The sequence below is a fragment of the Pseudorasbora parva genome, chromosome 15, assembly GCF_024679245.1.
Source record: "Pseudorasbora parva isolate DD20220531a chromosome 15, ASM2467924v1, whole genome shotgun sequence".
NCBI lineage: Eukaryota > Metazoa > Chordata > Actinopteri > Cypriniformes > Gobionidae > Pseudorasbora > Pseudorasbora parva.
In genome coordinates this window covers 20212154-20479237 of record NC_090186.1, presented here as the reverse complement: position 1 = coordinate 20479237, position 267084 = coordinate 20212154, and the positions used below count along the sequence as shown (strand labels likewise).

The window sequence follows — 267084 nt, the reverse complement described above, 5'->3', positions numbered from 1 at the left end:
CTTCTTTTTTTTTTACTTGACCCGCCTGATCGGTGGATATAAGCGCGGACTACACACACACACACACACACACACACACACACACACACACACACACACACACACACACACACACACACACACACACACACACACACACACACATACACACACAGTTGTGTTTTTATGAATCGTGGGGACTTTCCACAGGCATAATGGATTTTACACTGTACAAACTGTACATTCTGTCTCCCTACACTGCCTCTGCCCCTAAACCTACCCATCACATGAAACATTCTGCATTTTTACATTTTCAAAAAAAAAAAAATAATTTAGTATATTTATCACTTACAAATTGTAAATTGTGGGCTGGTCCCCACAATGGTGATCTCAGGTTTATACATTGTGGGGACATTTGGTCCCCACAATGTAATATAAACAAGTACGCCTTCAAATATAGAGTCAAGAGATTGAACAACGTAGATCAAGAAATTAATGTTGTTTCACTATTTAAGATTCACCGGCCTTCCGACAGGTTAACGTTTTGGTTGCCCGTCTGGAAAACACATAGCCCCAGGACATTTACATATTTTAGATTCATTGAAATATTTCAGGTCTTTTATTGTTTTAATACTAATGATTTTGGCATGAAAACCCAAAATTCCTATCTCAAAAAATTTGCATTTCATGAAAAGGTTCTCTAAACGAGCTATTAACCTAATCATCTGAATCAACTAATTAAATCTAAACACCTGCAAAAGATTCCTGAAGCTTTTAAAACACAGCCTGGTGAGACTGCCGACCCGACCCGACCCTGTCCAGAAGGCCACCATTGACACCCTTAAACGAGAGGGAAGAAGAAAGAAGGGCTGATTGTCTCCATACCACGCTGCATTGGTCCGATTCCTGACCATGTATTGAGTGCATAACTGAACATAATTATTTGAAGGTTGACTTTCTTTATTGGTCAGATGAAATATGCTTTTTTTTTTTTTAGATGGGAATTTTGGGTTTTCATGAGGTGTATGCCAAAATCATCAGTATTAAAACAATAAAAGACCTGAAATATTTCAGTTGGTGTGCAATGAATCTAAAATATATGAAAGTTTAATTTTTATCATTACATTATGGAAAATAATGAACTTTTATCACATATGCTAATTTTTTGAGAAGGACCTGTATAGACATACTCACATTAGTGTGTTGCACCATTCAACTAGCCAATGGTGCAACACACTTATATGAATTTAAATTTTTTGAGAAGGACCTGTATATAGAAGGCACAGCATTGTGTTTTAATCTCAATATTGCTCATGGAAGAGATTAGTTTTTACCTGTCTTTTGAATGAAGCAAATAATTCTGTTGTGTGAATGGAGGATGGAAGATTGTTCCACCAATTAGGAACATTGAATGAACAAGTTCTGAAGAGGGATTTTATGCCTCTCTGTGATGGTACCACAAGACTTCGCTCGTTAGCTGAGCAAAGGCTTCTGGTGGGGGTGTTCAGTCTCAGTCAGACATGATATTAAGGATACAACCATGCTGAGATCGATCTTTTAAAAATTCCTCAGTCCATGAAATCGTCCAGCTTCTAACACCTTTCATAAAGGTGCTTTAAAAGTAGATGAGGTTGGACAATATTAAAAGCAGACGATGAATCCATGAATAGAATTCTAACATAAGTACTTGATTAATCTAGATGAAGTTGAACTGTATTCAGAAGAGTGAGAGCAGCATCCACAGTGCTCCGATTAACCCGGCACAGGGTATCTTGGGTACAGGGATGATGAAAATTTGAAACAGCCTTGTACACACAAGATTCCTGTCCCTCAGTTTATGGCAAGCCATGTAGCTGCATGCCTGCCTTACATCCATAAGTCTCTGTAATTCCCTGGGCTTCTGCCGTGGATACAGTTCCTTCTGAATTGCAAGCAACTTGAGATGAAAATATGAGCCTGATACAAAAGTTATAAAGCTTCTGCAGGAAAGCAAAAATATTTACTGCCCCAGGTACTGATTTTACAGCACCGCCAAGAACAAAATGTAAACAATTTATGTGTATTACAGTGCACATAATATCAATGCTCAAAGAGGGTCAGTACCTGCACTTCTATTTTTTAAAGTCCTTATGAAATTAAAATTAATAATAATAATAATAATAATAATAATAGATTTTATTTATAATGCACTTTTCATTCCGAAGAATCTCAAAGTGCAACAAGGGGGGGGGGGGGGGGGGATAACAAAAAAAATGAATAACAAGTAAAAATATAGAATACTACAAACAATCAACCAACACAGAAAACAGAACAGAAACAGAGCTGATGGTGAACAGAAAACAGCTGATGGTGGAAGTCTCTGTTAGCTCCGCAGCACACTGTGGTCCACTCCATGTTTCAGATTTCTCCCAGCGGCAGTGTCCCGACGACATCGCCGAGGCACGACAGCCGAAGACCAGACGATGGGTCCTCTTCATGATGATTCAAACGATGGGGATCGCTGCAGCACCATGCAGGAGGCAGAACATTCCTCCCGGCACTTCTGTGGACACACCGGGGCCGGCGCAGATGTCGCTCCACGGTCGCAATGCAGGACGGAACAGCGGCGCAGTCGAGAAGCAGAACATCCCAACATCATGCCGGACGCCGACGACGAGAGCCCGGATGACGCTAGCCCGGTGCAAACTTCAGCCACCATGCAGTTTAAGCCCAAGGGAGACCACCACCAGTGAGCACCCGCGGCGAGAAACATCAAATGTCCTCCAAACCAGAAACCAACCGCAGCAATTCAAACGTAAACATTAGAGAAGGCGGTTGAAAACGGCGAAACGACGAACAACGACCTCTCAGTGGCTGCCGCCTGCCAGCAATCAGCAACAGTCCCAATTGTAGCTCTGACTGTTAGACTAGTCACAAACATAAGGAAATAAAATAAAATGTAAATCTAATAGTACATTAACATGATTTGTTGTGGGTGGAGAAGCGGCGAACAGACAACGCCAGCGTCCTCTCCCCCACGTGTGTAAAATTGACCCTATTTACTTTGTTAGCACATATTACAGGTCTTAGGTGAACAATTAATCCATGCAAGTTAATACACAGAAAAAAAAAATGTTTGTCACAGTAATTTTTAATCAAAATCTGAAAAGTTACTTCTGGTCTGGAAACGGTGTTCCTTCTCAGATTATGTTAATTTGATGGCTTAGGTTTGAAAATGCTTAAACATTCCCTTCCAACCATTAGTCTTCTATGAGCGATTGATGGAGAGGAGGAGCCCTGAAGTAAAACCCTGCCCTCTATTCAGTATTCCATTTCACTTGTAAATACAGCACTGAAAAAAAACTCATTGGGACTTTAAGCTGTAGCATACCCTCACTTTATCTTGAGTACAGGAACTTCTCACAAGATGCCGGTACCAGGGGCATCACTATAGGCCCTTTTTCTACTCAGCCCTGGCAGGCTACAGGCTACAGCAGGCTACAGCTCCTCCCTGTCTTTTGGTCAGTGTTTCAGCGTGTTCCTCATTCCATGGCAGTTCTTAAAAAGAACACACATGAACCAACTTGTTAAAGGTCCATGTAACCCTATATGACTGACTTTCTCCTGCAGAATACGAAATATATTTTAAAGAATGTTGGTAACCAAACAGTTCCCATCAGTTTCCGTAGTTTGAAAATAGTCGGTGTTACTGACATGCTTCAAAATACTTTCTTTTATCTTCTGCAGAAGAAGGTCATACAGGTTTGGAATGATATGAGGGCAAGTAAATAATGACTGATTTTCATTTTTTATTTACACAATCTCTTTAATCTGACAATCATCTCAACTTAAATTCTTGAACTTAGCGTTTGACTGCCAAGCAAGTTATTTTGTGTTTAAAAGACATCTAATAACTGTCCAAACACCACCCTGATGTCTAGGCTACAGCAAGGCAACATTTGGGCAGTCAGTGAAAATGTAATAGACAGAGACTGCCCCTGTGTCCCAATTCGCATACTTTCTATACTAAATAGTACTCAAAAATAGAATTATTATGTCCCAAAAATCGTAGTATGTTGAAGAGTATTCCAAATATACCCGGATGGTTTAATATTTCCGGTCAGAATTTGAAGTGCGGATCGATGCACACTCTTAATGGCTGATATTGCTCACGACCCATTGCGATTTGGACGAGGATTCGATACAAACACAGATCCTTTTTTTTTTTTTAAACTACATACATGATGGATGTGCGAGTACGACAGATAAGTAGAGAGGTTTAGATAAAGGGGTTTGAGTGACCAACTATCAGTATTTAACCTGACAAAAATATATTTATTCAGTGTTGTCCACATTATATTTGACCTGCAGCAACATTGTGAACTTTTGTAATGACACGTTTGGCCATTAACTTTTAAATGCAGTGTTATATTTAAACTGCAAACATGAGGAGAGTCTCTAAAGACCCACAAATGGCAGATCAACGTGCGGCTATATTTCTCTCCGATATGGTATGGAGCTAGAAATATGACTAAATGATCTGAATTTGAATTGTATAAATCTGAATTACTGACAAGTGTAATCTAACAAAACTGAATATTATGTTGCATTTTACATAGTTCTGAATTTGAATTTTTTAAAATGTTGAATATAGAACCTTTGAAATTAAACACATCTGAAATGTTTTTATGTCGAAATTGTTTAGACATGTATTTTCAAACAGCAGATATTTTGTTCTGAATTAATCGACTGGAAATATTCAGTTTTTGAAAATACAGATTCAAGATTTCAGATGAAGAAGAAATTCAGATCATCAAATTCAATATTCTAAAATACAGATCATCAAATTCAATATTCTAAAATTCAGATCATCAAATTCAATATTCTAAAATTCAGATCATCAAATTCAATATTCTAAAATTCAGATCATCAAATTCAATGTTCTAAAATTCAGATCATCATATTCAATGTTCTAAAATTCAGATCGCAGAAATTCAGATCTTACAGAAAGTAGGCCAGAGGTCATCAGGGAAGAGTAAAGGATGTCAGAAAAATCCAACGGAGCACCATATCTGATCATTTCATTTACTATTTGTAATGGAATAAAGAGAAAAGATCAAACAACCCCTTTATACTTTTTTGTTTATTTTAGATTAATGCACAGAAAAAGAGATTTCGGCTAGATTTCTCATTTTTCGTGCGTGATTTACAAATCGCTGATTAGTGAAGAAAATCTAAGCGTTTGACGTCATCTGTCGTTCTCCAGGGTTGAATCCAAAATCGCCCCCATAAACCCTCACTATTCCCTACTTTAGTCCACTAATACAGTTAACTCGAACAAGTGAATGAATGTAGATGAATGAGTTTTCTTTTGGGGGTGGGGGGTGAAGTTGTTAACAATAATAATGGGAAATGCTCTAATGATGCGTGACCTATTTTTTAACAGTCTATGGCGTGACAGTCACAGATCACTGTAGCCCTCGGTTCAAACAAACGGCAGCGCTCATGACATGAACCAATCACCTCCGCTTTACAGCACGAGAGAAATCATGAATGAACACACAGGGCTGACTGTAAGGGCTCCACATTATCTTTGTCTGGGACAAATCAAAGAGGGTTTTACTTTCCCGACAGGACAAATAAAACATTAAAATAACCAGATAATTTATTTATTATTATATTCAATGTAAACAGCGACTGATAATGGAGTGTATCTCTGGTAACAAAGTCGCGTTGAGGCTGGCGCTGCCTATCTCTTTGTGAGACATTCGTGGAGAAATCAAAACAAGTGAGCAAACGATTTCAAATAGCTACATTGCAATCGTGAATTGTGTAGCATAATTCACTATTAGGTACTTACATTTTAGACTCAAAAACCTTTTTTTTTCTATTTCAACGAATATAGTTCCAAAGGAACAACACTCAGCGCGGTGTTTTGAACTGAATGAATCAGCGTTTTGAACGAATCATTTGAATGAACGACTCAATGACTCACTCATTAAGACGATCACTTGCTGCCACCTATTGGCGGTTTAGTTTCATGTTTAAAAGTATCATTGCATTTTTTTATTTGTATATTCAAACATTTAGAACATCAATCTCATAACATTATTCATTGCTGTTTTATTTTTGCAGTTTAAATTAATTAATTTGATTGGTAAAAGCCCTAGTGTCTTACTAATATAACTGCATTTATTAATCAAATGTAAGAATTGAACATGAAATGCATACATTTAATAAGATTTAAAAAATGGCCTTTATAAAATGACATAACGCCCTGGGGTAAATATCACAAATATGCAGATTTAATTAGGCCTATGTAAAAGCTGATAGAACACTGATGAGAATATTACTACAAAATCAATATATTTATACCACCAAAAATCCCCCCCAATACACTGTACAGTACATACAATTGACTCTGTACTCTACCTGATAGGCAGGATTTTGAAACTTGTTTGCAGGTATTGAGGGTATAGGAGGCGATTTCAGATTCAGCCCAGGTCTGTTCAACAAAATAGTAGTCTTATAGCAGTAGAAGATACCGCTTCTTAAACTGTACTGGGCAGGTCCTAGATCAAGCAACTTTTCTGTGCAACTTAACCTGTTTCACAGAAAAAAATGTTTATCTGATATATAAAATATTAATCAGTACCCAACCTTATTTAATTGTGCGGTAAACCACACGAAAAATGAGAAATCTAGCCGAAATCTCTTTTTCTGTGCATTAATCTAAAATAAACAAAAAAGTATAAAGGGGTTGTTTGATCTTTTCTCTTTATTTCATTACAAATAGTAAATGAAATGATCAGATATGGTGCTCCGTTGGATTTTTCTGACATCCTTTACTCTTCCCTGATGACCTCTGGCCTACTTTCTGTAAGATCTGAATTTCTGCGATCTGAATTTTAGAACATTGAATATGATGATCTGAATTTTAGAACATTGAATTTGATGATCTGAATTTTAGAATATTGAATTTGATGATCTGAATTTTAGAATATTGAATATGATGATCTGAATTTCTTCTTCATCTGAAATCTTGAATCTGTATTTTCAAAAACTGAATATTTCCAGTCGATTAATTCAGAACAAAATATCTGCTGTTTGAAAATACATGTCTAAACAATTTCGACACAAAAACATTTCAGATGTGTTTAATTTCAAAGGTTCTATATTCAACATTTTAAAAAATTCAAATTCAGAACTATGTAAAATGCAACATAATATTCAGTTTTGTTAGATTACACTTGTCAATAATTCAGATTTATACAATTCAAATTCAGATCATTTAGTCATATTTCTAGCTCCATAATGGTAGGAAATTAAACTGTATGTGGAGGATTTGAACTGTGACGAATCTGATGATGATTGACAGGGCAGATTTAAACGGTGACAGGATACGCGTAACTAAGCGAGAGAGTCCGTTAAAGATGACGAAGTAGTATGTCCCAAAGCATGCATACTTTTCTGCTACACACTCAAAAGTATGTACTTTTTCTTCACAAAAAGATTACATACTTTTAGGACGTAGTATAAGTAGGCAAACTTACTGGGACGCAGCAGCAAGACCTGAAGTGGGCGTGTCTGATAAGGGAGACATAGGACAGTGTTGAGAACCCCTGATCTAAAACATGAACATGTCAAAAAAATGAAACCACACAACTTGTAATCCCTGTTGACTTCGCTTACATTATGAAATATCATACATCTCACAGATTATTTTGGCAAAAACGATAACCAAATTCAACGTATATTGGCTAGAAGTGGGTTAAAGATAGACAGACTATATCGGGTTGAGATGGTGAAATTATGGCTATTGCTTGCTGCCTGGTAGATGTTATGACCAGTTGGTGGTCCTGAAGTCTGACCACACTGACTCTGCCTAGCCTCAGGTAAGGAGTTGTGCTGGGGTCCAGTGGTTGCACCTGATCTGACTGTTTATGCTTCTTTAAAAAGAAGTCTGATATTTCTCAATTTCTTTTCCTTTTTATTTGATCTTGTGCAAAAAAAATATGACAGCCTATGGTTACATCTAAACATCCAATCACCAACATTATTATATTAATTACATATCCTCATTATCATAACGGTACAGTAAACTCAACTAGAAAATGTGAAAATGTGAGTGGTGCTTGCAGTGGCAAAACTCAGCACTGGGCAAATGCTACTGTGATACATATGACTGCAATGGAGCCAACCACCATGTCTGTACAATGTTGTGGAGCATAAATATGACCACCATATTTATTCCACCATTGTAAATCAATGAGATTTTTTGGCCCTCTTGTGTCCACTGTGCGAATATCATTGGTCTGAAAGCTTATAAAAGATATATAGCACACCTCTCCTTTATAATCTGATTGATTTGACACCTCATTCATGGGTCTATGACAAATGGTGGGAGAGGAGTAGCACACCTTTTGTGTGGAAGAATAATAATAAGTATGCAAGAGAACAATTATAGTGACGATGCTTTGCCTATGGCAAGCACCACTCACTACCAGTTGAATGCTGCATTCCAGGCAGGTCTTTGAGCCTGTAAGTTACGACTTCAAACCACAACTCACAACTTTGTAGCGTTCCAGGCAAAGTCAAGCGAAACTGCCTAAGATCAAAGAATTGTGGTAGCTAGATTAAACAAAGCTTGGCGGACTGTACAAGGCTTATGTTCATTTACAATCATTTATATCACTAGAGGTGCTGCTTACTCCTTGCTTATTTGCAGTGGCGCCACCAGGGGGTGGCCAGGGGTGGCCACGGCCACCCCTAGCCAACCCCTGGCCACCCCACTGGCCACCCCGCTGGCCATGGCGTAGGTTTGGGGGTGACGCTAGGTACTAGTCCCAATCAATATTTAGAATAAGCAAAATGACGCGTCCCGTATCAAACCAATACGGACGCGATGCACAAGATTGCGTTTTAGCGGCGCTTTGCTGCCATAGCGACGGAGTCTCGAGAACATGCGCTTGCGCGTTTTTTTAAAAACATGTCGAGCTCGCGTCCACAGTTTGAACGCAAGAGGATTTCCAGATATAGGGCTGAATAGAAAAAAAAAGGTATCATGAGTGGGTCTGTCCAGTAACTTAAGATGAACCTAAGACAACCTGCACCCTTTGCAGAGAAGCATTTCAGTGTCTCAGACTGTCTGACTGAAAGCATGCGATGACAGACATTCGTGAACTAAAGGTAAAGGTAGGCCTATTGTTTTTTTAATGGATAATATAATATTTCATACATTATCAGAGCTTGGCAGACTTATTTTTCTAGATATTAGAACTGTTAAATAATAGATTATAGCATATTATTGTTATCAATTTATCATTTAGCAGTTTGATATTTAAAAAATATTTAGATTAAAATGGGACAAATAATTACATAATAATATAGTCATAATAGTAAATTAATAAAGAGGATTAAACATTTTTGAATTTCAGAATTGTCAGTTAAGTGGTTACTGGTTCAGAATGACTGCTTAAAGAGACAGTGCACCCAAAAATGAAAAATCTGTCATAATTTCCTCACCCTCAAGTTGTTCCAAACCTGTATGCATTTCTTTATGTAGAAGACACATTCCTACCATGGAAGTCAATGTTGCCCCCAAAGCAAACATTTGGTTACAAACGTTCTTCAAAATATATTCTTTTATGTTCAACAAATACGGAAACTCATACAGGTTTGGAACATCATGAGGGAGAGTAAATGATGACAGAAATTTCATTTTTGGGTGAACTATCCCTTTAAAGTACACCAATACAGGCTACTAAAGAGATCTTTAGAAATAAATAAAATAATCAAAAGTAAAATACTTTAAAATGTGTTCTGTTGCAAGTTTACATACTTGATTCCAGGTTTATTGTTGAGCTGCTGTCATTGTTTCATTGTCACTCTTATCACTCTTTAACTCTTTAATTGCTAAGTTCATAAATTATTTTCAAAAACGGATTCAAAACTGATTTGGAAAAAAAAAACATACGCACAAAATAACTTATTTTCAATATAAAAAGTGATTGTGGACTGGATGTCTTTTGACCTTTTATCACAGTCTTGGACATGTCAAAGATTAGTACCAACACTGGCTCTGATGCATTGTTAGTTTGTGTGCAGCATCAGATTTACATTTTTTTAATCCCTCATTTATATGCAGTTATTATACTCTATACAAATGCCAGAAACTAAGCTTCTTCTTTTTTTCTTCAGCACAGGCCTATCTAAAGGGTTAATGGTGCCACATGGTTATCAACTGTAAAAATTACACATTTTACCTCTTCCCAACTGGGAAAACCACCAACAATCAAGAATGCATGATTATATGGTGTCATGGCTTTCCAATAATTTTTTTTGGGCTATAATGGAAGTCAATGGGGCAAAAACAGCCATGAACAGTAAATGAGGGAGACAAAAATCTGATGCTGCACAAAAACTAACAATGCATCAAAGCTAAAGTTGTTACAAATCTTTGACATGCCCAAGACTTTTATATATGTATTTTATATTTAAAATAAGTCATTTTGTGTGTGTTTTTTTTTTCAAATCCGTTTTGAAAATCATTTAGGAACTTGGAAAATAAAGAGTATTATTATTTTGGTACTGGATAATTTGAACTGAAGAGCCTCATAAATTAATAGACTTATTAATAAACTTTGCGCGCTCAGACAGCAACAGGTCAGCTCATGCCCGTCAGTCAACAATTTCAAAAGAAGTTAACGTTAGAAGACGAAGACTATGGTAAGTAAATAAGTAAAAAAATATTTTTTAGTAAAAGACGACGCGGAATTATGTGTCGTGACGTGCTACAGGACGGTTTACTACACCAGTAGAATACAATTCTGAAATTATGGTTTCTAGTTTTGGTGTGCCACCCCAAGATTTTAAGTGGCCCCATCTGGCCACCCCTATGAAAAATTTCTGGAGGCGCCACTGCTTATTTGAGGGAAACTAAGGAGGAAAAAAATGGCGCATAAGGCAAGGGAAGCTGTACCTTTTATTTTACGTTATTTGTAAAATACCATGTACGACTTTCATAAACACTGAATCTGTAGGGGCTGCCATTTGTTTCGTGGGCTATGTGATGTCAGAGCTCATAACTGGGAGTACATCGATCTAGTATGAGTTCACGGATGTGAAGTCACAGGTTTGACTGGCATTCCAGTGCACTTTGACGGGTAGAACATTGGAAAAACAAGTGTTACGGGTTGCCTGGAATGTAGCATAAGTTACCAGTTTGATCATTGCTAGCCCTACTCTGAACTTAACAGTAGTCTGGCCACTCTCCATTGAAAAATGTTAACTTCCTTGAAGGCGGGTACTCTGTTAAAGTTTAAAACTATTGGATCTGCCCAGAGCCTCTCTGTATCTGCCATAACCAATCACTTTAAGTTTGGTCGTGACTATGCATGTGCCGATATCAATTTTTCATGTTGCGATTAATTGCTGACGTTTTATCACGATATACGATATTATCACGATATTGAAATAAGTTGGGGAAAAAAGTGTTGCCATAACATAACAGCTTTAAGAACTATTTTAGTATAACTGAATGTTTAAATACAATAATGCACCAAAAATATATACAGCTCTGGAAAAAAAATTAAGAGAAATCAATGTTAAGTGGTCTCTTGATTTTTTTCAGAGCTGTAAAAGTACAATTTTCAAACAGATTAAAGTGCAAAAGAATTAGGCTATAAAGAACAACAGGTAACAAATTACAATAAGGTCTCATTATTTAATGCATTAACTAAGACTGAGTGATAGCTACATTTATTACAGAAAGTATAATGTTTTTGGTCATGTTAGTTGAGAAATACTGATCATTGTTAGTTTTATCTTAGGTCCATTAAAAATGTTATTTTGATTTTGATTTTAATGTTATTAAACAGTAACTAAGAAATTAACATTACTTAGAATTAATAATGTCTCAAAGTTTTACTGAACAATAACAAATAATTAGAACAGTTCTAATCATTAGGGCATGTTGTAGTCCAGATTAAAACATAAAAATGTTTAAGCTTGAAAATAAATAGGCTATTAAGTCTTTAAGTATTAAGTATTTGGTGCTGTGATGAACAACATTGAGATTACAAAAAACGAATGGCTGTTTAAAAACTACACACAGTTTTTTCATAGACAGTAAAAGAAATGGACTGAGCTATCCCATTGACGTCAACGGCGGAATGTGATGTCAGTATAGGAGCACTCACTTCCTGATGGCTGAGCGAACTGCGCAGGCTCAGACTGAGCTTGACGACGTAGATGTGACGTGAGCTTCCTGTCTGACAGCTGTAGGTCTTCTAGTAGTTGTGGAAAGTGAAAGCTGAATCACGTTGTTTAAATATTTTCTCCCGTTGCTTTTGGCTCACTATGGGCTTCTCCCCATTCTTCCCCCTTGACTTTATCAGACTTTATGTCTCCACGTCCCCCCGACTGTCTCATAGACAGTAAAAGATTGCTTCTGAGCGTCTCCTCAGGTCTATACGGTAATTTCTCAACTGTGCGACAGAGTCGCGTTGGTTATGACGCAATCGTTAGCCTATTTTTACAAAAACAGCTTCTGCGGGGCGATAGTGTAAGATACATGATAAGATAATGGAGCCTTTTATGCATTGTCGTGTTTCTTTAGAAATAAACAATGGACAAATGGAGTCTTTAAACGTCTCAGATGTAAAGTTATTCACTGTCAAAGTGACTCAAAAATGAATGGGAGTCAATGGGATGCTAACAGCAGGTTATGGCTTGGTTAGCAATGGCAGCCCCTAGGGGTGGAACCAAGCGGCAACCTCCCGCGATCTCTCTTGAAGCCAATACGGAAGTAATGTAAACTGCAATTCCTCAACAGGCTCCAGTAGGGAGCAGAATTTCATTGAGCCCCATGTTGAAATTCTCAACTTTAAAGCAGAAAAAAACATGTTTACAGCCTGGTACAAATTGTGGTTTTGGCTTATAAGGCTAATTTTGATCTTCATGACGACTGTGAGGGGGGTGAATTTTTTTATAACTCATTCGTTTACGTTATATAAAGCCTTAAAGTTCTGCATAATTAAGGGCGTGGTTACAAGTGGATAGCCATTTATGCTACGCGCACATCTTCTGTTTTGCCCATTTTGCCCATTTTCTGTTATCTGGGAGTGAACCGCGATGACTCGCTCACAAGATGGCAACGCTCAGCTCGCCCATACTTTAAGCTTCAGAACGGCTTATCAGAATCCTATGGGTGACGTCACGGACACTACGTCCATATTTTTTTACAGTCTATGGGTGGAACGCTTTCCGAGCGCTAGATTACCCCCTTGAGTTTTTGTTTGTTTGCTGGTTTCCGGGGGAACTACTGCATTCTGCATTTTATCAGCGCCCTCTGCTGTCACTGAGCGGCACTTCATCAGCGCGTCTCCTTCACCGGTTCAGTCATGTGCTGGGCTTGTTTACATCTGAGCGAGTCCATTTGACGCAGAACAGCGGTGTTGAGCATTTATACGGTTGATGGGCAAAGTATTCTTGAGTGCATTATAAAAAAAAAATAATTGTTAATAAATTATTATTTACGATATTTTAAAGTGCCCACGATAATGCATAATCATTATCGTGATAAATCGCATTATCGAATCAAATTATCGACATCAACGTCATCGTTCTCAGCGACTCCCTCTGTTCGCTGATTGGACTGGTTAAAATTTGATCAGAAAAAAAACAGAGAATATACCGTAATCCCAGAATACTGAAGGAAAATGAGAATTGAGAGGAAGTACTTAGGAGAGTGGAACACTAATGAATACATTGAACACTGATGGATGTATCCTACTTCCTATACTTCTTCCGCCGATTTAATTTCGTCCTGCAACTCAGTCTGGAAACCTGTACATTAATTTCTACTACTTCTGTTACATTTTTGCGGGAACCAATAGCAGACTGGCTTATCCACCTGGCGCGCTATTGGCGGGTTTAAAGAACAACCCCGGTAAAAAATTAACCTAGGGGTAATTAACACATTGTTACCGAGGTGATCATTCTCTGGGATGAGTGTTTATGAAAATCGAATGTAAAGAGTTGTATGTCTAAAAACAGATTAGCTTTTAATGCTTGTCTATGGGGCACAGAGTAAGTCAAATTAATTTGCTAGTAAATACCACTAATAAAGCCTTAAAATAGCCTCAAACGAACACGGTAGCATAATGAGGGTCCCTACATGCAATACGCATATACAAACAGGAGCCATCTTGGGAAAAAAAAATGTTTCGCTGAGACGCTGTGCTAAGTGATGAACTGTGACTTGGAATCTCTTATGGTCCGTTGTTTCCGGAAGAAAGCACTGAACGCAACAGAGAAAATAAATAAATAAAAGAAAAATTTCCATGTAATTAGTTCCCTTTCGGGGAACTCGAGCTGCGTCGAATCGCTGTGAGAACGCCTCTGCGTTAATGCGTCGTGAAGCGGGTGTAGAACCATTCCATCGGAAGATTGATCGATCGTCGGCGTGATGACGTCATCGACCGGAAGCTATAAAGCGTCCGTGAAAACAAACAGGAACTAGCTTCTGTGCCTTCAGTAAGCGATCTGTGTGAACCTGTCTGTCTATTTGGTGTTTTTGTCTGTCAGTAGATAGAATTTTCCACCCTTTGTTAAATATTTATCATATATTTACAAAAAAGAGAAAAAATATAGATCGAAATGGTGAGTGACAAGCAGTTCAAGAGGTGTGTTCATCCCTGCCCACGCTACATCACGGGTGGGGATACACACGCTCTATGTGTTGCCTGCTTGGGAGCGCAGCATGCCCAGGCAGCCCTCGAGGGGGCTGCTTGCGAGCATTGTGAACAGCTTCCTCTGAGAACGCTGCGCTCCCGCGGGGCACTCTTCGAGGAGGGTGCCTCGGCTCGTGTTCCCCGCGGCTCAGGTCCCGCTGCTGCCGAGGCAGAGCGGAGGCTTCAGTCATGGGGTTCACAATTGGACCTTGCAGAGGGGTTTGAGACGGGTGCTGCCTTATCTCTGCCCTCACCTGCACCGTCCAGCGGCTCTTCTCGGGGCTTGGAAGCACGCGCTGCAGTTTCTTCCCCCCTGAGAGAGACGCCGGTGCTCCAACTCCAGCTCTGAGGAGGTGGACGTTGAGAGCATCGTGACTGAAGATTCGCCACTTCAGTCCCCTGCTAGCGAGGAGTTAGTTGAGGTTCTCACGAGAGCGGTGGCCAGGTTAAATATCGACTGGCCCACCGAAAGAGCTGAGGCAGGAAGAAAGAAAACTAGCAAGCTAAATGAAAGATTCCTGCCATCTCGTGCATCAGAACCTCAACGTCGGGGCCTGCCGTTCTTCCACGATCTGCACACCGAGGTGGCTAGATCGTGGAAGAGACCGGCTTCATATCGAGTCTTCAGCCCTCAGACATCTGTCTATAGTAACATCGTAGGGCTGAAGCAGTACGGTTATGGGGCGATGCCAAAGGTTGAAGAGACGCTCGCGAGCCATCTCTCGCCTTCCTCGGCATTGTCCCTGAAGGCCCCGACTTTTCCCACCAAACCTCTAAAAACAACGTCGGCATTGGTGGGCAAAGCGTACTCGGTAGCAGGTCAGGCTGCTGCATGCCTGCATACTATGGCTATAATGCAGGCATATCAAGCCGACCTGCTCAGGGACCTGGACGGTCGAGATGAAGTGGGGTGTGAAATTATTAATGAATTGAGGCAGTCAGCCGATCTCGCTCTTCGGGCCACTAAGGAGACGGCCAGATGTGTTGGCCGCTCTATGGCAGCCTTGGTGGCCACAGAGAGGCATTTATGGTTAAACCCCACTGAGATCAAGGAGAGGGAGAAGAGCTTCCTGCTCGATGCGCCGCTGGCCTCTTCGGTGACGCAGTCCATACTGTCACCGAGAGGTTCCAGGAGTCCAAGAAACAGGCAGCGGCGCTAAAACAGTTTCAGAGAAGCAGCAGCCCAAGCCGAGTACGAGCTCCTCGCACAGGGCGCAACAGAAGCAGAGCGTCCCTATCCGAACTCCCCCTCAGCGCGGGGATGAGGGGCGGCGCTCTCAGGCGAGGTCTTCGAGGGGCAGGGCTGATCTGAGGACAGTCCTGATCGCCAAGAAGGCCTCGTCAAAGCGTTCCCGATGCCAGAAGCGTCAGGACGCTGAGGGTGGTTCCCCCCGCAGGAAAACGGTGTTTACCCCTGCCTACGGTACCCGTTTTCCTGCTGCGCCCTCTGGGGGCCGCGCTGCTAACCCCGCCGCAATGCCAGGCGCAGTCAGTCTCCGCGGGCCACCCAAGGGTGGTCCGCTCCCCCCTCGGGGGGCTCCCGAGCAGTCAAGTCAGTTGTTCCCTGCCGGTTCGCCGCTTCAGGGCGCTGTGCTTGCTGTTCGAAATACACCAGAGGCCAGCCTCGAGAGACCAGCCTTAGTAGATTTTCTAGACGAGTGGAAACGTCTGTCGAATATATCTCATTGGGTCCTGCAGATAATCGAAAGGGGGTACGCCATTCAATTCAAGAGGCGGCCACCTCCTTTCAGCGGTGTCCTACCCACAGAGGTGGGCCCGGAGCAGGCTCTGGTAATGGCACAGGAAGTAGAGACACTCCTGTGAAAGGGGGCTATAGAGAGGGTTCCTCCTCCCGGCAGGGAGTCTGGGTTTTACAGCCGTTACTTCATCGTGCCGAAGAAGGATGGGGGGGTTGCGCCCGATATTAGATCTGCGCCTATTAAATCGCTCAGTGGCCAAGCTCAAGTTCAAGATGCTCACACTCAGACAGATTGTATCGCAGATCAAATCGGAGGATTGGTTTTTCACCATAGACCTCAAAGATGCATACTTCCATGTCTCCATCCTCCACATCACAGGAAGTTTCTGAGGTTTGCCTTCGGGGGAGAGGCATACCAATATCGAGTACTTCCCTTCGGTCTAGCACTATCACCCCGCACATTCACCAAGTGTGTGGATGCAGCTCTGGCGCCGTTGCGTCTGCAGGGCATCCGCATAATGAATTATATCGACGATTGGTTGATCCTAGCTCATACCGAACAGATGGCGGTTCAGCATCGAGATGCTGTTCTCGCGCACATGTCGAAATTGGCGTTGAGGCTGAACGCCAAGAAGAGTGTGCTTTCTCCGGCTCAGAGAACCACTTTTTTAGGCGTGAACTGGGATTCGGTAATTATGCGGGTGCAATTATCGCCAACACGCATAGCATCGATCCTGGCAGCAGTCAAAGAACCGAAGCTAGACCGTGCCGTCACTGTGAAACAGTTCCAGAAACTGTTAGGTCTCATCGCAGCAGCGTTCAACGTGATACCTTTTGGCCTGCTGAACATGAGGCCGCTACAGTGGTGGCTCAGAACAAAAGGGTTCTCCCCAAGGGGAAACCCGCTCCGCACGATCAAAGTCACGCGGCGATGCCTTCGTGCTCTGGTCATGTGGAAAAACCCTGGGTTTCTGTCCCAGGGTCCCGTGTTGGGGGCTCATGTTCATCGTGTAACGCTAACGACAGATGCAGATAATTCTCACTGTCTTCAGTGGTTCTCTCTGTCACATCCGCTGGGGCTGGATGTCATGGTACAGGAGTGGCCGAGGCTGCCCCTGTACGCATTTCTTTTCTGTCTTTTTTGTTTTTTCATGTAAGTGGAGTGGAACTCTGTATAAACCCAATTGGGCTTCGTTTCACCCCTTGTACTGTGTATCCATGTGATATCCGTGCATAAATAAATAAATAAATAAATAAATAAATAAATAAATAAATAAATAAATAAATAAATAAATAAAATAAATTTCCCTAGATTGTCTTGCTTCCAAGAGTTCTGGAGAGGGTACGCCGGGACGGGGCCCAGGTACTTCTAGTGGCTCCGTACTGGAAGACCAGGTTATGGTTTTCGGACCTAATATCTCTCCTGGAAGGCTCTCCGATGGAGATTCCGACCAGGAGGGATTTCCTCTCTCAGGCGGGCGGGAGATTCCTGCATCCGCGCCCAGAGTTGTGGAAACTATGGGCCTGGCCTCTGAGGGGGCCAGACTCATAAGCTAGGAACACACCAAGCCGACGCCGATCAACTAGTGGCGACGAAAGCAAACTGCTGAGTCGGCTCACGTTGCCTCACGTCGGCAGCGTCTTGGGTCCAAAGCGGTCCAAAGTTGCCCTGACACACCAAGCCGACGCTCGACATCAGACGGCCAATAGCGCGTCCGTTCTGCGCCTGCGTTAGAGGAAATACCTTTCCGTTCCAGCTGGTGGCAGTAGTCTGTTTTCGTTATTCAAAGTGGGAAACCGGAAGAGCTATAAATATATCAGCTGTCGTTTTCGTTTCCCCACACAGACGGATTCGTGCATTTCAGAACGTTGCAATTGGCATTGCCGTTGTCAGCCCTTGGTCTTTTACTTGTGGAAGAGGAAAGGTAGAAGCGGACGCGAAAAATACGAGGAACGCTCACTAAATGGGTGAAACCATACCCGAAGTCAAAATGTGAAACCATAGATTATTACACTTGTTCACCTATCAATGAACCATAACAATAACAGGGCATAGCTCAAACAATACCCTGCAAATTGGCTCATTCAGATTCATTGTGGAAGTTAATGTGACACAATCTGAACAATGGCCACTTATAAGGATTGTTAAAATAAATATATGTGTATGACGCATTCTGATTTACAGTAAATTATGTTTGTGACAATGCTTGGTGCTAGTTCAATGAATTATGACAGAATTTGTATATATTTTTTTCATTGGAAACATGCCTATGGTGACATTTCTTCAAAATGATATCATGCTGCTTCTTGCACATCACATAACAGCAGTTTGGAAATGAAATCTCCAGTGGCACAGAAATGTTAATGAAAATAATGTAACACTAAACCATACACTGAACTTAACTGACAGTAACCATGCTAACTATTAATTTACAGATATTGCACTTTGATAACATTGTATTGTGGAAGTAACACATTATGAAAATATGTCTCTATTAATTGAAAATCTATTTATTCTTAAATTAAAACATCAATACAGATGTGTTTATTTACCATGCTAGTTAGATGTCAAATAGCAAAATAAGGGTTAGAATTCTGTATCATCTTGTGTTTTGTGATCCTTTTTTACATAAAGAACTGTGAATGCAAGTACCCAAAGTCAAAGTTATTTATTTTCCAATGTTCAGTACAATGGGCACAAATAGCTATATAGAGAATAGCTATAAAAGTAGCTATATGTGTAGATTCAGCCAAGGGTGTACTGGGCCGTAGCTCAGCCGTAATGAAGCTGGGCTCCTCATGGGTGCCAATCCAGGTGTCACTGTTGGTGCCATCTGAGGGTAAACAGGATTCACTTTCAGACAAAGGTTCCTTAAAGAAACAATCAAAATGTGAACAATGTGATACAATAGATTCTTACACTTGTTCACCAATAACCCATAACAATAACAGGGCATAGCTAAAACAATACCCTGCAAATTGGCTAAATGGATCTATTCAGATGCACATTGTGGAAGTTGATTTGTTGAATTACTTGTAAATAGACCCATCTGAACATTCATTGGCCACCTTACCAAAAGCAAAATGTTCATTTGTTCAAATGGAAAGAAAAAATAAATAAAATAAATTATACACACACACACACACACACACACACACACACACACATATATATATATATATATATATATATATATATATATATATATATATGTGTGTGTGTGTGTGTGTGTGTGTGTGTGTGTGTGTGTGTGTGTGTGTGTGTGTGTGTGTGTGTGTGTGTGTGTGTGTGTGTACCCTGATAGTTAGATTTGAGGTGCACTCCTTCCTTTTTGTGTGAGGTTCTAGAAACTGCAGGTGGGTCTTCTGAGCTCCAGAACTTCCTGAGGGTCCATGTTTCTTGTAACACATGTACTGGGTTCACAATGAATCCCACCGCTTCTTGAGCTCTTTCTCTGAGGGACAATAAAAAAAACAAAAAAACATTACGCTGAGTTATGTCAATTTCATGGCTATTGTAATCTTCATTTTTGTTCTACTATTAACTGGATGTATTCTGGATGACAGCATTTTTTTTTACAGTCGCTAGAACACATTTCTCAATACATTTAGGTCACTTTTGCAAAACTCTCCACACAGTTAGCACAACCGAAATATATGAGGGCTAAACTGTGGATTTATCATTGCTTTTGGACATAAAGACATGCATTAAGTGTTTTGATATCTTTAGTGCATTTTGAATGTGAAATTAACTGCTGTGCAAAGATGAAAGTTGCACACAACAATCTAACATGCAGTTTTTAAAAAAAAATATGGACTACTGAAGAAGAAAAAACTATTGCAAAAAAGGAAATCTTACCTGACATGACAACTTTATTTGCGATCTCACGCCACAGTTCTGCTTTCGCCACACAGTTGACATAACGTTAACATTTTCCCGTAGTGTGATACTAAGCTGGCCTTTGCTGGATCATGCTGATCAGTTTGTCTTCACTTGCCTCGGTCTACACAGCCATATATATTAACATGTGTTAACATGTATCGGAATGAGGAATATAATCAAATGAGACGACACCTTTCTTTTACTGTCTATGGAGGAGACAGGCGTTCTGTGTTCCCTCTTGACTCTGTCGTTTACTTGCTTCGTCACTTCCGTTTTATTTTCTCGTGCACTGGTTCGCTAGCTGAACAGCAAATCAGAACGATCATATGTCCCGACTGACCGACATGCGGCGACGCCGATTTAACATGTCGAATCGGCTGAAAAACAGCCGACGAGGACCAACGCCAGCCGACGGCGTGGAACTGTGTGGAACACACCGAGGAAACTTAGTTGGCCGACGCACAAAAACTGCCCGACGGCCGACCGTCGGCTTGGTGTGTTCCGGCCTATAGAGGAGGGTCTCTCGGCCGAGGTCGTAGAGACCATTCTTCACTCCAGAGCTCCGTCCACGAGGAAGCTGTACGCTTTGAAATGGAAACTTTTCTCAGCATGGTGCAGAGAACGCCAGTGGGACCCAGTTAACTGCCCGGTTGGTACAGTGCTGGAGTTCCTGCAGGCAAGGTTCTCGGCAGGGTTGACCCCCTCCACAATAAAGGTGTACGTGGCGGCCTTAGCTGCCTTCCACGTCCCTTTGGGTGGAGTGTCTTTGGGAAGACACCCTCTAATTACACGTTTCCTACGTGGTACTTTAAGGTTGAGGCCGGCTGTGCACTCGAGGGTCCCGACCTGGGACTTGGCCATTGTTTTACGGGGCTTATCTGAGCCTCCGTTCGAACCCTTAGAGGAAGTCTCAATGAAGTTCCTCATGTTAAAGACTATCTTTCTTTTGGCCATTTCTTCTCTTAAATAAATAAGAGACATTCAGTCCTTGTCGGTAGGGACCTCATGTTTAGAGTTTGCGCCTGGTATGGTAAAGGCTTTCCTGCATCCCAGACCAGGTTACATCCCCAAGGTTCCTACGAGCCCACGGGGTCCCATTACTCTACAAGCCTTCTGTCCTCCTCCATTCATGACGTCAGACTAGGAAAGATTAAATCTGCTGTGCCCGGTTAGGGTGTTAGACGCATACATCCACAGAGCTGCCCTGTGGAGAAAGACTGATCAACTTTTTGTCTGTTTCGGAGCCCCGAAAAAGAAGGCTCCAGTGTCTAAGCAGAGAATGAGCAAGTGGGTGGTCGAGGCCATCTCACTTGCTTATGAGGCGGCCGGGCAGCCATCTCCACTGGGTGTCCGGGCGCACTCTACCAGGGGTATGGCTGCTTCTAAAGCACTTTTGTCGGGGGCTTCCCTCCAAGATATTTGTAATGCGGCAGGCTGGTCTTCGCCGCTGACCTTCGTCAGATTCTACGAGTTAGATTTAGAACTAGCAGAAGCTAGTTCCTGTTTGTTTTCACGGACGCTTTATAGCTTCCGGTCGATGACGTCATCACGCTGACGATCGATCGATCTTCCGATGGAATGGTTCTACACGCGCTTCACGACGCATTAACGCAGAGGCGTTCTCACAGCGTTTTGACGCAGCGTCTCGTTCCCTAAGGGAACTAGGGTTACATACGTAACCGAGACGATTTCACAAACTCGACTAGATCACTTAACACAGCGTTCGTCGTTCGACTCATCGAGACTGTTTTCCAAGATGGCTCCTGTCTGTATAGGCGTAATGGACTGTCTTTATAAAGTGTCTTCTATTAAACAGTTTATAGACTTACAAAGTTCTCAATGCTTCAGTTTGCATGTAGGGACCCTCATTATGCTACCGTGTTAGTGTGAGGCTATTTTGAGCCTTGTTAGTGGTATTAACTAGCGATTTAATTGTGCCCCATAGACAAGCATTAGGTTCATTTTCACCGGAGTTGTCCTTTAACACAATGACAGATTGAGAAACGATGGGTCGTTGCCTGTTGATCACGCCTTTTGTGTTCTGATTGGTTGAATGATTATCCAATTGCATACAGAGTCATTCAAATAATGCTAGTTGATCACGCCTCTTGTGCAGTAAAAAATACATAGCAGAATCCCCAGACCAATGTTCAATTTTAAATTGAGCTTGATCTGGTGAAAGCCAGAAAACTACTTCCCCACACTAGCTAAACATTTGTATTCTGTAACTTACACAATGTGTGTATTACTAGCACATATGTAAATGTAATGATTGTTGTGCTAAATTGCGAACAATCTCTTTAATCTGATTAACTGGTATTGGAACTTTCACAGCATCTCATTAAAAAAGTTCAGCAAATAAACCTGATGCAAAACCTTTAAATGTATATGATGTGTATATGATGTTTTCTTATCCTTCTGTGTCTTGCAACCATAATCCTTGGTTAGTCCTTGATTTGAAAACTCGAGACAAGAGATGAAATGAGATGTCAATCAGCATCAGCAACTCCCAGTAGCGAATACAATTTTGGGGTGGCAAATGGCTCCATACTGTGACATTCTATTCTGAGCTGTGAATTATGTGTTTCTATGGCAACACTATCAACGCCTTAATGAATCTGTAGCGGTCATGTGGTTCTTCTGTCACGTGGTACAAGAAGGAGCTCTCAGAATCTTACAAGCTGTAATTATGCGCTTTACGTGTAATTGGATGTGAATGCTTTTTACAAGTTGAAATATCGTAATCAAGGTAATTACAACATGAGTGAAGGCGCCTTTCAACCTTAATTAAACACACCTGGTCCAGCTAATCAACTTTTCAGGCTTATTTGAAAACTATACAGGTATGTGTGTTGGAGTAGGGTTGAAACTAAACTCTGTAGGACTGTGGCCCTTCAGGAACTGAGTTTGACACCCCTTTTCTAACCTGTATGCATGGGTGCAGAAAACAATGCTTGTGATTTAAAACAGGCCTAAAATATGCGGGATTACATTTTTCTTTTTACAATTCATGTAGGTCCACAAAAGAACACAAATTAGAGAATTTTAACAATTTTATTATAATCAGAATCAATCAATTCGGTTTTATGTCCAATTCATAGACACACCACACTCAATTAGCAAATTAACTCTTTCCCCGCCAAACACAGAATTTTCCGTTATTTGTGAGAAAACGCTTCCAGGCAAAAACCAGAATTTTCCTGGTCTCCGTGTTTTCACTGTTGGACGCTAGGGGGCCGCTATTGCTCATCTCCTGAATGAGTACTGAATCTCCTGATCAAAAAACATGCCAGTAAGACTCAGTAAAACAAGCGATCGCATGTAATCATATGTAAAATAATGTGATTATCATTAAACAGCATATAAAACAAAACTATCAAATGTGGACCCAGGACGAGCAACAGGACTGTGAAGCATTAGGATGTTGATGGACACAGTCTGTGTTTGATCATCGCTCTGAATCTGAACTGGAAACAGTATTTTACAAAAATCTTATTTTCTTAGCTTTTTGTTCTAAATGTTACTTTTTTATGAAACTTGATAAAATAAAAAAAAAGGAATGCATGAAGCTAGAATAAAACTTTTTTTTTTTTTTTTTTTTTTTAAAGAAGAGGGTCAGCTCGTTATTTTAAAATATTGCATGCTCAGATATTCATTAAACAAAATATTCTATGGGCTATTACATTTTTGTAAAAATTGTCAAAAACCCTGGTGGTGGCTGGCAACTTTTTTTAAAAACCCAGGCAGTGAAAGAGTTAAAGTCAAAGTGAACCAGAAGTAGCAAGTGAGTTTCCTTCAGTGCTGTGACATTTCTTGCACAGGTAAATGTTTCACCCTAAGACCTGTAATATGTGCTAACAAAGTAAATAGGGTCCATTTTGATTTCATTAGGACTTTAAAAAATATAGTTACTACAAATAAATTACATAAATATTTAGTAAAACATTAAACATAAGTTATCAATCAAAAGTATATCCCTCACATCATACAAGACAAAAACATTACACCAAGCCATATATTAAAACACTCTAGATTTACATATTAGTAAGGGTCTAAACATTTCATCACTTGTTATTAGGAAGCAATATACTGTCTGATCATTTCTGTATTTTCTTTGATATATCAATCTCTCCAGCCATTGAAGCTAGATCTGTCTCTGTCAAAAAGAGATACTTAAATGAGAACACTAATGTGCTGTTTATGAAGGCTATATCTTTAACGCCACGTATATCTGCAGACTCTTTTGATTTCCTCCTTGACTATTTTAACTCAAAAGTTAAGAGTGTAATTGATGATATTGCTCCTCTGAAAATCAGGAAAAAGAGTGGCAAACAAGAAGCACCTTGTAGAAACTCGACAGCAATTAATGAAAAGACAATGCAGGATATCTTAACGCATATGGCGGAAGACAAAACAACTGGATGTGCCAAAACTGTCTTCAGTTAAACAAAGACAAAACTAAACTCACAAAATTTGGAAACAAAGATGAAATTAACAAAAGATAACAAAATAACTCTTATCTTTTTGTTAGATAACAAAAAATCAAGTCAGGAATCTTGGAGTGATTTTGGAGTCTGGCCTTCTCACCGGCCTTCCCAAAAAAACTATACGTTCATACAGAATGCTGTTGCCAGGATTCTGAGAAGAACCAGAAGATATGACCATATCTCACCAGTCCTCAGGTCTTTACTGGCTTTCAGTTACATTTAGGATCGATCTTAATAGTACTATTACTTTTTTATAAATCTCTCAATGAGCTAGGACCTCAATACATTGCAGATATGCTTTTAAATACAAACCCAACAGATCACTTAGATAAGCAGGACCAATTCAGTTAGAAATACCAAGAGTTCACTCAAAACAAGGAGAGTCTGCTTTTAGCTGTTATGCCAGCCGTAGTGGGAACCAGCTTCCTGATCAGATGTGAAAAAATCTGATTCAAATCCAGACTCAAAACACATCTGTTTAGCTGTGTGCATTTACTGAATGAGCTCTGATCCACTGTATGTCCGACAGATTATATCTTGTTTTAGTTTACCTTTATTCGTATCTTTGGTTCCCTTTCGGGGAACTCGAGCTGCGTCGAAACGCTCTGAGAACGCCTCTGCGTTAATGCGTCGTGAAGCGCCTGTAGAACCATTCCATCGGAAAAAAGATCGATCGTCGGCGTGATGACGTCATCGACCGGAAGCTATAAAGCGTCCGTGAAAACAAACAGGAACTAGCTTCTGAGCCTTCAGCAAGCGATCTGTGTGAACCTGTCTGTCTATTTGGTGTTTTTGTCTGTCTATATCCAGAGATTTTCCACCCTTTTTGTTAAATATCAGTAGTTTAACAGAAATAAAGAGAAAATAAAATAGATAGAGATGGCGAGTGAGAGCTGCAATTTCAGAAAGTGTGTTCCTCCCTGCCCACGCTACATCACGGGCGGGGACACACACCTTCTCTGTGTTGCATGCTTGGGAGCGCAGCATGCCCAGGCAGCCCTCGAGGGGGCTGCTTGCGAGCATTGTGAGCGATTACCACTAAGAACGCTGTGCTCCCGCCGGGCACTCTTCGAGGAGGGTGCCTCGGCTCGTGTTCCCCGCGGCTCTGGTCCCGCTTCCGCCGAGGCGGAGCGAAGGCTGCAGTCGTGGGGATCACAATTGGATGTTGCAGAGGGGTTAGAGACGGGCGCTGCCTTATCTCTGCCCTCACCTGCTCCATCCAGCGGCTCTTCTCGGGGCATGGAAGCACGCATGGCGGTTTCTTCCCCCCCGAGAGAGTCGCCGATGCTTCATCTGTCCAGCTCTGAGGAGGTGGACGTTGAAAGCATCGAGACTGAAGACTCGCCACTTCAGTCCCCTGCTAGTGAGGAGCTAGTTGAGGTTCTGACGCGAGCAGTGGCCAGATTAAACATCGACTGGCCCACTGAAAGAACAGAGGCAGGAAGAAAGCGTCACAGTAAATTAGACGAACGATTCCTGCCGTCTCGCGCTTCAGAGCCTCAGCGGCGGGGCCTGCCGTTCTTCCATGACTTGCACACCGAGGTGGCAAGATCATGGAGGAGACCGGCATCATATAGAGTGTTCAGCCCGCAGACCTCGGTCTACAGCAACATCGCCGGGCTGAAACAATATGGTTATGGGGCGATGCCAAAGGTTGAAGAGACGCTTGCGAGCCATCTCTCGCCTTCCTCGCCATCGTCCCTTAAGGCCCCGACTTTACCCACCAGACCTCTTAAGACAACGTCGGCGCTGGTGGGTAAAGCGTACTCGGCAGCGGGTCAGGCGGCTGCATGCCTGCACACGATGGCTATCGTGCAGGCATATCAGGCTGACCTGCTGAGGGATCTGGACGGTAGTGATGTCGTGGGGGGAGATATTGTAGCTGAATTAAGATCATCAGCTGATTTAGCTCTCCGGGCCACCAAGGAGACGGCCAGATGTGTTGGCCGCTCCATGGCAGCATTGGTGGCCACGGAGAGGCATCTATGGTTGAACCCCACAGACATCAAGGAGAGGGAGAAAGCTTTCCTGCTTGATGCGCCGCTTTCTCCTGGAGGCCTCTTCGGTGACGCAGTTCACACTGTCACCGAGAGGTTCCAGGAGTCGAAAAAGCAAGCTGCGGCGCTCAAGCAGTTCCTCCCTCTCCGGGTCCAGGTCCCTGGGGCTGCTGCTGATACCATCAAGCAGCCCAAACCGAGTACGAGCTCCTCACACAGGGCTCAACAAAAACAGAGCGTCGCTGCCCGAGCTCCCCCTCAGCGCGGGGACGAGGGGCGGCGCTCTCAGACGAGGCCTTCGAGGGGCAGGGCTGATCTGCGGACAGTCCTGATCGCCAAGAAGGCCTCGTCAAAGCGTTCCTGACGCCAGAAGCGTCAGGACGCTGAGGGTGGTTCCCCCCGTAGGGAAACGGTGTTTACCCCTGCCAACGGTACCCGTTTCCCTGCGGCACCCTCGGGGGGCCGCGCTGCCAACCCCGCCGCAATGCCGGGGCGCAGTCGGTCTCTGCGGGCCACCCGAGGGTGGTCCGCACCCCCTTCGGGGGGCCCCCGAGCAGTCAAGTCAGTCGTTCCCTGCCGGTCCGCCGCTTCAGGGCACTGTGCTTGTTGTTCAAAATACACCAGAGGCCAGCCTCGAGAGGCTGGTTCCCTTAGTAGATTTTCTAGACGAGTGGAAACGTCTATCAAATATATCTCATTGGGTCCTGCAAATAATAGAAAAGGGGTACGCCATTCAATTCAGAAGTCGGCCACCTCCTTTCAGCGGTGTCCTACCTACAGAGGTGGGCCCGGAGCAGGCTCTGGTAATGGCACAGGAAGTAGAGACACTCCTGCAAAAAGGGGCTATAGAGAGGGTTCCCCCTCCCAGCAGGGAGTCTGGCTTTTACAGCCGTTACTTCATCGTGCCGAAGCGATATTAGATCTGCGACTATTAAATCGCTCGGTGGCCAAGCTCAAATTCAAGATGCTTACACTCAGACAGATTGTAGCGCAGATCAAGTCGGAGGATTGGTTTGTCACCATAGACCTCAAAGATGCGTATTTTCATGTCTCCATCCTTCCACATCACAGGAAGTTTCTGAGGTTTGCCTTCGGGGGAGAGGCATACCAATATCGAGTACTTCCCTTCGGTCTAGCACTGTCACCCCGCACGTTCACCAACGTGTGGATGCAGCTCTGGCGCCGTTGCGTCTGCAGGGCATCCGCATACTGAACTATATCGACGACTGGCTGATTCTAGCGAATACAGAGCAGATGGCGGTTCAGCATCGAGATGCTGTTCTCGCCCATATGTCGAAGCTGGGGTTGAGGCTGAACGCCAAGAAGAGTGTGCTTTCTCCGGCTCAGAGAACCACTTTTCTAGGTGTGAACTGGGATTCGGTAATTATGCGGGCGCGATTATCGCCAACACGCATAGCATCGATCCTGGCAGCAGTCAAAGAACAGAAGCTAGGCCGTGCCGTCACTGTGAAACAGTTCCAGAAACTGTTAGGTCTCATGGCAGCAGCGTCCAACGTGATACCTTTTGGCCTACTGTACATGAGGCCACTGCAGTGGTGGCTCAAAACAAAAGGGTTCTCCCCGAGGGGAAATCCGCTCCGCACGATCAAAGTCACGCGGCGATGCCTACGTGCTCTGGTCATGTGGAAAAACCCGGGGTTTTTATCTCAGGGTCCCGTGTTGGGGGCTCATGTTCGTCGCGTAACGCTAACGACAGACGCCTCTCTCACGGGCTGGGGGGCGACCATGAGTGGTCGCTCGTCCCAGGGTCTATGGCAGGAACATCAGCGGCACTGGTACATAAATCGGCTAGAGATGCTCGCAGTGTTTCTTGCATTGAAACAGTTCCTGCCCGACCTCAGGGGCCACCATGTGTTAGTCAGGTCAGACAACACATCGGTGGTCGCCTACATAAATCACCAGGGGGGTCTGAGGTCCCGTCCGTTGGACAAATTGGCACATTGGATCCTCCTGTGGGCCCAGGGGAAATTGCTGTCAATCAGGGCAGTATATATCCCCGGGGTCCTGAATCAGGAAGCAGACAGCCTGTCGAGGCAGGGGCCGAGGCCCGGGGAATGGAGACTCCACCCAGAGGTGGTGGAGCTCCTAGGGAAGGTTTATGGGAAAGCGGAAATAGACCTATTTGCTTCGGCGGAGAATTCCCACTGCCCGCAGTGGTTTTCTCTGACCCATCCAGCCCCGCTGGGGTTGGATGCCATGGTACAGGAGTGGCCGAGGCTACCCCTGTACGCCTTCCCCCAGATTGTCCTGCTTCCAGGAGTTCTGGAGAGGGTACGCCGGGACGGGGCCCAGGTACTTCTAGTGGCTCCGTACTGGCCGACCCGAGTATGGTTTTCGGACCTGATATCTCTCCTGGAAGGCTCTCCGATGGAGATTCCGACCAGGAGGGATCTACTCTCTCAGGCGGGCGGGAGATTCCTGCACCCACGCCCGGAGATGTGGAAACTGTGGGCCTGGCCTCTGAGGGGGCTAGGCTCATAGAGGAAGGTCTCTCGGCCGAGGTCGTAGAGACCATCCTTCACTCCAGAGCTCCGTCCACGAGGAAACTGTACGCTCTGAAATGGAAACTTTTCTCAGCATGGTGCAGAGAACGCCAGTGGGACCCAGTTAACTGCCCGGTTGGTACTGTGCTGGAGTTTCTGCAGGCAAGGTTCTCGGCAGGGTTGACCCCCTCCACAATAAAGGTGTACGTGGCGGCCTTGGGTGCCTTCCACGTCCCTTTGGGTGGAGTGTCTTTGGGAAGACACCCTCTGATTACACGTTTCCTCCGTGGCACTTTAAGGTTGAGGCCTGTTATGCACTCGAGGGTCCCAGCATGGGACTTAGCCATTGTTTTACGGGGCTTGTCCGAGCCTCCATTCGAACCCTTGGAGGAGGTTTCGGATAAGTTCCTTACCCTCAAGACGGTATTCCTTTTGGCTATTTCATCTCTCAAAAGAATAGGAGATATTCAGTCCCTGTCTGTAGGGCCCTCATGTTTAGAGTTTGCGCCTGGGATGGTGAAAGCATTTCTGCATCCCAGGCCGGGTTATGTCCCCAAGGTTCCTACGAGCCCACGGGGCCCCATCACTCTTCAGGCGTTCTGTCCTCCTCCTTTCACGATGTCAGACTAGTAAAGATTGAATCTGCTGTGCCCTGTTAGGGCGCTAGATACTTATGTCCACAGAGCTGCCCTGTGGAGGAAAACTGATCAGCTGTTTGTCTGTTTCGGGCCCCCTAAGAAAGGGGCCCCAGTATCTAAGCAGAGAATGAGCAAGTGGGTGGTCGAGGCCATCTCACTTGCTTATGAGGCGGCCGGGCAGCCGTCTCCTCTGGCTGTCCGGGCGCATTCTACCAGGGGTATGGCTGCTTCTAAAGCACTGTTGTCAGGGCTTCCCTCCATGACATCTGTAACGCGGCCGGTTGGTCGTCTCCATTAACTTTCGTCAGGTTCTACGAGCTAGACCTGGCATCTACTGTTGGGGCACAGGTACTCTCGTAACCGTGTGCGCTTCGGCTTCACACATACGAGACACTTGGTCCTATGGCGATGTGGGTATAAGCGTTCTCACAGCGTTTCGACGCAGCTCGAGTTCTCCAAAAGGGAACGTCTCAGGTTACATATGTAACCCTAGTTCCCTGAGGGAATGAGACGCTGCGTCGCTTTGCCATACTCCCGGCGTGTCCGTGATCACTTACTTCAGGCTTTATCAGAAGTTAGTTCCTGTTTGTTTTCACGGACGCTTTATAGCTTCTGGTCGATGACGTCATCACGCCGACGATCGATCTTTTTTCCGATGGAATGGTTCTACAGGCGCTTCACGACGCATTAACGCAGAGGCGTTCTCACAGCGTTTCGACGCAGCGTTAATTTTAGTTAAATATGATGAGTGAAAACTGGGTTAGATGGAAATAGCAAGTTTGACAAAAGTTTTAAGCATGTGTAAAATGTGTAAAATGGGTTTAACAAGAAGGTTCTTGAGTAAAAATCAGGGGAAAGTGATTGAAAGGGATGTTGTGAACGTGTATGAGAAAGAAATGAATGCGAGCTGATCTAATTAAGATGGTACATGAAGGATGTTTTATTTAGAGACTAAATGTAATTGGATGTATCACTATTTATTTTGTTGTTGTTTATATTTATTTCAGACCACTATTGTGTATTTGACCTTTTTTTGTCTTTACAGCTGTTTTAATTATCCTTATTTAATAATCATATTTCTCATGCATATGTTATCACTATTTTAATTAATTTCTACGTAAAGCACTTTGAATTTAGCCTGCTTTGAATTGCCATTGGGTATGACGTGCTATACAAATAAACTTGCCTTGCCTTGCCTTGATTGTGGAGTATGTGCAGGTGGAGAGAAAGGAGGATTCGGGGAGTTCAGGCCACAACTGAGATACAAATATTATACAAATATTAGAGATTTTACTACTGTAATGTGTCATATTGGCTATTGCTCTTCTACTTAAAATGCATGCAACAAAACCCCAATGTACAGCATGCCTGCTCTCAAAGCTGTCAGCAGAGGGCAGTGCTGTTTAACAGTTTGCATTGTGCCTCTGAGCATAAACTACTGACTGATCTTCACCGTCACATCTCTGATCATTTGTTTAGATCAGCAAAGGAACAAATAGTTTAATATGAATGCCATGATGCACACCTCCAAGATGTTGAGAATATTGTACTACCAAATATTTTATCAAGAAAACTATTCTTATTCTCTACAATTTCCTAATGCCTTGGTTTGACTATTAGGCAGAAAACATGAAGTAATTTATCATTTAATCTAATAAATCTGACTTTATGTCTTCTGTGGAACGCAAAATATCTTGAATAACTGATATGGATAAAGTAACTATTATGGACTTTCTATGGATTTTCATTATAAATAAATAAAATACTAAAGACATTTTTCCAAATAATTTCTTTTGTGCTCCACAGAAGAAAGAAAGTATCAACACAAAGTTAGCCTTTCCAGATCAATTAGGTTTGGTTACCTTATTCACAGTGAGTTAGTAATGGCATTGGGGATATTAGATGAGATTCGTCTGCTATGAGGTAAAAAAATAAAATAATAATAACATAAATACTGTTGGGTTTCTCGACAACAATGTATCGTCACAAGCCGCAGGGTTTAATATAGATTTGTTTTTTGTTTTTTTAATCTCTTAGTGACTCTCATAGAAGAACGCCCAATTGACATGCATTATAAGATCAACAGTTGGAGTTTAAAATCTTAATTTGTGTTCTACTGAAGAAACAAACACACCTACATCTTGGATGCCCTGTGGGTAAGCAGATAAACACCAAATTTAATTTTGGGGGTGAATTATCTCTTTAACTAAGTACCATGTAACATGTTAACATATTTTGCTGAGACCAGAAGATCATATCTGATTATTGAAATGGCACATCCAACAATATTTTACATGTGATTGTGTTGCTGCTCAGAAAATGCTACATTTAAATACAGCATGTAATTAATATAAAGGCAGTTTACTTTTTCTTTTTGTGTTGATGCACAGTCAAACCAAAACTTAATCAGAGACCATATATGGGTGCAGGACACTATAGTTCCTTTAAGTAAGGATAGCAACATAAAGTAAACTGTGACATATTATACCCCAAAAAATCTTCATACAGTGGACTACAAAAAATTTGGGACCAAAATTATTCAGACATTTTGAACTGACCATGTTTTGCTTAAGTGTTTTTCTTTAAATGGTTATTGTGACCTTTTACACCACAGATTGGACAAAATTAAGCATTGCTTGGTAATTGGTTGGCATATGTATTATCTAATTACTTAAATTTAACAGCTGACAGATTGCAATCTATTACATACCTTTCTATCAAAGTTATCTGACATTATCAAGATTAATTTGTTCTCACACAGTTTAACTCCTAGTTCTTGTCATATTTTATTACCATTTTCTATACTATAGCGAATAGTGATAATGTGAGAAAATATTGAAGGTATAAGGCCATAGTAGAGTGGTGGGTGATAGAGAGAGTGGCAGCCTATTGTCTGCCAATTCTGGGATAATGCATAAAAATGCTGAATGGAAACTTAATGAAATGTAAAAAACATGTAAATGATTATGCATACATATGGACAAATTTGTATTCACTAATAAACCACACATAATCTTAGGGTGTATCTCAATCTGCTCTAGTTCAGTAGGGCACTGATCAGGGAGTTGGCCATTTAAGGACTGTCTCAATTGCAAAATCCTTCCAGTGCACTGAAATGTTCACTCCCTTAAAAGGTACACAATGCATTGTGAAAACCAGCATCGATGCTCCCTTAACTAAAGCGCAAAAAAAAAAACATGAATCACACGAGCCAACTTGACACATAATGACACATGAATCGCTAGATGTTTTTCTTTTCTTTTTTAAAATATGCTTACAAAACATTATTTTATTTCAGCATAAACATACATTGCTAGAAATTTAATGAACATAATCTATCTAAAATGTATCTATGGCTGAATTGTCGCATGTACATTTTACAAGCAATTATAAAAATGATCTTTAAATAATGATGCCAGAAAGATATCAGTTATGTTGTTCATAAATACCAGTAGTGCTGTTGTACAATGAGGACATGGTCATGTCGCCAGAAAGTGTCCAAGTGTCCCAATGTGTAGAGAGCCAGGGTCTTTACTGTCCAAGTGCCCAAAGTCATGAACACGATATACTGATTCACAAACTAGGAAGCTGGGGAGTTGATTGAGATGCACACATTTGCTGCGTCCAAAATTGCATACTCCACAACTAAAAAAGTATGTTCTAGTGTGAATGTCCGTCTGTAATCTGGATCACTAATTTTTCTGATCTACATGCATCAATTGCGTCCCTTCACTGTCATTCACAAATCCTCTCCTGTGGCCTCATGGGATAGCAAAGTGTCCATCTTATGCACAGAATCTCCGCGGAAGTAGTAGGTCACCTGGCTGTGAATTCGAACATACATCTTTTGTCCCATAAGGTGTCTCAATCAGCTCCCTAGTTTAGTGAACACGACATGTGCTTCTCATTTCTTATTTGTGCATCCTCATTTCCTTTCCTCACGTATCAGCTCCAACCCCCGTAGGATGCGCTTCCTGGCTGCAAGGAAATCAAATAAGGATGGAAGAGCGAGGAAACAAAGCATCAATTTGAGTATTGAGACGCACCCAATGATTCACAAGCTTGGGAGCTATAGGGAGCTGACTCAGGCTGCGTCCCAAAACCTAGGCAGCTGACTAGTTGCCTCGCTCCCTTATGAGACAATGGCTTGTAAGGCAGCGTTTTGTAAATGAAGGCACCTCACGAAATGATTTCGGACAGACTTCTAAGGCAGTGTAACAGTTTACCTACAGCAAAATAGAGAAAGCTTTGGTGAGAACTAAACACATAATTACTACATTAGTCATTTCCCGCTAGAAATGACATCAGAAGTGACAAATATTGGTAAGAAATATACATTTACACATAAAACCGACTAGCAAACGCTACTTTCGGACGCCATCGGACGCCCAGTTCAACTGTCACAGAATGGAAAGCACAGAATTGTGGGATATCAAAGGCAGTGAAGGATACATGTTTGCTGCCTTCAAAAATCGATCAGATGAAGGTATCTCAGGAGACAGGAAATGAAGCAAACATTAGATTCGGACGTTGCTTGATGCCTTCCTGCCTTCAAATACCGCACTTTTCATTCTGAAGAATCTCAAAGTACTACACAGGAAAATGACTAAAAACAAGTAAGCTAGAATGCAGCCATTGTTTCACAGGTTTGCCTTTGTGTTTTTTTTCTTTCTTTTTTTTCTAGACTTTTATTATGTATGGTTCATGTTTCTAGTTTGCTGTTTAGTCAGTTTGTAGCTTTTCTAGGCTGAATCCGAAATCGTCCCCTATAACCTTAAATAGGACACTTTTTGAGGGGACAGCCATTTGTAGTGGTGTCCGAAACCAAGATTCAGCCCTAGTCTCTGTCGTTAGCCCTCATGTCTCTCATCTGTGCCTGATTACCTTGTTTTTGTTCCCTAGGGCAATGGTTCTCAAAACTGTCGTGGAGTAGACCAGCCCTGGACATATGTCTCCCTCATCTAACACTCCTGATTCAACTCATGAGCTCATTAGTAGAGATTTTTCTCATGAAGTATGGAATGTACTGGCCGGAACAAACTTTCTTCTTCCCACCTCAAGAAAATGAACAAATTTCTTATGTATGTCTTTACATAGTTTTAACCTTCTGTGTTTCGTGTGTATCGTCATCAGTTCTGCTCCATGCCTGTATTTTCTCTGTTTTTGCCTATGCTTGAAAGTGTTTGAATTTACTTTTGTTATTAATTGTTTTATGTTTGATTCTACTCTCACTCTTCCAGTCAGCATTACAGAATGATGGAAGCATATTTACCAAATACATTCCTAGATAAAGTCATGTAACTAAATAATATTATTATATATCCAGCAGCCATATCACCCTGTCCAGCAGCCATATCACCCTGTAGCCCAAGACTGGTTTCCCACTGAGCCTGGCCAGTACCTGGATGGGAGACCAACTGGGAAAACCAGGTAGCTGCTGGTAGAGGTGTTAGTGAGGCCAGCAGGGGGTGCTCACCCTGGGGTCTGTGTGGGTCCTAACACCCCAGTATAGTGATGGGGGCACTATACTGACAAAGAGCACCGTCTTTCGGATGAGACGTTAAACCGAGGTCCTGACTCTCTGTGGTCATTAAAAATCCCAGGATGTCTTTCGGAAAAAGAGTAGGGGTGTAACCCCGGCATCCTGGTCAAATTTGCCCATTGGCACCTGTCCATGGCCTCCTAATAATCCCCATATCCTGATTGGCTTCATCACTCGGTCTCCTCTCCACCAATCAGCTGGTGTGTGGTGAGCGTTCTAGCGCAATATGGCTGCCGTCGCATCATCCAGGTGGGTGCTGCACATTGGTGGTGGTTGAGGAGATTCCCCCCTTCTATGTAAAGCGCTTTGAGTGCCTAGAAAAGCGCTATATAAATCGAACGCATCATTATTATTAACATAATTTGATGGCTTGCAAACAACAAGTTCATCAGCCCTCTAAACCTCAATTAAAGTAATTTATTATATTTTATTATATTTAATAAAAAATAGTCCCAATGGCTTCCTCTGTAATTAATTCCGAGTTTTTGCCTGTAAGTTACGACTTCAAACCACGACTCACGACTTTGTAGCATTTCAGGCAGTCATGCAAAACTGCCTGAGCGCAAGGAATTGTGGTAGCTAGATATAAGCTGTTATACCTTTTATTTTATGTTATTTGTATATTTGGAAATGTATTTGGTATTCATTTATTCTTGCACTCAAACCCCATAGGGGCTGGCATTGTTGTTTTGCGGGCTTTGTGACATCAAAGCATCTAAGATCACAGGGGGAAGGTCATGGGTTTGAATGCCGTTCCAGGGCCCTTTCACAGGTAGAAGGTTGAAAAACATCGGTTACGGGTTGTCTGGAACACAGCATAACTTCTATTACTATTACTATTTTGCGACAATTTCCTTGGAAGTAACTATTTTGGGTTTATTTTTTTGTTATTTATTATTTTTAACAGTCAAAAAAATCTATTTTAGTGCCACAACAATCTCTTCAGTTTTTCTGTTCATACTTGCAAAAGGGAAAAACGCTTATCTTTGTATGAATTTCCACACAGTCAGACAGATTCCAGTTTTGCATTTCAATTAAGATTAAAATAGACCTTGAATAGTGACTTGAATGTGTAAGATTGGCTGCTAGGCAACCATTCATGAGCACAACCAAAGCAAGTTTTTACTTAAGTAATTAATAATGATCAGGTAATTTAGTGATTATGTTATCATTATGCGCTGCCCTCTGAAGCAACCGAACAAAAACAGCCAAAATATACCTCTGTAATGTTGGTTAAAATGGGTGCTTACATCAAACACTTATGAAAACATAAGTAGCTTTTACACATTTCTGTTCTTCAAACATACACTGTGGGCCTAAATTAGAGAGTCATTTATGTCATCATATCCGCCAACACAATTACTTACGCTCGCTATAAAGTTGGGTCCTCTTGTAAACAAGAAAATTAAGAAGAGCTTAAAGACTGCTCCAGTGCCGTCAGAGACCCAGTGGAATATAACCGCTGCGGTGTGATTATTAAAATGAGAATCTAATGATTTGCCTCTGCCAAGGTCAGGCGAGGCTTAATTAGGAAAAATGCAATCAGCGACACCGTGCCTTGTTCTAAATGCAGTTTGGGCATGTGCCAGCTTCAGCTCAAGAAGACACGTTTAGTAATAAAGGACGCTTGCCATCTTGTGCTGCTGGTCGAAACGAAGCCACATCTCAAAACATTACAGTAAATACATCAACTTCTCAAATTACTAAATACCAAAAAAAATTATATTCCAAACCTGTATGGCTTTCTTATATGGTCATACACAATAGTATAGGCTACTAGATTTAGAGTTAACAAAACCAAATAAATCCATCCCAGATTAGAACAGGTTTCACAATGCTTGATATGCTATATACATATATATATATATATATATATATATATATATATATATATATATATATATATATATATATATATATACAGTCTTGTTCAAAATAATAGCAGTACACTGTGACTAATCAGAATAATCAAGGTTTTAGTATATTTTTTATTGCTACGTGGCAAACAAGTTACCAGTAGGTTCAGTAGATTCTCAGAAAACAAACAAGACCCAGCATTCATCATATGCACGCTCTTAAGGCTGTGCAATTGGGCAATTAGTTGAAAGGGGTGTGTTCAAAAAAATAGCAGTGTCTACCTTTGACTGTACAAACTCAAAACTATTTTGTACAAACATTTTTTTTTCTGGGATTTAGCAATCCTGTGAATCACTAAACTAATATTTAGTTGTATGACCACAGTTTTTTAAAACTGCTTGACATCTGTGTGGCATGGAGTCAACCAACTTGTGGCACCTCTCAGCTGTTATTCCACTCCATGATTCTTTAACAACATTCCACAATTCATTCACATTTCTTGGTTTTGCTTCAGAAACAGCATTTTTGATATCACCCCACAAGTTCTCAATTGGATTAAGGTCTGGAGATTGGGCTGGCCACTCCATAACATTAATTTTGTTGGTTTGGAACCAAGACTTTGCCCGTTTACTAGTGTGTTTTGGGTCATTGTCTTGTTGAAACAACCATTTCAAGGGCATGTCCTCTTCAGCATAGGGCAACATGACCTCTTCAAGTATTTTAACATATGCAAACTGATCCATAATCCCTGGTATGCGATAAATAGGCCCAACACCATAGTAGGAGAAACATGCCCATATCATGATGCTTGCACCTCCATGCTTCACTGTCTTCACTGTGTACTGTGGCTTGAATTCAGAGTTTGGGGGTAGTCTCACAAACTGCCTGTGGCCCTTGGACCCAAAAAGAACAATTTTACTCTCATCAGTCCACAAAATGTTCCTCCATTTCTCTTTAGGCCAGTTGATGTGTTCTTTGGCAAATTGTAACCTCTTCTGCACATGCCTTTTTTTTAACAGAGGGACTTTGCGGGGGATTCTTGAAAATAGATTAGCTTCACACAGACGTCTTCTAACTGTCACAGTACTTACAGGTAACTCCAGACTGTCTTTGATCATCCTGGAGGTGATCGTTGGCTGAGCCTTTGCCATTCTGGTTATTCTTCTATCCATTTTGATGGTTGTCTTCCGTTTTCTTCCACGTCTCTCTGGTTTTGCTCTCCATTATAAGGCATTGGAGATCATTTTAGCTGAGCAGCCTATCATTTTTTGCACCTCTTTATAGGTTTTTCCCCTCTCTAATCAACTTTTTAATCAAAGTACGCTGTTCTTCTGAACAATGTCTTGAACGACCCATTTTCCTCAGCTTTCAAATGCATGTTCAACAAGTGTTGGCTTCATCCTTAAATAGGGGCCACCTGATTCACACCTGTTTCTTCACAAAATTGATGACCTCAGTGATTGAATGCCACACTGCTATTTTTTTGAACACACCCCTTTCAACTAATTCAACTAATTGCCCTATTGCACAGCCTTAAGAGCGTGCATATCATGAATGCTGGGTCTCATTTGTTTTCTGAGAATCTACTGAACCTACTGGTAACTTGTTTGCCACGTAGCAATAAAAAAATATACGAAAAACCTTGATTATTCTGGTTAGTCACATTGTACTGCTATTGTTTTGAACAAGACTGTATATATATATATATATATATATATATATATATATATATATATATATATATATATATATATATATATATATATACAGCAGTGAGGAAAATAAGTATTTGAACACTCTGCTATTTTGCAAGTTCTGCCACTTAGAAATAGGAGAAGGGTCTGAAATTGTCATTGAAGGTGCATGTCCACGGTGAGAGACATAATTTAACACAAAAAATTAAATCCAGAAATCACAATGTATGATTTTCTTACTATTTAAATGTATGATACAGCTGCAAATAAATATTTTACCAGGTTTGCACACACTGCAGGAGGGATTTTTGCCCACTCTTCCACACAGATCTTCAAGGTTTAGTCAGGTTTCTGGCCTGTCGCTGAGAAACATGGAGTTTGAGCTCCCTCCAAAGATTCTCTATTGGGTTTAGGTCTGGAGACTGGCTAGGCCACAGCAGAACCTTGATATGGTTCTTACAGAGCCACTCCTTGGTTTCCTGGCTGTGTGCTTCGGGTCATTGTCATGTTGGAAGCCCCAGTCTCGACTCATCTTCAATGCTCTTACTGTGGGAAGGAGGTTGTTCCCCAAAATCTTGCAATACACGGCCCTGGTCATGCTCTCTTAATACAGCGCAGTCACCCTGTCCCATGTGCAGAAAAACAGCCCCAAAGCCTGATGCTACCACCCCCATGCTTCACAGTAGGGATGGTATTCTTGGGATGGTACACATCCTTCTTCTTCCTCCAAACACGTTTAGTGGAATTATGGCCCAAAAGTTCTATTTTGGTCTCATCTGGCCACATGACTTTCTCCCATGCCTCCTCTGGATCATCCAAATGGTTATTGGCAAACTTAAGACGGGCCTGGACATGTGCTGGTTTAAGCAGGGGAACCTTCTGTGCCATGCATTAAATCAAACCATGACGTCTTAGTGTATTACCAACGGTAACCTTGGAAACGGTGGTCCCAGCTCTTTTCAGGTCATTGACCAGCTCCTCATGTGTAGTTCTTGGATTATTTCTCACCTTTTTTAGGATCATTGAGACCCCACGAGGTGAGATCTTGCATGGAGCCCTAGTCCGAGAGAGATTGACAGTAATGTTTAGCTTCTTCCATTTTCTAATGATTGGTCAACAGTGGACCTTTGTTCACCAAGCTGCTTGGTAATTTCCCCGTAGCCCTTTTCAGCCTGTGGAGGTGTACAATTTTGTCTCTAGTGTCTTTGGACAGCTCTTCGGTCTTGGCCATGTTAGTGGTTGGATTCTTACTGATTGTATGGGGTGGACAGGTGTCTTTATGCAGCTAACGACCTCAAATAGGTGCATCTAATTTAGGATAATAAATGGAGTGGAGGTGGACCCTTTAAAGGCAGACTAACAGGTCTTTGAGGGTCAGAATTCTAGCTTATAGACAGGTGTTCAAATACTTATTTGCAGCTATATCATACAGTGTGTGTGAAAAAAAAGATGGCACTAAGGAGCCTAAAGTATGCCAAGAAAACATCCCCCACATCATTACACCACCACCAGCAGCCTGCACAGTGGTAACATGGCAAAATGGATCCATGTTATAATTCTGTTAATGCCAAAAAGAAAATGCCAAATAGAAAATGCCAAATTCTGACTCTACCATCTGAATGTCTCAACAGAAATCGAGACTCATCAGACCAGGCAACATTTTTCCAGTCTTCAACTGTCCAATTTTGGTGAGCTCATGCAAATTGTAGCCTCTTTTTCCTATTTGTAGTGGAGATGAGTGGTACCCGGTGGGGTCCTCTGCTGTTGTAGCCCATCCGCCTCAAGGTTGTGCGTGTTGTGGTTTCACAAATGCTTTGCTGCATACCTCGGTTGTAACAAGTGGTTATTTCAGTCAAAGTTGCTCTTCTATCAGCTTGAATCAGTTGGTCCATTCTCCTCAGACCTCTAGCATCAGCAAGGCATTTTCTCCCACAGGATTGCCGCAAACTGGATGTTTTTCCCTTTTCACACCATTCTTTGTAAAACCTAGAAATGGTTGTGCATGAAAATCCCAGTAACTGAGCAGATATGCCCATATGGCACTAACATGCCACGCTTAAAATTGCTTAAATCACCTTTCCTTCCCATTCTGACATTCAGTTTGGAGTCCAGGAGATTGTCTTGACCAGGACCACACCCTTAAATGCATTGAAGCAACTGCCATGTAATTGGTTGATTAGATAAATACATTAATGAGAAATTGAACAGGTGTTCCTAATAATCCTTTAGGTGAGTATATATATATATATATATATATATATATATATATATATATATATATATATATATATATATATATATATATATATAATTATTATTTTTCAATAACTGATATAGGCTAATAACCTAATGTAAATATACAAAACTAAAGTACTAAAAATCTTTTTTGTACCTAATACACAACGGGTGGTAAAAAGAAATACACAGAAACAAAGTTCATCACACATAGCTTTTACAAACGCTGAGGTAAATACTACTAGAAAAAGAACACAGTCATACATTTACACTAATATAAGACACACAAGGATTCTTAGTAGGACTAGTTGTTAAAGATCCCTAACTTTCAGCACAACAATTGAATGGGGATGTCAACTTGTATGGGGTGAAATTTGGCACAGATCTTGTGTTCCCACCCGTGCGACACATCTTCAGTTGTGTGCCCGACCTCATTGGGTGTTTCGGCCACTTATCACAAGACACCCTCTGCCGGGGTTGGCCCACCACGGGTTGATCAGACCCGGGTGTGTGTCGCACGGTGGTGGCACCACGCGATCATTTGGCAGCCCATGTTGCGTCCATACGTTTCAGCCATATCCAGTGACTGCTCCGTTCCGCTGCAGTGGCTAGTTCTTTGATTGCCTTCCGTTGGGACTGCCCTCTGATCCCTACTTCCTTCAAGAGCCTTGTGGTAGAGCTGGCTACAAAACCTCTGCATCCCACCTCCACTGGCCACACCTTCACGTTCCAGCCCCGCCCCTCTGCTTCAGCTGCTAAGTTGGCATATCGCAACCTCTTCCGCTCAAATGCCTCGTCGATGGCGTCCTCCCATGGGACAGTCATTTCAACGATGAAGACACGCCGGTAGGACTTGGACCAAAGGACAAGGTCTGGGCGCAGGTTTGTTGCTGCAATTTCGGGTGGGAAGGTGAGCCTCTGGTACAGGTCTACCCGCATTTCCCAATCCCGGGCTGCGTTCAGTGGGCCAGACTCTGGGAGTGATGGCTTAGTCCACTGTTTCTCCCCTTCCCGCATAAAGGTTGTTCTCCGCGGGATGGTAGTTTGGGCATTTAGCGGCGTTGCGTTCGTGCTTACTCTCTTGTTCTCAAGTTCGGCAGCCAAACACCTCAGCACTTGGTTGTGGCGCCAGGTGTACCTTCCTTGAGTTAGGCTTGTTTTACAACCCACTAGGATGTGTTTGAGGGTTGCTGGGGATGCACCTGCACACAGGGGACAGGCTGGGTCCTCTCCATACCAGAGATGTAGATTGGTTGGGGAGGGCAGGACGTCGTATGTGGCCCTGATGATGAACCTTAACCTATTAGCCTCCATACCCCACATCTCATTCCATGTGATTTTCCTCCTCTCCACGCCATCCCACTTCATCCAGCGGCCTTGCTGGGCTTGGGAGACAGCCTTGGCACATCTGGCTGCCTCCTCCTGGTGGCGCACCTCCTCCACCACCATTTGCCGCCGTTCGGTTGGAGTAGCCTTTTGCCATGTTGGTGTTGCTGCTTCCAATCCAAGGCCCCCTCTGCCATGTTGGACCTGCCCCACTATATCCCGGTGTTTGAGGGCAGCCTTTGCCGCCGCAACCGCTGCCGATGGCTTCCATTTCCTCCCTGTAGCTAGGGTAGGAGCAGCACCTCTGACGACTGGATCCCGGGATTCTGTGAGAGTCATTTCCAGCCTTGATTTGGCACATTTGTACTCCTCCACCAGGCTTGAGATTGGCAGGGAGAGGGCTCCATTGCCATACAGGCCAATGCTGGTAAGGCATCTCGGCAGCCCCAGCCACTTCCTCACTTGTGCATTCACTAGTCTCTCCAGTCGAAAGGCATGAGATAGCGTGACCTCATAGATAGAAATTGGCCACATGAGCCGGGGCAGAAGCCCAAACTGAAAGCACCACAGCTTCAGCTTCCCTGGGAGAGCAGTGCTGTTGATCTTCTTGAGGCCGCTGATTGTATCCTGCCTGAGTTGCTCCACCTGCTTCGAGTCTTTGAGTTCTGCACTATACCAGCGACCAAGACTTTTGATAGGCTTCTCCAGAACAGTTGGTATTGGCTCGTTGTTGACCTGGAACCTCTCATTGGTAAGCTGGCCCTTGACAATGGAGATACTGCGGGATTTGCTGGGTTTAATCTCCATTCTTGCCCATTTGATGTTTCCTTGAAGTTTATCCAACAGGCGTTTGGTGCATGCATTTGTTGTTGTTATTGTTGTCATGTCGTCCATGTACGCCCTGATTGGAGGAAGACGCAGCCCGCTCTTCAACCGCTCCCCTCCTACCACCCATCGGGATGCTCGAATAATGAGCTCCATCGCCATTGTAAACGCGAGTGGAGATATCGTGCAGCCCGCCATTATGCCTATCTCGAGGTGCTGCCAGGCAGTTGTAATGGCCTGTACTGTCACACAGAATTGAAGATCCTGGAAATAGGCTTTGACCAGCCTTGTGATACCCTCTGGGACTTGAAAGAACTTGAACGCAGTCCACAGAATTTCATGTGGCACTGACCCAAAGGCATTGGCGAGATCCAAGAAAACTACATGCAGGTCTTTCTTCTCCTTCTTAGCTGTCTGGATCTGGTGCCAGATGACATTTGTGTGCTCCAGACATCCTGAGAATCCACTTATTCCTGCCTTCTGCACTGAGGTGTCGACAAAGTTATTCTTCTGCAAGAACACAGAGATCCTCTGCGCCACAACACTGAAAAATATCTTTCCTTCCACGTTCAGGAGGCTGATCTGGCGGAACTGATCGATGGTTGAGGAGTTATTTTCTTTGGGAATCAGAATTCCTCCTGCCCGTCGCCATAGCTTTGGTATAATTCCCTTTTCCCATGCTACTTTCATGAGCTTCCAGAGGTACTTCAAGACGCCTGGTGCATTCTTATAGAGCCTATATGGAACACCATTGGGCCCAGGGGCTGAGGCTGTTCTTGCCCGTTTTACTGTGCTTTTCACTTCGCTCCAAGTTGGAGGTCTTGCTTCCAACTGGTGTTTGGGTGGTTGAATTGGCGGCATATCATCCGGGATGCTGGCTGGCACAAACCTCTGATTGTCAGAGTAAGTCTTCCTCAGGTGCTTCTCTAGTTCTCTTAAAGGTACTTTGAGGGTCCCAGTTTTCTCCTTGACAAAGAGGTCTTTGACAAACTTATAGGGATCTCTGTAGAAGGCAGTCCTCGTTCGTTCCTTCTTCTTATGTTGCTTTCTAAGGCATTCTGCTCTTCGCAGTGTTGCAATACGCTGCTTGATGTCTCCCTGTAGTGCCTCAAGTCCTTTCCTTTCCACTTCTGTGGCCTTCCTCCATTGTTTTCTCAGATTCCTTCTTTCTTTCACCAATCGCTCAATCTCTTGTTGTCTCCTAGACTTGAGATTGACCGATGGGTTCTTCTGCTTCCCAAGGTTTGGGGTTGTACTTTTCACCCCAAATCTCACTGCTCCATAGCTGTAAATGATCTCTCCGATCTTGTCCAGCTTTCTTTCCACGCCCCCTTTCAGACCTTCTAGAAGATGGACGAGGTCTGTGTCTGTGGTTTCCCACTCCTTTTTCTGGCAGGATTTAGGCCACAAAATTTGAGGCTTCCGTTCATTCATCTTCCTCTCTACTGCTATCTGTGGCTGGATGGGCTCTGGTCTCATGTCAGTTGGTGGCTCTGTGCTTGGTTGAGCTTCGTCTGGGGTTCTGATACCCTGTGGACTGTGGTGAATATCCTGCCACTGGGCTTCACTCGACTGATTTGCCCTACCTCTAAGGAAGTAGTGGTCAATGCGAGGCCCCTCGCTAGGCTCTCTCAGGCACTTTTTCCTGCCCTGGTGGATTTTGAGACCCTTCTCTGATGTTATCTTTTTCCAGCCACAGGTGCAGCTTTGAAGCTTGTGTCCTGCCAGTACTGTTACCCCATCAACTCTCGAGCTAAACATTTGATTCATAGTCGTTTCCATTCCAGGGTTTGTTACCGTGTGATCCACCGACGAGTCATCTTCCGCCCCCGCTCTCGCAGACTCAAGGGGTATTTTTCCTTTTGAACTTTTCGTAGCCATAGTTGGTTGGATCCAAGTCACTATGTAGTGCAAGGATCCTGCTAACATGGGTAGCTACCCCATGCCAGCCCCGTTGGGGTCTGTTCCCTCCTGCCAGCAGTCTCTTCAGGTCGTCACCAGGTCTTTCCCGGGTTGTCAGCTGCCCTTTCACAGCAGTCACTGGTTTTGACACCAGATATCAGGATTCTTAGTAGGACTAGTTGTTAAAGATCCCTAACTTTCAGCACAACAATTGAATGGGGATGTAAACTTGTATGGGGGGAAATTTGGCACAGATCTTGTGTTCCCACCCAAAAAAAACAATGAAACACAAAACTAGCACATGTGACATCTGCAGCGAACAAAGGCATGAAAAAACACTGCGGCTGCCACAAAAGTTTGAGAAGGCAGCTGAAAACAAGAAATGTGATTACATTGATGAAGAGAATTAACAGTATTTATTTAATTTATTATGTTTAAAATGTATATTAAATGCTTATGTATTTATATTAATTTAAATGAAAGGTTAATTGTCAAAGTACACTATTCTTCATGCTCCCTCCCAAACATTCTTTCACTTGAGCCTGATGAATCTTGACATATAGGAATCTTATAAGGTTGTATAAGAAATGAAAAGCTACACACATCATCAACCAAGGTTACAAGAACTGTTGCCAAATATATGCTAGAAACATAATAATCACTGCAATAATGATCCAGACTGACTCTTAAGCATTTGCCTATTTAAATCCAAATACTGCCTGGGCATAATTGCTTATTAAGGATGTAATATAATAATATGAAATAATATAATAAATGATTAGCAAGAAAAAGCAATACTGTCCCTAAAATACTTTTTCAGTGAAGTGCTTTAATTTGGAGCATGAAATACAGCTATGATGCATACTTTGTTAACAGTTGATTGGTCCAATTTTACATCTCTCACCCAGGTTAAAACAACTCCGGAGCAGGTTAGCCATGTAACTTACATCACTATGGAAAGTAACAACTAAATAATATTCCATGTTCTTAAAACCGAAAAAAGAAAGTTAGCTCAAACTAATTCACACCAAGGACAATAACTACAATTATAAAGATAAAGATACAGTTCTATAAATAATTCTAATTATAAAAAAAACACTACTATAATGATAACATCACAGAGACATGGTATTGTTGGAATCCCTTTCAGAGTGATTTTGACAGCCAATTAAAATCCATTCTGCTTTAAAGAGCCTGAACATTTAAAGCAGCCGATGATAAAACTGTAGCGCGTGCTTAGAAGAATAATGGTATCATGCGCTGATATGGACGCTATAGTTATCGTTCTCTGTGTGAACAGCTTTCTGAAGACTTGAATTTGGCATATTTGAAAACAAAACTCACTCATCAGTTCATTACGCGGCAACTTTTTTAACTTTATGTGAGAAACAGACCCACATTTCACAGAATTATTTGAGATGTAGTCACTTCAAGATTAAAGTATACCTTTATTAGCATCAAACACTATTGGTTTTTGCTTTTCCCAAATATTATTATCACCCCTGCCATGATTTATTTGGGAAAGAGGGCAAGACTTCGGAAGAATTTAGATAGTTCCATACACAAAGCTATATCATGGCTTCAAAAGACTTTTTGTTGGACTTTAAGGTACTTTTGTAGTGGGTTTTTTTTTGCCATTTTGAGCTTGAAAGCCCCAAATTCACTTTTGTTATGAAAAAATAACAAAAACAGATGGTATAATCAAACATATATTGTGGAGCGCACTCAAAGTATGCATTTATTTGTCAATTTAACTGTGGAAAATAGAGAGCAAAAGTGAATTTCTTATCCAGTGGTGCCCTCTGTAGGCCATGAACAGTGACTAGTCGATGTCAAGCTTAAAGCGTCATGTCAGGGGATTAGGCCCTGTCTCAAATGGCACACTTCATGTGCACTTTTGGTCTCATGGACTTACAATGGCCGCTGTGTGCTCGTGTGCGAGGCCGTAGGATGTCCCATTCGTCATTTAAGCTTAAGGAAGGGTACTCGTGAGCACCCCCTTTGCGGCTGCTATGCGCCCTCGATGCACACTTCAGCTGGGCCCGCAATTTTACGAACTACGCAGAGGACTTCTACCCGGCACTCAAAGTGGCAAAGTCGTGAAAGTAAATGGCACACTTCGGCTGAATCCCAAATGCCAAACTTCTATGCACTTTCGGTCTTGTGGACTTACCATGTCTGCTACGTACACGTCCTTTAAGTCCACATAGGGTGTCATCTATTCATCATTTTAGAAGGTGCTCTCGAGCACCCCTTTGCGCCCTCGATGAGCACTTTAGCTGAACCCACAAGTTTGCGAGCTATGCAGAGGACTTTACCTGGCATTTAAAGCAGTGTTGCTTCACAAAAGTGCGGATTCAGGAATACCGTGAGGGTCTAAGGTGCCTGTGGCGGGGGGTGGGGGGTGGAGGGGGTTGCGAGGTCTGCAGTGGGAGAGAAGAGGCGGAGCCAAACAGTGAGTAAGTAGGTCAAGTGCAGATTACTAACACCTGTTGTCTGTTTGCAGTAATTGGCGTGGAGAGACAGCATTTAAGCCACAGCAGAGGGAGAGACACGGACTGGGACTGCTGTTGCTGCACTACACTGATGAGCCAGAGACTGAGTTTGATACAGAAAGTGAAGAGTAAGAAGATCGCCGCCGCCATGCAGACCCCGCCGAATACGCCGCTTGCGGACATCATCCAATCGCTCGCCAGTCTTCACCAGGAGCAACATCAAAACCTGCTGGCCGTGAGGGAGGAGCAAGAGAAACAATTTGAAGTCCTCCTTCGGGCCCAGCATGAAGACCGGGAGCTGTTTCAGAGCTGGATCGAATGGGAGCTTCGGGCCATCCCCCCTGCTACATCTGACTCGGCATCCCTGTTCCAGAGGTCCGCCGAGTCCAGGGGATGGCCCCGCTTGGACTGGCCAATGCGGCTCCTGCCATTGCTGTCCGGGGAGGCGCAGGTGGCTGCCCACCAACGGCCAGTCCAGAATCTCCTGGTCTATGAAGACCTGAAGTGCGCCATCTTAAAGCGGGTCGGCCGGAGTCCGGAACAACATTGGCAGCGGTTCTGGACCCTGACCCTCGAAGACTCATAGATCATAGATCGAGTGGTACTGGAACAGTACGTCGCTGAACCGACGTCGCTGAACCAGGCTATCCAATTGAAGGAGGATCAGCTGGTGGCGTGCCTCGGGGTCGGCGAAAATGTACCATCTGCTTCTCTCTCTCTCTCTCTCCCTGAACCCCCCTCCCTCTTGCCCTATCACCTTTCCAAGGACATGCGGGGGAGTGCCGCCCAAACCAGGCCCGAGATGGAGGACGGGCGGGTCCGGGGAGCCTCTGTCACCTCCCTGTCCGGCGCCGAGGAGAGGGGCGACAGCGCCGGACACATTCTCCGCTCCCTCTACCCCCACCCTCTCTCCTTGCCAAACTGCCAACCTACTTCCAGCTACTAAAACGGCAGTGAGGCCTGGGCAAGCTTGTTGGCGCTGCATGGATCCGGGCCATTTCATTGACCGTTGTCCGGTCATGGAGGTGGGCACACTGGTCAAGCTGCCCTTGATCAAGCTGGACTGTACCTAATACCTATGAGTATCAAGGGGGGTACTTATCAGGCCTTGGGGGATTCAAGTTGTAACCAGACCTCCATCCACCAAAGCCTGATGCAGTCTAAGGCATTGGGTAACAGCTGCATGGTTACAGTGAGGTACGTACACGGGGAAGTGGTGAAGTATCCTTAAGTGCCTGTTGTTATTCAATTTCGGGGACAAAAGCATAGTGTGGAGGTTGCAGTTAACCCGCACCTCTGGCATCCGTTGATTCTGGGAACCAGTTGGCCAGTATTCAACAAATTGTTAAGGCATTTATGTGCGGATGCCTCTTGGGGAAACGTATGCAGCGGAAGGAGGCGGTTGCTCAGTTGGGAGAGGTGGATTCGTGACCTTTGGAAGCTGTTTTAGGGGGACCAAGCGGTCTGGAGATGGCAGCTCTCACAGATCGCGATTACTTTCCCCTGGAACAGTCCCAGGATGAGTCGCTTAAACATGCGTTTGAGCAGGTCCGTTCCATCGACGGCCACCTCCTCCAACCGGGCCAACCGCTCACCTATCCGTATTTTGCAGTTTTAAATGATAGGTTGTATCGGGTGACCCAAGATACCCAGACAAAAATGGATACAACCCAGTTGTTAGTACCTAAAAGTACTCCGTACCTGCCGGGAAATGCTAATCCAATGGCAGGCTCATTCTAATCCAATGCCAGGACAACAAGCGACACTTAACCGTCTCATGGCCCGCTTCTTTTGGCTGGGCATTTACGAGAATGTGCGCAGGTGATGCGCGTCTTGTCGTGAATTTCAGTTGGTCAATCCACCGGCCACCCCAAAAGCACCATTGTGCCCGCTTCCTCTAGGCAAGACAAGGCAAGTTTATTTGTATAGCACATTTCATACCCAATGGCAATTCAAAGTGCTTTACATAGAAATTAATTAAAATAGTGGTAACATATGCATGAGAAAAAAGAATACCATGTGGACCAATGAAAAATTAAAAACAAGCATAATTAAAATAGTTGTAAAGATAATAATCATAAATAATAATAATAATAAAATAAAATAAAATAAAATGGTCAGATCCATAATAATAGTCTCATATAAAAATAAAACATTCCTCAATATAGTGCAGGTCCCCTTCGAAAGAATTGGTATGGACCTCATAGGGCCATTAGAACGGTCTGCACGTGGGCATCGCTTTGCATTGGTCCTGGTGGACTATGCAATGCGATACCCGGAAGCTGTGCCACTCCGCACTATTTCGGCGAAAAGTGTGGCGAGCGCACTGTTTTCTTTAATCTCCCGGGTGGGAATCCCGAAAGAGATTCTCATTGACCAAGGCAATGTGCATGTCACAGACGGTCCACGAACTATACAAATTGTTGGGCATTAAATCGATTCGCACCAGCGTCTATCACCCACAAACAGATGGTCTGGTGGAACATTTTAATCGTACTTTGAAGACCATGATTCATAAGTTTGTTCAGGAGGACGCAATAAATTGGGATAAGTGGCTAGAACCTCTGTTGTTTGCTGTACGCGAGGTCCCACAAGCCTCCACAGGGTTTTCCCCCTTCGAGCTTCTTTATGGGCGCCAGCCTCGGGGGGTGCTGGATGTCCTTAGGGAGGCTTGGGAGGACGGACCTTCCGTGGTGCAAAATGAAATTCAGTATGTCCTGGACCTAAGAACAAAACTCCACACTTTGGGGCGGCTATCAATGGAGAATTTGTTAGAGGCCCAGGACAAACAAAGACAGCTTTACAACAGGGGAGCTAGACTTCGTCAATTTACACCGGGAGATAAAGTGTTGGTATTACTCCCCACTTTCAAAATTACTCGCAAAGTGTCAAGGGCCTTTTGAGGTTACACGGCGAGTGGGAGACCTCAACTATGAGGTTGTACGATCAGATAGGGACGGGGCACGTCAAATTTACCACCTCAACTTACTAAAAAAATGGTCAGAGGCGGAGTCGGTGATGCTAGCGACAGTGGTGAGCGAAGAGGAGGATCTCGGGCCAGAAGCGGTTCAAAAACCTCAATCTCTCGCTCTAGCCCCAGGGGGGGATCACCTCTCACCCTCGCAGCTCACCGACATAAGCTCGTTACAGGCAGATTTTGCGGACGTGTTCTCGCCCCTACCGAGTCGCACCGACCTCATTCAGCACCATGTTGAGACGGAGCCGGGCGTGGTTGTTAGCAGCTGGCCGTATCGTTTGCCAGAACACAAAAAAAAGTAGTTCAGGCAGAATTAGAGGCTATGTTGGATATGGGCGTAATAGAAGAGTCTAGCAGTGATTGGGCGAGCCCTGATAGTTTTGGTTCCAAAGCCCTTCCAGCGTCTGATGGACAGAATTCAACGGCCGCATGCTGCATATGCCGCTGCGTACATGGATGATATCATCATCTTCAGTACGGACTGGCAGCGGCAGCACTTGCGGGCTGTCCTGAAGTCGCTGAGGAGGGCGGGGCTCATGGCAAACCCTAAGAAGTATGTGATTGGGCGGGTGGAAGTAAGATATCTGGGCTCCCACTTGGGTCATGGACAGGTGCATCCCCAAATTGACAAGACGGCAGCTATTGCGACCTGTCCAAGGCCTAAGACGAAAAAGGAGGTTAGACAGTTCCTGGGGCTAACGGGATATTACAGAAGGTTTTTGCCTAATTATTTGGACCTCGCTAGCCCGCTGACTGATCTAACTAAAAAGGAAGTACCAGATACGGTTCAGTGGACGGAGCGGTGCCAGCAGGCTTTTACCCAGATAAAGGCTGCTCTGTGTGGTGGGCCGCTCTTACAAGCTTCTAACTTTTCTCTCCCTTTTTCCTTACAAATTGATGCCTCGGACAGGGGCATGGGTGCAGTCCAGGGGCATGGGTGCAAGCTCTCTAAGAGAGAGACGATGTACAGCACCATAGAGACCGAGTGTTTGGCCATCAGATGGGCCATCCTCACCCTTTGCTATTACCTCCTGGGACGGGAGTTCCCCCTCTGTTCGGACCACGCCCCCTTGCAGTGGCTCCACCGCATTAAAGATACCAACGCGCGGATCATCTGTTGGTATCTAGCTTTACAGCCGTTTAAATTCAAGGTGGTCCACAGGCCGGGTGGCTTCGAGGGTTAAGGGTGCCGTTTGGGACAGGGCCAAAGTTAACTAAAATGCTATATTATTAATGCCAGGCCAGAAGATGGCGATGTCACTTTCACTCTTAAAAATAAAGGTTCTTAAATGGTTCTTTGGCAGGGTGTATTTAAATGGTTCTTTAAAGAACCTTTCACAACCTATCACTGTGAAACCCCATTTTTGGTTCTTCCTGACACCTTTTTTTTAAGGGTGTTGTTAAGAAACACTATGTGCCTATAGACTGAACACATAATGGTCATGTGCATGATGTCATATATATATATCATGGCCTAAGAATTGTTGTAGCGTAGCTGTTTCCAGTCCATTCAGAATGATTGAATCCAACATTTGCTTGACCTTGAAAGCATAAGACTTTACGTTGTTTACTACTTTATATTAGAATGTGTTGCATTTCTATTGTGGAGAAAACGCTTGCAGTGTCACAGCATCACTCTGGAGCAAAGCCTGACTGCTGGAGTGTTTTTTTTTTTTTTTGTCTGACCCAGTTTCTGTGCTTGAGCTGCTGCCACTGCTGCTGGGGGAGGTCTTTTCACATCCTGCTCATGCTGAACAGGCAGAGCCATCCCCAGAGTAGGCCTACCTCTCCACCATACACATATCACCCAATTAAGAGGTGTCATTTTAGAGATATAGCAGTTTAAGCAATATTTCAACAATTTGTTGCTTGAGAGAGAAGCCTCAAGTATGTATTGTTGATGGAGAGACACAAATATGCAAGTAACAAAAACAAGCCACTGCTGTCGTAAATAAATCACACACACACACACACACACACACAAAAAATGTCATTAACAACCGTATATAATAGGGATAGCACAATCTTTTTTCTTCTTCGGTGCACGAAATGCTATATCCTGTGGTTCGGTCCATATCTGTGTGATGTGTTGGGCTGCAGAGAAATGGATCGAGACCAATTCCACTGTGCTTCACAAAATCTGGGATGGAATTGCTGCTATCTGTAGGGTGATTGCTGATTTAATGAAAAATACTACCTTTTCAGTATGTAGAAGAGCAGCAATGAATGTCCTAATCCAATGTCTGTGTCAAATATTTCAGCTATGTGAATGTTACCATGTAACCCTATAATATCCTTCAGCTTTGAGCATATGGATCAATGGTTGGTAGAAAAAAAATATAATAAAGCATTATAAATCTTGTATAGGGGCCATTTATATCACAACTTTTTCAACTAAAAATTTTAGTTTAGACAATTTTGTGTTTTGCTTATTTGCACAACAATAGTGTTTTGGGGGCCTTTTGAAATTATTATATATATATTTTTTAAAGTGCAAGTTCCTGAAAATTATACCCTTAACGTCTCTCATGTTACCTACAAAAACACGATTTTGTGACATTAAATGGTGATGTCATGCGCATATGTAATACATGTTCACTCAGTCTATGTAGTGTTTCTTTACATTGTGACAACTACTGCCCTGAAATGAATAATACAACATTTTAAATAGTGTTTGTGGATCTCTGTGAACAGGTATTGTTTTGACAACATTGTTATCTATACGTGAAACTTTTCAAAAAAAGCTAATTGGCAATATTGTTATTATGTTAATGTACCACTAGATCAGGGATGGGCATAGTAATCCAGAAGAAACTCAGCACAGGTGACGTCACTTTGTAGGCATCCCACTGGTTACCTCGACAAAAACCGAGTAATTTTTTTTATATTTGGATTATCACAAAAAAAACAAGCTTTGTGATCAACAACATTTGCTTGTTATGATACTTACAGGTTTTGTCCATCAGGGTAATTTACACAGATTAACTTTTATGAATTCTGAAGCCTAAGATGCAGTCGCCAGAAGTAAAAAGCTGAAGGTAGGCTATAAATCGACTACACCAATAAAGGTCCTGCGACTTCAACGTCATCACTACAGCTAAGCTTCCGATAACTACATTTTCCCAGAAAGTTTGAGTTAGAATAGTTCATAAGAGAACAAAATAAGCATAACGAGGCTGTAAAAGCAGACTGAGTTGAGTTTACCCGTTTGGCGTGATGACCGACAGGCTCTGTAATCCTATTTAGCGACTTGTTAGCAATCACCTGTTCCAAGACATTATACAGCTTCAAAAAAATCACAACGGGGTGCTTGTGATTGGTTTAGTTTATGTCGTAGAATAAAACATGAAAGTGTCTTGAGCTTGTGTTCACCACATACCTTATTTCAGCCATTTAACCAAAATCCCATTAAAACCTACTGACTTTGGCCGATGGAATCGGAAGTGCTAAAATGCTAACTTGTTTCCATGTTTTGGCCAAAAAATGTACATCAATACGGCGCCATTGAATTGATTAGCTGGTGTTTGGTCAGGGTTGGAGCAAACGCTGCAGGGCCCGTGGCCCTCAAGGAAAGTGTTTGCCCATTGCTGCAAGAATGATGTTCCTATATGCCCAGCAGGATTTGCAACCCCAAAACAATGAGTTTAATTTCTTATAGGGAATGCATGACAAAATGTATATCCTGAAAATACTGTAAGTCTCTTTGGAACAATCTGTGCAGCGTTAAATGTATTTTTCATTAACAATTTCAGCGTTCCACCCATAGGGACGGCCATTGCTAACCAAGCCATCACCTGCTGTTAGCATCCCATTGACTCCCATTCATTTTTGAGTCACTTTGACAGTGAATAACTTTACATCTGAGGCATTTAAAGACTCAATCTGTCCATTGTTTATTTATAAAGAAACATGGCAATGCATAAAGGCTCCATTACCTTGTATCTTACACTATCGCAGAAGCTGTTTTTGTAAAAATAGGCTAACGATTGCGTCATAACCCACGCGACTCTGTCACACAGTTGAGAAATTACCGTATAGACAGGAGGAGACGCTCAGAAACAATCTTTTACTGTCTATGAGGCAGTCGGGGGGACGTGGATACATAAAGTCCGATAAAGTCAAAGCGGAAGAATGGGGAGAAGCCGATAGTGAGCCAAAAGCAACGGGAGAAAATATTTAAACAACGTGATTCAGATTTCACTTTCCACAACTAGAAGACCTACAACTGTCAGACAGGTTGCTTACGTCACATCTACGTCGTCATGCTCAGTCAGGAAGAGAGTGCCTCTGATTGGCCTCATTTTCCGCCGTTGACGTCTATGGGATCGCTCTGTCCATTTCTTTTACTGTCTATGGGGCCAAATGCCCCAGGCATATCTGAGGTCAATTGAGCTAAAAAAATATATTTGTAGGCTATATACAGTAAAGTATGATGAATGTTATTATTCTATAAACTAAAATATAGAGTAAAATGTAGTTTTTATGCAGCAAAAAGTAACTGTCTACGTATGTGGACGTCATGCGACAGTGGAGTCAGATTGCATAAAGTTGGATTTCTGTAACCTGTAGGCTATTCGTTCTATTTTTACAAAGATGTTATGATTTCTCTTATATTGTAATAAAACAGACATTAAACAAATATATCGACATAAATAACCATTAAAAATGGCATATTACGGTATTAAATTGCAACCTTACACATACATACCGAGACAAATTTGCATTTTGCACAGGTACAGGGACAGCACAGGTCAAGCACTCAGTCCAGAATAATCAAGGGGGTAATCTAGCGCTCGGAAAGCGTTCCACCCCTAGGGGCTGCCATTGCTAACCAAGCCATCACCTGCTGTTAGCATCCCATTGACTCCCATTCATTTTTGAGTCACTTTGACAGTGAATAACTTTACATCTGAGGCGTTTAAAGACTCCATTTGTCCATTGTTTATTTCTAAAGAAACACGACAATGTATAAAAGGCTCCATTACCTTGTATCTTACACTATCGCCCCGCAGAAGCTGTTTTTGTAAAAATAGGCTAACGATTGCGTCATAACCAACGCGACCCTGTCGCACAGTTGAGAAATTACCGTATAGACCTGAGGAGACGCTCGCAGGCAATCTTTTACTGTCTATGAGACAGTCGGGGGGACGTGGAGACATGTGCTGGAGACTAGTCTGATAAAGTCAAGGGGGAAGAATGGGGAGAAGCCCATAGTGAGCCAAAAGCAACGTGAGAAAATATTTAAACAACGTGATTCAGATTTCGCTTTCCACATCTACTAGAAGACTCACAGCTGTCAGACAGGAGGCTCACGTCACATCTACGTCGTCAAGCTCAGTCTGAGCCTGCGCAGTTCGCTCAGCCATCAGGAAGTGAGTGCTCCTAGGTTGACTTCATTCTTTCGCCGTTGACGTCAATGGGAACGCTCCGTCCATTTCTTTTACTGTCTATGAGAATAATAGAGAATATTCCAGAGGACAGTGGAAGTGACAGCAGTGATGAGGAGTAGGCTATGGGCTAGCAAAGCCCAGCTCTAGGCTTTCGCATATATGTAACTATTATAATTCCTAAAATATGTGTTTTATTGTTATTATATATATTATTGTTTTTAATAACTGGGCTGATATGAGCATAACATAATAAAAAACACAATGTTCCATATTGTCATCTGTGGCTTTATGTCCCATTTTATTCCTTAGTTGCATGGTTTCCACGTACATGGACAGTTGAATAACTTTTAAATAAAGTTACATTTTGTAAAAATGAAAATGGATTTCAATTTTAGCATCATATTAATGTAATAAAAATAATCTTTAAAAAAATCTAGATAATGTTTTTCATAATTCATGCATGAAAGGGTTAAAAAGAAGGCTGGATTGAAAGTGGGATTGTAAAAATCCCAAATTTCTGAATAATCCAGTTCGTGTTTTCCAGCAGACTCGGCGCAGAGCAGTGGAGAGCTGGAGACGCTTGATAATGCCATGCTGGAGTAAAGGGGCTCCGGTAGGGGTCTTATGCACATTTGTGCACGTTCACATTAGCCTCTGTGGGAATTGGAACTTTGGCAGGCTATTAGCCTACAAATCAACTTTTAAATAAGTTAAAGTACATGAATGTCTCTGGTCTCCAAACATCACCAGTTAAAGACGAGTTATCGTCATTTTCCCCTCTTTTAATGCCCCAGTAATCGTTTGCACAGCTCGTGCCCACTGGCCAGCACACTGACTTCCACTGACATGACATGACAGGGCGGCGGTGGCAAGCGCAAGGGCTCCATCCACGAATCGCAAACCCAAACCTAACGGTGTGAAATGAGGAGGAATCGTTGTGATGTGGGGCAGTCGATGGGAACAGCGCTACCTCAATGAATAATGTAGATGGGCATCAGCATGCGTCTCTAGTCTCTGCGAAAACACGTACGCTGGAACTCAACCTACAACCCTTTCTGCTCATTTAACCGCGACTCCGAGCATGGAAACGGGTCTGCTCGCGAATCATCAAGTGAAAAATGTTGGAAGCGGAGATCCCCCTCCTTCGCCTCATCATCGCACACCTCCACAGCAACAGTCGCAAGCATTCCATCAGCAGCAGCCACAGCACCAGCAGCGAGCCGTCCACAACAACAACAACAGCATCAAACCGACACCCGTGCGCGGAGATCTGGGAAATCGACAGGATGGAGGGAAAGAAAACGCTCTGGAGACGCAGGTCGATCGCCATCCGCGTTTGCTGAATACAAGTGACGAGGAGGATCGCTCGTCCAAAACCGGGGGGGATCGGATGGGCAGCAGGTACGAGCACTCCAACTTTGGACCAACGAGCAACAATAACAACAACAACAACAACAGCGGCGGCGGCGGCGGCAACGCGTCCCAAAGCGGGACCAGCTCAGTTTCTGAGTTTAATCATTATTACGGGAATGGAAGAGGAGGGCCTTGCTTTGATCAACATGGCGGACAACAAAGCCCTAGGACGGCTTTAATGCATCAGGCACAGAGCAACATGGATCAAGTGCAAAACTCACACGAAGGGTACCATAGTAACCCATACAACCACTACCCCAACTACCGGCCGGGGTACGGTGGCGCTGGATACGGTATGATGAGCCCGTCGCGGCAAGGGAACATGATGGGCCCAGGTACCAATTCGCCCACTGCTGCTGCTGCTAGTCATGGCAAGGCTGCTATGGCCTCTACTACCCCAGCTCCCGGTGCCAATGTTGGGGGCTTTCAGAGGTTTCCCGGACAAAACCAACAGCACCCTTCTGGAGCTACACCCACTCTAAACCAGCTTCTGACATCTCCGAGTCCGATGATGCGGGGATATGGCAGCGGTTATCAAGATTACAGTAACTCGCCGCCGCAGCAGCAACAGTCCGGTATGGGTCTGGGCAAAGACATGAGCTCACCGTACAACCCCGCTGCCAGCCACAGCTGGGGAGCACAACAAAGAAACCACCCGGCCATGAGCCCTGGGAATAATGGGAACAGCAGAGCTCAGGTGAATGTTTTACCGTGCGTATGTATGAGTGTCAAGTTTTGCATCAGGTCTAGCTGTGGCCCGATGCTACCCATAATATTAGCTTACAGTGTCTTGCTTTTAGATGTATTTAATGCACTTGATCTATATGCATATTGAAATAGAGTGCTGGGATTGGGGTCTCCTGTTGTAGTTAAGATTATTCCGGGGTTTGGGCTTGTATGTGGACTGACATGTCAAGTTCTGTCCAAGGTGACTGTGCTAACGTAGTTAGCATGAGTTAGCCTGCGCTGAGAATTCATTTCTGCTACAAGAGCTTCCCGATACAGCGATCACATATGCTATGCTGCTTCCTGCTTGTATTCTTACTCGCAGTATAATATTACAGATGCATTACCGATAAATGAATGTCATGTTATTGAATAAATTATCTGCCGTGGTTTCGATAAAGAGCTCGTTCGGTGCCATTCAAATGACGGAACGTTCTAGCATTGCGCTGTTGCTAAATAAAAAATCGCTGCTGGCGCGTTTTCTTCCCGAGATCAAGAGAAAAAAGAGATTGTGTGATTTAATTGTAATTTAATGTCATTTTCGTTATAACGTATGGTTAACAGTAAGCACTGTCTGTTTGAAACGAAGGGCTAGACGGTGTTTTCTGTGCAGAGCTCTGCTGATTAGCATTGTTAGCTGGTGTTAGCGCCATTGCGCCCTTCTGTCTTCACTTCATTATGCAGGAATTAATTAATGCTTTTAAATTCACCTCACATTCACTAGCTATATATATATATTTTTTTATTTTTTATTTTTTTTATTTATTTTTTATTATGTAGTTTGTCCTAATCACAAACCATTGAAATGTATATTATACTGTGGTATAGTGACTAACGCTGTATCTCAAAACCTAGGTAACTCCTTAAGGTTTTGTGACTATAATGTCTAAGTATTTGTCTAGGTAGACTGTGGTTCACAAGGTTTTTGCATTATGATACTCAAAATGCTCTCTATCTAGGCTGCTTAGGTTTTGAGACTTTAATACCCAAAGTTGTTTTCTAAGTAGGAAGCTCACTACGTTTTGAGAATATGTAAGGCTGGAAAATCCTGTTTTGGTTGGCAGCCTACTAAGTAGGTCTAGGTAGGCAACAAACTTGGTTTTGAAATACAACCTTTGATTTCACAGTCCAGCTGGCCAATTTTAGTGATAAATTGACATTGCTGCTTAATATTTTTTTATGCAGGTCTAGAGGGAAAGCTTATTAATCTATAGGGAATAGTTTAGCATAAATTAATATTCATCCTACTAAATGCTGTAGGTTTTGTCTTTGTATGATGTGTATTGTCTATTTTGAGTTATTCCTGAGTTCTAAATCTTTATTTGCTAAGAATTTGTAGAGAGTTTATAGATTATCATAAGCCAAAGCGTAAGCAAAAACTGCCTGCATTTGGTTATCCAGTTCTGCATCTTGTGCGATCAGATGCTTTTTGGCTGCGGGCCCTTCTCTTTATGGATGAACAGTCCTGACCTTCACACATGCAGATTAGCCATGCTTTCATAGTGGCACATGAAGTACATTTGTGCTGGATTGCTCAGGGTAATCCCAAGGCCTGCCTAGGCAACATAACTGGAAGAGATGCCAACATTGCCAATGCACCTGATAGCCCTCACGCCTTCCATTCATTCTTGACCAATTTTGTACAACACCCTGAGAGCATTTTGGATCTACCCTGGCAAATGATACAGTTTTGAATAAAGGTAATGAAGTCTGTTAATAACCATTGTTGGGGAGTAGCTAACTACAAGTATTGACACTACTAACTTGACTACATTTTTCAATAGCTTGACAGAAGCTCAGTTGCTCTTAAAACCAAGTTGAGCTTTTCCAGCAGCAGCGTAGCACCACCAAAAGCCACATTATGTTTTGGCTTGGCTTTAAATGTGTGTGGTGTTTTAGGCTACTGTATGTTCTTGAAAAATGAGACGGTATTGATCATTTGTTGCTCCTGAACACTAAAATAACATAGAGAAAGATTATGAATTAGATGTGTTTTGGGTTGTCTGACTGAGCTTAAAGGGATAGTTAACCCCAAAATTAAAATTTTATGTCGATCTGCTTACCCCCAGGGCATCCAAGATGTGTGTTTGTTTCTTCAGTAGAACACAAATGAAGATTTTTAACTCTAACCGTTAATCGTATAATTCAAATCAATGGGGTGTATTTTTATGAGAGCCACTACGAGAGTAAAAAACACATAGACATTTGAATCCATATTAAACACAGTGGCTCATGACGATACATTGATGTCTTAAGACATGAAACGACCGGTTTGTGTGAGAAACCGAATGGTATTTATATAATTTTTTTACCTCAAATACAACAGTATACATCAGCCATCCCTGCACCATAACTGCCAGTGAGGTCAAATTACATGACATGGCATAGAGATATGCACAAGAGATCACTTCTGCTGCTTGTATCCCATTGAGATATGCCCTATATTGTACATTTGACCTTACTTCCCTTTAAGGCCTGTACACACCGGGACGATTATCGCACGCTTATCGCATGCTTTTTTCAAGACATTTTTCGATGCGTCAATTGAACGTGCAAATTCAGTAGATGGCGCTCTCGGCACACAAGGTGGTGCTGCATCACTTTATGCTTCTTACCAAGGGGCTAATCTATAGTAACCGGAATGCCTTCCATAGAGGAAGCCATTGTTAACCAAGCCATGTCCTGCTGTTAGCCCCTCAGGCTATATCCTCTCTGTATCCTATTTTAAAGAAACAGATTCTATGCAGCCATGTTTGTTTGTAAATCGTGATACTTCCAATAAAAAAAAAAATCTCCTGCTGTTAGCATCTCAATGACTCCCATTCATTTTTGCGTCACTTTGACAGCTAATAACTTTACATATGAGGCGTTTAAAGACTCTATTTGTCCATTGTTTATTTCTAAGGAAACACGACAATGTATAAAGGCTCCATTACCTTGTATCTTACAGTATCGCCCCGTAGAAGTTGTTTTTGTAAAAATAGGCTAACGATTGCGTCATAACCAACGCGACTCTGTCGCACAGTAGAGAAATTACCGTATAGACAGGAAGAGAAGCTCGCAGGCACGTACTGGCATTAAAGTTAAAAATAAATAAATACTAGGCAAAATGACAAAATAATTATTCAGAATACTTAACCAAACGTTGATCCTGCTCACGCTCTCCGTCTCTGCAAGATTCTGTGATTCAGATTTGACTTTGCACAACTACTAGAAGACTTACAACTGTCAGAAAGGTTGCTCGCGTCACATCTACGTCGTCAAGCTCAGTCTGAGGCTGCGCAGTACGCTCAGTTATCAAGTAAGTGAGTCCTTCTAATTGACTTCACTTTTCCCTGTTGAGGTCTATGGGGTCGCTATGTCCATTTCTTTTACTGTCTATGCTTCTGACACTCGCTTGTCACACAGAAGAAGAAGAGAGACAGTATTTACGTGCTTGCCAAAACCATTCACACAATTTTTGCTAACTGGCAGGCAGCATTAGCAGCTCATCTTCTTTGTCTGTTTACTGCCTATCGGTGTGGAGACTCACGGCTGTTTCACACCGCAAGCGTGAACAGCGCGTATTTTTTCCCGCCGCCCATGTTAATCAATGAGTGCATTCACAGCGAGAGCAGCAGCAGCGCGTGAGTGTCAATAAAATAATGTGAATAATTTATAATAATATGCTATTAATAATTAATAATTAATTAACATTATGATAATAATATTAAATGTTGTACCACAATTTAAAAAATACGCATATAATCACAAACAGTATTTACAGAAGCCTTGATCAGGAATATCGGTTGGAATAAAATGGCAGACTGGTTGAATTAAATCAATGAGTTATTGTTCTTTGTGACAGATTTCAATTCTTTAGACATACAAGGATGATGTTGACATTTATACTCATTTGCATTTTCAGAGAAAGGGCATTATGAAAATAACTTGAGTTGTTAATGGCGTATTTTCAGCATGAAGCCCATTTAAGTGGTGCACTTTCTCCAGGCCTCCAAGTGTGCGTTTCTCTGCCACTGGCTCTATGCAAAATGTAATTAGTGACAGAAATCACCAATCCAATGAATGTTGATTGTACAAGAGGTTTTACAAGCCCCTGTGTCAGTTTTTTTTTAAATATTCGCTTAAAAATGTGTGTGTTTATGGTTTCAACAATATATATATATATATCATCAGTATTTTTGCTATTTACTGCCACTGATTCATTTCATTTTTTTTCCTGTGTAGTGTCACATGGTCCTTCAGAACTAATTCTTATATGCTGTTTTTGATACATATCACAATACTGAACTCACAATAAATACAATATTATTACAATACTTCAAAATATATGGTAAAAGGTTAACAAAAAATGTTCTGTTGATTAAAATCCTAAATTTGGTATTACATTGGGGGAGGAAATGGCTTGGACTGGTAACCCAATGAACAGGATAATGGTAACACCAAAAATATTCATGATTCTGAAGCTGAAAATACAGAATAAATTTAGACAAATATGTTTCACCTCTATTACCGACTAGATACATTAATAATGTAGGCCACTTTTTACTGGTAACATAAGACATTTGGCATTATCAGGAGGACCCAGAGATATTCCCCCATTGCATTATTATACATTATTTATACTACACAATACAGATTTTTGTATTGCATTTTGTAGTGCAAGCAAATGTTTAGAATTTTGACAAAATACTGAATGTTTATTATGTTAGCAGTTAGTTTTCAACTAGGATTTCTGTGTTGAGAATAAATAGTTCAGCCAATGTTTTGAATTAGTTTCAAACTATGTAGTATTTATGAAGTCCTTATGTTCCAATTAATGTTTGGCTTTATGGAGAGTGCAACCCTGCCATGCTCGCCTACCTATGTAATATCAGCCACTAGTCTTAAATCTATTGGACTTATGAATTTTTAATTGTATTATGTATTTTATATTTCATAAAGCAAAGGCTGTTTTGTTTTGTGCACATGCCAACAATGTCATTTATCTGTGACTTTTTAAAATTATTTTATTTTATTTTACAGTGTAGTATGACCTATGCACTAATTACGGATTTAAGGATGGACTTAATTGTAGTGCATCAATGAAGTGTGTTAGGAATAAATGAGAGAAGGAAGTGGCTTATGGAAATAGTAGACTTCTGATGGCTTAAACAGCGTATTGAGTAAGAATGACCTGGAAAGATACTTCCAACTATGTTCCACTAATGGTGCACAAACTCCTTTTGCTCTAAACTTGAGCAACTCTAATTTGACAATTTAGTTGTCTAGTCAGAGAAAATGTGTGTGTGTGACAGCAAAGCACTCTGGCATGAATGCTGACGCTCAAAATGTTCATTTATAGTGGCCTCCCAGGCTTTCTCAAATTGGTCACATTTTCTGTAAGTGCTGCTTCAATTGGCCTGAATTTGGCAGTGACATGAGAAGATTAGCTTGGATGGCTCTCAGTCTTTCTGGCAAAGATGAGACACTTGAGAGAAAACCTGACCCCCCCCCCCCCCCCCCCATATTAGTCGATGGCACGTTGCCCTGAATCTCTCCATTTACTGAACTGCTCAACCTTATGATTGCTATTTTGTATTCCAGTCTGCTCAGGCATAATAGTCATATTTTATGTGACGGGGTTTTCTTCATGCTAAAGTGTTGATACCCTTCTCAACAGGTGGCACCAATGGACCCTATGGCCATGAAGCGTTCACAGATGTACGGGATGGGCAACAGTCCCTATTCTCAGCCAGGTGGAACTTATCCAGGACAGCCATATGGATCACCTACTCCTCATCGATACCCAATGGGAATGCAGGGGCGTGGTCAAGTCGGCATGGGAGGGATGCAGTACCCCCAGCAACAGGTAGAAATAATGATTTTCAATGTTGCAGGAAAAATGATAAAGGGATGGTTCACCCAAAAATGTAATTCTGTCATCATTTAGTCAAGTTGTTCCAAACCTGTATACATTTGTTTTGCTGAACACAAAGGAAGATATTGGGAAGAAAGTTTGTAACCAAGCAGATCTCTGCAGCTCTTGACTATCATAGTGAGGAAAAAATACTATGGTAGTCAATGGCTGCCGAGATGTTCAGCAGAAGAAGGCAATTCATACAGGGTTGGAACAACTTGAGGGTGAGCAAATGATGACAGAATTAAAATTTTTGGGTGAACTATGCCTTTAAAGTGTTATTTCACCCAAAAATGAAATTGATGTCTAATGACTCGGTCTAATGTCTTTCCACACCCGTAAGACCTCCGTTCATCTTCGGAACACAGTTTAAAATATTTTTTATTTAGTCCGAGAGCGTATCTTAAGTGTAGGCACACTTTACTGTCCATGTCCAGGAAGGTAATAAAAACATCATTAAAGTAGTCCATATGTGACATCTGTTAGTTAATTAGAATCTCTTGAAGCATCGAAAATACATTTTGGTCCAAAAATAACAAAAACTCTGACTTTATTCAGCATTGTCTTCTTTTCCGTGTTTGTTTTCAAACCTTAAATAAAGATTCGAATGGTCATGAATCAGTGTATTGATTCATGATTCGGGTCGCCAATGATTTCAGCAGTTCGGCAATTTGACAAGCGATCCAAATCATGAATCAATCCGCTGATTCATGACCGTTTGAATCTTTATTTGAGGTTTGAAAACAAAATAGTGTGTCTACACTTAGATACGCTGTCAGACTAAATATAAAATATCTTAAACTGTGTTCCGAAGATGAACGGAGGTCTTACAGGTGTGGAACGACATTAGGGTGAGTCATTAATGACATAAATTTCATTTTTGGGTGAACTAACCCCTTAAGTCCCTTTCAAATGCAACTGTCACATGCAGCTTTGACTTCCACTTGAAAAGCTTTGGAAGATACTATCATGGAAAAGCTATTTTACATGGTTGATAGTTAGCTGGAAAGCACAAATTTAGGTTTTTGAGCAAGAACCACCCTCGTAATGTCATGTGCTCTGTGCTTCAGTCTGTAGAGCTCAGTGCATTGGGAAATGTTGACATGAATTATGTGAAAAGGGCCTTTGTTATTATTTTTAAATGCACAATAAATCATTTATAACCAGGCCTGTGCAGTTGCACAGAATGTCTTACCGATTTAACAATTTAAAGACTTCTACACTTGTAATGTGCCCCTTGAATGTTTGTTTATTAAAGACTCCATGAAATGGCTTGACAGGCACAGTCTTCTTTTGAAAGATTTTCAATGGTAACAGGAAGTTGTGGGATGACATTTTAAAGGGCCTTGACTAGAGATGCACCGGTCGGCCGGTCATTGATCGGAACCGGCTGGTTTTGCTCCAAACACACGATCGCCTGTCTTTTTTAAGTCAAAAACAACTGCTCGTGCTCCATGTGTAGCATCTTTGTTTGGATTGTGATTAAAATGCAGTGGTTGTCTCTTTCAAATGGCTACAGATAATAATGAAAAATAATGGGTTGCATTTACAGTTAGGGAAACTTTTAGTTAACTTATTCAGTACACTTAAATTTCAGCTATATTACTGATCTGCCTGCATTGACACGATATGACAATTGAAATTAGCTGGATGACATCCCCATTTTCTCTAGAGCGGCTGTACAGCAAAATCAAATTCTGCTGCACTACTTTTCTGTTACACTGTGAAGCCGCTTTGAAGCAAACAGCATTGTAAAAAGCGCTATATAAATAATGATGACTTGACTCTTCACAAAATGGAAGTACAAAATGTGGATTTAATTCGTAAAAGCTAAATGGTTGAAAAAAGTCATGTTTGTGTTTTTCATGGTCAAAAATGACCACCTTTGGAAATATGGCTGTGACTATTGGCATCAAGACCTGCAGTGTAAATGTGGCCTTAGAAACATGAATTTACTTTATAATTTCTTTATGTATTGCTTTATTATTTTTATATGTTCAGAGTTCTTTTTAAAGGTGCACTATGCAACTTTCCGTCCACTAGAGGTTGCCTATTCAAAACAAAGGAGTAGTTTGATGACACCAAGTTTGAGTGCAGTATCTTGGGACATGTGGTCTTCACCTCACAGCCGGTGGAAAATAGGACTCGGGCAGAAATCACGTTTATGCATGCGGTTATTAACGTTATTGTAGTATGAAGCAGAGCAGGACTGAGTTTTGCAGAGCTGAGCACGGCCGCTGGAGCGATTGTTACACAAATACCCGCCTCGCAAGCACCGGGACTTTTGTTATGACGGGACGGGACACAGTCGCCGGGTGCCCGCACTTCCGTGTTTCCGGTCATGATTATAAGGTAAAGCAGCTCTGTTTATCATGTTAGACACATTTAAGAGTGTTTAAAATGATGTTATGACGTTACTCTGTGCGTTCGCTCGGTGCTGCTGTGACATGTTCACACTGCTAAGAGTAAAGCGTTTCTGTGAAATAAAACCGAGGGTAATGCAGATGACGCAATTGACAGGCGACTTCCTCAAACGCCTGACACGTCCCGGGTCCTTGGTTAAAGGTCCCGTTCTTCGCGATTCCATCTTTCAAACTTTAGTTAGTGTGAAATGTTGCTGTTAGAGCACAAATAATACCTGTAAAATTATAAAGCTCAAAGTTCAATGCCAAGCGAGATCTTTTATTTAATAGAAGTTCCCTTTCAAAGCCTACAGCGAACGGCCGGTTTGGACTACAGCCCTGCACTTCCTGGCAGGAATGACGTCACTATAACCGTTTGTTGACTAACCCTCCGCCCACAAGAACATGCAAAATAGGGGACGTGGTCTTGTTGCTCTCCCACATGGAGAAGAGCGCCCATTCAGCGCTTGCATCTCCCCGTTATGGTAAGAGGCGAGACCTTTCCGGGCAAAGTGCGCTAAGCTGCTGTCCAATCACAACACAGGAAGCGCTGGCCCAATCAGAACTCGTTATGTGTTTCTGAAGGAGGGACTTCATAGAACAAGGAAATCATCAGACCGTTTTTAGGACAGAGAAAACAGCGCTGTACAGATAAGTAAATTGTGTGAAAAATGCTGTGTTTTTTTAAACGCGAAACATGAACTCATGTTATATTGCACACTGTAAACATAATCAAAGCTTCGAAAACACGCGAAGAACGGGACCTTTAAAATAGCAATTTTAGTTGGAAACATTTGGGATATTGTAAGTATTCAACTGAACAAAATATATAACAATGGCCTAATGGTTTTTGGATATTTTACTGCAAAAATACTACATAGTGCACCTTTAATATAAGAAAAAAGGTTATTTAACCTGTTATAGTTTAACTTTTTTTTGCAACTTAATATTGTGACAATACAGGGAATAAAAGCTTTAGCATTTTTTGCAACATAAAGCAATTATCACAATCGACACAAAATATGTAAAACATAAATAGAATAATTGTGCTTGGGCCTTATTTTTTTTTTACCAAACCAGAATGTTTTTATCCACCCCAGCTGGTTGCCACATGGAGGACCATTCTTCTACAATATCTACTTTCTATTTTACCTTTAGCTACCAGAATTAGCAACACTGACTCATAGCTCTCAAACAGAGATAGCAACGGTGCTCTTCATGCTGTTGAGTCCACAGGAAACTGAAATGTCCCACAGGCCGGCGGTCTGAATAGTGACAGCCCGAGGGGAAACACAGAGTGTGGTGCAGAAGGAACAACTCTGTTGTGCCTGTCAGCGTGGAGCGACAGTACTCCCAGTGTACCAGAGATGTTGACAGAGTAATGCGCCGCGTGTCTGTCAGAAGAGCTTGGCAGGCAGTCTGGTTGGGCTGGGCCGTCCTATTCTGGGTACAGACTGCCCTACTAAATTTAGCTTGGAAAGCTGGACTGTGTTAAGTTCAGCACCATTGCTTTTGAAATGACTGAAATTGAACCAGTAGTATTGTAACCAAACATGTTTCACTTTCGACCACATTACTGTGAATTCTGTTTCATGTTGTCTTCACTCTAACCTAATCGTAGCTTTCGATTAACAGCAAAATGTGAAGGCTTAAGCCAGAAACTTACTTTACTTGAAAGCAGATGCGAATGCTTGGCCAGCTGCTGAATCATGGCAAAAGTATTTATTGTTAAAGGTGTGGGATTGCAATCTGAATCTAATTTAATGAGACAAAAGGACTGAGAACCTTGAAGTAGACAACACATCTTTTGTTGCCTTGTCTACAATGACTGCGCTCATGAACCGAAACATTCACTACTAGTGTAGGCCGCTTCGTAAAAAAATGACTCTTTAGATTCTTTAAACAATTTAGACAGAATTACTTGCAAACTTATCCATTTTAATAATTCTAAAGGTGTATAACTACTGTTTTTTTTTCACAGGCAAAATGCAGTTTTTTTTTTTAAATGTAGATCCCATGAAATCTGGATTTTTTTTCTGAGGGTAAAATATTTCCCCACAGGTTCAATTGGTCACATGGATTTGAGTGCGTGTTTAAACGTTACTTCTGTATGATGTGTGCTTCATACATTTCTACGTTACCAGTAGTATTGTCATCTCAGTAGACAATACCTGCAAAGTTTTGCTAATGTGACCACACCTTAACAAATCATTCTAGAATGGTTAGAAAATAACAGAAAGGACCATGGTTAGAATGGTGAGTGAATTAACATCCAACTCATTTTTAGCCGAGTTCATACTGCCCGATTTTAGCCCGCCGGCAGGTTTTGCGAACTCGCCAACAAATGCCTGAGATCATAGTCAAATCGGTGCTCATGCACACGAGTGACAATCACGCAGTGTGAAGTATCAAAGACGCAATCAGAGAGAATCGCCGACGAGTCGCCGACGCCCGCGAGATATTTGGCATGCTAAATATCTGGACCTGTCGGCGATTCAAACTCCTGTGGTGTGAAATGAGTTCTGACTGAAAACTACATCAGCGATGACCGACAGCCAATGAGAGAGTGAGATACCAAACAGATATCAAACAAAAACAAAGCACAAACAGTTGCCCTCTGTCTCTCCAACAAGTTCCTCCTCTTTTTTCTAAAAAAAAATAATCTTTTTTTCTTTTTCTCCACAAATCAGCGCACAGACAACTGTGTAGTTTCCACTGTGTAGATTACCTAGTAGTACCTGGTCCTTTTTTGAAGTATCATTAAGGTTCCAAGCAAACCGTACCGATACTAAAATGTGACGTGTAAACACTGCAGATCACTGATTGGTCAAAGAGAAACGTCACTACCAGTGTCACTGGATTTTCGACACGAGACTAGACGCCAAAGTAAAGCGATCTGTTTAAATTTAAGTTCAGTATTAGTTATATGAATACTTATTATTCAGGTAGCTAGTTATTAGCATTATTAGATTAGCAGATTAGCTACTGCTCTAGCTAAGCAACTGCCATAGAGACGAGGTGATGCTAACAGACTTCTCCAGGTATTGTATACCTCCTTGTTTTGGCACAATTTGGGAAAACAGTGATGCGTGAACTCAAGTGTTTGGGTTTCACATACTTGAGTGTCTTTTGGACCTTAGAAACACAAACTGCTATTTCAGCTCTCGGCCACTTTCTTTTCATTACCTCCAGATCCATTATACTGATCTTTGGTCAGCTATACTGACACGAGATCAGCAGGACAGCAGTCGTGTGCAGTTTCCTCCTGTGATTGCCCCTGGGTACGGACGTGACCTTTTTAGAACGAAAGATCAGAATCAGCAATCTCCTCCTGGCACGGTGGAATGTAGGAGAGGCACTAATCAAGAAAGACATCACCGAATGTGGCCAGCACATAATGAGATCATTACAGGAGAGAGTTTTGGGGTAATCTCTAACCTGAGGGGTGTGCCATGCATTTGTGCAGCTGTTAGTTGTCGGCATTCTCGACAGAGAGGGATCCTGTAATGACTTTTATCTACCAGGAGACCCTAGATGACCAGAGGATGCTTTTTTTTTAACAACCCTACCTGAAATTGGATGCTCATCTGGTCTGATACCAGGGGAATCCTGCTGTGTTATTTATATTGATCTTCTGTTAAAAAATAGAAGAGACAAAGCTTAAAACCCAGAGGAAGGCACCATTTTAAGGCAGAGGAAAACAGAGACATAATGTCAAATATACTTATAAAGAATTGTGTATCATACTCACAAACTCATCACCTTTCAGGTAATTTCATTGTTGATTTTTGTATTTTCATTTGAAAATAAAAAAAACATTCATTAGGCTGAAATGTGACACTTATGATTTTATAAATATTGGATTATTTGAAATATGAAGTTGTTTAAATCGTGTTTCCATAGACATTGGCCCTCATTTATCAAAAGTGCATACACCAAATTTCCAGCATTCACCTAAAACCAACCACGTGACTTTGACATTGATCAATATGGACGTTGGTGTACAGCCCGCTCAAATCCTACGCCAGCTCAGGAGGTGGTGTATGCATGTTTTGAGTTAGTGCGAAAATGCGCAGAAAAACAATTCCTAACAAAACGCACTGACAAAGATATGCTATATTATGACCCACTGTAAAAAACAACAACAACATAGTAATTATAAACTTCAGTGTTTATTTTTGTGCAACATGGACTTCAATGTTTAATTTGTGTGACTATAGGCTACCAAAGCATTTGATTTGTTGGCATGTATTCCTCCAGTTGCGAGCATGTGCGCTTTACCTGACGTTTCAGGGTTAGGCCCTTTTTTTAAATCAATTTATCAAGGGTAAGTATTGCATACACCTGGATTGCAGAGGTGCTCACAGCTTCATAAATCAGGTGGTGAGAGGAGTGTAAGCATAATCTTACGCCAACATATACGCCCGTTTCTACGCAAGATTGATAAATGAGGGCCACTGTGTGGTTTCAAAAGAAGTTTGTTACCTAATCAACATGCTGTTCTAGTCAGACATTTCTGAATTCCAAGACATCTCGAGTGATTTAAAAAAAAAAAAATATATATATATATATATATATAAAACATTTTTAAATTTAAATAAAATTTTGTCTGCTTGTTTGCATGCATGGCGTCTTTTCTAGCTAAAACGCAAAGTCCATTTAAAGGAGTAGTTCACTTCAGAATTCAAATTTCCTGATCATTAACTCACTCCCACGTCATCCAAGATGTTTATGTCTTTCCTTTTTCAGTTGACAAGAAATGAAGGATTTTGAGTAAAACATTCCAGGATGTAGTGGACTTCTATGGGGGACAATTTGTTGAAGGTCCAAATTCCAGTTTCAATGCAGCTTCAAATGGCTCTACACGATCCCAGCCGAGGAATAAAGGTCTTATCTAGCGAAACGATCTGTAATTTTCTAAAAATTATAAAAAAAAATATACTTTTTAACCACAAATGTTTGTCTTGCACTGCGCCACATATTACCTGATCTTGTCGGAAAGGTCATGCCTGATGGAAATACAGAGAAATCGGTATTAATCATGTAGGCAGAAATACTGTGGTTGGCTGAAAAACTCTCATTTGCTCCTCTTGAAAATCATTCAACATCATTGTTTAATTTTTTTTTGTGATGGGCGTTTCATTTAGTCTTTGGCATTTGCATTTACATTTAGCATATGTCACGTGTGACCTTTTCAACATGATTATGTAATATGAGGCACAGCACAAGACAAACATTTGTGGTAAAAAAGTAAATATTTAAAAAAAATAAAAAGACAGATTGTTTCACTAGATAAAACCCTTATTCCGATCGTGTTGAGCCCTTTGAAGCTTCATTGAAACTGCAATTTGGACCTTCAGCCCGTTGAAGTCCTAACGTACCTAATTGAAGTCCACTTTATGGAAAAAATCCTGGATTAAATACTTAATTTCTTTTTGACTGAAGAAAGATAGACATGAACATCTTGGATGATGTGGGGTAGAGTAAAATATAAGAGCATTTTAATTCTGAAGTGAACTACTTAAGAGGCAAGGTATTTCACTCGGCGGCCATCTTTGAAACAATTCTCAAGTTGAGCTTCTGTCTCTTTGAATGGCCAAACATCAAATTCTCCAAAGCTGTTCACCAAGCTGACAATCACATTTCATATTTGAAATCACCAGTGAAATTAAATCTGATAACAACTATATCGTACATTTTGTTTTGTAAATGTAAAATTTCTATGGCAACTGGAGCTTATAATGGCAGCTGCAGTGACACAATGAATTTACCCAATGGCAATTGTCTCTTATTTAGAAGATGGGACTTATTCTGCCATAATGCGCATTGCATTTTCTCCCAATTATAGTAATCCGAGTTCACTGTTTATCTAAAGTCTTTGCTTAAAAGTGCATTTATCGTTAGCTAGCCTTAACATCGCTGCTCTTTGTGTACTTCAAATACGGAAACCACATTGGTGTTAGACACTAAAATGCCAGCTCTGATTTTCATGTAAAATATACTGATAATAGTGATTTTTAAAGAGCAGTCTACTCAATAATTAATTCTGTTAACTATCCAACAGAAAAGAAGCTTTGGGCTTCATTACTCTGTATTTTTTCTGTCATCGTTTTCTACCGTGCATATTTTTGTCTTTCTGCCTCCAGACCTTTTATTCTACTTCAGCCCTACAGTTGTTTCTTTTGGTAAAGAACACATTTTCGCTCCTTTGCATCACCAATTGACGGCAGCCAATGAGTATTAAGATTGTCTCTGATGTTTAATGACACACCACAAGTCATATCACCCCCCCCCCCCCATTTGAACTCTGTTTGCTTTTTTGTCACATTGCAGAGTGTGATGAGGGTGTAAGGTGTGTTTAATGAGCGTGTTTGAGCTCAGGTGGATGAGGTGCAGGTGCGTGGCAGGGGGCTACAGGTCCTGACAGCCGTTTTGAAGGTTCTGTAGGAGGACAGGTCCTATCACAACACAATCAGCAGAAGCCATCTTCCCCCACGAGGCACTGCCTCTGACCATCTGACCGCTACTCACCTGCCCTGCTGTCCACGTTTTTGACAAGCACAGTACATGTCCAGAGAAGGGGATTAAATGTGCTGTTTGTGATTAGACACAATCTCTTTGTGGGATTTTGGAGCAATTCCGCTCTGTCCGGTTAAATCCTGTGATTTCAGTGATGGAAAGACTGGAAATGCACGGCAGTTATCCTTTGACATTTCCCTCATATGACACAGATGGTTACAAATCCTAAAGAAAGGTGTCTAAATATTTATGTGCAGTGATTACAATGCACAAAAAAAATAATAATTACTTTATTCAACAATTTCTTTCTAGCCTGTGTCAGTCTTCTATGCAGTTTACATTGTAAATACTGTGCATCTCTGAAGAACTCGAAAGCCCTGCACTGTTTAGAATGAAAACTGTGTAGGAGACTGACACAGGCTAGAACGAAATTGTTGAATAAAATTATTTTTTTGTTTTTGCGCACAAAAACTTTTCTCGTCACTTCATAAAATTAAGGTGAACCACTGGAGTCACATGAACTATTTTAACAATGTCTTTACTCTTTACGAACTTTCTGGGCCTTGAAAGTGTTATTAAATAGCTGTCTATGGAGGGGTCAGAGAGATCGGATTTCCGTAAAATACCTTAATTGTGTTCTGAAGATGAACAAAGGTCTGAGGGTGAGTAATTAATGACAGAATTTAAATTTTTGGGTGAATGATCTCTTCAGTTACTAGGGATGGGACAGTATAAAAATTTCAAATCACAATTATAGTGACCAAAATTATCTCCATTATCTTTTGTTCAAATGAGATTAAAGTGTTCAAAAAGAACTGATGAAGTTTTATATTTTGAAAATCAACAAACAACAAATAAAACAAGCAACTCTATGCACATTCTATTCAAGATTCAAGATTCTATTGTGGCACTTCCTTCCTTTTAAGGACCATTGTCAATAGCAAGGAATTGTAAAGGGGGTCGCACACCGGACGCGGAGCTCGGCGGCGCTCGGCGACGCGCCACGTCTTTAAAATTCAAACACATTGTTTTCAATGAGTGTACGCACACCGGTGGCGGCATTCGGCGCCTGTCCGCGGCGACTCAGGAAGTTGAATCCTGCCGCGCCACAGAGCGCCATTTCAAGGCTTTATATTAAAAGTATATTATCGTTAAGGTATACTGATTTCAACCTTTGCTACAAGACACATTTGTTTTACATTCTGAGTTCAACAGCTTGAATAAAGTCTAAACATATTTTGGGGAAATGTATAATAAACGTAGCCTTTTAAAATGTGCGTGTCCGGTGTGCGATACCTGAGACGCTGCGTGGCGCGCCGCCGAGATCCGCGTCCGGTGTGCGACCCCCTTAACACTCAGCGTACTTCCTTGCATCACAACGGACACGCTCTCCCGTTTCATTCAAATGCATCTTGCCATCTTGTGTCTCCGTTTTACTTTACTATTAATACTACTATAATGTTGTGATCATCTGGTCTGGATGATTATGTACGCTGTACAATTTATGAACAGGTCAGATGTAAAACATTATTCTCAATTCAATATGTCCCTGTAATTATTTATGTGTAAAAAATAAAAATCTGTGTAATAAGTGGACGATGATTATACGCTATTATCCCTTAAATGTCACCCTTAATAGTCTTGTCTGAACTTGTTTGTTCATCTTTGCCTCAAAGACGCTTGCTGCAAGCTTTTCTCTGCGGAAGCTTCATGTTAATTTCGTGTGAGTGAGATAAAATATTTCAACTAAAAAAAAAACATTTTGTGTCCAATTATTTCCTAGACGTAGTTTTGGTATTGAGGTCAAAGTTATCATGCCTTGCATTTGCTATACTACAATGGGTAATGATGGTCATGAAGACAACGCGGCAGATTTGAAATGTTTCCCCTTATTGCAGCGACTGTCGTTTTGCATGTTCTGCAGACAGGGTAAGCATCCTCGATTAAGTTTCTCTCAGGAATTTAGTAAAAAACAAAATATGACCACAACTCACTGCAGAGTCAAATGACATTCAACTCCTCCTCTCTGGAGCTCTAGTGGGGAGAAGCTACATGTAAGCTCCACCCATTTGCTCTGGATTGAGCAGCCTCTCACAATTTTCACCTCTTCTTCCACGTATAACTTGTCTGGCTATCACCAGACTATGCTCAATTTAAAATTAAACATTAGTTTGGGGAGTCTGCTCTGTATTTTCTACAGCACAAGAGGTTGAGGTGTCAGGTGATTGAGGAGCATAATTCAAATTACTCTGTATGCAATTGGATAGTCCTTCAACCAGTCAGACCACAAGAGGCGAGATCAACAGGCAACAACCCATCGCTTCTCTATCCGTCACTGTGTTAAACCCACCAATAGCGTGCCAGGTGGAAAAGCCAGTCTGTGATTGGTTGCTGCAAAATTGTAACAGAAGCAGTAGAAATTAATGTACAGGTTTCCAGACTGAGTTGCAGGACGAAATCAAATCACCTTCAGATCAGGCTGAGTTTACCCAGTCTAACGTATAACATCATTTAAAGGTGCCCTAGAATGAGTTGAAACAATATGTTAAATTATTCTCTAATATATATATATATAGAGGGTATGTGGCTTAATTAAAGGTGGGGTAAGTGCTTTCTGGTAACCGTTGTTGATATTTCAACTGAATCAGAATCTGTGTAACTAATCCAGGTCGAATATTCAATGAAAAAGTCACCCCTTCCATCACAAAAACACAAACCGTTCTCATGAACAACTCGATAGTACATGAGCAAGACAGTCCAACTAACGAACATATTACAATTATGACAAGATTAGAGTTATAGCGATCACAAAACACAAACCGTTCTCATGAACAACTCTATAGAACACAAGCACGACAGTCCAGCTTACGACATATTACAATTATGACAAGATTAGAGTTATAGCGATCACAAAACACAAACAGTTCTCATGAACAACTCTATAGAACACAAGCACGACAGTCCAGCTAACGACATATTACAATTATGACCGAATAAGGGTTATATAGATCATGAAAAGAGGAAACAAACACATATATTAGTATCTTACTTGTCAGACACATTTTGTGAGCTGATGCTTGAAGCACACAGTGAGGAGATTTAGATGCCCCATGCGGTGTGGAAATGAACGGGTCTTTATCATCGCTGAAGTGAGCAACAATACGATCGCAAATGGACAAACAAGCGAACATGACACATGAGCATAGTGAAGCAAAAGCCAGAATATATTAGGCTAGTTGTCGGCTAATGTCCGTCATGTGTGACTCGTGTGTTTTGAATAATGACGTGCACAGAGCGAGAGCGAGCGCTCTTCTCACCATCATTAGTAGACACGCCCCTTATCTGCTGATTGGCTACAAGTTTGTTATTCCACTCGGCCCGAGTCCTTTTTCTAAAACGGTTTTGAAATAACACTTACCCAACCTTTAAGGGCAAAAATTGTCCAGATACAATTTTACAGGTCCATTTACAACCAAAATATTGTGCTATAAATTGTCCCTAGGATGTAATGCTCCGTTTTTGCCCTGTTTGGAAGGGTCATGAATATTAATGTTAAGCTCTGCTCTGATTTGCTTATTTCAGCAGCTCACAGCTCACATCAGTTGAGTTGTTCAGCGAAGCAGCTCGTGAGTCCTTATAGAACACAGACTGACTGAATGAAACTTTAAGCAGAACATCTCAAATGGAGATTGCTGAAATACAGCCTACTTGTTTATTGGTTTATTGGTTTATTTTCAGATCATCTGCGCAAGAGAGCGTTCGTGCTTGCGGTTTGTGCTTGCGGTTGCCAGATTTCAGTCATTTAAATCCCCCAAACAGAGCTTTTCTGTGAAAAGAACACGTATACTATCTGGTGTTTTACCTAAACATGTCCAATCTGGCAACCATATGCATGCGAGCTCTCTCTCGCGTGCAGATGATCTGAAAACACCAATAAACAAGTAAGCTGCATTTCAGCAATCTCCATTTGAGATGTTCTGCTTAGTCTCATTCAGTTTAAATTTTAGACTTGTCTTTTTTCGTCAATGATATTGCATGTTTATATAACATTAGTCACAATGTAGGCTATGCAGTGACTGGGAAGTACTCTGAAATACAAGCATGCAAAAAACATAGACCTACTTCAGTTCTCAAAAATATAAATATATAACTTATATTTTTACAAAATGAATAGCCTTGTCAAATTACTGTCGTTTTAACTTAAATGGGTGAAAAGGTGACGTTTGCTAGAAGGATCGAGTGAACGATCTGTAAGCAACGTATCTACGGTTTTATTTTGTAATACAAAATAATATTAACCTTTGTCATTAGACACACTATTTAGTTTGGTATGGTACTTGGAGTTTCCTGTTGTTACTGTACTACCATCTTGCGTTATCTAGACAATACGGTCTCTCTAAGAAACTTTCAATTTAATCAGAAATTGTTTAAACAGCTAGTCAATAAGTGGATAAATCACTACTTACTGCTTGCGGGAATAATGTTTCCCCTTTCTTCAGTTTAAGACGCTGAGCGAAGCTTGCTTGAAATGGGCCGAACAAACGAACGATTTTGAATGAAATTGTTGTGGTATCTGATTATAATAAACCGCAACCATTACTGTTGACATTTGAAAAGTCCTCACGTCCCCTGCACAGCCTGGAACATGATCATTTGTGTCCATTAGAGCTGCCGTTTTAGCTATCTTTGAGTGTCTGGTTTCTCTTCAGTTCCGATGATTTGTCTCCGTCAGTTCCGCCTGACAATGCACATGTTTGGACAGATGCAAATGTTGGGGCGTGCATATAAATGATCCCCAACGCTTGCATCACGGTTGGCCTTATGTTGAGAATCACATATTTTTTGGTGGTGTTTTTCATGCACGAGATTTACATAAGAAGTAGGAGGCAATGATGTTTGAGACTCACAGTAGGTGATGTCCATGTACTGAACTCTTATTATTTCACTATGGCAAGGTTAATTAAATTTTTCATTCTAGGGCACCTTTAAGTGTGTAAATTGGCAAGACAAAACCCAAATGATAAACTTTCACTCTATGATGGTTAAACTCAGCAGTTAATCCACAAATCACATGCGTGCCGGACAGCGTGGCCTGGTCCGTACGGATCAACTCTGATCCTTTTGCACTCCTAATAATGAACACACTTATCATCATGATTGCTATCTTACCAGAGATGGAGAAAAATCCTACTCCAGTAAGTAAACATGTCCCTTCGCCCAAAAATGTTGGTACTAAAAAGCCCTCCATGTTTCCCTCCATGTTTTCTGCCGCATGTTGTTTATTTTCACCACACATGCACCCGTGTGTGTGTGTGTGTTTGTGTGTGTATATATATATATATATATATATATATATATATATATATATATATATATATATATATATATATATATATATATATATCTATATATATATATATCACCCGAGGCATTGCTGTCCACATTGCTATGGCTTCGTCTTACTTTCTAATGGAAATCGAGACCAAAAAAAAAAAGATTGAGAAAATTATTTTTGCAGTGTAGATTAGGGTTTGTCCTTGCTTGACTTACGTTTCCTCATTAAAGAAGCTCAGAGAACATAGCTCTCAACTCAATTCCCATCCGAGCCTCGTGAGTGTATGGGCACGTACCGTCGCTGACATACTTCTGCATGTATTAGAGAGATGAGCAGGAAAAACACATCATCATGGTTTGTGGATTTGTTTTCTGTTTGGTATGAATGACAAATGAGAATTACAGCGGATGAAGGGAGCGGGTAACGGGGGGCTCAGATGGGAGGACAGTGTGCCAATAGCAGCTGTTGCCTTGAAAAGCTCTTACATAAGAGCGTCACAATAACAGCTTGTCGTGAATCAAAGGAGGGGGAACAGTTGTGGATTACTAAAGCACTAACACACCCACGGGGACCCTCTGTGTTCAGATGTCTCCCATCATCCCTCACTGGCTACGTTCACACAGCGGCAGAATACGGTTGTCCATCCTGTTTGGGGTGCTTTAATATGATTGGTGTTCATCCACGCTTGATTTTAAAAGAGTCTGACCGTATTTTATAACCTAAGTGACTCAAATGATTATTTTGATAATTGATTATTCTGTTGATTATTTCTTTGATCAGTCGATTAATCACGAGTAAATCCAAAAATTGGGAATAATCTTTTTCCTTTTAATGAATTTTAATCCATCATGCACAGTGTGCATTAAACAATCAAATATACATTTTGTTTATTATTGATTATTATTTATTTTATCGTCTAGTTGTTGTGGCCCTACTCTCAACCAGGTCTCAAAACTGAATTTTAAAATCATCTTTGGTTTATATGGGCTGTATCACAACAAGCTGTCTGTTAGTGCACTTAGTGGGATATTATTTGCTGTCAGTCACTAATGCTATATCTGTCAACCTTTCTCAGGCTGAACAATTTCAGAAAATGGCAGTATAGTGTCGTCAGAGAGCAAAACAAAATACCTGTTAAGTGTTTTGCTGAAAAAATGGCAACTGTTGGATCCAGAGAGTGTTTGGCCAAATCTCTGGCAGCAGGACTTGCCAGAATGTTTAAAAAAATAAATAATAATAATAATAAAAAAATACAATACTTAGACAGTTCAGTAAAATTTTGAAATATATAATTATATAATAATATAATTGATTGTATTAAACATAAGAAATATTTGCCTGATTAATTTAAATGCTCTCCTTCCATGAATTTTGCATCTAAAAGGGAAACTCCTATGCATATGTAATAAGGTCAGCTGTAAAAATAACTGTGCCCATGCCTTTTCAGTCGCAATTATTTTTGTTTATTGAAATGAAATTACTTTTAATAAAAAAAAGAACACATTTCATCAGAATTATTGCACTTTCACCCATAAGCACGATCGAACACAATTTATTTTTATCATTTAGTTTCCTGAATTATTATAGGCTATGTATCTCTACACTATGAACTGGTAAAACAAGAAACTTCTCTCTAAAATTCCACCAGTGAAATTACGAATAGTATCCAAAAGCAAAAAAGGCTTTCAATTGCCACACAGAGGTTGTGTAAGTGCGGTTATTCCACAACCATAGTCACAAAAAAGACAGTCGAGATCCATATTTGGATTTAGTACAGTTCATCACTAAAAAGATTTGATCGCAGATTTAGCGCAATCGGCTATTAAAAAAATAGAGATCAATAAACTCCATCTCCACATGTTTGTCTGTGTTTTCAGATTATTTGCACTTGCTTTGCAGTGTGGAGAAAGTGTGAGAGTTGCCAGATTGCAAAGATCAAGTAAAGCACCAGGAAGAAAATGTTTGGTTCCATAATTGTTGGTTTCTTTGGGGGTAAAAAAACACCAATTTAGACATTGAACGATATTCAGTATCACCAAAAAGCACAAAATTCAAAAGCCCTACTGTTCATACAGGTTTAATGCAATCCAATCCTGTCCTGTATGTAGTATAGGGCAATTTGAGAGTCACACCTGTTAGTAAATATTGCTGTCAATCCAAAACACCACCTGTTCTAACACTGTGAGAATATTTTACTCTTTAAAAATGAGACGTCACGCCCAGATGCAGAAATTTCAGATTGGATTAGCATTGTCAACTAGTCAGTTAATGTTCCGGGGTGGATCACCATTTAAAATGCTTCAAAGATTAATAATAATCGTCCTTCCTGTCGTGACATGCCTTGTGAAGCATTTGAGAAGGTTTTAAAATGGTTTGTCTGTAAATGAGTGCTGACTCTCATGTTTTTGTCCTCATCTCGCTCAGCAGATGCCTGCTCAGTACGGGCCACAGGGAATGGGCGGCTACTGTCAGCAGGGGCAGCCCCCGTATTTCAGTCCCCCTCAGCAGCAATCTGCGGCCCCCTCTCAACCCCCCTACATGCAGCAGCGCCCTCCAACACAACAGGTAAGCATTTAGACTTCTAAGTGGCTACTAAAGGGTCCTTGTTCTCTCCGAAGACACTCAAAAGTTGTATTTTGGATTTATGAAATTAAGTTCACATAGGGTATCAAAAGTACTGATACTTCTGAAATAAGTCAGTACTGAAATGTTAAAGGGGGGGTGAAACACTGAGTTGCAGTCAATCTCATGCCAATCTTGAGTACCTATAGAGTAGTATTGCATCCTTCATATCTCTGAAAAGTCTTTAGTTTTATTATATTTATAAAAGAAAGATAGGCTGTACAGAGTCTTTCCGGAAAAAAACGAGTGGATGGAGGCGTATCGTGTGAGCGGAGCTAAAGTATCACGAGTGCGCCCAGCTATTGCATGAGAGCGTCTAAAAGCTGCGACATCCTCAAGTGTGGAAAAGAAAACGTTACCCTAAATAAACCATGGCTATCAATCAGATTCAACTAATACATATATGATCCAGAATCAGATCCGGAGGCTGAAATAAATTGAACAGGAGAAGCAGCAACAGCAGGACGTCCGTCTCTGTGGAATGTACTGTAGTGGCCTGTCAACATTTGTGTGTGTTTACTCGTGGTTTATGACGCCATGATTTGGTTTATGGACTATTGTATGTGACTAAACCTTAGCAGTAGCAAGCAAAACGGTTTTGCACGTCAGACTTGTGTAACGTTATACATAGAACAACAATGGAGTAGCGCATTTGAATGAAGAAGCATGCTTTGTAAGAACGTCCCCTAGGTTTATGTTTGGGGTGGTTTTGCTATAAACAAACTGACACCTAAACAAATGTATTTAAACACGCACCATAGATCGCATGCTCCATTGATAAATTAGTAATGTACATGATCGTGTTGTTTACTGATGTTTACTTACGTGACAATAGCCAACAACATAGGCATTTGAAGCAGTTTTACTCACCTCCTGCTTCCAAAGCAGGACCGTGAACCTTTATTGTTGGGACCGCTCCGCCAAAAACACTTCTTTGGTAACATTGTGGTTTCGTTAAGTCCTGTGACAGCAGTGACCGTGGAGATCCACTTTTGCGACACGACTGAAGCGTGATGTTGTGACACTTCCCGTCATTTCTGCATTCAATGCGGGCGTGTTAAAGTCGCTTGACGTCACCCACAGGAATAAAGTGGAGCGCGGCGCGACAGAACTGTGGATCAGCACCTTGATAGCAGCGTTTATGGGCGTGCATTTCCTCTCTCGCTCTAGTCATGCCTGCGCGCACCCTACCGGGAGAAGAGCCCATATGGCCCATACAAGGACATTCCGACCAGTCAAGCCGACCCATACTCGAAAAAAAACTCTCCGAAACTTGTGAGAAACCGGAAGGAGTATTTTTGACACAGAAATACTCCATCAAACGTCCAACATTAGTTTTTGAAACTTTGTCCATGTTTAGGATGGGAATCCAAGTCTTTAACAGTGTAAAAAGCTCAGTATGCATGAAACAGCATTTCACCCCCCCCTTTAACGATGTGACTATGCCAGCCTTTCAGTAGTACCGAGTACAGGTACCTGCTGATCGACGGCTTCTTTTAAAATGTTACGTGTGTATCTGTGTAAGCGCACTGGGAAGTGCCTCAAAAGGTTTCTATTTACAACATGTTTTTGAAGCGTTGATCATTGTAGTCAATCACAGATACAGGTCCTTCTTAAAAAAATTAGCATATGTGATAAAAGTTCATTATTTTCCATAATGTAATGATAAAAATTAAACTTTCATATATTTTAGATTCATTGCACACTAACGGTAATATTCAGGTCTTTTATTGTTTTAATACTGATGATTTGGCATACAGCTCATGAAAACCCAAAATTCCTATCTCAAAAAATTAGCATATCATGAAAAGGTTCTCTAAGCGAGCTATTAACCTAATCATCTGAATCAACTAATTAACTCTAAACACCTGCAAAATATTCCTGAGGCTTTTAAAAACTCCTAGCCTGGTTCATTACTCAAAACTGCAATCATGGATAAGACTACCGACCTGACCGCTGTCCAGAAGGCCATCATTGACACCCTCAAGCGAGAGGGTAAGACACAGAAAATTTTTTCTGAACGAATAGGCTGTTCCCAGAGTGCTGTATCAAGGCACCTCAGTGGGAAGTCTGTGGGAAGGAAAAAGTGTGGCAAAAAATGCTGCACAACGAGAAGACCAGACCCTGAGGAAGATTGTGGAGAAGGACCGATTCCAGACCTTGGGGGAACTGCGGAAGCAGTGGACTGAGTCTGGAGTAGAAACATCCAGAGCCACCGTGCACAGGTGTGTGCAGGAAATGGGCTACAGGTGCCGCATTCCCCAGGTCAAGCCACTTTTGGGCTACAGAGAAGCAACACTGGACTGTTGCTCAGTGGTCCAAAGTACTTTTTTCGGATGAAAGCAAATCAAGGTGCCAGAGTCTGGAGGAAGACTGGGGAAGGAAATGCCAAAATGCCTGAAGTCCAGTGTCAAGTACCCACAGTCAGTGATGATCTGGGGTGCCATGTCAGCTGCTGGTGTTGGTCCACTGTGTTTTATCAAGGGCAGGGTCAATGCAGCTAGCTATCAGGAGATTTTGGAGCACTTCATGCTTCCATCTGCTGAAAAGCTTTATGGAGATGAAGATTTCGTTTTTCAGCACGACCTGGCACCTGCTCACAGTGCGAAAGCCACTGGTAAATGGTTTACGGACCATGGTATTACTGTGCTCAATTGGCCTGCCAACTCTCCTGACCTGAACCCCATAGAGAATCTGGGATATTGTGAAGAGAAAGTTGAGAGACGCAAGACCCAACACTCTGAATGAGCTTAAGGCCGCTATCGAAGCATCCTGGGCCTCCATAACACCTCAGCACTGCCACAGGCTGATTGCCTCCATGCCACGCCGCATTGAAGCAGTCATTTCATACTCAAGTATTGAGTGCATAACTGACCATAATTATTTGAAGGTTGACTTTTTTTGTATTAAAAAACACTTTTCTTTTATTGGTCGGATGAAATATGCTAATTTTTTGAGATGGGAATTTTGGGTTTTCATGAGCTGTATGCCAAAATCATCAGTATTAAAACAATAAAAGACCTGAAATATTTCAGTTGGTGTGCAATGAATCTAAAATATATGAAAGTTTAATTTTTATCATTCATGTAATGTAATGACCCTCACTTATGTGAAAAATAGTGAACTATACTTTGGCCTTAAGTTAGTCTGAATCCACTCAACACTGCTCAAAACAGTTTTCCCATTAGAGTTTTGCACACTTGAATCCTGTGAATCCTACAATCCTTTCATTATTACCAACAAAGTGTAAATACAATTCATTCGGCATTCATTGTGCATTTAGACAGCTTTTTGATTATAGCAAGAAGGAACCTTCTATAAACAATGTATACTTATAAACATTAAAGGCTACATGCTGTTTAAAGTGGGGGTATTACACACAGTTATTACGTTGAGAGCGTAACAGCTGTGACATCCTTAGAAAACATGAACAAAAACATCTTAAATAAACAATGGCTATCAGTCAGATTCAGCCATTCATATATGATCCAGAATCAGATCTAGAAGCTGAAATATAAGCAGAGCAGCAGCAACGATGACTACAGAAGGACATTTGGTGTGTACTGTAACTGTATATATTTGCTTAGCGGCTTGTGAAAAATAACCAATTTCTTCTTTCATTATGTCGTCGTAATTTTTTTTATTTGCCTGTTATAAAAGGTGTATATGTGGGAAGTGCACATCGCATGCTCCAGTGATAAATTAACTATACGTGATCACATTGTTTATTTGATGTGCAGTTACGCAGCGATAGCCAACAACACACAGACAGACATTTGAAGCAGTTTTACTCACCGTCTGCAGTTACAATGCATGACTGTGAACCTGTATTGTTGAGACAGAATACCCTGTCAAACACCCAACTTAATTTTTGAAACTTTGTCTGTTTAGTATGGGAATCCAAGTCTTTGTAAAAGGCTCAGTATGCATGGAATAGCATTATACCCTCCGCTTTAAATGTATTATTTACTTACAATTATTGTTATAACAATAATAAACTCATTTCATTTAATTGATAATAAATATTAATAAATAAAATAAAATAAAGTAGTTCTAGCAGTTTTTGCTATTGTACAAAAATTGGTTCCTAGAACCATACAAAAATAGGTATTGGTACAGACTACTGGGAGTTTTGTTACCGTGACAACCCTACATTGTGGCGAGCATAAGTAATGTTTTTGTTGATGTTGTTGCAAAACACCTGCAAAAAAAAAACTCTGCAACCAATACGATATTAGTTTTTGTCGTATGCCTAACCGATTTTCCTTATTTTAGTTTATTCCTAAAGGCCCATTCACACCAAGGACGATAACTATAAAGATAATGATAAAGATAAGGTTGTAAAAAAAATTCTCAGTATTATTAAATAGCAGAGTTCTCACCACAGCTGTAACGATAACGGTGAAGAGAAACGATATTGTTGGAATCACCTTTAGAATAATTTTTTTTTCAGGTGATGACTGATAAAAACATTGACAGCCAATCAGAATCCATCCTGTTGTAACAAACCTGAGCATTTAAAGCGGCAGACAAGCACATGCTCAGAATGAACAGAACGATATCCACTGGTGTGGATGCTAATATAATTAGTTATCTGTGGACGATCATATAATTACCGTAGTTATCTTTATAGTTACATTTAAAGTTATTGCTCTTGGTGTGAACAGGCCTTAAAGGTAGGGTAGGTAAGAATTGGTTAAAAAACTTTTTTTTTTCATCCAAATTGGTTTAAACTTTCTTTATATATCAATACATAATTAGAATGTAAGTACTCTAAAAAAGAAAGTATAACATTTGAGTGTCTGTAAAGCTCTCACGACTGTTTTAAAGACAGCTCATTATTTCCATTCACTCAACCTTCTCCTTTCTGGGCTCTTTCCAAAGCCACGCCTCCAAAATCCGTGAATGCGACTCACCAACCGCTCAGCTGGAAGACACATTATTTACCTGAGAGGAGCGGTAGTGACATGTCAGAATCACATGTAATAAAACATCTAAATTTATCAGTATGAATATAAACAAATAAGATGTCTTTTAGTACTCACTATCAAGCTATCAAACTTTACCAACAGATATTGGTAAAGTTTAAAATATATTTTTGTGTAATTCGGTAATGAGCTAGTTATATTTATAAGGCAAAGCTAAAAACGGATAGCATTGATAATTTTTTTTCCAATAACATCAGTTATACCGTGATGAAGATGAATTTCGTGTAATATTCATAACATATGCTGTGTTTTGTATGTAAGAGTTTCCATGATGAAAGCATTGTTGATTAGTAGTAGCTAAAGCTAACTTAGTTCTAAAGAAAAGTTCCTGGATGCGATGTACTAGCTTTTACACATGCATTTTGTTATATTTTGCGAAATTCAACACGAAAGCGATCAACTTGAGCTAAACATATTGAGTATTTATCATCTCTACTAATGGCTAAGTGTGTAATATTGTAACTTTATGCTAAGTAATGTTATGTAATGTTATGCTATATTAGGCAGCTAAATGTGCTAGTGATACATGCTTCATGAAAACATAAACTGAAAAAATGTATAATAAAAATGAAAGATTACCTGTCCAGCAGAAATGCAGCAGGTAGTGAGTCGTTTTTCAGCCTCTTGAGTTCCCTCAGTTCTCGACATCGTTGGAAAACCACGCCCATATTTACTTGCGTTTGATTTCTTTGTTTATCCAAAGACTTTTTGTGCATTGCCTTTACATGTCGGCCTACTGTCTTCCTTTTTTTTGCTTTGTTTGCCTTCGCTGACTGCAAAACCCGGCACCGTGCATTTTGAATGCTTTTGCTCTTCCTAGGGGTGCTCGCATGTGTGGGCAGAATCTTTGGCGAAAGCAGTGGTTGCCATGGTAGCGAGAGATAGGGACAGTCGCCCAAGCCAATCATTTGTTTCGTCCCGAACGAAAATAATGAGCGGTGTTTATTGCAGATTAAAAAGTCTAGAGTCACTTGATTTTTATACTCTCTTTTTCAGAGTACTTCCATTTTAATTATGTATTGCCATATAAAGAAAGTTTAAACAAATTTGGAGGAAAGTGGTTAGATCATTCCTCTAGAATCTAAAGCCCGCCCCTACACTGCTGAAGCTGTGGCTGAAATCGGTCAGTTGTTAACACATTTACTAATTTCTACATGGTGAAAGGCACATAGAACACTATATATGAGATAGGAAACGCTTCAGTGTACATATGCTTTCATTTGAGGCGAATAAAGTCTGTTTTCACTTTAGTTTCACGCACCGCAGCAGCGCACACACACCAACGGCTCTGGTCTAAATTTAGACTACAGACACGAGAGCGCAGCGCGGATCATATGCGCGAGTCCGCGCTGACAACAAACATATCGACTAATTTTAATTCTGTACAGAATGCTGCATTTCAAAGCGATATGGAGGAGATTATGATGGTAAACGGTAAGAGGAAACTGGCTTTACCAAACAGAAAGGTCCGCTCTAGTCTAACTGTATATTAACGAAACACTATTGGCTGTTTCAAAAAAGGGGAGGAGCTGCTAACAGCTGGAGCCGTTTCAGGGGAAATGAAGTCAACACATTGAATAATGCTCCGCGTTCCAAAGCACTTCAGTGGGCCTTTAAGGGAACATTTCAATAAATATTTATATTTTATTTAATTTCAGCTTAATTTCAATTAGCAGAAATGTTTTAGTTTTAGTTTACGATAAGAATCCTTAATAAGAGTAATAATAAGCATAATACGATTATTATTATTTTAACATTTTGAGAATGAGATTTTTCTGCATTATAGTAATGAAATTTTTTCAATGCAGTTTATATTTTCCCCAAGTCTGCACAATATAACAATTAACTCCACCCCCTTTACTCTCTCTCTTTCACACAATTGAGTCTCTAGAGAAACACTCTTGTCTTTTTTTTCTTTTATACACAGCTTATTCTTAACAGGCTGCAACACACACACACACACACACACACACACACACACACACACACACACACACACACACACACACACACACACACACTCAAATAGTTTGGAGAAAGCGGTAATAAGAAACTGGCCTTGAGTGGATGTCTCATGGGTGTGTGTGTAATATCAGTGAGGACAGCATTGCTGTGCGCCTCATATTGCTATCACACTCTCTGTTTATTCCCTGGACCTTAAAGGCATTATTTTCATTTTCTCTTATATGACACTGAGGCTGATTGAGAAAAACGGTTTCATTTTCTTCCTCTGTGCCATTGCTTCGAGTTGTCTCTGACAGGAGAGATTGTGGGGAGGAGAAACACTGCAGCAAGTGGGAGATACAGTGGCCTCTTAAGTGTCTGAGAGCACATTGAGGAAGTTTTAGAACTTCACTTTAAACAAAGAAAAGATATAAATAATAAAAAGTATACTATTCTGCGTTTATCAAATAAGACAATTTGTGACACTGATCATGTGAACTCCATGTTCATGCAGCTCGAGTGCTGCTGTTATTGAAGCAAAAAGGGGACAACTATTCACTTTTTCATGCTGAAAAAAATTATTTGTAATGGATTTGTTTTAGTTTTTTAGGTGAAAATAATGGAAGACAGAAGCATTTTCACTTGTGGTCTCAGATATTTTGAGCCGCTGTATTTTCAGGTCTTTTTCTTCAGGCAGAACTTTGAACTTCAAAATGAAAATAATGTAACTGTCCCAATTTGCATACTAATATTACGCACTAAAGCTGTTATTCACTGATGATGGAAAAGTACATTCTTTTAAAGCTATGGTCACATTTACTGTTGCTTATCGAAATTTCACAGGTGAAAGAAAGCGGAACTGGGCTTGACGAAATTCAATGAATGAAATACGGGAGTAGTGACGATTTAATGAATAACAAACATCCCAAGCTATTCTGCTAGCAAACAAACAAACACTACTGCCTTACTTGCTATTGGTGGGTACTGTACTTGAAACAAAATTTGCATAGGAAAGCTCATTTGCCCCTGGAAGTGCGTCAGGCAAATGTTTACATTGCACTGATTTCCATTGATGTGATTTTCATCTGCAAAATTTTCCTCAATTGGTGCTAAATGTGATCACACATTTAGAGTATTTGGATGTAATGCAGTGAAATAATGCAATCATTTTGTTGAAATTAAGTACTTGACTTTTTTACTTGACTTTTATAGGTTTATACATTTAAAAACAGTGGGATCACAATAGAATTGTTACAATCTCTTTCAGTATTGGGGGACAACAGTATTAGGTTGCTTCCATCCTGGACCTTATGCCAAAGGGGAGGGGGGGGGGGGTGTGTTTCAAGGACGTAGAGGAAGAAAATGCAACTTTGCTGCTGCGCACCCATAGGTGTTTGGAGCCAGTCGTACCAGTTGTGTGTAGTTAGAACTTAGTTTAGTTTTGATGTGAAGGAGCACTAAGTTAACTTAAACACTAAACACATAAACACGTCTCAAACAGCCTGCAAGTACCAAATTGACTTAAACTTGCTCAAATACATACAAAATGATGACATATTCTTCTTGCAGAATATTCTGTTAAACGCAGTCAGTTTTGGAATGTAAATAGTTTAGAGAGATATGTGTTATGTAATAGTATATTGGATCTGTGCATTAGCTCTTAAAGTGACAGTAGCCTAATAGACTTGCTGCTGTCTGTCATGCTAATCAAAGAACAAAAGACAAAAAGAAAATCATTTGCTCCTCTTGACTGGATAACTTTTGTAACTAATTGTAAGTATTAATCTGTATAAAAACATTTTTTACAATGAAAACTATCCAGTGCTATTTAGCATTTTAATTCGTTTAATTTCTCTAATATTTCTTACCTATATATTTCTGTTAGACCCACCTGAAAAACTTAAAGCCGTGTGCATTTAAGTTGTCTCTTTGTTCTAATTTATTTATTTGTACTATTGTTTATGGACTGTTTACTTGCTTTTTTTTGGTAGTTTTTAATTTTATTTTTATGAATCTAGATCAATGATTCAAATAAAGCCTTCCTGTTCTATATGTAAGCTATTACAACAAAATGACACAAATTATCAAAGAAATATGAGATAAATTATCTGAATGGCGCTGTATTTCCCCGTGGTATTGAATATTTGTTAGTATCGTGACTCTTATGATGCTGTACGTGAATTAGGACATAGTGTTATATTCTGCATTGATAGTTCATCGCTGAAGCGCCTGACGACTGTTTAATGTTAGCTTGTGAACAAGCTTTCCTCATCATCCCCGGAGTCCCCGTACTTGGTCTGGTTAAAATCAACCACTAAATCAAAGCACTGGCTTTAATTAGAACTTCACAGAGTGGTCTCTTTATGAACCCTAGCCTGACGTTCTCCTCTGTTTGGCTTATATCATCAATTAGCACCGTTTGCTGGCCAAGAAAGGTACGTCTAGCTGACTCTAAGAGCATCTGTTGACCATACCCTTTCTTAAAAGTCCAGTTGGTTTAAGGACAAATGTGTGTGTGTATGTGTGTGTGTGTGTGTTAAAGACAACATAAAACAGCATTCACAACTACTGGTAGACCAATATGGGATTTGATTGCATCATTATTGGCTGACTGATATTATGGGTTAATTTTATTGTTCCCTGCCCACATGGACTTGGTGACAATGTCAGCAGAAAAAGTAATTTCTGTGAAAGAGAAAGCCATTACGTTTTAATGAAAGATTATAAAAATGTACTTTTTTTCCTTTACAGTAACATGCACTGATGAATCAGGTACGATAAGACAAGGGACATTTATTAAGGAAGTAAATCCTGTCAATTTAGGTTTATAGCTTCTTTTAAAGAGACATTATGTCCCTCACGCGCTGACTAAACATCAAAACTGTGCAGGGATGATGCAATTTCAGACAAGCCATTACAATAGGGCATTAATCACTCTGAAGGGATGTTTTTCGTTTTATCTGTAGCTCAAAGAACGGTCCGTTAATCATTGTGCTGAAACCGTAGACCCACAAGGGACTCAAAAAAACATAAAGAGATGGATTTGATGTTTCCGTAGACATGTCGAGTTTTACGAGCCTCAGATGCGTTTGTCTTCTTACAGCGATGTTTTCATCTAGACACACCCTGTGTAAACACGTCTCGTTCAGCATGGCCCTTTAGTGTAGAGAAAACAGGAATTATGTGAAGAAATGAAGCAGAAAGCTCTGACTCAAATCAGAACATATTGACCTCAAAACTCTTTCCTGGGGCAATTGGAGCTACTCCATTGATGTCTTTTTTTAAGCCCATCAAACAGCCATATAAAGCAACAGGGGGTAGTTGGAAAAAATCATCCATTAGCTACAAAAACTACATAGAAAACACTAATAAACAGTATTGTTTACTTATTACTACACTGTAAAAAAAATATTTCAAAAATAAGTTACCTTGTTGTCTTAAAATTTTGAGTTCATTTACATTTAAAATTTGAGTTTATACAATGAACATTTTTGAGAATCAACAAACGTTATTCAAATATTATTAAAAGATTGGGTTATTTTGTATGTTTTATTTGTGGAGACACAGTGAAACATGCCAAATTGTGCTATTTTTTTCATGATTTATCACATTTTGTATGTGGTTCAGATACAATAATATTTTGAGTTTCTATTTATTAAACCAATTTACTTCATTGTATCATTTTTTTTTTAATTTCAATAAACACAAAATTTTAAATCAGCCAGGTTATTTAATTTAAGTTAAACAAACATTTTTTTTTACAGTCTATTATTATTAGTTAAATGTGAATATTGTCTCAAATGAAAGGGTGTTGTTAGGATAAGTACATATAACAGAGTGATTATTTTCACACTATAGCACAACTTTGAGTTAAAATGGTATTTTATTAATCAAATTTTATTAATCCTATTATAAGGGTAAATCAATTTTTACCTTGTCTAGGTGAAATTTTGTAAACAAATGGTATAAAATGGATCTTACTGTGGACAATTTATTCATGCATTTTTTTAATATATATATATATATATATATATATATATATATATATATATATATATATATATATATATATATATATATATATATATATATATATATATATATATATATATTAAATATACATTGTGATGTTTAATCAAAATTCCACAGCTCGTTTCCAGTGAAAACAGCAGATCGCCAATCCAGTTAAACCCCTAAAATTGACTGAAAGCTCAAAATCAAATCAGATGAATAGAGTGAAATTCCTACCCTACATTTTTATTTTATTTTATTTGTCATAATCAGTTTCACTAGAATGTACGTCACAATACTAAAGAAAATATCTGTTGCTACTTCCATTTCTTCAGGTGTGTTTAATTGCCATATTTTTGTAGTGGTAGTGAAATCTTATATTGTGTAGTAAAATTTCCCAGTATCGACAACCCTACACAGCATAGTGAAAGTGAATTTTGAGTATTTCAGTGGGATACCGGGACAACTCGGGAGGTATCACATTTTTTTCCTTTGACGCTGTGAATATTGGAGGTCTCGCTGTCCGTTATCGCAGTGGAGCAGCTGTTACGGTTCTGAATCAGCACATGCCTGAGCGGTGATGTAATGGCCCAACTGTAAACAGCCGTCTGTGTGTGTGGCCTGGCCATGACCCAGAGTCAATACACACACACACACACACACAAACACACATACACATTCAGCTCCGTCTGGCTCGGGAATGCCCCCCTTCTATTTTTTTTTTTTTTTTTTTTGCACAGTGTTTTTTTTCCCACTGTTGAATGAAGTGAGCGGGAGGGAGTTCTGGGCGATGTTTGTATACATGAGTGAATTGCAGGCAGGGCGACCTTAGTTGCCACTCTTTCAGCTTTCTTTCCACTTTAGTTTTTTGAACTGTATTTGCTGAGGGAAGTCAAGTATCCACTTTTACAGAAACATGCTGTAATTAATTTCTTTCTGGCTTGAAACCTACAGTGTTATTTTTTTATGTTGCTGTAAAAAAGTGATGGTTCAGATCTGTTTGATTTTTTTTTGTGACATTTAGTTGTGATATTTATAATAGAATGATTTGAGAGAGCTTTGAGAACTCACTCTGAACACACTCTTATTCTGACTTCCTAAAACACCTCTTATTAGGGCCTGAGCACCGATGGTGTGAGGACCCTATTGTACTTGCTCGGCCTATCATTCTTCTTCTCCAAAATGAATCGCATTTTTGAGGGCCTAAAATACTCCAAAACTCATAAAACTTTGCACACGTGTTAGAAGTGGTGAAAATGTACATCTGATATAGGTTTAAGAATTAGATGTGGCAACATGGCTTAATAGCGCCACCTACAACATTTCAATTAAGTGTCGCTCGTGCTACCTAATGTCCCTGGGAACAAATTCTGAAAACCCAACAGGAAGTGAGATATTTTGAATATTGAATATTGCACTTGCGGGCAACAGGAAATTACATGTTTTACGCTGTGATTAACTCCTCATAGAGATTTAACCAGAACAACATCATATTTGGTCAGTCTAATCGTAAGGCCTTGGTGATGTTAAATTGTGAAGATCTTGAGTTTTCGCTGAAGGGTAACTAACTAATGATAGGTGTGATTAATCGTGATTAATTAAAGAAAAGTGTGCGATTTAATTTGTAAAACATTTTAAGCGATTACAAATATGAGTGTATATGTATGTGTAAATAATATACACTACCAATTTTGTTTGAATACAATTAATACATTTATTCAGCAAGTATGCATTAAATTGATCAAAAGTGATACATTTACATGCACATTTTTATTGGAAAATTCATATTAAAACAATTATGATCTTTTAAACATCCTATTTATCTTAGAATCCTGAAAAAAAATATATTTAGCAGCACATTGCTTACAACTTTGATAATGATTCTTGAGCACCAAATCAGCATTTAGAATGATTTTTAATGGATCATGTGACACTGAAGACTGTAGTAATGGCTACTACTTTATAGACAGTTAAAACAGTTATTTAAATTTTTTTAAAGTTATTTTGTTACCGTATAACTGTTTTTACTGTATTTTTGTTTTAATAAATACAGCCTTGGTAAGCATAAGGGGCTTCATTCAAAAACATAAAAAAGTAACAATCTTAAAGCTACACTGTGTGATATTTTCCCCCATCTAGCTGTGAAAAAGTATATGACCATCCAGTTTCTGTTCTTCTCAATTCCAATTTCCCCTGCGTCTCAATCAGCTCCCTAGTTCACTAGTCAGGGAACTGATTAGGACATAAGTCATTGCCCTGACTACTGAATTAGGGAGCTGATTGAGACGCACCCTTCGTTTTAACTCATACGGTGGCCGATTTAGTCCAAGATTAACATGGCAATCCCCTTCTTCACATTCGACACGGTGCCATTGAGTGTTAAAACGCGAAAGGCGAAGCTTGAATTTACGGGTTTGTCCCTCTTTGGCTAATGTACTTTCAAGATGGAGGAGCATCATGGCGAGCAGCATTCGAACCCCTCACCCGTATGTATTTTCAATGGCATATTATAATCTTACGAGAATACTTTATTACTTGAAATAAGTAAATATACCTTAATGAGCACATATATTTTTGAAAGAACTAAGTGTTTTTAGCTAAGAATAAATTAAAAAAGTTACACAGTGTAGCTTTAAATATTATAATTATTATTCAATAATCTGAAAAATGAAGTGAGGATTTTGATATATTTCTTGCAGTTCGGTAGAATTACGTCTCACAGGACTATTATACAGTTCTTTTCTTTGGACATTCAGCCAAACATAAAATAGGCCAATAAATAGTTTTTGGGTGAACTATTCCTTTAATGCTTTTTCTTGATCCCATTATGCAGATTGCATAATGTTATGGTTGATATCATTGCACAGTCTGCGTTTCCGTTGTCAGACATGCCTCAGCATTTCTGCATGAGCAGCCATTCTGCTCGTGTGAATCTGTGGATGAAGCTCAATTATGAGATGGCGTCGTCATCACGCTGTCTACAACTGTCTAATTACCTTGTTCTGTGTGAATAAAGGCCTGCTAATGTATAGTTTCTTCTTTATTTTTCCCGTTAGTCTTTCTCAGTTTCTGTGGTTTGCTTCGTAGGACACTCTGCAGGAGGGATATGGCAGCAGAGTCCAGTCTGGGAAACCAAACCACGATGACATGGGCCTTACTCAGCAGGACCGCCCGTCCAGCCTGCCGGTGAGACATTACAGTCCAAAATTAGTCTTGAGATTTTGTAGACCGTCGGGCCTAGGTGTTGGTTAATGCCTTACTTTTGGCCAGGAAGATCTTGTAAAAGAGATTCTTAAGCTCAATGTGCTTATTTCCTTGGTAAAATAAAGGTTATAATAATAATAACTTAAAAAATGCTTTTGTGAGTTCCCTATAGATTATGCTCAAGTGCATAGTAGTTAATATTTTGGTTGTAAGAGCTGTTATTTGCCTTCTCAAAGCTCTGTTTTTTCCAGTGCTCTGGTTGTTTATCGGAATTTGAACCACTTTTCCAGAACCCGCTCTCTGTTTCACCCAAATTGTCTGCAAATGGTCTTGGCCAAAAATGGGTTGCAGGTCTGACTCTTGGAAAAACCATGTTAAATCCAAGTGAATAAATAAAAAAAATTATTTTCATTATCATAGTTTAAAAGGGAGAAGAGCATGCTTTCCATACATTTTGTTGTTGACAGCAAAGGGTATCTCCAACTAAACTTCTACAGTGGATTATAAATAGGCAATACCAGATAATTATTAAATTACGTTTTTTTGTGTTGGTCACATTTTAATAATTGTTCTTTAGATCCATAAGATGAATATTTGACTTTATTTTGTTGCACCTTTTTATCCTCAAAAAGAAAGTTATCTATTCACTATTTCATTCCAAACCTGAATTATTATTATATTTAAAAAAACATGAAAAGGGATCTTAAGCAGAATGTTTGCGTTGCTTTTTTAAATCAAATCAAATCAGATCACATTTGTTAATAGCTTCACAGTGTTAAAGTGTTTTTTGTTATAACACTTAGTACTTTTTGTTTTTTGTTTTTTAAATACTGTATTTTTCTTATATTTGACCTTTATTCCACACCATTGTCTCCACTGTCCTTTGAACGGTTCGTTTGCTTCCTGCTTCTATGAAGACCATCCCTCTGAAAAACACAATGGTTTTAGATTGGTTAGATGGCCAAATGTAGTTTCATGTATTTTTATTGGCTGAAGTGCCGAGCACAGGCTGCTGGAAATGCCACGCCTCTTACCATTACAGGTAGAAGTCACATCTGTGGTGACTAGCAAGGGTTTATGATGTCACCAACCCAGGAGGAAGCTCGCTGTAGTCCAAACCGGACATTTTTGTCGGCAATAAACTGCCATAACTTTAAAAGACAATATCTCCATTTGCAATGAACTTTCAGCGATGTAACTTTTGCAGATACTATTTATGCTCAAGCAGCAACATTAAACACTAACTAAAGTTAAAAAAGTAAAATCGCATGCAACCACCCTTTAACAGGAAGATAATGCAACTGAAGTCTTTTCTAGGGATGTAACAATATTTAAACTGAACCAAAAACCACTATACATTACCGCAGTACTCTCATTGTGCATCGTTTTTTCCACGAGGGAGTTCACTGCACTTATTTCTAGTTAGACCATAAAAAAAAAAAAAAATGCAACACTTCTCATGGACATCCAGTGGAATTCAACCAATCAGATGACTACTTCAGAACTCCTAAAGTGTTTCAAGATAAGTGTGCCATGTGCATCAGACGTTCAGCCAACAGTCTGAGGCTGAGACTAGTTTGTTTATACCATCTGAATACTCAATATTGATCAGGTGAATACACAGTATATTAAACAGGTAGGTTAATCGCCATTCTAAACTAATGCACTTCGACACTGTAACACGTAAACACATTTAGACAGTAGCATGCACATCAAGTGCAGATCGTAGACACATGGAAAGATTCAGGAGCAGTTATCTTTTTTTATGCCATCTAGATGCTCAGTATTGATCGGCTGATGGCATGTTTTACACAGTTTATTGAACGGGTTTGTTAATCGCCCCTCTAAACTAATGCGTTGATTACATGCACACACATACACCACAAGCCCCGTAGCACGTTCTTTTTGTCTTTTGAATCTCGTGTTATTTAGCATTGCTGGTGCCATGCCATGAATCCTGCCCCCACAGCAAACAGAACTGAACTGTGGCATTGGTATATCGTTACACCCCTAGTCTTTTCCATAGAATTTACTGGACAATGGCTGTCAAGTTATACAATCAAACCAACAACTCCTCATAAAATACTACAACTGTCAATTCCACATATTTAGAATGCTGCAATGTGATTAGGTTACAAAATACATGGGAACCAGTGGAATTATATGGAGCAGGCCAAGTAGGAACCATTTGCATTTTTGTTCCATGGAAGAATTAAGTCATATGGGTTTGGACTCTTTGGAGTAACATGAGGGACATTGAGGGTCACAATTCATCTGGGTAAACTATTCCTTAAAGAGTGATATTGTCCTTCCCTCAGTAATCCGTGAAGATATTCTCAAGGCTCTAATGATTTATGAGGAATTTCAAATTGCGAAAGGAATTCCAGTTACCATCCATTTCCATCCATTTTTCATCCAGCCCTGCTGCCCTCATAAAAAGCTCTTAGTGTTTCTAGTGAACGGAGAGTCAGAAGACGCTGCATGGGTATTTAAACGAGTGGAGCGGCAGTCTCTGGTGCTGTCATGATAGGTTTCCCGCAGGGGTTTGATGACTGAGGTAATGTTGTTTAAAAGCCCCAGGCGGCTGCTGGTTTCATGCCGGCAGACCTATTTTTAGATGTGTCTGACACAATGGCCCACTGAACTCCCAGCCAAGGACAAAGAGAATAACAGCACAATGAATGGCCAGTCTGCACTGTGTGTGTGTGTGTTTGGATAATTATCTCAGAGTGTCTCTCACACTGTAAAGTTCTACACCAGATCAATGCAAGAAAAGTACAGAGGAACACAGATGTTAATGTAGCCTGAACTACACAGAAATATCTCAGAAAACATGGGTTGAAAATTAGATCCCAAGACCTTCACAACATCAATGATCCTCTTAAGTCCTCTTCTGCTTTAACAATGGTGCGAATTTGGACTGGATTTTACTTTGGTTAAAGGGGTGATGAATTGAGAAATCAACTTTCCCTTGAGCTTTTGATATATAAAAGGTCATGGTAATATAACAATATCCTGTAAGTTTCAGAGCCGAAAACTTCCTTGTTAGTCAAAGAAAAGTTTTTTTCTGGGACACCAGCCCCAGAAAACAATTGTGTGCTTCATCCTTGCGTCACAGAGCGGAGAAACACCGCCTCTACAGAATAATGAGCTTGTCTAATTCAGTAGCCCCGCCCACCGACTCATGGAGCTTTTCGGATCGATAGCCGGTAGCAATACACATGCCAAGAAGATATTGTGGAAGAACCAGTCGCTCCATAAGCTTCCTTCGGATCTTAATATTAGGAATGTGTGATACTTAATTTATTTTTAAATTAATAAATGAATCCCCACCAATCCTCATGTGAACTGAACTGACAGGGGAGCTGAAGCTCATTAAAGTAAGTGTAAGATTGTGGCCAAAACTGGTACTGCAATCACGATCTCCTCTCCCACTCCCCCTGACTCGAGGTTGCCAGATAGGCTGCAGGATCCAGCGGAACGTTTGTAGCTGCAGCTGTGGTAACTAGAGGAGAACTGGCAACCTGGATGCTGAAACACTATGGACTTCTTGATTGGTAGATAGGCGGAGGGCGGAGCTTCAGGCCAAAACACAACATGTCAACATCAACATCAGTTGAGGGCTGCAACAACAACCTTTAAATGACAATATCCTGAATACTGTTGTAAGGGATATAAGTATTTGAAATTAACATGATTTCTCAATGTCTAGTGACATATCAGAGCCATTTTAGGATCAATTGAAATACATTTCTTACATACAGTTCCTTTAAATGTGCAAATCTTATCCAATCCTAGCTGTGGGCTTTTACTTCTGAGTCTCCAGTGCGGCCCATCAAAACCAGTGTAGAAAATAGCTTATTACTTATTGGTTATGATGTTTTTTAATGTAAAAACCACACGAACATCCTTAGTTAAAAAAGAAAAGAAAAAAAAAAGTCAGTTCAGTTTAACAATGGTAGACAGTAAATACTAAACTCAACATATTGACTAACAGCTAATAAATAGGAACTGACATTTCACAGAATTGTTCCTACGATGAAATTTATCAGGATTAACGTGACAACTATCAGAAAAATGTGTCCGTTCATGAATGAGGAACGTTTTGGAGCTCCATATATCAAACACTGGAAGAAATTTGCCCTTTGGTCTTCTCCACCTGGTTGTGCACCTAATCGCGGAATCCCCATGAAATCTGACGTGATTTTTAAACACATTTTGCTCATTGTCTTTTTATTTATGAAAGCATAATGTAATCCACCTTGCTGGCATCAAAACGGTGCAAGCTTTGCACAGCGTTAATCCGCTGTCATGCTTCCTGACTGCAGAAAGTCCTTGAAAATTATTTGTGCAACATTTTTTAAGTAAGGAATGATGGTGTAAGCTGACGTGGCCTTGGAGACCTGGAGCTCCTGACATCTCATACCAAGTACCCTTTGAAATGCGAAACAGCCTTGAAAATGTGTGTGCTACATCCAGAACTCTAAAACCACCTCACATGTCATTGTACTGTGTAGTTTGTGCAGAATGTATCTCAAAGATCCTATAAAATCCAAGAGCATGATTGTGAGTTTGATATTGCTTTTACACCAGCAGTAAATAGCAGAAAGATAAAACTAAGTAGCATACACTTTAGGTGTTTTGTTCCTGATTAAATCATTGTTTTTGAATGAATTGGCTGACTAATTAATTCAGTGACTCATTCAATCACTTTTAGTCTTAAATCTGTGTATTTGAACAAACTAGTTGAGTGAATGATTCAGTTGACTCACTGTGGCGTGGTGAACGAGCAAGAGACACGGGGACGTGATAGCGAAAGACAGGTCTCGAGAACTCTCATGAGGGAGCTTGGAGGCATTTAAGGACGAGCGACACCAGTCAAGGACGAGAGAGGAACAGGCCTGGACTTTACGTTGAGTTTTGTTATGTGTGTGCGGGCAGTCGTTCGTGAGGGGCTGCCCGTGGTTTACTTCCGCTTTGTTTATTTATTTAATTAAAGTTGTTGAACGTTCGCCAGTTCCCGGCTCCTTCCTTCCCATCTAAGAGTCTTTATTACACTCACTTTAGTAACACTGTTGACTGCACTAATCACTAACCCACAGGTTGTCAGACTGTCTAGAAATGTACAAAACACAGACAAGTGGAGTGATACAAACAAGGAAAAGTCTGTTGTTAGAGATGCACCGATTGCAATTTTCTTGGCCGATTCCGATTTTTTTGTTAGTGAGATCGGCCGATACCGATTTTCTTTCTTAGAACTTATTGACAGCTTGAGCTGCGTTTCCACCACAGGAACTTTACCCAGGAACCAGGAACTTTGGGTGGTACTCTGTGTGTTTTGACCGCAGGAACCAGGGTCTAAATGAAGTTCCGGGTAAATATTTCCCCCTCCAAACGGCCCTGCTCGCGAGGTAGTACTTTTTCAAAGTTCAGGAACTTTCGAGGGCGGGACTTGGGTGCTGAACATGCTAATTGGTTTAGTTTTTCATTTCAACCGGCATTTTTAAAAGTCTTTTGCGAGGTTCGTTCTGCGTTCAGTAAATATCAGTCTTGCTCTCTGTCTGATCCGCGTTCGTCTCAGCCATCTCACGTTCAATGTCCGTAATAGCTGATAATAATATACATTGTCATTTTAAATCTAGCTTTACAATCTTTCTGAATATGCTGCTGAATCTGCATATTAGTGCTCTTTTCTGTCGTTGTTAATTTTCTCTTTAGTAAACCTATACATAACCAGCAAAAGCAGCACAGCTTGAATCTCTTCCATACTTGTTATTCATTTTTTTACAGTCTATTTTTCACCATGTAAACGACCTGACCAATTACTTTTAAGTGTGCGTCCTTACATGATGTGACGGCGCACGCCGCACTCATGTTGACGAGATAGGAAAGTTCATCAATGTCCATCACTGACTTGCAGGAGCCGTCGCGCGCAGTCCTACATCACCGGACTAATTTGCCTAATCTTCACGGAACTTCAGATCGCGGTGGAAACGCGTACAGTCTGGGGGGATAAAAGTTCCTGTAAAAAAAGTTCCTGGTACAAATTGTTCCGTGTAATTTTGGTGGAAACAGGGCTATATACAAATAAAAATCCACTTTTTCTTCCATCAAGCAAAATTTTATTTGTATTATAAAATAAATTAGTAAACATTACAATAGGATCTTCTCTCACTTAAACAACTCTCAAAAAATACAAGTTGCTTTATGAACCAAAACATTATACATGGATATTTTTTCTATTTTTTACTTGTCTTACAAAAGTCAAAATATTCCTATGAATGAATAAAACTGAAATGTACAATACTCCTCCAAATAATAGTTCAGTAACTGGGTAATAAATGTTGCCAGCTAGGGATGTCATGGTACCAAAATTCCAATAGTCAATACTAATACCATAACATTTTTGGTACTCTGTACCAATTTCAGTGCCACAGCTAAATGTTTTTTAATATATTTTTTATTTAACCGTTTATAAAAATGTATTACGTTTATTATTTATGATGATAATCATTGAGGTAATACATAATCATGAAGTGACAGTTTATGCGTTCAGCAGGTCATCCAGCGCCATGAATTCCATAATTTTCTTTGCAAATGCATTTATGCGTTGGTCTTTTCGCTGCTTATACCAAGGAAAGATGGGAGAGGCTGCTGACCTGTGGCTGGCTCTGAGCTCTGGCTAGCTTTAGCAGTTTTACCTTTACTAACTTACCTTCTTAAAAATGGGCATGTTCCATGAGGCGATGGAGTTAAGTGTCTAATTAGGTTTGTAGGTTTTTTAAGTTTCACAAATGGCATAATTAGTGTCTTCTTCTTCTGTGCCGTCAACGTCGCAGCCGCGCTCGCGCTCACAGCCGCATGTAGGGATCGGCTCAAAATCAGCGACACGTGTGACTAATTGTTATCAGGGCCGATTATGCAGAAAAACGCCCAATTCCGATCCCTGGTCGATCAATCGATGCATCTCTAGTTGTAATCAATCAGCAGTCTTGGAACACCTGCTGACCAATCGAAGTCAAGGAACAGAACTTATCATCTGCGAGTGCAAATCCTCCAAATGCAACAATTGACTTCCTTTGTCTCTCTGTCTGAATGTGTTTGTCCTTCTCCAGGTTAAATGCCCTTCACTCTATCTCTCTCTGAGAGTTTTATGAAGGCTCTGCTCGAGACCCTGGTGGATTTGTTGATTTGTATGGCAATATAGACCCCTGCTGATGAGCTGACCTTGTTTGGGTGCTTCTATGCTGGTAGAGGCTCTTGATGGTTCGACCTTTCAGATGTGTCTGTGAGCTGCCATTTTTCTTCTCTGTGGGGTTTAGTGTCTGGCTTTCTGGTAACTTCTCTCTTTGTCTTTTTCACTCTTTCAGTGTCTTTATAAGTTTACTTCGCATTCTGTGCTGTCAAATTGATTAGCCATTCCTGATATTCTGTCTGATAATGGATTCTTCTCAAGGAGGTTGAGATATTTCATTCATACATTGAAATCATTGCACAATTTTCTACTTACGGAGAGTGTATTGGATTGTGTGTGTGTGAGAGAGAGGGAGAGAGAGAATGTCAAATGAGTTTAATTAGAGAACAATGGTTTTTAATCATTGTCACAATTTCTCATTTTGTCTCGTATTCCTTGCTGTGCAATCAGTCTGATTTTCATTTGTCTTACCTTGTACAAACTGAGGTAGCTTATTGGTCTGTTTGTACACTGTTTTGCACACTTAAAAATTTGAGTTGATACAATGAAGGAAATTGGTTTAATAAATTGAAACTCAAAATATTACTGTATTTGAACCACATAAAAAAATTTGATAAATCATGAAAATAGCACAATTTGGCTGCGTCATCACAAATAAAACACACACAATTACAAAAAATTATAATTGTGTTACCACTCAAATGTAGATGTAATATATTTACAAATGTAAGCCCATCTAATGCGGAATGCACGCTTCATACTGTTGTCCTGGCTCTAACCTCAGGTGTTTTAGCCAGTTTACTTTTTGCAAACCTTGTGAGCTCGCAAACCCAAACGCTGTGACCTAGCTGTGACTTAATAAACCAATAAAAAACAAATGTTTTTATTGGTTTATTAAGTACAAACAGGCCAGTTATGAAAAATTGAGTGTGGGGGATTTGTTCACTTCACACAAAAAGATTTTGGAATGAGATGGCTAACTGTAGTAGCGTTTAGTCCACTGTCTATAATAGCCTAATTTAGAGATCACTTTTTTTTTTTTTACTGACAACCAACAACTTTGGTCGGTTAACGTTGATACGGTCAACCATCGGTCAAGCGGTCATCGGTTAACATCCTTAATATATACTAAATGTTACTAAATGATACTAAATGTTCACTGAAACTAAATAAGTCAAAATAAGATCCATTCTAAACAGTACATTAAATAACTTTATATGTGAATACTTTTGATCCTAGCTATTCTTTATTCTTTGTGAATACTAGTAAAATAATCTGATTATTGCTTTGTCTTTAGTTTGAAGGAAATACTGATATAAACCCTGTGTCCATTGACTTTTGAATGGATGACATTGGCCATCTATACACAACTCTTTCTGTTTGTATGATGAAGTGTGTTAGCCACCAAGATGTGTCTATGAGAGAAGGATTACCTGTAAGAGCTCATCACAGCTGGCTTATCTTTCGTGTTGGAGAGAGAGGCAGGTTATAAGAACAACCTCAGTGCTGTTTATCTGTGTATCAAAGCTTCTGTCACCTGCAGTTTGCTCAATGCTCACCTCTGTGAAGGGTAAAACGTTGTTTCTTTGGCAGCCCTTGTGTTGCTGTAATCGTAAATGGCTTTGTCTAAGCAGCGGAGCTGCGTACACACTCACACGCATTTTATTCATGTCTCCCCCTGTGTCATCTTTCTGAACAAATATTGCTTTGGTGTTCTGCTTTATTTTTTAAACCTCTTTTACGTGCCTTGGGTATTATGGGCTGGCGGGAATCTCTGTACAGTTTATCCTTTTTTACCTGACGATTTCAAAGTCTCTCTGCTTGCGTTCAGATCTTCAATGCATTGCAGTTGGGGAAAACATTAAGAGGTGAAGTGCGTATGAGCGAGAGCGAGATTGATGGCCTGCGTTTCTCTCGTGGTGGGTTTTGCGCGCTCTGCCTCGAGCCGTGGGCTTTTTCATCATCTTCCATTAAAGAGAATTTGAAATGCGCTTCCTGGCCTCTATTTATTTAATCAAGCACTTCCTTTAAAAGACGAATCAAATAAACATGTGCTGGACCTTGCAGATGTAATTAGACCCCTTTTGGTCTTTCTTAGTCAATTCTTCCTTCTGTTTGCCTTTTTCTGTTGAAGGAAGGATGATAAATACTCTTCTCTAGCTTGTAGAATCATGGATTCAGAGGTTTATTCCTCTGTGTACCATGACAGTGAAGGTCACTGAGGACTTGGACTTTTGAATTGAATTCAACTTCAACTCAATTGTAACTCAATTCAACTTGAATTCAATTGTAAGTCTATGAGATGGTTATTTACCTAGATGAAGTGACCAGGTGCATTACTTAAGTTGACCTAGATTTTTATTTAGTTTTTTTATATTTTATTTTTATTTGTACTGATACTTAGGGATGGGTAGAAGACTTTTTTTTTTTTTTGCTTTTGATTATGCAATAATGCACACTTGGTCTGTTGGCCTATAACTCATGGGCATCAGGAAGCCTTTGTCTATGGGTGTAGGGGTATTGGAATCTCTTTTGAATGCACACTTGCTTTTCACTTTCACCTTCAAATTTGCAAACACAAGTACTGTGTACAAGTAGTGTGTATAGGGAGCAATGGCACGTACTGCACGTTTTACAAGATGAGACTTTTGTCAATGACGCTCAGAATCTGTTGCGCATGGTAGCAAAGTTCATAGATATGGGAAGAAGGAGGCGGGAAACGGTAAAAGTTAACAAACTTTAATCAATAAATAAGCACAAAATGTAAGTAGCCCTCATGGATGGCTGCCACTCACACACATCATAAAACGTAAATAAAACACAACATAAAATCCAGGCCTGGTCCTCTCTCGTCCTTTACTGTTGTCGCTCCTCTTTTTATGCTCCCGTCACTCCACCGTCATCAAATCACTCAACAGCTTGCATCGCTATATATATATATATATCTTCGCGAGCTGAATATCGTGTATCGTATCGTGAGATAAGTATTGCTACAGCCCTACTCCTGCTGCACTGTGCTGTGACTCTGCAGCTCATGCTGTATGGAGCATAGAAGATGCTTTCAGTTTATAATTGTAGTGTCCTGTTGTCCAAATGAACTCAGTGGTTTTTATTTCTATAAAAAAATCAACAATTTTAGTATTATAATAGCCTTATTTCTAGAAAAAAATAAATAGGGAGAGCAGGGGGAAAGAGAAAATACTTTTCATAGATAATAAAAGGTAATTTAGTGGGGAAAACATGGATATTGTTTGAAATTGTTAACAATATTTTGTAAACTGTAGTAAATCTAGTAAAACTACTAAGCAGCTTTTCCACCCTCAGGCCACTTCTCTCAGATATGGTTTCATGTTCCATTGTGGGGCTGATAACGAAGTTGCCTTAGTAACGCAGGGGTTTAGCGATTATATGAGATGTAATAGCGACTGCATTATGGTATCGTTATGATCAGATAAAAAATAAAAATAAATTGTATTATTTATTTGTGTTAGTCGCTCGATTAGTCAGCTACAGAGAAACTGGTAAAAAAAGCAATAGACAAGTAACCAATACTGAGTGGCGACGTCACTACATGCATTCTACCTGCACGGTCCGGCACAGTTAGCTAACCGTTCTGAGAATTCCAGGCTTAGAACGGTTTGTAATCGTGCTGTACGAGGCTCAAGTGGAAACAATACTGGAACCATTCCTTACTGTTCTTAGAACCATTCAGCCACGACGGTGGAAAAGCAGCTCTAGTTCGGTCTTTTCACACTCTGGTAGCAGCAGGAAACGCCTCTTGGAGTCATTTCACCATGGGTAACATTAACCATTGGGACCTGTAGCAAATACATATGCTTCCTCTGTGGTAGTCAGATTTAATTCAAAATCTTAGCCTTCCTCATATCACAAGGAACAGTGGGTGGGAATTTTAATGGTTGTGTTTCTTTTTGTTGTGGATTCAGTTGTTCAGCTGATGGTTTTTATCCCGTTGCCTTGCTGTTGTACCACATGAAGAAAACGTTCCACTACCAGCCTTACTGCCGTAAATACCCAGGATTGTAAGAAATACTAAGATACTTGTTGGTGTCATTTTCCTCACAGCATTCCTAAAAGGTTTGAGGGCTTCCTATTTATTTAAAACTATAAAATATAGCTATATTCTTAAGGAATGGATCAAGTGGAGGGTTTGCATAGTAAACTCACCTGGTGCTCCTTATTGTCCTTTTTAGTCATGGTACTAACATCCGTGATCCGTCTTGGGTGATCCAATCACTTAATTGGCGTGCAGTTGTTGAAAATCAGTCAACACCTCGGAGCGTCTGTCAACAAATCAAAATCACAGATTCTACTTAAGTCCCAGAAAGCAAAACATTCCAGGATGATATAATACGGAAAGATCTGATTCAAGGATTCCATTGATCTTTTCTCCCCATTCCTTTCAATATGAGCAGAGCAAACGGAAACAACAGCACTGTGTGTGTTCTCATCAGTCTTTTTCTTTACTGACCACTTCTGTGTCCTGAGCTTTTTTGAGGCCAGAGATATACCTCTTTGAATTGCGCAGTCTAGCCAGCTAATGTTTATATGAGTGTCGGAGTGAAGAATTTGAAGCAGTTAATGAGAAAAAGCTGGGAAGACAGATGAGAGCTCAGCATGGTTTTCAGAAGCTGAATATTCAGAACCATAAATAAGAGGAAGGCAGAGCACGACTGAATCTGGGTTGGAGGAAAAAAAAGGAAAGGTTTGTTCTAAAACCTAATGAACTGCCTTCTATGGCAGCATCCGAATTAAAATGTAGCCTCATAAGTGCCCATTTCGATGTGCTCTACATAGACAGCAACTTGTATTATATACAAATTATGGTTCACACATGAAAGGTACAGGACTCAGCTGATTTCACTAGCTGAGAAAACCATGAAGTTGGTTTTGCTGGACTGGAGACTATTTTTATTGAGAACAATTTCATATATATAGTGTGTTAAAAGCATTACAAATATTTATAATAAACCTTATCCCTCTTGCTTCGTCTGTCATCTTTAATAGATTTGTTTTCACTGAGTTTGACGCAGTGCATTGTTTGATTGCCTTCTCCACAAAAGATACGTGCCGTCTTTCAATTTGTCCAAAAGAAGGTATCTACTTTTTGGAACAGCCTTTGTATTGGGGGCATGACTGATGCCTTAAAATTCTGCCTACGTAGACAACTCACAAGGTTTCGGGGATTCACAAAGGCTTTTGCTGTATCACTTTGGTGCTTCACTGATCTCTGCTTGGTTTGATCATTTCCACATCTAAAGAGCAGCTCTCTTTCTATCCTCTCTTGCTTTACCCGCTCTCATTTTAGTCCTGCTGTCTACCCTTCATTCGTTTTTGCCTGTCCTCTTGTCACAGACTGGCTGGAAGGGGAGGTTTGTGTCTTTCCCGCAATAACACAGCTGCAGTGAGACAGACACGGCCGACTCACTCTCACCGCCGTTCTGCAGCACTCTAATTTACTGAGAGCTTGAAAGAATCGTTGTTTATCCCCAAGCCCTGCAGGCTGATCTGTATCCTGTCAATGCAGCCCTCTCCCCCACCATTCCGACGTTCCTCTCCTTCACTTCATTCTGTCGTCCCGTGCTTCTTTGATTCCACTCCCTCTCTCCGTGCTCCACAACTTGTTCTCCATAATTAGAACGAGCACGTAGGGGATGGAAAATGAGGGAGGGGAGAGAGGCGCCAGGGCCGTGCTGATGAGGCAGATGAGAGAGCCATCTGATTGGCTGAGCCGTTGGCAGGGGACGCAAGGGGGATGGGAATCTGCACCGCGATTGGCTGAAGTTGCTCTTCGGGGAGGAAGTAAAGCATAGATTGAGGCCTAACTCGGCTGTGTGTGTGCGTCTCGCACTCGTTTTCTCTCTGAAGCCTCTACAGGGATCCAGGCTGCTCTCATCAACAGCTCATCAAATCAAGCACAGCCTTGCCGTTGTCTACTGTGTCTCACTCGCTCTGCAGACGCATACATTAGTCACTGCTTGCATGAGAGATGAAAGACGAAGCCCTTTTATGTTTTGTCGAAATCTTTTATCTGTCCTTTTATTCTCCTTCGTTAGAGATGTGCAAAACGACTTAGTTTTTAAAATCAACTAGTCAGTGCATTGTTTAGTCGACCCATTCATCCTAAATAATTCTCCCTCCGTGTTAAGTCTGGTTTCAACCCCAGTCGTCCACTTTTATTCCGAGGGATATTTACATAAGTCATGCTTTGCGTTCTAGCTATGTGGTGCACAATGAAGTGAAATGATGTGGAAGCTGGACTATTTTTTACTTTTAACTAAAAAAAACATGAGATGTAATTGCTGAATATTAAAGTATTTAACTGCAGCGGCCACGCCCTACTGCCTAAACATTCGAAAATGTTAAATATATGCAAGACAAAACTAGTCAACCTCACTAATCAATTATTAGTTGACCCATCCCTACTTTCCACATAAATGACGAGCTTTCCCATTACAGCTTGTCAATAAGGAAAGATAATCTGAAAGCTGTTTCGTGCCTTCAGGCACTCTCATTGCCCATATTAACAATGCTAATTGGTTCAGTGGATCCAATTCTTTTTTAATTTGAGTTTGAAACAGTCTTGTTTTGTTAATTGATGATAAGGGAATTGTGGTCCGCTGTAGATGGATGACTCTCTGTCAGAGAACACCACTGAAGCTAAAATGCCGATGGAAACATGCTCCAGCTGTGACCTTCTTCAGACTGTCTGGGGAGATATAAAAACCAACAGGCAATCGTTCCTTGTACGGTTGTTTGAACCCCAAACCCTAGTCACTTTCTCAAGCCAAGACCTTGACAAGGAAGTCGTTCAGCCAGCGGAGACGTTGGAGCTTTGTCTTGCTGTAGCATTACTCTGCGGACCTCTTGACTTTTGACAGGAAATGAAAGATTAATGTCTGCTTTTAACAAAGATCGGATTTGAGGGCCACAGAGGGAAAGCTCTTGAATGTTAGTGTGCACACAGAAGCCCCCTTTCGTTGTAGTATTGAGTCTCAGAGCAGCCGAGCTGGAGTGCGCCATGCAGTTGAGGTGAAGTGTGCTCGCCTCCTTCATCTCTGTATTCTTTCATCCGTTTATTTCTGTGTTGCTTTGGGGCAGAATAAAATGTAGCCTCTCAGGAATATGCATGTGCTTCAGATGACTATGATACAGTACTATCGCTAAAATTCACAGAGGCCAAAATTGGTTTGAGTTGGTCCCCTCTCCCCTGAGTCCGATGAGTAGGGTATATTACAGAGCAGTGGTTCCCAAACCTGTTCCTGAAGCGCCCCCAACAGTGCACATTTTGTATGCCTTCCTTAATCAAACACTCCTTATTCAGGTCATCAGCCTGTTAGTAGACTCCAAGACCTGAAATGAATGTGTCAGAGAAAGGAGACACTGAAAATGTTCATTGTTGGATTGAGAGACCTCTCATCACAGGGCCTGGATGCAACCAAGTATAAAGTAAAACCATTTAAAACATGTCCGATTTTATTTATTACATTATGACTAAACTCACCATGTGATAAGTGTCAAATTATCTGATGTTTTAAGATATTTTTAAGTTGACCGTGACACAGTCATAAGGGTCTTCACTGGCAACATATATATTGTACCTATAGATTGTTGTTTGTGAATGTGACTTAAATTTGACAGACAAACATTTTTTTTTCCAAATATTTATTATATTTAAAGAAACTGCCTTGCTGTTTAAAAAAAAGATTATGTTAGACTATATACAAAAAAGAAACATCATCATTGAGCCACTTACGACAGGTAAACGCATAAAAACCTCTAGTGTGAAAAAATGTGCAGTTGTGCACAACAACAACAAAAATTCTGTTTACAAAAATGTATCCCCTCAGTGATAAAAGTTAACGTGCATTTAATACATTTTCTTTGGAAATCTGTGTAATCTGCTGTAACTGATATTTTTATCTACAATTAAGCAAGAAATGAAAACTTCTCAAAATTTGCGGAAGTCAGTGTGATGTAATTTACACCATCAGCACAGTCTGCTGAGCCATTTACACCATTCACTTCTAGCCCGCTTTTGTGTCCATGCATGTGCAAATGATGTGAGCGCTCAAAAACAAAGGTCCACTGTCGTCGTCATCCTTCCATACTCATGATCTATTCAGATCAATGGGGTACAACGGGGCTAAAAAATAAATAGATACATTTGCTTTTTACTACTCCTTAGTGTATGATTGTAATGTTGTATATGTATTGAACATTTATGGATCAACAGTTTATTTGTGTAAAAATGAGGTGTATGAGGTGGTGAAGGGGGGCGTTTGCCCCACAAATGGGGTAAAAGGCTTACCAGCATGAGACAAAATTCACCCAGTATTGATAGAAATACTAAATAAATATTGTTTTTAATAATGTCAATGGTAATACTTCAAACTTACGTTCAAAACAATCCCTTTGTCAAAGTATGTACTATTTTCACCTAAAGGATTATTAGGAACACCTGTTCAATTTCCCATTAACGCAATTATCTAATCAACCAATCACATGGCAGGGTGATTTAAGCAATTTTAAGCGTGGCTTGGTTGTTGGTGCCAGACGGGCCGGTCTGAGTATTTCACAATCTGCTCAGTTACTGGGATTTTCACGCACAACCATTTCTAGGGTTTAAAAAAAATGGTGTGAAAAGGGAAAAACAAAATGCCTTGTTGATGCTAGGGGTCAAAGGAGAATGGACCGACTGATTCAAGCTGATAGAAGAGTAACTTTGCCTGAAATAACCACTCATTACAACGTTATACTCGTTACAACACGCACAACCTTGAGGCGGATGGGCTACAACAGGAGAAGACCCCAGCGAGTACCACTCAGTTCCACTACAAATAGGAAAAAGAGGCTACAATTTGCATGAGCTCACCAAAATTGGACAGTTGAAGACTGGAAAAATGTTGCCTGGTCTGATGAGTCTCGGTTTCTGTTGAGACATTCAGATGGTAGAGTCAGAATTTGGCGTAAACAGAATGAGAACATGGATCCATCATGCCTTGTTACCACTGTGCAGGCTGGTGGTGTAGTGGTGTGGGGGATGTTTTCTTGGCAAACTTTTGGCCTCTTAGTGTCAATTGGGCATCGTTTAAATGCCACACCCTATCTGAGCATTGTTTCTGACCATGTCTGTCCCTTTATGACCACCATGTACCCATCTTCTGATGGCTACTTCCAGCAGGATAATGCACCATGTCACAAAGCTCAAATAATTTCAAAATGGTTTCTTGAACATGACAATGAGTTCACTGTACTAAAATGGCCCCCACAGTCACCGTATCGCAACCCAATAGAGCATCTTTGGGATGGGGTGTAACGGAAGCTTCATTCCCTGGATGTGCATCCCACAAATCTCCATCAACTGCAAGATGCTATCCTATTAATATGGGCCAACAACTCTAAACAATGCTTTCACCACCTTGTTGAATCAATGCCACATAGAATTAAGGCAGTTCTGAAGGCGAAAGGGGGTCAAAGACAGTATTAGTATGGCGTTCCTTATAATCCTTTAGATGAGTGTATATGTGAATGTAAAAATATATTTTTAAAGGGTTCTTATGATGGGATTTCTTGCTTTCCTTTCTCTTTAGTGTTATGTAGCTGTTTGTGCATATATAAGATCTGCAGAGTTACAAAGCTCAAAGTCTCAAACCCAAAGAGATATTCTTTGTAAAACTTTCTTTGTACACACACATAAATCTACGTCAGTATTTGAGGGCAGAGTTTCAATAAACATTGCCCAAATGTATACGCAAATAAAGAAGGCGTAACTTTTATTCTCGCTGTAGTTTTTTTGCTGCCGGCTCCACCATGTTGTGGATACGCTGTTTTTTTTCGTTGTGAAAGAGGACACAATTAGAAAACAGTGGTTAAGCTTTATTTACAACACTGTTATTTACAACACATTTACAACACTTTTTTTTTTTTTAGAAAGTACAGATTCTAAAAGCATTGAAGGGATCCTATAATTATTTCATATGTTTATAGTAGCAACAATAAATTTTACTTTAGTATATGTGATTAATATCATATTTTTTTTAAGGTGGACACCGAACTTAATATATGATATTTACCATCTGAATCTAACTATGGCATGAAAAGTCATAAAAGTTAATATTATCAATATTAAATAAAATTAGTTCAGAATCAACTGTGCCACTGCCCACAATCACATCAAGGATCAACCAAATTTCCACGTGCATCTTGAAAAGTGCATGTTTTAGAAAGTGCTGTAGCAAGTTTTTTCAAGTCAAGTTTATTCATATAGCGCTTTTACAATGACGATTGTTTCAAAGCAGCTTCACACTGTTAAACAGGACAATATTGCAACAAAATTTGTATAGTCGCTCTGGAGAAAACGGTGATGTTATCAGCTCATTTTAATTTATCATATAACAACAATGTGGGCAGATCAGTGATATAATTGATTAGTTAAGCAGATCAGTGATACAGTACCGTATATTTAAAATGTTTGGCATGCACAAGAAATTACACAGAAAAACACAGAAAATTAGTATAAAGTAAAAAGTATACCCTGGCTTTGAGAGCTCTCAAAATCTAGAATATGGTTATATGTATCCGAGGCAAAACATATTTTGAAGACAGATGGGGCTTCCACCTTTTGATTTAGGTGAAAAATGGAACATGTGCACCCCCGGATGTAGTTCATCAGCAGTGTCTCCCTCACTAGACTCACGGCAAACAGCAGACAACACCTACAGCTGGCATTATGTGAGGCATTTCCAACAGAGGGGGGAGGAGAAGGGGGGGGGGGGATTGTTCAGAGTTTTTTAAAATCTAATATAAATCAAATAAATAAACTACATTCTGAACTCAGTAGACACCTTGTACAGTTGCTAATAGCCCTTACACACATACCGTTTTTACTGGTAAATTACTGGTTAACTGGTTTTTACTGGTAAATTAATAATAAAAAACAAAACCAGTAAATCAGTACTGTTAATTGGCAATTTTCCAGTATGAGAAGTGGTAACATTAACAGTGCATTACATTTATGAGAATATATATATATATATATATATATATATATATATATATATATATATATATATATATATATATATATATATATATATACATATATATATATATATATATATATATATATATATATATATATATATATATATATATATATATATATATATATATATATATATGTATGACCTAGTGTTATTTTTGTTAAAAAAAAACTACGATGATACATTTTCGTTGCCATCCTTGCCAAAAACGAGACAACACTGACATCATTACTGGACTCAATATTGCAAATATAATATAAACAATTATAAGACTGAATGTAGTTTAAATAAAAACTTTATCGTAATCTATATTTTCAACAACAACAGCAAAAAGAGCAGAACAAATAGCATAGACTGTTTATCAATACATGCTTTCATGCTTGGGGTTGTCAGATGTCAAGAGATGTTTAAATCCCCCAGTTTATATTTTTTTCTGTGTGATTTTTATTAGAGAATCTATGATTTATGATTTGCGTAACCTGGTAAACATACACACACGCTTCTCCCTACACTGCAAAAAAGTGCCAATGATCCGATAACAGACAAACAGGTAAGCTGGAGTTTAGCAATCTCCGCTGAGAAATTCTCCACAGATGATGTTTAATTCAGCCAGTCTGTGTTCTTCCACATGGCCGCTTGTGCTGTTTGCTAAATCTGTGATCAAACCTTCTCAGTAATGAACTGTAAGAAATCCAAACATATTGATCTCGACTGGGGTCCGAACAACATTAAACCCACTGAAAATAGTCTCGCCGACCTTGTGCTATTAGTCGAGCCAACGTCGTCATGTCCAGCCCCGCAAAAAAATACAATTGCAATTCCATTTTGCGCCACTAGTGGAACATAAATAAAATTGAAACGATGCCTTCCTATGGAGCTCCTCACATTGGGTACTGAAAGTGTGCTGAAAGCCCATTTCCTTTACCACAGAGCTCAGTTATACAAGTTTAAACCCTGCATGTGAGTGGAGCTCTCAGACGTTCTGGATGAGAAATGATGGCAGGGACGACTTTGACAGGCCACCTGCTGAGCGAGTCTGATCCGCCATAGACGTCTCCTATCACTGCTGTCAACTGAAGCATTGACATCAGCCACAACAGAAAGCCACTGTCACACTTCAGTGTTTAATGGGCTGTGAATGGGATCTGCACACAGTGACGTGATGGTAGCAATTTTACATGCTCTATCAGACAGCTCTTTGATGCCACCACTGACAAGATGAGATATGATGAGGTGACGGGAGATCTGACATCCTCTCTCTCACACACGTCTGTCAGTTTGGTTCCTCGTACAGACTCCGAGAGCATTTCTCATTATCACGCAGCGCGGATAAAGTAATCTTTTGTTGTCCGTCCTTTTTTGTTGTTCCGTTTTATCTGTGTGTCTTAAAAGGGAGGCTGCTTCATTTATTTCTCCTTCTAAACACACACACACACACAGAGGCACACACTTTTGCTGTAATGATCCGACTGTCTCTGTGTCTCTGCTTTCCTATGGGTGTCCTTCACATTGTGTCAAAAGAGAGGTCTCAATAGTCGACTAATTGACTAGTTGTCCATTAAGCGACCTGATAGTGAGCTTGACAATTTTTTTCCTTAAATATTTTTTTAGTTTTGATGTAGTAAGCAATGATGCTTTAATGAGCGTGCCGCCGGCGTGCTGTGCTTTAGATGTAGGACAGTTTGCACGGTTAAACCCTCTTGGGAAAATTTGCATCTTTAAATTGCAAAGCCCTTTTCAAGCATTTAGATATTTCTGGCCATTGCATCCTTTCTTTTGTTGTTTCTTTAGCGCCCCACCACGAGTGTTGCATTTTTAAGATGTCATTAAGTAAAAAGTGGTTATTAGTGCTGTCAATCAATTAAAAAAATAAATAACCAATTGATCCCACTTTTCTATGTAATTAAACATGATTAACTGCACCTAACATTAAAGCTTTTAATATAATTTTATGTTGTAATATTTTCACATTTAATCTCCAAAAAAATGTTGAAACAACAGTATATTTTTGTATTTAATGGCATCTTTTTTCTAAGCACTGTGAATGACAGCCAGTATCACTGATCCCAATACTGATATGGATCTCTCTCTCCAATTTAGCCATTAATTATAGCCATTCAACATTACAGTATAATTGAAAGCTATCGAGTTTAACATTTAATAGGCTTATAAATATAACAACATTTAATTTAAGTGAACTTAAATCAATCTTCACATAAACCCATTATAATAAATGTCACATTTAGTTGTGCCTTTAATATATCAAGGTTCAACAGTAAGGTTTTTTTTCCCAGGCGGAACAGTTTTACCTACTCTGCTAAAATTCACATTTTTTTTTTTTTGTTTTCATTGTTTTTTTAACCATGTAATAACCTTGCAAACAGTGCTTTAGGATTTTACGTCTAACAGCTAACAGGTAGGAGGAACTCAAATCAAACACTTTACTGCATGAATTATAAATTAAATATAGATTAATCCTTATTAAAGCTTGTTATTTAGTTCAAGGGATAAGGGATTTTCTCTAATGCTATTTCATGCATTCTGACTTATTTACACTCTTAAAAAGTTGGACATAAGAAGTATTTCTGTAGTTAAAAAAATATATTTTTGAGTTTGGCCCTGCATGACTTCATAATGTGCAGAATTGCTTTTATGGGCACTTCTCCCGGATGAGCATGTGTACACATCTACCAGAGCGAGAGCAAGATCACGTCCGTCAACAAGCTTTGATCGGGTTACAGAAGCCGATCGACAGTGCTGTCATTTTGTTTTTAGACCAAAAAATCAATGGCACTAAAGAAATGTGTTTTACTTGTTTATCTTGTTTATCAGCTTAAATTAACCAAATAACCCAGGAATAATGTGATTCTGTGTGTGTGTGTGTGTGTGTGTGTGTGTGTGTGTGTGTGTGTGTGTGTGTGTGTGTGTGTGTGTGTGTGTGTGTGTGTGTGTGTGTGTGTGTGTGTGTGTGCGAGCCTGTTTATGTGGTTTATGAGGACACAAATTTGTATAACTACATGGGTATTACACTATAAATGTGGTTTATGAGGGCATTTCAAATGTCCTCATATTTCAAATAGCTTTAAAAACATACTAAATTATGTTTTTTTGAGAAAGTAAAAATGCAGAATGTTTTCCAGGATGATGGGTAGGTTTAGGGGCAGGGGCAGTGTAGGGGATAGAAAATACGGTTTGTACGGTATAAAAACCATTACGCCCATGGAGAATCCCTGTAAACCACATAGACCAATGTGTGTGTGTCTGTGTTTGTGTGTGTGTGTGTGTGCACGCTCATGTCTTTAGTTCCACCATTGCACACCCTGCACAAGCTCCGGTTAGTGTATCTGTCTTTTATAAAACTAAAGACTTTTCAGAGATATGAAGAATGCAATGCTACACTATAGGTACTCAAGATTAACATGAGATTAGCAGAAACTGTTATGAACCCTTTAACTCTTTTCTCCTTTTTCCAGCGTTTTGTAAAAAAAGTTGCCAGCCACCGCAAGGGTTTTTGACCATTTTCAACAAATTTGAATAGCCCATGGAATATTTTGTTTTATAAGCATGCAATATATCAAAAGAAAGAGCAGAAAAAACTTTTATTCTATCTTTTTGGTTTCCTTTTTTATCAACACTTGAATATGGGTAAATTTCATAAAAAAACATTTTGAACAAAAAGCTGAGAAAATCACGTTTTTGTGAAAGTGTATCCATATCAGATTCAAAGCGATGATCAAACACAGATGGAGTCCATCAACACCCCTAATGCTTACACAGCCATGTAGCTCGTCCTGGGTCCACATTTCATTCACTAACATTAGGCAGTTTTGATTCATATGCTGTTTAATGATGATGATCACGTAAGTTTTTTAATATGTATATGATTACATTCAATCGCTTGTTTTACTCCGTCTTACTCAGGAGATTCAGTACTCATTCAGAAGATGCTTAATAGTGCCCCCCTAGCGTCTAACAGTGAAAACACGGAAACCTGGAAAGTTCTGTTTTTGGCTTGGATTCTTTTCCTCATAAATAACAGAAAATTCCGTTTGTTTGTTTTTTTCGCGGGGAAAGAGTTAATGACAGACAGCAGCAGGTTTATTAGGCTGCTGTCACTTTAAGACCTGCCGCAAGTGACTCGGGTCTGACACACATCCTATTTTCTCACAACTATTTGTGTTCATTTAAATCATTTTTTATCTAATTTAAGATTGCTTAAATGGATACTTGACAACTGGAATTTTGTCATCATTTATTGTGTGTTCAAGCATGAAAGAGAACAAAATGCGGCGCTGCCGTGCTGTCTGAAGCAGCGTTCTGTGCATGCGTCTCGGGTGTTTGTTCACAGAGAGCTGCTTCACAGACATCATGCCAGTATAGATGTGTAATTTTTGGCATTTTTTTCCCTTTTTGAATGGTTTAATAGCACTACAATGATCATGTATTATAGCGCAGCCAAAGAATGATAGAATAAAACAGATGTTAAATAGTTTTAACGTGTTAAACTGAAACATTTATTGCGTGCCTTAATGTGTTACTTTTGACAAACAACAGTAGTTATACTTTTATTTTATTTATTTTTATAAAGATCATTGCATTCTCTTTCAAATGTTTTTTAAATGCAGCAACTTGTCTTATGTAAGCGCCTACTAAGAAATGTGTAGAATCTGGTCAGGTGATCTCAGAACCAGCCTAATTATTCATGGTTTCTTTAAGACAATAAGGCAGTTGCTCTATTTCTTTGTTGCATTGCACATCCCAATTAAGTTAGAAAGTAGATCTGGTCCAGAATGTAAATGGAGTCATGCAGTGTTCAGCCAGTGCCTTTGTAATGGTGTCATTAAACATGTCAAATATTTGATTATACGGCAATGATTTGTTTAAATAGGGTTTTTAAAGTAAACAGCGCATGAAGCTCAACAGTGACCACACTCTTGGTTCGTTCTGGAAGTGTTTTTTTCTCATTCATTTTCTCAATAATGATTTCAAAACAATGAATAAAGACCAAACCAACCAGCTCCAACATTAATTACATTACAAAATTTCATTGGAAATAAAGAAAGACAGAACACACAAAGGAATTATGTACTTACTGTATGAGGGAAGGAATGAGCTACTTTGAGTATAAAGAATGACTTTCAATATCCACCCTTTTTTATGCTCTTTCATTCCGGTCAAAATCGTATCTTCGATCTTCTGATACTTTATATCTATGACTACAGACAATAAATGTTCCATTACTTGAGTCTCAAAGGTGAAGTATAAAGAAAAAAAAGGGCCGCTTTACAATTTTCTTTGTTCTATTTTAAGCTATAGGTATTGGCTGAAAACTGGTAATGCACACTATTTCCAGGGCTGATTTAAAATCCTACAAATAACTTTTTTGTAGCTATGTAATTTTGACCATTCATCTTTTCTAACTGAAGTACATGATTGAAGCTATAGATCACAAACAATCTCATTCTTTGCAATTTTTTGTTAGCTTACATTTTGCAAGTTGATTTTTCAGTGTACATCTTAGCGTATTTCTAGCCAGTTAGTGATTAGTACTAGCGTAGCCTAATCCCTAAGTAAAGTGTAATTATATACGTTTTTAGAAAACTTTTCCTGACACCATGATTCCTATTTACATGGTAAAAGTTCTCTAATTGGTGGATCTGATCCACTTGTTGGTAGTTTACCAGGAATTCTGCAAAACACACACACACAAAAAAACACAGCTTTTACAGTTTGTGGTGCAGATTTTGTGGAGGGTTTTCTTGTAAAAGAAAGACAAAAAAAGATTAAATAGATACATGTATTGTGGTTTCCACAGAAATCTTAAGCATCACAACTGTTTTTAACATTGATAATAATAAGAAATGTTTCTTTTACACAAAATCAGCATATTAGAATGATTTGAAGAATGACACAAGTCTTAAAATAGAAGTTAAATTAAACAGAGACTCATTCTATTTGCATTCATAGTGTTGCAAGTCACATTTAATCTTCAATTAAAATATGATCAATTAAATATTCATATGCCGGTATATAAATCTTAGAATAACTTTACCTTTCCTCTTTTACTGGGATTCTGCTTTGTCTGTCATCAGTTATAAATCCACATTGTTCTTAAAGGGGCCATCTTCACCCACCTTTTTATCAAATAGTTCTTCTACCCCAAACTTTTGAATGGTAGTGTATCAACACTTAATCTCAGAGCTCATGGTAGGTCTATCTTGAAAGGTTTAAACTTTATCACTAAAAATCAATTTCACTATGGTGATTTAGAATGACCTTTTTATTTCCTGAATCCTGCTGTTTTGCTCTGTTGGTGTGATCACACCCACTGTGGTTAAAGTCTTTGCCATTCACACAAAGGCATAGCACCACTTTGTTGTTCTTTTTTTCCCAAGCACTGTAGAGTAACTACAGACTTCTTCTACCAGCTCACTCGGTTTTGTGAAATATAGTAGACCTTTTTATATCAGAAGTATAGAGCCTATCTGTGTCACAGTGATTTTTAGTATGACGACTTATTATTGTTGCTGCTCCTGTCAGAAAGATACATATATTTTCCTCCATCTCCCTTGCGGTTGCTTAATCCACCTCCACTCCCGGATCCAGCACGCTCTCTGTGTCTGGGGAACGCTCTCGTCAAACCCAATATGTCAGCCTCTTTTCAGAATGTCAGGCATCACAACAGGGGAAGAGAATTCCTCCGTCAGCGCATTATGTGTGTGTGTATCTGTGTGTGTGTACTCGTATTGCCTTACGGCCCCACTCCCTCACTGATGTGCGACTATCTATTGTCTCTTCTTATGACTGGCTGGAGCACAAAGCCCTGAAGTGCTCCAGCATTTTTTGGATTTCCTCTTCTGTGGTTTCAATAGCATGAAGACAAACATCACGGTTGATTTCTGTGCCACTTTTTTTTGTAACAAAGGAAATAAAAGCTCTTGTTTAATTGAGCCTACTATGCACTGCTTAAAAGATATTACTAACCAATCGTACTTCAGCATCCGTTAAGGCCCCAATATACTCACGGCGAAGATCTTTTTCTTCTTTGCTTTGGGCTTTGAAATGCCTGAGAAGCGTATACTGTTAGCGAACATCCTGAAGCCGCCCCCATTGCTGAGAGTGACGGTTAGATGCATGTAAATATTTGCTGCACACTTTTGTTTCAATAAAATAAACACACAACTAAAATGACAGCGATGAGGAAACAATAAAGCAAGCATCTGATCATAGTGATGTGGATATATTTGCATCAGCTCTGCAATTCGGCACTCCAGTATTCGGTTCACGTTTATTTATATAGCACTTTATATAATAGTTTCGCAGTTTTGAACTCCTGGAACAAACGCAAAAATAAATGTAGGTTTGGCCTGATTTTTTTCCTAAATGCAGTCATACCAGTTCGTTCTTTGATTTGACTTAAAGGATCCAGTGCATGATGTTATAGTCCACCATATTGTTTGACAAACATTTACTTATATCTAGGTCAGTCTATAGGCCTATGTGTTTTGATAGTTTAAATAGAAATTCAGGTATTATCCTAATATTGTTACAAATAAATAATATAATACATATAATATAATAATACATATTAAAACCCAATTAAAATCTGCTTCAACAAAGCCTATATATCTAGGTTTTGAATTCTGAGCTGTTTTAAAGAGACTAGGCTTCAGATGGGCACGCCTGGCTCCCCAATTATCCTCTCATAATTCCTCCATGTTTTAATTGGGTCGTATGGGGGCTGTCATGTGAAATGATGAAGGATGAGCATTGGGTGGGCTGCATTACTCAGTTTCACCAATCAGAAGAGCGAGAGAGAGATGCTGTATTCAATGTTTTTTTCTCTCTCTCTCTCTGTCTTTTCTCCTCTGCTGAGATTTGGAGTGTGAGAGATGGAAAGAGAGGAACTTTGAATGGCCAATGAGCCTGAATAATTGCGTTCATCAATTAAAGAAGCCAGAGACTTAACGAATATAACTAATTATGGACATAAATCAAGCAAGCTCCAGCCTTGACTAATTTGTACAAGGTTGAAGTGGTTTGACTTATACCACCAGGAGTTTTGCAAGAAAAGCTTGCTGTCATGTCTACAACAGAAGCTATCTATGCTACAATTTAAAATAGTTCTCCTCAAATTGTTGTCATCATTCACTCCACTTTCCAAACCCAAATGACTGACTTGCTTCTGTTGAGCAAAGACAAATTTTAAAGAATGTTCATGCAGCTTATTTTCATGCAAATTAAAAGTAATGTTGACCAGCTCCAAAAATAACAAAGCACCATAGAATAAAAGTGGTCCTTATGGCTTTTGTGTTAAGGCCTCAGTATACTTCAAGCTAAATCAAAGAATGAACTGATGTGACGTCATTTCAAACAAAACAAGGCTAAAACAAACTTCATTTTGGAGTTTGTTTTGGGAGTTCGAAACAGCTTGCCAAAGCTAAGTTTCCGGAAAAAACGTTTGCTACAGCTGGTAAACACCTGTACTACCATTGGTCCATGCCGATTACGTAATGGGTATGTGTGTGCGGAGGTTACGCCTTCATTCACCAAGAAATCTTTTCCAGTTCTTTTCTCCTGTTCAGACCATAGATATCCATAATAAAGGCTTAGATGTCTCGTGCGCGCTGTTGGCCAATGGAGGTCGCCGTTCCGCAACTGGCGGCCATCTTGTCACAGGCAGTTCGCTCACTCGTAACAGTGTGTTTAAATGGTGCATGTACTTTTAAATAACCATAACTTGCTCAATTTTCAACGGATTTTCAAACTGTTTCGTTTGTTATAAATGTCAGAGATGTAGTTATGACACTACATGCTTATGAATAATTATAACCATGTACTTCAATATGAAAGTAACATTGAACAGAACAGATAGGTGCAATGAATATACATACACACAAGGTATTTATGTTAAATCAATATATAGGCTACTTAAACTGTGTACCGAATGGTAACATGAGAAATTCTATATATTTATACACATATACAGCTCTGAATTTTTTTTTCCAGAGCCAGCTATAGCTTATATATATATATATAGAGAGAGAGAGAGAGAGAGAGAGAGAGAGAGAGAGAGAGAGAGAGAGAGAGAGAGAGAGAGAGAGAGAGAGAGAGAGAGAGAGAGAGAGAGAGAGAGAGAGAGAGAGAGAGAGAGAGAGAGAGAGAGAGAGAGAGAGAGAGAGAGAGAGAGAGCTATAGCTGGCTCTGAAAAAAAAAAAAAAAAATATATATATATATATATATATATATATATATATATATATATATACATACGCTTTTATAATAAGAATATCACTTTTATAATAAAATAATTTGTATTTTTTTTTTTTTTATTAAACAAAAAAAAAAGTTTATTTTAACTAGACAAAAGATTGGTTGTCATAAAATCGTTATTGGTGTCAATAAAACCTATATAATTGAACAGCTCGATTGTGGTCTCAGCCTTGATAACGTGCATGTAAGTTGTAGCCGTGATACACAAGCTGCACGATTAAGTCGTTTATGGAAACGAAAAGCTGCAATTTCAATGTGTTAAAGCATCCAGATGTGTAGCCATGTTAATAACGTTTGTAAGAAACCAAACCATTTGTAAATCCGTCAAGATTTTAGCGAGATAAGAGTATTTATGTTCGTACAGATCACTCACCTTACATCAGGTTCCACAGAGCCCGACAGAAAGCTTGCCTGTGACAAGATGGCCGCCGGTGATGCCGATGGTGACTCCGCCGTAAGACATCTAGTCCTTATTATGGATATCTATGGTTCAGACCGTCAAGAAAGCTTTATAGTAGAAAATGAAATTGTAATTCTGATTAAATGAGACGCTGACACCTTTTTATGTTTAATACGGTAAAGCTGCTTGATTTAAAGCATTGTGCTGTATAAAGTGTTATATAAATAAACGTGACGTGACTTTACTGTCACGGTGAGTGACAGTAGTGCAGAGCTAGGGCAAACATCATTGCTATGATCAGATATTTTTCTAATGCTTTCTTAAAAAAATGATTGCTGATTTCTCAATTTTGTTGTGTTTATTTAGTTTTTGAGAGGAAAGCACGCAGCACATATTTACATATTCATCTAACCATCGCTCGTAGCAGTGTGGGTAGAGTTGGATGTTCGCCACCAATATTTCGCTGCTCATGTACTTTCAGACTTTGTTTTTACCCCTAAGTGAAGAACAAAAAAGAAATTTGCTGTGAGTATATTGTGGCCTTTAGACTTCAAGTTTTATGAAGCAATTTGTTTTTTTGTTTTTTGTGGAAAAATGGTGAGTTAAAGTAATTTCCTAAAAACCTTTCTTTTTTCGAATCTCTTCTCCAAATACTTACTACCAATACTTTTACTTCTTTACTTATCTCTTTTTTTCAAATATGGCACATCAAAATGTGTCACACCAGGTTTTACTTCAATATTATCTGTGTCTTTTGCAGTGGCTTGAAACCAATCACAACATGTCATATATAGGATAATAAATAATAATAATTCAGGAGCAGGAGCAGGTGACTAAGAAAATATAGTTCATAAGTATTATGAACTAGTTAAGATCTGTGTTTTGGTCCTTTTTGGAGCTTAACAGGCCTTGGTCACTATTATACAGTTGGAATAGAGTAGTGTAAAAATCTTTTGGATGGTCAGGGGGTGTAAATGATAACAGAGCTTACATTTTTGGTGGATGAGCTATCCCTTTAAAACTGGAGTTACGTAGCAAACTGAGATTAAAGATGTTGGTTCCATAGCGTGAATTTTTTACAAATTGTGACTACTTGTGGCCATCCCACTTCGAGTCATCTGGAAAAAGAATCTATGATAACACTAACAAGCTGTCTAGCATATCTGGAAAAGCTGAGACTTTCCAGTGGAGAAAGTTACCGCTGGAAGTAGTTGACCCACAGTTTTCATGATACTCCGTCATCGAGGCTGATATGTGGTATTGCATAAAGCTGAGCATATGTTCCTCTTCATCCGCAACTAGGTCATCACCACTAAGCCTGCAACGTGACATCACAATCATTCATTGAACTCCATGAGCTGCACTGCTTGAGCTGGAACCTCTGGCTCATTTGTAGTGGAATTTAAGGCCTCGTTGGAAAGTTTTGTTCCATAGTCTTTCAGCACCACTGGGCCTGTTGTGCTACACAGCAAAGGAAATAAGTTTTATTTTCCCCATATTTGGCATAGTGCTTATTAATAAAAAAAAAATGGTGGTACTTCTGATGCTGTGCATTACAGTATCATGGTTGCATTTGAGACCTGTGGAGAATAACAATGAGTGATCATTGAGATTCAACAACTAGCAGCTCTTCAGGAGCTTGTAAAACAACCACTCTACCAAAGTTCCTTTGCTGCAATCCAGGCCAGGAGTTATCACCTCAGCGATTGGAAACAAATATCAGTTGCACGGTTGATTCCGGTTATTTGCAGCCATGAATTCAGAGCCCATTGTCATGACTGTTGTATTGGCTGCATTGAAGATCACCTGTGGGGTAAAGAACTTAGAATGTATGCCCCCTAAAGTGACGGAACTTTTGAAATGGCGACTGCACAACAACAAACAGCTGTACGGGTCCGGTCGTGGACAACGGAAATAGAGGAGCGGCTGGTTGATATGTAGCCATAACACTATTGCCATAATAATGTCTCTTCATATAACTTCTATAGCAAGTTGTTGCGACACACTATCCATTTTGTTTACATCCGCTTTCCCGTTAGATTACCTGAAGTGCTAAATCTGGCATGATAATCTTAAGAATATATTGTAGCGTGTGATGTGCCATGGTTTCTAAATCTTGTAGTGTTTGCAGGTTTGAGACTTGAAAGAAGAAAATCTGAGATGAAAATGATGTGCGTGATGCAACCAGATTTCACAATCGGTTAAGATTTAAAAACTCCTGTAGTCTGAGCCTGGCTTTAGTGGAGTATTTACAGGGTGTAGTTGGGCACAGGTTGTAATTTTGGCAATTTACACTTAACATTAGTGCAATATGTTTAGACTGACTGGCAGTTTTTTGGGGGAGTCCCTAAAGGTTTGCTGCTTCAGAACTGCTGTCATTTTATCCATTAATTTGCTAAATTCCAAAATTCAGACATGTCATCAAGTCCATTAGCCATTAGTGTTTTATGGGTAATACATCCTTATTGGAGTCTTTTGGAGTCTTCATAAATGTGAAAATGGAAAATATTAATGTTTAACTCTCCCTTCTTCTGTTTGTGTACTTCAGGATCTATCTGGCTCTATAGATGACCTTCCCACTGGAACAGAGGCGGGTCTCAGTTCGGCCGTCAGCGCTTCAGGTTCCACCAGTAGCCAGGGTGAGCAGAGTAACCCTGCTCAGTCACCTTTCTCGCCCCATGCCTCGCCCAGAGTCCCCAGCATGCGCAGCGGGCCTTCGCCCTCGCCAGTTGGATCACCAGTGGGTTCCAGCCAATCACGATCTGGGCCCATATCACCTGCCAGTGGGCCAGGTAAAAGATTCTGTGTGAGATATAATTTTTTGATTTGTTTTTTCATAAATATTTTAGGGAGATATGATCTGCTGTACCATTCAACAACCATTTAATCAATTAATCGTTACTGTTAATATCACAAAAAACTCAACATAGGATCAAATTGATTAATCATCAACCAGTAAGCTTAATCAATAAATAATTTAATTGGTTTAAGCTTATTGATTGATGATTAATGCTAATGCATTTCAGTAGAAATGTTATTTGGTTTATTCCCTAATTGGGAGAAGTGGAATCTTTTTATAGGTATGAATTAATTTAAATCGTCTTAACACTTTGACACACATGATCACACCAGTGTGATTAGAATGTTTAGCGAGTCGTGATCAACTGCTAAATTCAAATGTAAATTTGTTTTTGGACTGGTGCAAGTGTTGAAGTGACTCCCCCCACCCCCCAATCATACATCACAACTATTATGTGTTTTCAACCACAATGGGCCCTATTTTAACAATCTAAGCGTACATGGCTGCAGGTGCATTTAGGGTGTGTCTGAATCCACTTTTGCTTGTTTAACGATAGTTTAATATTCAAAAGGGGTGTACCTAGTCTCTTAATGAATCATGGGTGTGTTTTGACCGTAATTTTGCAATAAACCAATCATAGTCTCATCTCCCATTCTCTTTAAAAGCCAGCTTCGCTTGCATCATGGTGGATTCACTATTTACATGCCAGAATTTGCGAGCAGAAAGACTGAACACTTCTCCAGAGAGGCGACCTTTTATTTTTTTAATATTTAAAAATGTTTGCGTGCTGCTTCACACCCATGTGTGTTTAACAAGTACATTACTAACTTGCCCTTTAACTAACACAAAACTTTTTTTAAAACACAAAGTTTTTAGACCTGTTTTTGTTGGTCAATGGCACTGGCGATTAGCCTGACAAGCCAGACCCACATCAAGATGTTTGGTCTGGAAACTCACCATTGACAGGGCTTAATCCGAGGGGCGGGATAAACGGTTGTCTTTCAAACTCCCTCTGCACGCGATAGGATCGCGCTACAACCAACCAGAGCAACGAAGGTGAAACAGAGCTTGTTGAAAGATTAAACATTCGCCGTATCCGGTCGGCAAAACTCCGAACACATCTGAACTTTTTATGAATGACTTCAGTGCCGTTCTTTGTTCTTTTCTCAGACAAAAGCTTTACTCCAAGTCTTCCAGAGTCGTGGTCAAAGCTGATTCGAAAGACCGCTGTTCGCCAGTTTCTGTGTTTCCTAGAAGCACGCAAACGCAACTCGGCCGTCGTCATTATGGCCCCGCCCGCCAACTCTATACATGATGTGATTGGCCCGGCAAGAGTTTAGCGTTTACAGCTCAGATGGGTATTGAGAGTTGCTAGACGACACTCGCGGGCAGATTAAATTTGCTGCCGCTAGGGTGCGTCTAGATTTCTAGGCTAACTGGCGATTTTAGTTGCCTCAAAATAGCAACGCACCAACAATGCGCATGAACACACCTCGTTTTCAGACCAGCATGCCCATGGGTGAACAGATGGGCTTAAGTGCATTTGCTATTTAAACAGAGGGGCGCTGGATATGAAAATAACTGCGTCGGGCTGAAACTAGCAAAACACACTTTGTTAGGTGTATAATAGAGCCTATAATGTTTATTTTGGCACCCATCGTGCATCAGAGATCAAGAACCATAATCATTATAAAGTTTTTTAAACAACAAAACACATTCCCTTTCACAGATTCTACAACGGAATGCCAGATATATCATTTATATAGTTTACAAGTTTGTAAATTAAATGAGCGATGCATCAGTCATACAGCAATATTGTGGCTGCCCTGTCACATGCAGTGAAGCATGGACACATTGCCATGACAGTAATAAGGTGAAATGTTCTAAAATAATGGTCACCTTAAACTCACTGGGAGTCCAACTAGAACATTGTAATCTTTCTTGTGTTAGGGTTAAAATAATTTGGCTGACTAGATATAAATAATTTGAGATTATTTATTTTATAAACATTATCCCCCGGTTTCACCGACAAGGCTCAAGTCCAGACCCAGACTAAAATGCATGTTTGAGCTGTTTTAACTGAAAGAAACTTGCACTGATAATAACTTAAAATACGTCACTGCTATTGTTTTGTCTTAAGATGCACATCAGTAATGTTTTTTTAAGGCATGTTTATAAAAGTAACTTAAATGCCTTAATTGAACTAATACTTCATAAATCGAAATAAAGTATTTATATTTTATTTATATGTTTTGGTTTGCTGACATTGCTTTGGTTAAGTCTGCTGAAAATTAGCTGCTTTAAAATTCTCTCTCATATATTCACAGATTCTTGAATATTCTGTTGTGGATATTTTGCGAAAAAAAAAGGTTATTGTTATGCTAACTTTGACAATCCCATTAGCTCCCTGCTTCTCGTTTAATTCCTACCAATGTGGAGCAGTGTTTGAGCTCCAGTCAGCAGTGGGTCAACGGCAGGATTCAAGCTGACTTTAAAACAAGTCGCTCCATCATTAAAATAGTTTTGAAAGTCTGTTAGCAGTTTGGAGTCACTTTGACACAATTACTGTCCTGCTGTGTGCTGCATTGTTAGCCAGGCTTCTTTGATAGCTGGGCAGCAGAGGGCTTTGTGCAGCTGAAACTGCTGTTTTTCCTTACCGTTCTGAATGTCACTAACAAGGTCCACAGGAGACCGTTTACCCTGCTGCACACAAAACTGCCTCGACTCTACTGGGAACACTGTTGGCCATTAACCGCATACAGGGCTGGCCCTGACATGTGATCTGTGTGCCATTACTGGAGAATGAATATCTCTGCTTTTACAAACATACACGTTCTGTACATACAGGAACACAAATTTGCTCCTAAGAGAGAAACAATGAGCCTTAAACAACTCCCATGGGATGTGTGGTTAGATAGTCTGCCCTCAAGGCTAATTTGTCTGATATTTATTGTGAAAAGTAGCTCTTTTATGAGACCACTTACTGTGTTTGCGGTTTTGTGCATGTGCACTGCAAAGTATCTGTCTGGCTTTCCAGTAAAATATATAAATCTCCTGTAAACAAGATAAAGATGTTAAGAGTCTTTTGTAGAGAATATATCATGAGTCATTATGTATGCCAGACAAATAATTGGCAATGTCACTTTGTAAAGAAAGACTACGCGCCTGGCCTGCACATAGTATGCATTCAAACGTGTATGCTTGTCTTAACATGTAATACACATGTGCATGCCGTGACCCTTTTCACGGATGCACGTTTTTGAAGTTTACACAGAGATAACGGTATCATTTTCAAGAACTTGAACTTTGAAACCTATTTCAATGTTTGTGTTCTCAGGCCACCAAAACGCTGTTGTCATGTAAATGAATAGCCAAAACGCATCAAAGGTTTTCTATTGTAAACAGCCCCTAAATTAATAACTAATGATTTTTAAAAATGGAAATGAATCAATCCTGAACTTACTTAAACTGGACAATGACTTTCTTCGTGAGCTGCTGTACAGCCAAACACATGGTTGCATTCATTTCCTATCATCACTGTAAAGCTGCTTTGAAACTATTTGTATTGTAAAAAGCGCTATATAAATAAAGGTGACTTGAATTGCAGTAAAAGACTGTGGGTTTACGCACACATGTAAAAAAAATTCCCCACACACAGGTACACAGATGGCCCCTCAGACCCCAGGGAATGTTCCAGACGTGGGTTCCCATTCTTCTCACAGTCAGTCGCCCATGTCTCAGGAGAGAGGTGAGTTGATTTCCCACAGTAACATTACAGCTCAAACTGCCTCTATTTACAGCTATCAATAAAAAAAGAGCTATCAGAGGGCTGGTGCTTTGATTTAGAGCTCAAGTAAGTCATTTTGTTTGGAGCTATAAGCAAAAACTATAAATGTAATTTCATTTATTTCATCTATGCAAGTGAAATCACAATCACAATTAGTTTACTTACACCAGAAGGACAATATGAAATCTAAGTTGAACTTATTTAATGTCCCAGTCTTATTGTGCACCATTTAACAGTCCACCTTGTTCTAAAGAAAATCCTTATAAACTTGTGATAGCAAATAAAGATTTTGACCTTCAGTCTCTATGTCCGGGTCAAATGAGTTGGTGCTGGCAGTGTATCAGGAGGGCAGTAGTCCTCCTCAATCCACTGCAAACATCCAGGTCTGCTTTCAGTCTTAAGCCCTATTCAGATGGGATTCTTTTTACAACTGAAGATGGAGTAATGTAATTTTAACACAGGACATTCGCACGGGATAAGAAATCTCAGTAAAACTAGCAGAAGTGGGAGGGGTAATTTGATTTATGCACCGCCGTCTCCTCCCTGTCCCCGTGTGCGTATTAAGTTGCTTCCTGATATCACGTGCGCAAAGACATATAATCTATATATAGCCTATATATAACAGTTAGGTCCGGTCAAACAAAGTCTGATTGTATTCCAATGGTTATAGGCATTTATCTAAAGCTAAAAGAAGTTCCATGCCTCTGACAAGTGCTTTCAACTTGTTTTTATCTAAAGGGTAAGCAGTAAACACAGTTTGGCACAGATTTGTCCCACTGCCCAAATAAGCGCCTCCATACTCTGAAAAACAGCAGAAAACTACTTTTAAACACAAAAGGATGAAATACATACATATTACATATACAGCAGGCATGTTTACATTGGATTATTAATATTATTAATAAATATTAATTCCAGACATTTTTCCAGAACATAAAAAGCGCCATCATTTTTACTGATATTGTCCGTAATGATTACTGAGATGGCACATTCGGACGAGACTAAAATCACTGAGCAGCTCTGCTAATAATTACTGCACCCAGCTCCGTGTTTAACTAATCCTGTCCGAATAGGGCTTTATATAGAATGACCAACATTTTTACTTGTTCGTTTTGCTGTTTCACTTAGAAATATGTCAAATTACAGAAATAAAATGGATTGCATATAATAGGTTGTGTTAATAAAATTAAAGGTCCCGCTCTTCGTGTGTTTTCGAAGCCTTGATTATGTTTACAGTGTGCAATATAACATGAGTTCATGTTTCGCGTGTAAAAAAACACAGCATTTTTCACATAATTTACTTATCTGTACAGCACTGTTTCCTCTGTCCTAAAAACGGCCTGATGATTTCCTTGTTCTATGAAGTCCCTCCTTCAGAAAACGTAACAAGTTTTGATTGGGCCAGCGCTTCCTGTGTTGTGATTGGACAGCAGCTTAGCGCACTTTGCCCGGAAAGGTCCCGCCTCTTACCATAGCGGGGAGATGCAAGCGCTGAATGCGCGTTCTTCTCCACGTGAGAGAGCAACAAGACCACGCCCCCTATTTTGAGTGTACATGTGGGCGGAGGGTTAGTCAACAAACGGTTCTAGTGACGTCAGTCCTGAAGGAAGAGCAGGGGTGTAGTCCAAACCGGCCATTCGCTGTAGGCTTTGAAAGGGAACTTCTGTTAAATAAAATATCTCGCTTGGCATTGAACTTTGAGCTTTATAATTTTACAGGTATTATTTATGCTCTAACAGCAACATTTCACACTAACTAAAGATGGAATCGCGAAGAACGGGACCTTTAAATATTGGCTGACTTTTAATGATTAGACATTTAAGACAATTAAAAACCCCAGAACGAAAATAAATAAATAAATAAATAATAATAAAAACTGAAATCTTAATACAGGTTATTGTCAACTAAAAATTGCAAGACAGTCACACGAATAAAAAAATATATGTATTAAATAATCAGTAAATGACAATTATTTTGGATAATTATTTAATTGATGGATAATATTTGTTTTAGTTAACCAGCTATTGAGTTAACCACACAAGTATACAAATAATAAATTCATTCACATCAGAAAGCTCTGTACTGGTGAGACAGTTCAAAGTGGCATTTCAAACATTGATTATTAATATCGTCTAATGTTTCTGGAAATGTGTCGTATGCTGTATGTTTGAGAACAGGTGATTCATACTGAAAAATGTATATACTTATAACACTGAATAAAACTATACACTTTGTAAAGTAGTTCAATTAATGTTAACACTAATCCTTACACCATTTACACAAAACTCTTTTTTTTATTGTTTGAGTAATCTCTCCCGTCTGTTTTACTTTTTAGGATTTGCACCTAACATGCAGCGCAATGCACCTGGTCTCCAGTTTGGAGGCCAGCAGCCTGGACCTTCTATGTCCCCACACTCCTGTCCCACTGGCCCTATGCACCATAATGTGAGCTCTTATCAGCAGGGCCCCTCGTATGGGCCCCAGAGTAGCCAGTATGGCCCTTCAGGTAACACACTCACATCCACAGCTCTTCTGCTTGCAAACAGTTTAACATTTGAATTGTAACTGTAAGCTTATTGCAATAGTTTTAGGCAAGGTAAATATAAGAAACTCTTTTTGTATTCCACGGAAGAAAGCAAGAAGTCTGGGTTTGGAAGGACATGAAAGTGAGTAAATGACAGAATTTAAAGTTTTTGGTGAACTAATACTTATAGTGTCTGTTGTTGTTTCAGCCGTGTACATCTGTGAAAGAGACACCATTAACTGGGCTCAGCAGTAATTCATCATGAATGTTATGGCGTGCAGATGTAATAAATGAATAGCTGCTAAGCATGCCTTTATAATGTCATGGCCTCCACTCTGCCTGATTGATAGTCCCTGTTGTCCTGTACTCTCATTCAAATGAATGACAGCCGGCTCAAGACAACAGGGGTGCAACGTGCTGCCGCTGTTGCAGGCCTGACACTGACTGAGCTATAGTGGCAGTCGACCGCAGAATTGTTTACACAGATTGATAGGATCCATGAAAAGATGCCTCAGTCAATCCATAGTTTGGAAGAACATAAAATTTAGCATTTTGTTGTTTCCCGAAGTCTACTTATAAGACAAACATTAATAATTTAGGTTTTGGACCATTTTCCACTCTCTTACTCTTATTTCATACATCTTGTTTTACATTGATTCATTTTGGCACCCATATTAACAGGCAGCAGGACTTGCACTGCGTTTATCAGTTGCGTGGTGCTGCTTAATCCCTATGGGTCTGCACAGTTTTGGGGCCCTTCAGAAGTTTTGACATGCTTGTGCTTTTTTGAGTTGCTTATAAATATTCTAATGGCAAAAGTGTCATTACACTGTATTCAGCACAAACTAGGCCACCATAATATGTGAGCAAAATGTAAGTACATGCTTGTATTTTTGAGAGAATAAAGTTTGTGTGGTTTTTGAAAAAACAAAAAATGTAAGACAATGAAATAAGGCCAACAAATACAATAAATATATCTCCACAAGACTTTTGACTAATAGGTGTTGTTGCCCAGAGGTTTTGCTTCAAATTGATGTGAGAATCATTGTGCCTAGTCATTCACATAAAACAATATATTGATTTAAATTTTGTAAGACACTTTTACTTGTACTCTTGCATGGATCGCCTCAGTATTTGACTTTTTAAACGATTGGGCGTGGCCGCATTAGTGGATAATGAGACCCTTGTGAACATCTGATATATCTCAATTTTCAAACATATTACATAAACAGAATATTTGCTTTAGATTAGATTTTCATTATTTTAAACCTGATATTTCAACGTTTCTTTAAACATGTATCATGTTTGTGTGACAAGTATTCACTAAGTTGCAGTTAATTTTCTGAAGAGTATCAGATTGGACTTCATTGTGAGAGAGGGTGCAGACACACATCATATTTTTTTTCTTTATTTTGCAAGAAGCACAACATTTTGTTTTTATTTTGAGTGTACACAAATAAAATATAAACTTAACAGATTATAATGATGTATAACACTTGCTTGAATGACCAAAAGTATTTTGAGTCTTTTGCACTGATAAAAAATAAAATAATACTTTGCCGACTTCAGAGAGTCAACAGAAGTACTGCGTATGTAGAGTTTTGTTGCTTGTCCTATTTTTGCTGCACTTTACAACCTGAACTCAGTCAAATTTGATGAAAATGCCCAGGGGCATGCTGGCTTAGTGGATAGTGCTTTGGCTTCATAGCAAGAAGGTCCTCGTTTTGAGTTTTGGCTGTTCCTTTATGTGTGGAACACAATCCAAAGACAAGGTATATGAGATGTATTCTAAGTCTGACCGTAGCTATGAAATCATGTGTGTTAGCTCTGTGATTGACTGGCCATCCATCTAGGTTTGACTCCAGACTCCAGCATCCCCTCAAACCCAACTGGACAAGCAGTTTAGAAAATGGATGGTTAGATACAAGCGGTCCCTTATATAAATTATTTTTCAGTACTGAAAATAGTTTTAAGTATGTACCTTTAAGACTTCTATATGTAAATGACCTTTATGATTGGCTACCTGTTTTCACATATGAAAATGACTAATCTAAGTCACACTTACATTCATCAGGGACACCCATTTTGCTGAATAAGGGTTGAAGTGTAAAGACAAAGTCTCACTAGCCACTCCAAAACTACTAGATATTGAGCAGGTTATTCTCACCTGCCGACTGTATTTGATGAAACCTCGCCCTCTTCTGTTGGAGCCTTGGAGGTCTGTCATACACAGTGGAAATGGCAGAAGGAATGGCAGAAGGATGACAGCCTTTGAGTTTTCTCTCCAAATTTTAAGTGAACAACTGCTTGTTATTTGTTGACGGTTTGTTGACAACAGTTTTTCTCTGAGACTCGAGCAGGACAACAGATTGTTGTTTCTTCAGAGGCTCATTGGTCACTGCCATGGCCAAATGATCGCCCCACCGACTAAACGATCATTTCGACCGAAACAGAAGTTGATTTCTAGTCAGTAAGGCCATTAACTCTGCAGGGAGTTGAGTCACTACGGCTGTTAAGGCTCCCCTGCTGAGAGCCGATTCTCCATCATCTATGTAAATGAGGATTATGATTGAAAATCTGCTGAAAAATCAGCTGGTGTAAACATTGACGGTCATACAGTGCATTCAGAAAGTTTTCAGACCCCTTTATTTTTATCATAACATTCTGCACTCAATAAAACCATAATGACAAGGCAAAAAAAATGTTTTGGTGATAACTTTGAAAATGTATTACAAAGGCATACAGATCATGAAAACCAAAAAATCTCAAAAAATTAGCATATCATGAAAAGGTTCTCTAAACGAGCTATTTCTCTAATAATCTGAATCAACTAATTAACTCTAAACACCTGCAAAAGATTCCTGAGGCTTTTAAAAACTCCCAGCCTGGTTCATTACTCAAAACCGCAATCATGAGTAAGACTGCCGACCTGACTGCTGTCCAGAAGGCCATCATTGACACCCTCAAGCGAGAGGGTGAGACACAGAAATACATTTCTGAATGAATAGGCTGTTCCCAGACTGCTGTATCAAGCCACCTCAGTGGGAAGGAAAAAGTGTGGCAAAAAACGCTGCTTAACGAGAAGAGGTGACCGGACCCTGAGGAAGATTGTGGAGAAGGATTCCAGACCTTGGGGGACCTGCGGAAGCAGTGGACTGAGTCTGGAGTAGAAACATCCAGAGCCACCGTGCACAGGCGTGTGCAGGAAATGGGCTACAGGTGCCACATTCCCCAGGTCAAGCCACTTTTGGGCTACAGAGAAGCAGCACGACTGTTGCTCAGTGGTCCAAAGTACTTTTTTTGGATGAAAGCAAATTTTGCATGTCATTCGGAAATCAAGGTGCCAGAGTCTGGAGGAAGACTGGGGAGAAGGAAATGCCAAAATGCCTGAAGTCCAGTGTCAAGTACCCACAGTCAGTGATGGTCTGGGTTGGTCCACTGTGTTTTATCAAGGGCAGGGTCAATGCAGTTAGCTATCAGGAGATTTTGGAGCACTTCATGCTTCCATCTGCTGAAAAACTTTATGGAGATGAAGATTTCGTTTTTCAGCACGACCTGACACCTGCTCACAGTGCCAAAACCACTGATAAATGGTTTACTGACCATGGTATTACTGTGCTCAATTGGCCTGCCAACTCTCCTGACCTGAACCCCATAGAGAATCTGTGGGATACTGTGAAGAGAAAGCTGAGAGACGCAAGACCCAACACTCTGGATGAGCTTAAGGCCGCTATCGAAGCATCCTGGGCCTCCATAACACCTCAGCAGTGCCACAGGCTGATCGCCTCCATGCCACGCCGCATTGAAGCAGTCATTTCTGCAAAAGGATTCCCGACCAAGTATTGAGTGCATAACTGAACATAATTATTTGAAGGTTGACTTTTTTTGTATTAAAAACACTTTTCTTTTATTGGTCGGATGAAATATGCAATTTTTTTGAGATTTTCATGAGCTGTATGCCAAAAAAAACAGTATTAAAACAATAAAAGACCAGAAATATTTCAGTTGGTGTGCTATGAATCTAAAATATATGAAAGTTTAATTTTTATCATTACATTATGGAAAATAATGAACTTTATCACAATTTGCTAATTTTTTGAGAAGGACCTGTATATATCTCATGCTTGTTTGACAAGTATTCACTAAATTACAGTTCATTTTCTGAAGAGTATGAGATTGGAATTCATTGACGGAGAGGCTGCAGATCGCACATATTTGTTTTCTTTGTTTTTCATTGTGAGTGTATCAGAGGTGGACAGTAACTAAGTACATTTACTTGTACTGTACTTAAGTACACTTTTTGCGTATCTGTACATTACTTGAGTATTATTTTTTCTGGAAACTTATGACTTTTACTCCTCTAAATTTGAAAGACAAATATCATACTTTTTATTCCAGTACATTTCTATCTAGGTCAAAAGTCGTTTCTGTAGCAGCTCTGAAAGTCGGTGGATGATTTTTTTCCTTCTTTAAAAAGGTTTTTTGTTGTTGTTGTTGCAGACAGTCTATCAGGAATCGCTCTTATAGGGTCATATACATTTTCCTAACTTTTTTTGAACACTGATTAGTTCATAGCAAAATGAAAGAAGAGGGTTCCTCGGCACAGTGTGTGCACCCATAGCTATACTTTGAAAGTATGTTTCAGTAAAAAAAAATCACGATTAGTTTAGTTGCCATATACTTGATGCATGTCTTATAAAATATTACAAATATAAACGTCTGGGAGAAAGAGAAGAGTAAAGTTGGGAGAATATCAGATGTGTATCAGTGTATTGTATCTGTGCATTCGGTCTTAAAGTGACAGCAGCTTTATAAAAAGCTTTGTAACTTTTATACAAGTATTTAAATGAGTTTAAGTTAGTCGTATGCTAGTATGTGAGATGGAGCATCACTGACTGGCTTAAACTATGATGGCATAATGTGCATTTATACAACAATAATAAAATAATGCATTGGCATAAAAATGGAATTTTACTTTTGATACTAAGTACTTTTGAAAACAAATACTTCTGTACTTTTACTTAAGTAAAAATCTGTTTTTACAACTTTCACTTGTAACGGAGTGATATTTGACTAGTAGTACTTTTACTTTTACTCAAGTAATAGAGTTGTGTACTTTGTCCACCTCTGGAGTGTACACATAAACATGGTTTGATATGAATACTTATCAGTGTGATATTCCATATTTGGCTTTTTGTGTACAATTAGCACAAACCTAGTTTTGCTTTGTCATTTATGGGGTACGGATTTACATTAAAAGCATTTTAGCATAAGGCTGCGCTTATGAATTTAAGCTGTATTTGATCTGTAGAGTTTGAAACGAGCAAGGAAAATCCCTCTTTCTATTATATATTCCCTTTAAAGAGTGAATTGTCTGTGACTTGAAGCTTGGTTGTTGATGTGAATTGAGTTGAAGGCAGGGAAAGTGGGAAGCCTTTGAGTCCTGTTGTGTCAGAACAAGCTTTGGCATTTTGTGTAGCTGAATTACTGAAACATGGGGGTCGTTGAAACAAGGTGAGATATACATCTTTTTAGCTCACAGTAGGCATCAAATTGTTTCCATGTCCCAAACTCTCTGTGATCTACGCATCGCTCACAGCACTGTCAGAAGGGCATCCGCCTGTACTCTTCACATTTATGGCACCTTTCCCTCTTTTTCACCTGAGGGAATGTTGGGATTAACAGGGCTGGAGGACAGTCACCACAGAGTGTCTGACAGCAGTACGGCATTTCTGTGTAATTGGCATTGCTCCAGGTCCACGTCTACATCCTTGTAGGCTGGAGTGTCCGTCCTCCCCACCGTGAAGGAGCTTGTTAAGGGTCTCAATTCAGTGTAACTACAGAACAGGGGCAAAAAGCCAGCATTCCCCTTCCTTTCCTCTCAACCTGCTCCATGTGATTTTGGAATACATTTTTAGTTCTCTTTTTTTACACTGGGAAAGTGGAAAACATGCCAAGGCTTTTTGATTTCCACAGGGAACTCTTGAAACCTGAATGAGCCAGAGATCTCAACGTTTCGACAGCTTGAGGAGTGGAAATCCCAGTTCTAATTGTGACTGAAACGCTGCTTGGCAAGCTCCTCCTGCCAAGCAGTGATCTGGGCACGATTAAATTTATGCCCATTATGCGCATCAGCATATTAGACGGAACTCCACGTGGTGAACATGATGTCTCATCCCCTGAGAAACTTGACGAGAGAAACTTGGCGTCCAGTGGGTGTCAAGCTGAATGTCCTCAGAATGTTGATCTTGAAACATGTCATGAGGAGACATACTTCATTAACAACGGCCTCTCTGATGGCTTGCTGGGGCTTTGGTCCCACACAAGTTTTGAAGAATGTCAATTTGGCTGAAATGTGTTCAGCCCTCACTGCCTTCCAATACTCTCCCACAAAGATCTGATAATTTGACTGCCTGAGTAGAAAGAGAGAAAGAAAAAATGATGTCTGCAGAATTTATACTTCAAAGAGAAGAGATCAAAATGGACCCACAAAATCTGTTATTTACAGATCTTTGTCATTTCAAACCTGTGTAATTCAGTGAAAATCCATTGCATTGTGAATCATTTTAACATTTAATGAAGCTCCCACGACTGTAAGCAAAAAACTACATAGGGCTCTCTTAAGTGTTCCAATTAGATTTGGTGAAAAGAAACCAAATATTTAAGTAATTTTGATGTTAAAATTGTGGCTTTCACTTTTGTTCCCATATTGGCATACAGTGCATCAAAGAAAAAGAAAAAAAATCCAATAGAATATAGCCATTCATTAGGGATCCAAACTCGAAAATTAAACAAGTCTTGTTTATCGATAAAAACAAGATCGATAAACAACATTACTGAAGTACACTGTGAATATTGTTCACAGTATTCACAAATGTAACTGTAAATTCAGGACAACAATAGCACTCAGTTTAGAGTGTTTGGATATTTTATGATATTTTTTTTGCATTTAAAAAACACCTAGAGGACGCGAATATGGAATGTTATCAACAGAGTGCAGGGCTCTTGAGATCTGTTTTGTTAACTCTTAAAATGGTAATGCATTGCATTTTTTTTTTGATAATGTTTCCTGAGGTGTACCTATAATGGTATTAGGACTTTCACATAAAAAACTGTCTGTTTTATCTGTAGGTAACTACCCACGGCCTGCTAACTATGGCGGAGCACCAGGTGCCAACTACAGTGGCCCCGGCCCAGGCATGGGCAACAGTCTTGGCATGAATGCCAGCAGTCCAATGCATGGGCAGGGTCCCGGGCAACCCTGTGGCTCTATGACCACGGCTCGAGGACCAGGGCATGCAGCCGGTGGCCGGCCTTACACAGCAGGCTCCAGCAGTGTGGCTCCAACCTCTCCCAACATGCCTCAGTCTGCTGGCCCAGGGATGGGTCCACCTCCTCCCAACGTCAGCCGCAAACCCCATGAGAGTAGCCCTGCATCTGCCCAGCAGAACCCACTCCCCTCAGGCCAGGCCAGGTAATTCAGAGCCTTTATTCATTTTAAGTGCCTTTCTGCTTAACTTGAACAATATGTTTTGGTGATGTTTCATCTAGATTGCATCAATATGTATAGTTCACCAAAAAATGAAAACCGTCATTTTTTATTTATTAACCCTCATTTTGTCCCAAACCTGTATTGCGTACTAATTCAGAAGTGTAACACAAAATAAGATATTTTTTAACAATGTTGGTAGCCAAGCAGGTTTGGTTAATATTGACTTCCATTGCATGTACAAAAATAATTTAAAAAAAAAGATTCCTCATACAGATTTTATTTTTATTTATATTTATCCTTTTAAGTTCTCAAAATAATTTAAAACCTAAAGATGAAAATATGAATTCCAGTTAGGGAAATTTGGCATGAGAAAACACTCGTCTCCTTTTAAAGGCACACCAAGTGATTTTTTTACACCTTAATATTTTGGACATATAAAATTTTAATGATTTGTAGTGGCCCAATTAGATTCTTAAAGAGATAGTTCACCTTAAAATTAAAAATCTGTCATCCTTTACTCACTCTTAAGTTGTTTCAAACCTGTATGAATTTTTTTCTTCAGCTGAACACAAGGGAAGATAGTTTGAAGAATGTCAGTAACCAAACAGTTAACTGGAGCCATTGACTTCCATAGTATTTTTTTTTTCCTACTATGGAAGTCAGTGGCTCCAGTTAACTATTTGGTTACTGACACTCTTCAAAATATCTTCCCTTGTGTTCAGCTGAAGAAAAAAATTAATACAGGTTTGAAACAACTTGAGGGTGAGTAAAGGATGACAGAATTTTAATTTTAAAGTGAACTATCCCTTTAAAGCCAATAACAATTTCTTGTAGATTAATACCGATTCTGTTTATTTAAGCATTTGGCAGGAGCTCTGTCATAACCACTCAATTATTTAATTTATAATATCATTGCCCACCTATTCATTGGATGTTGGTAATATTGATTTCTTCTTATTTGTTTTCCTGGTAATTGCTATCCCTCAATGGTTGGCCTTTACTGGACAGTCAATGCAAACATTATGTCAACAAATAGTGCTAAGGGCAGCATTTGGGACAGGACTAATGTTATTATTCAGTGTACCTTTGAGTTGTCATTTGCTTTGAAAGTGAACAGGCACCAAGGAGACTTAAATGCTCTTCCCCCTGCTTCAGGCCTCCCTTTGGCAGGTCCTCTGTATACCCCGGCCTGTCTGGGCCTGGGGGGCGGCCAGCTTCCTTCCCTATCCCTCACCCCCATCACCCTCACTACAGTTCTGGGCAAGGCCAGGGGCAGCCTCACACTGAGCTGTATGGGTAGGTTTAAGATTGGACCCCTAGCTGGATGGCTTTACTCTGCTTGAGTCTGCTCGCATCCGCTAAAAACAACACAAGCCAAGCGCTATGCATTAGCTTTTACTTTCTTCTCCACCATGGCTATGTTTTATTCTGAGCATTTAAGAAGACTAATCATATAGCTTTTACAAAGGCAGGAGAAGCATCCTCTGGAGAAAACAGCAAAATGTTCTGTAGATTGGAGAACTGAAGCAGCAGCTTGTGTAGCTCAGAGATAAAGTGGAGTGGAAGAAAACCGTTTAAAGGAATAGTTCACCCAAAAATAAAATATTATTCTTTATGTGCTCATACTTAAGTGAAGAATGTTAACGCAGCTCTTTTCTATTAAAACAACATCTGTTCACATTCGGGATTTAAATTTCGACACACAGACAAACAACACCGCATCGTCACAGGTTTTTTGTATCTGCCAAAATGCTATTGGTTCTTACATGTTGAGAACTGGAAATTTGATTAGAGAGCTGTAGCAGATGGGAATATTTTCAGTGAATAATGACTTATATTTTAGTCTGTTCCTCACATGAAGTTATTGCTTTGACAAAACTTGAAATATTCTGAAGAAGAGCTGTGCAAAGATTCTTCTACTTGAAATGATATGGTTGCAATTTATTAAATGGTTGCAGTTTATTATAGTAATTATACAAAGAATACTGAGTAATATTAATTAGCTACATGAACGTATTATATAAATAGTTTTGGGTTAGGGTTAGTTGCTTGTAATTATGCTGTTATTAGTACATGTAAGAAGTGTAACATGGACAGTATCAAATAAAATGTTGCCAATTCTACATGAAAAATGATAACAGTAAATGAGTTTGAAGCTACATGGATTCATTTGTGGGTGTACTTGTACTTGCAGGATATAGTCAACAAGGGTTTGTTTCTGTTCTGATAAAAATTATTTAATTATTTAAATTTATGTGTATAATTTTAATTTCTTTTTTGTGTATAACTGCTCAGTTTTTTTATTAAATCATATATAAATACATATTATACAAATACTACAACTTTTTCAAATTAATATGTAGTTTTTACTAGTAGGGCTGCATGATTTTGTCAAAAACATATTGCAATTATTTCTACAAATATTGCAAGTGCTGACATAAAAATGTATCTTTTCATTTCTGCTTTTAAAGGCTAAAGGAGCAAAGGCATATTGCAACAGCCGCTCCAATGTTCAACATGTTGTGCAAATACTACAAACTATAGCAATACTTTTTGTCTTCAAACTAAGTATGTTTTGCCCACTTATTTTCTGTCTCTGGATTTAAAAGTGGACATGGATCGTATTTTATTTAGACCGAAATGACCCAAGTGTATAAACATTGTATCTTGGCCCCCACGTGCACGGTGTCACAGCCTTTTTAAATAATCGCATAAGGCCATATTATTCTTATTAATAATTGGGCAGCTCTAGTGCAGTTTCTAGTTAGAGTAATGGTGTGATTGGCAGAACTGTTGGTTGTTTTGGTAGCAGCAGTTTACGACTTTGACAGATGGATTGGGGAGTGTGGACTTGAAGCATAATATGGACTACAAACAACACAGGAATCACTTCCTTTTCCTTTGTGCATTAATCGTGAATGTCTTAACCCTCTCTACTGTCTCTGCATATGTGTTGCTTGCCAGCTATAAGAAGTAAAAAAAAAAAAAAAAAAAAGAAGCAAAAATTTATACTAACAACTTGCCATTAAACTCTTCTCATCTTAAACAGGATCTTAAGTTTGTGTTCTATTGTCCATAGGCCAAGCGGGTATCAGGCTGGGTCTCACATGCTTGGAATGGCTTCTGGAGGCCCCTACAGCCACCCACCGAGCAACAATTCAGCCAGGATGGCCCCTCAAGGACCCTCATACAACACAATGCTCACAGGTAAGCATGAGAGTTTTCACTGATATCTCAGCAAGTTTAATGTAAGACATATTCTGAATGTTTTAATGCATGAAAACTTGTTACCAATGCATGATAACTCAAATGAAAATGAATAACCAGCAGGCAAATATAGCAGACGATTAGGCTTTATTAATCAAGGATAATAATACGATCGTGTAGCCCTATCTGTAATTTTAATGTTTTTGAAAGAAGTCTTATGCTTACCAAGGCTGCATTTAAATAATCAAAAAATAGAATAATAACAGTAATATTGTGATATATTTTAATATATTTTATTATGTAATTTATTCCTGTGATGGCAAAGCTGAATTTTCCGCATCATTACTTCAGTCTTTAGTGTCACATGATTCTTCAGAAATCATTCTAATATGCTGATTTGATGCTAAAAAACATTTTTATTTTAATCATCAATGTTCAAAACTTTTGTGCTGCTTCATATTTTCATGGAAATAATGATGTATGTTCTTAGGATACTTTGATAGATAGACAGTTTAAAAGAACAACATTTATTTGAAGTAGAATGTTTTTGTAACATTATAACTATCTTTACTTCAATTTAACGCAGCTTTGGCGAATACAATTAAATTTCTCAAAAAAAAAAAAAAAAAAAACCTTTTTATCTTACTGGGATCTTGCTGACCCCAAAATGTTGAATAGTAGTGTATATTGAGAATATACAGTAAATCTGGAGTTTAATACAATATTTTGCTTTTAGTAAAGATATTTATTGATTACGGGAATTTCTATTGCACCAATTAAAGACCTGCTGTTACATTCTAGATAATTTGTTTGGAGGGTGTTGATCAGATGCTGTGTAGATCTCTGGATGGTGCAGTCTAAGTGTCTGTATTTCCTGTAGGGCCCATGACAGCCTCAGGGGACACCATGATGCCCACCGATCCCAAACAGAGAGCTGAACAAAAGGAGGAGGGCAGTACACCCAACACAGATCCCCCTAAGCCAAAGGTATGAAGAGATCTTTCTCTCTCTGACTCATTACGCATGTCTGGATTCTCACAGATAACTCTAAATCCCTGAAAATGGTAACATTACTCTAAAACTTTCTGTGTTGCAGTCTATACACAGCCTCTGACTTTTTCTTCAACCATAACTTTGTTAGACCAGTGCATTGTTCTGACCTAACAAGTAATAAAAGTCTTATAGCCCAATCCACATTGAAATGTCATTGGTCCGATCTCCTGCTTCACATTCTTGTATCTAAATATCTTAAAAATCCTCTGATTGGTTGTGAATGTGTTGCATTGTGAAGTATTTTAACTTTCATTGTTGGCAGACAAATTACTTGCTGCTGGAATCTTGCGTTGTACTTGGGACTCGGTGTAAGAGTGAAAATTAAACACTTCAATTAAGGAATGTGATAATTTGTTATAATACCCATTACCAAATCCACCAAATCTAGATCACCAATTTCGCTTCCAGCATGGATATATCGATGGAGCACTGGTGAAAAATAAAACTTTGACACAATATTGCCGTTTGCACTAGAGCAATGAAATATAATCAGATTTTGACCAAATAGCAGACTTTTTTTCCAAATAATTTGTGAAGAATTGCTATCAAATTGTTGTTAGATCAAATATTTACACCCTACTGCTGATAACTTTTCTAGTTTTGTTATTTATATTCTCTAAACTGAGTACTGAAAGTATGTTGTTCTTGAATAGTGTTCCATTTCAATGTGTTATTCAATAACCCAAGGAATATAATTCTCTCATGTGTCCTAATGAGAGCACATCTAAGCTCTGGAAGACCTTGCTTCAAATTTTTCTTCTGTGTAACTTGTTCTTTCTCAGTCATTGCTCTTACTTTCATCAGAACTTCATTCTGTCATTAACTTCAGCTTTCGTTTGATTGGGCTGCGATATGGCGCACTAGCAGAGCCTTCTCTCTGAATTCATCTTTCCGTTTTCGCTTATGTGTCATTTTTTGTTTTTTGTTTCATTTGTAATTTGATGTGATGTTTTGTTTTGTCCCCTAACTGGAAGTAGTTCTGTCACTGTAAATAATTCTCAAAATAATTCCCCGTTTTCTTTGTAGTTCACGATAATCTCTACATTTTTCACCTCATGGCATCATTCGGCAGCAGAGCACGGCTGTTTAATTTAATGTTGAAAACATCACAACAAACAGAAGTGCCTTCAAAAGTTGACCTTTATGTCCTGTCCAGCTGGCTGCAATACAAGCTTTGTGTTGCTCTCCCTATTTCTGTTGACTTTCTTGTGTGTGTGTGTGTGTGTGTACTCCTGTAACAAGTATAACAAGTCTTGACAAATTACACTGAGCTACTTGAAAGGTATGAGTTGAGCTTTCTTTAGCACAGCTCAGAGTGGTGCCACCTTCAGCCATAATGAGCGAGAGTACAAAAAGAGTGTGACAGAAAAAGATTTGAAGTGTTATACACTAAGTTTTCCAGTCTTTAGCCATTGCAGGAGAATTCTTTTCGACCTAGTGTGGATCAAGCTATCCTATGCCAGTACTTATGTTAATTTTGTTAACGAAAACTGACAACCTTCTCATGGCTAGGATGAGACGATAACGAACACCAAAGTCATTAAATGATAACTGTGACTATATCAACATGCAATATCGTTCACGAAAAAAGACCAGACTAAAAATTAATAATTAAAAAAGAAAAAAACTCTGTCACGAGTCACAACGAGCCACTCTTGCTGTTTACTGCAACTACATATGTGATCTAACCTTCTTAGCGAAGAACTGTAATAAATCCAAACATGAATCTCGACTATATTGTTTGTGGTTGCTAAATATTCTGTTGTTTTATTAGGAAAAAACATAATTTATATGATGTATAGCCTACAATAAATCAGGAAAATAGATGGGGTAAAATAACCCTGCATATAAATTTACATTCTCTTGATTTGTGCTGATATTCGGTAATGCGATATATTACGATAATTAATATGCACAATATTGTTATCGTGGGTAAATATAAATGTATTAACAATTCATTTTTTTAAATAATATTTTTAATCTTTGCTTATCAACTGTATAAAAAGCTCAACACCGCTGTATTGTGCGTCAAAGGGGCATGTGCTCAGATGTAAACAAGCTCAACTTGCATGCGAAGCACATGGCTGAACGAGTGAAGGAGACGCGCTGAATGAATTGCACGGTCACTCTCTGACAGCAGAGGCTGCTGATGGAACTGCAGAATTGCAGCGGTTATCCAATGAGGAGGAAAAAAGATTTTGAGCTGAAAAAATTGGCTCCGCACTGACCGCTTCAACATGCAATTAACTAAGGGCTGCAGTAAAATATCCTCACCAAGTACAGTTTTCAGAACAACTGACTCTGTGACCTGTTCAGGCCGACACAATTTTTTGGACTCAAAATTCAGTCAGATTTTCGCATTTGATTTGTCTGTTCAGAAAAATCTCTGACACCCACTTGAAAAGAAAGACATTTGAACAGTATTTACATGTTTTCAAATAGCCTTTCAGAGTTTTATACTCGCTATGGTGTTTTTCAAACAGCACTAAATACAGGAGTACAGAGGCGAGAGCCGGTTCTGTATTCTTCCTCGGCTTAGGAAAATAGTCTGTTCAAGAGCTCCACCAAGTCATAGTCATTTGTAAAAGCAGGGGCTCCTGGTGTGTGGCAAAAAGCATAAATCTTATTGTTTGGCCTTTTTTTTTTTTCACAGTTTGACGGAAAAGAGATTAGAACACCTCTCCATAAAACTGTTAATTCTAAACAGACACATGAAGAAATTCAAAGTTAAATGTTTATTCACCCAAAAGTAGGTGGGGAAAATTTACTGTTTTTACAACGGAGTCATTGAATCATTTTTCGGTCAACCAATCTGTTAAAAAACACTGAATCAAGGATAGATGAAACACTATTATTGTCTGTTGCTTAGAGATTGTGTGTAAAATCCAAGTTACTCTGTATTAACATCTTAGTTATTAGAACCCTATATATATAGTAGTTAGAACCCTATATATATATATATATATATATATATATATATATATATATATATATAAAAAAGCAGTATCCTACTCGAAATCATGCTCTTGGCTGTGATTACCTACCGTTTCCCTTTTGCTTGTGTGATCTGTACATTTCCTGCAAGTTCCCTGCAAATCTTTATTCATTTTATTTGTTTATATAACTTCTTCAAAGTCAGTTTGCAATGTCATGAAGCTGATTCAAATTACTTAGTAAAAACAAGGGCCAGTTCTGGGAGAATTGCGCATCATTTCGGTGGACATGGAGTAAAGGTGATTTGAAAGCTGTCTCGCCATTAAATGTGTGTGTGGGTTTCTCTGTTCCCTATGTGTTCTCCATCACAGGACAACTATGGTTCTCAGTGTGTGTCCCAGCCTCCCACCCCTTCCCCTCTGTCCCCCAGCCCAGCTAGTCTGTCCTCTTATCAGGGGGATGACAGCGATAGCATTAGCAGCCCTGCCTGGCCAAAGAACCCCAGCAGCCCTGTAAGTGCCTCATGCACTTTTACTATCTTCTCTTTATTTTCCTGCTTCTCTTTCTTCTTCTGTGGTTATGTCTCCTGTTTGATGGTGTGAGCTGTTTTGACCGCAGATTTGATGTAATTAGACTTTCTCATTATGACACTCTGTCTACCACAAGTAACGCTACCACAAGACTGTTATACTTTCCCCAATTTCTTTTCAGCTATATCCAGTGTTGCGGAAGCTATTTTAAAACTGTCACTTGCTATAGTTACAAGCTGCTCATAATAAGAATTTTAACCACAGTCAACTAGAGTTAGCTACACTATAAGCTTCTGCATTGAAACTACATACATGGTGTTATAGTATTATGATTTTAAATGTATACGATGATATAATTCATACTTTAAAAATAAGCCACAAAAAACATCAGAAGTTGGTTCAAGAAAAAAAAACTGATTCACTACAGCAAATCAGACTTTGCAGTAATGCTACATATGAGGGTACGGACAGTTTATTACATCTTGGTTTAATTATTAAATTACTCTCAGCTATAAAGGCGAGTGCTCAATACCATTAAAACATAACAAATTTTAACATAAAAGTTGTGAGAAAGTAGCTTTTTTCTGAGAACAACAGCTCTACAGAAATGTCAGTAATTAGTTATTTCCCAACACTGGTCATAATAAATAAATAATAATTACTTGTGATATAGTGCCAAAGTGTTTAACTTTAAATGATTCAAACTCAATTTGTTTTGCGTTTGACAGCGCACACTGCTAAAAGAACATATCCTTATTGAAACGCATTCAAGAACGGGGATTGGGGGAGATTTCACAGCTAACTGGTACATGGTAAATCAGCTTTTCACAAAGGTTGTAATGAGAAAGTCAGTCATTATTGGTTTTGTGTGGTGCTATGCCCCTTCTCATGATTTGTGGCATTTTTTGACAATGTGGCCATGTTATCAACTTCCTTTGAAGGTTGAAGCAGCACATGAAGTCATGACGCGTCACATGAAAGAGACTCTTGCTTTATTAAAGGGATAGTTCATCCATAAATGAAATTCTGTTGCTCAGTTAAAAATCAATTACTCACCCTCATGTCATCCAATTAATTAGCCTTCCGTATATCCATCTTAAAAAAATAACAGAAGATATTTTTAATTCAAACATGAGAGGTTTTTATACCGCCTTTGAAAGTCCATTCCGCCAAAACTTTGATGTGTCAAACAATCATGTCTTCTGAAGAGACATGGTTGTTTTATGAGTATATGATTTCATTTAGGCTTTTATTCACATAGGAACATTGAACAGCGCACATACATAGAGCACATCATACATGGTAAAACAACGTTTGTACGCGAGTGAACCTATAAATGAGGGTGAGTAAATGACAGAATTTAAGGGCTCACATGGTTCTTGCAAAAACTCCCGCAGACTACGCTGCACTATGATATCTCGTTTACATTGTGTAACGCTTTGTTGTTTATTATCAAAACTTGGTGAGCGCTGAACAGAAACTCAGTTTTTAGATGTATTGAGTACAATTTGACTAAAACATTTCTGACTGGCTATTGCGTTTATGAGCTCAACAGACATTCCTATGATAGGCTTAAATGCTCAACTCTGCAAAAACACATTGCAAATGGAAACTTTTGACTCCTTAGACCACAAACACAGATACATATCACCGTTTGAAAGCCGAAAGTCGGTACTTGGTAGCCTACACAGAAAGACAGGTATCATAATAATGTAATGTAAATTTTGACAGTTGCATCTCCCTGCAACAGAGTGAATGAACAAAAACGAATCTATTAATAATTATTTCTTTGACTCACTTAAGACTGTTGCCACCTACTGGCAGTGTTTCAGTCTCTCACACACACACACACACACACACACACACACACACACACACACACACACACACACACACACACACACACGTTTGTTTTTGTGATCATATCCTGTCATTATACACATTTGTGTCCGTATATGTCACAAAAACAAGTGCACACGTACACACACACACATTAGAAAAAGAGAGAGAGAGGAAGCATCATTTAAATTTTCTAACATTTCATGTATTATTATTTTTTAATTTAAAACACTAATCTTATAACATTATTCATGCAACTGTAATTCAAGTATAAATGCATCTAAATCATTATAGTAATAATATAGTAATTTTGTCAGTAATGCACGGAATTGATTTTGCTCATTTATTAATTCCAACATAATGCCAACAGAGGACATATGTTGGCATGTGTAAGTAAGTAAGATGTTCTACACTATGTAACTAACTGCATTTTTAATGTAATTTTCATAGTTATTATAGGAGACCTGAGCACCTGCCCTCCATAATATTTGTGCACGGCCCTGGCCACGCATCAATACTCACACCTGTCAGAAATGGTTTCAGTGCATCACAATCTGCAAATGAACTTTACTTGCATGAGACCGTTAGAATGGGACATTTTGAGCCTTGTGGATAACATTTACTCTTAGGACAAAGAATGATGGGCTTCGCAGTGTGCGTGCTGGGTGTGTCGGTGGCGATATATCTCACTCTCTTCTGTATCCATCTACCCTAGAAGCACAACGCGGGGAACATGACGAATGAGAAGATAACACGATTGTACGACATGGGCTGTGAGCCTGAGAGGAGGGCATGGGTGGATCGCTACATCGCCTTCATGGAGGAGAGGGGCACACCTGTCCCTAACCTGCCTTCGGTGGGCAAGAAGCCTCTGGATCTGTGCCGCCTCTACCTCTGCGTTCGAGAAATCGGAGGCTTGGCTATGGTGAGTAAAGTCTGTTGCTGCAGTTCTTTAAGGTTCTGTTAGAGTGCTGCCGTGTGTTCGTGCTGGGGATTTAAAGGAGCAGAGCTGTGAAATGCATGTTAAATAACGACGAAAGCTCTCATATCCGTCCTCATATCTGCCTCAACCATCAATCACAGACATCAAAGAAACAGAGGGGGGAATTCGCTAAGAATACATTGCACCTGCTGATGGTGTTGTTTATTTGCACAAGCTCTCTGCATTGATTTTTTGCACCTAGGATCCCGCACAAGGTTCATGGAAGACAGTATTCCAGAAAAGAAAAAGAAAAAATTGGTCCGGCTACAATGACTGCTGCTCTAGACCATTACAAAATACATAAACATTCTTTTATATCAGGGGTCTTCAATCTTTTTCAGGCCACAATGGAGGATAGAGAGGACACATTTTTATCAAACTTAGTGTCACATTTTAAGCCTGGCCTATGAGTCCTTGTTTTATGTTACATGTTTTTACTATAGTAATAACTGTAAATTATACGTAATTACAAGCAAACTTTAAACCTGATAAGTACAATATTACTCAGTATTGATACTCAGTAATTACTAACAAGGACGCATTAAAATAAAGCATAACTACATATTACCATAAATACATTATTGATGCACACTGAATATTTACTATATTGGCTTATTTTAAATATTTAATTGTGCAAGCTCATTTCCATTTAGGTGATTTTTGCTGTTATCGAATAATATTTACACACTAATATTTTAATAACACTTGTACAACACATGTCATCAAATGTTATTTGTAAAAATCTTATATATGAATCTACATTTTGTAACAGTTTTTGTTAACATTAGTTTAATGTATTAGCTAACATGAAATAAAACAATATATTATCATGTAGAGGCGGGCCGTGCATTTCCCACCTAGGCCTTCAGTGGTATCCTACCTGAATTAATCCACCTCTTAATAAAATCATCATGACGCCAAGGTTATAGAAACCAGCAATATTATATACAGAAATGCAGTATAACAGGGCTTTGTGTCTCTTATGAAGCAAGAATGAATTCCATTTTTAAAGCAGGAAACGCAATTAACACAATTCAACAATTCTCCTTTCACTGCAGCCATATCATATCTAACAGTAGCACCGATCCACTCCGGGTTTTCCGTGCATTTTTGTTGTAGGTTAACTTTTGAGTTCTCCGACCACGGAAACCCCGGCAATGACGTTTTTTTGTGGGATTTGAAATGAAGGGATTTTTTTTTTTATTCTACAGGAAAGAAAACTCAACAGCATAAATGGTTCTTGAAAAACCTTATCAACTGTTTTGAACAAAAAAAAAAGTATGACAAATTTATTTCAGGTGAGGTTCAAAGTGCAAATACAAAGTGTTTTTCATTAAAAATGAATTAAACCCACAGAACTCGTGATTTTACAGTATGAAAATGTTGAAAATAATATAATAAGAATGAAAATAAAAATAATCAAAAAATATTCTATCATAAATTTACAAGAAAAAAAAATCAATCATATTCACATCATGGAAAAAACAGGGGCCAGATTATCCAGGGTAGACTAGGCTATAAAATGTTTTAAATAAAATGCATTATAGCCTACTCACTAAAATCCGCTATTGATTATTTGTACACAAAACATCATCATGTCATACATTACAGTCAGCTTTTAGCCAGGACAGATCAAACAGTGTTCCATCACGTGACCGTGCGTTAAGCTGGAGAAGGCTGTACGTGGGAATTTTGAAAATGGCTTTGTAAGTATGTCTGCGACTAAATTAATTTCTCTATCAGTCATTGTGGTTTGAGAAAAAAAATGCTATTAAATCTGCAGATGTTGAATCTTGTGTGGTTTGCTAGAATATTCTGACTAGTTATAGTATGGTCTGACCATCCAATTAAAGGATGTGAAAATGCTGTCGTTATTGTACGCCTGCTAGATGGCCCAGGTGTCGCCAAATGTCATTGGCTGTTTAAATCTGATCTGATTGGTTAAAAAGCACAGTTTCATTGCCATACATTTTAAGCTAGAGGCGCCCACAATATTGATTCTGAAGGCCTCAGGGCAGATTTGATGCCCTGGCAACACATGATGCCTGAAATATGATTGGATAAAAGCTCTAATATAAACAAACACTACTGGAAGCAGCGCAACCAAGAGAAAAGATATGAAATTAAGAACATATTGGGAATAATTTAACACGCATTCATGGAAAAATTATTTTTTAATTTAAATCAGTGATTCTGATAATGATTAGGCCAGCAGAGAAGGCCTTGCTGGCCCTGATGGCCCGCCACTGTTAGCATGTATTAATCTTTTTACATTTTCATTGTTTATTTATGCATGTTCACAATGCATTAATTAATCTAACCAGATTTAACTTTTGATTGATGAAAAGAAGTATAGAATGCTAAAATTAGCATTAACAAAAAAATAAATGAATGCTGCTGAAGTATTCACAAACTAAATGCAGGTTGTGTTAAAGCTGCAGTCCGTAACTTTTTGCACTCTAGTGGTTAATAAACAGAACTGCATGCATCTTGCGGAAGAACATTGCAGCCGGAGCTACTTCTCTCTGTTTATGTCTATGGCAGATCACTCAGGGACTGTGCTCCTCCGCAGCGGTACCTACCAGTCTGGCTTGAAATAGTCCCAATATAAATACTTATTATAAATGCACCATAATGATTCAGGGTAAGACAAAAACACGGTTTGGAAAATGGATTCATGTAACTTTGTAACTAATGAAGTCGTATTATTAGTGCTACCATTTTTCACGTTGGTGGAGGGGGGAACAAACGCTTTCAGATGACCTCATGTCTCAAGGTACATTACAATAATAATGAACGTAAACAACTTATTTATGGCTATTGTTAGAAATGGTTATTGTTAAGTTCACAGCATGTCGAAATTACTGCAATTATGATAATCACACTTGTAAAAAGCATTCACGTCCGTGTAGAATGTTTAATTACAAATTGTAAAATCTGACAAAGAGCTCTAACTTGTACCACCTGACCACCAATGCAATGACTGGGCAAACATCCTGGGTCCTTAAACATCACAGAATATGTATTAATATTAAGACCACTTTAGTTTGGGATTAAAGCAATTTTCATTAATTTACACATGTAGTTATATACTTATACATTTTAATTGCACTATTTATTATTTCATTTTAATTTAGTGGGGGCAGTGAAACATTTAGCTAAACTTTAGCTTATCTAGCTTTATCTTTAAGGTTCCCAAATCCATTTTTTAACAAAAAGTAAGTTTCAAAGTGATCAAATAATAACTGGAAGACCCCCTGCAGTATTGCCACAGACCCCCTGTTAAAGACCCCTGCTTTAAATAAAGCTTTTGTTTACCAGCTTTCTGTGGGCGGTAATAGCGCATTGCTAATTATTTCTGGCTAACAGCGATGATGTTTGTGAATCCTGCGCATTCCATAATGAGCCTCATTTAAATAAGAAAGAGTTATGTGTATCAAAAAAGAACTACAATGAACTGATTGTTAGATGCATATAGCACCTGGATAAGTTAGCAGTGGGTGGCATGCGAATCAGTCACAGGGTTAGATGGCGGAACCACTTAGTGAATTGATTGTTTCTTGAATGGCTTTGATTGAAAATCTCTCCTCGAACAGGTAAATAAGAACAAGAAATGGAGAGAGCTGTCCACCCACCTGAATGTGGGAACATCCAGCAGCTCTGCCAGTTCCCTCAAGAAGCAGTACATCCAATACCTGTTTGCCTATGAGTGCAAGATGGAACGTGGAGAGGAACCGCCACCTGATGCGTTTACAATGGGAGATGGCAAGAAGCAACCACAGCAGGCCAAGATCCAGCCCCCCTCTCCTGGTGAAGAACTTTACAATATTACTATGGGGAGAACAAACTGTTAGACTTTAGACACAAGGCTTATATCCCTATTAAATCACTAGGATTCATGTTTTTTATACTATACCATTTATTCAGATTTAACCCTTTATTTCACCTTTTTTGTAGTTGTTAGATGATTTGATTAGGAACTCATTTAGTAGTGTTTGGATAAGAAAAGTAAAAAGAAAGTGGCATGTGAAGGCCAAGTAAGGTAACCCATACTTGGAAATTGTCCTCTGCATTTAAGCCATCCAAGTTACAGCACAGATAATATTAAGAGCATTGAGTAGTGAACACACACACATACTAGAAAACCGTGGAGACACACACACACACACACACACACACACACACACACACGTTGGTCTATGTGGTTTACAGGGATTCTCCATGGGCGTAATGGTTTTTATACCGTACAAACCGTATTTTCTATCCCCTACACTGCCCCTGCCTCTAAACCTACCCATCATCCTGGAAAACATTCTGCATTTTAACATTCTCAAAAAAACATCATTTAGTATGTTTTTAAAGCTGTTTGAAATATGAGGACATTTGAAATGCCCTCATAAACCACATTTATAGTGTAATACCCATGTAGTTATACAAATTTGTGTCCTCATAAACCACATAAACAGGCTCACACACACACACACACACACACACACACACACACACACACACACACACACACACACACACACACACACACATACACACACACACACATCGAGAGCAGTGCCACCCAGGGAGTGTTTGGGGGTTAGGTGCCTTGCTCAAGAGCACCTCTGTCGGTATTGAGAATTGAGCCGCAACCTTCGGGTTACCACCAGTCTGAGTCTCTAAGCATTAGGCCACAACTGCCTGAAATTGCGCATTTTTGACAAACTTTAAACATGATAACTCAAATGGTGTAGTTGTTAAAGCTACACTGTGTAACTTTTTTAGTTTATTCTTAGCGAAAAACACTTAGTTCTTTCAAAAATATATGTGCTCATTAATGTATATTTACTTCTTTCAAGTAATAAAGTATTCTCGTAAGTTTATAATATGCCATTGAAAATACATACGGGTGAGGGGTTCGAATGCCGGTCGCCATGTGTCCCCTCCATCTTGAAAATACATTAGCCAAAGAGGGACAAACCCATAAATTCAAGCTTCGCCTTTCGCGTTTTAGCACTCAATGGCACCGTGTCGAATGTGAAGAGGGGGATTGCCATGTTAATCTTGGACTAAATTGGCCACCGTAGGAGTTAAAACGAAATCACAATTGAGAGGAACAGAAACTATTATTCAGTGGATTGTCATATACCTTTTCACCACTAGATGGGGGAAAATATCACACAGTGTAGCTTTAAGAATTGTTCAATAGGCCTTAGTCAGATTAGGTCAGATCAAATGAACACAGATGAAAACAAGGCTGTGAGGGATACTTACACTCTTTACAATGGCACACAATGTATAAAGGTCAGAGATAATGTAATCTTCACTCAACAACTAGAGTTTTTCTCTATTAAAAGTTTCTTCATGTATTTCTCTCATTTTAATTCCTGTGAAAAATTAAATATGAACTACACTACACTGACTAAGCGCTATTACTATTGTGTTAAAAAAAAGATTCCCATAGAAATTGACAGACCTCTATATCTAGAGATCAGCTCCCCTGAACATGTTAGAGAATTTAAAAAAGTTTTCCAAGGAGAAATTAATCAATCTCAAATTACTAAAATGCCATGGACATTTCTGTAGTGAAAATGCGTTTATGTTCAGCTCTAAAATTGCCAAAGTGCCATGCAAAAAGTAAAACTACCTGCTTGCAATCCATGGTGATGTTACATTTGTGAACAAGGATTTTATTTTAGTCATTTCTTTATAGTCAGACTGGTTAAAACCCCTTATCAACCGACTCTAAACTTGAAGGAAAATTCACTGGTTAAAAAACAACCCAAACCATCCTAGCATCCATGTGACCAAGTTTGCATGAAATGTTTTTTCAGATTTTTTCCCCCTCAATTATTTGACTGTAATAGTGATGCTATTGGAGTACAATATAATCATCATGACATTCTTAGATTTATCTGCATCACTTGCATGTCACTGGTCTGTCTGCCTTATAATGAATTCAGAGTGGCTCTAGACAGAGCTATAAATATCTGACAGATGATTTGAGTCAAACTGAGACGGACAGGGGGAAGGGGTGAGAAAGAGAGCTGCCAAGCTGCTGGCTTAAGGATTCCCGTCCACCCTCTTCCTGAGGCTAATGACTGATGATGTCACAGGAAAAGAGAGAGAGAGAGAGAGAGAGAGAGAGAGAGAGAGAGAGAGAGAGAGAGAGAGAGAGAGAGAGAGAGCTGTCAAACAGCAGGGGAGGGATTCCCTCCAAGAAGATTAATGGGGGAGGAGTGTGGGATAAAAACAAAAGTGACCTCAGCCTGACCCCTCGCTCAATGCAGACCAGTGAGCCAGCACTTTTTTTCTCTCCATCCCTCTCCCTCTCTCTCCCCCGCCCTTTCCGACTCTCGGAATATGCGTAAGGTCATTGGCGGTCACACAGACTGGAAGTGTTACAACATAGCACCATGTATTGTTTACTTTCAGTGCTGAAAGATGATTTTGTGGCTGGCAGCAGATCAAGGACATGCAAAGCAGACACTCTTTCATTCCCTCGTTCTTTCATTCTACCCCAATTCTTTTTGTTCCCTGCTTTGAAATCTTTTGAAGTACCTTTTACTGCTCTGAGCTGCGGATGAAAATGCAAATTGGTTTTATTACTTTGCATCAACTGAGCCGTAGAAATTTCAGACGTTATTAGGATGGTGTCCTTTTATGCCATTGCATTTCTATGGAAATTAATAACTAGTGTATTCAAATGTTATTGGATTATGGAAATGCAGTCTGGGGATTGTAAGATTTGGGTTTCTTTCCCTGGAGCTTGGAAGAACTGATTAGGACATTGTCATTTGCTTGTAGATTTATAAAATACCATTTAAGCACAATCAGAATATAGTCATAATAATAATTTAAAAAAGCATTTTAAAATATTACACAAGCTGTTTTATATATTTTAATGAGGCTTTCACATTATTTAAATTTTTGGTAATATGCAGTTCTTTGTTTCACAGTGGTGGGAATCAATTTTGATTTAGGGAATCACTATGCTGTTATGAAAACCATTTTCAGTGCATCTCCATTTATCATTCTATAAATTAAAAAAAAAAAATCACATTGCAAAACTGCATCTTTTCAAAATTGCTTGAGAGCATCCAAATGGGTGTATTTTTTTTCCAGGCCTTACTTTTCACTCCCTATAAAATGGAAGTGATCAATAAAGAGGGCCCTCATTTGTGCATACAATAATCCTTTTATATAATATACCCCCATTCTACTCAATTCAACAGCAAACTCGGGCTCTCTTCAAGGGCCGCAGACTCCTCAATCTACAGGCAGCAGCACAATGACAGAGATGCCAGGGGACCTAAAGCCACCAACACCAGCTACCACACCCCATGGACAAGTGACCCCACAACCAACTGCCAGGTGGGCTCAATTGCTGTACTATATTGTAGTGTCTGTTACTTAAGTGTGTGCATGTATTGATTTGCCATCCTTGTTTTACCCCAGAAACAGTGGTGTTAGCGTGCAAGATCCGTTCTCTGAAGGCAGTGACCCAGCCTTCCAAAAGCGAGGCCCCATGCATGGAAGCGGCAGTGGAGATGCCACCGCTAGAATGCAGTTTGACACCAGTAAGGATCCCTATGGCGCTCCTAGGAAAGGTGTGTTGTTACATATTATGTTGTTGTAATTACTGCGTATGGGGCTGGTTTCACATTTCTTCAGTCTGCTCACTGCTGCCTCCCTGTGCTCCATTTATTAGAGCTGCATATTCATTATTTTCTTAAACACTGCTGCCATCTAGTGTCTGCAGGTTAAAGCCAGCATGAAATTGAAATCTCTCATGTTGCTTAAATTGTTGTGAATTCATCAATGCACTTTATTTTGGGAAAATCATTTTTACCACCATTATCTTTATTTAAAATGTTTCAGAAATGTGCTAATTTTAAACAACTTGCTCCACATCCCAGTCACAATTTTGATTTGCATCAGGTATGGGCTTGAATAAATGTGGCATGATTCCTAGGAATTAGGATTATTGCCTCCATAATCTTATTTTCCATTTGGCAAGTTTGATTCATTCTTTGATTGTTATTTTAGTCTCGGTTTATATTTTTCTCCAGTAATATTACATTGTATACTTTGCTCCTGTAATATACTAATATTTTTATAACATACTGGTTAGTTTTGGAGGCATGAACATTTAGTTTTAGTGCTGTTGTTTTTTTCTCTTATGTTGGATATTATTTTTATTCCAGTTTAAAGATAAAGTTGGTAGCAATAACACTGCAATCGACTGCAAACTCTGATCCGGGTCTGGCTCCATTCTAGTATGGAACACCCACTTATCACAATTTATACAATTTACAAAATATACAAAAATTAAATAAAGTTTTGCCCTATACATTTCTTTCTCTTTGAATATTATGTTTTATAGAATATTCTTTGGGCTTCGGACACAACAAAAAATCTGCCTTCCTGCGCTTTTACATTACCTGGATTTTCACTAAGTGTCTCCATCGTTTCTATCTCTCTCTCATGCTGGCATTTCTGTCAGTCTTGTTGCTCGATAGAGATGAAGACCTTTTGACTCACGAGTCACGTTTCTGACATGGAAAGCTGATGCTCACTGTCTCTGTTCATATTTCGGCATTCAAATTCAGTGAGGTTTTTTTTCCACTGCAACTTTTTTGTGCATTATCTCATTTTATTACGTCATCGCAGAAAAAGATGTAATGGGTAACTCATCACAGAACATGCAGGTAAAAAGGCACACAATTTCTTAAACATACGATATAAAGGTAAATGCTCAGCAAAAGTATACCTCGCAAATTTCGCCGTTTGGTGCCAAACTAATAATAACAATGACATGTGAATGCCAAGTATGGTAATCCATACTCTGATTTTGTCCAGGCCATTTAACCCATCCAAGTTAGTTTGCACCAGTGGGCAGCAATTCACTGCAGCGCCCAGGGGTTCACTGTGGGTTAGGTCCTCTTACTCAAGTCACCTCAGTCGCTTTCTGCTGGTATTGAGAATAAAACCGGCAACCTTCGGGTTACCGTCTGACTCTCCACCCATTACTGCCCCCACTGTGAATTTAAAACAGGATGTAAATTCTTTTTTATGTTGTCTTCAGTCTCAAATATTCATTATTTTATCTAAAAGTGTTCATTTCTTTTCAGGTGGCTCTGAGTCCTTCATGCCAGGGCAGATGCCAGGCAGTGGAATGCAGGATATGTATCCACGTGGACCGCCCTCAGGGATGGGAATGGGTCCACGACCCCAGTACTCCTACAATCCTGGTTTTGAGAGGAGGTAAGCCGGAACACAGTAGTGTCAGTTCTCATTAACTCAAAAATCAAAAGCAGTATGTCAGCTTTATTTAATGTTTATTTTCACAGGCCCGAACATGTCATGGGACCAGAGGGGGGAATTGCCCCCCCTGGAAACCAGAACAACATGGTGCCTTCCAACAGTGATCCCAGCATGTTTTCAGGCAATAGATATGCCTCTCATCAGAGGTAAGAAGTGGCCAGGGTTGACTAGTGTGAATGACTAGTTGACTAGTGGTTGACTATATGAATGCATATGGTGTATAGAGCCGTAGTATATTATTTTATGTTTTACTGTAGACATGGACATGATGGCTATGGGCAGCAGTATCCTCACAGCATGCCATATGGTGCACATGGGATGTACCCCCAACAGCAGGTCAGTCAGCGCATGTGATCAAAATGTATCCCTCTTTTTTTACTGACTTAGCGAGTGGGTGATATTTCATTTCATTGTGGTAAGTGTTTGTGATATGATATTAATTCTATATTTTGAACTTTAGACACTTTGTTTATTGTCTGTTGCAGGGTTATAAACGGCCTGGGGAAGGGATGTATGGCCCTCCACCTAAGCGTCATGAGAGTGAAGCCTATGGTATGCAGTACGGTGGCCAGCAGCCTGACATGTATAGCCAATATGGTTACCCAGAACGTAGACCCATGCAAAGCCCATTCCCTTATCCATATGGACGTGATCGTATGCAGCCAGGTGGGCAGGGACCTCCTCAGCATAGCATGATGAGTGGTGGACCACCCCCATCGTCCAACTCCAGCGGTGGGCATCAGGGGAACATGTGGCACACCAGACACGACATGAGCTACCCTTACCCTGGCCGGCAAGGTCATGGGGCCCCCTATCCCTCCATGAACCGTGGAGACGATCCAGACGTTAGGGCTAGTCAGGACAGTCAGTGGCCTGGTCAGCGTCAATCCCCATACCCACCACACTCTTCATCCTCTTCCAGCTCAATGACCCCCATGGCTAGCCGGCAACCATCTTCTTCCTACCAATCTCCTCCAGCAATGTCAAACCATATCTCTCGAGTCCCAAGCCCAGCACCATTCCCTCGATCTGTGGGTGGCTCTATGTCACCCAATAAGGCTCATATGATAGCCTCTATGAAGCAGATGCAAAAGCCAGTTGGCCCAGGGTCCATGCCAAGCTCTCAAAGTGGTGGTCTTCCTGGACAAGGCTTCCAAGCAATCCATCGGGAGGTCAGTTACCCACTGGACTCTGTGGAGGCTACACAACCCCAGCTAAAACCCCGCCGAAGGTTGACATCCAAAGACATTGGTACGACGCTCTTTTCCAGTAATAAAATATGTTTAAATTGGACTGGTTATGACAAGGTTCTTGGTAAAAATGCTTGTTAATCTTGTAGGCACACCAGAGGCTTGGCGTGTGATGATGTCCCTGAAGTCTGGGTTGCTTGCTGAGAGCACATGGGCCCTAGATACTATAAACATCTTGCTCTATGATGACAATACTGTGTCTTCCTTTGGCCTCTCTCAGGTAAGTATGCACCAGACACTGTTGGGTTGTAAGGCTTGAGTTAGAAAAAAAGGTTAAAATGAATTTATTGCAGAAGTCTTGTATCAATTTTTGCAATTTTGTGGTTTATATTTAAAGGACAACTCCGGTGAAAAATGAACCTAGGGTAATTAACAGATGGTTACCGAGTAGATCGTTCTCTGGGATATGTTTTCATGAAAATCGAATGTAAAGAGTTTTATCTCTAAAAACAGTTTAGCTTATAACACTTGTCACAAAGTAAGTCAAATGAAATCGCTAGTTAACACCACTAAGAAGGTTCAAAATAGCCTCACATTAACACGGTAGCATAACGAGGGTCCCTATATGCAAACCAAAGCATTGATAACTTTGTGAATGTACTAACAGTTTAATAAGAAGATACTTTATAAACACAGTGCATTATGCGCATACGGACAGCAGCCATCTTGGAAAAGAGTCTTGACCTGTCGAACCATGAACGCTGTGCTAAGTGATAAACTGTGACTTGGAATCTCATATGGTCCATTGTTTCCGGAAGAAAGCTCTGAACACAGCAGAGAAAATAAATAAATAAAAATGTTCACGTAATGTGTAGATTCACAAACTTAATTCCTATCGACCAGCTTCTTTAGTACAGCATTCTTGGCTCGACTCGTTGAGACTTTTTTTTTCAAAAATTACCCCTAGGTTCATTTTTCACCAGAGTTGTCCTTTAAAAGCAGTTTATATTCTATATATTGTATAAAAATGCAATATATTTTTTGTCTTTTGCTTTTCTAGTTGCCTGGCTTCTTGGAGCTCATTGTTGAATATTTCAGAAGGTGCTTAATAGAAATCTTTGGGATCCTTGAGGAATATGAAGTTGGAACAGAGGGTCAGAAAACTCTCCTTGGTTCATGTTCAGAACCGACTGAAAAAGAGCAACCTTCCAATCAAGACTTAAAAATTCAATCCCTTACAGAACAGGTGGAGAAACAATTAGATGTGGAGCCTGAGAAACCTCAGCCCAGCAGCTCCACAGCACTCAATATAGAGAAAAGGGAAGAGTTGGTAGAGGGCAAGGCAGATGAAGAAGAGAAGAACATTGGTACAGAACCGTATCCTCCAGTGGAGCCCAAACCCAAGCAAGCCAGTAAGTATGACAAGCTCCCAGTCAAAGTTGAGGAGAGAGAGGCTGAGGCTGATTCTGTGGAGGATCGATCAGAGCTGCTAGGCCTGGCTGGAGAGTTCACCAGTGGTCTGCTACATTGGAAGGCAGGCGGAGGAGACTCAACTGCCCACATCCAGACCCATTTAGAGAGTCATGGGGAAGAGGAGGAACAGAAGCCCTTAGAGAATCAGGAAGGTGTGCAGGCACTTGGAAAAGAAGCGGTTGAAGAGGAGCCCAGGAGGAAAGAGGAGCTGAAAAGAGAACTTCCAGAACCTTCAGAGGAAAACTTGACAGCCACTGTAGATGACATGCTAAGTTCTCGTCCAGGGCCGCTATCTGAAGGTGAAACTCAGACATTCCTCTTCCGGAACAGAGAAAACCACAGCAGCATTACTTTGCTGGAAGATGAGCCCCGTTGCTGGGATGAAGCACCTCTTTCAGTAGCCGAGGGCTGGCAAGATGAGTTGGCCAAACGCTGCATCTGTGTGTCCAATATCATCCGTGGACTCTCTTTTGTCCCAGGCAATGACAGCGAAATGGCTCGGCACCCAGGTTTAGTGCTTATTCTTGGAAAACTTGTGCTTTTGCACCATGAGCACCCTAAAAGAAAAAGAATGCCGCCTACCTACCAGAGAGAGGAAGAGCGAGGTCTGGCTTGCAGCAAAGACGAATGGTGGTGGGACTGCCTTGGTGCCTTGCGTGAGAACACCTTGGTCACCCTTGCCAACATTTCAGGACAGCTAGACCTGTCTATTTATCCAGAAAGTATCTGCCTTCCGATTCTGGATGGGCTGCTCCACTGGATAGTGTGCCCTTCAGCAGAGGCCCAGGACCCCTTTTGCACGGCAAATGGCTTCTCCTCGCTTACACCGCAGAGGCTGGTGCTGGAGTGTCTGTGCAAACTGAGCATCCAAGACTCTAATGTTGACCTCCTGCTGGCCACACCTCCTTTTAGCAGACAGGAGCGCCTCTTCGCCACGTTAGTGCGGCACGTTGGCGAACGAAAGAGTCAGGTGTGCCGCGAGATGGCCGTAGCTGTCCTCTCCAATCTTGCACAGGGTGACCCGACAGCTGCCCGAGCCGTTGCCCTGCAGAAAGGCAGTGTGGGAGCCTTGATAAGCTTCCTAGAAGACAGTGTTGCCATGGCACAGTATCAGCAGAGCCCTCACAGTCTCTTGCACATGGCACACCCCACCCATCCCGAGCCGCCCAGCATCAACATGATGTGCCGGGCTGCCAAAGCCCTGCTGGCCATGGCCCAAGTGGAGGAGAACAGGCCCGAGTTTGTGCTGTACGAGAGCAGGCTTCTTGATATCTCGCTGTCCTCCGTGCTGAACTCTGGTGTGGCGGCCATCCTGTGTGAGGTACTGTTCAAGCTTGGCCGCTCGTGACACGCACAAAGGAGCGGGAGCCTAGAGTGCCATCATGGGAACGAGCGGCTGAGCTGAGCCACAGAGATCACACAGAACTCTTGGTGTTATATTTTTATTTAAGGAAAAGAACACAAACAAAAAAATGTTTTTACATACAAATGAATATATAGAGAATATATATAGCTCCTCTGCCCCATTTCCCAGTTTTCATTTTGGATTTTTAAATGATTTTAATACAGATATTTAATACTTGGTCTTTTTGTTTTTTCCTATTCTTTTTTATTTGTTTTGTTTCGTTTCATCTGTGCATTTTCTTTCATTTGTTTTAACCAAAGTTGGCATCTGATACCATTAGTTTTTAGAGTATTTTGCTCTCAGAATATTTTTAATTGTTTTGATGCAGTGTTTTGTTTGTTTTCTTGTGGGACTTTGTTTATTCGGGGAATGCAGATTTATTTAAAATTGTGAGACATGTTGTAGATAGAACTTCTCTTGCAAAGTGTTGCGATAAAAGAAAAAGAAAAACAACAAAAAAACACTGATTTTAAGACATACATGTATACAGCTCTGAAAAAAGCATTGTGCAATAGATTTAGCTGGCTCAGAGGGGAGATGATGAAATGTGAATGACCACAGGCAATGTTCTGATCTGACCACCAGTGTTGCACTGTTTCACCACACCAGTATCTGAGGGTCAAGCGAGTGTTGGTTCTAAACTGACTTGCTTCCATATTAGTGCAGCCGCAGAGGGTCCTCTCTCTGACGGCAAACTCAAAGTGCTTCGGTTACCCCTCTTCTCTATACTATATCCACGGGTCAATTTGTATATAGGAACTGTACATTAAATGGGCCCCTTTTCACATTTTTGTTTCCAAGAGATGTGGTATTATACAAAGTGAGTAGTTAATTCTACATACTATTGACATTTTGCAAATTAATATTAAGTCATTGTTTTCAGGTGAGGATAGTCTTCAAACATGTAAGGGGGCCGTTCACACAGGGTGAGTTCTTGCATTTGAGCTGCGCTATATTTTTTAATTGTTGGTCATATGAGCACATGCCAAACATATTTGGTCGTTGTGCTGCACCTTGCTGTTTTTGGTGTCTTTAAAGCCCAGCGTCAATTTGAAAATGGCTAGTATTTTGAAGCACTGCACAACAGATCAATGTAGGTTTTACAACAATGGACCGGCCAGATGATTTTGAGTGCTGAAAAAGCATCTCCAGTTGATTAAAGCATGTGCATTAGCAATTGTTTATGGGATTTAATGCGCTTGTAAATGCACCCGTTCAGTACGGTTGTGCTCCACTGTTTTTATGCAGGAATGTATTCTGTGTGAACGCCCCCAAAGACTTTCCTGTATGTCCTATAATGAAGTTCTGTGTGAGAAGAGATAGCAATGGCGCCCTCTAATGGCCTTAGATTTTGGAAATTACAGGCTAACTGAAAGACGTCTGATGGCATAAATGTAATTCAATGTGAAAGTTACCCCAAAATGACTTAACGATTTTAACAAAAAATATGTACAACTCTTTATGTAAGCTCTTTTTGCTCCATATGATTTGATGACCATTGTTTATTCAGTATAAAGTCTTTATACATGTTCCACATGTTAAAAGTAAATGTACATGAAATTTGGTCGAGCACTGTGAACGTTGTTCTTCAGTGTTGTTTTTATTTTATTTTTGACACTGTGCCCAAAAAATCTGCCTAAGCACGTACATCATCAATATTTAGAAATCAAAAAAACTATACACAGGCAGTTAAGGTCGATGGGTACATTTTTGGCTGGTCTACCAAGTGCTCTATGCTGTCTGGATCCATCACGTCCACAGTTTAACCAGAACTGTGCCCTAAATGTGCAGGGTAAAAAAACAAAAAGGACAGACACTCTTACATTGGTGTACTCTAAGGAAGGGCTGTTCTGTATATTTTCTTTAGTCGCTGCAGGGCACATGTTTTTGTCCTTTGTCTCTCTTTTCTAGGAAACTTCTTTTCAGGATTGAAAACATCTTTCAACGACTATTAAGAGATGCTTTTATTAGACCTTGCAATCACATGTCGCCAATTTAACACAATAGCTGCTTTAGTTTGATACGTTTAATGTATAAACGCTTCCAGCCAAAGGGCAGTAATGTTATTTGCAAGAACCACACAATTGTTCCAAAAGTATGGTTACCAAAAAAAAAAAAGACAAGGTCACTGTTTTTAGCAAATAATTGACCTGGCAGGTATGAACTAAATAACATAATTAAGATAATGCATATTGTACAAATATAATACTGCCAAATCTCTTGGCTCAGATCTTGTAAAATCCAGTGTGGAACAAAAAGTCAAGGCAAACACAACTACGCCGAGTCCTTGGGGCCTTCAGAGAGGCGTTCTCCAGTGCTGTAATTTAATCCAGTTGCTGGCTCAAAAATGGCTGATTGATCTGGCCTGTTGCCTCACACTTGACCAGGACTGATCATCTGATAAATATTATTTTCCAGTCAGTTAAGGCTGTGTGTTCTTGATAGTACATTGCAATTACTGCTCATTTTGAATTGAAGATGGAATTCCAGTCAAATGGAGCAGAATTCTCTTGAGTCTCCTCATTTTTGGGGATGGCGGGGAAAATGGATTGCATTTTCTGGCGAAAATCTTTCAGCTGCAATAGAGAAATTGTATATATCAAACAGAGATTGCAGATCATAGTGGGAAATAGATGAAAATGGGCACAATGCTTTCAGCAGGTACGTACACTGTGGACACCCAGGGCCTTCCAAATGGTGAGGCTGAGGAGGCCAACTCCACACCAGGCGTAAAGTGAACCCCATCCCAACGCCCGCAGCGCTAATGACGCACCGCTCTCTGGCACCACAGCAGTTCCTACTACACCCTGAGCACATCGAGAGAAAGAGAGGGACATTTACTGCAGATATCTTGTCGCATTGTACTAAAAACCTTGTTGCGTCTGCATTAGGGCTGCACAGTTGCTCAAAATATCGCGAATGTACATATCCCAATAGCTTTCTGATAACTGATTTTAATACTCCAAAAGAGTACAAAGTCCCAAGTTTTAGGTTGATGCAAAGAATAGACTGGACACATGACTGTTACATACTAATGCAATAAGAGAAGTACTCCCGTATAAAAAAAACACCTCTCTGTGGTCCCGAATTCAGTTTTCTACCGTAGCTTATATGGCTAAATGCATACAAATTATGTTAAAATGCTTGTCTTGGTTAGTATTCACATAAACACAGTAAACGTGCAGATCTTAAAGGGACAGAAGCTTAATAAACCCATTGATAAGTATACAGAGATGCCATATTCTACTGCATTATGTATCCACCATCTTACAACGGTCAGTGTGTTGTCGCTCACAATAATTAATGACTCCACAACATTCTGGTTGTGAAGCCGCGAAAATTTAAATTCCCGAAAAAATGGCCTCCTCTTTCACAGGTGAGAATGTGCTGGTCTGTTTTTACTATGGACATTTTAATGTAACTTTTATTATTGTAACTTTTTAATATCATGTTAGCTTATATTCATCTTGTTGTATTGTGCTAGTTTAGCAAAATACTCAGCTAAAATCTATTTCATATGTAGATATGCATAAATGTGTCTAATTATGGTTTCAGATGCTCAGTCAACTTGCTCTTAACTTGACCGTTCCTATATTGCAGATGGCTTGAGTATAGCGGCCCATAGAAACACCCGTTAATGAGGCATCTATGTGTCTACATCTATGAATAAACCTGCTTAATGTTAATCGAACAGCAAAACACAAAGAGAAAATCACTCTCTCTCTTGTCTGAATAACTTGTAGCTTTAATAAGCACTAGTATATATTTACTGTATACAGTGAATATTAAGCAGTGTTTTATTTTTACACGTTTATTCAAAAACTTTTGTTATAGAAATCTAATTTAGGCCTAGCCAAAACAATAACCTCCCTGATTTACACAGATGTTCAAATGACACGTTTTATGTAATGCAACAGTAAAACACTGCTATTCACTTTTCAGAAGTTGTAGGATGCTTTCTTCTCACCAAGTATATATCATTTTCAGTTTTTAAATGTATTATTTAAATATAATTTTAATTTATTTTCCACACCTTTAAAGTATTATCGTTTTGCATATCGAATTTAACAAGTTATTGCATATATTTTTCTTCAATATCGTGCAGCCCTTGTATGCTTACACATCTTATAAAAGCAACACCTACCACAAGTGAAACCGTTCACAACCCATTTTTCTCCTGAGACATTATGAATGAAAAAGGAAAAAGCGCCTTGATTTTATCTATCAGGCATTATGGAAATGAAGCATTAATTGATTCTAAACAACATCCGGAAGTCATTTCAGAGGAAGAACAAGCTGCCATGCTATTTTTCGCTTCCATTTTATCAAACAAAATGGAGAGCTGTTTCAGAGAGTGTAAGTTGTTATATTTTGACAAAATATTAAAAATACTTTTTAAACATGCATTCATGAGATTGTACATAAGGATCATATTTTAAGAAATAAGGTTACATTTTATATCGTGTTGACTTTAACAACTAACTCTTTTGTGTACCGAAGTCTCAGATGCAGTCACCGCTAATAACATTAACTACTTTAATGTAATTTAGTCTTTTACTGCTCTACATATTAGATTAGCTGTTATTGGAGCTTAGCATGTTGCAGCTATCGAGGAACGTGCTTTACAGCTGAGAACATGCACTTGAATATTTTAGTTTTTAAAAATAAAAATGTAATGCAAGTCCTTATAGCTATTTTACAATTATTTTGAATTGCATTAAATTTTGGGACATCCACACAATTCTAATCTTTTTGACTCTATACACCACCACAATGGATTTGAAATTAAACAAACAAGATGTGCTTGGAGGTGTATGTAAGATTGTGGCCAAAACTGGTACTGCATTCACTATCCCCTCTCCCACTCCCCCTGACTCGAGGTTGCCATGGGCTGCAGGATCCAGCACGAACGTTTGTAGCTGCCTCTGTGGTAACTAGAGGAGAACTGGCAACCCGGATGCCGAAACACTACTGACTTCGTGATTGGTAGATGGGTGGAGGGCGGAGCTTCAGGCCAGAACACAACATGTCAACATCAGTTGAGGGCTGCAACAACAACTTTTAAATTACAATATCCTGGCCAGACTACTGTTGTCAGTGATTTAAGTATACAGTGATATAAGTATACATGTTAATTTAATTTCAAATACACTATCAGTATTTGAAATGAACATGATTTCTTAATGTCTAGTGACATATTTAGGGCCATTTTGTGATTAATTTAAATACAGTTCTTACATACAGCTCCTTTAACTGCAGACTTTTAGCTTTAATTTAAGGGTATTGACATCCATATCAGGTGAACGGTGTAGGAATTACAGCAGTTTGTATACGTGCCTACCACTTTTTAAGGGACCAAAAGTAATGGGACAATAGTCTGCTCAGCTGTTCCTTGCCCAGGTATGTGTTATTCCCTCATCCCATTTACAAGGAGCAGATAAAAGATTTATAGTTCATTTCAAGTGTACTATTTGCATCTGGAAACTGATGCTGTCAACTCTCCATTTGAGATCCAAAGAGCTGTCACTATCAGTGAAGTAAGCCATCATTAGGCTGAAAAAACAAACCCATCAGAGAGATAACAAAAACTTTAGGTGTGGCCAAATCAACAGTTTGGAACATCCTTAACAAGAAAGAACGCACCGGTGAGCTCAGCAACACCAAAAGACCTGGAAGACCATGGAAAGCACCTGTGGTGAGTGACCGAAGAATTCTTTCCCTGGTGAAGAAACACTCCCCAAGAACACTCCCCAGGAGGTAGGTGTATGTGTGTCAAAGTCAACAATCAAGGGAAGACTTCACCAGAGTGAAAACACAGGGTTCACCACAAGATCAAAACCATTGGTGAGAGCCAGATTAGAGTTTGCCAAACAACATCTAAAAAAAGCCTTCACAGTTATAGACCGTTATTATACATCCTATAGACCAATGAGACCAAGATCAACTTGTACCAGAGTGATGGGAAGAGAAGAGAATGGAGAAGGAAAGGAACTGCTCATGATCCAAAAGCATACCACCTCCTCAGTAAAGCATGGTAGTGGTAGTGTCATGGCGTGGGCATTTATAGCTGCCCAAAAGCAGCAGGATGAATTCTAAAGTGTTTTGGGCAATACTATCTGCTCTTATTCAGCCAAATGCTTCAGAACTGGACGGCGCTTCACAGTGCAGATGGACTCGAAGCATAATGCTAAAACAACCAAAGAGTTCTTTAAGGGAAAGAAGTGGAATGTTATGCAATGGCCAATTCAATCCCCTGACCTGATTAAGCATGCATTTCACTTGCTGAAGACAAGACTGAAGGCAAAATGCCCCAAGAACAAGGAGGAACTGAAGACAGTTGCAGTAGAGGCCTGGCAGAGCATCACCAGGGATAAAACCCAGTGTCTGGTGATGTCTATGCATTCCAGACTTCAGGCTGTAATTGATTGAAAAGGATTTGCCCGCGGGCCACGAGTTTGAGACCCATGATATACACCTAGGATGACTTGAGGGTGCATAAATCATGAGGCAATTTTCATTTTGGGGTGAACTATCCCTTTAAAAATTAGTTCTTGCTGATTAATTATTTATATGTATCTGTCTGAGTAAACAGAAAATGTTTGATGTATTCTACAAAGTACTGACAACATTTCTTCCTAATTTAAAATAAAAAAAATACTGTCATTTAAAGCTTGTCATTTAAACAAAAACAAAAAAATACTTGTCATTTAAAATGACAACAGTTGAAATTAAAAGTTCAGACATCGAATAATGCAAAGAAATCTAATTTGTACCAATCACTTGACTAGATCTGTCAAATATAAATACATATAAATAATAAATCTTTAGAGAAACTGCTAACTTTGCAGTGGTCTCTTAATTTTTCCCAGCGATAACTTTGGGGAAAGTTAAGCGATAACTAAATGGGGAATTTTTCACCCATTATATTGTCTGCCTGGTAAAAACTGTCAGTCTATTTAAAAAAAAGTTAAGTAATAACACTTTTATCCTTAACAATTTGCATATTTTAAATGCATTATTTTTAGACCAAAATGTATTTTTCGATGCTTCAAGAGATTCTAATTAACCAACTGATGTCACATATGGACTACTGTGATGATATTTGTATTACCTTTCTGGACATGGACAGTATAGTGTGCATACACTTGGATATGCTCTCGGACTAAATATAAAATATCTTAAACTGTGCTCTGAAGATGAACAGAGGTCTTACGGGTGTGGAACGACATTAGGGTGAGTCATTAATAACACAAATTTCATTTTTCGGTAAACTAACCCTTTATGATTTCATCCAAGTTCACAGAACAAATGTGTTGACACTGCCCTGGAACCAGAGCTGTATAGCAGGATATAACAGATCCAGTGATTTGTCATTAACAAAACCAGGCAAGACATATGATTTGTCTCGTCACTGACGTTAAATTGGATTTAGCCACTTAAAAAAGCATTTTTGGTTAGACACGTGTTCACTGATGTGGGATAACGGCCTAAAAATAGGACTGCAAAAAGCAGACAAAAAAAGAGTCTGTTCATTTCTGGATGTGTTCAAAACAAGTCATAAAACTGAATCGATGTCAGCATTTACGCAATGTCTAATTCTGTTAAGTTAACCAATGTGAGCTTGGCATGCTCTGCTGATTAGAGGAATAACCAGAGCAGAAAACAGCTTTCAAAGAACAACAACGGTTTCACTGGAAACAGAGGAGCACTATCAAAATATCAGAGGGTCAAATTTTCTAAATATATATCAGGCCTATGAATATAACACAATACACAATGGGACTCAAGAATCTGACAAAAATTTCTATTGTGATTATTTTGACCCATTCTGTGAATTTAAAAAAAAAAAAAGTTATTTAAAAAAAGATATCAATATTTTCATTTGAATTGATATGATAAACACCTTGAACTAAATTCTCAGTTTTCTTTGCATTCACATTGTATTTGCACTTTAAAGGTGGGGTAAGTGCTATCTGGTAACCATTGTTGATATTTCAAATCACCAAAACAAACATGCCCCTACCCCCAAAAGGGTCTCGCCCCTATTTTGATAGCGCCGCCCCACACATACGGAACCCAGAGGCATCAACGGCTATGACAGAATCTCTGTGTAATCCAGGTCGAATATTCAATGAAAAAGTCATCCCTTCTATCACAAAAACACAAACCGTTCTCATGAACAACTCGATAGTACACGAGCAAGACAGTCCAACTAACAAACATATTACAATTATGACAAGATTAGAGTTATAGCGATCAAAAAACACACACAAACCGTTCTCATGAACAACTCGATAGTACACAAGCACACAGTCCAGCTAACGACATATTACAATTATGACAAGATTAGAGTCATAGCAATTACAAAATCACAAACTCACGTTGTCACAATCTCATAATCTCACAATCTCATGAACAACTCTATAGCACGAGCAAACATATATTAGGAGTATAGTATCTTACTTGTCGGAGACATTGTGTGAGCGAATGCTTGAAGCACATAGTGAGGAGATTTAGATGCTCCATGCGGTGTGGAAATGAACGGGTCTTTATCATCGCTGAAGTGAGCCACAATACGATCGCAAATGGACTAACAAGTGAACATGACTCACGAGCATAGTCAAGCAGCATATATTAGGCTAGTTGTCGGCTAATGTCCGTCATGTGTGACTCGTGTGTTTTGAATAATGACGTGCACAGAGCGAGAGCGAGCGCTCTTCTCACCATCAATATTAGACACGCCCCTTACCTGCTGATTGGCTACAAGTTTGTTATTCCACTCGGCCCGAGTCCTTTTTCTAAAACGGTTTTGAAATAACACTTACCCCACCTTTAATGTGAATTGTTGGTCCACTTATTGAGACAGGCTCAATATTTTTGTAACGCTGTCAAGTTTAATATTACTGTTGATAGAAATGATCATTTATATATATAAAATTATTATCATTTCTATATATTTTTTTTATTATTATGATAGGATCACTTTAATTTTTTTAACACTGTCAGGTTTATTATTGTTGATAGTAATAATATTTTTTTTTTATTAATACGTCACTTTTCATTTAGTTTTTTGTAACAGTGTCAAATAGAATATTGCAGTTGATAATGATACTAATAAATAAATAAAATATTTTATTCCACTTAAAGGTCCAATGAAAACAAAATGTAAGTTTTTTAGCTTTTAGTATGACTGTGTTAGCTTTAAAGTTATGAATAAGCTGGTATGTTCCAAAACTATGACAAAATTTGCATTTAGGAGATAAGAACATTCCAAATTTACAGTCTCCCATTTCCGTTAAAACGAATCTCAGATTTTGGTGACATCACCGCAGATTTCCCCTTCTCGTCAAATGTTCTGTCCAATCAAAATTCTCTCTAGAATCTAAAGCCCGCCCCCTACACTGCTGAAGCTGTGGCTGAAATCGGTCAGTTGTTAACACACATTTACTAATTTCTACATGGTGAAAGGCACATAGCACACTATATATGAGATAGGAAACGATTCAGTGTAAATATGCTTTCATTTGAGGCGAATAAAGTCTGTTTTCACTTTAGTTTCACGCACCGCCTCAGCGCACACACACCAACGGCTCTGGTCTAAATTTAGACTACAGACACGAGAGCGCAGCGCGGATCATATATGCGCGAGTCCGCGCTGACAACAAACATATCGACCCATTTGAATTCTGCACAGAATGCTGCATTTCAAAGCGATATGGAGGAGATTATGATGGTAAACAGTGTTAGAGGAAACTGGCTTTACCAAACAGAAAGGTCCGCTCTAGTCTAACTGTATATTAACGAAACACTATTGGCTGTTTCAAAAAAGGGGAGGAGCTGCGAACAGCTGGTGCCGTTTCAGGGGAAATGAAGTCAACACATTGAATAATGCGGCGCGTTTGAAGGCACTTCAGTGGACCTTTAAAGAGCATATTGCAGGTTAAATTTTTTTTGAGATAAACATATAACCTTGTATGAAAATGCCATATGAAAAGGTAATGCAGGATTTAAAATGTTTTTAAAAGACATAAGAGCACAAATTTAGCAGATAAAGTGGCCGTTTCGTTGGCTGTTTGTAAAACCGCAGTTTTTTTCAACATCGCGTCATATTACGTCACGAGAGGGAGTCGTCTGCCAAGCTCTGCATTGGCTCAGTGCAGAATAGGTTGGTATTCTGTAGTAATCAGTGTATTTTCGGTAGTTTTTCTATTTAAATTTATCATTGTCATGGAAAATGATAGTGTCCAGCCTGTCAGGACATTGAGTCCACAGGTTTCCTAAAAAAAAAAGTTAGAAAAGCTGCATTGTGGCGTTTTGTGCAGGTGAAGAGACAGTACTTCACTTCTGCATCTGCTTTGACACACGCGGTGGTGTGTGTGTGTGTGTTCACTTTACACCGCGGATTATCAGCGATATGATGAAGTTTAACATTGCAATACTCATGTAGTTAAAGCCGGATAATATAAATGATTAAATATTCACACGCAATGCTTCTTGGCTATTGTTTTTACATTAATCAATTTCAACATTGATTAATACAAAGTATGTAGGCTACATAAACACACATGCATAGTCTCACACTTTTAAAAAAAAGTCAGGAATTATGTGCTGATAATGTAGATTTTATTCAAGCGTATATACATCGTTCACTCAAATACATACTCAAAACGTCATACATCCCCACACTATCGACGGTGAATCGGCACAAAATAAACCCATAACACAGAATGAGTGAATAAAGGATCACAATAACACGTTATACTGTCTGTGGCTCGGCCGCGGCGGAGTGTGACGGCCGGTAGGGATGGGCGTATCGATATAAAGTATCGATATATCGATACTGGTGTGAGTATCGAAAGTATCGATACTCAAATAAAAATATCGATACTAAGGTGTTTTTTTTTTACCAGTAATTTTGCTTATTTAAAAAGATTATTTAAATGCATACAATACAAATTAACTATGTTAATTGTGTAGTATAGGACCATTTTCCTGCTCATCTGAACCATGATCTGAATGCATGCAAACGCTACAAGGCAGAACCAATCGATCACAGAGAGACCGTTCGTTCACTGATGACAATATTCAAACAGAACTGCGTTTCCCAAAACTATCATAAGAAACCATAGATGCTTTTAACACACAGCCCAGTATAATGCTCATCAAAAGACAGAAAAACATAATAGTTTGAGTTATTTCACAATAAACAAATAGAAATTTTAGCCTACATAGTGCAATCACACTCTTTAAATGTAATGTTAAAAGTTGAAATTGATCATGTTCTATGCTGTAACTAATGCTAATATAAATCACTTTCAGAATAAAAAGGTTGCATTTTATGGTTGCAATGTTCAGTCACTGGCAGTCCCTTGTGAAACTGAACCATGTTTTTTTAGTAGTTCAAATAGGCTAGTATTTGTAAATTTCCATGGTTAATTTCACTACTACTAAACATTTTATCCATGTGTTAAAAAATTAGGATCTAATAAGTTGCAATTAAGACATATTGAATGTTAAAATACCTTTCAAATATGTTAAGTGGGTATTTTTACTCTTAGTCATTTAAATAATTTAATATATTTAATAATTTAAAAAAATAAGTTTAAAAGTATCGTATTGGTATCGATATCGGTGATACTGGCCTTAAAAGTATCGGAATCGTATCGAAAACAAAATAAGTGGTATCGCCCATCCCTAACGGCCGGTCGCGGATCCGTCAGACGATCAGCTCAGAGAAACCGCGTGAACTGAGCACTGTAACTGAGGCGATGCGGGCGATCACACACACACACACACACACACACACGAGCGTTCGCGTTAAACAGAGACTGGAGACTCAAACCAGAGACTCAATGTTGCTGCTAGCTTTAGATAGAAAACATTACTTGTGTGCAAATGATTTGTTGAAAAGCATAGAACAGCAGCCTTTTCAACAGAAACAACCAGAGAGGGAGTGAGGGCGCACGTGCGTATGTATGTTTGTGTGTCATGGTGTGTGTGTGTGTGTGTGTGTGTGTGTGTGTGTGTGTGTGTGTAAAAAGGCACTGTAATGGTTTCAGCAACTGAGCTATAGCATAATAATACTCATAGATCTAAGTTAGCCTGTGACATTGTGCATGATTTGGCAATAGGGGACAGCCATGCTGTTGAAAATCAAGCCGACTCCCGATTTTTTTTATTTTGTATGTTTAAAAAATATCGTGAGAGAGGGATGTGCTAGAAACGTGCTCGGCTCGTCCTGTTTTTCCTCACATGCTGCGAGCCACGACCATACGAGCATCCACAATGTCCACGCGAGGGAAAAACATCTGCGAGCTCATATGTCAGCAAAAACAGCACCGCAACGTTACGCCGCGCGCCCGGCTTTACATCTAATGTGGACGGCGAGTGTGACTTATTATTAGTTTCTGTTATTGGTATCAATACTCCTAGATGACCAATAGCAGCTTTGCGATTGCCTGATAGATGATAATTATCCTGAAAGTATTGTAATCTGAGCACAGTGTTAGCTTATATGTTATGAGCCAACTCTCTCACCTGGTCTGTTTTCCACTGTTTCTCCTCACACAACAACTCAAATCCTCTCCTCTGATCGTTGTTCTGTCTAATCCTGGCCTGCCCCTTATTGTGTGTCATAATTGCATGGCTGTGGTCTGCCATATGAGTATTAATAAACATTTATAATTTCCTCAGCGTCCGAACTGCCATTGCGATCCATTGTTTTCCTATGGTTGAAAATCACTGCACTCCCTCTCGTTATGTCACTTCCGTTTTGCGCATTTTTAGATGCGGAAGTAAAATTTTCTCACAAAAACGACTCGTATTTACAAGTATATTTTAAAGAAATTCTAGGTCCTACATTATTTTTCTATACACTGACTCACTGGAGTCTCTAACCTGCAATATGCTCTTTAAGTATGACAGAGGGAAAAATACAAATAAATATGATTGTATAATAATAATAATAATAATAATAATACATTATTATTACTATTTTATCAGCAGCAATAATATTCGACTTGACAAGGTTCCATTTTTTTATGAAAAGTAACATTTACATTTTTTTGTTACATTGTCAAGTTAAATATTATTGCTGCTGACAATATAGTAGTGATAATAATAAAAATAATATTATTTTTTATGACAGGGTCAATTTTCATTTAGACATTGTTTGGAACATGGTTGAGTTCAATATTATAGTTGTTGTTAATAATGATAATAATAATAATAATAATGTACACTTTTTTAACACGGTTGAATTAAATTATTGCTGATAATAATAATAAAACCGTGATAATTAAATGATGAAAAGAAATATACACTTAATTATAACAGGCTCGTTTTTTTTTAATTTACACTCTTTTTGGAACACTGTTGAGTCAAACATTACTGTACAATAATATTCAGATGTTATTGTATGACAGAAAAACGTATTATATACATAAAAATATATTTTTCCACTTTCATAAGGCATTCTGGTGGAAAACTGAAGGAAGTTCTCCAGCTCCTACTGTGTAATGCAAAAACTTACCTTATTGAACCATTCTGGACTCTTTTTCTTAGCCATGGCAAGGGTGGAGCCGAAGCCTGCGATCATGCCCACTGTGCCTACAGTAGCCAGGAAAGCACCCCCTGAATACCAGAGACAGACGCAACACACTGAGATTAATATATGTACATGCTTCCGACAATGTGAGAATAATATAATAAGCCATTGGATTTAAAATAGAAGGGATCATGATGTAATACAGTGTTTAATAAAATACTTTAAGGCATCACTAACTAACAGACACTGCAGCAAAATTTGGGTTTGTTGGCAGGGAGTGTGAACTAAGAGTGACAGTACATTAATTTCTTACAGACAACATAACAAATGCATAGCGCATAACTGCTTCCAGAGAGAAACTGATTTTTTACTGATAGCGTACTGTATAAAGAGTTTTGAAGTTAAACGATTGTATATGCTTCTGATGTATTATTCATTTTAAGAAAACCATATTTAATTGCTAAATAATAAACTACATACAACCATAATACTGACGAGAGATACACAAAGAATGCTGCAAAAGAGCGACGGATGCCCAATCCCATGAAGCTTTGAGAATGACATAATCCATTGGTGTCCCCCTACACTGTCAAACTGCTTATTTGTAAATATCTGAAGATTTTGCAATAAACCTATTTTTAAACTCATAATAACCCTCATGAAAAGTTTTTAAAATACCTATGGAGAAAATGAACGAGGAAAAAACTGGGTGTTCAATGTATTTAGTAATAATAATAATAATAATAATAATAATAATAACATAGTCAAAACTTAACTGAACTTTTTTTTTTTGAGCAAAAAGTGAAGGTGAAGAAAAGTGAAGAAAAGTGAAGTGTGGGGGGAAAGCTGAAATTAAATTTATTAAAATATTATAATTAGTGCTGGACAATCAATAATCGTGATTAATCACACCCAAAAATAAACGTTTGTGTTTCCATAATATGTGTGTGTGTAGTGTAGGCTACTGTGTGTATATGTATATATAAATACGCACACATGCATGTATATAATGTACATTATATATATATATATATATATATATATATATATATATATATATATATATATATATATATAGCATGTATATAATGTACATTCTATATATATATATATATATATATATATATATATATATATATATATATATATATATATAATCATAAATCTATATACATGCAAATATTTCTTAAATATACATGCATATGTGAAACAGATGGTCCTAAGTTCCATGACCCGGTTGAATGAAGTGTTGACTCGGGAATCGCTCGGACCGATTCAGTTCGATTCGTGAACGAACCGTGTTAGAACCAGAACGTTAGTGGCTCGTTAACCAGTTCACTGAAAAGATTCGACTCAAAGAAAGATTTGTTCACGAAACGTACATCACTAACGTTACATGGGGATCAAAATTGCAAGAAATGTAGAATGTAGCGAATACCATACAGTCGTAATGCATCATAAAATAATAAATATTTATATATAAGTTCCTGATTTAACATTATGTGACTAATCAGACTAAGACCAGTTAACCATTTTGTTGCTTCATGAGTGATGTCAACGTAAAATTAATAAAGTTTGAGCCTGTTCATAACAATGACAGCGTATGCTATCAAAATACATCTAACCTTTAATTAAGTGTGATTTGTCGTCTTCGACAGTGTCATTGACTGTCCCACTCGCGCTCGCCTGCTCCACTGACATCTTGAACGGGTCCGACTTACACACAAGTCCGGTGGAAACACGTGAGGCGGAACCTTTCATATTACACTAACGTTAAATAGTGGATTTGATTTACAGCATTTTATTGGACAAAAATGTAATTATATTATATCCCGACGTTTAACGTGTGTATATAATTGAGGCAAGAATAAAATCCATGTTAATGGCAGAGTGACAATAATGCTGCAGAAGTTTATGAGTGATTAGCTTTTGTGTGCTGATGTAAATGCAGTTTTGTATATATTGTGTTTTTTTCCTATTATAATACAAACCTCTTAAAAAATAATGCAAAAGCGTAATGTTATGGAATTAGATATGTGTAAATGAGAGGAGGACTGAGATTCTGACGATCAATTCGGCTGTGTTTAGAAACTGAGCGAGCTGCCTACCTAGACAGCATATGGATGAGCTGGTCTTGTTCAAAAAAAAAAAAAAAAAAAAATTATATATATATATATATATATATATATATATATATATATATATATATATATATATATATATATATATATATATATATATTTTTTGATACTACAAGCTGAATTAAGCTGAATTTGGAACCTGTATGGAAAAAAAAAAGAAAAGGGGAAAAAAATAACGGGGGGGGGGGGGGGGGGGAAGAAAAGAAAAGCTGATGGTGTAGTTGGAAATTCTGACATTCTCAAAAATATCTGTATAGATTGCTAACTGGATTTTAAGAAAATGCTGCTTAGATCACGAGGTTTTGAGACATACCCCCAAATACTGTAGGCTGCTCACTTTGTTCTGAGCGCACCCCAAATATGCTGCCTACATAGACAGCTCATTATGATTTGAGTCGACGCCGCTGTTTATAGGGTCATCGTGTGCCGTGAGCTCATGCAGTTCACGCGGTGATCTACTCCATCCACATCCTTCTTCTGCCTCTCTCTTTCTCTCCTTCATCGTTGTCTAGATGATTAAACGCCCACCTCTGTTCGTTTGCTGTTTGTAATGTCCTACGTGCCGCGTCAGAACTAGAATTTTAGATTGCGATCATGCAATAAAGACCCTTTCGCGAACGGGATTACGAGGACATCGGAAGGACATATTTAACGTTATATCCCAAATCTTCTGCGTGGATTTAGCGCTTCTGAACCGCATCAAAGGAGTTACAATCTTTGAGACGTGAACAGACAACGCTACATTTCTGGGCATGATGTCCACATGCCTCTGTGTCCTGGAGCGCATCCTGTTGTGTTGAGGATAGACATCTGCAATGAAGGAGTTATCCAAACAAACATGTAAACCAACCACTCGGATCTTATTTCATGCCCGTTGTTTCGGACGTAAATATTAGCATTAATATAATGGAAGTAAATCATTGATTTCAAAAAACATGGAGCTGAGAAAATGGTTTCTTGTTTACAGTCCTACGCTTTTTGACTGGGTTGTGTAGGCTAATGCTTTCTCTATCAGATCTGAGATGTTTCTTGAAGACCCAGCTGTCTCGTTGGTTCCTTGAGGACATTTGAAGTACTGATATTTCCAGTGTTGCTTTAAAGTTTTGTTTTATAGCTGGTGGGTAAATGACAGGCAACATGCATCTTGGGGTAGAGGAACCCATCCGGGAGTGCCAATACAATCAGATCTGTACACACAACTCCTCACCCATGGACACCCCTCACACCAAAAAGAGGAAGATCAAAAGGAAATGGCAGCTTTTCCCTGGCCGAAACAAGTTTTACTGCAATGGGCGGATCATGATGGCCAAACAGACTGGGGTCTTCTACCTTACCATGGTTCTCATTTTGGTGACAAGTGGCCTCTTCTTTGCCTTTGAGTAAGTACCGTACTTTGACCCTCTGGAAACCTTATCTTCTCTTTACCCCAGACACTACCAAAATGTTTGTAGGCCACATACTCTTAAAATAAAAGTATTTGGTATCTATAATTCCATAAGAAATCTTAAACTTTCAGGGAACTTTTCCAACATAAAATGAATTTTGGGAATCACAAAATGGTTCTTTAATGGCCCTTTTGGAATTTTTATTTTTTCATTAATTTCTCAGCCTCATGTTTTTCCAAACCTGTAAGACTTTCGTTCATTTTTGGAACACAAATGAAGATCTTTTTGATGAAATCTAAAATATTTCTGTCCCTTTGTTGACAGTCACATCTACCACTTTGATGCTTTAAAAAGTTGAGCGATCATAAAGCTAATGAATCAAGTGGTTTAGTCCAAATTGTCAGATTTGATTGCTTAATATGATTAACTTTTTTATTCACATTTAAACATCGATAAGTGAACATAAACTGAAGCTCAACCAAACCTGCGTAGCACACAAGAATGAACCTCATTGGTTCTTTTGGAAGCTCAAACGTGCTGCGTTAACACGTGAGCATGAACCTCATTGGTTCTTGAGAAAGCTCAAACATGCAGTGTAACTCAAGATTGAACCCCATCGGTTCTTGAGGAAGCTTAAACATGCGGCGTAACACAAGAATGAACCAACATTGGTTCTCGTCAAGTGAACATGCTTGATCTTCCGTTTACCACAACTGATTAGTACTGATGAATGTTTACGTATGAATAAATGCTTAAATTCACTTTGTTCATCATGTATTATAAAGTCTTGTGGGTTTGAAATGGCATGAGAGTGAGTAATTGACACTATTAACATTTTTGGCTGAGCTATCCCTTTAAGCAACCTTTTTGGAATCTTTATTTTTAAGAGAGTGATGAATGTTATAGTATTCTTTGAAGGACCTCTGTGCATTCAGTACCAAACGATACAGTACTGTTTTGTACTTGAGTATGATGGGAATGTACTGTTGATTTAAGTCCATAAATAGGTTGTGCTTTCAAAATGTGAAGACTTCAGTCCCACAATCATTGAAGTACTTGAGTTGGCCTATAGGACCATCCTGTTGTGTTATTCTCCATTGCTCTTGATGAAGAGTTGCAGAGTTCTGGGCTTAAGTTATACCTGGCCTTTAAGCTGAATTGTATGTAGTTTTTGATCCTGAACGGCAGTACTACTCAAGCTAGACTCACTGACACTGAAGGACATTTACAAGTGATAAATATGGTGTAATAGAATTACTTCACTCCACGTAACCTCCAACACACTGCAGGCTGTAAGGAACTCCTTGTGTGAAGTTTAACCAACCTTGAGTCAAAACTATTGACGTATGACATTTGGATTCCTGACATTTCCAAAGATCTTTCGACAAGAGCCTTATCCTCTAGTCTTTTGAGAAGTTTGCAGATAAAACCTGTTATCAGTTGGTACAAAAATGCAGTGCTCCGCATACTTGAAACATGTTTGCCTGGAACACATTGACGGTTGTTAAAGACCCTCTCAGTGTGATCCTGAGACGGCTGCTGTGGATAAAGGATGTGTGGTGGAACAGATATTTTCCAGTGTCCCATCCCCCATCACTCCAAGCCCCATACATTCCATACCACAACTTCCAAAACATAGACGTGGTGCGGTCCTGTTTCCATGGCAACGGTTTGCCTTTCCCGATCTTCGTGTGCTTTTGGAACAGCCTGTGTCTCCTAGGAAACAACAGGACGGCCCAGCCCACAGTTGTATTTTTTTTGCTTTAGGGTTAGTCCTTTCATGCTTTTTGAAACGATTATAAAGTCAATACAGAGATTTTGTGAGCTATTTAACCCAGTTAGCTGAAAATACAGATGAAAACACACAAGCTGCATTGGTGAAAGGCTGTTGCCTTGATCTGTTGCGCAGTTCAAAGCAAGCTGTTTACTCGTAAATCTTTTTAAGCAGTTAATAAATGGTGAAGTTGTGACTGCATTCAGCTTGTGTATCATGGGCAGGAATAAAAACAGGAAATAGTATTCAACCTGACATGTTTACAACGGACAGGATGGATCAGTTTAGTGCAAGAAGTAAGAGTCACTAAAATTAAAGCAACATTCAAAGTTTAAAACCACTTGCAGTCTATTGACGGTGCCTGTAAAAAAATCTTACCACAGGAAGTAACTTTGTGGGCAAGACATTCCAGAGTCTTCAAAAAGAGAAATGTGTAGCATTGCTTAATTCTTTAGTACAAAAATGTATGCTAGATTTTAATTTTTTTTTTTTTTTTTCAGATAAGTGTACATAAGTCAGATAAGGCTACCAGCGATACTTTTGTGGTCATAGTTTGTTCCGTGTAAACTGTACTTTCTTTATAGTAAGAGTTGAAAATATTATACATTGTATAGTTATTGTAGCTATATAGTTATTGTATAACTTGTATAACTTTGCATGGCTAGTAAGCGAAAACTAGCCATATGTAAACACAAACACTACAGTTCAAAAGTGTTTTGAAAGAAAATGTATATTTTTATTAAGTTAAGTATGCATTCGATTGATCAAAGGTGACACTAAAGACATTACAAAAAATCTAAATGAAGTGAGTTTTTGCTTGAAACAATCAACATTTTCTGCCAATGGTCTATTAAGAAAAATAATCTCAATAATAATAATAATAATAATAATAATAATAATAATAATAATAATAATAATAATAATTATTATTATTATTATTATTATTATTATTATTATTTTTATTATTATTTTTCTTACCCCATTGGCAGATAATTTAGTAATTTAGCCTGTTTAAACCTCTTAATCTGCACCCCTATTTTTGAGAATTTTCTGAAAACGACATACCCAAATAAAAAGATCTGCAGCTCTTAAACCCTATGGTCTATAATATTCATAAATCTGGTCTTATTTTAAACTAGACAATTGAAATATTGTTACACAAGACTCAAAATAACTAAAAATAGTATAGGAACAGAGTAAAACAAGGGGAAATATGTGTGTAAGTGACTCACTTTTTTTTTTTTTTTTTTTTTAGGGAAAAATGTATGATATTTTAATGTTAAGGGCCTGAAAATAACCTAAATATAAAGCTGAATGTCTGATCATGTTTTGATTCAAATTTGAGGATGATTCTCTCAAAAGTGTGGTTTCTGTAAGCTTTTATGTCAAAAAAAAGACTAGGCGCCCTTTCAAAAAGGCCAATTATATTAGAACATTTGTAATTGTAAAGAGTAGTTTTTATTCAAATAAATCTGCAATAAACTGCTAATTGTAATGCATTTACACTCCCTGAAAACCCAAAGCAACTATTTACAGAATTTACAAGTGTAAACTCATTTAGTTGATAAAAACAGTCTGTCATTGAGTCTGCACGTGTGCGATTAAGTATGTGCGCTAAAACTGGCAGGCCGCACTGGATACTATTAGATGCTAAAGAGACGGTAAGCACGAGGTAGAGAGAATCCCATGCTGAGAATCAAGAACACCATTCCATCGATATGCCCCATTGCTCCTGTGCGTATGTTTGTCACGTTTACTATGATGCCAAGACAGTTGAGGTGGCACAACAGTCAATAATCCCTCCCACTTTGAAGCGGTACTAACTGCAGTGGAAAACAAACTGAGCCAAAGTAATGTTTTTATACTATTAATATAAAGGGAGATCTGTATTATGTTACAGTTTAAACCAGTAATTCCCCCCCCCCCCCCCCCCCCCCCAAATGGTTATTGATGATTGTTAGCATGTGTGCTTGAATTATTGCTACCTACAGTTAGCCGCAAGAGATTTTGAGGATTTGAAGTGTGTGTTTTTATTGTTTTATGCAATTTTGTGAAGTTTCAGCTCCACAAAGTATTTATGGTTTAATTTTAATATTAAGAAGAAATATTCGTTTTGTGTACTTGAGTTACCTAACTTGTGTTTTAGAGTAAATGCTGAAAATCCAGCTTTCTTCCTCTCAGGAATAAATTCAATTTGAAAATTGTAAAACAAAAAATAAATTGTAATAATATTTCACAATAAAATGTATGCAGTTTTGGTGCATACGAGAAACACACAAACATGCACAAAAAAACGTTTGAACTGATAAAAAAAACAAAACAAAAAAATATTTATCACAGGGCCCCCATTGACTTTTATTGTAAGTGCATTACTTAAACCATTTTTATTTGATTTACAAACTTAAGAATGAGTCTAATGGGGGAAAAGAAACATATATATATATATATATATATATATATATATATATATATATATATATATATATATATATATTAAAAAAACACTATACTATATAGTACAAATCCATTGGTATTTACTGATATATTGCTTGAGACCTCCTGATATAAATATTACAATTAAACTTTATTTAGAGTAACTTCTTAATCGCACAGTGCACATTTCTTAATATTAAGCCTAAATGTGTTTTAATATCACTGTTAGTAAGGATAGTATGATCACTGTATAATATAAATCTTTAAATGCAAGACATTTGAAGTGTACATAAAGTATACTTGCAATAGTTTCATTTTAGCACAGTTAAAGGTTTCACTTAATTTTGATGGTCCCTTAACACATTCTTTTGACTATACTAAGTAATGTTACATGTTAACTAACTCTCATTAGATATTATTTGTTGGGTTAGGTTTAAAATAAGTTGACATGTAGTTGCAAAGTTACTTATCAGTAGAATGTGTGTTGGTGGACCATCATAAGAGTTAACAAGTTTTATGTAGACAGTCTACTAATACTTTAATGAGAGTAAGTTGACATGTATTTACTTGTTATGGTCAACAGAATGTTCAAAAGGGACCATCAAAATAAAGTGTTAACAAATCAACTGTATCTTTAGTTGGACCTCAGCACTTTACAGATAACTAAAGTGCATTAAGTACAAAATGAGTTGTTCCAATGTAGTAGACTTTAAGCATATCAATGTATACCATAATTAGTATTACAGGGTATTTTTTATATTAAGCAGCCTACATATGTAAATTGTATTTGTAGTATACTTCGCAAATGTATATCAAATAAATGTTGGTGTTTACATTTTTCACCAACGTTGTCTGGTAATTATCACAAACACTCTCAAATATTCCCTTTAAAGAAAAATACTATCTAATAATTTGTTATGGGCCAATTAAAAACACACATGAAAAAAAGACTGCAGTAGTTTTTATTTTTTTGTGTGTTTTTTTTGTTTTTGTATTGACTCAAAATTTAGCACAGCAGCACACTGTCTGTAGTCTAGACTTTGGGCTTTTGAATCCAGCAACTTTAATCTCAATGTATAAAGTGTAACTTGATAAAGGACTTCAACTCTGAATGGTGCAGTCCTTGTGATGTAGTGACCCTGTACAACCTCTCTGTCCGTCACAACAACCTCAGAACAGCTCCTTAGAGACAAGGAATCTTTAGAGCTGTAAAACTGACAATGACATCTAGAATCAGTGGTAAACACAATATGCTGTTCTTAAAAGGTCCCTTAGGGGATTGCTATTTTAACATTCTTGTCGATAGCATCTGACCATTTTTAGCTAATTCAGTTGCTATGCCTAGTTTTGCTTAGCCAATTTAGCAGCTATCAGATTGCAGTGCAAGCCATTTGAAATGTTTATGTCTTGGAGTCTGAATACTAAATATATTATGGCAGACACATTTTGGGCATTGTACCACAGACCATTTGCTTATACTTTGAAACAGATGGTGATACATTTCATTAACTTCTAAGTGTACAAAAAAAGCTAGATTGGAATTTTTAATTATATTTTTATCCCATGTCCCAAAGAACACATTAGATTTAGGTCATTTTCATCTAGATTATTCATTGAGGCTATTTTATTTGATCAGTCCTGATGTGATTACTGTCTATTATTTACAAACCCGATTCCAAAAAGTTTGGACACTGTACAAATTGTGAATAAAAAAGGAATGCAATCATTTGCTCATAAACTTTTTATTCATAAAATTTTATTCATAATAGAATATAGATAACATATCAAATGTTGAAAGTGATACATTTTGAAAAGTCATGCCAAATATTGGCTCGTTTTGGATTTCATGAGAGCTACATATTCCAAAAAAGTTGGGACAGACACCAATAAGAGTGGGAAAAGTTAACATATAATAAACCGCTTAAGGACCAATTTGCAACTTACGTCAATTGGCAACATGGTTGGGTATAAAAAGAGCCTCTCAGAGTTTTAGAAATTTTAGAAAAGAATTCCTCAGAGAAAAATTGCAAAGAGTTTGAAGTTATCATCATCTACAGTGATATCATCCAAAGATTCAGAGAATCTGGAACAATCTCTATGCATACTGGATGCCTGTGATCTTCGGGCCATTAGATGGCACTGAATCACATACAGGAATGCTACTGTAATGGAAATCACAACATGGGCTCAGGAATACTTCCATAGTACGTTGTCGGTGAACACAATGCACCGTGCTATTCGGCGTTGCCGGCTAAAACTATATAGGTAAAAAACAGCCACATCTAAACATGATCCAGAAGTGCATGTGGACTGTGGCAAAGTGGAAAACTGTTCTGTGGTCAGACGTATAGAAATTTGAAGTTCTTTTTGGAAAACTGGAATGCCATGTCATCCGGACTAAAGAGGACGAGGACAACCCAAGTTGTTATCAGCGCTCAGCTCAGAAGCCTGCATCTCTGATCGTATGGAGTTGCATGAGTGTGTGACATGGGCAACCTGCTCATCTGGAAAGGCACCATCAATGCTGAAAGGTATATCCAAGTTCTAGAACAACATATGCTCCCATTGGCCCTCATTTATCAAAAGTGCGTACACCAAATTTCCAGCGTACACCTTGCGTACACCCAAACCCACGGTGACTTTGAGATTTATCAATATGGACGTTGGCGTACGGCACGCTTAAATCCTACGCCAGCTCAGGAGGTGGTGTACGCACGTTTGAGTTAGTGGGAAAATGCGCAGAAAAACAATTCCTAACACCACAAAACGCACTGACAAGATATGCTATATGACCCACTGTTAAAAACCACAACAACAACATTCAGTGTTTATTTTTGTGCAACATGAACGTCAATGTTTAATTTGTGTGACTTTACCAAAGCGTTTGATTTGTAGGCATATGTATTCCTCCAGTCGCGAGCCTGTGCGCTTTATCTGACGTTTCAGGCCCGTCTGGCCCGGCAGCTGCGCACGGACTGGGACTAAAATAATTCAGACTGACAAAATAATAAAAATGACCTTCTTCTTTTAAATAATAATAAAATCAATAAAAACGACATTCTTCTTCTGAATAACAAGCGTCATTAAGAATAATAATCATAATAATAATAATAATAATAATAAGAATCTTACAAATTGTCATGTAATTATTAATGTGAATGAATCTTACTCCACATCACATCATCATCACTATTGTACACCCCAATACATGTGCCGTGATACAAAATTAAATGCTAATTTTTTCAAAACGTGCTGTAAAATAATGCAGTGATGGTAATTTATCATCCAAACAGCTTTAAACTGCTGGAGTGCGCTTCTCAACCTCCACACTATTAACAGTACTCGTTATTTGTGTCCATATTTTGTTTGTGTAGGTGCCTTTAATCCCACTCTTTAAACTCCCAAATAAAACAATTTCGGGGTTTTTTTTCAACTTCCCTGGTGATCTCGATGGGCTCAGTCATCTCAATAGTCCACTAGTCAGGGCACTAATCAGGGAGTCAGCCCATTGACTTATGTCCTAGTCAGTGCCCTGACTAGTGGACTAGTGAGATGATTGAGTGTGCCCGATCTCCACGTCGGAGAAGTTTCGCTTCTTTGCCGTCTTCTGTTTGTCCATGGCGTAAAATGAGGGCGTGGGGGAGGCGGAGACTTGAATATATAGGGGCGTGTTATTATAATGACGATCGTTTTCAGCCGCCGCATTTATCAAGGGTAAGTATTGCGTACACCTGGATTGCAGAGGTGCGCACAGCTTCATAAATCACGTGGTAAGAGGAGTGTAAGCATAATCTTACGCCAACATATACACCAGTTTCTACGCAAGATTGATAAATGAGGGCCATTGAGATGTCGTCTCTTTTAAGGAAAACCTTGCATTTTCCAACATGACAATGCCAGACCACATACTGCATCAATTACAACATGGCTGTGTAGAAGAAGGATCTGGGTACTGAAATGGCCAGTCTGTTGTCCAGATCTTTTCCCCATAAAAAAACATTTGGCGCATCATAAAGAGGAAGATGCGACAAAGAAGACCTAAGACAATCACAGTTAAGCAACTAGAAGCCTGTATAAGACAAGAATGGGACAACATTTCTATTCCTAAACTTTAGCTACTTGTCTCCTCAGTCCCCAGACGTTAGCAGACCGTTATAAAAAGAAGAGGGGATGCCAGACAGTGGTAAACATGGCCTTGTCCCAAGTTTTTTGAGATGTATTGATGCCATGAAGTTTTAAATCAACTTATTTTTCCCTTAAAATTATACATTTTCTCAGTTTAAACATTTGGTATGTCATCTATGTTGTATTCGGAATAATATATCGACATTTTAAAACTTCCACATCATTGCATTCTGTTTTTACAATTTGAACAGTGTCCCAACTTTTTTGGAATTGGGTTTGTATTATAAAATTGTCAAGGATGCTTATTTTACAATGTAAACGGGCTAAAAAAAAAAAAAAAAAAAAGGTAATCAGTTGCATTAAATTTGAGTTATGATGTTCCCAAATTTAAGCAAGCAGAGCTAATAGGTTTTGAGTTTGTGGCACTCATGCATGTTATTTTGATAGCAATTAATTCGCTTTTTTAGTTTTGAGTTTTTTTCCAATCAAATGAGATATTTATTTCCCTGTGAACCCTAAAAAGTTGTCAGAACTCAAAGTTTAATGAGTTTTTTTTTTTTTTTTAAGTTAAGAAATATTTTTCTATAGCCTGAATGCCAGCCGAACTTAGCCCCGCCCACAACATTTGAGTTTGGGAAGTTCGGTCTGGCCTTGATCCGTTGTGGAGCAACTAAGCTCAAACGAGAGCTGTTTGGACAAATCAAATTGTCAGGGTGATGGTAGACAGATGATCAACAGTAATGTAATCATCCACATCATCAAAGAGCACTTGGGTTGAATTTGTTCTAATCCTAAATGTAGAACTTGTTTGTATATGCATTTACCCTTTAATATTTCTCTCAATATGATCGAGATGGCAAGTGCTCCGTGTATCCTTAAATTCTTTTTACAACACTGGCAAAGATCGGTTACATTTATATTCTTCTTCTACTTCTTCCAGCATGCATGCAAATAATGCTAACATGTTAACTAAGGCTGGATGTGGCATGTCCAGTTTTTAATTGTCAATAATCTGTTCTCTAACTGAACAAAATTATTATTTTTGCAGTGTCCATTCTCTGAACATATAAGCCCTGCCTTGGTGAGGTGCGCCGCTTCTCGAGATTCCTGCTTTTTTAGAGAGAAAAATATGTTTAGCCCCTTCCTCTGAAGCTTCGAATATTGAATGTTGATTGCTCAAAAAATGGTATTTGGCCCAGCCCTAATGTTAACAATAGCATGGTGTAGCACTTACTGAATGAGTACAGCAACTTAAAACATGCAACTTATCTCCTCTTAAACCAAGCACCTTGTGCCACTTGTCACCATGATGGCAACTCTCCAAAAACCCACATAAATAGAAACTCTTTTACATTAGAATAACTATACATTAACCTGTTTAATCTCAAATTTATTCCTACAATTTGAGTACATGCAATTTACTCCTTAGACCTCCCTAACACACAATCTTTATGCCTTTTTTATTTTATGTTGGTTAAGTTAGTGAAATATTAGGTTTTATACTTGGTCACAATAGTGATATGCTGGGAAACAGCATAGTCAGAATTCATACAAATTCTTCAATTAGACCTATTTACACGTTTAAAACTTAAAATAACAATAACTTATCCAACATATAAGAATGAGATGTGATTAGAATTTACTTCAAAATTATTTCTATTGTTCATGATGCACAATTTACAAAAATTTACAACCCATTGAAATAAATACAAAAATCTAGGTAACACGTTCATCTTCACTGAATTAATATGTCCGGTCAAAGAGAGAGGAAGAGGTGACCAACAAACCTTGGAAAGATCTAGGCAATTACATGAAGTTATTACTCCTAAATATTTAAAACTATGAAGAGCAACTTTAAACATTGAAGCACCAATTGGTAAATCAGAAATTGGGACGTTTGTAAGGTATATCTCATTGGTATAGATAGACAGACAGAAGAATAGACTGATAGATAGACAGACAGACAGACTGACAGAAGTATAGATAGACAGATAGAAAGTCAGTCAGACAGACAGAAGTACAGACAGACAGAATTATAGATGGATAGACTGACAGAAAGACTAGATAGACAAAGGTATAGACAGACCAAAGTACGGATGGATGGATGTATCGATAGGTTTCAGTTCAGTCTGTGAGAGACTTCATATGAATAACACAGAATCACATAGAGGGGACATATTCTGTGCATAGACAGTAAAAGAAATGGACAGAGCTATCCCATTGACTTCAACGGCCGAAAATGAGGCCAATCAGAGGCACTCACTTCCTGATGGCTGAGCGAACTGCGCTGGCTCAGACTGAGTTTGACGATGTAGATGTGACGTAAGCGCCCTGTCTGACAGCTGTAAGTCTTCTAGTAGTTGTGGAAAGTGAAATCTGAATCACGTTGTTTAAATATTTTCTCCCGTTGCTTTGGTTCACTATCGGCTTCTCCCCATTCTTCTCCCTTGACTTTATCGGACTTTATGTATCCACGTCCCTCCGACTGTCTCATAGACAGTAAAAGATTGTTTCTGAGCGTCTCCTCCTGTCTATGCGGTAATTTCTCAACTGTGCATCAGAGTTGCGTTGGTTATGACGCAATCATTAGCCTATTCTTACAAAAACAGGGATAGTGTAAGATACAAGGTAATGGAGCCTTTTATACATTGTCGTGTTTCTTTAGAAATAAACAATGGAGTCTTTAAACGCCTCAGATGTAAAGTTATTCACTGTCAAAGTGACTCAAAAATGAATGGGAGTCAATGGGATGCTAACAGCAGGTGATGGCTTGGTTAGCAATGGGTAGTACCCTATGGGTGGAACGCTTTCTGGTCACAATTGTGACCGTCTTCATTTATCTGCAGCCTGACAACAGAATAAACCATGTATTAATATAATTTCGATATATATATGTATAGATAACCCTTTCATGATGATGTGTACAAAAAATTTATGAGATATTCAAAAATTAACTTAGAAAATGTTCCTGTCATTTCTGAGCTTTCATGCTGTCATTGTGTTAAGATGGCAGTACCAATAAACAAATGTGTGTGTGGTCACATGACCAAACTACCCAACAATGTTAGACCTGCCCAGAACTCATCTTAAATGTGTATTATACATGAATATTTGCTTCATAAAATAATTTCCTTTTAATACCACACTAAAATATGCGAGGAAAATTTACGGTCACAATTGTCACACACTACGATCAGTTTTAAGTGTGTAACTATTGTATATCGACATGAAAATCAACTCAAAATCACCTACATAAAGAAGAAATTCAGATCATCAAATTCAATATTCTAAAATTCAAACCGCAGAAATTCAGATCTTAAAGAAAGTAAGGGAAGAGTAAAGGATGTCAGAGAAGTCAAACGGAGCACCATCTGATCATTTCATTTCCTATTTGTAATGGAATAAAGAGAAAGGATCAAACGGCCCTTTTATAGTTTTTTGTTTTGGAGTAAAACAGTTCACATTATTAGCTCCATAATGACATGGCACCCCAAACCATCACTGACAGGAAACTTTACACTGGACCTGGAACAACGTGGATTGTGTGCCTCTTCTCTCTTCCTCCAGACTCTGGGACCCTGATTTCCAAAGAAAATGAAAAATTTACTTTCATCAGAGAACATAACTTTGGACCACTCAGCAGTCCTTTTATGCTTCTGACGCTGTCTGTTGTTCAAGAGTGAATCTTTGTGAATCTCCCACACATTTTTTGAATGGGTTTTGTTTTACAATCCTCACCAGGGTGCGGTTATCCCTATTGCTTGAACACTTTTTTTCTGCCACATCTTTTCCTTCCCCTCACCTCTCTATCAATGTGCTTGGATACAGAGCTCTGTGAACAGCCAGCCTCTTTTGCAATGACCTTTTGTGTCTTGCCCTCTTTGTATAAGGTGTCAATGGTCATCTTTTGGACAACTGTAAAATCAGCAGTCTTCCCCATGATTGTGTAGTCTACAGAACTAGACTTAGAGAACATTTAAAGCCTTTTTAGGTTTTGCAGTTTTTTTTAAATAGTTAATTATCTATTTAGAGTGTGGCACCAGGTGTCTTCAATTTTTTTATTGAACCTTTTCACAATATTCTACTTTTCTGAGATACTGAATTTAGGATTTTCCTTGGTTGTCAGGTAAATAATTAAAATTAAAAGAAATAAACATTCAGTCTGTGTGTAATGAATTAATATAGTATACACGTTTTGCTTTATATAGATTTATGATTTTATATATATATATATATATATATATATATATATATATATATATATATATATATATATATACATACAGGTCCTTCTCAAAAATTAGCATATTGTGATAGTTAATTATTTTCCATAATGTAATGATAAAAATTTAACGTTCATATATTTTAGAAGCATTGAACACCAACTGAAATATTTCAGGTCTTTTATTGTTTTAATTCTGATGATTTTGGCATACAGCTCATGAAAACCCAAAATTCCTGTCTCAAAAAATTAGCATATTTCATCCGACCAATAAAAGAAAAGTGTTTTTAACACAAAGTCAACCTTCAAATAATTATGTTCAGTTATATCCTTTTGCAGAAATGACTGCTTCAATGCGGCGGGGCATGGAGGCGATCAGCCTGTGGCCCTGCTGAGGTGTTATGGAGGCCCAGGATGCTTCGATAGCGGCCTTAAGCTCATCCAGAGTGTTGGGTCTTGCGTCTCTCAACTTTCTCTTCACAATATCCCACAGATTCTCTATGGGGTTCAGGTCAGGAGTGTTGGCAGGCCAGTTGAGCACAGTAATACCATGGTCAGTACACCATTTATCAGTGGTTTTGACACTGTGAGCAGGTGCCAGGTCGTGCTGAAAAACGAAATCTTCATCTCCATAAAGCTTTTCAGCAGATGAAAGCATGAAGTGCTCCAAAATCTCCTGATAGCTAGCTGCATTGACCCTGCCCTTGATAAAACACTAGGGGTGTGCATTGGCACCTTCACGGTTCGGTTCGATTACGATTCACCAGGTAACGATTCGATTCTACGATGCATTGCGATGCATCAAAATTCTACTGCACACAAGGCACATTTTCCATCAGTCATGAGGCAATACAAGCAGATATTAAACAACAGATTTTATTGGCTGCTATGCGTCTCCTGTATCTTTGACATAAAAGTTATTAAATAAAATAAAATGTAATTAAATAAAATGTAATTAAATCAAAATAAATGGTACAGGGTATTGGATATGGCATTTTCAAACCTGAAAAAGAAAACAATCAAAATCACTGCTTTCAGTGCTTTTTATTTATTTATTTTTACACACTGTGAAATAGCAGCTCTAAGACAGGGCACTTCCTGAAGTCCTGTGCAAATATTAAAATAATAAGTAACCCTATTTTAACAACAACCACCCAGGAATAAAAATATTCTATGCAACAACACACAGTAACCACTTATTACTGTGAAACTTTTTCAAGTAGTAAAGTAAAGTGCAAACTATTCTCAACAGCTTTAAGACAATGACAATTATATGCCTGTCCTGATCCTACCATCACATCAGCTGCATACAATAAAATATTAAGATGTGAAATACGGTAATGTCGGTAGCTTATACCGGCGCTCAATTGTTTTAAGCAAGTGGTGAAACCCCGCATTTTCTACCACAGAATAGGGTCGTAGTAGCCTGACAAGCCAGACCCACATCAAGATGTTTGGTCTGGAAACTCACCATTGACAGGGCTCAATCTGAGGGGCGGGATAAACGGTTGTCTTTCAAACTCCCTCTGCACGCGATAGGATAGCGCTACCACCAACCAGAGCAACGAAGGTGAAACAGAGCTTGTTGATAGATTAAACATTTGCCGTTTCCGGTCGGCTAAACTCAGAACACATCTTCCCTTTTTAAGAATGACTTCAGTGCCGTTCTTTTCTCAGAGAAAAGCTTAACTCCAAGTCTTCCAGAATCGCAGTCAAAACTGATTCGAAAGACCGTTTTCTGTGTTTACTGGAAGCACGCAAACGCAACACGGCCGTCGTCATTATGGCCCCGCCCGCCGACTCTATACACGATGTGATTGGCCCATCCAGAGTGAGGGGAATACAGCTCAGAAGGGTATTGAGAGTTCCTAGACGACACTTGCGGGCAGATTAAATTTGCAGCCGCTAGGGTGCGTCTAAATTTCTAGGCTAGGGTCGTAGATCCTTTGCTATAAAACATGCCACAGATCGTGTGATCCTCTTTACTCTCTTGGAGTTGTGTGGCAATGTTGACACTAGCGACTCGTCAATTCTTGGCTGGGATTTGTCGACTTTTTGTGTTGTTGTTGAAGTTAACTCAGGATGCTAACGATCGGCATGGTTTGTAAGGTTAGTTGTATTGCCAACGTGCTTTATTTAAGTGTGGCAGATTTTACACACCGTGTAAGACTTGTCTAGTTTCCCATTTACTTCATGAAATCCGAAATGTGCCCAGATGTCCGTTTTCCAAGCTTTGGGCGCGTTTTTAATAACCTGTCTATCGCGGTCATCTCCCTCCGCCTCAGCCATCTTGCTTGTTGTTGTGGTTATTCTTCCGGAACCGGAAGTATTTGAAACTTCACAACTTTATCGTTCGCCAGAAAATAAACAGTGACGTAATCGATTATGGCATTTTGCCGCATCGATGTTGAATCGTTCATGCCCTGCATCACGATGCATCGCCGAATCGATTATTGTTGACACCCCTATAAAACACAGTGGACCAACACCAGCAGCTGACATGGCACCCCAGACCATCACTGACTGTGGGTACTTGACACTGGACTTCAGGCATTTTGGCATTTCCTTCTCCCCAGTCTTCCTCCAGACTCTGGCACCTTGATTTCCGAATGTCTCGCAAAATTTGAGCAACAGTCCAGTGCTGCTTCTCTGTTGCCCAGGTCAGGCGCTTCTGCCGCTGTTTCTGGTTCAAAAGTGGCTTGACCTGGGGAATGCGGCACCTGTAGCCCATTTCCTGCACACGCCTGTGCACGGTGGCTCTGGATCCTGGTCCTTCTCCACAATCTTCCTTAGGGTCCGGTCACCTCTTCTCATTGTGCAGCGTTTTTTGCCACACTTTTTTCCTTCCCACAGACTTCCCACTGAGGTGCCTTGATACAGCACTCTGGGAACAGCCTATTCGTTCAGAAATTAATTTCTGTGTCTTACACTCTCGCTTGAGGGTGTCAATGATGGCCTTCTGGACAGCAGTCAGGTCAGCAGTCTTACCAATGATTGCGGTTTTGATTAATGAACAAGGCTGGGAGTTTTTAAAAGCCTCAGGAATATTTGCAGGTGTTTAGAGTTAATTAGTTTATTCAGATGATTAGGTTAATAGCTTGTTTAGAGAACATTTTCATGATATGCTAATTTTTTGAGACAGGAATTTTGGGTTTTCATGAGCTGTATGCCAAAATCATCAGTATTAAAACAATAAAAGACCTGAAATATTTCAGTTGGTATGCAATGAATCTAAAATATATGAAAGTTTAATTTTTATCATTACATTATGGAAAATAATTAACTTTATCGCAATATGCTAATTTTTTTAGAAGGACCTGTATGTATGTATGTATGTATATACAAAAGTAATAAGCATGCATGAGTCTCAACTACTTTAATAAATTGCATTAGCCTATATCACAAACATATCAGCCATATGTAGGTAAATTTTGGCAGATCTTTCTGTTTGAATAAGCAATAGAAGGTGAAAGAAGTGTTTGTTATAACCTTTTTGAACCATTCATTATTTTTGCAGTGCTTTTTTGGTGATTCTAAAGCCTACCTACACCCTGACAACTATAGTAACAATTAATCACCTTATTACACAACTGTACATTGTAATAACAGTTATAATGTTATTACATAGCAGATTGACTGTAAATCGTTTTGATTTTCTTTCTTTTTTTTTGCAGCCAAAAGGCAGGACCATTAAAAAGAACTGTCTTGACAGTTTTGCACGGTCATGAGCATACGGGCAGTCTGTAACTCTGGAGCTTAATTGCTGTGCCCCCTTCATATATCATGTATTTACTACTGCTGGGATTTACTAGCAACACCGCATGACACTCACAGTCAGTTTTTCCATTCCCTCTATTCCAGCTGCCCATTCCTGGCATCAAACCTGACTCCTGCCATTCCGGCCATCGGAGGAGTGCTGTTTGTCTTCGTGATGGGAATGCTCCTCCGGGCGAGCTTCAGCGACCCGGGCGTCCTGCCCAGGGCCACACCAGAGGAAGCAGCAGACATCGAGAGGCAGATAGGTGGGAGGAAATGCCAAGATGATCGCTCTTCCTGTCTGTCTTTGCCTGTTCTATTCTTTTCTCATGGAGCTGAATTTGCAGGCTTCGGTTGCAGATCTGTGGAATGCTCTTCTGAGGATTCTCACAGTAAATGGAGACAGAAGACATTTGATGTTATTCTCTCTTCTCATTTGATATGAATAATGCATGCTCTCTCAGGTTTGCTGTCAGCACACCCAGAGTAATATAAAATCTGCTGAAATATTCATCCCTAGCAAAGATTCATGGTCCCTCAAAGTATTTGTTCATGTTATTCAGTCTGATAGTTTAATCAGTCACAATTTAATGGTTGTTCATAAGTTGCTTTGGGCATTATTAAAGGGCCAGCAAGAACCACACTGTCAGAGTTAACAGTACTTTCTTACTATATTCAGAATTGTACTGTGAAATCACTGCAGGCCAAGCCATTTTATGCCATAACACAACAAAAATTACTGGAGACTGGAGATTTTTCTCAGAGTGCAGGTTGATTTAATTTGCTTGCATATGAATTGCTGGTTATAATTGAATGGAGCTACTGCTATAATGACTTTGCTGGGCTCTCGTTGGGACAGAATTTAGTGGACCCCAGTGGTGAGAAATTGAAATCACTGGGGCTGAGCCAGGAAGTGCACTTTAGCTCAGGTTTGCCATCTCGGGATATGGAGTTATGTGTCCCTGCTGTTCGTATGAATAATAGAGTAGCAAGTAAACACTGCTGTGAGCCCCAGCAGCGCTGTGTGCTGCTTAGAAGATGCATGGCGTGTTGAGGGTCACATAAGAAGGGACCCCATTAAAGCAATAGTTTACTCTAAAATGAAATTTCTCACCCTTAAAACCCATGCAACGTTTCTTCTATGGAACACAAATGGGAAGTTTTGAAGAATGTCTGTCAAACTCTAAAATGATAATAAAAAGCACCATTAAAGCACTGTCATATTATAGCTTTGTGTGAGGGACAGATTGGAACTTAAATTTAAGGGGGTGATGAATTGAGAAATCAACTTTCCCTTGAGCTTTTGATGTATGAAAGGTCATGGTAATATAAGAATATCCTGTAACTTCCTTTTTAGTTAAAAAAACAAGATTATATATTTAGAGACACCAGGCTGTCCTGTGCTTCATACTGACGTCATTGCGCGACGAAACACCGCCTATACAGCGTGTCTAATCCAGTAGCCTCCCACTGACTCATGGAGGGCTTGTGCTAGCTGGTCAACAACAATTTCGTGCCGAGGAACATTAAGATATTGCATTATTCCTGGTTGTGGAAGAACACAGTCGCTGCATAAGCTTTCTTTGGATCCTAATATTAGGAATGTGTGGTTGAACTTTATTTTTAATGAAGTTCCAGCTCACATGGGGAATACAGTGGTGTTCACTTCATTTCACTGTGGGATCGTTTTTAAACAAATCTCCGGTCGATGCTGGATTTGGATCTGACAGGAATGGTGCAACGCACTTATGTGAGTTATAGATCGTTTTGCTTTTGTGTACGTGTCTAACAGAAACATACCTTTAGCACGCTGGACTCAGACACGTATGGGCCAGGGCTCGCAAAGCCCGGCAGGCCGATAAATCATTATATTCCGTTCTTGTTCCATCCGCTATTCTCTCTCTCTCTCGTTGACATCTGGAGGGCGGCGCGCGCACGCACATGTATGTGTTTGCGCAGTTCGCGATTATCGTCCAATCTTGCGGGCTATGTGTAATATAAAAATAATAGTCCAATCAATCGTGGGTTGATGACAAATAAAGAAATAAATCATTGTGTTGTTTGATAAAGACGTTTACGAGCCCTGTGGTCGAGAGAATCATTCTGGTTGCTGCTTCTCCCTCAATCTCTCCTCTCCCTCGTGAACTGACAGCGGAGCTTAAGCTCATTAAATATGCAAATCTTATCAAATCCTAGCCGTGGGCGTTTATGTCCAAGTCTCCAATGCGTCACGCTCATCAAAACCCAGCGTTGTGGATAGAGCCTCAAAACCAGTGTATAAAATAGCCTATTACTTATGATGTTTTTTAATCTAAAAACCACACAAACATAATTATTTTTTCTCAGACAACAATATAAAAAAATAAAAAAATGAAAATGTGATGTTTCTCTGCTTACCCCCAGTGCATCCAAGATGTAGGTGTCTTTGTTTCTTCAAATGAAGATTTTTAACTTCAACCGTTGCAGTCTGCCAGTCATAATGCATGAGTGGGTAACAATTCTATGATTATAGTAAAAAACAAAACTTGCTTAAACAAAATGCACATGCACATTTCTGTGAGAAACCGAACAGTATTTATCTTTGTTTTACCTCATATCCAGACGAATCTCATCTAGTGTCCCCACCTGCTATTACTTCCGTCTAGTAAGGTCAAACTGGTGCGATCATTCATATATATATATATATATATATATATATATATATATATATATATATATATATATATATATATATATATATATATATATATATATATATATATATATATAAGAAACAGAAACAGATCGGTTTGTGTCTTAAGACATCAATGTGGCATCACGAGCGGCAGGGTTTGATGCACTTGGGGGTAAGTAGATAAACATCACATTTTTAATTTTTTACCTGCAAGATCTTCCGACCGCCACTCATCCTTTAAGGAATTTAACCAAAGCTCTAATATAGACTAGCTGACACCACTGATGCCAAGTTTCACTGGTTCTTATGTATCTTGTAAGCAAGCATCATTGACATCAATTATAATGTTTTGAAAGAAGTATCCTATGCTCACCATGGCTGCATTTAATCAAATATACATTAAAAACAGTAATACTGTGAAATATCATTCATTTTAAAATAACTATTTTCTGTTTGAATATTTTTTTTAAATGTCATTCGTTTTCTACATCATTACTACAGTCCCATTCTAATATGATGATTTGCTGCTCAACAAACATTACTTGTTATAATATCAATATTTTTAATTATGTTTGTGAAAACTATAGGATTTTTCAGGACAAAATATACTGTATTTGAAATTGATTTCTTTCATGATCAGGTAAAGGTCTATACTTTTTAATGTTGAGCAATTTAAGGAATCCATGCTGAAAACAAGTTTTAATAAATAAATAAAAAATCGTACGGACCGATTTATGGTAGTGTATTGAGAGCTTAAGTGCACAGAAAGATTTTCAGTTAATAACAGTATAAATGTTTTTAAACATAATTTAGTAATGGTGTTTTGTGTCTGTATAATATTCGTTTAGTTTTAAATAAGTAATTTTATAAAAATTACTAAATTACCATGTAATAAAAAATATTACATGATGTTGATTACCACGGACAATAATTTTGATTCACCCTTCATTTTCTAAACATTAATGTACAGTAATGCTTGCATGTTTGATGTTTGTGGAGCAAGTCCAAATAACCAATGGATACTTCTGAAATAACAGCTACTATTCATGATATAAATCTAGTCTAAGCAGCATTACACATATGTACATTTGAGTTTTAGACAACTCATCCAGCAATTAAACCATCCAAACAACTTTTCCCCATCGACTTAGTAGTAGTAATCAACAGCATGACAAAGAAGTTGAGTTCCTGGAACATTCTTTTATACTGACATACCATAGAGGACATCCTCATCTTTTTTGATTTTCTGCTAGAATGGATCTCTGAATCGGTCTCGGGTCTGTTCTGGTTTTACAGATGCGACCAACGGCCCGAGCGGCCCAGGCTACAGACCGCCGCCCAGAACCAGAGAGGTGGTGATTAATGGTCAAACAGTCAAGCTCAAATACTGTTTTACCTGCAAGATCTTCCGACCGCCACGGGCATCACACTGCAGCCTGTGTGACAACTGTGTGGGTAAGCGTGTGTGTACTGTGTCTGCAAACATGTTTATATAATAGTCAGCATCACGCAAAGAAGTGCTAACATTGTGCATTTCTCCTCAGAGAGGTTTGATCATCACTGCCCGTGGGTCGGCAACTGTGTGGGGAGGAGGAACTATCGCTTCTTCTACCTGTTCATCCTCTCACTCTCCTTCCTCACCATCTTCATATTCGCCTTTGTCATCACGCACGTAATACTGAGTAAGAGAGCTGACCGCCTACTTCCTTATATAACTTCACCCCTCAGTCCCAAAACACATGACAGATCTTATCCTACCTTATTCATTTAACAGTGTTGGCAGAACAAACCAGTGACTTAGCAGGCACTTCATATAAAGACCATTTTAGGGGTTTCCATCATGGAATCATTTTATGGATAGTTTTATTTTACTTTTCAAATACATTTTTAATGTTAATAACTCACTATTGACTGATTTTTCTGGCTTTCTGTGTTTTCACTGTTATACTGTAGGGGATGCTATGACACGTCTTTTGAAAGAGTACTGAATTTCCTAATCAAAACACATGTGAAAAAGATGCAGAAACAAGAAATATCATATGTAATTATATGCATATGTAAAATGCAATCACCAACATTAAACTGTATGTATATCAAAACATACTGATAATGTTGATAATGTAACTGAATGAAATTTGAAGTTTCGAGGGTTTTCTCAGCTTTTTGCTCAATTTTGCTCAAAAACACTGACGGTGTAGCCTAGAAATCTAGACGCAACCTAGGAGCCATAAATCTAATCTGCTGCGAGTACCGTCTAGCATCTCTCAATACACGTCTGAGCTGTAGAAACCAAACTCTGGTCAGGCCAATCACATCGTGTATAGAGTCAGTGGGCAGGGCTTAACATAATGGCGGCCGAGTTGCGCTTGCGTGCTACTAGTAAACACAGACACTGGCAAACGGTGGTCTTTCGAAGCAGCTTTGACCGCAAATCTGGAAGACTTGGAGTTGAGCTTTTCTCTGAGAAAAGAACAAAGAATGGCACTGAAGTCATTCTTAAAAAGGGAAGATGTGTTCGGAGTTTTGCCGACCGGATACGGCGAATGTTTAATCTGTCAACTAGCTTCGCTTCACCTTCATTGCTCTGGTTGGTGGTAGCGCTATCCTATCGCATGCAGAGGGAGTTTGAAAGACAACCGCTTATCCCGCCCCTCGGATTGAGCCCTGTCAATGGTGGCTTGTCAGGCTACTGACGGTGGCTGGCAATTTAAAAAAAAAAAAATGCTGTCCGATGGGAAAGAGTTAAACAGCTCATAGAATACATCACTTTCTCTTTATTTATACCACAGTCTGTCTAAATACTCGATTCTGATAGGCTGGAATGTAAACTGTTAAAGGGTTAGTTTACCCAAAAATTAAATTGATGTCATTAATGACTCACCCTAATGCCGTTCCACACCCGTAAGACCTCCGTTCATCTTCGGAACACAGTTTAAGATATATTTTATATTTTAGTCCTAGAGCATATGCAGTCTATGCACACTTTACTGTCCATGTCCAGAAAGCTAATAAAAACATCATCAAAGTAGTCCATATGTGACATCAGTTAGCTAATTAGAATCTCTTGAGCATCAAAAATTCATTTTGGTCCAAAAATAACAAAAACTACGATGTTATTATCCAAACTGCTGAAATCACGTGACATTGGCGACTACACATATCTACAAAAGTTTTTTTATATATATATATATATATATATATATATATATATATATATATATATATATATATATATATATATCTATATATATATATATATATCTATATATATATATATATATATATATCTATATCTATATCTATATCTATATCTATATCTATATATATATATATATATATATATATATAAATAATACTTTGTTTGTAGATATGTGTAGTAGTTGTATAAATAATAATTACTTAATTAATATGGGTGATTTAATTCATTATGTGCAATAGTGAATAAAACCTGTGAGGTTGTTCAATTTATAACAATTTGGTGTTGTGACAAGCCTAAATAGTTTTTTTTTTAAATAGTATATGGTTTAGTTATGTTTTTAAGTACATTTTGATTAAATGCTATTGAGCTTTTGATTAAATTACAGAAACAATGTTTTATTTTTTCATTGCGACTAAGCAGAATGAAGCTCATTATATGAATAAATATAATGATTTCCCAATAAATGAGGGGCAAAAAAACTTGAGAGGGCAGAAGCTTGTGTACCAGTCATCAGTGTTGGGTGTAACTAGTTACTAAGTAATTAGTTACTGTAATTTAATTACTTTTCCCTTGAAAAAGTAAAGTAAGGGATTACTCTTATTTTTTCTGTAATTTAATTACAGTTACTACCAGTTGTAATTGAACTAAATACTAAATATAATTATACATAATTCAATAGTGGACTTAACATCAACATTTAAAGTCTAACTTTAAAATGCATGTTTTTATGTATCCTTCTCACATTTGTAATACTTTGGTCAGTTAATAAGAGTAATTTTTTGTAGTTTTATATTATGTATTTGAATGAATTAAGAGCCGTTTCATGTCTAACCTTGAACTCGGGGGTTGATGTAGAAAGTAATTGAAAAGTAATTAGTAATAAGTAATTAAATGCTTTTTGGAGAGAGTAATTTGTACAGTAATCTAATTACACTATTGAAGATGTAATTAGTAACTAGTAATTAATTACTTTTTTAGAGTAACTTACCCAACACTGCCAGTCATATTCAAAACATTTCAGAATCTTACTTTTGGTTAGTATTTGCACTAAAATACCTCTAGTACTGGTGCTTCATCACTGTAATGTGTATGGTATAGCTTCCCGCTATCGATCGGCTCCTCCTCTCGGCTGTTGACTGGCAGGAGGAAACTCTGAGCCTGCTGACAAAGCAGTTTCCTTCCTGGGCGAAGTGATGGAGAGGCTGTAAGCCTGAGCTCAGCTCTGTTTACTGCACAGAACTGATCAATCAGGCCATGAGGGCAGGGGCACTGTAGTGACAAATGGCTCCTGTAAGATTTTTATTGGACAGGGCACACTCAGCTGCTTTATTTACCCATGAATCTCTCCTCAGATGCCCTCTGGAAACCATTAGCATTAAACACAGTGGCTGACTTTGAAGTAGTCCAGGAGGTGATTGCACTGGGAGTGTCAGAACAGTGGCATAGGGATCGTTTTAGTCTCTCTGGTGCACCAGTGATGACATCAAATTGGAATATCACGGTACTTTGGTACTGAAGGATTTTCATACACTTACAGATATTACTTATTCATATACTGTGGTTCTCCATGGTAATTCAGCAAACATGGTATTATAATGTACAACGTACTTACATGCCTTAGTCCTGGATAATACAGTTACAGAAGTGATATTGTTTGTTTATTGGTGTATTTAACCAGGGACAATACACATAAATAATACATGGAAAAAGTTTAAAATCTGTCAGATTTTGCCAGATTACTTTTTTTTTTTTTTGTCGTTCTTTCATGCTTTGCTTCATCTATGATAAACAGACATTCACTTGCATAGTGTGTTTTTGTTTGTTTTGGGGGCGGAGCAATGACGGGAGGGGTGTGTTTGTTTGGGTTGATTTCAGATATCAACAGTGTTTCAAAGAAATCGTTTACTGCACCTTTAAAGACAGTACTCTTATTGTGATGTTGACTAAAATACTAAAGCACATAAAGTACTTGATTTATAATTTTACCCGCAACATGCTATTTGATATTACATTTGCAGTTATTTTACCATATACATTTTATATTACAACTTATCATTACAAATGGACAATTACATTTATATTTAAATTCAAGTTTAAAAAAAAATATTATTTTAGTTTACCATAAATGCTTGAAAGTACAACTGGCAGTTAACTTTAACAAGATTTCAAAAATTACATATAAATATGTACTTAAGTCCTACTTAAGTGTCAAAAATCACTGTTAATTAATTGCATTTTATAATAATTGAAATGGATAAATTTTCTTTTAATTGTTAATAACATGCTGTTGTCTGAAAACCCTACATTCAGTTTGCACAAGCATGTTCTTTTAAACTATACTATTTCCATATTAAAGGGTTAGTTCACCCAAAAATTTAAGTTATCCCATAATTTACTCACCCTCAAGCCACGACTATATGACTTTCTTCATTTAGCCAAACACAATATTTAGAAAATGATCCTGGCTTTTCCATGCTTTATAATGGGAGTGAATGGTAACTTGGCCCAAAAAGTGCATCCATCCATCATACAAATAATCCATACAGCTTAATAAAGGCCTTCTGAAGTGAAGCGATGTGTTTTTGTTAGAGATGCACCAAAATGAAAATTCTGGATGCACTTGACCTAAAATGACTTTTAAAAAAAAAAAATTTATTGTTATTTTCTTATTTTAAATTATTATTATTATTATTATTATTATTATTATTATTATTATTATTATTATTATTTAGTTTTTTGTATAATTGTATTATTATTATTGGACTGCAATTAAATTAAATAATTTGACTAAATCTGAATTTTTAAAAAATACAGGTCAATAAAATGTTATTACCACAAGGATTTTGTTACTTCTCTTCCTGTGTTCCTGATTATTTTTTTTTATTTTTTTGTGCATCTTCGGATGCGGAGCTGCTTGTAAAGTTAAAAAAAAATGTTATTTGAGTGAGTGAAACCCAAGCGGCAACCTCCCCCAGGTTCTGTTGACGCCAATACGGAAGTAACTTAAACTCCAATTTCTCGACTGTCCACTAGGGACAGGCTCCAGAAGGGAGATGAATCTCATTGAGCCCCATGTTAAAATGTCCACGTTTACAGCCTGTTACAAATTGTGGTTTTGGTCTATATGGCTAATTTTGCCATTCATGACAACTGTGGGGGTACATTTTTTTTATAACTCATTTGTTTACATTATATAAAGCCTTAAAGTTCTGCATAATTAAGGATGTGGTTACTTTGAGTGACGGGTGGATAGACATTTATCCGCTGTCTGTTAGTCATCGTGTCATCTCAGCTCCGCCTACATCCCGCCTCTTAGCCCATTTTCTGTTATCCGTGACACGCGATGACGAGCTGCCAAGATGGCAACAGCCAGCTCGTCTCTACTTTACACTTCAGAACGGCTCTTCGGAATCCTATGGGTGACGTCACGGACACTACTGCGTCCATATTTTTTTACAGTCTATCTATGGTGAAACCTGAATGCTGAACACTGAGGGGCGGGGCAGTGCAGCATATATTTTCATCCTCATTTATCTTTCGGCCCCCCCAAAAAAAGCAATTTTCGGCAGCCCCAAAAAATATCCATAACATTCTAACTTGATATAAACTATAATCACTGGCTTCTGGTAAAAGCCATACGTGAGTCGAGTTCTGGCGGAAGAGTGAACTCTAAATTGACGCATGATATATTTGTTGATGAACGAGGAGGAAAACAAAACGTCAGTCAGAGGATTTCGTTATAAAAGAGGATGAGCTTGAGTTTGCTGCGCAGCCCTATTAGTTTGAACCGAGAGAGTTGTCTACTCTCACCTACGCTTACTCTACTCCTACATCGTTCGTCACAAGTCGGGCCAGAGGTCACTCTTTCACCAGAACTAGGCTTCTGTACGGCCGTTACCAGAAGCTAGTGAGTATAGATTATAAAGATATAAAACATAGATATATTTCTTACAAAAATGCATCGCTTCGCTTTATTAACCTCCTGGAGCCATATGGATTACTTAAGGGTGCTTTCACACCTACCTTGTTTGGTCCGGATTTTCAGACTTTTCAGGTTGGTACGAACCAAAATTACAGGTGTGAAACCTCCCCCGGACCATGGTCCGGACCAAACAGACAAAATTTGGTCCGACGAAAAGAGGTAGTCTCGGTCCGGACCAAACAGAACAAAGGTTCGGTTCGTTTCTTGTGTGAAAGCATTTTCTGTATCGTTCGGACTTTCAGACCATTTACAGGAAGTTCTGTTGTAGGATTAGTGAAAAAAACACAGATTAAACTCACAGCACACGTGAGCAGCAGTGATCGCACAGCATTTTAACCAGAACCGCTTGTGTACTCGTGTCAGCTCGCGTGAACAGCGTGCTCTGCTTGACTATATGAGTTTCGGTTTATTTATGAGACCGCTCCAGTTCATGTGCAACGCAAATGATCACTCCGACACGGGATGTCTGCTATATTATTTATTTAAGCTTATTTATTAAATTCAGGCAAACGATGAAACATTTATTAAAATTAAGATACAAAATAAAGCTTTCTACAAAACAAATCTTAAGTGGTCAAAATTATTTCTGACTCAATGTCTTTGACATATATTGCACATCTGTGCACGTTTCATAATCAATATAGCCTAGATGAAATTTAAAAATAACATTATAATATTTAAACATAACTATAAAATAAAATACATTGTTTGGCTAAAAAGCCTATCTTCTAGGAGCTCCTCCTTTCCTGTCGGCGCCGATAAAATGTTTGCACAACGAGGACGTTCATTTGGTGAATTTGCCTCGAGTATAGTTGGTGCTGCAGATAGTAATGCCATAATATTAACAGTATTGGCAACGATGCGTCTGTTCATTCATTCTTGTCAAAGTTAGCCGCTGAATTGACAACACACTGACATCAGACGCCCGTCCGCTATTAAACCAATCAATGTTAAGATGCAGCCCACATAGATGATGACGACAGGACGCCAGTGCGTCATGTAAAGTTCTTTGGTGCGCTAACATAACTGCAATGTGAAAGCAAACCAAAAAGAACCAAATGTCCAAACACAAACTTTGGTTCGGACCTTGGTGCGGACTTTCAGGTGTGAAAACGCCCTAAATGATGTATGGATGTGCTTTTTTGGGCTTCAAAATCCAAGTTACCATTCACTCCCATTAAAAAGCTTGGAAGAACCAGGAGATTTTTTAATTTAACACATCTCCCGATTGTGTTTGGCTGAAAGAAGAAAGTCATATACACCTAGGATGCCTTGATGGTGAGTAAATTATGGGATACATTTCATTTTTGGGTGAACTAACACTTTGAGTACTCTTTTTAAAAGGGGGGACAAGGAATTCTTTGCTATATATTAATTAGCGATATTTGCTAAGGCATCTAGGTATTCCATAAAGCGGTAGGATTAGTGTCTGCAGACATCTGGAAGACAGCACCTGGTTAATTTCTTATTCCAGTGACTCTTTGCTCAATATGCCGCCTGCTTTTTCTTTCGAGACTTGTGTTTCATGTTCCTGTGACAGTTTTTCTTTGTTACATAACCAGTGCTTTTTCCTGCAGGATCCAACAGGACTGGCTTTCTTAGTGCTCTCAAAGACAGCCCTGCCAGATATCCTTTCACTAATGTGTGTGTGTGGGAAGAGGCTGTGCAATAGGAGTCTATTTCTGGTTTTTCACACCTCTAGAACACAATTGCAGAAAAGCAGCCCACACTGACTTTCTCTGCATCTTCATTGCTATGCGTCTCTGTACCCCTCTCTTTTCAATGGAAAGAAATATGTTATTAAATATGGTCTGGGAAGTCTTTACATATCAGAGATTGGCTTGGGAAGGAACTGAAAGATAAAGATCTTCTGTCTGTTTGCGCAAATATGCAGAACAGTGATTTGTATTAGTGAGGGGACGTCGTCTCGCTGTCGTGTTCATTAGTGAGACTGCTTCCTGCTCATGGTCAATTATTAGCTTGTCATGCATCATTTATTATTTCATGATAGACTCTCTCATAAGCAAGAATGTCAACACATGCTAGTGCTAGCATAAACAACCGTTGCTGGGTGCAACTGCAAATTGTTATCTTAATCAGTGTTTTGTCTGATTTTTCAGTAAAGTAGTTGTGAAACAAATAATTCTTTTCAGGGATATGTTGAATTAAGTTCCTTTTTCCTTGTTTTAAGCATACATTTTGTTCGATTTATGCTTCAAGCTTATTATTTATTTGTTGTTAAAGGTGCACTATGTAGTACTTTTGCAGTAGTCCAAAAACCACCAGGCCAGTGTTATATATTTTGATCAGTTGAGTTCTTACAATATCCCAAATAATTCCAAGCAATTCCAAAATTGCTATTTTAACCAAGGAACCGGGACGTCTGAGGGAGCCTTCTATCCATCCATCCATCCATCCATCCATCCATCCATCCATCCATCCATCCATCCATCCATCCATCCATCCATCCATCCATCCATCCATCCATCCATCCATCCATCCATCCACAAACTTAAAAAAATCCATCCATTCATCCATCCAGCCAGCCACAAACTTAAAAAAAATCCATCCATCCAGCCACAAACTTTAAAAAAATCCATCCATCCAGCCATCCATCCTTCCACAAACTTAAAAAAAATCCATCCATACATCCATTCATCCATCCAGCCACAAACTTAAAAAAAATCCAATCCATCCATCCAGCAACGAACTTTAAAAAAATCCATCCATCCACCCATCCATCCATCCATCCATCCATCCATCCATCAAAAAATCCATCCATCAGCTTAAAAAAATTCCATCCATCCATCCATCCATCCATCCATCCACAATCCATCCATCCACAAACTTGAAAAAAAATCCATCCATCCACAAACTTAAAAAAATCCATCCATCCACAAACTTAAAAAAAAATCATCCATCCATTCATCCATCCAGCCACAAACTTAAAAAAATTCCATCCATCCATCCATCCATCCATCCATCCATTAGTCCATCCATCCATCCATCCATCCACAATCTTTAAAAAAATAATGTAGTTCAGGATTTTTTCTATTTGTATAAGCGGTATCATATAAAACAATTCCGTTGAAAAGTTTGGGGTCAATGCGGATGTTTTTATTTTATTTATTTATTTTAGCAATGATGCAAAAATTTGATCAAATGTGACGGGGAAAAAAAGAGAAAAAAAAAGAAGACAATTTGTAACGGAACAAAAGATTTCTATTTTAAATAAATGCTGTTGATTTGAAATGACCTAATACAGAAAAAAAACTCAAAAAGCATATTAAGCAGATAATAATTAAAATGTTTATAAGCACCAAATCAGCAAGGATCATGAAGATGTTACACTGATTACTAGAATAATGATGCTGAATTATCAGCTTTTCCATCTCGACAATGAATGGGATTATAAAATGATATTGAAATAGAAAACAGTTGTTTTCAAGGTGCTGTATGTACATTTTTGACTGTAAAGCATACACATACCATTATGTTTCCAGATATTTACGAAACATGCTGAGTTCACATACTCATTTCTCACTCATTTCAAACAATACTACAGCCAGTTATTATGCTTTGAAATGTGCGTTATGTGTCGGAATGTCTGTTTTCGTTTTGGTCTGTGCAATAAAACACGTTGCCTATTTACCCAATAGTATTTCGACACAACAGGTTGCCAGTTGGCGTAAATTACAGCCTATTGCTGTCATCATAGGCACAGCAAACAAACTGGATCAGAGATCACAGATTCTACTTGACCTAAAAAGCCTCCGTCTAACAATCTCTATGAACGGAAGCACATTAAAACACGGAAAAACATGGATAAATCAACTTGCACACTTAGAGATTCTTCGGCTTTCATTGTCAATTGCGTTTCTGTTGCGTGTCCTCACACTTGCAACCCGAGTCTGCGGAGGAAGGGGCAGGGCAAACAATATTTTAAATTTGGACTGCAGTACCCATTTCAACTTCTAGCTGCTGTTCTTGCATACATCACCTTTAAATGGTAATACTATTTCACAATTGAATAGCACAATTTAGTCTTTTTGATTTTCAGAAACAAAAATCTTACAGAACGCAAACATCTGAATTAAGCTCATCCCAGATGCGCTTTATTGCGGAAAGCAGGTGCTTAACATAATTTATTTCTATGAAACGTTTATGTGCCATGATCAATAGAAATTCATCAAATGACAAAGAAAAGAGGTATACCAGGCATCTGTCTAGAAGTGCGGTGTAGTCAAGCACACTTTCTGCATTTTATAGATGTGATCCAGGTGTCTGGATTGCAGTGGTGAAATATTTTCTTTTTCATTTCTAAAGCTGTCAGCACAGTGGTTGTTGTAATACATGTGTAGATTTCTCTTTTCCTTGACGGCTGTACTGTTCTGGAAGTGGTGGTGTGCTTTTTCTCCGTCTGGTCCATCGTGGGACTGTCAGGGTTTCATACCTACCTGATCAGCTCCAATCAGACCACAAACGAAGATGTGAGTACCTCTCTTTCAGTGCTTTATTTTTAATATTTATGACCTGGCTAATCAAACATGCTGATGTGATGATAGTCCATTACCAGTCATACAAACAGGGTCCAAAATTAACCCCTGCCAACCCTGCAAATGCAAGTCAAATTATCTTTGGTGAGATGTAAGCGACATGAGAAATGTATACACTATAAATTTTTTTTTTTGTTTTTTGTTGGTTTAACTTAAAAAAGTAACCTTGTTCCCTTAAAACTTTGAGTTTATTGAAATAAAAAAATTGAGTTGATACAATGAAGGAAATTTGTTTAATAAATAGAAACTAAAAATATTATTGTATCTGAACCACATAACATTTTTTATAAATCATGAAAATAGCACAATTTGGCATGTTTCACTGCGTCATCACAAATAAAACACACACAATTACCTAATATGCTTACAAAATCTTTTAATAATATTTTAATATTGGTTAACCTCTTAACCCTCGCCCTGTGCTGAGAAATAAATAAAAAAATGACATACCCCAAATAAAAATGTCTGCAGCTCTTAAACCCTATGGTCTATATCCATAAATGTGGTCTTATTTTAAACTAGACACTTTAAATTATGTTACCCAAAAGTCATAATAACTCAAATAGTATAGGGACAGATTAAAACAAGGGGAAATATGCATGTAAGTGACTCACGTTTTTATTTTTTTATTATTCCCTTATGGAAAAAAATATTAGATTTTAATTTTTATGCCCTGAAAATAACCTAAATATAAAACTGAATGTCTGATCATGCTTTGATTAAAATTTGAGGACGATTCTCTCAAAAATGTAGCTTCTGTAAGCTTTTATGTCAAAAAAGACTGGGCGTCCTTTCAATAAAGTCCAATTATATTAGAACATTTGTGTAATAGTAAAGAGTAGTTTTTATTCAAATAAATCTGCAATAAACTGCTAATTATAATGCATTTGCAGTCCCTGATAACTAAAACAACTATTTACAGAATTTACAAGTGTAAAAAAAACTCATTTAGTTGATAAAAACAGTCTCTTATTTAGTCTGCGCGTTGTGTGTAAGTATGTGTGCTTACACTGGCAGGCGCTGGATACGATGAATGAAAACGTACTCGGTTACTTTCGTAACCTCGGTTCCCTGAGAGAGAGGAACGAGTATTACGTATGGGAAAAACTCCTTTTCTCGAGAATGTGAAGCAAAACTTTTAATAAAGGTATCTATGTAAAGCGCAGTGAGCTGCACGGCCATAGCCCAGCGCGAGGAGCGCTCTGATTGGCCGGGCTGCGGCAACTGCAGGAACCTATGGTGAGGCGGCTGAGAGGAACGAACCAATGGGGGGCGTTCCAGAAGCCCGCCGAAAAAGGTGCTTATATTTGCATACAGGAGGCTATATAAGACCCTAATTCGCCATAGGTGTCAGGTTTTAAGATCGACTGAAGCGATACCTGAGAAGCATAAACACGGCACGGAACGTAATACTCGTTCCTCTCTCTCAGGGAACCGAGGTTACGAAAGTAACCGAGTACGTTCCCTTTCGAGAGAGGTTCCTCGTATTACGTATGGGAACACAATGTAAAGCGCCGTGTGTGCTGACTGACCCAGTATACCCAAAGCACATGTTATAAACCCCCGAGACACCGACAGAGGCGGCTTATAAGGGGAATGAAGAACCGGAAGAGTCGGTTCATTTGAACAGCTGATCGGACATAGTCGGATCTTATGATGAATGAATAGTGCTTAAGGACTAATGTGTACAGGCCAAAATGTAAGGCAATCTGTTTGCCAGGGTCAAGATAGAGCCTAGATGGAGAGAAGCCCTGCTTGTAGAGCTGGAACCTCCAACTTGTAGAATCTGATAAAAGTGGACGGAGAGGCCCAGCCTGCCGCCGCACAGATATCTTCCAAAGAAATGTCACACGACCAAGCCCAAGATGAGGCCATGCCTCTAGAGGAGTGGGCTTAAATGCCTGTAGGACAGGTTAGGTCCTGGACCTATATGCTAGTGGGACTGCATCCACTATCCAGTGTGAGAGACTGTTTCATGACAGCACAAACTTTAGTGCGGCCACCGAAGCAATGAAGAGCTGATCCGACTGCCTGAAGGGGGCGGAGCGCTCTAAATACAATCTCAATGCTCTGACTGGGCAGAATAGGTTTGCGTCTTATTCTCTCTGAGACGCGGGTTAAGCAGTGCAAAGACCTGCATACTGAAGGGGTTGATAGCACTTTCAGCATAAAACCATGCCTCGGTTTGAGCACAACCTTGAAGTTGCTGGACCCAAACTCAAGACAGGAAGGGCTCACGGAGAGTGCAGGTAAGCCACCCACTCGGTTAACCGAGGCCACAGCCAGCAGAAAAACGGTTTTGAGTGATATGTGCTTCAAGCTCGTGTTCTGAAGTGGTTAGGAGGGGGAACCCTTCACGGCCTCCAAAACCATGGCGAGGTCCCAAATAGGGACCGAGGTAGGGGCAAGGCGGGCTGAATCTCCTGGCCCCTTTAAGAAAACACACAATAAGATCACTTTTCCCTAGTGAATGTGCCGCGATCGGAGCGTGGCTAGCTGCTATGGCGGAGACACACACCCCGAGTATGGAGGGGGGACGGCCCGCATCCATTAGCTCTTGGAGAAAGCGAGCGGTTCCGCCAGTTCGCATGAGTGTGCGTCGATGTTTCGCGTGGCACATTGGTTAGAAAACCACTGACCACTTCAAAGCAGAGCTGCCAGATAGCAGGGGCTCTAGCTTCCGAAATAGTGTTCATAACTTGTCAGAGAGGTTCCCGGATACCGTTGATGGGCCATACGTGGAGGGCCCACAGCTCGGGATTGGGATGCCAGACCTTCCCTTTCATTGGCAGAATAGGCATGGGGCTGTGTCTGACAGCTGAAACAGTATGGAGAACCATGTGCGGTTCTTCCAAAGTGGGGCTATTAAAAAGCACAGGCTGCAGCTGGATCGCGATCGGAGGGAACATATAGAGGGAGTCTGGGCCAACATGGGCCAGGGCATCCCTGCGTTTGCAGAAAAAATATTGGGCAGCGTGTGCTGTGCGAGCTGACTCGTTTGCGGGTAAAGGGACCATCCCCCTGGGGACATGGGTCCTCTGGATAACATGTCCGGACCCTGATTCAGAATACCTGGCACGTAAGCCGCCCTTAGGGAGCTCAGATTGTGCTCTGCCCATAAAATGAGATGCTTAGCCATGCAGTGAACAGAGTCTGATCTCGGCTGCCCTAGCGATTTTATGTACATTATCAAGACATGGTGGTTCTTATGCCGTAAGTCTTGAGTCTATGACAATGACTGTACTGATAAGCCTGCCCCTCGAAGGCGAATCTCAAGAATGGCCTGTAGTGGGGGTGGGGGGTTATCGTAACGTGAAGTATGCGTTTTTCAGATCTATTGAGAAAACCCAATCCCCGGGGCGAATGTGCGCGAGGATTTGTTTCACCGTCAGCACCTTGAAACGAGCGTGTCATAAGTGCTTTGTTCAGATGCCTGGAAAATGGGCCTGAGACCGCCACCCATTTTCGGCATGAGGAATTAGCGACAGTAAAAACCTGACTCGCTAGCGTCGGGTGTACTGTTTTCGCCGCTCTCTCCTTTAACAGTCTCAATGCCTCAGCGAGAAGCACGTGACTGACACTGCTTCTTACAGAGGGCTCGACCACGGCTTGAATCGCGGGGTCTGCGAGCAAAACTGTAGCGAGAACCTCGTTTTATATGTTCAACACCCAATATTATATACCAGGAATGGCCTGCCAGGCCTGGGCTCGTAAAGCCAGGGGTTGAATTAGATTCGGGGGCTGGCCGCTTAGTAATAGGGGCCTGTTAGCCGGGTTGCTTGTGCTGTAACACTGCTTGTAACACTGTGGGGATAGTGTTAGTTTTGGCGGTGCAGGCTTTGCAGTGGGCGCACGCCTCACATTTATATTGTGTGTGCGAGAGTGAACTTTGTGAAAAGTGCTTGGGTGCAGGAGTGCAGACTGTAAAGTGGGCACATTTCCTACATAGAAAGCTCTTTTGAGTGTAGTGTAAACAATGTGCAGTGGCGCACAACCTACGTAGAATACCCACGGTGCAAACCAGTGAGCAAATCCACAGGGGTAAACGCACACAGCATTAGTGTGCAGACGAGCGTGTTTAACACAGGCTAGTTGACTGCAATATTTCATCTCCAGTCACTTAACTTAAGGGAACTGGGAGAATGTAAGGAAGTGCGGGTGGTATGTGAGCCATTCCACAATGCCGTTATGCTCTAGTCTAGACTGAAAGCGCGCATGCAGACAAGCGTGTTTGACCACAGGCTAGTTGACTGCAATAAGGCTAGTTGACTTTATATGGTGTAATCCGGCCGCGGCGGGATTTATTTGTGATTTTGTGAGGCTGAATTAACAGTGCTTATGTAGGGGTGCACACTGTGTAGTGGACACTTTGTCTACAGTGTAAAAACCTTTCCAGCCGCCTGAATAAAGGGGACTGGAAGTGATAGAGTGAAAAAAGGGCTTAGCTTGGCAGCCATTTTCCGACGCCCTTATGCTCTGACAGTGAGCGCGTGCTATGACGTAAGCCGCGCTCTAGTCAGCAACGCGCTGTGGAAGGGGCGCGCGCTATCATGACAAGGCAGCCATTACAACTTCCTTGGCAGTAAGCGCGCGCTGCAGCGACATTGTTCTTGACATACCCAACAGCCCGAGCTCGCTCGTCTAACTTACTCTAGTATTCTCTGTCCGCAGCGCTTCAGCACGGCGGCGGTAGAATGAGCACGGCGAGAGCTTCGGCTCGAGTTTGTTTATTCACTCTAGTATTCTCTGTCCGCGGCGATAGAGCGACAGGACGAGAGAATTGGAAGCGTGAGGTAAAACTCTGTCCGCGGCGCTTCCAGCACGGCGAGAGCTTCGGCTCGAGTTTGTTTATTCACTCTAGTATTCTCTGTCCGCGGCGATAGAGCGACAGGACGAGAGAATTGGAAGCGTGAGGTAAAACTCTGTCCGCGGCGCTTCTAGCACGGCGAGAGCTTCGGCTCGAGTTTGTTTATTCACTCTAGTATTCTCTGTCCGCGGCGATAGAGCGACAGGACGAGAATTGGAAGCGTGAGGTAAAACTCTGTCCGCGGCGCTTCTAGCACGGCGAGAGCTTCGGCTCGAGTTTGTTTATTCACTCTAGTATTCTCCGTCCGCGGCGATAGAGCGACAGGACGAGAGAATTGGAAGCGTGAGGTAAAACTCTGTCCGCGGCGCTTCTAGCACGGCGAGAGCTTCGGCTCGAGTTTGTTTATTCACTCTAGTATTCTCTGTCCGCGGCGATAGAGCGACAGGACGAGAGAATTGGAAGCGTGAGGTAAAACTCTGTCCGCGGCGCTTCTAGCACGGCGAGAGCTTCGGCTCGAGTTTGTTTATTCACTCTAGTATTCTCTGTCCGCGGCGATAGAGCGACAGGACGAGAGAATTGGAAGCGTGAGGTAAAACTCTGTCCGCGGCGCTTCTAGCACGGCGAGAGCTTCGGCTCGAGTTTGTTTATTCACTCTAGTATTCTCTGTCCGCGGCGATAGAGCGACAGGACGAGAGAATTGGAAGCGTGAGGTAAAACTCTGTCCGCGGCGCTTCTAGCACGGCGAGAGCTTCGGCTCGAGTTTGTTTATTCACTCTAGTATTCTCTGTCCGCGGCGATAGAGCGACAGGACGAGAGAATTGGAAGCGTGAGGTAAAACTCTGTCCGCGGCGCTTCTAGCACGGCGAGAGCTTCTGCTCGAGTTTGTTTATTCACTCTAGTATTCTCTGTCCGCGGCGATATCGCGACGGAATGAGAGAAGAGTGGGAACAACTCTGTGGCAGCGGCGGAAGAAGAGCCGCGGCGGCGGCAGAGTGAAGAGAGCTTCGGCTTGAGTGTGCTCATGTCCTCTAACATTCTCTCTTTCCGCGGCGCTATTCAGCGCGACGGGACGAGAGCAGAGGGAGAGTGAGAAGAGCTCCGTCTTTCCGCGGCGCTTAACGACGCGGCGGAACGAGAGAGTCCTCGAGTAGAACAAGCCTGTAAGCTCTAGAAGTGGCGTTGCAGCGGCAACACACACACAAACACATATAACACTCAACATAGACACAGTTTAAAGGATATATAACGCCGGATGGCGTAGCTGGAACGGCAGAGAAGGCGGAGAGGGAGTCCGTCGTCCTCAGCTGCAGGTTCCGCTGGTGCCTTTTCAACGGCGGTGCTTCTTCCGGAGACCAGCGAAGGTATCGCTGAAGGAGATAAAATCTGACACCTATGGCGAATTAGGGTCTTATATAGCCTCCTGTATGCAAATATAAGCACCTTTTTCGGCGGGCTTCTGGAACGCCCCCCATTGGTTCGTTCCTCTCAGCCGCCTCACCATAGGTTCCTGCAGTTGCCGCAGCCCGGCCAATCAGAGCGCTCCTCGCGCTGGGCTATGGCCGTGCAGCTCACTGCGCTTTACATAGATACCTTTATTAAAAGTTTTGCTTCACATTCTCGAGAAAAGGAGTTTTTCCCATACGTAATACGAGGAACCTCTCTCGAAAGGGAACTGTGGAGACGACGGTAAGTAACAGCTAAGTAAGCATGAGGTATTCACCAATGCTTCTTACGACATCTCTTACAGAAACTACGCAAAATATTGTCTTTTGATTCGTTACTACATCCATCAATCAAATCTATGCTGGCTATGCATTGGCTAGGCATTGACTGGCTTATCCAACAAAGGACCGGCGAGTTTGACTGACAGATGTATCACCCAGTGACGCGCTCCCTTTCTATTTATGTGTCCTAGTCAGCTTTTGATTGAAGGAGAGAGACCTGGGAGGGTTTAATATAACCGGAACAGTCCACAGTACAGGGGAGATTGTCAAAATAAGGCTTACAATCGCTATTTCATTGAAAATGGACATGATTGATTACTCTTAACACAAAACGCTTATGCAAACAACGGAGGATTTTTAGTTTTTTCCCCTTATTTTTTCGTTGTTTTGGATTAAAAGTGGGATGCATTTTGAAGAGTGGACTCTTACACAGACATGTATGCTGTTGTTTTGTGGATTCGTCCGATCTGATCTGAACGTCAGGAGATGAAAGATGAGTACCGCGTTCATTATGCTAATGTTTAAATAGCCACTGCTTTAGCATTTAATTTAACCCTTTCCTCTCTGGTGTATTTATTGCAAAAACGAGTTCAGAACATGAATCTTGAGTGTTTTAGCTTTCAAATGATGCATAGTTTGTGATAGTTGATTGAACAGTTTGTATAAAACAAAAGTAATTATAAGTAGAGACACGCCCACTTGCGTCAGACGCCCCGCCCACGATCCGGTGCGGATTAAGAAGTTAATATAAGGTTGTCAAATATCAAAAAATGTTCATTGTATTAACTTAAAATTTTAATTTCAATGAACTCAAAATTTTAAGGCAAACAGGTAACTTTTTTTTCTAAATAATTGTTTACAGTGTAGGGGTAATGAGAAGGATTTTAATTATCATTTTAACATGTTATTTGAGGTTCACATATAATGTTAATATATATTTTTGAACAACCCTTACTCTGTCTGAAATTACCAATTTTTAAGGCACTGCTCTTTTAATGCTTGTTAGTAAACGTCCACTGTTTTGATTCACTAATGTCATTGCATAAGAAACAGTATCAACACGCTATTTAACTGTTTTGAAAACATTATCCATATAAAACTGTCATTTATAGACAAAGCATTATGAAATAATTTACTTATGGTTCATGAAGCAGCTGCTGTCAGATCCAACACAGCTGACTGCTTCATCCTTCAACAAAAGTTTCTTTGCGAACTCTTATTACATCGTCATCTTTGCAAAACAAAATGCTCAGAACAAACATATAATCCTCAGACAAGATCTGGGATACCATTCAAATAAACCATCCACTCGTTTCTGGGATCCTTCTAAAGAAATGAGCAAATGAGTCGTTTAAACTGGACAAAGCCAACGTTCTTTCACTCTTCCATTTGTCCTGTTGTCGACAGAGGAGTGTGTGGCGTGTATCCGGAACTAAACACACATCTGTACTGTATCCAATGATTATAATGGGCTTAATTTGCTTTTGCGTGTTAACAACCTAAATGTAGGAAAGAAGTTGAATAAGCCCTATTTCTAAAAACAGTGGAGTGTTCTTTTAAGTGGCTGAATGCCAGCGAACTGAACTTGGCCTATGGTGCGACGATGTATTACTATTCGTTGATGTCTTGATCTCGAGGCAGTCATGTATGCAAATGTATTTGCCCGTGTGACGTTACTGATCCTGCAATATCAAAATGAGCTGTTTTTGGAGCTTGATTATATAAGTGCTTTGTATATAATGAGGACGTCGTTTTAAGTTAAGAAACTTGCAGGATGTTTAATGATACAAACAACTCCTATGTCGAAAGACCAGGGCAAATTTGATTTCTCATGCCGTGACCCATTTAAGACATCTACATCCGCAATTGCATACTGTCAGAGTATGTACTTTGTTTAATGAACAGACATCAGAACAGCTTTTATTTGTCCCTTTTCATCAATCTAGTGATGATTTTTTAAAATTATTATTATTAATGTTTTATTAATGAAAATATATTGTATCTGACCACAAACTTAAAAGTGGTAATGTATGTGAAACATTTTTGTGGCAGGTTTAGTTTTAGAGAACTGGAGACTGCATTTCAGTTCAGTATATAAAATGTAATTCCTGTTTATCATAAATATTAAGGCACTAAAAGCTATTTAATTCCATTTTCAAAGGGACAAGAATATTTTCATGGCCATTAAGAAATATTTATGTGCAGTACATTTTCTCAAATTACCCACCTGCAGGTTTAATTTTGGACCCTATATGCAACGTTTACTTAAATGTGTCCCTCTGGTTATGAGACCACGGTATGAACCAAGATCAAAAGAGACACTAGGAAAGTTGGACAAGCAGTTACAGGAAGATAATTAAGGAGCACTTCAAAAGACTTGGTTTTGAAGATCAGTGGGTAGCAAAATATACTCCTTTCCATCCTCACCCTGGTTTATCACTGGGTTTATTAAGGCTGCCTGTCGTCCCTCTCAGTGTCTCGCTCTGATGTTGGCAGCTTGTCCCTCTCAGCTACTGTAGTTCTCAACGGTCGCATCACTGTTTCAGATCAAAGGTTCATGGTCATCCAAACGAGGCAAAGGCAACTACAACCCCTACAGCTACGGAAACTTCATCACCAACTGCTGCGCTGCCCTGTGTGGACCTCTACCGCCGAGGTGAATCCAAGAACTCTTGCTATTTTTTAATTTTGTTTGTTTGTTTTGTCCTGTTTTTATGTTCAGTGTCTGTTCAAATGGAATTTAGCATACCATTTACTTCATACGGCACAGTATATACGGCTTACTTAAAAAAAAAATGAATGTATGCAGTGACAAACTGCATACATTCCAAAAAAGTAGTATGCTACACTCTCAGAAAAAAAGGTACACTGCTGTCACTGGGGGTGGTACCCTAAGGTACAAAAGTGAAAAGGTACATCTTTTTACCTTACCCTAAATGGTACATATTAGTACCTTAAAAAGGTACATATCAGTACTTTAAGAGTGTGAATTCATACATAGTACATAGTAGTACCTTTTCCGTTTTGTACCTTAGGGTACCGCCCTAGTGACAGCACTGTACCTTTTTTTCTGACAGTGTATATAGAGTGCAACAGTTCCAGAACTAACGCCGTTTTTTTCTGATAAAAGCATTTCTAAAAAAAAAGCCTTCGGTTAAGCGTTATAAGACATGGACCAAATCAACTAGTCATAAGATGTGAACAAACTTTGATTTTAAGCATTTAAAAAATCTGGAAAATCTAAAAAATTAAAGACTTACATAATTCGCTTTGCTTCATGGGAGTGTGGCTAAATAGAACTTTTGGCATGTTTTGCTTTTTTCGACTCTCTGACTGGTTAAATTTTCTGCACAGCATCATGGGTAATGTTGTTTTTCACCACAAATTCCGCTGTTACACGCAATTCTTTTCAGCAGAAGCAAATAGCATAGATTAACAACTTCACAGTGGGTCTGTCTTTACAAGTTATTTTTAAAAATCAATTCCCTGTGGAGAAAATGAATGGAGTTTTTACTCCCGGAAAACGACTGTTGCACTCTATTGTTGTTATCTAATAATGTTGCATGTTTAAGTTTCTGTGACGTCCAGTTACCATCTTGAAAATAACACAAAACAAATATAGCTATGGATGTGAAATACCACATTTCTATTATATACTTAAATAATTATTATTCAATAACATTATTTCATCTGAAATGTAAAATGCATTATATTATTTTTATATTCAACATTATTTTATCTTAAAATGTTGTGATGCCTAAATTCACTTAATTCAATAAATGATTTTAGTTATGATTTAGAGACAAACTATTATGTAATAAAATCTAGAAAACATATTATATAATAAAGATCCACATATTAGTTATCAGCCATAACATGAAAGTATTAATTTGCGTATCGATATCAGCCATTTTATTAAGTGAATCCCTAAATGTAACTTTTTATTTTATTTTACATGTCAAGATTAGTAGATTTTAAGAAACTCTGAATGTTGTTTTCTTTTTCAAAACTCACTGTCATAATTCAAGCACATTATACTATGTATAGATGCTTGCCAGGACATTTATATTTGGTTTCTAGAATGTTCTGGCTACAATGTAGCTTATAGGTTCATGCTTCAATGAGAGTGTGTATTTTCAAAAAAGTCATATCAAAGAGCGAGCCCCTTTCTCGAAAGGCCTCATGATTTGCGATTATTAGTTTGAGGAATAGTTAAAAAAATGAAAATGATCCTCAATTGTCATTTTAAAACCCGTACAACTTTTGAAAATCTTTGAAACACGCATGAAGATATTTTTAACGAAACCTGAAAGATTTTCCTCCACTGAATTTATTCAAAGTGAATTCAGAGGGGTAACACTTTATTTCTTTGGCCCACTTTAGACATTCTACTAGCTATAAGTAGCTTTGCAACTGCATGAAAAATAACTAACAACTGATGAATAACTGAGTATTAGTAGACTGTTAGGTTAGTGTTAGGGTTCAGGTTGATAGAATAAGTTGACGTGCTTGCGTCAGTAGAATGTCTGTTGAAACATCAAAATAAAGTGTTAGCAGATATTCAGCAGACAGTCTACTAATACTCTAATGCGAGTTAGTTGTGTAGTTGCAAAGTTACTTATAGCTAGTAGAATGTCTAAAGTGGACCATAGAAATAAAGTGTTATGGTAATCCAAGTTTTCTAAAGAGATATGATCGCTTTATACAATTAGCAGGTTTTAGGGGGATCTAGAGTGCTTGACATGCAAGAACCAGTGAAGTTAAACAGCTCAAATCCACTATCTAACGGAAGTTCCTAACTATTTTAAGTGTTGGTGAATTGGTGGCTAATTTGTGTGCAATTGTATGATCTCATTTGACCGTTCCCGTTCAAACTGCTTACGCCCTAGTAATGATTATGTTTAGGGGTGGACCTTCATGCTTCCTTTTTTTTTCTCTTAAAATCTAATTTTTATTAGTCACATCTTATGAATTAATATGAAATTGCTACCTTTTTAAAATGGATTTCCTTGAGATCAAGCTGCTCAGTTCACATGTATTGGTAATTTTTACGATGTCTTTATGAACTTTTTGAAGCTTGAAAGTTTTGGTGAAATGGACATTTCGATGTAGGAACGGAAATCTATTAGCTGTTATTAAAAGTACCTTCGTATGTGTTTTTCGAAGATGAACGTGGGTTTGGAATGACATGAGGGTGAGTAATTGGGCGAGCTAACGCTTTCATGTCTGTAGAACAAGCAGTGTAAAATAAGTAGCATGCAATTTTAATATCTATGATTAGTTATTTTTGTTTTCAAATACATTTTGAGCAAATCATCTTGTAGTGAGTTCTGTTGGTATAACATTTTGACAAATGTTGTGGGTCATCAGGGTATTCAAAGCTTATATTTGGCAGGCGTTTTTATCCAAACACTCTTGAAAATAAAGGTTCTTTATTGGCATCTATAGTCTGAAGAACCTTTAACATCCATGGAACCTTTTTATCATATAAAAGGATGGTGGAAAAAGGTCTTCACACTAAGAAAAAAAAGGTTCTTTTAAAAACTGTTCACTTAGGTTCTTTTGGGAACCCAATAGGTTTTTTTATGTCATTGCTGTGAAAACCTAATTTTGAAACCCTTTATTTTTAAAGGGATCCCCTGGTGTTGAGACTTGTATGGCTTAATATAACATAAACAATGTCTCTTACTGAAATATGTAGTAGAAAACCCATGAAAGATCTACGTTATTTAAAAAATCGATTTTATATTTGGACCATGGGCGGCGCCATTTTGTTTGCGTTCTAGGTTGATGACGTAGAATGGTTGCACTCCTCAATCAGCTGGCGTTACCCGTAGCTATTTTTACCACAATGCAACTCGAAAATTGTTTCAGCGTTAAACAAAGCCAATTAATTGCTTTGTAATTGTACTTAAAACACACTCAAACATACATGTGCACACAAACTCACCTACACAAGTCACAAACACTATGTTTGTGAAATCGACCAACATTCTGTTTGTGAAATCGACCCCCTATACCAGAGCTCTCAAGTCTCACGCATTGGGCGTGAGACACGCATTTCAACCCGTTCACACGCTCACACGCCACACCTTGTATTTCTCACGCAGAGAAATCGCCAGGGTAACACGGGTGCTATTAGAGGAATCAAGCGAGTTCCCCATAGAGTTCTGACGGCCCTGCCACGCACCAGTTAATCTAATAAAAATAGAGACCGAACAGCCAATCATAAAATAGATTTGCTGTATCTGGGTAAGATACAGATATTCCCTCCACCCAAGAACGTTTACGTTCTGATTCCAACGTCACATTCTGTGATTCACGCCACGGCCTACAAAAAAAAACCTAATATCACCCCAATACCGTTCCACACCCGTAAGACCTCTGTTCATCCTCGGAACACAGTTTAATATATTTTAGATTTAGTCCGAGGGCTTTCTGTCCTTTGAATGTAAGTGTATGCCCACATGATGTCCACGTCCAGAAGGTAATGAAAACATCATCAAAGTAGTCCATATGTGACATCAGTTGGTTAGTTAGACTCTTTTGAAGCGTCAACAATACATTTTGGTCCAAAAATAACAAAAAAAGATGACTTTATTCAGCATTGTCTTCCGCGTTTGTTTTCAAACCTCAAATAAAGAATCAAACGGTCGCGAATCAGCAAATTGATTCGTGATTCATATCGCCAATGTCACGTGATTTCAGCAGTTTGCCAGTTTGACACGCGATTCGAATCTTGAATCATGACCGATTCTTTATTTGAGGAACACGGAAGAGAAGACAATGTTAAATAGTCGTAGTTTTTGTTATTTTTGGACCAAAATGTATTGTTGACGCTTCAAAAGAGTCTAACTAACCAACTGATGTCACATATGGACTACTTTGATGATGTTTTCATTACCTTCTGGACGTGGACAGCAAGTGGGCATACACTTACATTCAAAGGACAGAAAGCCCTCGGACTAAATCTAAAATATCTTAAACTGTGTTCCGAGGATGAACAGAGGTCTTACGGGTGTGAAACGACATTGGGGTGAGTCCTTAATGAAAGAAATTTCATTTTTGGGTGAACTAACCCTTTAATGTGCTACATAGCCCGTTCTACTTCCCGACAAAGCTTTGTGTTCTTCACATCATTCCTATCTCTGTATGAGAATTGAATTGCCAGTCGACAGAAAAAGTCAATTTCAAATAAGATATTCATCAACTTCCTTAGAAAATCATTATCCAGGCACGATATCAGCCAAGCGATTCATGCTGATCTTGTAAAAAGAATGGTGACCTCAGCAGGTTTCTCACTCATTCATATAAATATGAGAGGCAAAAACCAATCAGCACTCTCATCCCAGGAAGTGTGAATATCTTAGATAACCGAGGAACGTTCCTGAATCGGTTCAGATGGTGCGTGAGGAGGCCTGCTGACGTCAAAACCTGCTCACACACCCACACAAGAGTTCCGCACGCCATTAATGAGTTTCTCATGGAGCCAGGAACACAAAGCAGAAGTGGGCACAGCATCACTGGCTGCCATCTGCTCTGAGTGTGGGCATGTTGCGTTGGAGGAGGACTCCGCACAGACACACACACAGGCGGGCGGATCCTCTTCTCTCCGCCTCCCTCACCCACGTTCCCTGACTCACAGATGGAATGTATCATCCACTTCTTTTCTCTTTGCAGTTTGATTGACAGAAGAGGTTTTGTCCTACCAGACACCCCGCAGCCTGCAGCCCAGACGAACGGCACCAGCGCCTGCCCCTCCAATCAAGTCCAGAGTCACATGGTAGGGTGGCCGTACTCTGACCTCTCAACGTGTGTGTGTGTGCGCGTGTGCACGTTCAGTCTGTTGTACTTCAGCCCTTTATAATGAGGCCATTTATGTTCAAACCACTTCAAAGTTTCAGCATAGCATTTGAAATGTATAGTGGAGTCTGAGACTAAAAGTCTGAGGCCACACTGAAAGTCTGGAATTCAATGTTTTACTCAAAATTCACAGCCTGAGTGCTACGATTATTAAAAGAATGACGTGAAAAATTCATGTTTTTTTTTTTTTTTTTTTATGAAAAAATAAATAAATAAATACACTAAAATTCAAAGGTTGGGGTTTTATAATATTTTTTATTAATATCAATGATGAAAACTCTGCTGCTCAATACATTTTTTTTCTATTCTTTAAAGGAAAGAAAGTTTAAAAGAACAGCATTTATTTTAAATAATAATATAAAATATTTACAGTCTTCACTGCTACTTTTGTTAAATGTAATGCATCCTTGCTGAATAAAAGTACATATACATATACATTTTTAAATTAATACATTTATTTTCATTACAAATCATCTAAACAGCACAACTATTTAAGTAAAAAGGTTTGTTACATATATATATATATATATATATATATATATATATATAATAATTTATTTTACAAAAAAATATAAAAACATTTTTTGCAACCCTTTTACTTAAATTGTCATGCTGTTTATATGATTTGTAATGAAAATTGAAAATAAATGTATTAATTAAAAAATGTAAAATATAAGCATTTCACTAGTGTTCTCAGATTTTTGGGCCCAACTGATTTGCTCAACCCAACTGTGTGTTCGGACATGAATCGCTCTTTCTTTTGGCTGCTTTGGATTATTCGCAAAGTTTATTTGGAAGGGTTTACACCGGATGCCCCTTCCTGATGCAACCCTCCCAATTTTCCTTGGGACAATTTGTGCAACCTCTGTGGCTGGGATACTTATTTTGACTTGAATCTTTTCCATTATGCACTGATCATGAAACACCTGTGTTTTTTGGCACAGACATGATCAGTGATGTAATTCTCTCATCCGTTAGACATTTATTGACAGCAGCATTAATGTGAACTGGATACGGTGTGGGCTGGTTTGAACCGATCAGCGCTCATGAATACTGATAGCTCACTGTCTGGATTCAGTTTCATCAGCCACTGATTTGATGGCTATTATTCAATCCCTTGAGGGATCCAGATGTTTTTAGGCGATGCTTGCGTTATGTAAGCTTTCAATTATAGGTTATAAGTGTATTTTTATAGCATAAATCTTTGTGACATTTTCTAAAATAATACTTCTGTCTATGGAAAGATTCATCCATCAGCTGTAGAGAAGATTAGATGGGTGAATCTTACAAAAGTGTATCCTGGTCACATTTCACCTCAACAATGAAGATAATAAAGCCTATTTTATGGACTTTCATTATTTTTATTTTTTTTCTCATTGTGGCTTTACTTGATAGTGTGCACGTACGTACGTACGCACACACACCACATTTGTTTTTGTGAAATGTGGGAACATTCCATAGGCGTAATAATTTTTATACTGTGCAAACCGTATTTTCTATCCCCCTACACTGCCCCTGCCCCTAAACCTACCCATCACAGGAAATGTTCTGCATTTTTACTTTCTCAAAAAACTCATCCTGTATGATTTATAAGCATTTTGAAAAGTGGGGACACGGGTAATACCCATGTTATACCCATTTCATCATACACATTTGTGTCCTGATAACACACACACACACACACACACACACACGCACGCACACACACACACACACACACACACACACACACACACACACACACACACACACACACACACACACACACCATTAAAAACTTTTTACAAAGCATTACTAATTCTAATTCTTGAGCAGCAACTCAGTATATTAGAATTATTTCCTCTGAAATCAGCATACACAATGTCACTGATTAAATGAATGCAGTCATGGTGAGCATTAGAAACTTCAAACAAGCATCAAAACGATTAACAATGCATAATTTTCATGAAAATAATATTTATCTTAATTGTCCAAAAAATAGGCTTTTTTCCATAAAGAAAAATGTCTTATTTCTAACTTTTGATTGAGGTGAATAACTACCTCAAAATGTTCTTATTCTCCCAGGTTACTAACTTCTGTATTCTTCTGCTGTCTGTTTTTGTACTTTTGTACACTCTCTAACCTTTTAAATCTGATCTTTTAAAAAATTACTTTGTCATTCTAACTAGTCTTATCTGAGTCAGGGCTCCAAAACGAAACAAAAAAACATCTCCAGCAATATACCTATACATTTTCAACAGTAATCATTCGCCATTCATAGTGTATGGTATCTTTGCACAAATACATCCGTCACTAGAAGGTAATCCACATTTTACAATGCCAACATGGACTGGTTGCTTAACATGACCATGAACAAAACCATGCCAGCATCTAAAACACAACATATGCTGGTAACCAACAGGGAAGAGTCTTTATGGTAGTCTATCGTCTGCCAGGTAGTAAACCGTAGTAATCACACACCTCTCTTCAACAATCTGCACAATTTGAGGAATTACTCATATCCGTAGCAGTTTGGAGTCCTGTGACTTAATTTTTCTGTAACATTTTATTCTTTGTTGTGTCTGACTTCCTCCCGGCTTTCCCTTTTCTCTTTCTGTCCTTCATCCTTCCTCCCAGTGTGCTCAAGACCAGTGCATTCAGAGCACCAAATTCGTTTTGCAGGCCGCCACCAACCCGCTGCTCCACAGTCAGCCCGTCATCCTGGGTGGAGGCCCAGCCCTCCAGGCCAAGACCTCTGTGGGCGGCCCGTGCTCCACTCTGGGCCCCTCTCAGCCGTCGCTGCCCTCATCTATTCCCGGCCTCAGCTGCGGAGGAGAGCTGATGGCCCTGCGGGACTCTGAGATCCACTGTCACCATCACCTACACCATCAACATTTCATCAGTCCGGAGGAGACGCCCTCCCCACCTGCAGCTTTGCCCTGCGCCACCCATTTGGGTCACCACGTTCACCCGGCACAGCTCTTCGACCCGGTCAGCCAGGACTCGCTTCATGAAGACTCAGTTCGGGGTTTGGTGAAGCTGAGTTCAGTGTGAGCTGTTTTTAATGCCGTCCTGCTTAACTGGACCACAAGCCATACAGTACTTTACACACGAACAACAGCTTCTACTGGACTTTCTGATACTTTAATGGAGCCAGCCGCCCCGGAACAACTTCCTGAGTACCAAGTGAGGACCAAAGCTAGTCTTCCAGCTCTGTTATTACTCAGCTGAGCTGTTTTATTTAATGGAAGCTTATTTCCACCACAGAATAAAAAATATTAAAAAAGGTAATTGCAACTTTCTCACATTTGTGACTTTTTTTCTTCTTGCGATTCGCAAGCGTATTACACAATCCTAACTTTTTTCAGAATTCTGCACGTCAGGTCATCAGATATAAAAAAAAGTAAAAGAAAAACTATTGTGAGAGGTAAGTTCAGAATTCTGAAAAAAAGTCTGAATTCTGAGATGTAAACTCAATTGGGAGTTAAAAAGTCTGAATTGCGAGATGTAAGCCCAATTGTGAGACGAAAACTCTGAATTCCACGAAAAAAGTATGAATTGCAAGATATAAACTCTGAATTCCAGAAAAAAAGTCTGAATTGCGAGATGTAAACTTAATTGCGAAATTAAAAAGTCTGAATTGCGCGATGTAAACTCAGTTGCAAGATAAAAAGTCTAAATTGCGAGATGTAAACTCTGAATTCCGAAAAAAGTCTGAATTGTGAGATGTAAACTCTCTGAATTCCGAAAAAAGTCTGAATGCGAGATGTAAACTCTCTGAATTCCGGAAAAAGTCTAAATTGCGAGATGTAAACTCTCTGAATTCCGGGAAAAAAAGTCTGAATTGTGAGATGTAAACTCAATTGCGAGATTAAAAAGTCTGAATTGCGAGATGTAAACTAAATTGTGAGATGTAAATTCTGAATTCCGGAAAAAAGTTTGACTTGCGAGATGTAAACTAAATTCTGAGAAAAAGGTCTGAATTGTGAGATGTAAACTTGCAAATCTGATTTTTCAAAAAGTCATAGTTATGAGAATGTCATGCTTACCTTTATTTATATTTTTATTGAGTGGCAAAAATAAGCTTCCATATTTTTTCAATAGCAGCCACCCTTAAAGTGACGCAACACTGCTTTTTCACTCAAGTATTTTCCCATTCATTTCTCCATTAAGATTTTAACCTAAATTATTTAAAACAAATAAATCAAAGCCTTAAACCAAACCAACCACAGATATGAATCATTAAAAACTTAGATTTGAAAAAAATGAAAAGGTTCAAGAAGGCATAAACTACTCCCATGAAGCATTGTAAACGACAGTCAAAAAAGAAACGGTTGCATAATATACAACAACACCTTTTAACTTCATAGCAAAATATATTGTAATTCACAATGCTGCATTGCAGTGACTGTTCATTGCTGAGCCCTTTTGCAATGATTTACGTTTCCATAGTAACAATGAGTCCTCTGGTTGGTTTCTTTCTCTTCAAGATTACAGTGTAGGGGAATTCGGCTATTAAAAATATCTTCTAAAAGACATTGAAATCACAGACTAATGGCTTCTACAGCAGCATATGCCATGTATTTGAATGTTTGAAAGGCTGTTAAAAGGTTTGTGCTGTTAGGGTTAGAATTCAGTTCCTCTATGGAGAAAATAAATAGGAGTTTTACTTCTGGAAGCTGACTGTTGTGCTTTTGAGGTGGGCGTTGCATTTTTTGAGCTGCCAGTCAGCCCATAAGTGGGATCATTTCGTATGGGCAGTGTTCCTGTGTGATCTGTTCATTTGTGGTCCTCAAGTATTCCCTGAGCTGGTGAGATGACCGAGAATCACTTCAGTGTTCATCTGTTTGTACAGCCTGTGATTCAGACTCTCACAAACTCATCTGTCCCAAAGTCTGACACGTTTAGTCATACAGTGATAGAGACAGACAACTTTAATGCGACGTCACTGCCTTTATCTCTCTCGGGGGTTCTGTTGACAATATTAGTGGTATTATCTATGATAATTATGCTTTGGTTATATATTTGGTTATATATTGCATTGAATTTAAACCAGGTGCCAACACATTATGGTCATGTGATTATGTGCCAAAATGCAGTTTACTGGTTTTCAGCTACAAAAGTGGATTATTGTGGATGTTAATAAATTCACAACTTTTTTTAAAAAACTCTTTGTCTTGATTTACTTGTTCTTTGTGCTGTAAAATATTTACTGATTGCTATAAAGTAAATGTAATAATGCATTGTATATTGTTGGTAATATAAAAATGAACAAAAAGTAGTTTAGGTTTACTCGATTATCCATCCTTTATTTAAAAAACAAACAAAACAAAAAAACAAGTAATGTTAAATGTATCAAATATGATGCATCAGGCTTTTGAGGAATATTTATTTGTACATCTCTCCATCATTGTATTGCATTATATGTTTAAAATTGACATGGTTTTGATCATAAAGCTAAGCATTTAAATGTATTATTTCCAAGACACATTATTTGGAGATATAGAGTGATGATATTAAATGTATTTTAAGTTGTCTGTTATACTGTTATAAAGAATACATTGATTTACATTAGAAGCAATTTTTTTTGTTTTGTTTGATATACACTTTAGGCCAAAAATATCAGAAAAAAAGAAAATCACCAAATTGCATTTTTTTCTCTGTTTCTTTGAATAAAATCGAGACGTTAGCCTATAGAGTGTGAGCTCCACATTCAAACTATATCATGCAATAAAAGCCTGATGTATCATATGATACTCAACAAAATTTATATATATATATATATATATATATATATATATATATATATATATATATATATATATATATATATATATATATATATATATATATATATATATATATATATATATATATATATATATATAATTATACACTATAATGGCCAAACTATTGGGACACCCCTCCAAATCATTTAATTCAGGTGTTCCGATCACTTCCATGGCCAAAGGTGTATAAAATCAAGCACTTAGGCAATGGGTTGCTGCCGCCTGTGCAATGAATTAATTCGTACAATTTCCTCACTACTAAATATTATACAGTCAAATGTTAGTGGTATCATAAAGTGGAAGCAATTGGGAACAACAGTCACAAAGTGGTAGGCCACGTAAAATATCAGCGGGGTCAGCACATGCTGAGGCACACAGTGTAAAGAAGTTGCCAACTTTCTGCAGAGTCAATAACTACAGACCTCCAAACGTTGTGTGGCCTTCAGATTAGCTCAAGAACAGTACGTAGAGCTTCATGGAATGGGTTTCCATGGCTGAGCAGCTGCATCCAAGCCAAGTGCAATGCAAAGCGGCAGATGTAGTGGTGTAAAGCTGCCAATGGACTCTAGAGCAGTGGAGATGTGTTCTCTGAAGTGACCGATCACACTCTGTCTGGACGAGTCTGGGTTTGGCGGTTACCAGGAGAACGGTACTTACCTGAATGCATTGTGCCAAGTATAACACATTATTATGTGGGGTTATTTTAAAGCATTTGGGGTTGGTCCCTTGGTTCCAGTGAAAGGAACACTCAATGCTTCAGCATACCAAAACATTGTGGACAATTTCATGCTTCCAACATCGGGGGAACATTTTTGAGGATGATTTCTAGAAGAACGGTCAAAAATTCCCATAAACTAGCTCCTAAAGCTTGTGGAAAGCCTTCCCAGAAGAGTTGAAGCTGTAATAGTTGCAAAGTGGCCAACTCCAAAGTTCATGTGCATGCAAAGGCAGGTGTCCTAAAGCTTTTGTCAGTATAGTGTATGTATGTATTTATATGTATATGTAACTGAACACATTTTATTTATAAAACAATGAATATAACATTTGCATGATGTGTTGTATAGTATACACCCATCACTCAGAAAAAAAATCTACAGGGCTGTCACTGGGGCGGTACCCTAAGGTACAAAAGTGAAAAGGTACATCTTTTTACCTTACTTACCGTTAAATTGTACATATTAGTACCTTTAAAGGCACATATTAGTACTTTAAGAGTGCGTATTAGTACATTTTCAGTTTTGTACCTTAGGGTGACAGCAATGTACATTTTTTTCTGACAGCGAGTAGTATTGTGAGTGTTTTGTTGGAGATCATTGCAGTTATATGTGTGAGCAGAAGCAGCCATACAGAGTAAAATTTAAGGTGAATTTTATAACTAGTATGTGTTAAGTATGTTGCTGTGGATGAAAAGTGATGCAGACAAGAGGAGAGAATGCATACAACAGGCCTTTTTAAAGGGTGTGTTGCCAGTCAGTCATTTGGGGAATTCACTAATTTATCTTTAAATATTTGTGACGACAGTGACATCAGATGCTGCTTTGTAACCACCTGAAGAGAAGCTCCGGCACCAGAACCATCGATATTATTACCTTGACTGAAAAACTTTTGATATTTTTTACTTTAACTTGTATATATATATATATATATTAGTCAAATATTTCTACTGCTAGAAAAACTAATAAATGTACTTCTAATTTCACAACAAAATCAAGGCATCGATTCATGGTGTTGAGCAAGAACAGACCATGGGAAAGTCTTCTGTATGATTGTAAGTATTTTAAAATGCTTATTATTAAGATTTGATTTACTTTCCTAACCTGAGAATAATACAGATAAGGTAAAGTTGTTAAGTTAAGCACCATAAAACAATATATAATTAAAACAAAATCATGTCAGGCTTTACAGGGTTATTGCAATTACAAAACATAACTACTAGACATTTTAAAAGGTATATATTACATTTTTATTATATATATATTTTTTTTCATAATTGCTTCTTTCTAAAACACTGACCAACAGATCACAAAGGAGAAAAAAACAACACAAATTATATTTATACATTCTATAATATTTCACAAATTACCAGACAATTCTTAAAAAGTAGTAGTAGTAAAAAGCAATTTTAGGCCACTGGAATAATTGCATAGATCTGCAAAAACAATGAACCATTAATAAAAAAAAAAAGAAGAAAATATTTGCTTCTCTTTAGTCCCTGGAACTTAATGGCAAACGTGATTTATTGATTTATTATTCCTATAAGATTATCATGCCAAGTCAAATACATTAGTGCAGGCTTCATTAGCTAATCATCTGCTTGTCTGATGACCTTCTGAAGAAAGGAAAATTAAATGTTTTAATGAAACAACTTCAATTATTATATTCATTATTAAAAGATTTATGGTGGGATCAGGATGGGTGTGTTAATCTGCTCTAACAATGTGAAATGTAAACCTGCAATCTGTTATTGCAAATGCCTGGAATTAACTTGGAATGATTCGGAAACAAATGGCCGGACAGACAGTATAATTACTGTTGCACAACCATTAGCATCCTGCCAGATGGCTTTTTTTTTTCATCCATCTGTTATGTCCGGGGTCCACAACCTTTTTGACCCATGGCAAACATGTTTAATTTTCATGTTGAATACAAGTCTCGCGGAGCCCACTTCACCTCATCAAGGTTCAAGTTCAGATCGTCTCCCATAATAATCAGCAAATGTTTTTTTTTCTTTTTTTTCTCAGTCATCGAGAGTTAATTTCTGCCCGTCTTTACACAGGAACTAGTCATTAACATCACACTGTATCAAACTTCTGCACTTATTGGGAGAAAAAAATAACTAAACTTCAAAGTATGGTTTAAATTAGGGCTGCACAATATTGGAAAAAACATCTGACATTGCGGTATTTCGCTTGTCTGCAATATGAATATTTCACCAACTCTGTTTGGAAAGATTGAATCATGTCACTTGTGATTTATTACGGGAGTGAATCTGCATGGAAACAAATAAATTACAAGCATAGATAAATACAATAGAACACAAATTAAATAACACTACAGTCTTCAACTGTATAAATTAAATCATCTTTGCTAAAGCTACAAAAGTGTTTTTTTCCCCCTTGTATTTTGATTAACATTAATGACAGACAGCAGCAGGAATATTAGGCTGCTGTTACTTTAAGAGCTAATGCATGGATCCAATATAATGATAAGCATCCATTTTCTTTCACAATTGTTTATGTTCACATAAGCCATAAGCGACTCTTAACAAGGATATTCCCTGAGACAGGAAATTTGACATTTGTTTGAGTGTATGTGTCTGTTTTAAGCACATATCAACGGAAGAGAACTGAATTCGGTGTCCGTGTGCTGTCTGCAGGTTCAGAATTGAGTTCCCTTTTGTGTCTTCTTGCGCTCGAATGGTTTGAAATTCCTTTAATGTTTAAACTGACAGGACCTCAAACAAGTGCAAAAGATAAACTTTCGCTCTATGAGAATCACATGCAAAAAATGAACGGATCTCTGAATTTGCAATGATGCTAAAACAATATATTGTGCAGCCCTAGTTTAAATGTGCTAATAGTTTGATAAAGTGGTTGAGGAGTAGCATTTTTAGACAGATCCAACCAGCCAGTGATAGTGATAAAAAATAATAATAATAATAACAGACCAAATTCTAGGTCTAGCATACTAGTCCAAATTCATATTGTAACTTGAAGTTAGTTAAAGTAGTTGAGATTAGCCACAGGAGTCACAGGTTGATTAAATATACTTGGTTGGAGGAAATATTGGAATAGTCTTCAGGCTGGAGCTGCTCACCACATCTTGACATCCTTGAGCTCTAAATCTCCAGAAATCTCTAGCACATCCACACAACTCAGATCCTGTACACGATGCTTGTAACTCAGCTGGTGGAACCCGTTTACTGCCACTTTAAACTCCTGAGCTTCACACAGGATGATCATCTGCCATGGAAGAGCATGAGGTAGAAGTCAGAGTTCAAAGAGCAGATACTACTAAAGAAAAAAGCTACAATGGATAAGATGCACAAGCAGGAACTGATGAAATGATTCTGTATTTTACTTCTGTAATGTGACACTTTTCAAAGTGAAGCAAAAGGCTCTATTTTCTAAATTAAAGCATCCAATTAGGTACACATTCCATGTTTTCTCATTGTAAGCACTCTTAGATCAAATAAACGAACTAATGTTCATTAATAAATCAATAATGTGGTTATTCTAGCACTAGATTTCTAGCAAATCTGTCCTCCCATTTAAAATAGTGATTCATGGTCTTTCACATAATGTTATGTCTTCTAAAGTTATGATTATTAACTAATTTTAATTACTAAAACTGCAACAATTCCTTAAAGGGATAGTTCACAAAAAAATGAAATTTTGATGTTTATCTGCTTCCAAGCAGGGCATCGAAGATGTAGGTGTGTTTGTTTCTTCAGTAGAATACAAATGAAGATTTTTAACTCCAACCGTTGCTTGTATAATGCATGTCAATGGGGTCTAATTCTAATTGTCTATGTTCACATAAGCGAATCTTAACAAGGATATTCCCTGAGACAGGAAATTTGACATTTGTTTGAGTGTATGCGTGTTTTAAGCACATCAACGGAAGAGAACTGAATTCGGTGTCCGTGTGTAATTCTAATTAGACCCCATTGACATGCATTATACAAGCAATGGTTGGAGTTTAAAATCTTCATTTGTGTCTAGTAAAGAAACAAACACGCCTACATATTGGATGCCTTGGGGGTAAGCAGATAAATATAACATTTTCCTTTTAGGGTGACCTATTCCTTTAAATTTGTTACACCCATAAAATAACATTTGGGCATTTTTATAGCATGACAGGATGAAAATATAACATTGCTGTAACATCCATTATCATTAAATTAACTAATTTACATTAAATAACTGGTAATATTAGTTAATTAAACAATGCCTAATTTGGCTGTTTGAGCTATTTGACAAATTAATTATTTAGATTTCATGATGAATTAACATTTTAGGAAATGCTATCATTCAGGGTGTATTCACACTTGCTCTGTTAGTGTGGTTCATTTAAATAAGTGTGAACACTGCAATTCAATCCTTAGAGTGCCCCAAACAAGTTCAGTATAGGCCTCAGAACCGGCAGATCCTCATTTGTGTGTGCAACGGAGGAATTCGTGGTTCTCTTTTCACTTATTGATTTATAAGCCCTTTACGAATTCTCAGCTGGTAAAAATACTATTGTATTTTCGCACATACAATGAGTGCATTTAGAACAACACACAGCATTGTTTTGGATGTTCGTTAAGATATGAAGCAAAATATACGTCATAACGCCACTTTGTTTTGCTTTATGTCTTTAGGTTTGCTGATAAAAATTACAGTGCGTACGCTAAGCGAATCCGGACTAAATGTATGGTCGGGACCAAAAGAACCAAAAAAACAAGTCTGAACGCACTGTTAGTGACAATAGGGGTGCTTTCACACCTGAGCGTTTGTTTCGGAACCTGGTGTGTTTTCTCTCTTGGGTTGGTTAGTTTAGGTCATATGTGAACACGGCAATCAAGCTTTGATCCGCACTAAAACAATTACTCTGAGACAACCTGAACAAGGTGGTATCGGCCCGATTGCAAACAGTTCGCTTGAGGTGTGAAAGTAATCCGACCCAACAGACCAACGAACCAAGTGGTATTATAATTCATAACCGGAAATGTGCTATAATAGCAATAGTGTCTGATTCTGTGAGCACATTAGTTATCACAGTTGAAAACCAAAAGAGTCATCTTCTCATCTTAATCTTAAAATGTTGTGTAATTGTGCTTCTCTATGTGAGAATGCTGTCCCGATAAAGGCTTGACATTGTTTGTGTGTCTTGAGATCCAAAAAAAGCGCATTTGAATTTGCTGCAGTATTGATACGAATGTATCATTTAAGAGCGGGAATGACAGCTACATTCATATAGCACATGTCTCGACAGTTACAAATAAAGCCACCATAAGCTCATGCAGCAAGCTTGTCAATCATTTTGATGGATGACGCAGAGGAAACTAACTACGAGGACAGTTGTACACACGTGTGACTTACACAAACACATTTTGGTATGCCTTGAAATGTTGCCTTGTGAAAGCGAACCGAGCCAAAAAGAAAATGCAATAATAAACTATAGGTGTGAAAACAATGTAAATGACTGATACCTCAAAGTATTGACCAGGTGAGAAAGGAAAGCTGGAGAGGGAGCGCTCCTCGGACCCCCAACAACCCGACAGGAAAGAGTTTCGAACAAAGGATCCAGTTTTGAAACGAGGGTTTAAGTGAAAAGCAATGTCCTCTGAGTTACTGATGCGCAAGTTTACTGAAAGACTATGGGGATAAAAGAAGATATAAAAAGACATGACATTTCATGAGAAATGGGTTAAAAACTACAAAAAGCATTTATTATATACAGTCTCTATAATATTCCAGTGGAAGTCCTGCTGGTGGTTTTCTTCTCCTACCTTTCTGGGGAACCAGTGATCTGCCCCTTCACCATAATGGAATCTCCTGGACTCAAACCTTTCGCAAGTTTGCTCTTAAATGGAAGACTCTGAAGTGAAAAAGGAACACATCTGACAAGGGTTTCAGATTCAGCAGGATGAAGACAGCGCATTTCACCCAATAATAATTAATTCACAGCTTTTAATACCAAGGTGTTGCTATGGAGTCACTAAAAACTGGAATACACTACATGACTTTTAAAATCAAAACACTAGGCATCACACAATTGCTGAGAAATCTGGGCAACTACTGAGCATCACGCACTAATATAATTTTCAAGTTGTTCCAACAACAACAAAGACGCATAGAATGTAGTCTTGTTGCATGACAAACCAAAACAGTGTTCAAAAATCTGTGCAAAATATCAAACATGTTAATAGTATCATACACTATATGGTTTTCTGTGAAATCTGTCAACTACAATGAGCAAAATCTGCAGACTGGGTCTGACTTTCAGCATCTCGTCCAGAATGCAAACGGGGCAAATCTGTTCACAATTCATGTAGTGTTTTCCACCCTTAAGGCAGTGATCTTCAACCCTGCTCCTGAGACCCACTGTCCTGCAGAGATTAGCGCCAACCCAAATCAAACACACCTTAACCAGCTAATCAAGTTCTTTAGGACAGAGATGGGCTGCATACGAAATTGTATATTCCCATTTAGTAGGCGAAAAACAGTCCAAATTCACAGTAAAAAAGTAGGCAAAAAGCTGATTTACTACTTCTGACGAGATTCTGAAGTATGCATACGATGGACACTTTACTATCCCATGAGGTCTAATTATTTGGAGATATGAGGGTCTGTGGCTCTACCATTGGAGAGAGCATAAAGGCCAACTTGGATCACGTGTGCCTTGATAACAAATCACACTACTGCCTTGACATTGAATTGAGTTGTGCGACAACCTATCACTGTTTGCGCATACCATAGAAATTAATAAGAGTTGCCATGAACTAAATGCTACCCGTCGCAAAAGTTTCCATGACTTATCTTATAAAATAGCCTTTTTTGGTGTAAACTCAAAAAATAGATAATTCCAAAACAAATATTTAATGGAAAACATGCTGAAGATTAGCCAATCTGGTCTCCTTTCCGGCGTACCACAGCATTGCCTTTAAAGCCTTGCCTTAAAGCGGCTTTGTCCAGGATCTCTTGAAAAACACATGCAGGTGTGCTGAAGCAGGATGGATAGAAATTTTACAGGACAGTAGGTCTCCGGGAGCATGGTCTCTAAATATCTCTGCCTTAAGGTCTGCTTTTACACTGGAAGTCTTAATGCACAGATACGATCTTTTGACCATATCAAATATCCACATCAGACTCACCCAAAGTGATTGTCGATGATCGCTTTACTATGCACATGATAGACTCTAGTTCTGAATGGCCCTGCTATTGACATTATTTATATAATTCATTTAGAGTAGCCATGATTATTCAATTATTATTATTCAATTAGATGGCTAGGCCATCTAGGGTGTTATGGGTGGTTCACAGGGCATTGTTAGCTGGTTGTTAGAGTTTTCTGATGGTTAGAGTTGACTGGTAGGGTTGGGATACCAAACACACACTGTAGTAACAGAAAACACTACAGCGTGACAAATTGACAAAATGTCGTCTTCTTCATCATGCTTAGTTAGAACAAATCTCAGATTTGCTCACAGGGCAACTTTTTTGAGCTGTGTTGCTGGACAATGTTGCTTGTGCACTTTCCCATCAAAAATGGGCAACAAATTTCTATCTGGATAATGTTGATCAGTCTGTTGTGGGCCCTGTGTCTCATCTGGTTGCCTGTTGATGGCAACATTGCTTAGCAACATTGCTCAAAAAATTGCCCTGTGTAGCATCCCCTTTAGATTTATACCATGACCTAACCAGATGTAATTTGATAATTGCTTTTTTTGCCTGTGACATAAATTGTGTAAAAAAAAAAAAAAAAAAAAAAAGTGTAAGTAAGTCTGATTTCTTAGAAAAATAATGCCTACTTAAGTTGAACATTTTGAGGTGTCATTGAATTGAGGGCTAAAGTTAAATACTTAATCTTAGGAGACTGTTAAAAGGATAGTTCAACCAAAAATGTAAATTCTGTCATCATTTACTCACCCTCATGTTGTTCCAAACCTGTATGAATTTCATCAGTGTAACACAGAAGAAGATATTTTGAAGAATGTTGGCAACCAAGCAGTTTGGTTACCATTGCCTTCTACTATATGTACAATATAAACACTAAAACATTTCTCAAAATATCTTCTTTTATGTCCTATGGAAGAAAGAACATCATACAAGAACAACATTAGAGAGAGTAAATTATGACAGAATTTAAATTTTTGGGTGAACTTCAAGTATGAATGAATATGAGCAACAGTTATAGTGATGCTTGACATAGCAAACACTATTAACAATAAGTCACTATACACAGTTTATTGAGGTTGTACACTACCTACAAGTTCCTAATCAGTAAAGGCCGGATTTAAGGGTCAAAGTGACCAAATAATTAAGCCAATTTCTGTCCAGACTGCGAGGCATCCATCTCAATATGATTTTAAAGGGATAGTTCACTTTAAAATGAAAATTCTGTCATCCTTTACTCACCCTCAAGCTGTTTCAAACCTGTATGAATGTCTTTCTTCGGCTGAACACAAGGGAAGATATTTTGAAGAGTGTCAGTAACCAAACAGGTAACTGGAGCCATTGACTTCCATAGTAGGAAAAAAAAAATACTATGGAAGTCAATGGCTCCAGTTAACTGTTTGGTTACTGACACTCTTCAAAATATCTTCCCTTGTGTTCAGCCGAAGAAAGACATTCATACAGGTTTGAAACAGCTTGAGGGTGAGTAAAGGATGACAGAATTTTCATTTTAAAGTGAACTATCCCTTTAATCATTCTGAAATTGACTTATCCAGTTTGATTTGTAGTAAAAAGTAAAGCTGCCACATAAAAACTGAATAAGGAAATTATTCAGCCGTGATGTGTACTCACTGTGTCACCTGACTCCGACATGTCTGACTATTGGATGAAAGAGGAGGGGAATGTTTTAATTAAACAGCTTCAGCTAAACAATCTATTTTACTGCAAAACAAAGATATGACTTCACCAACACGTGTACACACACCACTGTACAAAAGTTTGGGGTCATTAATAAATATTTGCTTTAAAAAGAAATTAATACTTTTATTTAGCATGGACACATTACATCAAAATGTTTTACTTCAAATAAATGCTGTTCTTTTGAACTGTCTATTTATCAAGAAATCGTGAATAATTAAGCAGCACAATTGTTTTCAACATTGATAGTAATAAAAAATGTTTCTTGAGCAGCAAATCAGCATAATAAAATCATTTCTAACAGATCATATGACAAAAAAAATGTAGCTTTGATAAATTGCATTTTAAATGGTTAGTTCACCTAAAAATGAAATTGATGTCATTAATGACCCACCCTGATGTCGTTCCACACCCGTAAGACCTTCGTTCATCTTCAGAACACAGTTTAAGATATTTTATATTTAGTCCAAGAGCTTTTCTGTTCCTCCAATAAAAGTGTATGCACACTATATTGTCCATGTCCAGAAAGGTAATACAAATCAGAGTAGTCCATGTGTGACATCAGTTAGTTAATTAGAATCTCTTGAAGCATCGAAAATACATTTTGGTCCAAAAATCATAAAGACTACGACTTTATGCAGCATTTTCATCTTTCCCCTGTTTGTTTTCAATCCTAAAATTAAGATTCAAACGATTATGAATCAGCTTATCGATTCATGGTTCAGATCGCATGTTAAACTGCCAAACTGCTGAAATCAAGTCACATTGGCGATCCGAATCATAAATCAATATTCTGATTCATAACCGTTTGAATCTTTATTTGAGGATTGAAAACAACCCCGGAAAAGAAGACAATGCTGAATAAAGTCAGAGTTTTTGTTATTTTTGGACCAAAATATATGTTCGATGCTTCAAGAGATTCTATTTAAAGATACACTGTGTAATTTTTTAGTTTATTCTTAGCTAAAAACACTTAGTTCTTTTAAAAATATATGTGCTCATTAATGTATATTTACTTCTTTCAAGTAATAAAGTATTCTCGTAAGTTTATAATATGCCATTGAAAATACATACGGGTGAGGGGTTCGAATGCCGGTCGCCATGTTGCCCCTCCATCTTGAAAGTACATTAGCCAAAGAGGGACAAATCCATAAACGACATTAGGGTGAGTCATTAATGACATCAATTTCATTTTTGGGTGAACTAACCCGTTAAAAATATATTAAAATAGAAAACAGTTGTTGTAAATTATAATAATATTTCACAGTATTACTGTTTCACAGTATTACTGTTTATTTTTTACCAAATAAATACAGCCATGACAAACATCTTTTCTTCCTTCAAAGCATTACAAAAATCTTAATAACCCCGAAATTTGAACAGTAGTGTGCATATATATATATATATATATATAAATATATATATATATATATATATATATATATATATATATATATATATATATATATATATATATATATATATAATTGTGGGGATATATATATATATATATATATATATATATATATATATATATATATATATATATATATATATATATATCCCCACAATTACTGAAAACAACCAACACCCACAATTACTGAAAACAACATTAGCAGTCACTTACATATGGCTGTGATCTTTTGCTCGCAACTACATTTGAAGGTGTGATGGGATTCTGAAAATAAAATAACATTATAATGTTTACATCCCAAAATGCAGTGCCAACCACATCATAACGAACAGTAAATGTACTGATCAAATGAACAGTGTTTGCATCATGTATCATGTACACCTGACCTACAGTCTACAATTAATCTAAGAGTATTATCTACATATCTTACACTGTCTGGCCAAAAAAAAAAAAACATGGGTTTAAAAGGGTTTTAATGGGCAAATGCTTAAGTCAATGATTGGATCATCACATGGACAATTCTGTTTCTAGCATGTGATGGTGCGAGTAGTAGCTTTTCATTTCTTAACCATGTAGGTTCATGGCCATATTCCAGTATGACATTGTCAAGATTCATCAGGCCCAAGTGAAAGAATGGTTAGGAGGGAGCATCAAGAATCATTTTCACACATGTTTTGGCACCTCTGAGTCCAGACCTTAAATTCGTTGGGTCTTTAGGATGTGCTGGAAGAGACTTTACAGAGTGCTCGACTCTTGCATTGTCAATACAAGATATTGACCAAAAATCGATGCACCTCTTAATTGGAAATAAATGTTATGGTGCTATTTCCATCAAGAGGTGCATCAATTTATTTACATGGTTGTTTAAAAAAAATTAAAAGCTACACACTCCATTAATTAGGGTTAGAAGAACTGTTGCCAAACAGTTAGAAACATAATAATCACTGCAATAAGGATCCAATCATAGACTCTTAAGCAATTGTATACTGTATATTTAATTGTATATTAACAGTGTTTGTGAATATATCTGTATTTTCAAGCTTCTTTAATGCATATGCAAAAATTTTCTTAAAATCTTAAAATGTTTGGGGACATTTCAAATTTGAATTGGAAAAAAAGAAGAAGAAAAGAGCGTGTTACCTTACTCACTGAACTGGGAATAAACCCAATGGCCTGAATTTGAACCTTCCCTGATATGGCCAGCGTGTCCACCTTCTTGAGCTCTAACCTGTGCCTGTACTCCAGCAGATGAGAACCATTTACCGCCACCTGGAGGCAATAAAACAAACTATATTTATTTAATTTATCATTATTTTAAAAACAAGAAGTAATTTGTAAAATCACAAAACATTTTTTTTCTGAGCACCTCCTCTTCTTATAAAGGACAAAAGAACGTATGCGTGAGAGTGCCATCAACTAAAAGCATGTGATTTAAAAACACGATGGGAAAATGATTTGCTGACGCTACAGCTCTCGTTGGCTTAGAACAACTTAACTAAACTGATTCTATCTCTATGATTCAATTCTGAAATATTCTATTTAACATGTGAGAATAAATTATAACCTCAATAGAATCACACAGAGCCCCTATTAAGACAGTGATCGACACAATATGAGATATGAGAAAAATTATTTCAATGCTTTTGTGTTTGCTTGTGAAAGTGAGCAAATATTCTGTTCTCTCAGAAACGTTCCAAGAGAAACTTTCAATTTTCTCACAAAAATCGTGTTCACTCGCAAAATATATGAAATATAGCTTTTCTATCCATGTCATATTAATGGCATCACTAGTTATGCCTAACCCTAATGAAAAGTTCATTGTATGAAAAGAGAATAATGTTTCTAGGAGAAATGAAAAAGTTAACACATTTATTTCTTCTCATCTCATTTTTTTCATTATCATGTCCCTTTAGAATTATGTGATTTTAATCATATTTCTGAAATCATGTCTTCATTTGAATGATGGACAAGACAGATTTTGGGAATTAAACTCCCTTCACATTAAATTCAATAGTATTTCAAATGCATCCATTTCATCTGTAACAAAGAACGTGCAGTATCTGCTTTTGCTAAGTTGCATAGATCTCTATAACACAATGGGAATTTTTTATTTCTCCCCTGACTGCAGCCGCCTACTCTCCTCTACTTTCAAGGTGTTTGGCATCTCAAACGTCTAATGTTTTGGTCCACAGAGCCACCGTTACACTTTAGGGATAGCTTACCTGCTGCATATTAAGTAGAAAGTATTTTAAAAAGAGCAGTAAACGATTTCTGAAAAACACTGGTGATTTCTGAAATGAATTCAAACAAACAAAACAAACCTTGATCCACTGTAAAAGCCAATAATTGTTCTTACTTAGACTTTTTAATTAATTTTACTTAATGTCCAAAAAATTGTTGAACTTTAAAAAAATTTAATCTGAACTATTTGCATGCTAATGCATTTGTTACTTGGAAACACAAACTCGGAAAGTAAACATTACTTGACTGGTTTGAGTACCATTTTGCCAAAGCAAAAAACCAAACAAACAAACAAACAAACAAAAAAGAAACAGGCGAGTGGGCAAAAGGTTGAGGCGGGGCAATTCTTAATAGACTTTTCACAAATTTCCTCCACTTCTGCAGTCATTGTCCTTCTTAGTTGCATTCACTAATTTTCCAATCATCTAGAATGTTATTGACAATACAACTAAATACTATATAAAATATAAATATATAAAAATATATATAAAATTTAATGCCAGTTGGTGATTTTAACATTTGATTGCTAACACTTCTGACAAACTTTTAATTGTGTTGATATAATGCCTCTATATTTTTGACAACATCTTACAGTTGATCATGCTTGAGTCCCACACAGACTTCAACATTCAGCATGCAAAACACAACAATGGTAACATTTTTTTTTCTACACTTAAAGGTTCAGCGCTGGGAAGATGAATCTGTATTTAAACTGGGTCATTAATGTAGTAGAAATGTGAAATTATTTTTGAAAATGGTGCTTTCTATACTGAGAAAAGACATGTATTTTTGTCTCAAGGGGATGAACAATTCCCAGAATGCTTCAAATGCTCGGATGCCCATGAGGTAAGCTAAAACATATCAAAATTTAATTTCAAAGTGAACTATCCCTTTAACAAGACCATTACAAGTTTATTTGCTGTCGTTATTGGGGCTATACTGACAAAAGACAGCAAATAAAATGGTAAAATGATGCCAAAAACAATGAAACAAAGCAATTAATGTTTTCGTGCTGCAATGCATTGTGGGAATAAAAGTCCTCAGATCACAAATAGAATTATGTAGACACAACTTAAATGGTTTAAGTAAGAACAACTTGATGCAATGAAGCTTGCTTAATTGAGTGTTAAGTGCATTCATACTAGGTGAACTAGCTACTAAAAATAGGGATACACCGAAAATCTTCGGCCGAAAATGGCCCAAAAGCCCATTTTCGTTTTTTGGCCGAAAGACTTTTATCACCGAAATAATACGGCGAAATGTTGTGATGACGTAAACAGAAACCACAACCTGCACATGCTTGTCTAAAGCAACATCTGCGGTGTGGACGTACGTGGTTCATCTCACATCTGATGATGCATCTATAATATGGGTTGTAACTTGAAAATAATGCTTTATATTTCTGTCGATGGATACCTGTGCTGGCTCCTCATAAAAGAAAAACGGGCAAAACGGTCTCTCTTTGTAAACTTCAATTGTAAACGTCCGAATATGACCAGTTATTTTCTCCGTCACCACCTGGGTATATTCGGCAAAGGACGCGAATGAGGACTCGCGCGCGCTGTGTGAGATCTGTCTCTGTGCATCATGCGAGAGCGCGCATTCCTCTCACAGCGCACAAATATTGAGTTATCTTTCAAGTCTTGCGCTTAAACAGACAAACTCACACAAGAAGTATGTCAACATATCCATCTTGATGAGTATCCAGCAGACAGGCTGCGTCCGAAACCTGGAAAATGCTGCCTTCGGAGGACACATTTCAAGGCAGGAAGGTATCAAGCAAGTTGAAATAAGACAGAAGGTTAACCTTCAAAACAGAACTTCCCTTTCACTGGCATTATAAAGCTTGGAAGAGCCAGGACATTTAAAAAAAAAAAAACAACTCCTGATTGTATTCATCTAAAAGAAGAATGTCATATACATTCTTGAGGGTGAGTAAACCAAGGGCTAATATTCATTTTTGGGTAAACTATCCCTTTGACAGACACGCGCACACGGCAGCCCCAGTAAGTTTAAAAGACCGAAAATGCATATGAAGTGTGCCATTTGGAAAAGGGCCAAGAAGTCTGCTGCAGAGCTCGCACCAGTGTGGAATCGACAAAAGTTTGCATCAAGGGTGTATATCGACAACAAAGGGGCTGCTCGCAAGCACCCTTCTGAAACCTAAAAGGTCAAATGGGACACCCTACAGTAGTGCTATGCAATATATCGAAATTATTGAAATATCGCAAATGTACATATTGCAATATCTGAATGATTTAGAATAGGCTACTTCAACATTGTGAATATATACACAGTTATGGCAAAATTGCCGTATGAGTATTCATGTAAACACAGTCAGTTATGCTTTAAGTGAGCAATATCAGTTGGGGAAAAAGCAGAGTGTGTGTCAATAGGATGCATGCATTAGCTCTTAAAGTGACAGGCGGCTAACACAGTAAACCTGCCACTGTCTGTATACATTGTATATTTAATTAATGTGAAGACTAACGTTTTTAGTTCTTATTTTTAATAACAAAGATAAATTAAAATAACAAAAATAATCGTCCAAACCGTTTTTTAACAGGATGCTCTCTTCTAGTTTTAGGTGGATAAAATGATATATTACCAAGTCAAGCAAAGGGTTTTTATGGAAGTAAAACTGTGCCACTGGATTTTGAATTCTAATTTTTAGCACTGAATTTTTTTACATCGAATTTTTAACACTGAATTTTATTTTGCATCTAAATCAGACTTTGAATTTTAAAAGCCATCGAATTTCTAGCTCTGTTTTTTTTTGACTATGACATTTTTTCAATGTTTTAAAAAAATTCAGTGTAAAAAGAAATTCAACGTCTCAAAAAATTCAGTGTAAAAAAATTCAACGTCTCAAAAGATTCAGTGTAAAATAATTCAACGTCTCAAAAAATTCAGTGTAAAATAATTCAACGTCTCAAAAAATTCAGTGTAAAAATATTCAGAGTCAACATCCGGGTAACCAAGGAGAAGCAATCGATCCCTGTATCAAATCATCCAACATCCAGCCAATCATTTACGCTCCATTGGCCATGTGATGCTGAAACAGGAAGGCGGGGAACAGGGCCGTTTCTAGCCTTTCTGGCACCCTAGGCGAGATTCATATGTTGCACCCCCCCCCCCCCCCCCTTTTTTTTTTTTTTTTTTACTTCAAATTATTAAGTAAATATGACTTCCTTATTTCATGGGCATATTGTACATGCATTAATCGAATAATGTAGCTAGGTTTATTATCTCTGAGATCACAGATGTTGGGGGGTTCGGGGGCATGCTCCCCCGAGAAAAATTTGATTTCTATGATCTACATATGTGTATTTTAAGATGTTCTGAAGGCCAAAAAATTAGATAACAATAGCTTGAAAACCATGTCACTCGGCGCCGCTGCGGATTGAAGAACACAGTGACACAAAGACTAAAAGACGGGACGAAGCAGTAGCCGAAGCCTTGCGCCAGTTTCATGTTTTAAAGGTTAATCACATATTTTTTTAGGGGGGGCTGATGCATAAGTTCATAAAAAAGGGCCTAGTGACGCCCATGGTTATGACAGTATTAGCCTACTTGATCAATTTACACTAAACAGCTATCTCTGATGTAAAAAAAAAAATTATTCAAATTAACTGCTATAATGTTCTGCACCTGAAATGAGCATGGCGTGTGGTCCGTCCAGTACTAATATTCAGTGTAATGTTTTGCTCAACATTATGATAGAGGGACCAGCTTAGTAGAGAACAAGTAACCAATAAGTAGGCTATACCTGTATATTTCGCTCTTTTTACGATACTGAGCCCCTGATGGCTTTGACCTTTTCATGATGATGAAACTAAAGCAGGCTGTAACGAGTAGAAATATAGTGTGGCCCCTTTAAGAGTTGCGAGCGCTCCCTGCAAACGAAGTCTGCATTTTGTGAATGTGCGCACTGAGTCTTGAGCTCCCATGTGTGGGGATTATTTTCTGTTTTCTGTTGCTAACAGTTATTTTGTTTTATTAAGTAATGCTGTGGATGGAAAGGGAGTTTGTGATGAGAGTTCAGCGAGGAATAAAGTGCGATCTGTTTGATGTTAATCGCCTCCGTGTTTGCATCCACTACAGTTACATTAAGTGAGCTATCCGCATTTTTCACTCAGACACAAGCGTTACAATGCCACGGATGACGACGTTCCCTGCCGCCCTCTACATGATCTCATTTCATTACAGCAGCTCCACTATCACCATGGCGACTTCACTCCAATAATCGCAACTAATCATAATGCCTTGAAATAGAAAAAGTACGAAATATTAATAATAAAATATATATGAAATAACTAAAAAATCTTGTTGGGGCGGGGGCTCATTGACGCCCCCCAGCTGTTGGCGCCCTAGGCGACCGCCTAGTTTGCCTATGACTAGAAACGGCACTGGCGGGGAAGTTCACTTCAGGTGAGCTCCAGAGCTCAGCAGCATGGCTCAGAACACACACGATGGCGCTTCAGTGAATTTACTCATGACCAATGGAGCGTAAATGATTGGCTGGATGTTGGATGATTTGATACAGGGATCGATTGCTTCTCCTTGGTTACCCGGATGTTGACTCTGAATATTTTTACACTGAATTTTTTGAGACGTTGAATTATTTTACACTGAATTTTTTGAGACGTTGAATTATTTTACACTGAATCTTTTGAGACGTTGAATTTTTTTACACTGAATTTTTTGAGACTTTGAATTTCTTTTTACACTGAATTTTTTTAAAACATTGAAAAAATGTCATAGTCAAAAAAAAAACAGAGCTAGAAATTCGATGGCTTTTAGAATTCAAAGTCTGATTTAGATGCAAAATAAAATTCAGTGTTAAAAATTCGATGTAAAAAAATTCAGTGCTAAAAATTAGAATTCAAAATCCAGTGGCACAGTTTTACTTCCATAGGTTTTTGGTATTTTAAATTTTGCCATTACATTTTTAGTTTGTTTACATTGATTGTAAAATTATATTGTCAGATTTGTGACATTAATTTTTGCTAAAACACTGCTGGTCACTTTCAGAAGTTGTAGCGATGCTTTCTTTTCCCAGAAAGAATGTGAAACACATAAATAGTATCATTCTCAGTTTGATTTTTTATTTTATTTTTTTATATATAATTTAAATAGATTTAACACACTAATTGCAATATCGTATAGCATATTGAATATTGCATTATTTAACAAGATATTGCATATTGCATTTTTATTCAATATCGAAGTTCTACTCTACGGTCTCATGGACACGCACACGTGGCTACATGTCTACAAGACCGAAAGTGCATATGAAGTGTGCCATTTGGGTAATTAACTTTTTTGTCCACCTGCCACTGTAGCTGGTGGATTTCAAAATCTACCAGCCACTCAATCTTTTTACCAGCCACTTTCTTGTTTTTAACCAACAATGTGTAACTGTATGTGAAAATTAATACTACAAGCTATACTTTAGCAGTTTATTTAATCTCAAGTCTCAATTAAAACTGACATTTTCTCTTTCTCTCTTATACGCACACAAAACATGAACTGATATGCATTTCATTAAATGAGTAGGGCTCTGTACTCTGTGCACTCTTTTTTTACCTGGATGTGGCATTTGGATGATTCATGGTCTTTTATGGCTTCCAGTTTTAGGGTTTTAGTCCCAACAATGAAACTATTCGTTTTTGCATCTTTTGAAGCGTGTTGACAACATACCGAGCAGAAGATTGTCAGGGATGCACCGAAATAAAAATTCTTGGCCGAAACCGAAAAAGAAGAAACCAAGGCCGAAAACCAAAACACTTAAAGAAATTATGCTAATTATTAGTACCATTGGATGTATGGCTAATGCTATGACTTTACTAAAAAATCAACGTATTGCAATTGCATAAATTAATATTAAAGTTTCAAATAATAAATCAATTACAAATTATGCAAATATTTACTTAGCACATTGCAACAATATACAGTATAAAATAAAATTCAAACTAAAATGTGAAAGTGAAAAAAAAAGTTTATAACCTTGAACAAATCTTTCTGTACGAGTATGATGATCTCAAAGGCAGCATCGTGCTTGAAAGGCATCAGATAGTGGATCTCCTCTTTTCCCCAGCTCTCATTCTGCAGCGTGTTACAGACGATGTAGGGAGTGCGCTTGAAGCGAGGATTGAAATGAAAAGCCACATCTGCCCGAGGCTTCACACTGCTGCCACAGGTTAGGTCAACCTGAAATCTGCAAGACAATTTAGTGCTTCTTACTGTTTGGACTGTGGATACAATTTGAACATATACAAGGGTGTTTCAACAGATTTCAAACTATATTATTTTTTGTTATATGGTTGTTACCATCTTGGAAACTTTGACCATGCCGTTATCATTTATTTTTGCAACTTTAAATGACTAGATTGTATTGTTTTACCCCTGTTCAGGACACAGACTTTCAATTTTAACATTTTTGGCTCTTCATCTATACAAAGAATAAAATAAACTATTTCAATTATTTTTGTGTGAAAATTATTAATTATAAATGTTATCATTTATAAATTATTATAAATCTTTACCCACATTTTTATTTCCACAAACTGTTCCTCAGTCGTTTTTCAACATGGTCAACAATTTTACCACTAATAAGGTTTTTTTCCAAACATTACTGTACTTGGTTACCATAGAGACAACAGTGTTAATGATAAGCATGCTGGCGATTAGATATGAGATGCGATTTGTGAAGAAAATGAAGATTAACATTATTTATGAACAAATTATTTTCATTGTGCATCTTTAAGTTGTGAAAATATCAATTAATTGTGTATATGAGATGAATGCATACAATTCTAGCCATGAAGTTAAGCAAAAGAGTTGTCCATTTTCTTCCATTTTTTTTTTTTTTTTTTTAATGTCTATAACATTTTAGTTTAGGGTCCAATTCTCAATATTAACTAGTGCATACCTAGTTATGCTTACATGCATATTACTAGGATATTGTCTGTTTATTAGTACTTATAAAGCACATCTTAATGCCTTATTCTGCATGACCATATTTTACATTCCTAAATCCTACCCAGTACCTAAACTTAACAATATTAATAAGCAGTAATTTAGAGTTTATTGTGGCAAAAGTTGAAGTTAATATATGTTAATATACTGAGAATTGGATCCTAATCTAAAGTGTAACCAAAATGTCATTTCCATCACAGCATGATGTCAAACACATCATTTGAGATGGAAGATTGGAAATTACATTTTGTTCCAGAAATAAAAAGATACAACTTTAAATGAAAAAACTCTAGAGACACATTTATGTTCACATAGTTAGTTGACAGTTAAAGTGTGTGCGTGTATACAGGAATATGTGGTTTATAAAGACACAAATGTGTATAATGACATGGGTATTACAACGTAAACATGGTTTATGAGGAAGGTTCCTGTGTCATCGTAAACCAATTGGCTTAAAAAAACGTACAAAACTTTTTTTTGGAATTCAAAAAAATGGCAAACATTTTGTGTGATGGGTAGGTGGGGGTAGGGTTAGAGTATGGGGATAGAATAGAATACACGGTTTGTAAAGTATAAAAACCATTACACCTATGAAGACTCACCATAAACCACATATTCAAGTTTCTATCGTCTCTTATTTCTATTTATATAATATTTCCCTGCTTGAGTAATGTCTGCATATTTAATATAATGAGGAAGGTGGCTTATAAAGACCCCTTCCACCCGAAGTATTTTCTTTCTAGGGACTGCAGAGACATTTAAGATTACAATGATATGGATGCTTTATAAGCACTGAGATGGTCCCCACCTGTCAGAATCACCGGGTACGCTGCCCTGGATGAGCACCATCTCTCCGGGTTGAAGTCCGCCCAGGATGGTACCAGCATATGGAATCGTCTACAGGCAGAAATTGGGACACAGTGACTCAGTTTGCCCTATCTTACAAGTCTACAAGATAAAACCATTTAAGCTTTGTTCATTTTAAAAAGATTAACAGATAAACAAGTGACGTTAACTTGTTTACGTAGTAGTAGTAGAAGTATTGAACCATAAAAGCAAAACGTATAAGTAAGGTCATTCTTACTGGATTCGTTACAGTTTGTTTTGCATTTGCGGCAGACATATTTGCGATGCTGTTCATAAAGTCTCTATATATGCTGTTGTTACGAGTTAATCACCAACTGAGGAAAAAAATATAAACGCATTCTTCACTTTCACTTCCGCATGTATTCAGTGACCAATCAAAGTGCGATATGAGCGCGACGCGTTCAGTGACCAATCAATGCGCGATTTGAGAGGAACCCATTCAAATACCGAAATACTTAATACAAATTAAAAAATAATTTCAGATTTTTGGCATGCGTTGTTCTTGAGTCAATGAGAACTTGTTTAACTAATGCATGTCTGTATAAAAAACAATGACATAAGAGAAGTTCCAAGATCAATCTACCTAGCACATGACACGGAAGTAAGTTAGGTGCAACATCATAAACGTCCTCATGACAGGCTTCAGCAGCAGTTTATATCATCCATCAAAACATGCAAACTCTGCTGTTCATATTCTCCGGTATTTTGGGGTGTTCTGCTCAGTTTTATGTTATAGATGATCGAATTGGATTAGGGAGAGAATTTGATGGAATAGGTGGATTAAGCGGAGGAGGAGTAAGTTATGTTCACTTTAAATAGTTTTGGTGATTGCGGTTGACAAACTGTTACTTTTCTTCTCAGGCCACTTCGCGACTTCTTGTCAACTATGAAGAACCGTATCGGAGTCAGATATTGGATTTCTTATTCAAGGTATTTGGTCGCATGAGCTGCAGATGTGTGGCATTTGATGGTCATGTATTGAATAACCGAATGTGTTATTGTGTTGTGGGTTTTGTTTTATTCAGCCCAACTTTGGAGCTTCACTGCACATCTTAAAGGTAGAAATAGGAGGCGACGGTCAAACCACAGGTAATACAAAGTGTCTGTATCTGTCTTGTCTGGATCTGTCAATTCATTCAGTAATGCATAAAAAATGTATTTCAGGTGGAGCATAAAGTAAAATATTTCATGACTATACAACTGTCTTTATATCATAACTAAGAGAGCATGCTATTTAAAAAAAAATGAAATTTCTGAGAAGAACTCCTATTAAGTAGGTGTTTCGTAATGTATTGTTTCATAGCAAGCCTTCGTCGTTGTTTGTGAGAGAAAAAATGTACATGAATCAGGGTCATATGATGTGAGTCATGTGGTACATATACAACAGGAAATGACATGACAGAGCACCTCCACATAATTTTACCTTTTTCTGACAAGGCAAGGTTCATTCAGGTTGTAAAATGCAATATGAATTTGATAGATATAAATGTTGTAAGAGTCTGAAAAATAAATGTAAAAACTTTCAAAAATAGCCGTTAAGATGTGTATACTTTTTAAGAAACAGTATCTAAGTGCAAATAGCCTGACAAAGGCTTTTACATACACTACTTCATTGTCTAGTTGAGCCAAATAAAATTACAAAAGAAGCCCATCCGGTAAAGGAACAATAAACTCAGTCCTATTCTAATCTTCTCCCATAATGCATTAGCTTAGCGGGTGTTTTGGTAACACTTTTTTTTTTTTTTTTTTTTTTTTTTTTTTTTTTTTTTTTTTACAATGTTTTTGTTACATGTGTTACTTGTACTTGCATGTAAATTATGCATAATTGCATGCAACAAACACTAGACCAAACCCTATTCCTAACCCCTATAGTGCATGTAGTACATTTTATTCTGTACTTACTGAAATAAGCATGATGTTACTACTCCACCTTAAAATAAAGTGTAACCGTATTTTCTTTGCAGTCTAATAGTAGTTCGATGCTATATATACTTGGTGAAAAAGTGCCAGATACTATTGGTACCTCAGTAATGTAGAACATTTATAAACCAGTATGTAGTAACAAAGCGTGCAGTATACTGTGGATTATATTTATTTTTATCATAAATGGATGCTTTCTTATGGTCTTATATATCTTATATCTTACTTGTCCCTTACTCTATAAAGCCCACATCTACCCCTGCAATTATCCCTATTGATCAGTAAAAAATGTCATTGGAAGTCCAAGGAAGGCAAGGTAACAGCATGGTAACAAAACTAGCTCAATGTGTTGCTGTCAATATGGCAGCCTGTCCAATTTAAAGGGATACTTCACCGCTTTTTCACATTAAGCTATGTTACTCCCTTAACTAAGATGAGTTGGCACATACCTCTCTCGTCTCAGTGCGTGCGCTTAGTCGTTCTGACGTGCGGTGACGATCTGATAGCATTTAGCTTAGCCCACTAAACCCAGTTTATTCACTATGGTGCCAAACAGAGATCAAGTTAGAAGCGACCAAACACCTCCACATTTTCCCTATTTAAATACAGTTACACGAATAGTATGGTGACACAAAATAAAACGTGTTGCTTTTCTAAGCGGATTAAAAAGGAGAACTATAATGTATGGCAGAATAGCACTTCTGAGAGTACTTTGACTCTGCGCAGTAAAAATATATATAATATACAGTGAGGAAAAACACCCTGCTATTTTGCAAGTTCTTCCACTTAGAAATCATGGAGGGGTCTGAAATTGTCATCGTAGTTGCATGTTCACTGTGTTCAAGTTATTTTCCTCACTGTATACACATACACACTTACATATGATTGTATTCGTCTGAAAGAAGAATGTCATATACACCATCCAAGGCTTGAGGGCAAGTAAATCATGGGGTACTTCATTTTGTGGTGAACCCCTTATGCCTAGTCCCAGACTAAAATGCATGTTTAAGCTTTTTTAACTGAAAGCAACTTGCACTGACATCTAAAAAGATGTTTTTTCAGGTGTGACTTTTTTTTTACACTCACATTCACATTCACATTCACATTCACATTCACACTCACTATCTCTATCTCTCTCTCTCGCTCTCTCTCGCTCTCTCTCGCTCTCTCTCGCTCTCTCTCGCTCTCTCTCGCTCTCTCTCGCTCTCTCTCGCTCTCTCTCGCTCTCTCTCGCTCTCTCTCGCTCTCTCTCGCTCTCTCTCTCGCTCTCTCTCTCTCTCTCTCTCTCTCTCGGCCCCCTTGAACTTTGCGACCTTTTGCCACATTCCAGGTTTCAAACATAATCATTTTTTGTGAAGAATCAACAACAAGTGGGACACAATCATGAAGTTAACTTTTTTAACAAATCAAAAACTGAAAAATTGGGCGTGCAAAATTAATCGGCCCCCTTAAATTAATACTTTGTAGCACCAACTTTTGCTGCGATTACAGCTGTAAGTCACTTGGGGTATGTCTCTATCAGTTTTGCACATCGAGAGACTGAAATTTTTGCCCATTCCTCCTTGCAGAACAGCTCGAGCTCAGTGAGGTTGGATGGAGAGCGTTTGTGAACAGCAGTTTTCAGTTCTTTCCACAGATTCTCGATTGGATTCAGGTCTGGACTTTGACTTGGCCATTCTAACACCTGGATATGTTTATTTTTAAGCCATTCCATTGTAGATTTTGCTTTATGTTTTGGATCATTGTCTTGTTGGAAGACAAATCTCCGTCCCAGTCTCAGGTCTTTTGCAGACTCCATCAGGTTTTCTTCCAGAATGGTCCTGTATTTGGCTCCATCCATCTTCCCATCAATTTTAACCATCTTCCCTGTCTCTGCTGAAGAAAAGCAGGCACAAACCATGATGCCGCCACCACCATGTTTGACAGTGGGGATGGTGTGTTCAGGTTGATGAGCTGTGTTGCTTTTACGCCAAACATAACGTTTTTCATCTGACCAGAGCACCTTCTTCCACATGTTTGGTGTGTCTCCCAGGTGGCTTGTGGCAAATTTTAAACGTCACTTTTTATGGATATCTTTCAGAAATGGCTTTCTTCTTGCCTCTCTTCCATAAAGGCCAGATTTGTATACGACTGATTGTTGTCCTATGGACAGAGTCTCCCACCTCAGCTGTAGATCTCTGCAGTTCATCTAGAGTGATCATGGGCCTCTTGGCTGAATCTCTGATCAGTCTTCTCCTTGTATGAGCTGAAAGTTTAGAGGGACGGCCAGGTCTTGGTAGATTTGCAGTGGTCTGATACTCCTTCCATTTCAATATTATCACTTGCACAGTGCTCCTTGGGATGTTTAAAGCTTGGGAAATCTTTTTGTATCCAAATCCGGCTTTAAACTTCTTCACAACAGTATCTCGGACCTGCCTGGTGTGTTCCTTGTTCTTCATGATGCTCTCTGCGCTTTAAACGGACCTCTGAGACTATCACAGGTGCATTTATACGGAGACTTGATTACACACAGGTGGATTCTATTTTTCATCCTTAGTCATTTAGGTCAACATTGGATCATTCAGAGATTCTCACTGAACTTCTGGAGAGAGTTTACTGCACTGAAAGTAAAGGGGCCGAATAATTTTGCACGCCCAATTTGTCTGAAAGACATATACAATCATATCCAAGGCTTGAGGGCAAGTAAATCATGGGGTACTTAATTTTTTGGTGAACCCTTTATGCCTAGTCCCAGACTAAAATGCATGTTTGAGCTGTTTTAACTGAAAGCAACTTGCACTGACATCTTAAAAGATATTAGTGCCATTGTCTTGTATCAAGATTCACAAAAGTATTTTTTTTTCTAAAGCACATTTATAAAAGCTGCTTAAATGTCATAAATAAACCAAGGCCCAATCCTGGCTTAATATCTAAGCCCTGTCTGTGAAACTCGGTCAATACTATACTTACTATAGAGTTATTGTTAGGGTTAAGGTTTGGTTTAGGGTTAGTTACATGTAATTATGAATCATTTACTGTTATTACTAAAGTAAGTATATGGAGTAAAGCACCTTAAAATAAAGTGTGACCGAAAATACTTTTCATTTGTGAATTTTTTTTATTTAGTAAATAGCAGCATTTAATGCTGTTTGTACTTAGCAAATAGCCTCTACATTATGTAGGCTATATGCTTTTTCTTTTTTTTTTAAACAAGAACATTTGAACTTTTCTTAATAGTATAATCATTTCAAACCAAAATGAATACAAAGACTACACTTTTTTTAAGAACTTCTTTATTTTTGATTCACTTAATCTGTTTTTCTATTGCTTGAGGTCTCAAGTCTTTGAGCCGTTTTCTAGTATGTGGTTGCTGACACTCATGTTGCTGTAAATTGCCAATTCTCATAGCCTTATTCAGACAGGACTAGTTTTCTAAATGATGTTTGAGTTACAATTCTTATCACTCAATGTCTTTGATTTTAATGTACTGATTTGGATGGGACTAACATCTCTGTGTTTATTGCAGAGGTGGGAGTGTGTGTTTTCTAGACTTTACAGAAGGTCTTGTGTGTTCCTTGAGTCTATCATGAATAAATGAATGAATGAGACATTTATATAGCGTTTTTATATGTACTACTGTACACCCAAAGCGCTTTACACTCATGACAGTGGTCTCAACCACCACCCGCATCCACTTGGATGATGCGATGGCACCCATAGTACAACGGTGCCAGTGCACTCACCACTGACCAGCGATGGGTGGAGAGGAGAGAGGGTGATAGAGCCAAATCAGTGGATCAGAATTATTAAGAGGCCATGGTTGGTAAGGGCCAATGGAGGGAATTTGGCCAGGACACCAGGGTAGGGACACCCTACTCTTTATGCCATGGTATGTTTAATGGCAATAGAGAGTAAGGACCTCGGTTAAAAGGGATAGTTCACCCAAAAATTACAATTGGAACTTTCTTCTCTTCCGGTAAGGTCAATATCCAGGCTCTAGATATGGGATATACGAGCCAGAGGATGGATATTGACCTTACCGGAAGTGAATCGCGTTCCAGGCTGTTGGATATAGCGTTGTATTTGAGATTAAAAAAAAATATATAAATACGGCTCGATTTCTCACACAAACTGATCTTTGAGTCTTAAGGTATCAGTGTGTCGTCATGAGCCACAGGGCTCGTTGTGAATGTTGTCTAAGCATGTTTTTTTTTTTGCTCAAATAATGTTACACAGCAAACACACAGCAAAGGTTGAAGTTATAAATCTTCATTTGTGTTTTACTGAAGAAACAAATACACCTACATGTTGGATGCTCTGGGGGTAAGCAGATAAACATCAAATTTTCATTTTTAGGTGAACTATCCCTTTAACCACTCATTCGAAGTACGGTGCTTGTTACAGTACAGTGTCCCCATCACTATACTGGGGTGTTAGGACCCACACAGACCACAGGGTGAGCACCTCCTGCTGGCCTCACTAACACCTCTACAAGTAGCTATCTAGTTTTTTACAGTTGTTTCCCATACAGGTACTGATCAGGCTCAAACCTGTTTAGCTTCAGTAGGAAACCAGTCTTTGGCTACAGGGTGACATATGGCTGCTGGTATACATGTGATATATATGTCGTTTTAATTTATTATATACTGATATTAAAATGGGCAGTCTACTAAGTTTCTGTGATTTGGCTCTATTTAATGATTGTATATGTTATTTTCCTGTCGGATACCATCCATATTGAAACTAAATGAAAGCATTCCGAAGATTGGTGCGCAAACGGTAGCTCAGGTAGTCAAAAACGCATAAAGAGAAGAGAAGTGTTATAATAACCTTAAGGGATAGTTCACCCAAAATTTTTAATTGTCATCATTTACTCTCCCTTAAGATGTTCCAAACCCAGCATCTTAAGGGATCTTAAGGTTTAAATTGTTTTGTTTTTCTGAACACAAAGGAAGATATTTGTAACCAAGCAGATCCAAGCAACCATTGACTACCATAGTATTTTGTTCCCTACTATGGTAGTCAATGGTTGCTTGGATCTTGGTTCTTTACATTCTTCCAAGTATCTTCCTTTGTTTTCAGCAAAACAAAGACATTTATACAGGTTTGAAACAACTTGAGGGTGAGTAAATTATGACAGAATTGTCTTTTTTGGGTGAACTATCCCTTTAGCAATCACAGAAATTCACATTCAGACGGGATTAGATTTATCAGAGAATTTGCAGAAAGATATAAGGTAATTTTGCCCTGGAATGTTTACAGAGATTGCGTGAGGGGAAAAACTGATTTGGCAGATTCATACGGGATTAAAATAGCAAAGAAATTCTCTAACATCCAACTGGAAATGTCCTGTCCAAATATGTTAGAAAATAAATGCTGTCCAGTGTCTTTGAGGCTGCCAGCAATTCACCATGACATTGACATAATGATAGTGTGGAGTTATTCAAACTATAAAAGAAAAGAATGTTAAAAAAAAAAAAAAACGATAAAGACATTTTATACTAAAACAAACTATTTTAAAATGCCCAGTCTCTGCAGGGTTCCCAGAAACACAATTAAGAAACTTTGTTTTGAATACTTAGTTTTTTTTCTTTCTTTATTTTCATTTGTTTGACAGATGGCACAGAACCCTCTCACATGCACAGTAAGGATGAAAGGAATTTTTTCCGTGGATATGAGTGGTGGCTCATGAAAGAAGCCAAGAAAAGAAATCCAAACATCAAGCTGATTGGTAAGCGATTATGTTCAATACTGCATTTCCTATTTATATTAAGGACAGAAATAATGTAGATAAGATCACAGATATTTGATTTGATTCAAAGATTTGATATTTTAGGCCTTCCCTGGGCATTTCCGGGATGGGTTGGATATGGAACCCAATGGCCATACTTCTTTCCAAATGTTACTGCCAACTATATTATTACATGGATCATGGGAGCAAAGAAGCATCATAACCTTGACATTGATTATATTGGGGTATGTATGCTTTAACTTATAATTATGGTGTCTGTTACTGATGTCTTTTTTTTTTTTTTTGAGTGAACCTTTATTTGAACTTCTCGTTTTGATATATTTTCAGATATGGAATGAAAAAACATGTGATCCATCATACATTAAGGTAATAAATTGACATCTTCGTTCCGCACAGCTTAACTACCTTGACAGTAAGATTATTATTATTATGTCTGTTTATCATTTCTATAGGTGCTGAGAGTTATTTTGGACAGAGCTGGTTATACAAATATTGGCATCATTGCTGCAGATGGAGACTGGTCCATTGCAGCTGCCATGCTGAACGATTCATATCTGAATGATGCTATTGAGGTGATAGGGTGAGCAGTTTGAAAATTTTGGCAGTATAAACCCATATAATCAACCAACTAACTGAGCTATTAAGTGTAAACTAAGGTGCAGTTAGAGTTTACAGTCTTTACAGTGTCCACTACCCAGGCACCCACACAGTGAAGGAAGCTCTGTTGACGGAGAGGAAACTTTGGTCATCTGAAGACTACAGCACCTTCAATGACAACATCGGTGCCGGATGCTGGGCTCGCATTCTAAACCAGAACTACGTGAACGGCAGAATGACCTCGTGAGCTGTTTTCAGGAACCTTTTGCTAGCTTTAGAATATAGTACATACTAATGCGGATGTGCTCAGAGTAAGACTGCTTTGTTTTAGGACTATATCCTGGAATTTGATAGCAAGTTACTATGAAAATCTGTCCTTTGGCGGAGATGGGCTGATGACCGCGGAGGAGCCCTGGAGTGGACATTATGTAGTGGAATCTCCGATATGGATGACTGGTAACATGTTTCTAATAATTATCTACATATGCTGCTACATAAGTTGTGAACTTTGCACCTTCAGTTTGGCCAATTTTGGGGTCAACATCTTTTTTAGGGGGTCAGGCATGATCGTAACATTATCTGAAAACATTTGGGCAATTTTGATTGAAAAATAATCAAAGATGGGGGTGGGGGAATAATATACAGTCAAACCTAAATTTATTCAGACAATGGTTGTCACACACCAAGTAAGTTGTAAGATTCTTTTTACTGTAAGAATTTCTTATGTCTTTTTTTCTGTAGCACACACAACTCAATTTACACAGCCAGGCTGGTTTTATCTACAGACGGTGGGGAATCTCACCAGTGGAGGAAGTTATGTGGCTTTAACAGACCGTAAAGGGAACCTAACAATTGTTATTGAAACCATGGTAGGTGGTTAGTTATTTTCTTAGGTCTTGTGAAGATCACAAGATTTAGTGAATCATTTATTTTGACCACTATAGACAATATAAACACTCCTCCCTGTCTCCTTTGGTAGACACACAATCACTCTCAGTGCATTCGTCCTTCTCTACCCCCCTTTGACGTCTCCCCTCAGAAAGTCACATTTCAGCTCAAAGGTTCTTTTGTAAGTGCTGTTCTGTCTGTCCTTGATATTTCTATCCTTTTATTTCTTAACCTTAAGGCTTAATTTTCTGCTTTCATATTTTTTTTTCAGTCACATCTCACTGACCTTCAAGTGTGGTACTCAAAATTGGATTTTGAGACCAAAAAAGATACGCTCTTTGTGCGAAGTAGTCCTATTAAGGTATATTTCAATTACTTCAGTCCATGTTTCATGTTTTAACACAGTGCAGAATTAGCAGTAAATTAACCTTCATGTTTCCACACAGGTCTATAATGGTGTCTTCACCTTAAAACTGGATGTCGATGAAGTTTACACAATCACAACACTCACCACTGGACAAAGAGGTTTCTACCCAGAGCCTCCCAAATCCCGCCCATTTCCGAAGAAATACTCTGATGATTTCAGTATCGGTAAGCAATATTAGTGCCAAAAGGAAACTATTGGCATTGACTCAGCTGACATTCCTAACAACATTTCTTTTCATTCAAAGATATCCCTCCATTCTCTGAGGCTCCATATTTTGCTGATCAAACCGGTGTGTTTGAGTACTTCAGAAACCACACAGATAATGGCTCTCACGCCTTTACTTTACGACAAGTGATCACTGAACGGCCAGTCACATGGGCTAGAGATGCCGACCAGACCATCAGCATCATAGGAGATTACAGCTGGTATTTCTGATATTTTGATGAGCCAGTGAAATATGAGGGAACACACTTTACTCAAATTTGCATCATCACAATATTTTATTTGCAACATTACAGTTAATCAACCTTTGTATCACGCAGTATCAGTACATTTAAAAGCTACTCATTAAGAGAACTTAGTGATTTATAAAACAGTTATGTTAAAAAACAGTGATTTATACACTTTTTAACCCTTTCATGCATGAATTATGAAAATCATTATCTAGATTTTTAAAATATTATTTTTATTATTTTAATATAATGCTAAAATTTAAATCTATTTTCATTAGTACAAAATTTTGTTTTATTTAAAAATTATTTATCTGTCTACGTATGTGGTGGATACGGAAGCCACAGATAACTATATGGAACATTGTGTTTTTATTATGGCATGTTATGCTATGTATATCAGCTCAGTTATTAAAAACAATAATGTATAATATAATAACAATAAATCGCATAATGTAGGAACTATAACGGTAGTTACATGTATGCGGAAACCAAGAGCTGGGCTTTGCTAGCTCATACTCCTCATCACTGCTGTCACGGTCACTTCCACTGTCCTCTGGGATATTCCCTATTATTCTGTACTGGGAGCTTGACCTGTGCTGTCCCTGTTTGGGAGGCAAAATGCAAATTTATCTCAGTATGTATGTGTAAAGTTGCCATTTAATGCTGTAATATGTCATTTTTAATGGTTATTTATGTTGATATAAAGCTGCAACCTCCAGCGATCTCTCTTGAATCCAATTCGAAAGTAATGTAAACCGCAATTCCTAAACTGGCCACTAGGCCAAATTCCCAACTTTACAGCAGAAAAAAACATGTTTACAGCTTGGTACAAATTGTGGTTTTGGCCTATACAGCAAATTTTTCTCTTCATGACAACTGAGGGGGGTGAAATGAAACTCATTAGTTTACATCAGGGGTCCCCAGACTCGGTCCTGAAGGGCCGCTGTCCTGCAGAGTTTAGCTCCAAACAGCTAATCAATGTCTTACTAGGTCCTATAAAGACATTGATTAGCTGGTTCAGGTGTGTTTGATTGGGGTTGGAGCTAAACTCTGCAGGACAGTGGCCCTCCAGGACTGAGTTTGGGGACCCCTGGTTTACATTATATAAAGCCTTAAAGTTCTGCATAATTAAGGACGTGGTCACTTTGAGTGACAGGTGGATAGCCATTTAGTCTGTTAGTCATTGCGCCTCTTTGCCCATTTTTTTGCCTATTTTCTGTTATCTGGGCGTGATACATGACGGGCTGGCTAGCCCGTCTCTACTTTACGCTTTAGAAGGGCTTATCGGAATCCTATGGGTGACGTCACAGACACTACGTCCATATTTTTTTACAGTCTATGTTTGATATATTTGTTTAATGTCTGTTTTATTACAATCATAAAGACAAATTGTTTAAAGACAAATCATAACATCTTTGCAAAAATAGAACAGATATTCTAGCAGGTTACAGAAATCCATCTTTATGCAATCTGACTCCTCAGAGGAAACACCCCTGCATTAAGTAAATCATTAATAACCAAACAAAAAACATTTAACATATCTATAAAAAAGATAAATTTTTAAAAAAATACAACACATCATACAAAATGTTTAATTGCTGTTATTTTTGTGTGTTTTAAGCCTTATGAAGGTCAGTTGACCGAAATTTTGTGATGCAAATTTGAGTAATTTGTTGGAATTCATTTTAGACATCACAATTTATATTGGATGTTTATCCAACCACACCTACGAAGGATTTGAGTGTGCAAGGATCTATATTTTCTATTTAGAACCTGCACTTTGCAAGATATTTTGTTGTATGTTTTACCTCATAATCACATAACCAAACTTCACTCTTGTCTAACTATAGGACAGACCTCAATGTATCCTGTGACGTCCTCATTGAGACACCCATCTCTGGAGGAGCGTTCCTGGCAGCCAGGGTTGATCAAGGTGGAGAATCCGTACGAGAAGCAAAGGGTGTCTTTTATTGGCTTTTTGCAAATGGAACCTATAAAGTGACAAATGACATAGGTAACAATTTTGTATTTCCCTTTCTTTGTATACAATGTGTTCATGTTTGGTTATATTGTTACAAACAGGGTTTGAAATTAAGATTTCTCTCACCAGCCATTCAGAACTTCTATTAACTAAAACAGAAATATTGGAAATAAGCCAGAATATCAAAATTACAGCTGACACCGTGTCTATGGCGCAGTGCAACAGCTAGAAGCTAGCCACACTGGACTCATCAAAGCGACTGTTGCAAATCTATTTGTTCTTTGTGTTATTAGTAGTGCAGTATATGATATGACAAAATACAAGATATTGCTAATGGCTGATGCCTTTGACTAAATTAAGATGTAATTGACTCCTTTTCACATTAAAGTGTTAAATTATTATTATCGAGTTAGTATTATCAAATTAATATTAGGGCCTACATCATTTCATGATAACATCACCACAGAACCAAAGCTTGTGCCACAGATGAAAATGAGTTTAAAACAAACTACAGAACTACATCCATCTACATCTACCCCTTAACCTAACTTTAATTCACCTAAAAAATCATTGTTCAAACAAAAAGTCATTGTTTACTTATTCTCATGTCGTTCCAAACCTGTTATACTTTCATTCATCTTTGGAACACAAATTAAGGTCTTTTTGATGAAATTCAAGAGCTCTCAGGCCCCTTCATAGGCAGCTATTTAATTAACACTTTCAAGGTCCAGAAAGAAATTAAAAGCATTGTTAAAATAGTCCATGTAGTAGTCCATGTAGACTCCAGTAGTTCAACCTTAATTTTAAGAAGTGACAAGAATACTTTTTGTGTGCAAAAACAAACAAAAATAACTTTATTCAACAATTTCAGTCTAGCCTGTGCCTGTCTCCTAGCAGTTTCCGTTGTGAATAGTGCAGCGTTCTCGAGATCTACGGCAGCCGATGCTGTCCATGTGAGCACCACGAGTCGTCCACAGCGCATGCATGGGAGCTGCAATGTAAACTGTGTAGGAGGCTGGCACTGGCGGCTGGCCAGACCGAAATTGTTGAATAAAGTAATTATTTCTGTTTGTTTCTGTGAATACTTTTTGTGCGCAAAAAAGGTCTTTTTGTTGCTTCATGAAATTAAGGTTGAACCACTGTCAACCTGGACACATGGACTATTTTAATGATGTCTTTACTACCTATCTGAACCTTGAAAAATAGCTGTCTATGGAGGGATCCGAGAGCTCTCAGATTTCATCTAAAATATCTTCATTTCAACAAAGGTCTTACCGGTTTGGAACGACATGAGTGTGAGTAATTAATGACAGAATTTTCATTTTTGGGTAAACTAACCCTTTAAACCATGTAGTTACCTTATATTAACCAGTACTTTCTTACGGTAAGTGATTACACTGTAAATGCACATAATGTAAAACAAAGTAAGTAAAGTAATGCCCCACCCCCCTATTTGCGCACAACACTAGTGCATGCCAATGTTTTTTTGTATCTCCTTAGGCTATGCTATATGAAAATCTTTTAACCCTGATTACAACTTTAATTTAGTTTGGTTCATACCTAAATTTACCATTTTTATTGTATTGTGACTGATCTTTATGTATTAAAGGTGGAAAGAGGGTGCTTGCTGAAGGGCTGTCAGGAACAAGGGCAGGTGTATGGTATACCTTAACCCTTAGAGTAAAGGTAAAATCTACACACACATGTGCAATCTTATTGCTATTAACTATATCTTTGTTTTTAAATGCACATATTTTGGTCTGCAGGGATATTTTGCCTCAGGAATGCTGAATGGCTATACACTGTGGAAGAACGCTGTTGTTCTCGAACCCAAGAATGGCTGGGCTGCACTAGGAACTTATTCTTTTGAATATGCACAGTTTGATAATTTTCAAGTAAATGCAGATTGATTTCTGCATAAATCACATTCATGTTTACATGATTTCTACACACTTGCTGAAGGTGCTTTCGCGTTATGTCGGAATTACCTGATTACAACAAGCTCTGACCTGTACCACATGACCACAGCCCCCTAACCACGGCAGATTCATTTTGCCAGTGATCATTTTGGCATATAAACACATTATTTCGAGGTTGTGAAAAGCTCCATCACAAGTTGTCATCTTGTAATTACGGTAATTGCAGCATGGCGTAAATGCAGCAATTTGCTGCACTGACACCTTTCACCATGCTTCTTAAGATTTCATAATGCATTTCTTATTTTGGTGCACAAATAACATACTGTGATGAATGTCTTTTTTTTGTGATTTGTCTTTTACTGGAATGATTGATTTTCTTTTTGAGATTTATAAATGATGAGGTTAAATGTTGATCTTCAAAAAGGGACACTCTGTACCAACTAGGCTGTTTGTTGAAG

General features: G+C 38.9%; 5 protein-coding genes across 13 annotated transcripts; 3 read left to right on the top strand and 2 right to left on the bottom strand.

Annotated features, from left to right (window-relative positions):
* Window positions 1–56681: 56681 nt before the first annotated feature.
* Window positions 56682–165236, top strand: arid1b (AT-rich interactive domain 1B). Of its 6 annotated transcripts, none has more exons than XM_067417326.1 (22): window positions 56683–58254; window positions 63946–64134; window positions 80863–81003; window positions 95091–95189; window positions 125687–125930; window positions 129597–129686; window positions 132061–132231; window positions 139381–139723; window positions 140897–141037; window positions 142821–142948; window positions 143829–143935; window positions 147307–147447; window positions 150020–150229; window positions 153883–154096; window positions 157513–157651; window positions 157736–157887; window positions 159412–159544; window positions 159631–159750; window positions 159862–159940; window positions 160090–160855; window positions 160944–161074; window positions 161855–165236. In XM_067417326.1, exons 1-22 carry the CDS (start codon window positions 57226–57228, stop codon window positions 163613–163615), a joined length of 6528 nt encoding a protein of 2175 aa, XP_067273427.1. In that variant the 5' UTR covers window positions 56683–57225; the 3' UTR covers window positions 163616–165236. The 6 variants fall into 6 exon arrangements, with proteins under 6 accessions (XP_067273429.1, XP_067273427.1, XP_067273431.1 ...); XM_067417327.1 differs by having other exon boundaries at window positions 56684–58254; window positions 80866–81003; XM_067417328.1 differs by lacking the exon at window positions 95091–95189 and having other exon boundaries at window positions 56682–58254.
* A 382-nt stretch (window positions 165237–165618) lies between these two features.
* Window positions 165619–178955, bottom strand: tmem242 (transmembrane protein 242). Its single transcript, XM_067417335.1, has 4 exons — window positions 178844–178955; window positions 177204–177304; window positions 166342–166479; window positions 165619–166248 (listed from the first exon to the last, which is right to left on the bottom strand). Exons 1-4 carry the CDS (start codon window positions 178917–178919, stop codon window positions 166135–166137), a joined length of 429 nt encoding a protein of 142 aa, XP_067273436.1. The 5' UTR covers window positions 178920–178955; the 3' UTR covers window positions 165619–166134.
* Window positions 178956–179730: 775 nt separating this feature from the next.
* zdhhc14 (zinc finger DHHC-type palmitoyltransferase 14) lies at window positions 179731–231006 on the top strand. 2 transcript variants are annotated; one of them, XM_067417333.1, is made up of 9 exons: window positions 179731–180738; window positions 197160–197320; window positions 201025–201183; window positions 201273–201410; window positions 208487–208535; window positions 211297–211399; window positions 220543–220652; window positions 225677–225779; window positions 228521–231006. In XM_067417333.1, exons 1-9 carry the CDS (start codon window positions 180485–180487, stop codon window positions 228890–228892), a joined length of 1449 nt encoding a protein of 482 aa, XP_067273434.1. In that variant the 5' UTR covers window positions 179731–180484; the 3' UTR covers window positions 228893–231006. The 2 variants fall into 2 exon arrangements, with proteins under 2 accessions (XP_067273434.1, XP_067273433.1); XM_067417332.1 differs by having other exon boundaries at window positions 179733–180738; window positions 228476–231006.
* Window positions 231007–233592: 2586 nt separating this feature from the next.
* On the bottom strand, window positions 233593–253087 carry lgals8a (galectin 8a). Of its 2 annotated transcripts, XM_067417323.1 has the most exons (9): window positions 252929–253087; window positions 252653–252741; window positions 250873–251083; window positions 243763–243891; window positions 242836–242886; window positions 241143–241169; window positions 238124–238212; window positions 237824–237989; window positions 233593–235589 (listed from the first exon to the last, which is right to left on the bottom strand). In XM_067417323.1, the coding sequence occupies exons 1-9, from the start codon at window positions 252983–252985 to the stop codon at window positions 235440–235442; spliced, it is 969 nt and encodes a 322-aa protein (XP_067273424.1). In that variant the 5' UTR covers window positions 252986–253087; the 3' UTR covers window positions 233593–235439. The 2 variants fall into 2 exon arrangements, with proteins under 2 accessions (XP_067273424.1, XP_067273426.1); XM_067417325.1 differs by lacking the exon at window positions 241143–241169.
* A 213-nt stretch (window positions 253088–253300) lies between these two features.
* Window positions 253301–266618, top strand: galca (galactosylceramidase a). 2 transcript variants are annotated; one of them, XM_067417321.1, is made up of 17 exons: window positions 253301–253506; window positions 253573–253641; window positions 253737–253800; window positions 260228–260341; window positions 260447–260586; window positions 260690–260728; window positions 260815–260942; window positions 261047–261202; window positions 261291–261415; window positions 261701–261828; window positions 261939–262028; window positions 262119–262208; window positions 262294–262438; window positions 262519–262699; window positions 264577–264740; window positions 266317–266393; window positions 266474–266618. In XM_067417321.1, the coding sequence occupies exons 1-17, from the start codon at window positions 253384–253386 to the stop codon at window positions 266615–266617; spliced, it is 1977 nt and encodes a 658-aa protein (XP_067273422.1). In that variant the 5' UTR covers window positions 253301–253383; the 3' UTR covers window position 266618. The 2 variants fall into 2 exon arrangements, with proteins under 2 accessions (XP_067273422.1, XP_067273423.1); XM_067417322.1 differs by having other exon boundaries at window positions 253349–253411.
* The last annotated feature ends 466 nt before the right edge of the window (window positions 266619–267084 follow it).

Coding starts and splice junctions, on each gene's coding strand:
- tmem242 (XM_067417335.1), bottom strand. CDS start 178,919: ATGTCAGTGGAGCAGGCGAGCGCGAGTGGGACAGTCAATGACACTGTC. Junction 177,305..178,843: donor CAAATCACACTTAATTAAAG/GTTAGATGTATT, acceptor TCTGGTATTCAG/GGGGTGCTTTCCTGGCTACT. Junction 166,480..177,203: donor GTCCAGAATGGTTCAATAAG/GTAAGTTTTTGC, acceptor CGATGTGCTCAG/GGTGTAGTAGGAACTGCTGT.
- zdhhc14 (XM_067417332.1), top strand. CDS start 180,485: ATGACAGGCAACATGCATCTTGGGGTAGAGGAACCCATCCGGGAGTGC. Junction 201,411..208,486: donor CATCACGCACGTAATACTGA/GTAAGAGAGCTG, acceptor TTTTTCCTGCAG/GATCCAACAGGACTGGCTTT. Junction 225,780..228,475: donor ATCAAGTCCAGAGTCACATG/GTAGGGTGGCCG, acceptor CCTTCCTCCCAG/TGTGCTCAAGACCAGTGCAT.
- lgals8a (XM_067417323.1), bottom strand. CDS start 252,985: ATGAACAGCATCGCAAATATGTCTGCCGCAAATGCAAAACAAACTGTA. Junction 252,742..252,928: donor AACAAACTGTAACGAATCCA/GTAAGAATGACC, acceptor TTCTGCCTGTAG/ACGATTCCATATGCTGGTAC. Junction 238,213..241,142: donor TGTCGGAGTCAGGTGACACA/GTGAGTACACAT, acceptor TTTTCACTTCAG/AGTCTTCCATTTAAGAGCAA.
- arid1b (XM_067417326.1), top strand. CDS start 57,226: ATGGAAACGGGTCTGCTCGCGAATCATCAAGTGAAAAATGTTGGAAGC. Junction 132,232..139,380: donor TAGCCAGTATGGCCCTTCAG/GTAACACACTCA, acceptor TTTTATCTGTAG/GTAACTACCCACGGCCTGCT. Junction 147,448..150,019: donor CAAAGAACCCCAGCAGCCCT/GTAAGTGCCTCA, acceptor CATCTACCCTAG/AAGCACAACGCGGGGAACAT.
- galca (XM_067417321.1), top strand. CDS start 253,384: ATGCAAACTCTGCTGTTCATATTCTCCGGTATTTTGGGGTGTTCTGCT. Junction 253,642..253,736: donor TATTGGATTTCTTATTCAAG/GTATTTGGTCGC, acceptor TGTTTTATTCAG/CCCAACTTTGGAGCTTCACT. Junction 262,209..262,293: donor TGCGAAGTAGTCCTATTAAG/GTATATTTCAAT, acceptor GTTTCCACACAG/GTCTATAATGGTGTCTTCAC.